The 279,125-nt window shown below is 36.3% G+C and overlaps 10 protein-coding genes and 2 long non-coding RNA genes across 32 annotated transcripts; 5 read left to right on the top strand and 7 right to left on the bottom strand.

Annotated features, from left to right (window-relative positions):
- Window positions 1-45,383: 45,383 nt before the first annotated feature.
- Window positions 45,384-52,821, bottom strand: LOC133522625 (uncharacterized). Its single transcript, XR_009800096.1, has 2 exons — window positions 48,952-52,821; window positions 45,384-45,560 (listed from the first exon to the last, which is right to left on the bottom strand). It is a non-coding gene; the product is annotated as an uncharacterized LOC133522625 (long non-coding RNA).
- Window positions 52,822-56,638: 3,817 nt separating this feature from the next.
- Window positions 56,639-77,533, top strand: LOC133522812 (1-acyl-sn-glycerol-3-phosphate acyltransferase alpha-like). The gene is made up of 5 exons (XM_061858275.1): window positions 56,639-57,014; window positions 58,365-58,498; window positions 60,949-61,130; window positions 63,780-63,948; window positions 64,493-77,533. The coding sequence occupies exons 1-5, from the start codon at window positions 56,824-56,826 to the stop codon at window positions 64,663-64,665; spliced, it is 849 nt and encodes a 282-aa protein (XP_061714259.1). The 5' UTR covers window positions 56,639-56,823; the 3' UTR covers window positions 64,666-77,533.
- Window positions 77,534-78,173: 640 nt separating this feature from the next.
- LOC133522803 (1-acyl-sn-glycerol-3-phosphate acyltransferase alpha-like) lies at window positions 78,174-90,623 on the top strand. The gene is made up of 5 exons (XM_061858263.1): window positions 78,174-78,706; window positions 80,512-80,645; window positions 81,915-82,096; window positions 83,421-83,589; window positions 88,926-90,623. Exons 1-5 carry the CDS (start codon window positions 78,516-78,518, stop codon window positions 89,096-89,098), a joined length of 849 nt encoding a protein of 282 aa, XP_061714247.1. The 5' UTR covers window positions 78,174-78,515; the 3' UTR covers window positions 89,099-90,623.
- A 4,367-nt stretch (window positions 90,624-94,990) lies between these two features.
- On the bottom strand, window positions 94,991-152,208 carry LOC133522822 (1-acyl-sn-glycerol-3-phosphate acyltransferase alpha). Of its 3 annotated transcripts, XM_061858294.1 has the most exons (9): window positions 133,957-134,104; window positions 124,570-124,681; window positions 118,371-118,480; window positions 113,386-113,474; window positions 112,890-113,026; window positions 106,168-106,346; window positions 102,477-102,642; window positions 101,160-101,345; window positions 94,991-95,363 (listed from the first exon to the last, which is right to left on the bottom strand). In XM_061858294.1, the coding sequence occupies exons 3-8, from the start codon at window positions 118,458-118,460 to the stop codon at window positions 101,182-101,184; spliced, it is 825 nt and encodes a 274-aa protein (XP_061714278.1). In that variant the 5' UTR covers window positions 118,461-118,480; window positions 124,570-124,681; window positions 133,957-134,104; the 3' UTR covers window positions 94,991-95,363; window positions 101,160-101,181. The 3 variants fall into 3 exon arrangements, with proteins under 3 accessions (XP_061714278.1, XP_061714284.1, XP_061714270.1); XM_061858300.1 differs by lacking the exons at window positions 124,570-124,681; window positions 133,957-134,104 and adding an exon at window positions 152,082-152,208; XM_061858286.1 differs by lacking the exon at window positions 124,570-124,681 and having other exon boundaries at window positions 133,957-134,109.
- Window positions 141,052-145,620, bottom strand: LOC133522867 (leucine-rich repeat-containing protein 57-like). The gene has a single exon (XM_061858333.1). It carries the CDS (start codon window positions 145,150-145,152, stop codon window positions 144,436-144,438), a length of 717 nt encoding a protein of 238 aa, XP_061714317.1. The 5' UTR covers window positions 145,153-145,620; the 3' UTR covers window positions 141,052-144,435.
- LOC133522742 (metal-response element-binding transcription factor 2) lies at window positions 151,574-169,959 on the top strand. Of its 6 annotated transcripts, none has more exons than XM_061858177.1 (11): window positions 151,574-151,916; window positions 155,742-155,954; window positions 156,591-156,884; window positions 164,435-164,580; window positions 165,015-165,110; window positions 165,809-165,891; window positions 166,104-166,299; window positions 166,379-166,546; window positions 166,607-166,728; window positions 166,801-167,710; window positions 168,524-169,959. In XM_061858177.1, exons 1-11 carry the CDS (start codon window positions 151,901-151,903, stop codon window positions 168,893-168,895), a joined length of 2,616 nt encoding a protein of 871 aa, XP_061714161.1. In that variant the 5' UTR covers window positions 151,574-151,900; the 3' UTR covers window positions 168,896-169,959. The 6 variants fall into 6 exon arrangements, with proteins under 6 accessions (XP_061714161.1, XP_061714170.1, XP_061714177.1 ...); XM_061858186.1 differs by having other exon boundaries at window positions 151,578-151,916; window positions 166,619-166,728; XM_061858193.1 differs by lacking the exon at window positions 151,574-151,916 and adding an exon at window positions 152,407-152,510.
- A 7,726-nt stretch (window positions 169,960-177,685) lies between these two features.
- Window positions 177,686-227,451, bottom strand: LOC133522683 (bromodomain-containing protein 3-like). Of its 9 annotated transcripts, none has more exons than XM_061858096.1 (22): window positions 226,978-227,451; window positions 221,037-221,158; window positions 220,062-220,118; window positions 219,822-219,974; window positions 219,661-219,717; window positions 219,361-219,531; window positions 218,789-218,983; window positions 218,433-218,702; window positions 217,943-218,041; window positions 216,624-216,773; window positions 214,067-214,246; window positions 213,737-213,984; window positions 212,987-213,321; window positions 212,617-212,856; window positions 212,048-212,218; window positions 210,787-210,909; window positions 208,967-209,095; window positions 195,146-195,207; window positions 181,245-182,324; window positions 180,855-180,997; window positions 180,230-180,416; window positions 177,686-179,639 (listed from the first exon to the last, which is right to left on the bottom strand). In XM_061858096.1, exons 4-22 carry the CDS (start codon window positions 219,864-219,866, stop codon window positions 179,574-179,576), a joined length of 3,951 nt encoding a protein of 1,316 aa, XP_061714080.1. In that variant the 5' UTR covers window positions 219,867-219,974; window positions 220,062-220,118; window positions 221,037-221,158; window positions 226,978-227,451; the 3' UTR covers window positions 177,686-179,573. The 9 variants fall into 9 exon arrangements, with proteins under 9 accessions (XP_061714080.1, XP_061714087.1, XP_061714109.1 ...); XM_061858103.1 differs by lacking the exon at window positions 221,037-221,158 and adding an exon at window positions 224,526-224,637; XM_061858125.1 differs by lacking the exon at window positions 221,037-221,158 and having other exon boundaries at window positions 212,060-212,218; window positions 212,617-212,844.
- Window positions 227,452-228,384: 933 nt separating this feature from the next.
- LOC133522878 (high affinity copper uptake protein 1-like) lies at window positions 228,385-244,877 on the top strand. 5 transcript variants are annotated; one of them, XM_061858343.1, is made up of 7 exons: window positions 228,386-228,601; window positions 229,714-229,800; window positions 231,034-231,129; window positions 234,818-234,930; window positions 235,008-235,130; window positions 240,029-240,058; window positions 243,371-244,877. In XM_061858343.1, the coding sequence occupies exons 2-7, from the start codon at window positions 229,723-229,725 to the stop codon at window positions 243,570-243,572; spliced, it is 642 nt and encodes a 213-aa protein (XP_061714327.1). In that variant the 5' UTR covers window positions 228,386-228,601; window positions 229,714-229,722; the 3' UTR covers window positions 243,573-244,877. The 5 variants fall into 5 exon arrangements, with proteins under 5 accessions (XP_061714353.1, XP_061714327.1, XP_061714343.1 ...); XM_061858350.1 differs by lacking the exon at window positions 228,386-228,601 and adding an exon at window positions 228,792-228,946; XM_061858369.1 differs by lacking the exon at window positions 229,714-229,800 and having other exon boundaries at window positions 228,385-228,601.
- Window positions 244,871-249,246, bottom strand: LOC133522843 (putative zinc finger protein 56). Its single transcript, XM_061858310.1, has 3 exons — window positions 248,643-249,246; window positions 246,004-246,077; window positions 244,871-245,453 (listed from the first exon to the last, which is right to left on the bottom strand). The coding sequence occupies exons 1-3, from the start codon at window positions 249,024-249,026 to the stop codon at window positions 245,138-245,140; spliced, it is 774 nt and encodes a 257-aa protein (XP_061714294.1). The 5' UTR covers window positions 249,027-249,246; the 3' UTR covers window positions 244,871-245,137.
- Window positions 247,449-248,629, bottom strand: LOC133522912 (uncharacterized). Its single transcript, XR_009800149.1, has 2 exons — window positions 248,425-248,629; window positions 247,449-247,642 (listed from the first exon to the last, which is right to left on the bottom strand). It is a non-coding gene; the product is annotated as an uncharacterized LOC133522912 (long non-coding RNA).
- Window positions 249,247-250,492: 1,246 nt separating the features above from the next.
- On the top strand, window positions 250,493-255,461 carry LOC133522943 (surfeit locus protein 6 homolog). The gene is made up of 5 exons (XM_061858446.1): window positions 250,493-250,650; window positions 250,744-250,868; window positions 252,959-253,318; window positions 254,136-254,347; window positions 255,255-255,461. Exons 2-5 carry the CDS (start codon window positions 250,754-250,756, stop codon window positions 255,423-255,425), a joined length of 858 nt encoding a protein of 285 aa, XP_061714430.1. The 5' UTR covers window positions 250,493-250,650; window positions 250,744-250,753; the 3' UTR covers window positions 255,426-255,461.
- Window positions 255,462-260,992: 5,531 nt separating this feature from the next.
- On the bottom strand, window positions 260,993-270,436 carry LOC133522933 (zinc finger protein 664-like). 2 transcript variants are annotated; one of them, XM_061858425.1, is made up of 2 exons: window positions 270,200-270,436; window positions 260,993-268,814 (listed from the first exon to the last, which is right to left on the bottom strand). In XM_061858425.1, the coding sequence occupies exon 2, from the start codon at window positions 268,807-268,809 to the stop codon at window positions 267,658-267,660; it is 1,152 nt and encodes a 383-aa protein (XP_061714409.1). In that variant the 5' UTR covers window positions 268,810-268,814; window positions 270,200-270,436; the 3' UTR covers window positions 260,993-267,657. The 2 variants fall into 2 exon arrangements, with proteins under 2 accessions (XP_061714409.1, XP_061714418.1); XM_061858434.1 differs by lacking the exon at window positions 270,200-270,436 and adding an exon at window positions 269,199-269,423.
- Between the last annotated feature and the right edge of the window lie 8,689 nt (window positions 270,437-279,125).

Below are 279,125 nucleotides of genomic sequence, written 5' to 3' on the forward strand. Positions count from 1 at the left end.
AAATTTCCGACTTGTTATCAGACTGTGGGAAAGATTAAACATTTTATCAGTAGGTAGGGGAGACCGAGGTGAGTTAACACAGCGTCCATATCTCGTAAACTATACACGCCATAAGTATGGCTCCCAAGAAAAAAAAGATTAATTTTCCATTTAAACCAACTTCATCACAGATGGTTTAGGCCTTAGATGAGCAGTTAAGATTTTACAGCGCTAAAATATAATAAAATAATGCTCAAAGTAAGTCTTCATCAGTTTATATTTTTTTCGATATACATTTAAAGCAATCTGGCAGTGCTAAAAATATCATATATTTGGACTTATCAACGATTTTAAGGAAAGTCCATGTTTTGTAAACTAAAAGTGCAAAGCAGTGTAAGAATCTGAAAAATACAAATGTGAGGTATGTTGAAACATTTGTTGCAATTTATCTCGTCGATCCCTATGGGTCGAATTGTATCTGCAAGGCTCCCGAAAATCATAAGATTCGGCAACCATCGAGCTGATCTGATGATAGAGACAGGATGTGGCCGTAGGAACTCAGATGTAAGTAACAAGGCAACCTAATTGTTTGGGTAATGAATATTAGTTGACTGTGGGAAGAAAGTACAGACAGCGATAAAAGCTTGTACCATAAATGATTTTTTTCCCATAAACTTACGTATTTCGTATTACTTTTGGTGCTAACCTTGCTTTGAACTTTTCCATTGTTCATTGTGATGAAATAAAGTACTAAAGTAGACAACAACTAACGGAATTCATAGGAATTCATAACAACTATCGGGATAGCACCCCTGCAATACACTTTAATTTACAAAACAAAGTTGTTCGTACAGTCTGCCAAGGAAAATTAAGAGCTCATCAGAGCTCTTTCATGAAGCAAAAACAAACAACAACTGGCTTCCAAAAAGCTTGTAAAAATGGAGAAAGATCCAAAGTACGTAATTGTGACGTTGATAGAAGAAAGCAAACCCATAAGATTAATGCTACATTGTCCACAATTTCCATTTAACGAGCGGTGGTACAAAATGGAATCAAACCTGAACGATCTATTTCTTTTGACAATAATTGGATTCTCGTTTTTCCACAGTCACGTCCATCAGACGAACGAAAAAGGGAATCAAATTGCAAAGCGTATCAGATCATCATCGTAACCTCTGCTTCGGATAAGCCGGGATAATTAGATTGTAGCTGATCTAATTTCACTTGGTATTGATGAAAATTGTATATAGAGGAACTTTCAGACATTTTCTTTCGGTAGGTACGGTCAGCACCAAATAGTAACAGCCTACGTGGCCAAGTAATATAATATAATCCAATGGTAATAAAGTGAGTAGCAATATTATTTGGCCATTTTTGCTGTCGCTATTAATGAATACAGTACCGAAAAGTAAATCGGCAGAATCGGCATATATGGCAATATCGATTATTCTAAGTTTTTCGTAATTCCTGCTTTGTTCAATATATTAAATTACTTATCATTGTTATAATTACTATTAACGCCGGGAATCAACGTGTTTCCTACAAATTATGTGTAGTACTAGTATTTAGTTAATATGACTGCTAATGGAAATCTTTTAAATGAGCGTGGGTTTATGAAACAAACGAATTGTGTTTCATTATTGGATCGCACGGGTATTTTCGTGCCTAATTATGTACAGATAGATACGCTGCTATATCTATACACATCTTATAATTTCCAGATGATGTGTTCAGGAAGTCAGGGACCACATGTTAAGAGCGGTATTGAGGCATCGTTGCTCTGTTGCGGATATCAGAAAGCATCTCCGAAATATTGCTCACTCATTTCATTATACACTTATTGATCAAGCAATAATTGATCGCCATTTATTGATCAAGCAATAGGTAAGTAATTTTTTCAGCGATGTTTATAATTTGAATGTCTGAAAAACAAAAGAAACTGTCTGAAGGTACTAAGTACTAACTACTGTATTTTAACGAGTAAAATGTTCGTACAACAGCTATACATGTAGTAAAACAAGGCGAGTATCTGAGCAGCAATAAACAGGTTGGCGGAGTTTGTTTAAACCCCGTCCAGGATAAACAGCCGTCCCGGCAAGTTGTTTTAATCGCCGTAGCAATTATTCTCCCCGCTTCCCATTAGAGCCGACAACGGGGCATACTGCTGCAAATAGAGTAGCGGAGACAATTTGGAGATAAGTATTGTTACTACCTAGAAACGGCTAGGTATATGTAGAATCGATGCAATTTTCAGTCAGTAATTACACCAAGGATTAAAGGTACTCGAGGCCCAGAAAAATAAAAAATATGTCTCCAGCGGCTGTAGCACGGTCGCATTCTTATCATTGTCACTTTTTTATACCTGTCACGTTCTAACAAGTGGGTAAGTGCGAAAATGACAGGCAAAGTTACAAGTGATAAAGATATCACCTAAGTCCATACCACCGGTCGCTGCGTAAATTTCGGGAATGACAAAATCATAATGGAAAAATGTGAACACTAGAAATCGTTGGGTGTATGACCCAAACTAAATAAACTATCAATAGGTATATTTTATGATATTCTTCGCGTACAAGACACGATAGTAAATGTATCTATTGCAAATGATTGTTGCAGCGTCGGGTAGGGGGTAGCCGGATAGGATCGAGATGAATGTTGCGTGCGATACCTATTGTATGTAAGGCTTGGGTTTGTCACTGGCGTCAGAGAGACTGAATCTATTGCCTGTTGCAAAATTAACTAAATCTTCAAAAAATACTTATTTATTACTTACGTTATTACGACAACGGACTTGTCGATATGTTTTTATACACTTATTTAAAAATTTAACATGCCAAATGTGTTGCAGTTCGAGGTATGTGTAATATTTTCCTAACTATTCAATAAAATGTCGAATGAATTTGTTAACAAAATTTGAAAGGAGTTATAGCGTGTGTTTTACCGGTTAAATTCACTTCGATGCATTTTTTTAACGAGGGCTTATCATTAATGTTAATTGCATAAAATACACTATTAATACCTATTGAAGATAGTCCATCGTATTGAAATATTAGTATAGATAGTAATCATGATGCTTCCTCCATTATATTTTCAGAGACTTTACGTCGCTGACTCATTTATTTTAAAAATCTTGTAACAATACGTTTATACAAATACAATATACATTGGTGTATTGTTTCAAGTTTCGCAATCCACTCAAATATGAATACACAAGAGAAAGTTACTTCTCATTTAAGACAATTTCTTCAAATACAGGCTCTTTGATCCAGCTCACAATATGAATTTTAAAAATACAAACAACTTACAACTTACTAAGATATCGGCCCAATTTCGAAGTTGTAAGAGGAAGTTGGCCGTGTGCCTCTTTGTGCCGTCCGTCGCAAACCTGACTGCCTATTTGGGATTCGTATATTTTCTGCGCTGTTCTGAAATTTGCATTAATTTAAGTATGGCTAATACGTTTTATATTTTATCCAGAAGTTTGTAACTTTATTCCTCATTTATTTTGTGTATCATGATCATGACAATTTTCTTTGTAATTGGAATGTTTTTCCAGCCTAAGTAACTTTTCGCTGACCACCTGTGCTGATCTTGATCTTTTACTAACTGAGAGCTTCCGCGCTATGATTCATTACATTATTTACATTAAGGCTGCATTTCCACTAAAGATGTGCGAGGATGCGGTGCGAGCAATGTGTTCGTTAAGAACCAATACCATGTTGCTCATTAGAGCGAGCGAGCGAGGATAGGTAAATAAAGTGATTCTATATATTGATTCGTACCAAACATATCCCTCGCTACGCATCCTCATACATCTCTGGTGGAAACGCAACCTTTTGATATAACAGCAGTCACAGTATCTACACTCAGAGGCCCTCAATGGCCATTCGTTACTCGCTACACGGATTATATACCTGTATGATTATGTTTCTTAGGATTCAATGTTTATACATACGATTAAATAAATGTAGTCCATATCTACATATAGATCCAATAAAGGTCATAAGCACCTTTTCAATTATCTAGTTACATCTATTAGCTAAAACTGTGTATTATTTAACTAGTACCAATAAATTCCTAGCATATAACTACTCCCCTAGGTCTAGAAATAGTTTCCACTTTATAAATTCTGCCATGTTACAGGAAGAGCCGCATGTTTATTCGTATTCTATTGTTCAGCTCTGAAAATGTTGAAATAAGAAAAGTAGGTCGCATATGTTTGAAGAATAACCGTAGGAGGTCAAAATCTAACCAATTTGATTCGTCATATAGTATAAGAAAGACGGCAAACACTCGCAGATGGTTGCCAATAAGGGCCCGTATTTACCCATCTCGACGACAGAATCGAAATGTAACGAATTTGTCTCAAAATCTCCAATATACGGCCGATGCTTGTGCGATAGGTATCGTCGTTGGACGAAAATAAACATTTAAAATACGTAGTACTGTAGTAACGGCACCAATCATGAAACATTCACAAATGAAAACAATGTTTTTATTTTTCTATGGCGCCATTTCTTTTAGAACTGATCGAAATTAATGAAACGTCAAACTTAAGCAAGTTGTTTTAAATAGGTACTTACTTATTTTACATGATTTCATTATTGGCGCCGTTATAGCAGCCGTTTGTGCAATCGCTCTCCGAGTCCAGTATAATCATGTTTTCAGAATTCTGATGGGGCTGTCACCGTTCTGCACCGCCTCGACCAACGGACAGACGGTTTCCATGCTATCTTGCGTAAGCGTTCAGCGTCCTTAAAGCAACGAGCGAGAAGCAGTCCTAACAGCCTTCTGAAAGTAGAGGTATCATCCTATAGATACGATTGCCGAATATGAATGCATCTGGTGGCTTTGACTTCGCGACCTGTATGTTTTTAGTTTAAGGTTAATTAGTAAATTAGTAAATACTGACACTATAAGTACTAGTTATTAGGTACTTAACTGAGATAAACTAATGAAATCTATGGATTCTAAAGACTGAAATAAATGATTATTTCATTTTTATTTATTTATAGAGGTGTTTACCTTACATACATATTACGGATTATTTTATTTCACACAATAGCTATTGATTCGCTTTTTGTATTAACTCTCCATTCTCAAATAAAATAAATAAATAAATGTTATAGGACATTATTACACAAATTTACTAAGTCCCACAGTAAGCTCATAAGACTTGTGTTGAGGGTACTTAGACAACGGTATATATGATATATAAATATTTATAAATATCTCATCACCCGAATAAATGCCCTTACCAGGATTTGAACCCGGGACCATCGGCTCCGTAGGCAGGGTCACTACCTACTAGGCCAGACCGGTCGTCAAATAAGGACATTTACACTTTACATTATTCTAGAAAAACAGAACTATGCGTCGATACACACTACTCATAGTAAATGAGCGTAAACAATTATTTGGTCTCAGTCACAACGAATAACAAGATAACAAGGAACAAAAAACAATGAGAGTCTAGTGGCACATCGTTGCTGAATCAGCCTACAGCCATTTCAGTTGTAATAAGAGGGCAAGGATATTTGGCAGAGAACGGCGCTTGCGGTCAAGCGCGCTACAGTATTTATGACGGCTTTTATTTAGTCCCTTGATGAAATTGTTGGAAAGGTCACAGCCAATAATTTTCTGTTTCTCTAACTAATAATTAGATGTACTTATCTAATATTCAGAATCTCTTGGGAATAGAGACTAGTAAGAAAGAGGAAAATAATGTAGAATAAATTGCCAATAATAAGTACTTAAATATTTAGCTACTTTGCCACCATTGACAATAAGAGGTCAATGTTTGCCACACGTATTTTACGAACGTGACATTTGGCGTCTGGCAGCTATTTATTGCGTGCTCTAGGGGCCAATTGCCCCAATCACAATTGACTCGAATGATCAACAGTAATCAGCTGTGACTATGAAATATCCGATACAATAAAATTCTTCGAATGTTTTAACGGTAAAAGATGGTTTACAGCCGACCCTAAGAGTACATAGGTCATTAGTCATTTAGATAGAAAAACAGATATGAACGCAGATATTTTATGTTAGTGACTCGTCACCAACTCGTAGTTACTAAGTTAAAACCTATACTATTAAGAAAAGTATACAGAAATATTATGATTTCTAAATTAAAAATATGTTCATAAAGCTCATGGCTTATACATAATGTGAATTTGCGCGTTTTACAAAAAAAGTTTTTTTTCCGATGAAATATTTAATGTATGTAATACATATCATATATTATACCGTTAGAAATTATGACTTATGTAACTTACTCATATTTAGGGTAATGGTTTTGTTGGGAGTACTTTATATCTAATAAGAATACACGTCATGTCTGAGAAATCAAATTGCCTCCATTGTTTAGGTTTTTGATACCAGTTTTTGTTGTCAACAGCCTTGTAGTACCTACGGGCTATATCGTCATATTTATTCTACATTGAGGGCACCAAAAATTCATAATATAAGGAACTGATAACTTTGTATCTGCATAATTTTCAACATAGAATATAGTAAAACTAAGTAGAATAAAATGTATAATAAGTTTGACGACCGGTTTAGCCTTGTGGGTAGTGACCCTGCCTACGAAGCTGATGGTCCCGGGTTCAAATCCTGGTAAGGGCATTTATTCGTGTGATGAGCATGGATATTTGTTCCTGAGTAATGGGTGTTTTCTATGTATTTAAGTATTTATAAATATTTATATATTATATACATCGTTGTCTAAGTACCCTCAACACAAGCCTTATTGAGCTTACTGTGGGACTTAGTCAATTTGTGTAATAATTTCGTATAATATTTATTATTTATTTATTATAAGTTACTGTCAAAAATTTAATTTTCGACACAAACTTTTATCGCTGACTGTAATTATTTCCCACAAGCACTAATAGTCATCGAGACAATTCTAAAAACCCCAAACACAATTAGGTTGCGTTGTTCACAGAGTTCCTATGGCCACCTCCTGACTCCATCATCATATCAGCTTCATGTCATCATAGTTTGCATTGTCATCCGATTTACATATGTACGCAGAAATTCAGCTCAATTGGAAACCGGGAAGTCGGTCAAATTTAGCTTCCAAGTTTGACCCACACTAACATACATATTATACATAAAAGCAAGTTGAATAAAAGCTTGTAAAAATAATCCATAGACTCATTATCATTAATAGTAATTATTTGTAAGAAAATCGAACTGGAATTTAAGCAGGACTAAGGTTAAATTTTTCTTATTTTCTGATGTAATATAATATTCAGGGACGTCAAATCTCGGCGTGAGAAATCAAATGGGCGGCCAATATCCAAAAAAAGAAACCTGGAAATGAACCGATCGAGTGTAAGCCAACGGTCGACGTTCGCAACCGGGCTTTACATAATCTTGCCATCTGGCAGCTGGTCTTTCTTGGAACTCTCAAAGCAAACGTCAATTTAACTTCAAAATGCTATCTAGGTAGAATCGATTCAACAAGTTCCTAAGTAGGCTGCCATTTTAAAGCAAGCGAACGAAAAATGTAACTTTAAGACCGTTTTCTAATCTATTTTTAAATTATTAGAATTATTTCTGTTTATAAACATATTATGTCAGTTCGCGATTAAATCTGTTGCATACAAGTCAACTGCATTGTGTTATTATTTTCACCACACGAACTGGTAAAGGTCCTCTTGATTGTTCAAAAAAGAATGAGAAAGTTGCATTTTATCCACATGTGTGGCAAAGTAATCAGATGCCAATTTTGAGTTGTTTCCTTATGTTAGCTGGTAGAATTTAATTTTAAATGATGATAGAACAAATTTATTATCTGTAAAACTGTTATTACTGCGTGATAATAACGTTAATATCGATTTAATAATAACATTCAAATATCGAACATCACTGAAAACAAAAGAATATGATTTGACTCATTTCTAGCAGTCCCATTCATCTTGCATGTATCGGGAGCTCAATAAAAACAATATAAAAGCTAATCACGGTTTATATCCCGATCGATTTAAGTGTACTTTTTTTTAATTAATCTTACAATAAAAATAAATAAATAAAATAAAACATGATATCTGCGCTACCGGGCACGCACTTCCGTCTCGCTCACGTTTACGCTCAATGAGAGTGAGAGAAGAACACGCACTTATTAGGCACGCACTTAATGACATTAAATGTCAACAAACAGCCACAAACATCAAAAATCCATACCTAACTACAAGCAAAAGACGTCGTTTTAACGTTTTGGAAAAAAAGAAAATTGCTGTTTTTCAAAAACGTTTTCATCTTATTAAAACGACGTATTTTTCTTGTAGTAAGGTATGGCTTTTTGTATCATATGAATATGAAGTTACGGCACCCTTCTTTCTCTAGTCTGACATGCACTTGGCCGGTTTTTTTTAATGTACGGGTACTAATATACGAGGGCTAATCCAAAAGTTGTTAGTTGCTCCGGCTCTACTCATGCGATGAAAATTTTATTTATACTTTTGTGTGGGATTTTTCAGTACTTATTAAAGTGGTGTAAATACATTTTTAGAAAAACATAATAATTAGTATATATATATATATATATATATATATATATATATATATATATATATATACATATAAGATTATTTATTTATACATTGGAAATAGCAGAAGGAACATAATAATTAGTCCCGGGTAAATTTAAGTTCGATTTTCAAAGATTTCAAAGATACGAAATTCATTTAATTGTGCCAAAATTGCCGTTTTTTCTAAGCAATTCGTAACTCCATACAAAACAGCTTTCAGTTAAAAATATATAATAAAAAAACTATTTGCATTAATTAAAAAAAATTGATGGATTGGAAGTAGCATTGAAATATCCCTCATAATAGTATTAATATTTTTTTTATCGCATGAGTAGAGCTAGAGCAACTAACAACTTTTGGATCAGCCCTCGTAGGTACTAATAAAATAAATTGAGCGTAAGTGAACGTTAGTTGGATCGAGTTGTTGAAGGTTGGTTGGAGAAAAGTTAGTTGGATGGAAGGGAAATATTCTTGTGGAAATATAATTTGTACTGATACTCCACGCGCGTTTATCAGTGCAAACTATATTTCATGAATTAAACATATGCCAATTGCACGTTACATACGGTGGATGTATTAAATGGGTCAATCAGAATATCAATTACGAGATCCTTTGCTGCTACCCGTATCCCGGAAGGCCTTCCCTAACTTTTCTACTTACATCAATAATCATCATCATCATAATTTTTTTTTTTTTTTTTTTATGGAGGATAGGCAGGCGTTTGACCACGATCACACCTGATGGTAAGTGATGATGCGGTCTACGGTGGAGCACGCTTACCTATGAGATACCTATTTACTCTAGCCTTGAAGAGATTCAGATTGTACTCATACGGAAACACAGACTCGGGCAGGGCATTCCACTCCTTGGCAGTTCGCATAAGGAATGTTGAAGCGAAACGCTTCGTGCGTATTTGTGGAATACCTACCATGAAGCGATGCCGAAGTGCCGATTGTCTGGTAGTCCGATGGTGAAATGGGGACGGAGGAATAAGGTTGTGCAATTCCTCAGCACACTCTCCGAAATGTATCCTATAAAAGATCGTTAGGCTGGCAACCTTGCGTCGATGCTCCAGACTTTGAAGTCGAGCATTCGTCAGATCGTCGTCATTAATAATTGTCTTGGCCCTCCTCTCGACTGACTCGAGCGCCTCAAGCTGGTATTTGGCTGAACCATCCCACAGATGTGAACAGTATTCCACACACGATCGGACTTGTGCTTGGTAAAGGTCGAGCAGCTGCCTAGGTGTAAAATACTGCCTCACCTTGTTGAGGATGCCCAGCTTTTTTGCTGCTAATTGTGCTTTCGACTCGATGTGCGGGCCGAAGTTGAGTTTCGAAGTCAGCGAGATTCCGAGAAGCTCAAGATGGTCGGTTATCGGAAGGGATACATTTCGGAAAGTAGGAGTCAGATGGAATGGACTCCGTTTAGCGGAGATAAGACACGCCTGGGTCTTACTAGCATTGAACGAGACCAAATTGGCTTCACCCCAATCGGACACTGCCTTCAGTGACACGTTCATGCGTTCGACCATAGCCTCTCTGAGTGACTGTATTTGGGCTCCATGGGCGAATTGTATTCCTAGAGTTTTAAAAAATATTTACTGCAATTCTGATTCCGTTATTAAGTCCAACTCAGGATAGGGTTATCAAAGCAAATCAAAGAAAAATCATTAGATAAGATTAAGAGTTAGTTTCATGCACCGCATCCGGGTGGGACGTTTCGCGCATTAATATATGATATAGGGGTGGTCCACGTTGGTATAGAATAAAAAATATACTTTTAATCTTATCTCCACAAGGCTCCTTTTGTAGGTACTTTAATAAAGTAGTAATCTATGTACCAAATTTTCAATCATTTGCTCATAATTTACTGGTCACTCACATTGCTCTAGAATTTGATATCTCATACAGTCGCCATCAGATATATAGGAGCGGACAAGGCGGTCACAAGTATCTGAACACATCTCTATTGTCAAGGCTTTAGGGTGCGTGTTCAGATATTTATGAGCACCTCGGCCGCTCCGATATATCTCATGGTGACTGTACAATAGAAAGAAAACTCAAATTAATCCAACAATAAAAATGGCTGGCCAATATTTATTTAGTTCTAACTAAATATAAATATATTAAACCATTTAAACGTCTCCAGGTCTCCAATTCTTTTTCTTTGCTCAAGTTCATTTCATACACTTTAGTAGGTATTGCAGAATTGTTACATTTTGAGCGACCTCTAAATCATATTTGATAAATCGTACTTAAAATTGGTTTAAGTATATATTTTTATACGCTTTGATATAAAAATAACCCAATGGAGAGGCAACATTAGAATTTTTTTGGACCACCCTTGATATGTAAGTATTAGGTAGTGGGTTAGATAGTTAAGTAAATTATTTTATAGTAAATATGGTTCAACTTTAGTGCAAGAATAAGCACTTTCCGTGCCTATGTCGAAAGTTTAAAGGGCCATATGTACTATAAAACGTTGTACTATACACGTGCGAATAGGTGATTCGTGTCGATTTAAAACACTCCCTTCTGTCGTATTTTAATTTGTCGCCACGCGTTGCAAATTTCCTACTTTCCGCACTTGTATCGTAAATAACTATTGCCGAACCCTCTTCTTCTTTATGAAGGTGAGAGGTAAGGAAGAATAGAGCACTGATCCGTCAAAATACGGCAGTGTGTAGACTAACTGTAGATAAACCTCATATGTTTTTACGAACATGAAACACTACGTTCTCATTCCATTACTTCAACTTTGGCCATCCTCAGAGATGTCTCTGTAAACTGGAAACTCAATTACGGTCTTATAGACGTATATGTTTTTCATTGGCCTACTTAAAATAAAAGATAGTAAAAGGAAAATGTACAAAGGATTCCCATTACACTGTTTTCTTAAGAGGTACATGTATCCATCATTGGAGAGTCAGTATTCTGATATTTTTTTATCCGTTAAAATTACAAAGTAAAAATATCTGTCTTTGAGTCACTCAGTTTAACTGTTTTGATTTTTAGGGTTCCATAATCAACTAGGAACCCTTATAGTTTCGCCATGTCCGTCTGTCTGTCTGTCGGTCCAGGACTTTGGTCGTAAGTCCTAGAAAGCTGCAATCTGGCATGGATATAAAAATCAATCACGTCAATAAAGTGGTACAATAAAAAATATATTTTTTTAGGATACCTCCCCTACACGTAAAGTGGGGATGATTTTTTTTTTCGCTTTCACTCTATCGTGTTAGTTAATATCTTCGTAAATAATCGCTTCCAAAGAAAAAAAAGGCGTCCCCCTTCCACCCCTTTAACTTTTGAACCATGGGTCCAAAAAATATGAAAAAATCGTGCAAGTAAAGCTCAGTAAAAACTTTCAATGAAAAAAATAACGATCATGATCGGTTAAGCCGTTTTTAAGCTATCGCAAAAAGTCTTAACTTCTTATTACAGAAAAAGACGTACAAAGCGCCGCGAAGGTACTCCCTTTTGCTGACTGTACATGTACATCATCTTGTCAACTAATAGCCCCCGTTCAAGGCAGACGACTGTTCTGTGACGGATGTGTAAATGAGAAGAATGGTTTTTTTTCACATTTTCTTCTAAACATTTTTTTATTCCACTGAGAAAAAAATAATATTATGGAATGTTAAATTTAAGCTATTACAAATGTTACCCCACTTGACTTATGAATGAAATGAAATGAAATGTTTTATTCCACAAATAATTTTTCATTGGTATGTAAAATAAAATTAGACTATTTAAACTAAAACTTAGTAATTAGACTTTGAAATTTGCCCCCTTTTAACGCAGGTCATTTTCCATAGTTACTAAAAAAAAATACTTTCGATGTATTTGGGTTAGCGTTGTTCATGATTATTCCAAATTTCAATAGTTGTCGAGATATTTAGCGATGTGGCAGACGGACAGACGGACAGACGGACCGAGTCGCACCATGAGGGTTCCTTTTGTACAATTTACATACTGAACCATAAAAATGTAGGCGGCGCTAGGGTTTGACGTTCCAAAGAAAACTTGTATTTCGCGCCTTTTTCTACTGACAAAGGGTTTAGTATTTATTATATGAATTGGGGTTATTACTTATTAGACATGTTAACCGCAAATTTTTCATAATACAAATCCTCATAGGTATTTTCTGATGCTACAAAACAAATACCTAAATCCTTCTTTCTCTTACTTATAAAAAAAGTAACTTTGTAACCACGGAATGGAACACGCAACCAAACATAGCCACCCACATACAAGACCTTCCTTTTGGCTTGGCTATGGTAAGTTAAATAAACGGGCAAGAGCATGTCGGGCCACGCTCAGTGTAGGGTTCCGTAGTTACTCTTCCGTCACAATAAGCTAAACTGGAGCTTACAGTATAGTAAATTGTTAACCAAGGGATGAAACGGTACCTTTCACGCGAGTTAAACAAATAGGCAAATTTGCATAATCAGTACCTAATTAAAGTAAGTCTTTTTACTATGAAGGGGAAACTTTTTGCGATAACTCAAAAACAGCTAAACTGATCATGTCCGCTATAGTTTTCATTTAGTGTTTTTCTTAAGCTCTACTTCCACGATTTTTTCCATATTTTTTGGACTTATGGTTCAAAAGTTAGAGGGGGGGGGGACACATTTATTTTTTCTTTCGGAGCGATTATCTCCGAACATATTCACTTTATCAAAAAATCTTTGTTGAAGACCCCTATTAGTTTTGAAAGACCTTTCCAACGATACCCCACACTTTAGGGTTGAAGTGAAAAAAAAAATTCACCCCCACTTTACGTGTAGGGGAGGTACCCTAAAAAAAATTAAATTTTTAGATTTTATTGTACGACTTTGTCGGCTTTATTAATTTATATATCCATGCCAAATTTCAGCTTTCTAGCACTAACGACCAAGGAGCAAAGCCTCGGACAGACAGACAGACAGACAGACAGACGGACATGGCGAAACTATAAGGGTTCCTAGTTGACTACGGAACCCTAAAAATACCCAAGCTCCTGAAGACTCGTGTGCTTAAAGTGCAATAAAGACGTTTCCAACAGAAATCCCAACATAAATTCTGATAGAAACGTCCCTATTGCAGATACAGATAAAGCATAAGCACCCTTCTCTGATGGAAAGCCACAAATAGTTATCTAAGGTGTTTTTAAATAATCCTTCTACCCTATTTAAAAGTCGTGCTGTCTCATTACCGGGGTATGGTAATCCACTAGCCAAAAAATAGGTAAAAACTGTATAAACAGGAAGTATCTGAACATTTATAAGCACATTTGAAGCTTATTACCTATTTTTTAGTTATAAACACACGAAATCATTCCCGCATCCAAAAGATGCTCATTATATAAGTACTATTTGCTACATTCAAACAAAATATAGCTGTTGGAAACTAGTCCGGTGTTAATTTGTGTTTATGAAAAGCTCTTCAACTTGTCAGGGCTGCAAAGCTTTATCTACTAAGAACAATACCCACTTTCAAGTATTTATTTCATAAGCAAAGAATAAGAACCCATTTTAAAAAGAAAACAACAAGTTGAATAAAATATTAGAGAAGGTACATACCTACGGTAGTAAGGTAAGTGATTTCACATTAACGGAATTAAAAATTAAAAGGTTGTGTGCATTTTATTAGGTATTAAGATTAAGACACAAGTAATTAGCCCTTACAAACTACAATATAACTTCTACAATAGCTGCTATTCGTATGAATTGTTTTCCGGTAAGTATATCTTTGTGCGCGACCTAAATAGGTAGGTATGTCTTTTGTATAGTTTCTTATCTGTAGGTAAGAACCTGAAATGGGTGTACCGTTCTGTTATTGATAAATGGTGTATCGATACATTAGGGTCGGTCACGCGAACCGCGAATACAAGGCCAATAGTAAACGGAATGTAGGTTTGTACTGTACATTATGAATTATGACTGGTTCGCAGTGTTTACTATATTTTGCATTTAACGAATTATGAATACAAAATATAACGACTATCGACCAATTACCCTGGTACCTGTGTTTTCGAAGGTTTTTGAAAAGGTAATGCTAGCGAGAATCATTAGATTTTATAATAAATATAAAGTAATAAAGAAGGAGCAGTATGGGTTTCAGAGTGGAAAATCCACATCATTAGCAGCCTTCATGCTGGTAAAAAGTGTAATTGAACATGTTGATCAGAATACACCCACTTGCGTAGTCTTTTTTGACATGAACAAGGCACTTTGTTCCACACCAGAGACTTCTGTACAAATGCGAAAAATAAGGTTTGAGAGGTATTTATTGCTTTAAAATGGATTAATAGTTATTTAAGTGACATGCAACAGGGCGTTCAAATAGAAAATATAAGTAAAAATATACAGACAATTACTCGCTCCAATTATTTAAGAAATGAAGTTGGTGTACCTCAGGGTAGTGTTTTATACTAAAGCCGATTATTATTTTTATTACATATTAATGATCTACCTGACATTTCCAATCACCAGTATATACTCTTTGCTGATGACATTCTATAATTATTCCTTGTATAAATGTAACTACATATAATTATGACATTAATAATTTAATAAATCTTGTAATTAATTGGTCTAATAATTTAAATGTTAACTTAGATAAAACTATATATATTCAATTTTGTAACAGGAAAGAACATAACAAAATATGTGTTAAGTATAACAATCATTTAATATCTGAAACTGATCAGCATACATTTTTAGGAATGTTACTCGGTAAAAATAATTCATGGAAGCCTGAAATTGAAAAGAAATGTAAAAAAAATAATAGCTTTGTTTGTGTATAACACTACGAATGCTTTCAACTCTAATAGATATACCAACAGCTTTCCTTGCCTACCATGGATACGTAGCGTCAGTTCACCGGTATGGCCTTTTATTGTGGGGTAACTCTTGTGAGGTTGATAGACTGTTTATCAGCCAAAAAAAGTGCATAAAAGCAATAACCAATGCACCACCACTTACAACATGTAAACCCTTGTTCAAAGAACTCAACCTCCTTACTTTGCCATCAATGTTTGTACTAGAAGTAGGTAAATTTATAAAAACATATCCAGAAGTATTCACACAGTTAAAGAGTGGATGTAGTTTTAAACTAGGTACCCTACCAAACTTGTGCTGCCTAAAGCAAAATCTAAATTATGCAGCAGGAATTGTTACTGCATGGCAATAATAGTTTAAAACAACATTCCGATTGAAATAAGAGAATGTCCACAACCACTCTTCATTATAAAATTACATGAATGGCTTATGAACAAGCAATTTTACTCCCTACAATATTTGTCGTGTAAAGGTTTGTAGTAGCATGTTTTTAATAATTTCATGACTAGATATAGCTGAATTTATTTAGTTCGTAGTCATAGATATAGGTACAAGTACATTAAGATATATATTGCGTGCTAGATCTCGGCAGATTGTGATAAACTTTTGTAAATACTAACACCTTTTGTACTCACTTTCATACAATAAAAAATTATAAAAATTATGAATCATGAATAAAATATAAGATTGAGAGGGAAGGATAGCTTTCTGATCTTAACGAAATAACCGTAGTTTTTGTATGAAATTCCATTTCAGGAGAAAACGGTTTCCACTAACTTAGTCATTACAAATTACTTCGATTTTGATGTCGATCGCTTAAGCATATACGAGTATATTATGGGTTTATATATTTCGCTTTTAAAAAAAAAAAACATTATAAAACCTACAAACCTAGTTTAGATACTTAAACATTTTCTCTTTTTGTATGGACGCGTAATTGCTACACTTTCCTCTTAAGGGGCTCCCTGCGGTTTTCATTGATTTTTGACAAGTTTTGAGCCGTTACTCCTATATTTGCACTACAGATAGATTTATAAGACAAACAGCTATCGGTTCATCAATCTTTTATCTCCATTCTTGTCTACCGGATTTTGAAAAAAAAAATTCTTATTTTATTATGTTTTTTTTTAATTGTCCAAAAACACACCTTTTTCTCAACTCGATTGCTGTGAAGGATCTTACGTATACGAAATCTACATATTTGGATTGGTCTTTGACGTCTCTTAAAACTGGTCAGAGATTTTAATTTTGAACTAATTAATACAAACGCTATGGCCAGAAAACCAGTTTTTTGGCCTAAAATTGTTAAATTTTGATGCCAAATATCTCTAAGACAATGAATTTTGAAGTAAATATGGGATACTATATTACTTAAAGCCGTTGCTGTTGATATGACAAACTACAAAAACCATTACAAAACTAAGGGATTCAGATCGAAGGTCATTGGCGTTAGAGAGCCCCTTAAGCGATTAGTTTATAGATTTTGATAGGATAGGTTGGCAAAAAAATGGAAAAGGGTCCAAAGCAAAACACCCCTGATGAATAGTCAACCACTTACCTAGGCCACTATACACGGTGTTTTTTTAAAGTCCTTTAATTTGCATTCGTAAGCTTAACTTCAGTAGCTTTCTCAAAGAAACCGATATCCATCCATCGATATTGATGTATTATTTTTTTCTAATAAGACTTTTACGAGCGTGTACACTTGCCTTAGGGTCTGTTTATATATTGATTAGTGTTTAGTAATGAATGGACCCCGCAAGGCAAAAGAGGATCAGGCCGTCCGAAACAATCTTGGCGACGCACAGCGGCATCTGAGTTGATGGCAATCGGGCTATCATGGCCTGAGGCGAAGCACGCAGCCCAAGACAGAACGAGATGGCGGCACACTGTGGACGCCCTCTGCCCCACGCAAGTACTATCTCGGACGATCGATATTCGAAATGTCAATGATAAGTCATAGTTTTCAATTGTTTGGTAGATTTAAATATAATGTCCATGTAACAACAATGCTATTAATAATTTTGTATGAAAATTTAAAAAAAGACTGCCATCACTTTCCTTAAATGTACCTAGCCTTACCCCGAAATTAACGGAGTTTAAAAAAGCACCGTGTAGAACCACGTATGTCATAATGAATCAATTTGTTTATCGTCTACGACAGTGCATAATGAGTGTTGTATGTCATGTATCTAGTAGTCAAAGGGACAAGGTTCAACATGGCCTAGGAATCAACATGGTTGACTGTACTGTACTTGGACACACGATAACTCTATCTAAATAATACATTATATTTAATCATACAAAAAATATTTATCTACAGACATTTTCAACATATTGATGTTCATCAAAAGATTTGTATAGAACAAAATTAGGTAAGTACCTCAAAAAAACCTTACAAATTAGGTAGTACCTTATTTCTGCCTAAAACACTAGGTATCATTTCTAAAACCGATTATCAAGTGATACTAACAAATATGGTGGCATCGTGTATTTTTTGTAACATCAAATCCATTCTCTGAACTGGGTGCGTACTTACGTAGCCAACATGCCAATCGTTTCCGCTCCGTAGTGAACGAAACGCAACTGTCACTATCGCACCAATATGGAAGAGTGATAGTGATATACTGCTATAATTATCTGCCTGCGCCAGAGAGGCAGCCGCTCTGTTATGGAGCTCGGTTGGGGTTGCACAGTCGCAATAAAGAGACTGCATTTGCGTCTCGCGGTATTACCTATGCGTTTGAGGTGCACTAGCTAGAAAATTTTGCCATTATTATTACCAAAATCTATGTCACGCTACGATATATATATGTACCCGGATCATTTATTTTACTGTGTTGTCCATAGAAGAGACCTTATTCTAATATGTGTTTTTTCCCACTTGCCGCCACCAGTCTTAATTCCTAGAAATAGAAATAATAGAAAATGTCAGTCAATAATTGTAATCAGTCTGTCAAATAGTAATTAAACGTTACCCTTAAGGGATTCACTCATGGTACGATTCATCTTTGCAATCCGCCGTTACAGACCCATCAAAACTATGGATTGATAGTGTATGTTAATGTCGTTAACGATTTACTTAATTGAAGACGATATCTGAAATCGCCACAAAAACCCGTACAATGATTACGATGATGAATATTGTAACGGTGAATCGACATGGTGCGGCACTTTGCGATCAAGGATTTGAGTTTTGTCTCATTCTTGACGCAGGCCGATTTAATTTTTGTCTCATTCTTGACCAATTTCTCTGTGTGTTGCGAAACGACCGACGGATCGTCACTATTCTCGTCAGATTGATCGAAGCACTTAATTGTAACATGAGTGAACCGCAACCAGTTTCACCAACTACAATTAGCGCACTCATCCTAAACTTCCCATACAATAATGTTTCTTACGGTTTGGTGCGTTAGAATATAAGATTTGCACCGCGTAGTTTGACAAATTTGGAAGCGTTGAGTCTCGCATTTCCACTCACTCGCCGCAGCTTGCTGGCTATCGTTGCTCTTAACCCACTTCAAATTAATTAAATTCACCGAGCAACTTCAGCCGAGCAGTAAAATGTTCGCGTTGTCGCGTTCAGTACAGGTCAATCAAACGACTGCTAATGATAGAGAATCTGCCGAATGCACTCCGATCGGTGAGTGAGTCAAATTGGCTACCGAATGGACACCGCAGGCTAGCCGGGGCAGAGGCAGACCAAAAAAGACATGGCGGGATAATATTGACGCATTTTGCAGCGATTGACGGGAACATGCACCAAACCGTGATGTGTGGAAGAAGAAAGAGGAGGCCTTTGCCCAGCAGTAGGACACAAAATAGGCTACCTATTAAAAAAAAAGGTCAACATGCGATATAAACGGCCGCCATAATTTGCGATGGAATTTCTGGTTTTATAAATATACTCGTAATCAAATTTCAACGCGATCATTTTATCAAATTTCCATGTGAACATTTTTATGGTATTTGCCTTTGTAAAATTGTGTAAGAATTCAATATAAAACCACTTAAATAACTTAGTCACTTAACTCTGCAGTTTACTGTACATTAATTGTAATACAAAATTTAACTAATACATTATATAACCGAAGTGCCCGAAAAAAAAACTTTTAATTGATTGCAGCTACATATTTAATAAGATTTTATTCAAGCGCAGTTCAGCTCCGTTCTACTCAGCGGATGCTCTATTCAGTACTTTGAATGGGACCGTGCGCGCCATATAGCGGTTGCATTTATAGGAATATTTTGTTACAACTGTCAAGCGAGAATTTAGTTAAAATCGTAATAATTTCGATGAAAACTCGTGAACGATGGCAGTATTGGCAATTACGTTACCTTTGTTGTTTTCAGTTTAATTAGCTTGTTCATTTTTCAAAAGGTTAAGATGATCCACTTTTTTCTTCTTACGGCAATTATCCACTTATTTCGTTGTTCTTATTTCCACCATATTTTTAGATAACTGTAGAATTTGTGTCACTATTTTTGATAATGATTTTACAATTCGCAATCTTATAAGGACCATGTTTATCTGAAATACAATCAATGTTTGCTGCAAAACATATGACATCAGACAGCTCATTCCCCAGAGTTTCTACCCCGAAATATAAAAATCGACGTTTCCGTATCTGCCTCTCTATCGCTCGAATATGCAAGAGCGATAGAGAGGCACAAAGCGAAAATTCGATTTGCGATTTGTATAAAAACATAAACGAAAATCTAGTAATAATCATAATAACCATATCTAATATTAACCCCTCCCACTCCCAGTTGCCGATACCGATTTGTAGTGTTGTGTTCCTGATGATTGTAAAGTTTGAAGTGCTCCCAAGGATAAATCCTTGTAAGCTTGTAGGGTCGGCAACGCGCGTGTAACTCTACTAGAGTTGCGAGCGCCCATAGGCTGCGATGGCTGCTAGCATCAAGTGGGCCACACGCTTGTTTGTATGGTTACTTAAATATACTTATGTATAGAATGCCCCCTAGCTCAAGCGTACCGTATTCTAGAAATTGTGCCGTGAGAAAACGTTTGACGATGTTTCCGCATGGGAGCGCTCACGACTTCGTCGCAAGTAATACATACAACCAGTGTTTGCGTTATTTTTGTTGAAACTAGCAATCATAAGAGTGTAGAAATAAATGTAGGTTGTTTGTGCCTTACACTGGAATCCAGAGGTGATTTCCTAAGGGAACCTCGCCTAGGTGATTTGTTTGTTCGCGTTGGAGGTTGTATTTTATCATGTTAAATTTAACTTATCTGGCAGAAATTAAATGCGTGCTCTCTTGTATGGGCCCTTTATTCGGCTTGTTTAGTCGTGACCCTTCCTATAGAACAAAGAGGTCATCACTTTTATCTTTAGTGCGCGCCGGGCCTCGTTGAAAATGTAATGAGGTATTTTCTACAGAATTTAAAGTCGTAGTAACAGCATATGAAAATCCAGAGGTTGCTTCGTATGTGAGACAATTATTCTTTCAAATCGAAAGATGATCCTTTGACATTCGCCTCTTATATGACATAAGTATTGCTTAGAACAAGTTAAACGAGTTAATTATAATGTACGTAATAATCTGGTTTGTTTTCGTTTTAGAAAGTAGGTAGGTATGATATCTACATAGGTACTTAATTCTTTCTAGATTATTTGACCAAACAGATCAATGCATGTAAAAAAATTTACATCTGCCTAGCTTAATAAATACGAAAATAAGTACCTATACGTGATATACATATATCCACGATTTACTTAATATACCGAGTTGAAGATTACATTGCGTTTATCGTGGAGTCAGGCCCATAAAAACCAGACGTCCAGACATTTGATTGCCGTACGTGCTTTCCGAGCTTTACTCTAAATATTGAATTTTTGACCGGACGGACGCTACATAACCGAAGGTTCAGTAGTTGTTAATAATTAAATTGAAAAAAAATCCTTTGCATTTAGAAAACAAGTCCTCTGGACGAATATCACAGATCCCACTCCTGAGTTGGACAGTTCGATACTCGTAGTTAGTACAATTTTAACGCGAGTATTATTAGTATTTTTTTAGTTAACGAACTATATTTACATGATTAAAAGCCAATAATTATTCAAAATATAGAGAATAAAAAACTAGCAAATTTAATAAGAAAATAGGAAATGTGTAAAACATAATAAAAACAAATTGTAATTTAGAAATAATTTACAATAAGAGAAATATGTAACATGTAAAATAAGGAAAACCTTCCGCTGCGAAGTTAATTACATGACCCCATTAAGTAATAAATAGAGAAAATACAATAGATAGAAATAGGAAAAGTAGAAGGGAACCCTGTCTGGAACCAAAGATGATGAATGAAAGAAAGAAAAGTATGCTGAATGAAAGTACGAGAGGAATGAAACGCGAGAACTAGTTATATGAAAGAGTACTATCGAAAAACTGTCTCCGATAAAGTTGGAAGTAGTAGTGGTGGTAGATTAGAAAATAAAACCCTAACCACAAATACCTCAAATACCACCTTCTTGCCTTCATCTCCCACATTAGGCGGGCCTCACCTCAGTCTCGGTAGATTTCTATTATTACCTACATCCAAAATTATAATACACTCACTTATGTATTCCACATAATTACCTGTGCCACAGATTCTGTAATAAATTTAATAAATATAAAACTTTTCAAAAACAAAAAAGAATAATCAAACCGGACAATGGGGCTCGGATTAATCGGTGAACATACTTAAAAAATAGCCGCAACTGAATACCTACAGGACCTCCTCCTTCTTGGAATTGAAGTTGGTTATTTAATAAAAGTCTTGTGTATAAAATATGCTGAATCATATCACTGTCATATACATGACTTTAACGCATGTCTAATGTAGACCTCTGATAATTGCATATTGACTTTTTATTCATGGGTCAAACAGATTTGACCCATGTCCCACTCAACGACAGTGACACTTCAGACACTTGTTTTCGTTTCGTAGTATGACTTTGTAACATAGCATATTTACAGACTGTTTAGTAAGTTATACACTATTATTATACTATCAAGTTTAGCAGCTAGTTACTTTTGGTTGAGATTTAGACTATAGATCGTGTCATTCACGACGGCGCGTGCCTTAACTCGTATTGTTATGTTACTAAAGGTTAGATTTCACAAATCTGCGCGTCATCGTGGATGATACGAACTATACATAGTATGGAGGGTAGAGGTAATACATAGTGTTAACTCTAATGGCGTTATTCATAAACATCTGTCAAATCTAAGAAACCGTTGAAAATCGTTTGTTCCTATTGGTCATTTAAAAAGGTTTATAAATTAGACCAATATAAGTCTGCAACAATTTTGATAAATATCACTTGCACTGCATGTGCTATCAAAATCGTTGCAGACTTATCTTGGTCTAACTCTAAGAGGTTGCTAAGTTTTACGATTAATTAATTAATTAATTACTATACCTCCTTCAGGATTAAACCGTAAAACGTCTAGACGATAAATAAATAAATAGGTACATAGATAAATGTCCGCACTCACTTCATGGGGAAAACTCTAAAATACACAGAAGAGAAAACGGGTTGCTATGCATGGAGATTCGCATACAATGACCCGTTTACATTGTTCTTGACTTAGCATCAAGTGCAAATATAGTTGTTCCTCGTGAAGAAATCATTTATTTTCAAGGGAAATTTCGATACCGTTTAAATTTGTTTAGGCCGGCCGGCTCGGCTGCGCCACGCTGATAAAGGGGTAAGCAAGCAGAGCTATACTCACTCTACTCGTATAATCGTTTGTTTAGTGATTTACATTGGCCCGTGTTTAGCTTTTTTAATGAACCCTGATTTTAATACAGTTTTCTATTTTATTTTTAACCTACATAATTATGATATAGCAGAAAATAGTGTTTGTTATTTTATCTAAGTATTATAGATGAACTCTTTCCTCCATGAAGTTATACGGAAAACGAAGAGCCGGACAAATATAGCTTATAAATCTTATAATTAAGTTAATTTAGACTACGTACAGTTAGAGTAGAACAAGCCACGCAAAATAGTCTTATTGAAGTAAGTACGTCTGGTTTCCTTGCGTTTTAAAGATTCATTTTAGCGTTGGCCGTTTTCATTCGCAAGTGTTTATTGAGAATTGGCTCCAATCGCATTCTACATGTCGTAACCTGGCAGGGACACAGGGACGATCAAGGAAGCTGGGAAGGTCTCGCGCACCTGTCACTCAGCCGCTGGGTCAACCTAAAAATCGCCTCGTCTCTGTTATAGGTACCTACTAATCAAAATTAAGTCCGAATTTCGATGTAGGCCTTGCGTTTTTTTATTTTATTTAGTAACAATGATTTCTTACTACGTGGCATTAAATACTTACGGAACGTGTGTAATGGCAATGTCGTATCACTGTAAATGTCAATGATAAAATTGATAAAACTGGGGAATTTCTATACGACCACGGCTACGTATAGTGCTTTTAGTGCTAGCGGTACCGTATCTGGAGAAACTCATACTTGGTATATGTTTAGAAAATTATTTTTATTCTAATATAAAAATGAACAAAATGTAACAATGTGATATATTTTTAGAATCGGCTCACATACGATATATTATTTACACGATATAGATATATTTCTAAACAAAAATTTGTTCCACCCAAAAAAAGATTCACACGTCATAACTCCTCTCCATTTTTTTGGTTCTTCGAGTCAAATTCATTCAAATGGCCTAAAGATCAGTCGTACTGATTTTCATGCTTTTAACATAATTTGCAGCGTTTTTTAGCATACCGCTAGGATTTTGGGGTGTACCGCTAGGACTACTTGGCTATCAGCAAGTTGCAGATTATCTTCGGAGCCGAGCTCAATGCGTCCAATTAACGTCTACGAATAGTCGTACGTGTGTTTCCAATTAGTTCTGAGCGTTAATCAAGGCGATTGTCTAATTCCACGCACTGCCCATGTGATTCCTTTAAATGACAACTATGGCTGTCAGTGATATTGATATCAACTCCATTTGAGTGGCGGCGCTGAAGTCTATTTGTCTATCCGATCATAAGCCCTTAGCAGTCATCTTATCAATATAGTACAAAGCTGTTATTTGGGTGCATCTATATAAAACTTCAATTAAAATAATGTAGCATAATATTTTAGTTATATCAATATTATGAAAAAAAAAAACTAAAAAAAGATTTATTATAACGTAGTGGCACCAATGACCTACAGGAACATTTTGCTAATTACAATTAATAAATAAAAATACACAATTGTAATGACTATACAATTGAAAATAATCAAATGTCAATTATAACACTTCGTTGAGTCAAAATTACAGCTGTAAGAATTGCTGGAGAGTCCTTCCCACTCAATTATTGCTCTCAATAACATCAGCAGGACATTAGCATAATGGCCGACTTTGATTCGGCTCGCGGCGCCGACTCGCGCTCTAATGAAGAGGAATGGACTCCATTGAGTTAGGCAAATTATTCTGATAATGTCCGATAGCTATAAATAATACATTTCTATCTTTAAAAATAATAAAAAGTTCAGACCCACTCTACCCCTTTATGTTACCAAAAAGATAATGTTGTTCTGTTTTCTTTTTTTAATCCAAAAGATAAATGAGAATACACCTAAAAGATTTTTATTTATATTACGTGAGTACGGTAAAAAGCTAAAACTACCTATCCAATTAAATAATCATTAATCATATTTAATTACGAATTTAATAAATTATAGTACATTGCGGCTAATTAAGGAACAATAAATTAATGTATTAACTCAGCAATGATCCGACAGTAAAAATCTGCAGTCAAAACTTTCGAAAAGATTATAACGAGAATTCGAGTTTTATTTGAACGTTTTGCGGTTGAAGAAATGTCACTTTTGGCACTGACATCAGTATCGTATGGGACACAGATCGAATAAATAAAACTCGAATTGGCCTTTATAAACTTGAAGAGCATTGTAAATAAACACACCGTTAATAGGCGCTCAGTAACGCTAATGATTTTGAATTTCTTGCGAACTCTACAATCATGAATAGAATAAAGAAAGAATTGAAAGTAACGGTGGTACCCTATTTTTCGATTCCCTAATTTTCTTATTTTCCATAATGATGTGACGTCACGATAAGTTATAGTTTTGTTAGGAAGCTAAACAAACCCTGATTGATATCATTCATCATTAAAAATTGTCATCTAACCTATTCTTGGGATTAGTTGCTAAGCGGACCCTTGGATCCGCTATGAGCAAAAATCCGAGACAACGCCAGAAAGATGATAAACTGTACTACATACAGGGGCTTTAGCTAAGATTTTCCTGTACATACTTACTTTTAAATTAAACCAATGTTATCATCTAGTCCTAGTTAACTAATCGTATAACATAAGTAACGAATGAAGTATCAGCTGACATTATTAAAAGAAGCTGGCGCTAGAAACTTTTCGCTTAAACAAATAACTTTGCACCTTCCATTTGTCCTAAAATCTTGTTACGCGATTTCCGTGTACTTATTTACTGGTTTATCCGCTTTGTAGCGAAAAGTACCTACGAATAGAGAACCCGCTAAGCGGATCGCTGGCAGTGAATGTGTTAAGTTTGACCGGGGAAGACCTGGTGTCTTGTCTGTTAATTGCCTGCGTCGGTTCCGGCCCACAGTATTAACGAATTATTACATTTCCGCGGCGCTCTGCGGACTCTATCATGAATAAATATGACACTATTCATGAATTTTGTGTCACAGACGAAGTAAATATTTTCGCATTACCTGGATATATCGAGCAGCCATAGCCACAGCAATGAAAATAAAATAAAAACAAAGATTACGTAAGTAATAGAATTTAATTGGAAGATCCATGTACATAAACTCTTTCCTTTCAACCTTGAGGTAGGGACGGCTGAGTAGCATAATCGCCAGAACAGGGAACTTATGAGTTAAGATTGTTGTTAGCGAGTTGAATTAACTTATAGAGCATGCGACGAGATACCTGAAAAGGTGTGTTTGCACATGGCCCTTAAAAGAAACATAATACGTAACTCCACGCGAACAAACTTCTAAACGCTAATAAGTATACACACTTCATTCTTATTAGGTTTAAACTATTGGAAATCCACAACTCAGGGCAACGCAAAAATGTATCCCGTCGGTGTGATAATTTTAGGTATATCATAATAAACATTAATTTCAGGCCATAATCTGATATTAAACTTTTTTTTAAACTAATAAACTGTGTAACCATTCATTATTTTATAATATAAATTGCAATCAACGAAAGACACACAGCTTTTAGTTTCCCCCATAGCTAAAATATATACTAATTCATTAAACAAAAAATACAAAACAAAAACAAAAAACGTTTTTGGCAAAAATTTAATTTTTGGCACAGCTTTTGTCACTGACTGTAATTTTCTTACCACAGGCACTAATACTCATCGAGATAATTCTAAAAACTCTAGGCTGTTGTTTCATCACAGAGTTCCTATGACTACCTCCTGTCTCCATCATCATATCAGCTCGGTAGTACCATAATATTACACTGTCACTCGATTTACATTCGATGTCATTCGATTTATTCGATATGCAAATTTTCAGCTGAATCGGAAATCACGAAGTGGGTCTAAGATTTGATACTAACAAAATAACACTCGTACAGTATACTAACAGGGCAAGTTAAATGAATGCTTGTAATAAAACGCGAAATTTATCTTAATGCCCACCTGAAGCAAATGAAGTTCAATAGGGCTCCTAAGGTCAATTGTTTAAATTGAGCTGCAATGCCTGCAATATAAACAAGAAATATGATTCATGAAGAAGCACAAACACTACTCCAAGTAGCACATTCTGACTCCTATTTCAGTAGGTACGCTCGTCGAATCCGGTTTAAATTCGATTATTGGTTACTATGTGGTTTCCTCTGGTAACAACTAAGGCTCGTGGTCGAGTCCGGATTGCGTATATCGGATACTATTTATAGGCCAGGCAATGAATGCTTCAAAAACACTTATAAAGGAAAATGCCTGGAACACAATTTTTAACTTCGTAACTTGATTTGGACTACTTAGGAGGTGAACATATAAAAAGTCCCCGGCTGTGGCCCTTAAGCCTGCTGGGGGAGAGGGGGGATTGAAGGTCCCATTATATCTCGGAAACCATGCGTCTTAGCGACATGACCACTTTTACAGCATGAAAGTTGATTTTTTTTACAAGTTTTATTGTCAAGTTTTTCGATATCTTGTATAGTTATTGAGATACATATCTGCTCTTGAAAGTTTGTTTAGGGCTCTTAATTTTATCTTGATATCTACATCAGTGAAACAGCTGGGCCGTGTTTGGTATCGTTTTCATATAAATTGGGGGTTCTGAATTCAGTTATGGAATCACATTGACACCATTCCAAAGTAAAAACATAATTAAAAAAGAAAAGTGTTTTACTGCTCTTCACGCTTAAACCGCTAGACAGGGACAGGACATAGGATTTTTTTAATAGCCAAAATCATCTTTTGATGGTGTGAAAAGTGGGGTGGAAGTTTGTATGGGGAATCAATAACCTTGAACCGATTTAGATGAAATTTGAGATGGACTACATTTTGATGGACAAACATGACTTCAAACCTAAACTTAAACAGTATTAACCTCAGGAAGTCAGCTTCGGCGAAGAACCTGGAGTCTCCCCACACCCCATTTCACACCTTTAAGGGATGATTTTTGAGATAAGATTTATCTTATCTTCTGTCTTGGGATTCAAAATATCTGTATACCAATTTTTAACTAAATCGGTTCAGCGGTTTAAGCGTGAAGAAGAGTTAAAAAAGGTATTTGTTTAAAGTTAATATGTTTTTACTTCGGAATGGTATAAATGTGATACCATAAATGAATTTGGCATCCCAATTTATACGAAAACGATACCAAACATGGCCTAGTAGCTTCAATAACGTAGATATCAAGATAAAATTGAGAGCCCTAAAATTAACATTCAAGAGAGGATATCTCTAAAACTATTCAAGATATCGATAAACTTGACCAATTAAACTTGTAGAAAATTTAATCAGATTTCGTTTTGTCTAAGTAGTTATGGCACTAAAATGTAAAGTTTCCAAGATAGAAGTGAAATACTGGAAAATGGGACTTGTATAAAACTGTTTTTTGCAAGCATTTTGTCTAAAATCAGTGATGAGTGATCAAAGAAAATTAATACATATAAATGATTGATGATGTCAACCCACTAAAACTAGAAATGTATGGCGCAGATGAAATTTAATTTTCTAGAAAAAATTATAATACCTACTTTGAATCGGAAAATATATTTTCATATAAATGCCACAGAAAAGGAAAAACGTTTACTGGGGAAGCACGAATGGCGTTCATGTGAGAGAAAACGACTACTTATATTTTTGAAACCAAATAACTATATTACACGGGTAACGGCGTTTGGGCAATGGGCTGATGATGCTCTAACAAACATTTAAGTAATACAAATAATAATAGATCTAAAATAAACTTCTTTCATTGCCTTTTTCGCTGATATTATTTTATTGTCGCCTGTTTAGCAGGACGAATGATATTAAGAAATATAAGTGGGCAATGTTGTTCACTCAACGATTATGAAATTGGTTAGTCAACTTCACGTTTAAATTTTTTAGCAATTATCTTACAGAGAAATGGGGGAGCGGGTTCTAAAAATCAGGCTTCGGAATCAGTTTCGCTATACCTGTTATTAACTATGTTTCCTAAACCATTACATAATTTAGACATTCAAAAGCCGGTTACTCGATGGAACGATAAAATAAAATCACTAAGATTCCGCTTACTGGAAAGATGAGAGACTGGATTATGAGAAAGTATAGAACATCGGTTAAAATCAGACTTTGAAACAAATAGCAATACTAACTCGTTCCATCTTGCTGCGACATTTAGAATTCAACCGGTTTATTTCGATCCAATAGTAGTAGTAGAATAGTTTTTTTTAACTAGTAACCACAAACGGAAACCAAATCCTTTTCATTCTCGGTTTTATGAACAAAACCGGTTTAGAAAATGAAACAGTTTCAAAGGCTTGTTAAAAACTTTCGTCTTCCATACATGTGGCAGTTTTACCGAAATGATTTAATTCCACTTTACAGATTTTGAAATATCTGTTTATTATATTTATCATACGCGGAGAAATTCCATTTTAGTATATAATATTTAATTTAAACTGACTTCAATGAGCAAGACCGGTGAAAGAAAGATTATTGTTGATTTTGGATTTCATACAATTAAATTTAAAAGATTGTCTTCTAAATCTAATTTGCTTAAGAAGCAAAGCGAAGAGTGCAAATCGCCAAACGTGAACTATGCGTCGTTGAAGAGTTCCATTCTGATCATCATCAGCAGTTCCACTTCATCAAATGTCACTTTTTTACATGTAAATGCTTGATTTGTTAAATAAAATACAAAAATCACTATATGTATGCCTTTCACATTTGAGGAGTTCCCTCGATTTCTCATGGATCCCATCATCAGAACTGAGACAAAAACGGGACTAATCTGTATATATATAAATTCATTAAAAAAAATGAAATGGGTTCACAAATGACGGAGTTATGAAGTAACAAACATTTAATAAAAAAACAACTGAATTGAGAGCCTCCTCCTTTTGAAATCTTAAAGTCGGTTAATAATAATTAATGAACAGCACTTGGTCAGTATCTAATACCTATGCTCATATATTCCTATGCAACCGTAGATATACAAATACACGATTAATGTTAAAAATATTCAACTACCAACCATGTTCGGAGAATTCATGTGCGAAACTGTACACGTTCTCGAGACATCAAGCAGTTTCATATTTCGCGGCCTAAGAAGGTTTTGGGGAACAAATGGAATGGCAAGCGTTACGATTCGTGCTACCATTTCGGGACAATTCGTATGACCACGCAAAGTTGTACGGTGCTATCGTAAAACATGTACGTCGTGAGGGTCGCGAAGTTAAAATCTCAACACAATGCGAATTTTAATTATTTAGTGGTGCGCATTCCGACTCAACGTCTAGCGAACTTCACCAATGAGAAGTTTTGGCCGAAGGGTTGTCAAGTTCCGGCGGTTCTGCGGCCGGCTCCTTAACCTGTACCTGTACCTTAATAATATTTAATTTTTATCAGATACATTTTCATATTTTTTTGGTAATTTCTCAAAAACGGCCTTAGCGATTTCGATGACATTTATAATTTTAAAATAATTAGTTAGCCCGAGTTTTCGTGGTAGTCCAGTGGGTATTAAATTGTAAAGTAATGATTCGATTCAATTTTCAAACCAGAGGCTAACGAGGGAAACATCGATCCATCTAGGTTTTATTGTTGGAAGATTCGCTATTAAGTGTAATAAGAAATTAAATATTTATAACGTACATTAATTGGTGTGTGTTAAGTCCCCAATTCGCATTGTGCTAACGTGGCTACCTGTTGCCACGTGCAGTGAGTAGGTGAATGCCTGCATAAAAATAGCAGTAGGTATGATAGGTTTTTTTCCGCTAATGTACGCTCATATGTGATTAGTTGCTGAGGTAAAGATTTTCATATAAATACCTATAAAACACGACAAGCTGACATAAGAAGGTAATGGCTGCGTTGGACCTCTAATGAATTGAGACCCAAATAACCCAGCAAACTTAGGTATAAGAATGGGTAGCGGTTTTTTAGGGTTCCGTAGCCAAATGGCAAAAAACGGAACCCTTATAGATTCGTCATATCCGTCTGTCTGTCCGTTTATGTCACAGCCACTTTTTTCGGAAGCTATAAGAACTATACTGTTCAAACTTGGTAAGTATATGTATTCTATGAACCGCATTAAGATTTTCACACAAAAATAGAAAAAAACAATGAATTTTGGGGATTCCCCATACTTAGAACTGAAACTCAAAAAAAATTTTTCATCAAACCCATACGTGTGGGGTGTCTATGGATAGGTCGTCAAAAATGATATTGAGGTTTCTAATATCATTTTTTTCTAAACTGAATAGTTTGCGCGAGAGATACTTCCAAAGTGCTAAAATGTGCCCCCCCCCCTCCCTCTGTAACTTCTATAATAACAGAATCATAAAACTAAAAAAAATATATGATATACATTACCATGCAAACTTCCACCGAAAGTTGGTTTGAACGAGATCTAGTAAGTAGTTTTTTTAATACGTCATAAATGGAACGGAACCCTTCATGGGCGAGTCCGACTCGCACTTGGCCGCTTTTTTTTCATAAATAAACCGGAGGAATGATTTACGCTTTTTACAAAAGCAATACGGCATAGGTATGTAGTTTCATAATAAATTCGCTTATACACGAAGTATTCCCCGTTTTTTTCCTTCGTTTGGTGGTCCATAATAATAACAATAAGTTCTGAAATAAACTTATTACTATTATTATTTGTGTCTCTTACAAATTCTCGAGACCATGGGGTGGAGGGCATTTGGAAGGCGTGCGTGGAGCCGAAGCCAACACACAGAGGCCGCCTGTAATAAGACAATTTACTCTAAAAGTAACGTGACACGAACCGACGATTATCCCTATTTGCACTATAATAGTGCACCCAAGGACAAGCCCCGGTTAGTGTAGGACTATTGTAAGAAAAAGGTACAAAGAGAAACCGGGCTATTGGGTTGAGTAGCTAGTGGACTACATATTATTATTATAGGCCACCAAACGAAAGAAAAAACGGGGAAACACTTCGTGTATAAGCGAATTTTGGCATAGTTGTAGATAAAGGTACCTTACATAACATACTGAAAGTACTGATGGATGGGGGTGGCGTTAACGGGCGGTTTAAGGTCCCTTATTTGAGTTTTTGTAACTGTAAACGGTGGCCCATAACAAAAAATACTCTCTCACGCAAATAATCTATATAAAATTGCCTACAGGAAAGATTAAGATTAGAAAGCTAGGGTTTTTGAATGTTATGGTCCATTTTTCTATATTTTCGTAAATAACTTGTCAACGGTGGTCAATAGCAAAAAACGCTGTTAAACGTAGATAATCTACACTATTTTTTCTTCAAAAAAGGTTCAGTACACTTTTAGAAAGGATCAATATTTAAAAAGATATTAATGAGGGAAAGTTAATTAAAATCAATTCTAAGATTTCTTTCTTTCGTTTTTCGTAAATAATTTGTAAAGTATGACCCATAGCAAAAAAATGTCTTATACATAAATAATTATCATAAAATTTTCTATAAGAAACAATAGAATAGGGCTTGCAATATCGGACGGTTTCTAATTCTGGAACTGATTTTCGATATTGGGTCCCAATTACGGAATTACGGAACTGGTTCCGGAATTGGGGTTCAGCATATTTCTACTAGATTTTTTCATAAAAAAAAACAACAAAAAATTTGAAATTCTGATTTTTTACGTTTATTAATGAGAGTATTGTTTCAATGGAAATTAATTTGAGAAATATCAATTATTGAGTAGTGCCATCTTTGCGCCTCTTATTTTAGCACCTCATTACTATGTTCACTTTTATTCACTTCAATGACACGGCGTACTTATTTAGGGAAATTACGGATGCTAGGAAACCATCTGATGCCTAATTTTATATAATAGAAATATAACAGCTGCGTTGCAATATTTATGCCTAGTGGGTTGCCTACAAGCTTTTCTTTAGTTTCACCTGTACCGTTGTCTGTAATCAAATCTTGCAAGTTAAATTTGATCCGCTTCCCGGTTTCCGATTAAGCTGAAAATTTGCATACATATGTAAGTCAGGTGACAATGCAATATTATGGTACCATCGAGCTGATCTAATGGAGACAAGAGGTGGACATACATAGCAGAACTCTGTGATAAAACAACGCAACCTAATTGTGTTTGAGATTTTTAGAATTGGCTCGGTTAAAGAACATTTTTTGCTATGGGCCACTGTATTTACGACTTTTAGCCCCCCCTCCGCCCTACGCGTTAGCGCCACCCCCATCCGTACTTTCAGGCTGTTGTGTAGGACACCTTTACCTACACTTATACCAAAATTCAAATTATTTCCGCCATTGCCAATGCTGGCTACCTCAAGCTTGCTTCGGACAAGAGCGGTGTACAGCAGCTTGATTGGTCTGGGGTCTTTCATGTCCCTTGCATTCCTACTAATAAATCCTAGCCTCTTGTAACAGTTGGCAGTAAGGTCTTTTATGTGATCATGGATGCTGATGACCTGTTTTGAAGAATTTCCCATTTTGTTACATATTTTTAATAAAGCAAATAGCTAACAAGAACTAAAGGTACCTATGACAGAAAACCTGACTGATGATGATGTAGTTTCGAGACCTTCAGGTAGCGTCAATATTTGCCAAAGTTACATCGAGGGTTGAATCAAGTGACCAAAACTTTTTCACATGTCTTTATAGGGACTTGACCCAAATAAACAAGCCCAAAAACTCGGCGTTTTCCAATCCGAGTTATACTTAGAAAATTGAATTCCCAGCTCAGCAAACGCCTTAATATTCGCAAATGATTACTTACAGAATTATTGTATGAGAGTTTATAGGTACTTTACAACAGTACAGACTGACTGAACCGTCAAATATCTGGCGATTTAGCTTTCTGTAGACATTTGTTTAGCATATTATGCCCTATTGCATTAAACCGTAAATATATATTCTCTGTAACATGACATCTAAGCCAATCAACTTAATATTTTTTCAAAGAATTAATTACTAGTAAGCTGGAAATCATTGTACTCGTAATACCTTCATTTTGGTTCTAAATGCCTGTAATCCGAGTTTGCGTAATCCCAGGAGATATAGTTTTTGTTTAGTTTTTATCAAGATGAAAATTCATATCCGAATGGTATCTAAATCTTAATTCGTAGTCAAAATGGCCGCCATTTTTAATATCTTTATTTTTGATATGATCAGATTAAAAATCCAAAAACGCCTTTTCAACAGTGTCTGATCCACCAAACCTTGCTGGTAGAGCCATTGTAATTGTTCCTTCTACATCTGAAATAAATATCTCCCAAAGCTCTAAAATTTGTGAACACCTCCTGGGATTGCGCAAAGTCGGATTACATGCATTTAGCACCAAAGTAAGGTACTAAAACGATTTCCAGCTTGCTGGCATTAATTCCTCAAAACACTCTTTATAGATCTAATTTCATCGGCCCAAGCTGCCAACGTCCTGCTTAATGTGTCAATAGCGCATGGTGGGACCAGGCTATTACTCGCGTATCACTCGATATTTTCAGGTAAAACGTAACCTCGTAAGAAAATACGTTTTGCACATATCGTTACTAATAAGTGGAAAGTACACTGCGCGGCAAGCCGAGTGCTCAGATATCTATCACGACGAGCGACACTTACTCGTATATGCGACATCCATCACTCACCCAGTACATTACCTCACAGGACAGGAACATACGTGCTTAACTTACTATACATACACACGAGTACCTACGTTACAATCTCTATCTACATATTATGTTACCGTGAAAAACCGTTTTTAGTGAAATCGTGTTTTACCCAGTTAAAACTAGTTTTACCTGTGAACAAACTGTCTTATCGTACAAATAGCTAATAAAACAGTTTCGTTATTCTTTTATTCGCTTAATCATCCACTTCCTAGGGTCTTGGACAGTTGTAATTAGGTTTTTTTTATTATGGTATAGAAGGCAAATAAGAAGACGAAGCGTTAGATGGTTGGTAATTTTACCGTAGACCCACGGACACCCACAACACCAGACACAAGATGAGACTTGCTTAAATGTGTATTGTGGGGCCCTACCAACATTATTTTTTGCTCAAGCCAACATCAACTGCAAGCTGATGCACCTGACCTGCTGTACAATGGACGCGGATCTGGGAAAGATCCTTCGGTTTGGAAGGCCGTCACGGCAGTCAGTTCCATTCAACTTAAAGTTCCGGAATCTAATAGACTCTAAAAATGAATGCTTAGATGAAAGAGAGACTAGCCAAAATATATTTTATAGCGTTGTCCTTCTTCTTTAGAAGTCACTATAAATAACTGTAAATCATCTTAATAATCTTATTTTATGAACATTACTAAATAAGAGGGGTTAGTGTACCAATAAATTAACAGTTTTAGTGAATGAAAAACCAGTTGTCTGTAGATTTCTACCAGACCATTGTGTAACATCTATATTAAGGTTGTGGTAACATTTGTTAACATTTGTTTCAAGCCCAGCTCAACAGTGTTTTACACCAAGAACATGTTAAGTGAACTGGCTAAAGCTGTGAAATATTTGTACGAGCCGGTAATAAGGAGAAAAGTACGCTACCCTGAGATTTACTTGCCACAGTAATGGTTTTGGGCGTGTATGAAATATAGTGTGTGGCTTTTTCTAGCCACAAAAACACACGCACTTGATAATATTTACTAAAAACTTGTTGTTTTTAAATCGGTGTTTTATTATTAGAGTCCAAAACCCGCTGATACAAGTGAATGGACAGCAGGGGTGTTCAATTACTAGAACTACATGTTTTGCAAATTTCGTAATATATTATGTTTTAATAGTTGTAATGAAATCATATTAATATTGCAATTTTTTTTTTAACTTCGGAGCAGCGTTCGAACAAAATATTTTTTCAAACACAATGTTGATTCATTCACTGGTTCTTTTATTTAATAATAATAATAATAATTCAGCCTATATACGTCCCACTGCTGGGCACAGGCCTCCTCTCATACGCGAAAGGGCTCGGGCTATAGTCCCCACGCTGGCCCAATGCGGATTGGGGACTTCACATTCACCTTTGAATTTCTTCGCAGATGTATGCAGGTTTCCTCTGTTTTCCTACGATTAAGAAAAAATACAAGTACCTATACCTACTACTAGAGGACACAAAAGAAATAATTTTAATGAGAATATTTTAACTTTATCTGATTCCAGCCTTGGTCACTTTTTCTTCCATATATGACATTTTTTCGAATATGCTTGGAAATGTTCACCTAATACTTGAAGTAGCAAAAATAGTACGTGAAGTTCTTGATTATGATCAAACTGAATATTAAAAAAATCTAACTATTATTGTCGTGTTTTAGCGGACGGGAATATCAGATACTTTTGGCGCGTTATTTCATCCGCTACTTTTGATGCTGACTGTACTACTCGACGAGTACGGACAAGCTATAGTAGAGACGTCTCGGAATATTTATTGTAAATTGGTTGTTATTATGTTTGTAACGAATGAATAAAGTTGAAATATTGATACAAGTATTCGTTTTCATCATCAACCCGGTGGTGGTATTATAATCTAAGGACGGGCCTTACGGGCAATAAGAATGGGTCCAGTACAGCGGTGTCACGCACACTAATTCGAGGCAATCGTGCAGTTTAACACCACAATGCGATTGGTTGATGAGTTCACATCACGCGCGCGATAAGTCGCAACTAGTTGCGTTAGACTGCACGATTGGCTCGAATTCATAAGTGACACCACTGAACTAGCACTATTCTTAGTGCCCGTAAGGCTCGTCGTCAGATATATCTCAATGATAACTTTAGATATTATTGTTTAGTAAACATATTCAAATTTTTAAAAACTGGCCAAGATCATGTCGGGCCATGCTCAATGTAGGGTGTCAAAGTTTACAATAGGCAGCGTTAAACGGGGGGGACCTATTAGTAAGTGTCATGTTCATGTACTTACATAACAATTTAAAGGGTACTTTCTCTTCGCAAATCAGCAATCGATTGTTACTGATCATGTCCGCTATATATTTCGTCGAATGTCTTTATTCAGTTCCACTTTCAGGCTTTATTTAAGTATATTTTTTGGGCCCAAAAGTTAGAGAGGAGGGACACATTTTTTTCTTTCGGAACGATCATTTCCCAAAAAATATACACTTTATCAAAAAATGGTTGTCGAACACCCCTATCCATTTTAAAAGACCTATCCAACGACATCCCACGCCATAGGGTTGAACCAAAAAGAAAATTTCATCTCTACCCTACCCTAAAAACTTTGTTTATTAGTTTTTATTTTACCACTTTGTCGCCATGATTTATTTATATATTTTGTAGTGAGATGTACTAACTATCCCGAAGAAAAGCCTCAGACGGATAGATATGTATAAGGTAACAAAAGAAATAACAAAGAGAATAAAGTAACAAAAAGTATTATGTTTTTACGACGGCCTTTTGTTATTGGTAGCAGTGTCATCCTAACTTAACTATTTTTCATAATTAAATTCTATCAAATCTATCACGAAATGTCACTGTCACTATGATATCTTTCAACGTCAGTATGACGGATCAGATGTCACCAACCTTTTCGTTATAATAAAAAATAGTACATTATTTTCACGTCGTCCGACAAAGAAGACGAATCCACGAATTGCTGTTCCTGCCGGAGCATATATAGCGAGGATTTTCTCCAAACATGCGAGTCATTTAAAAGTTAAAGGCACAACTATTCTGCCATTTAGTGCCACATAATATCCGCTCATTCAATATAATTGTGCAATATAAGCTGTATAAATACGCATGAAATCCTTATAAAAATATAAAAGTTATATAGTCTTTGATTTTATTAAGCAGTATTCGCGCGAACATACACAACTCTATCCTATAGCTTGAAATGGTGCTGATCGGGTCGTGTAGACGCAGCCCGCGGCTATATTAATTGGCTGTTTGCGTTTTTCTTAGTGAATACATGTTAAATAAAAGTAAAAAACAATACAATAATAACTTCCCGTCCGCTAAAACACGACAATAAGGTGAACATTTATGAGCATATTGGGGAAAATATAATTATCTTACTGAAGGTGAAGAACATAATAAAATCCGTTTTTGTATGGAATATGGAAGTTAAGTACGTTAAAATATTCATCCATTTTTTTTTTACCTTAACCTACAATGAAACACTGCGACTAAATAAATGCAGGGTTTTCGATAAATTTTTCGCCTATATTTCGACTCTTAGACGTTTGTTATGCATACCCTACCCTAGCCTTCCCTTTATTACAAAATTTAGTTATTCAATTGGGGTTGAGTAGAGTGTCCAAACAGTTTTCCATGTCAGAAGGGGCGCAAAAGAAAAATAACACATTTACTCCTCCGCCATCAAAACAACGCCATAAATATTATCTGTACGGCTGTTTGCAATACTTAGATATCTTTTACAGTCCGGGCTTCCTCGCTTAATGAAATCGAAACGAAACTTCCCCTCCACTCTTCGATTTTGTAACTCGAACCAACATTGTTGTTACCGCAATAGAATGAATTTCAATGATGGGTACGTACTCTTCGATCTCGTTTATTGGATAAACGGAAAATATTGCAAATACCGAATTTGAGTTTCCAAATTAGCCTGCTAAATTGGTTTCCTGTACAAGCGACACGACAAATAAGGTATGAAACTTCTGCAATTTATTTTGCTATAAGCTATAAATAAGTATACTCTTACGTATGTTTAGTGCTGCGTACGTTTCAAACTACTTCTTCATACTAAGCGTGATGAACCGAGCGGTATCCACCGGGCACCGGACCATTACTTATTGCGTAGCGAACTAATACTCACTTCCATCGATGTACTTGATGTTAAAAAGGCCGAATTTTCAATTCAATGTTTTTAACAGACAACCTCATGAGCGTTGGTATTGTGTCGTCATTATCGCTATTATCATTAATACTTACTTACTACTTACTTACACCGTTGGCTCAGCGACCCAAAATGAGACTTGGCCTCCGACACAAGACAGCGCCACTTTTCTCGGTCCTCATTATCATTAATATTATCACGAATCTATTCCAATCTGTTCCAATACTTTGTCAGTTGTTCATTGCGCATAGCGCATAGTGCATTGCATATAGGTCTACCAAACGTAGAAAAAAATTATATGATAATGTTAACGTTATTTTAAATTTACATATTTTTTTTCGGTAAACTTTTGACATAGGTAAGATTCTTCTTACTTTTTACATTCAATATTTTTTATGTCACTGCACAAACAAAGCTTTGGAATGCATAACTCAAGGCCTTTCAAATGATACACCAAGTAACCTAGTTACTAGGCTTTGAAATTTTACCCCCGTCATATTAGGCAATTTCCATAGTAAATAAAAAAACACTCTCAATGCATCTAGGTTGGTTATCCAAACTTGTTCATAACTATTCCCAATTTTAAATTAATAGCTTAAGTAGTTGAAAGGATATATAGCGACGTGACAGGATAGACGGAATCGGACCAAAGGGGTTCAGCAACTGATGTTTGACATAATACCGATAAAATACCGGACAATAATACCCTCAAATAACTGCTGGATAGCTTTCTTTGTTTCTTATCGAACCGCACTAGGGTTGGCATTAGGTTCGACAGCGTGTCAACGATTATACTCGTAAGATGTTATTCGGTGCCAACTTAAAACATATTCTTAGTACATTTTATTTTATCCTTTTTAAGTCAATTTCTTTAAAGGTATTTTTTTGTATTAAGTCATTCTCATAACTTTGAGTTTTCTCTGTACCAAAATACAATTTGTTGGGGACATTAAAAAAAACGAATTTCGAATATTATATATCAGTTGTTTGATTCTTATATATTTTCCAATAATCAAATTCAAACTACTCAACAGCCCTTAATTCCCGCGCACCAAAAAATAATTAACTTATTCAAAGATTACAATTTTGGCTCTAATACATTTTTCATTCGGCAATTACTTCGAAAAATACCGTATAAAAACGAATTTTCCTGTATTTTTCAAAGAGCAATCGCTCATTAATGAGCACATCTGCGCCCACAAGTTTGATTGGAAAAACTTTTCTTACCTATTGAACTTTCACAAGGCCGAGTTCCACTAATTGTCCTGTCTCTATTTGAGCTAGGGGTTTCTAAGAGTGGTATTCAACTAAGAGACTAAAGCGAGGCGGTCTAGAAGAGATCACTTTTAGAGAGATAAATACTTATCTTGTTTTGTATTATTATTTTATTTATTTATATCCTTAAACTGAGGCATCCTTTTACATAGCAACTGCTATGCAGTACTACTGCGGAACTGGCTATTACTTCTGGTCCCTACATGTCGCACTTGCATACATACTCCTCTACGGCAGACGATGAGGAGAAGACTATTAACAATCAGACCCTCAATAGCGGATGGCAAGCTACCGAACAAAAGAGCGAAGTTCTGGGGGCACGGTAGTGCCCCCGCCAAGACGAGCAAGGCGAAGCGCAAGAGCACTACTTTTACCTTTTTTGGAAGCGCTTCGTCGTTTTTTTGCACTCTCATAACTTGGGTTTGGATTATATCAGATCAACAAAATTCTCGGGATATAATGTCAATAGTGAACTTATTAAGCGTAAAAATTTCAAGTGCATAGCTCTCTTACTTTAAATTTTATTCATATCTAAAAACCCCGATTTCGTCAATGACCCACTCACTCACTGATGATCATCAAAACCCTTAGGGTACTTCCTGAAGTCCTAGCAAACTGAAATTTGGTATGTATTAGTACACACATAACAAAAAAATACAAAACCTTGAATTCTTTAGCCCCTAAGGAGGTAAAAAGTGGGGTGAAATTTTGTATGGGGAATTAATAACCACTGAACCGATTTAGTTGAAATTTAGAGTGTAGATAGTTTTTGTTATGGAGAAGGATAAAGAATATTTTTTAACCTTAAAATCACCCCGTAAGGGTGAAAAGGGGAACAAAAGGGCGTTAGGGGGGGGAGTGATTGAAGTTTGTATGGGGAATTAGTAAAAAAAGCAGATTGTATAAAATATGACACCAGATATTCAGAATTTTTTAATATTAAATCACCTCCAACCGTTTAAATTTGGCTATGGAAGATTGTCATGAGCAACTAACAAAAAGAAGTGAAATCCCATCAAAAACATTTTCATGTAAAATATTGCCAAGACGAAACCATAAGGCTGGCACTGGCTACCGTCACCTGGGCGTGGGGTGAAAAATTTATTCACTATTCATTATTTTTTATTATACTATACTTCTTGTAGTAACGAGACGGCCAAGCCACATATTTTGACTAAGGTGTAAAGTTTGTGAAGTTAGGACTTGTAGAGTTAGAAGCTTGGCTCTACAAGAGATCTGATAACTTTTTGACACTGCGAGCCTTATGGTTTCGTCTTGGCAACATTTTACATGAAAATGTTATTGATGGGATCAATATTTCTTCGAGTGCTTACTTTGAGTCCCGTGCAAGAGAAATAATCTATCGTCTTGTGAATCTAATTTAAAATCTAGGGCGTAGCAAGGGAATCAAAAGCACGAGACTACTTTTTTCTTAGCAGTAAGTACATACTAGAGGGCATAACATTATACTCGTACAACCTGAAAAGAAATAAACCCTTTTTTATCGCTTTTTTCCGCATTTACCCCGACATACCTTAGAAGCAGTCGCATGCGGTCGTCTACTTTCCTATTTCAAAAGGTTTCAATAGTACTCTTAATGTTTGTTGCTTTGCGAGGATATTCAATTACATATTTAAAGTCATCTAAAGATTAATTTGACGGTTTAACTAATGTAATTTTAGTCACTCGCACGACATGTTTCAGGGAGCCCTAGTTCTCTATTTCCAAGCACTAACGAGCAGCGGTCATTTCGGCCTCAACATGCCACGCGCATGACTTAAAATATGTGTGTTTACCCGTAAAATTAGTTTTAAATCGATCGTCAAAAGATTTATTAAAGTAGTATTTTACGCAGTTACGCAGAAAACATAATGTATTTCATAAAATTTTGCAATACCAGACAGAATCCAATTTTGTACGAGTAATACAATAATTTCGACAGCTGCCTGATCATATATCCGTTAATTAACAGTTACGGGACAAGAAATTAAATTGAATCAGGCTCCTAGTTATGTAACGTTTGCATATAATTCTTAATGTACAGTAAAAGAACATCTTATTTTAATAATTCAATATATAACGCCTAGCACTTTTGTGACTATTCTTACCCAAAATTAGAATAGCTACTGTCTATAGTTTTCAAAAAACGTTTATTATTTTTTGAATACTGCTGCGCTGTAGTAGATTAAAAAAATACTAAGTACTTGGCAGTTTGATTTTTTGTTGACTGTTGTTGTTGTTGAAACTTACTTGAAGTTTGACTGATCTTACCTTTTCGTTATTTTAATCGTGTTTTATTTATAACTTTAATCTCCGTGGCTGTCAATGTCTCCTGCAAGTTATGTTGACATTATTTGTCATTCATGCGAAATCTCTAGAAAGGGCTTTGAACCTGCAATGCTACCACCAGTTTGACACTGACATATTCGCTAGCGTGTGCGAAACTTACTTTATATATGCATCTCGCTCGTACTCGCATATTACCTTAATATACGGCCAATAAAGTCGTGTATACATATTATCTATATATCTACGTTTTAGAACATTTTTTTTGGTAAAATGAATATTTTCGGAAATAATCGTACAAAAAGAAAAAAACTATTAAAAAACCGATCAAGTGCGAGTTCGTTCTCATTTTCACTCACCGAGTATTACGTACAAACTTACAATTTTCTTATGTTACTTTAATCACGAAAGATTTTTGATCAGAAGTTTACTAAGCATATTTGTGTACAGCGCCATCTATCGGTACATTGGCTAACTAATTTGCGCGACCTGTATGTATGTTGGTTTTTCAGGGATAATTCTTTATCATGTAAACCGATTTCGAAAATTGTAATTTATTGTAATCTCATAGAAATTTGAAATATAATAACCACCCAACGGGGTTAAAAAGTTTTTTGATAATTAAAAACAGTTATCAAGATGTAGGTGTGATTATATTTTTCTTGTAATATTTAGTTATGTAATAATTTGGTAATTTTTCGTTAGTTAACTTCGGAGATAAAGGGGGTAATGGTTTGTTTTTCACATTTTGCTTCATAATTAAAAACATTTTTCACTGTGAAAAAAAATACTTTTTGGAATGTACAATATTACTTGTTTCAAATGATACCCCATTAGACCCAGTAACTAGACTTGAAATGAACTTGCATTGAAATTTTGCCCCCGTTTTATATTGAGCATCTTCCATAGTTAATAAAAATAAAAGGAAACAATTACACTTTCAATGTAGACACATTAGGGTTAGCGTTATTCCAAATTTCATATCGATAGCTTAAGTAGTTCTCGAGATATTTAGCAAGGTGACAGACAAATGGACGGACAGAGTTGCACCATAGGGGTTCCTTATGTCCTTACCTTTTTGAAACGGAACCCTAAAAATCATGACAGTAAAGTTTAGTCAAGACTCGGGCTCGCGGTCGTGTCCGGGTTTCGTGTACCAGTCGCCGGGCCCCTGTTCTTGTGTTACACGAAACCGGATTTGTGACCAGTTCGGAACGTGTAATTAGGCCCCGTGTAATTAAGGTCCGTGTAACCGTACTACCCGTGTATTCGGATTGTTATTATAATTACCTACACAAAGGCCTTTAGTTAAAACTATAGCGAGCGTGTTATCGTTAAGCCGTTTTTGAGTTTTCGCAAAAAGTCTTCCCTTCTTCAAAGACATACAAGTGTTGAGAAGGTATACTCACTTTTGCTTGTTACGCACTCCCTAGTAGCCCCTGTTCAAGGTAGCTTATTCTGACGGACAAGTAACTACGGAACCCTACTCTGAGCATAACCCGACATGCTATTAGACTTTTTTTTTTAATTATGTTTCACTACTATGCGTTTCAAATTTAATCTGAATTAAAGATATGTTGGATCCGGATTTTAGTCTGGTCATCCGCCTTATCGTAAATGCTCAAAGAGATAATTCAGATCCGGGAACTCGTACGTGTGGAACATCGAATAAAATAAATCAGCCTTATTTTTTTAGTACAAACTGACAACCGTACAGCCTTACCAATAACGGACATTGAAACCTGTAGATAGTAATACCGTTCTCGAGAACTCGTGCGAGAATATTCCGTATAGTAACCTCTAATAACTTAATCAATCACATGGCTACCTATGGCGGCAGCACGCGATTACTTAGTTGAATAAATTATAAGCAGTTCTCTAAAGTATTACGTATAAGGCAATACATACAGGGGGAAATTACGGGGGTAAATATATAGGTCATTCTGAGCAACTTTTACTATGGGACCAACACGCGAAAAATAATTTACTCTCCCATAGAAAATGTCAATTTCAGACAGCCTAAATGTATAGCATAACAGCAAATTCTTTTACGCGATGGCTGTGTTGGACCCATAGTAAAAGTTGTTCATTATAACCTATACATTCCTTCCGTAAATTATTGCAGGTGACTAAATAAACACCCTGTATTAAGGCCAGTCCAGGATGGACATGGATATGGAGGAGGCTTTCACCGCTACAGCCAGTCCTTACATTAAAATTAACTAAATATAAAATTTAATGAATAAGTACCTATTACGTGAAAAAAATAATTTAGAAATAATTAATTTTATTTAAATATATTTATATTATCTCGTTTTCTCGTTTCTCAGTTTCGTTTTCAGGCTAAACTAGATTATAAGCACTGAAACGAACTTTCAGTTGGAAATGAGAGTAATTTGAGGGCCCATGATTTTTAATTGTATTTACCTCAATGTTCGCGATGCGAGTACGCGCGAGAACATCGTGCGCTCACTCAGTACTCACACGCTAGGCACTAGCCTGCCCCCTGTTTAGAAAGTTAAGAGGAAAGAGGACGATCGATTCTCCATATAAATTTAGTCCTCATTTTCCTCCCTGGATACTGACGTTATGGAAGTCTTAACCTGGTTTAATTTGCCATGCCTACGTCAACGGCCAATATAACTTACCCAGTTCGGCTGAGTGAAGGAATCCCGCATTTTATACCCAAGTCCCGCAATTTAATCGCAAATGTACTGCAAATATGTGCACCAAAGTTAGCAACCCTAGAGTGGACGCAAAAATGCATTTTTTTCCGATCACATTGTCTCGTCTGCGGCGGCATCATGGTTCCATTTTTATCACTTGTCACTATGCCCGTCACTTTCGCACTTATATCCTTGTTAGAACGGGACAGGTATGGTGACAAATGATAAAGAGCCGACCATCTTAGCCTTACTGGACGTCCACTTAGAGTTGCTTCGAAAGTTGTGTTAAAGGATAAGTAAGTAAAACTGGATGGATTCAACAAATGCTGATTTAGTCAAAGCAACACAATAGATGTTTTCATTTCCATCCTTCGTCCTCGTAGCAACATACTTTATCACCAGTGTTGCAGGCTCCGGTGAAGTACATTTTTTTCTCTAATAAACAATTCGCTCTGGAAATACAATAGCCACCCTTTTGTTTGCATGATATGGCTGAAAAATAGTGTTAGGTAATTTCAATTTAAATTATTTATTTATTACGAATCTTGGGAGATCCATATAGTGTTAGTACAGTATAACAAATCTTAAAATTAATTTAGGTTAGTGACATACAATTTACTTATAATTTGATACACACATGATACATTAACATAAACAACCCAAAAAGTAGTACATAAATAATAATATAATAAAAAAACATAAAGTCTAGGCAATGTAGAAGCACTATTTCTCCACATCTGTTGCTGCAACATGCAGACTATTCCAATGCTTGAGTAATGGTGCATCCATCCTATTTACCTGCCAACGTTTTCAGGATACTATTGTTACTAGGGCTTGCATCCGGATATCCGTTCACTTTTACTACCCGTATAATTACCTGGAGTGACGAAGCCCGAATAGAATGGATGTTTTTGTCCGAAATAAATGCTTTCATTTCATTTCATTACTAGGTTTATATCCCGATAAACCGAATAATTCGAATACCATTTTTGACATAAAATATCGCTACATTTCTTAAGAAAACAATTTGAAAACCGTTGAAAGTCAGATTGATAACGACGTTGTCGATTGAGTTTTTTTATTTGAATACATTTTAACGTCTACTCCCTAATTTTCTTTAATATTCAAGGATAATCTTATGCGTATCGCCTTATATTAGCTCCATAAAAGTAACTTTCATTATTGGTAGCGTACGAATATTTTTTTAATGCGAACAAAACTAAAACTGTGGCAAAAGCAGAACTCTTGTATGGAGAACGAGAGCGGAACTAGATGAAGTAGTTTAGCAGCTATGATAACTAGGTTTTAGCATTCTGCATTTAAAATAGGGAGCTAGAGAAGCTGGTTGAGCCACCCAATGCAATTGGCGAGATTAAAGCACTCGCTCGCTCGGTCACCTGGAGAAAATGAAAGGGGATCTAGCTGTGAGAAGAGCATATGTAGGGCACCCGGGTGGAGAAAGTCTATCTGGTCGTCCCAGGTACTGCTGGAGTGACGAAGCCCGAATAGACTTGTTCGCCCTCGGATTGCTCACCTGGCGCGAAGTGGCACAGAATAGTGGCAGAGTGGTGTTTGTCAGAGGCCAAGATCCTTTTTGGGTCACTAAACCAGTGAATTAGTAGTGAAGCATTTTGCTTTTGAATAAATCTGCAATGAAAAGCTCAATTGACTTTAAATACAATGTAATATCTCAGCAAGAAGAGACTGTTTTAACAGTTAGAAGAAGTATTCGATTCTCTAAATATCGTCAAAACCATACGTCGATAAGATTCATTTCATTTCATTTATTCATTCATAACAATAAAATATTGTGTTAAACATAGCTTAAAATTAAAAATAAATCATTACATTATATTTCAGAAATTAAAGCTTAATTAGTAATCCCAAGATGATGATATTAATTAAAATATTAAAGAAAATATGTATAACTTTAACTGGAAATTTGCATTATGTCAATAAGATTTAAATATCAATCAAGCAAATAAAATGTCAATTATAATAAAAAAATATTACGAAATTTAAAATTTACTAAGATATGTCAACAATAAATAACAATATTGTCACTTTGGTATCCTACTAGAATACTTAATACAATCATATGTACACAGTAAAAACATAAACTCAGTAAAAATTAAAATAAACTATAATTAAGTACAGCTATCGTCTATAAAGTCGGTTACACAATAGTACGACTTTTTAAAAATATAACTCTTGAGTCTTGCATTGATAATTTTACTGTTAGTAATAGTTTTAAATTCAGTGGGTAAGTTATTGTAAAGCGCGACGGGGCGGTCGTAAGGGGACTTACGTCTTAAGACAAAAGTGGACCGCCGCGCGAAACCGCCTTTCCATACAAACGTAGTCCCCATTCTCCTCTCTGGATACTAACATTACAAAAAAATATTCTGGCACAATTTGATATATATCCATCAAAGCTATGATCTTAGTTAGTTTTTTTTTTCAATATTATAAAATTTAGGAGCTTTTAACTCTTAATCAAAAATCAAATGAAGGGCATAGCTGCGGTTGATTTGCATCAAATTATGTAAACATATTTTCCATAATGACAATATCTACAGAAGAAAATTAAGACTACGTTTGTATGAGAGCAGAGCAATGTACACAAACACAGTAAAAGTATGAACTTTTGTTGTGTTCATGTGCGTTGCGTCTCTAGATATGCCCTTACCTAAATCTATAAATATATATATCTATATATTACGCTTATCTTAAAAGTGCCCGACAAACTATCGGTCTATTAGTACCGACTAGTCGCTTCGCCGTACTTTTGTCTGATTCTTGTCCTGAGTAGCGTTGAAAAAACCCGGAAAAATACGGACAAATTTCCAAACAACTCTTTTTTTTAGCTTTCTTTCGAAAAAACAATGTAATTTTCAAAAACCGAATAACCGAAAAAAAAATTTTTTAAACTTCTGTATTTACATATCATTGGGAATTTAAACAGGAAGGTTAAGCTCATCACTCGTCAGTGGCATTGTGTATGACGTATTTAATTTTTCTGAATAAAACAGGAAAAAACCGAAAAAAACTAAATTTTTCCGAAAAAAAAATTTGATTTTCTCCGAAATTTTCATCCCTAGTCCTGAGTATAGCAACGGTAGCAAGACGGCTTTTGAGACTCATTATTATGATGAACTGTAGAGAAACAATAGCCGCACAGTAAGTTGCAATGAAATGAAGAGGAGCCTGCCAGAGATGCGTATTCTTATTGTAATAACAGGTTATGAACTTGATCTGGATTTGTTATGGATATGATCTGTTAGTATCAAGTGACATTTCTACATTCAGAAACGTTAGTAGAGGCGGACACAGGTCTTCGCACGATCTCCCGCCATCTCTCCCTGTTGGTAGACTGTCTGGCATAGTCAAATACACGGTTGCCAATTGCGGATAATATTTGGTCAGTCCAGCGCAAAGGTAACTTCCGCGCGATCTGGTTCCCTCCACTCTTTCGAGTAAAGTCAAAAGTCAAGGCGGTCTTTCGAGTGAAGTCAAAAATACGTAAGTATTTATAAAGTTCATGCGAAAATAGTCGTAAAATTTTGTCGAATGCGATTATTTTCGACAATAATTGGTCCCTTGATCATATTTACAACAAATAGTTTTAAAGGGTCGGCAACATCGGTTGCAGACGTCCATAGGTTACTGACCCATACTGGTCCATAGGTGACTGCTTACCATCAGACGGACCGTATGCTTTTTTGCCACCGACGTGGTATTAAAAAAAACAATCAAATTCATAACCTGCTATTACAATCAGAGCACGCCCCCCGACCGCTGCTAAAACCTGATAGAATGCTTATGAAGGCCGTCAACGCTTCTAGAGATAACAAAAATATTGTCCTTGAATTTGTATACATACTATTTGAAAAGTCCATGAACACTTCTCTCCCTCGTTCGGATAAACGAGTATTAACGTAATGTCTGAAGAGTTCGGGATATCTCATAGTGTAATTACTCAAGGAAAATACGCTACTTGCCCAAAAAAAAGCAGCACAAGTCAAGAAGGCCACTATACTTGACATTTTACTCAGTTATAATGGGTTATTGGGAAATCGATATGAAATTTTTGAGCACGCCATTAATTTTTACACCGCACGTTAATTAATGTTTGGAGATTAATCTGCATTTGTCTTACATAACGCGGAAAAAGAATAAAGCAAATATTTGCACACAGTGCAAAAAAATCGGAGATAGAAAAATTTTAAGATCACCACATTTCCTTTCATTTTGTTTCCCGTGGCTCTGTTTTATGAGTTAGGAAACTAATGCGTAAAACTTTTATGTCTACACCTCGGCATTAGCGGGGGACGCACGAGCGTTCAGCCTGTTCTCTTGATTAACCAACGTAGCTTATTTGTACACATTGACTCAAGATGCAAGCACAGCACAGACAGACAGCATAAGCTTAGAAAAGAGGTTCCTATTAACATCCTTCAGGTACTTCAATTGATGTAAGCTTAAATTTACCAATTCCATTACCTGATGTTTATGCGCGCAGCTAAAATACACATTTACTATATACTTATAAACATTCATACATACATAAATACTGATCTAAATAATTAACCCTCAATTTGCTTCGCCATAGTCGGGTATTAAAAATACTGTATACAATAGTATACATTATACTTATGTTGGTAGGTTATAACTTATAATAATATAAACACACAAGATAAAGAATACACGCAATTAGTAAATTATGACCGATTGGCCAAACAACAGACCTACCTCTTATCTACATAACCAGCTATGAACTTTGTGCTTACCACAAAGACACCGATATCATTATTTATCAAAAAAACTTCGTGTATTATTGGGTCATTAACCAATACAACTTATCAATGCAAATTGCCGATTTAGAAGCGACTCACAATGGCTGTGTCACAGAATAACGACGCATAGCCCTGTCCCGAATTGATCACTACTCATTCCTGAGGTCATAATATGAACTAAGGTCGAATTATGCATTTTTTTATTCTTCCATACATAGTAAATATATAGAGGTTTGTTCTCCAGTAAAAATGTGCCTTAAGGACGAGCTGGCACCTGGCAACGCTTGTTATTACTATCTCTTTTTCAACCAACTTGCAAATTTCAAAAGAAGAACGTTCTGTAATAGGGCACAGCCTCCGTTGGAGTTTTGAAAAAAACTCTGGATTCAACCCAAACGGTTTATTCCACCAAAATACACTACACAAACTTACACACTAAAAGATTTAGAATATTATTAGACCTAAATATAATTAAAGAGTAAATTACGAGTGTTTTTGTTGTTTTTTCTATTATTCGATTTTTTATACAGTAAAATTGCTGTCAATGCTTCACCTACATTTTAGCTTTACCTGGTAAGCAAAATAATTATGAGTGTATAACAGTTCTCAATGAGGGCTACCGTTTTTATGCTCACTAATATAGATGGTGGTCCAGAAAAACAGCTCTCAAAATTCTGCGATGCTTATTTTAAAACAATTAATACGTTTTAATATACACAAAAGTCTTTTAATGTCATAATTTTAATTTTTTTTTAACCTGTTTAATTTTGTACTTACTAACATTTATTGAACTATATTTAATGTTTACCATGAATAATCAAATATAGAAAAAAGGTTGACCACAATTATGAATAACGAGCGAAAAAAAAGGTTTTCACCCCCAAAAATAAAAGTGTGTAACAAATCACAAGAATGTACAGATTCTCGCATTTCAATTATGATGGCGTTCAATTTCTGTATTAAGGCCCAATAAGTGCTTGTTCTTCTCTCACTCTTGCTGAGCGTAAGCGTGAATGAGATGGGTGTGTGTGCCCGGGAGCGCGAATATCATGTTTTTGAATTTTAAGTTTTTGTACATTTAAATAAAAATAAAAGTAATCGACAAGGTCCCTCAAACATGATATTGTCGATTTTTAGAAGCAATTTTTAGCCTTTGTGCAAAATTTGTTACAAATTTTTAAAGTGCATTTTAGACCTTTGTGATTTTGTTTTTCATTGAAATACGAAAGCGAAAGTGAAAAACTCAGGATTTGAATCGATAGTGTCCCTTGAAAAAGGCCTCATGATTGTTAGTAAAAATTTTGGCAGCCGTATTGTGTTCTAAATAAGCCTTACGACTTTTCAAAAACTCCGCTCCCTGAACCTAGTGCACGTTAAGAGAAAAGAGGACGATTGATTCTCCATACAAACGTAGTCCTCATTTTCCTCCCTGGATATTGACATTATGGAAAATATTTTTTTAAATTTTATATATATTAGTCATAGGTTACACACAAATTTTTAATTGCTCCTAACTCTTATAATATTAAATAAATCAAAAAAATCAAACGGTCGGGCATAGCTATGATTAAAACACATCAAATTGTGTAAAAATATTTTCAATAATGTTAATATCTAGAGACAAAATGGGGACTACGTTTGTATGGAAAGGCCGTTTCGGAGCGGGCCGTTTAAGCCCGCGATGACTTTAATTTTTACTGCGAGTCAATTGTCGATATGATCCTTGCATACGTTGAGTGTATTTTTTATCACGATATTAATAATACAGGGTGTTTATTTAGTCACCTGCAATAATTTACGGCTGAATATATAGGTCATGCTGAGCAACTTTTGATATGGGACCAACCTTGAAATCGCGAATTTTTTAATCTCCCATAGAAAATGTCAAGGTCAGACAGCCAAAATGTATGAAACAGCCAATTTTTTTTTTCACGATATAGGGCTTAGTCTCGTAGTAAAAGTTACTCAGTATGACCTATATATTCACCCCGTTAATTATTGCAGGTGTCCTGTATTATTAATATCGTGATAAAAAATACATTTTTCAAAATGTAGGGACGTGTAACTCTGTATCTTATCAAGAATAAATTTCATTTCGTTTGAGCTGCATTACTGTTGCGGCATTACTGCAGAGGCGTTGTAGCGGGCGCGGTCACTATCAATTTGATAAAATGACGTGCTTAACGTTCTAATCGCGACAGTAATTCGGCTTGAACGTCACTCATTTTATCAAAGAAATTGACCGAGACAGCGCCCGCGTCAGTCTCGATAAAAATGAAGCCAAAGTACGAACGACTATCTCCTTTTCTTTCGTTATTATAATAATCGAATAACATCAGAATGACACAGGTATAAAGATTTAAACCAAAAATGAGATGTAGTCACCCTAGTGACAATGCAATATTATGGTACCATCGAGCTGATCTGATGATGGACACAGGAGGTGGCCATAAGTACTCTGTGACCAACCTAAACCTAATTTCATTTGGGTGTACGAGTATTAGAATTGTCTCGCTGAGTTCTAGTTGCCTATTCAAAGAAAAGTACAGTTAACTATAAAAGCTTGTATCAATAATGATTTTTTGACAATAAACTTTTTTATCCCATAGTATTCAGTCCCTTGCTTTATTTTAGATTCACGGCCCGATTCGAAGATTACGATAAGTTCTGGTTTAGATACATTCTCATTTTGATATCGTTTGTATGTCGTATAATTGAGAGAAGCAGCTCAATTCAGCAAACCAATGTCACTTTGACGTTAGAAATATCGTGGATAGATATTATTGAGATTACAGCGGAATCGAAATAAACGTCAATTTGACATGTCGTTTAGTTATCGGTCTTTTAAAGATTTTCACAAGATCTTAAACGTGTCTTAATCATTCTTCGGATCGGGCCGTCAACTCTCTTAACAGTTCTGACACCCTGGTGGGTGCTGTCTCTGCGTGCGTCCCATATCACGGGCAAGTGTACTAAACTGTAGTGTCAAAAGGGCCTCAACGTGTTGGCTTCGACTCTACACTCCATTGTCCCGACATATTTAAAAAAAATAGCGGGGCTGAATATACCGATTGCTTTTGTTATCACTGACCAAACTCTGAGGGGTGAACATATAGGTCATACTGAACAACTTTTACTACATGGGGCCAACTACGAAATTGCGAAAAAATATTCTATAGACAACATTGACTCTGTTTCACCGAAATGTATGAGACGGCAGATTTTTTTTTTCGCGATTTCAGGGTTGCCCCATGGTAAAAGCTATTCAGTTTTACCTGCATGTATTCATCCGTCAAAGAGTTTAGTCAGTGATAAAAAAATCGACCTCATATTACTAACATAAGACTACAAAATTTTTAAGTTTATAAAAAAACGAGACAGTTGGTACCACAATCACTACGTATTTAAACGGTCCATACTGTAGTTTTATTTTAACTTATTTAAAGACAAAAAATTGAAGTGAAAAAATAATCATAGCTCAATCGTAATTTAATTCAAACTAGTAACTCAGTGTTAATTAAGAATTGATTTTATCTATATTATTGATATCAGTTCGAGTACGCACATTTAGAAATAAAACTGATAAGGCACACTAGTTTGATAACACTGATGTCAATGGATTTAAATACTAATCAAGTATGTATATCCTAATATTATTATCTAGAGTTTCATAATTTCAATAATGATTAAACAAAAAAAAATTAAGTTATTGTCCCGTGTTATTGGTTTTTTATTCAAACTTTGGTGTAATAATAGTCAAGAAATATTTACGTGTCGTCAGCTTATTATAATAAACTTGATCTTAGTTCAATGTCAATGCCACTCTGAGATACTGACGATTTTATGACGCCAACTCAGTGGCAAAACTTTGACTAGGTAACAATACAAACAATAAGCTCCAAATTCAAAATGTTACCTGGGCGCATTCACTACATTAGGCTAGTAGATGAGCCAACGCGCATCGGTCACCAGTTATGTGTGTAAGTATACACACACGTAACTCAAACGCCAAGCAAATTACGTGGAAATATTGCAAGGTCCAGCAGATAGTACTCGTAAATTCATATTACAAGTTACAACTCGGGAGTAGTTACACTTTTAGTGTAGGTGCGTGTTTTCTGAAGTCTACCTTGGTAGGAATTTATCGAAATCTTACCAGTCATGTTTGTACTCGTAACCGTGTTTTCGTGCCGACACTGTTTTTTTTATTTTATTTAGCTTAGTTTCATTATGTACCTAGGTAATATAATTTAAGAAAGTAAGCAAAATATCACACCTAAATAATAAATAGAAAAAAAAAAAAGCACTATATCAATATGATTATTTTTAGCGCACGCACAGGGGACTTTAAACATATATAAGTATGATCGAAAGTAGGAGTAGTCGAGGAGTCGCAGATCGTCTCGGTTTCAGTATGGATCAATTTGAACCCTATAGTTCGATACGATTTATAAAATAGAAATTGTGTCTAACAATAACTGCTATCTACGTTTTCTATTAATATTCTGGTGCTTTATGTCATGCATCTTGTGAAATTTGGGGGCTCGTTAGTACCCCCGCCAAGACGAGCCAAGCGAAGTGCAAGAGCACTGCACTTGCACCTTGTCTCGAAGCGCTTCGTCGTTTTTTGAAGCCCAAACTCAAATTATACGGGTTTGGATAATACCAGATAAACAAAATTCTCAGGATATTTGACGACCGGTCTAGCCTAGTGGGTAGTAACCCTGCCTATTAAGCCAATGGTTCTGGGTTCAAATCCCGGTAAGAGCATTTATTTGTGTGATGAACACGGACTTTTTTTCCCGAGTCATGGGTGTTTTCTATGTATTTAAGTATTGATCGCGACCTGTCTTCGGCTTGGAGTTCGCATCTGTGCTCCACACAGGTGCCCCTGCGGTAGTGAAGTCGACGAATTAGGACACCACGGGTTATCCTGTCAAAAAAGTGCTGGCCGCTTTTCCAGGCACGCCGCACTGAATGACATAATCCGCCGGTCTCTTGCATCCGTCAAGCGTGCCAGCTCTACTGGAGCCAACTGGCGTAGCCAGAGACGACGGCAAGAGACCGGACGGTATGTCCCTGATTCCCTGGAGTTTGGGAAGGGTGCTGGTGGGGGACGCAACCTGTGTAGACACACTAGCCCCTTCCCACCTCACCGGAACCAGTAACAGTGCGAGTGCCGCGGCTAAAGGGGCCGAAAAGCTTAAAATACAAAAGTACAGGGGTCTCGGTCCCGAATACATTTTTATGCCATTTGGGGCCTAATGCTCTACAACTTTTTAAAGAACTATCTAAAAGGCTGGTCGACTTCACAGGTGACCGAAGAGCTGGCAGCTTTCTCGCACAACGTATTAGCATCGCTATACAGCGGGGAAACGCTGTCAGCATCCTCGGCACCATGCCAAAGGGGCCAAATTTTTTACACATATTTTAATTTTATTTAGTATTAGTTTTTAGTTTTAATTTAGTTTTATTTAATAGATACGTTAGTTTATTTTTATTGTGCCCGACATTTAATTACTTTTCTTAATATATGTTTTTCTTTTTGATTCTTTTAAGTATTTATACTGATATTATATATGTCGTTGTCTGAGTACCCGCAACACAAGCCTTCTTGAGCTTACCGTGGGGCTTAGTCAATTTGTGTAATAATGTCCTATAATATTTATAATTTATTTATTATATGATGTTCATAGTACGCTTATAAAACCCATGAAGTTTCAATTCCTTAGCTCTTATACTTTAGTTTTTATTGATATCTAAACAAAACGATTTCGTCACTCACTCACTCACTCACCGACTTACTGATGATCATCAAAATTCTAGGTTTCTTTCTCAAGTCCTAGAAAGCTTAAATTTAGTATGTAAGCTAGTATTAGTATCGTTTTCCTTCTCTGGCCAAAAACCATTCGAAATGAAGACCTATGGAATATATGCCGGCAAACACCCATTGACGAAGAAATCACGACACAGAAATGGACACGGATAGGACATACTATTCGAAGAGGGGAAACGAATAACGCTACCATAGCTTTCGCTTGGAAACCGCCGGACGGAAACCGTGGCTCCGGGCGCCCTGTACACTCCTGTCAACGGTCCGTCCTAAGAGAGCTACGAGCGGTCGGATTGAGCTGGGGCGAGGCCAGAAGGCAAGCTGAAGATAGAAAGGCGTGGCGCGAACTTGTGAAGGCCCTTTGCACCTCTGGGTTGCTTTAGGACAACAACAACAAGCTAGTATTAAAACACAAAAAACAACAAAAATCTAAATCTTAGAATTTATAAATAAATGTAAATAAATTACATATAAATGTTGCCAAGACAAAACCACATGCCGCTACCGTCACATGGGCGTAAGGTGAAAAACCTTATTACTATTAATTACTTTTTTGTTAAACAATCGTTCTTGTAGTAACGGAACTGCAACAGCCAAGCCACATATTTTGCTAAGGAGTAGAGTTTGTGAAGTTAGAGCTTGTAGGATTAGAAGCTTGGCTCTACATGAGATCTGATACATTTTTGACAGTGCGAGCCGTATGATTTCGTCTTGGCAACATTTTACATGAAAATGTTTTTGGTGGGTAATTTATTTTAAATACAGTCAACATCCCTTTAGTCGCCAAGTCACTTCCATGGGATCAAGAAACCGTGAAGCTCCACGATGAGACAGGTATTAATAAAGGTGAATCATTATTATAACCTTGAACTACCTTCTTATTGACATTTCCTCTTTACTAAAAAACGCTTACGTCTAACTTTTATTCGAATCGATATGTAGTTATTGTAGGTATAATTTTAAAGATAAAGACTGGCATAGCAAGGTTGATTGTGGTTCCGCCTTTGACAACTACATATCTTGGTTTTCGTAGTTGCGTGGAAATATAAATAAATACAGATAATATTATCCTCATTACTAAACAGCGCGGTAAGCTAATAGTGCGTGTATTGAGTAGTCTAGCACAATGTGGGACAAAATTGTGTTATTTGTTACAATATGTTTAGTAACTTTTTTTGTGAGAAAAATAATATCAGCAAGACCGAATAAAATTCAGTTTTATTCCTATTTTGCTTTTTTCTACGTAACAAGTTCTCTACTGGCATGTGTCATTTGGCCGTACTTCTTGTTAAGCCCGAAAAATGTAAGAAATGCAAAGTGAGTACACAAACATAAAACATATATTGCTTATATTCATGCCATTTAAATTTCGTTAGAAGAAAGCGAGTTATAATAGTTATAATAAACCATAACAGAATTATTAAATAAACCGATAAATAAACCGATTGATTTTTTCGACTGTTTGAACGATTATTAAAATATTAGTAGTACTTATTTACAATTTATATGAATGCACACGAATTTATTTGGTTTTATAAGAATTTTGACCAACTTATATTTAAATATTTCTATAATGTCGGTACCGCGCAATAAGTATGTTTTTGTTTAACCTTACTCTGTTCATCCACCTGATATCGTTCAGCAAACACAATCCAATTTTGATTCTAAATGTAAAACTTGAAGGTCGTTTTATGGCTAGGAACTGAAGTTAATGTAATTTTGTAGATTGTACTTTTTTAAGCGTCGCATTCTCTACATACGTTTGAGGTCTGTTCTAACCCTTTAGAATGGAACTCAAACACATTTAGACACGCACATTACCCCATTTGCTGAATTATTCGTGATGCATCTCTTTCGCTACCGACTTGCAAGAAAAAGAGTTGGAACCATAATGTATTTGAACAAATATCTTGCGGGTGAAGCGTTTAGTTAGAAGTAGTACCTAGTACCCAAATTTTGAAATAATTGTGGTCTGACTACTTTTTGCCACTTAGGTCATCAAATGACAATTAATGCATTTAAAAAAAGAATCTTTCCTGACAACGCTACTTCTACTACCTTTCTTACTGCCTCTCACGCTACTTGCGAATTATCTACTTTTCTTTTTAACCGTGAGTATTATGAGTCTGCCTGCTGGTCTAGTGTAGTAAATTATCACACAAAATAAAAATACGCTGCTGGACTTTATTCACTACAGTTTAATTTCATGTCCACAGTTTTTTCCCCAAGGATCTATGGTTATACGAGATACCTTATTTGCAATATAACCTCCATTGCGGGTGTTTATTGTACATTATATTAAAAACACAAAACGAAAGAATTCAAATAAAACAAAAAATATTGACATTGGCACACATAAAGAATTATCCCAAAAAACAACAACAGTCATACAGGTCACGCAAATCAGCCAATTCACCGATAGATTCAATTCAATTTAAAAGGCAGTACATGTACAATACCATCTAGTTGAGCTGTCAAAAATAGGTGAAGAATATCTTGCACCACTCATTATATTCATTTGTTTATTATATAGATAAATGGCATTCAAAAAATACCTTGGTTTTGATAACATTCCATATGGCGTCAGCAAATATAGAGCCGTTAAAAACAATATCTTAATTAGTAATTAGATAACAATTATAAACGTAATTAATAATTACATTTCAGGTTAGCCGCCAATATACTAAAGCATATAACAAAGGTATTAGACATAAAGTGGGAACTCCGGAACGGGGAGATCCTAACCGAAGACCGCGGAGCTGTGATAGTTTCTAATCATCAGTCTGCTTTTGACATCCTTGGTAAGAATATGTTACTTTACTATACATTGAAACTCTTGTAAGAATTAGATTTTTTCGTGTTTTTACACGTCTACAAAGTGGTAAGAGGATTTTCTTAATATTTTATATGGATTTTGTTCATTGTGTTGGGTTATAGTGCTATAATATTTTTTTTCTACATTAAAAATTATTTCCTTGATAAAATTTAACGTTAGTGGGTTTCAGAGCCAAGATAAAATATGCAAAAAACTCCCACTAAATGAATCAATAATAGCACATATAGTTGAAATTTTCCGAGATGTGTTGTCGGCACAAAGCCTAATCTGTTAATCAAAAGGCATTGTTTCTTTTATGCACGAATTTGATATAAGAGATAATTTTTAAGAAAAAAAACCGACTTAATGAGGGAGACCGGTGAAAGAAAGATTATTGTTGATTTTATATTTCGTACAATGAAATTAAAAAGACTGGGAAACTACCCGCAATAGGGTATTCGCCTATATTTAAAATAAATTATTTCACACCATGCATGAAATAATATTAAAATTGGCTATAAGTTTGCTTAAAAGAGTTGAGAAGTACCCTCAATTCCTCTTGGAATCCATTATCAAAACTCAAGCTTGACAAAAATATACCTTGAAAACCTAACTGCTTCACAAACATGCGAAGAGAAAAAAATGCCAAACGTAAACTATGTGGCGTTGAAGAGTTCCATTCTGTTCATCATCAGCAGTTCCGCTTCATCAAATATCACTTCTACAAATGTAAATGCTTGATTTGATGATGAAAATACTAAGATCAATATATATATATATGCCTTTAACATTTGAGGAGTTCCCTCGATGCCTCATGGACCCCATCGTCAGAACTCTAACTAGACAAAAATTTGTCTTAAAAATCTAATTTGCTTCACAAACACAGCGAAGAGGACAAATAATGGCCAAATGTGAACTATGCATCGTTGAAGAGTTCCATTCTGATCATCATCAGCAGTTCCACTTCATCAAATGTCACTTTTTAAATGTAAAAGCTTGATTTGTTGATGAAAATACAAAAATCACTATATGTATGCTCTTCACATTTGAAGAGTTCCCTCGATTCCTCAGGGATCCCATCATCAGAACTGAGTTTTGACAATAACGGGAGCAATCTGTATAGATTAAAGCAAAAAAAAATATTTTTTAAATCGGTTCAGAAATGACGGAGTTATGAAGTAACGAACATTAAAAAAAAACATACACACCGAATTCATAACCTCCTCCTTTTGAAATCTTGAAGTTGGTTAAAAAGGATCAGACCCGTTTAAAAGATAATTTTATCGTTCTACTATATGGTTCAAATTCATGTAACATTCGAGATAACATGTTTGGGTAATGTAGGACGATTGCCACCCAAAAAGTTGCATATTAGCTGATTCTGACCTCTTTCAATATTCCTATGACGCCAGTTAAAACAATCTTGCATGAATATTTATGCTTCTCTTCTTTCTTCCTCGCGTTGTCCCGGCATTTTGCCACGGCTCATGGGAGCCTGGGGTCCGCTAGACAACTAATCCCAAGATTTGGCGTAAGCACTAGTTTTTACGAAAGCGACTGCCATCTGACCTTCCAACCCAGAGGGTAAACTAATAACTAATCTCAATGGGTAACTTAAATCCCTACATCTTCACGCTTAAACCTCATCTGAACCGAAACAGATTATAATTTGCATGAAGATACGTTGAAGCCCCCGGGAAGGACAGTTGTAGGGTAGTTTTATCAATCATCATCATTATTCCACGCAGAAGCTAGTTTCATATAAAACCTCTGAAGACCTAAAAGCACCATACAGAAAATGTTTTGGGAAAATGAGCTGTGTGAAAGAGTTAAAGCATGCATTAAGACAAAGAGTGGTGGCCTAATTACTATTGTCTCCTCTATTCTAAAAACTTTCTGTTGGCCCTTCGTACATTTTATATTATTTTATTTGCTGTTATTATAGTTCGTTTTTTTAGCATTAGAAAAAAGGTAAGCGATCGTGACCTGTCTTTTAATTAAAATACACTTTTGAAAAATAATTTACATTCTTTTGCTTTAATTAGTAATATAAACAAATTTTGAGAATGCGTTTTTCAATAATTTTCAATCATAAGACACAAGAGTGTTTACCTTTTTTCTAATGCTAAGAAAATCGAACTATAGTGAGTTACGAATATTAACATAGTTTTTAGGTTTTAGCTTTCATAATACTAACGTGTATCTTGTTGTCTGAATAAATAGACGTTTATTATTATTATACCTAAGCCATATTTCTGGCTTCCCATGAACCCATCCCACCCGCATCATCTTATTCCTATTTGTCCTCAGCTAGTGTGAAAATAGGACTAAAAAACTCCACCTGTCAGCATTGGGTACAACTGAAAGATGATGTGGATGACGACTTTTATTATTATTTAAAATACAAATTTTTACTGTTTTTGTTAATTGTTACAGGTTTATTCAATGTGTGGGCGATAGTAGGTAAAATGACTGCTATAGCCAAAAAAGAAATATTTTATGTGTGGCCGTTTGGATTAGCAGCGTACTTTGCTGGGGTGGTCTTTATAGACCGCAGTAACGCAAAAAAATCATATGAGCAACTGAAGATCACCTCCGACGTTATGGTGAATAAGAAGGTAAACAGACTTTTTTCTGGCCGTAAATTAAGACCTACAGTCATTTGTAATTCTAACAGAAGTTTACATTACTATATTATTTAAAATTAAACCCAACTACGGTCTAAATAGTCTGTCACTAACGTCTATTATGAATTGCGATTAATTTATAATATCTGGAAGACCGAGCTTTGCTCGGAAAACACATGAAAACTAAAAAATGCGTGTTTTCCCAGAGATAAAACCTAGCTAGATCTATTTTCCCCATATAGCAAATTTCATCGAAATCGTTAGAGCCGTTTCCGAAATCCCCAAAATATATAAACTCTTTTTAACCCCTACTTTCCAAACCAGAACTTATCTTTACGAAACTTAACACGACAAAGTGGTACGTACTAGATTTTTTAAAGGAAAGATGTTTTTTTCTAATTTGTTTCTTAGATATTCGAGAATAGTACATTATGATAGAAGTGTGCTAAGTTGGTTGGGCGCAATAAGAAAGCCGATGTGGGTAATGACCAATGCACACGCGTTTTATACGACGTTTTTCAACACACTTGCGAGGAAAAAACAAAACTTATACATTTGTTTTTTTTTGTCAAAACAGTAAAAGTACAATTTTCAAAATGGTTGCTTAGAGTTTTAACATCGAATAATTGCACCAAAGCGTGCTGGGCTTGTAGGCACTTATTCGCCAGTTCATTGAAGTAAGCTACCAACACGTTTTCCAAGACAGGCTGGACGTTTTTGCTGATTTTCCATTGAATAAAAGTTTAATATGCCGCCAAATATTTTGAACCCGATTTTGAAGGTAAGGCTATCGTTCTCGGCTCTTGCCTCTGTTAGTATTAATAGCAGCGTTCTTAATTTTCAATGCTTCAAATGACATTTTCGTCAATATATAAACTAAAACCATGCAAAACTATTCCAATTGTATGACAAATACGGAAAATGGCTGGCGCGTTATTTTTTTTTTTACGCAGGATCCAATGCGCGCGCAAGGCAAGGCGCGAACGAAATCGACAAAGACACAATTAAAAAATGTTAAGATGCTAATATTTTCGTATTTCTATTCGACAGATAGAAAAATCGATGATTGATCAGATCAAATCGATAAAATATTATGCCTATTCAGTAATGAATACGAGATAATTTAATCTTTAAATTATGTTTGGTGTGGTAAAACCTCTTTGAACTAACATTTGAAACCAGATAGTTGGTTAAAAAAAATGAATAAAAATGAATTACTCGACCAAATTAAGAAGGCTCCGTTTCCATGCATATTATTAGCAATCAGTTAATATAATGAAAAAGCACGCGTGTTTAATATCTATGTTATGAGCCAATAATCGGTGGAATAACAACGTCGTTTGGAGCAAGTGTGTTGAAAAATTTATGAATGCAAAGTACACTTCATACTTATTAATAAGAAACATTAACTGTTCTTTGAAAACCTTACAAGAGTGAAGAACAAAAATAAAAGGCTTAATACCAACTCGTCAAAAATAGTCCGCACTTATCCCAACATACCTGTTAGAGTACTTGCTAACTCTAACATTTACTTGATAGATATCTTGATAGTAATGTGCTCGTACGAAAGCGTCATACGTAATACGTACACAAGGATGTGTGTAACAAAAATAGTGGCGATCCGGGCAAGTCATCCAAGACGGCCAAAAGGCCAAAAACTTATCTCATCAAAAAATGTTATCTTCTACTTCTAATTAGACCACGATACTGAATATGCCCTTAAGCGGATCCTGACTATTTTTGTTACATCCTGTATATGCATTATATTAATCTTTGAAATTTTATAATAGCACCATTCAAAGTTGTACAAATGGCGGACTTAGGGCCTGGCCGTTCATTACATAGTATGGCAAATAAAAAATAAAACTGAATTTACCTTCATTTATTTAATTCGCAAACAGTAATCATTTAGGGCATAATATTCAGTAAAATATATCTAATAATAATATAAATAAACGATATAAGAATATCTGATTTTCAGCCAGGGGCGATTTTACAATGGCATTTCGGCCAGGCTTTAAGGCAGATCATTGGGTCAAACAGAAACTTAGCACAGGATCATAGACATCGAGATAAAGTAGGAATCACAAATCAACAATAATAAATTGATTTATTATACACATACATATAAAAATACAATATGTACCTACATACATACATAAATAAATAAATGCATCCATAATTCCATATACGAGTATAATAGCATGCAGATCATTTATATTTAAATAAGTGGTTAGACCTTTGCCTCCGTCGAACCGTCAAGTTTACGTGTACGATTTACGTACTGCTATAAATAAAAAATGTAGGCATAGGTATTATTAATTAGGGGCTGCCACTGTGGTATCATTTTAATATCTTCTATTATCAGACTATCACTGTAGTTCCGGGTTTTTAGCTCAAAGTGCAGTCCCCGCCGCCGTAAAAAGGCATAAACCTTGGCAAGTTGGCTTGTACCGGTAGCCTGGGGAAACAACTTGTAAACTAGTTGTTTCCCCCCTATTTTTTCCTGTAACTATATACTCGTACTCTTTCATGCTTTCTTCCGGATAGCACTATACTTTTGAAATATGTTAGCGAAGGGAGGCATACTACGTAAACTTATTATAAACCAGTAAGTCTTTAAACAGTTTTAAATTTTAGGTAAAAATTTGGCTCTTCCCGGAAGGTACCAGAAACAAAGACTACACTAAAATGCTACCATTTAAGAAAGGAGCCTTCACAATGGCGATATCTGCACAAGTACCTATTATTCCTGTTGTGTTCTCTCCGTACTATTTCATAAACAGAAAAAAATATCTGTTTCAAAAAGGTATAGTATTAACTTACTTAACAAAACAGGATTTATTTATTAATTTGGCCAACCAATCGTCTTTTAGTTTCTGATCTTGAAGCCTTCTCATTGTCTATAATTTACAGGCTTTTATTTAACAAAATGTTGGTATGTAAGTAGTAAGTATAAATGTATGTTGCCTTCAAATTTTGCTAACCATTTTTCAACTAGGTACTATTTATATATACTCGATTGAGCTGAAATCCGGAATACTTATGAAATACCCGAGACAATGCAATACCTACTATAATGACATCGAGCTAATCATATTCATGATTGAAAATTGAGGTTGTTAAAGGAATTCTATTGTAAAACAACGCAAACGTATTAACTTTTGGTTTGTAGATGGATGTCGAATGAAAAGTACAGTTGGCGGTACAGTTTGTATGAAAGTGAAACTTATGACAGTTAACTTAATATATATTAAGTGATGAACTACACAGTTGTAGAAATATTTGTTGGATACTAATTCCAAGCTTTAATGATTTGACACATTTATAGTTAACAGATTTATTTTTATTAGGTCACATAGTCATGCAATGTCTAAAGCCTGTTACAACGAAGGGCATGACTTTGGACGACCTGCCCAAATTAATGGAGGAAGTGCGGAGTTCCATGGAGGCCACTTATGACCAGCTCGCTATTGAGGTGCTGGGTAATTTACCGAAGAATTACCAGCACACAACAGTTGGATAACAATTGCTTAATCAGACGTAATTCTACGTCCACTTCAGGTCTATAGTATATGGTAGCACAAGAAATTATTGTACCTATTGACTGTCCAAATTGCAGGAGTGGGTCACACAGGACAATTCAACACTAATCGCTTTAACCCGCGTTCAGGACAGAAATGTATTGATGTTAGCAGCACGTACTGATTTGTGTGAGCTATTTATTTGATCATAAACTGACTTGTGTACTATTAGTATATTTATTGAAGGAGGTGGTGTAGTACGGTGATTTAGATGAAAGAAAAAATATTAATGTATTGAGATAGTGTAAAATATTCATCCCACGGATGATAATGACGAAATTAGTTTTTATTATAAGTTGGTAAACCTATACGATTAAACGGTAGTTCAACTAAGGCTGTTGCTAAGAAGTTATTATTGTGAGCCACGTACCGGTAGAAGCCTTGGCTGCATGAAGCCGATTTGTATCATGTTACGTAAATAAAAATGTAATATGTAAACTAGTTTTAGACCTAACTCTAAGCTACCTTGTACTAGACATCACCGAGCTTCTTCTTTAACTGCCTGAGATAAGTAGTAAACCAATAGAAACGGTTTAAAAAAAAGCCTTTGTTTGGAATATAACCTTGCGAAACCTATAAAAAAATGCATTATTTACTTAATTTAATATATTTCAATATATTCGCTTTAAGAAAAGCAGATAAAATTTTACATTGTCTTAAACTTACATATCTAACATGGAAAGGTACCCAACTGTCCGGTTCCGATTTGATTTATATTTATATATGTTATAAAGTTGTCTAAAATAACAGACACGTATTTTTTTAGCTGCTCAAACTCAACCTATTTGGAGAAATTGTCCTCCAAAGTACTAGAAAATTACTAAATCTTCTAACTCCTATAGAAAGTGATGCTCAAGCAACTTGCTAGTTAATGGCTGGTTTGAGTATATGTTTGAGAGCAGGAAAAAATAATGAGCTGCTGAAACTATTTTTTTCTCTCAAACATACTTAAACAAGCCATTAAGTTGCAGGTTGCTTGCGCATCACTTTCTATAGGAGTTAGGACTTAGAATATTTAATACTACCTTTCCTTGTAAGTAATTTGTTAACACCTCCCTAGTATAAGTAATTAATAATAATTAACACCGAAGCTGCAACGGATTTTGCAAAAAACATCACATAAGTACGAGAAACCAGAATTTTTCTTACTTCCGCAGAAACGGAGGAAAGCTTAGTTTTGCTTATCTATTATCAGACTTCTTTTAAGTAGGTAGGTATATTTTTGAAATGTGATTTTTTGCGTCAGTTTACTGATCAGTTTTGATGGTCAAGAAAGTGATGACAATAATTAATGTTTTTACGACAACGCTAAACCATATACTTATATCTAGTATCCTGTTATTAAAGTTTTATTTCAATTTTATTACATTAATATAATTAATGTAATAAATAGGTAGTGCTTTTTATTACGAATTTAGGTGTTTATAACGTTCATATTTTGCTTTGTATCAAGTAGATATTTTAACGATTATTTTTTATAAAAGGTTAATTTATTCTACTGTAAGGCATTTATATAAACAAATATAGTCGCTAAGTTTAAAATTAAAACTTATTCCTTAGGTAATCTATTCTGCCCCTAAGGTAAATAGCAGTATATCAAATGAAAATAGTACCGTAAATCTGAAAGTTGCATTTTCAAAATAATGCGTTTTTCAGATATTGTCGTTTAGGGCAGTATTGTACATCAGTTAGGTCGTGTTGTGTCCTGCTACCCGCAAGTGTTACGTTGGTTATACGGTCATTTAATTAAATTCCATGGAGACTACCAAAGATCTGTCACTGTTATTGACTAACGTTCAAATTGGAAGTGACATTGTGATCAGCTGCTGACTGCTTTGCCATGGCAAAACTTGAGCAAACAGCCTTAACTAGGTAGTAAGCGGCAAGTTTAAATGCAAAAAGTGGTTTTTGCACTGTTTTATGGCATCGGCACGGACCTCATAATAAATCTTTTGCTAATCTCTTATATAAAGACGATAGTGGAGACCTCTAAAAGTTTTTAGATAATTATAACCAGGTAAACTTTATTAAAAAGCCATTTGTTTGACTGCTGAATATGGCTGCAGATTGAAAAACTCAAATCTAGAATCCTAGTCTATTTTGTCCTCATGGTATGGTCCAGTGTTATTTAACGGAGACACTGATTGTTATTTTTTTATTTCAAGTTCTATTTCCCATGTAAATGATATATCAGATGTGTGAGATGTGTATGATGTTCCTTTACTATGATGATTATGATGATGAGATCTATCGATTCTGATTACAGGAGAGTGCTATATGACTTATTAATAATTATCAAATTAAATACATTATTTATATTAAGCATTTCATACAGATTACAATGGTCCCTTAAACCATACAATTTAAATTTCAGGAGAAATTAAAAGTTAAAGTTTCATTTCGAGCCATATAACTTGTACGAAATGATAAAGACACTATCCGCAGTTAGTTCTAATTTTAACCAACTTATGCGCTGGGATCGCTTTACTTACCCCCACCATGCACTTCGCACGGTCCCAATAGCCAGGAAAGCATAGATTTAAAAAAATTATATTTTGCCCAATCCCATTATAGGAGCTGTAAAACTGCATACCTCCTATGATGGGACAATCTTATAATATACAATGATGCTTGCCATGCCGTAATTTCATGTTTTAAGAATACATAAGTAAAATGTAGTTAACAAACAAATGAAATATTTTAAAATTTCACGTCTGTGACAGTGTGGTATGATAGTCAGCAGCATTACTCCAGCATTATTGTAACGCGACATTAATGCTGGCCGCATTTCTGAGGCAGCAATGCAGTTGGCAGTCATGTCGCGCTGCAATACTGCTGCAGTAATGCTCGTGCAGTGTGAATACGAACGGTACCTTAAGGTCTTGTTTTGACGTCGCGCACACACGCATGGGATTTTAGCTACATTGCGGACTATTAAGGATATATGTAGTACATTGAAATCTGCCGACCGATCAAATACCGCAATGTAATGAATCTCGTATGCGACTTCTCTCATAGTCTAAATGAGCCCTAATATATTGATCTGTTGAATTAAAAACATTTATATCGATGTTCCCTATTTTCATTCTAATATTTATTTTCATACTCATGTCCAATTATAGGGGACCTATCACTGGTTCCTTTCCATTACCGGGGTTCCATCACTAAGGCTTTGTGGTCCATGACTGGAGATAAAAAACATAGTTTTTATTTGTTGAATATGTGGAAACGAATTGCAGTATCTTTTGTACAATACGCCTGAAACATACAAGACGGTTAGGACGTTCAACTTTTAACACGCTAAGGAGTAGAATTTTTACATGTATCAGGAAAATGTCACAAATGCTACAAATTTGCTCTTAAATGTCCCAGCCCCTCTATTAGTGCATTCACAGCAAAATTTCCCGGCATAAATTTAGATCCAGTTGGACAACTTAAAATAATAAACGGATATCTAGATGTCGTAATGAGTAATACCGATAGACCTTAAAACCTCATATCGAAAACTTGAACGGTTTGATAGGCACCTCGAAGTTTCTTTGTAGGCAGAGTGATATGATAACGGCTAAAGAACATGTTTCAACCTCTCGACACAAGGTATAATGATATTATTAGAAATTATGAATCCATTTCTCACTTGATTACGAGCATCCAAAAGATTTGCTTAATTTTTGGCTTTTGCACTGTTTTTAAACATTCATTTGGCACAACGGATCAGGATGATGCAAGTATGTATAACGACGCCATTTTAAGTCTCGAAAATCACCAAAAGGATTTAGCAAATTTAATAAAAAATAACATATTAGTAACTTCAACGACCTTAAAATCCCATACAGAATTTATTAACAAATGAATTGTCGACGAGCAAAGATTGAATGACGCCGTTAACTTACCGTTTCTGTTAAAAACCTAACTGTAATTTGTAATAGCTTAGAAATATAGGTAAGGTTGAATATTTTAGAATTACTAAGTATAATACAGAATAATCTTTTGGCCCTGTCCTTCAAATTAGAAGCCATAATTAACGCCAAACATTAATTATGTCTTCTAATTTGAAGGAAAAATTAACAACATTGTTTTCCTATTAAAAATACCATTGGTTTATTCTCAGGATTATAATATTTATCATAGCATGTCTTTTCACATACCACGGTAACATAACATCGCCCACTTACGCGATGATTTTGCCCACTGTTAGTTACTTGGCAATAAGTAGAGATAAAGCACGCTATTGCAAGTTAGAGCGTTTAAGTAGGTATAATAGTTGTAAGATACTTATTATCTTATTAATAACTTGTATATTTGTAATGTTGACCAAATTTATTCCACTACGTCATCAGTGTCATCACTCATTTGTGAAACCGAAATTGCGACAAAATTGTTATCTTTTGAGCCTGATGATTGTAAGTAAGTAAGTAAGTAAATATTCTTTATTGCACCAACAATTATACATTTTACATACATGTAAAACTACAAATGAATTTTAAAGGAAAATAGAACCAGGTAACAACAGGCGGTCTTATCGGTAAAACTAAGCTTTTGCATGGAAACATAGAAATTTGGCATGAACTTAGTAATAAATGTAATAATAAATGGATTTACATAATTTCTCAGAAAACGAAATGAATGTCAAAATAATTCTAGTATTTACGAAACCGACACTCAAAATACTGGGTTGTTAACCATACCTAATATATATATAAATATACAACAAGAGTGTAGATTTGAATATAAAGCCTATTTTTTCAGATTTCAATCTAATTTAAAACAAATGTTGCAATTATAATAAACTGAAGAATTTTCAATTAGATTTTCCACCTGTAAACCTAAATACATTAAGTCTTAATTCAGTTAAGGATAATAATTATCAAATTATAAAAGATATGGACAAAATTATAAAAAACCCATATCTTCTTATATTGTAATTATTATACTATTCCAGCTCTGTAATTATTATAAGCAATGTAGTGTTATATTTCTTTAATAAGATAATGACAAATAAATATAATAAGGGGCGTCTCCTCCTATTCCCGAAACCCGGAACATCTTCCATATCCAATCATTCCGAAGTTAAACCTCCCCGCACCAGCTCCCATACCGAGATTCCGCTCATCATAAACTTCACTCCTCCAGAGTAGAAGTTTATTTCCACCCCCGGGAGATGTTATGATTCCTCCCTGTACCCTAAAAAGCTGACCTAGCAGTATCATCAGCACATCACCTCCCTTCCCCCTTTTCTATATAGGAAGCCTAACTCCTGTCCGCAGTCAGTTCCCTACCGACTTTCGAGCTCGCCGCGTATTACTATCCCTGTGGTCGCTCTGGCCTTCGAGGCCACCCAAGGCCATGTTGTATTAATATAAGTTAGTCAAGTGTAAAAAATAATGTTTTTTTTTTTTTTAATGGCCTTTGCGGTTCCATTTAACAGTACGAAAGCATACTTTTCGAAGCTTAAAATAAAACGCTTCGCTAGCGCTTCGAGCTCGCTCGATCAATAAGATAGCAAGTATAATTAATTATCTAATAATTGTGACGTTCTTGTAGTTTTTGGTCTGTTGCCGTTATCATAATGTAAGTAACGCCTACGTCTCCTAGCAAGGCAGGGCAGGCAAGGCCTATCTCGTCATTCCTATTATTTACGTACTTGCTACGGCATCCAGATTACTTTCGGTGGCAGAATGATCCGCAATCATAGAAGCGTAAAGCTTCTCGGCTCTGGCATTAGACCCAGGGCTGCCAGATCGTATAAATCGATACAAATTAAATATAATCGCACTGATTATTATATCTATTATGTATAGGTAGTCATTCAGTGCGAATACGAAAAAACACGGATGTTTTTATTTCACGAAGGGATTAACAGAGACGGATTGGGGGATTGCCAACTTGATAATAAGATACAGTAACGATTTGAATGGTTTCTCTCTTTAAACTCTGACACTGAAACTGTTTGGTGTTCTAGGTAGGTACATGATGGATGTTTGTTCCTCGTAATCTGTGAGATGTGTTTTACTTTTTTTTATTCATATAAATTGAAGTTTGACACCGATTCAGGGACGAATCATGTTGTCACTTTCTAATATATGACACTATCCCTTTCGGCTAATTAGGGTTGTCAAAATTGAAGTTATAATCTTATCTGTGGTTGTGCACGTAGAGGGACGTCTAGTTGTGCCAACCCTAATAATTGCTCGGAGCAATTCTGAGCCAAGAGCGCCAGAAAGGTAGAGTGACACCCCACTGGTATAAGATTGAAATGAAATAAATAAAAATAATAAGCACAGCAAGCTTGTGCCAGACTCGCGCCTCGAGAATGTTGAAAGTCCGACTCACGTTTGACCAGTTATATTACTTGTTGTTACGCAGTATATAGTCTAGTCAAGCGTTAGTCGCCGAGTAAGCGTTGGTGGCTTACGTATTTAGGTAAGCGTGCGACTTTCATCCCGGAGGTCGCGGGTTAAACCCCGGCCCCTGCCAGTGAGTTATACGGAAACCGGACTAACCCCAATGAGGTCTAGTTATCCTCTGGGTTGAAAGGTCAGATGGCAGTCGCTTTCGTAAAAACTAGTGCCAACGCCAATTCTTGGGATTAGCCAAGCGGACCCCAGGCCCTAATGAGCCGTGGCAAAAAGCTCGGATAATGTGAGATACAGTCCGGTCGACAAGTTCAAAATGGTGAAAAATAGATAAAATGCTCCTAAATATACGTGTGGCGTGTGGTACATTCAGCATCAAAAGTAGCGAATGAAAAAACACGCCAAATGTAGATCATTTTCTAAAATTCGCGTTCAAAAATATATCTTTTACAGTCTTAGTTGTTCTATACTAAAGACATCACTTTTTGTTAAGCTGTTACAGAATGTTAGATACTTATGAAGCGTTATTTGATCCGCTACTTTTGATGCTGACTCTACCTCATTAGACTTATAATAATGTCAAGAAAAATATATTCGAAACGTTCACGTGAAAAAAATGCTCAAGTTTTAAAAGAAATAAACACGAAAAAAATGATATTTCGTTGTTGGCCAATATTAAACTATAAAAATTATAATAGTTTATCTTTCAAGAGGAAATTTCCTGTAAAAACATCTAGGTACTCTAACTCTCTGAAAATACCCCTTCGCGTCTCATTTTCGTGATGCGGCGTGAATAAGCGAGTAGGTAACATTAAAAATATTATTTAATAAAACCGGCCAAGAGCATGTCGGGCCACGCTCAGTGTAGGGTTCCGTAGTTACTCTTCCGTCACAATAAGCTAAACTGGAGCTTAAAGTATAGTAAATTGTTAACCAAGGGATGAAACGGTACCTTTCACGCGACTTAAACAAATAGGCAAATTTGCATAATCAGTACCTAAAGTAAGTCTTTTTATTATGGGAGAAACTTTTTGCGATAACTCAAAAACAGCTAAACTGATCATGTCCGCTATAGTTTTCATTTAATGTCTTTCTTAAGCTCTACTTCCACGATTTTTTTCTTTTTTTTGGACCTATGTTTCAAAAGCTAGAGGGGGGGGGGACATTTTTTTTCTCTTTCGGAGCGATTATCTCCGAATATATTCACTTTATCATAAAATGTTTGTTGAAGACCCCCATTAGTTTTGAAAGACCTTTTCAACGATACCCCACACTATAGGGTTGAAGCAAAAAAAAAATTCACCCCCACTTTACGTGTAAGGGAGGTACCCTCAAAAAAATTAAATTTTTATATTTTATTGTACGACTTTGTCGGCTTTATTAATTTATATATTCATGCCGAATTTCAGCTTTCTAGCACTAACCACAGAGCAAAGCCTCGGACAGACAGACAGACAGACAGACGGACATGGCGAAACTATAAGGGTTCCTAGTTGACTACGGCACCCTAAAAAGGTACCTATTCAATCAATGGATCTTTATTGATTGAATAGGTATATACACCGTGTTTTTTTTGATTTGCGTTAATTTCAAGGGTGCATTCCTGAGCTTAAATTAAGTAACTTTCTCAAAGACACCGGTATTCCAATTAACTCCATTTCGGAGATAATCAATATTATATTTTTATCTTACAAAGCTCTTACGAGTGTGTACACTTACCGTAGGACCCGTTCACATATTGATTAGTGTTTAGTACGGGTTAATTGGGACCGTGCGAAGTGCGTGGTGGAGGTAAGTAAAGCGATCCCAGCGCATAAGGTGGTAAAAATATGAACTAACTGCGGATACTATATGGCTCGAAATGAAACTTTGATTTACGATTACTCCTGAAATATTCATTTAAATTGTATGGTGTAAGGGACCATTGTAATCTGTATGAAATGCTTAATATAACTAACGTATTTATTTTGATAATTGTTAATAATTTATCCATGTAAATAGCTTTGCAAATGCCACATATTACGTGATCTTTTTCTAGAAGTTAAGAATGGATATAGTAAGTTATCCTTAAAAGATAGACATTTCACATCGCGGACTTTTTTGTAGACCTATGAATGAGAAACAACTCCACCATACATTTTGTTGTTATAGCTCAAACGGATTAGGCAGCGTTTTCGATTAAAGCTCCTAGCCAGCGTGATTTTTCCCGACAACATCGTTATATTTCAAACAATTTACACAAAACCTTAACAAGTTATATACTTAAGCCTTCCTCAAGAATCACTCTATTGATAGATGAAAGTCGTATGAAAATCCGTTCAGTAGTTTTTAGTTTTGGAGTAGTTTTATAAGATGTAGTGAATTGACGTTTTCCCCTAGAATTGCGGACACTAGGTTGCGTGACAGTCGTGCACGCTCCCAATACATTTTCTACTAAACGTATGTACTATCTCGGACAATCGATGTTCGAAATGACATTGACATGTCACAGTTTTCAATTGTTTGATTGAGATAAATGTAATGCCCGTGCAACAACAACGCTATGCAACATTTAATTACATTTTATAACAAAAAAAAAAATTTAAAAATATTTTTTTTTTTTTGGAAAATTAACTATGTCATGTAGTTTCCTTAAACGTACTTACCAATATCCCGAAGTTAACGAAATTCAATAAAAACACGGTGTATACCTATTCAATATTAAGAATTTGAAAATTATGGTGTATTTATTTTAAGCATGTTAAAGAATGTACTAAGTACTTACTTATCTTAAAATATATTTTTCAACAAGTTATGCAAAAACAAGTGTTAAGTAAACGTCATAATTTCATAGAAGTTTGACGTTTAAAATAACACTTGCACTGTCTGGGCTGTCAACATCGCTGCTAACTTATCTTGGTCTAACCCTAACACATGTTTCTTGAACTTACGTCTTTATTGTAAACTAAAAAAAGGTTAAAATAATTGGTGTAAAAATAGTTTGCCTCGTGGAAATCACGTTATAAAATTTTGTGGCGTCAAAGAAAATATCGAATGCATTCACGTATCCTTGGTAATGAAGGTTAGAAAACCCAGTAGATAAGTTTAAGTAAGTATAATTTTTTCGAACTTGAATTATCTAGTAGGGTAAGTACAGTGAGTAGGTACCTATTCACTAAGTCTCAGGCGACAGGCGATGCCGCTTGGCAAGATTGTTCCTTATTTGGTCAAACAAAGCTGGGCGGCCTACCGCGTAAACCGAAATTCGCAAATTGTGGGGATCATTCTCTTTTACTCTCACTAAGACGTAATTAGAGTGACAAAGAAAAATGCCCGCAATTGATGAACTTCAATTTTCGCGGTTATAGCCCAGAGGGCCTACCGCAATCCACGTTCGACGTGTTGTCTCTCTCTAGCACTTGTAAATTCGTATGTAAGTGTGACAGGGAGGCAACACGTCGAACGTGGTTCGCGGTAGGCCCTCTGATTTGGCTCGGTAGCCACGAGATCGTACCGTGCGTACCTAAAAGTGCGGGTCTAAATTTCTTCCTGGTCTTAGCAACTAGGTCAAGTTATAGATATATCATTTTTATATAATTAAGGAACAAAAAACTATAAACTTTGAAAGGCTTTATCTCGGAAACTTGACGCAAACGCTAACCCCCTTATTCATAAACGTGTACTAAAGTTACGATGGCGCTAATATCCTTTGTCCCTTTCCATCATACCAATACGTCGGAAAGGGACAAACGATTATTAGCGCGAACGTAACTTTAGTACACGTTTATGAATAAGGGGGTAAATGTATAAAGTTACTATATTATAAATCAGTATGCATTATACTTTTTACAGTACATTTCGATGCTAGTGCGGAAAGTATGTCATTACTTCACGAGTACTGAGATATCTTTCTACGAGCCGTAGGCGAGTGGCAAAACTCGGGACGAGTATTGAACGACGTTTTTTAATACAGTTGTGAAAAAATAAGAAAAACATCAATTTTATTGTTTTTTATGCATGTTCTATAAGACAGAAACAATTGTAAATAAGTATAAAACATTGTACTATTATTACCTTAGCTAAAGGCTAGTATATAATATATATATATATATATAATACTATTATCACCTAAGTATATTTATTTATAATTATTTGTGTAGGTATCGTATATTTAAATTGTATAAAAACAATACTTATCGAATGTTAATTTCCTTTGGAAACTTAAAAAAACAAATATGCTTGCAGTAAGAAAAAACGCCTCTTTTATGGCAGGCGTTTTTGGCTTAAAGGACTCGCATTCAGGCCATAATTATTTAAAAAAATAAATTACAGGCGCTTCGGCAGTTATTCCAAACGTAGTGATTATATTCTCTTTGGTTATTCCGTTCCGTTTCAGACAACTTATTCAGAACGGTTTTTCAATATTCAATATTAAAATATAAACGTGTTATAATGATGAAGAGGTATGTAATACAATATAAAATATGTATATTTTTATTATTCTTTCATTAACAGTAGGCTTTTATGTTCATTACGAATTTTAAAACATACTAAAAGAAAGGAAGTTTGAAAAGCACTAATTCGCGAAAACCAACTTTCCGCACGCTAAACAGCTACGTAAAGTAGTACTTTTTGAGCAACTCTATTAAAAATAAACTTACGCGTTGTAGCTTGTAGTCAGTCATGGCATCTTAGAAAATCTCCACAATCACTTACCTACTATTCACTAGGTAGTTACCAGCAACATTCACTGATCACCAGACACCTTGATTCGGCACAAAACTAAAATACCAAATCGAATGCTACAAAACTTCCTCGTTTAAAATATGGTCTCCATCATGCCTCCATCAAATCTATCATGAGTCATGATTTTGCCAATGCCAAGTGTGATTGTATGTAGAGCATGACGTTTTTCGGTAGTTGCTTTTTAGTAAAGAGATAGCTGGATTTTACTAAAAGCCACGATGGATTGCCGGGTGCTGATTGAAACTTGGTTAAACGCGTTACGAGATTAGTTCTTCATTAGCTGCACACTTCCACGATAGCTCACTGCATAATAAGCTATTAATATTACTACACTTTAAACAACATTAATGAGCAAAAAACAAAATAAATATTCTTCCCCATTTCAATCTCAACGACAACCACAACCTGTTCAAACCTACAAGAGAAGACAATGAATGATATGTCTCTGTCGTGACAAGTGTGACAACGGAAAAAGAAGTTAACCATGAAGGTATACGTCCGTGAAGTTAACTAAAATACTCTTTTATTACAAATTTAAATTGCGTAATGAAGGTATCTTACGGGCAAGCCCACTTTGTCAGTAAAATAAGGCGAGAAATTCAAAATGTGTATTGGAGCGACGTACCTATCTTAAGTTCGAATCGGGCCGATAGTACGCTGCAGAGATAACTAATGACCATACTTAGACGAGATAAATAAGATGACCATACGATATAATATTATAAACCAGTTTCTATGCAGAGGGCCTACCGCGAACCACGTTCGACGTCTTGCCTCCCTATCACACTTCCGTACAAATTTACAAGTGTGACAGAGAGGCAACACGTGGAACGTGGTTCGCGGTAGGCCCTCTGCATAGAAACTTGTTTATAATATTATTTCGTCGTGGTTCTTTACGTTCAATTCTTACTATTTGCTAAAAATTGGAGTCGATATTCAAACTAGTAATAAATAATTAAACAAAAATCAACCTTATTGTTGTATCAATATGGTTCAATATGAATATGACCTTGTGGTGGTAATTAATTACTGAATTTTGCTTGTACACGATACATTCTACTGGAAATTTGATGCCTTAAGAGTCAATTACATCCACACCATCAGGCCTGATATCGACCAGATTTCGAGCCCGAGAAAGAATATTTTTCCGTTTCACCAAATATCAGCACATCGTTTACAATATTTGAACATTGAGGTATAAGTACTAGAGTCGGCATCTCTAACAAAATGATTCCGCACCTCATTGAAGTGCCGGCACTTCATTGCGTTCAGTACATCTCCGACGTCTCCGACGTCTTCGACTACTGGCGAGATGATGGCATGTAAAGAAAATAAAAAAAAATAAAAATTGCTCTTATGCGTTATGAAAATGTATTCTAATAATATCTAGAAACATAATAAAAGCAATATAATAACAATCCACTGCGAAAAAACTTTTGTTTTAAGCTCATTTAGATTATTTTGAAACGTCATTTTAAACACTCCCGGTGGTACGCCATTTTCTTTGGCGCATAGATTACATTTCGCAGATGTAACACGGAGGTACCTTATTGGTTGCAGAATATATACGCAATAATGATATATTAATTGGACTTTATGTTTGTAACTCATTCTATTGGATAATGTATTCCTGGTACCCCGCGATACAAGCAAAGCCTAGTGCGGAGAGTCGGAGACCCCTGCCACATTCGGTAATTTGAATTTCTGGAAATAAAGATTTATTTTATTATTTGTTTATTATTATTAATTGTTATTTTGTAATTTTTTCAAGTATTTTAATTATATTTAAAGAATATATGAAGTTATAAGCGCGATTTGATACAGGTCAAGAGAGTCAGGTGAGTACAAGAGTCAAATACAATTGGTTTTATGACTATTTTTATAAATTTGATTATCGCCTATGTCACAAAAATTAAAAACTATCATTACACTTAAATGGATATAAATACATTTTATCTAGATTCTTTACAGTACGTATTTAGGCAGAAAATGAATAGTTGCCATAGCAGTTTCGCCTCTGACTAGCCATTATTTTTAAGTTTAGTGACAGACGTCAAACGCTGAAAATGGCGGACCTAAGTTGTTCTCGATAGCGTGTCTAGTACGTACTACATTTATGTCAGTGTATTTGAAATGTAAAAAAAATGGTTCATATGCAAAAATATCTAACAATATCGTTTTTGGCATGAACTTAGATTTTCGCGGTTATAGCCCTCGAAGATCGGAAGGCTCGTTACAGGGGGCCTACTGCAAAAACTGAAATTCGTAAATTGCGGGGATCTTTCTCTTTTACTCTCACTAAGACGTAATTAGAGTGACAGAGAAAAATGCCTACTATTGACGAACTTCGATTTTTGTGGTTATAGCCCAGACAGTGTAAAAGGCAGTTTACCGTAAGCGTGGAAATTACGTTATCTACATCTCTTTCGCTCAAACTTAGCGCGGGCGAGAAAGAGAGGGAGGGACCCACACTTGCTTTGTGTGGACTAGGCGCGTTTTTTCTGTATATTCTGTGGTTCCAGACTTGATTGATAGTTGCAGTTGACTCGGTAAAGTCAAGATAAGATACCGCCTGCCTGCTTGTATTGGTATTGGTACAAACAGTGAAATAATAATACATGGGCATTAGTCATACATTTGTATTGTCACAGTAAACTAATTTTCGATAACACTGTACCTAGAGTTCAAGACCAGGAGAGAAAGATATCAACATGTGGGATATAGCGATTTATTTATTTATAATAAGTACGGTGGCTTATGTCCTTAAAGAATTGCTTTCTGAGACTCCTAATTTCGTGAAGTTCAAATTGAAATTTCTTATTTACTACGTATGGACCTCTACCATATCGTTGATGTTGATGCCATTCTTCATGTTAGACCCGAAGAACGTCAAAAATATCTTGTGAGTATGATCTATTATGCATCTTCTAATTACGAAAACTCTGCAATGAATACAAACTTAAATAGTGCATTTATGAGAGAAAAAGTAATCAAAGTTGGCATTGATTTGCAGAATATGCATGAAAGCCCCAGTAAAGTAACTCCTGGTTATTACTGGGACCCATAAGTATCTGGGAAAAGATGTGGATACTGATGATCATATTTAGTATTTTCATAATACGATATATAATCTAATACTTGCAAATAAGTTCTGGGGAATTATTCAAACAAGTTTACTTAATTGAATATGAGAACAACGAATGTTCATTTTTTGGAAAAAATAGGTTATATTGTTTTCATGATGTACCCATTTACTTACTACTGTCTTAAAAGGGAAGAATAGCTGATGTGACAAAATTGTACTTACTTTTTCTATGAAATTCCATTTTGGGAGAAAACGGTTTCCACTAACTAAAACCTAACAAATCACTTTGAAAAAAAAGGTAAACCTCTAAACCTTGTTTTTAATTGTGTCAATAAAATTCTAAATAAACATTTTCTCTTTTTGTATGGACAAGTACATGCTATTACTTCCCTCTTAAGTGGCAAATTTTGATTTATTACAAATTTCTAGCAAACCTCCAACTCCCCAAGTGGGCGATGGCAAAATACCGGGACAGTGCTGGGAGGATAATTTGTGAAATTTCTATTGATTAGGCAGGTCCACACAGAGTGAGCATACGCGCAAGGCAATTTCCTCACACACAAACCGTCCAGTGTAAACATGCCTCATGTTGTTGATGTTTCATGTCATTTAACCTGTTGTATGGCATATTATGGTTGGTTTGGGTCCTTGGAATACTAATTTCTAGCAACATTTTAAGTGGCAGTTGATTATCAACCCCCTGCCACTTAAACGGTCACATAGACTAATTCTTGTGCTACAGTGTAAACTATACAGTACCACTCAAAGGACCAAACATTTTTTGATGCTATGAACAGATTTCGTTATATAAAGAGAAATTAATATAAAAGTAAAGCAACTATAGCCAATGGATGCTGATGTTATAGGGAGTGATTTGTTATATTGAGTGACATTGTATGCAGTTTACACTGTATTTTTATGTACATAATTAATTTTAACTGGACTCTATGATTCCTTTAATGAATCAACAGGTTAAATCTTATTGAAATGGTGCTGGCTTGAATCTATTAACCATTGAACATACTTTCTGCGGCGGCAGCATGGTTTCATTTTTATTGCCTGTCACTATGCCCGTTACTTTCACACTTACATACTTGTTAGAATGTGACAGGCATGGTGATAGGTGATAAAAATGCGACGTGCTACCACTGGTGGACAAACTAATGAAAAAATAATAGTGAGCATTATACAGGATATTATTACATGGTAAATGCTTAATGAATAAATTGGAGGATTTAACAACTGGAGATGCCTTGTCTGTAATTTTCTGTACAAAACAGTCTGCCAATATTTGCGGGGGATGGGCACGCCAAATGTATGGCTAATTACAAATAGCCATGTCAGATAAATGTCAGCCCATACAATACATATGACCATTGGCCGAGGCTTTCCACTGAGGGGTAAGCTCTTAAAGGTCACTCAAGTTGTTAAATCCTCCAAGATGAATAATGATGCTGACGCTGAAAATTATTATTTTCATTAGTAGTCATAAGATATAGGTCTAATTTAAGGTGAGAAGAGAGCAAGAAAGTTGATAATATATTTCCAGCGTTACTTCATTTTTTTAAAGTACTTTTCACTTCCCCATACCCCTTCCACCTAACAACTCACTAATGTTTTAGATTTTCTGTTGCAATTATTAAACACATAACAAAAGTAATTGAAATTAAGTGGCACCTAAGAAATGGGAAAGTCCTGGCAGAGGATCGTGGAGCGGTGATAGTGTCCAACCATCAGTCAACTATTGATGTCCTAGGTAAACCTTGATGCTTTTTTATACACATTTTGCCTCTGTACATTATTTATAAGCACATATTTAGTATCACTTGCCCTGGTGTCAGTTGGTCTGTTAAATATAACCCTATATAGATCTCTGATTGAGTTGTGACTGAAATACAGATGTGCAAGGGGCGGAAAGTTTCCAAAAAAGCTGTAAAACTGTTTTTATAGGAAATAGGGGAAACTTTCATTTTGGAATTGGAAAAAAACGATCCCCATACAAAATATATGAAGTTTCCGAAAAATTTCGCTATGTTGGAAATTTTCCGATGGCACATCTTTACGACATAACTTTGGTGACAGCAATGTAATAAAGAACACACTCATTAGCCGGGTCCACACAGAGCGAACATACGCGCGAGGAAATTTCGTCACGCACAAACCTGCCAGTCTAGACGTGCCTCGGCCGAAGCGGCGCGCTAGGACGAAGAACAACTACCATCATCTACACTGGCCGGTTTGTGCGTGAGGAAATTGCCTTGCGCGTATGCTCGCTCTGTGTGAACCCGGCTAATTTTGTGTCCCACCATTTTCCGCAAAACCCTGTAACTGTTTTGGGCTAAAGCTATGGGGAAGGTTTTTGTCCATGAAATCCTTGTAATGGTATGAGGTTGATGTAAGTATATAGTTAAAGACCAATCTTCTGTGTTTCTATCTATTCTGTGAATCTAGAAGAGTGCCATCTTAAATAAATGTTCATCAGCCTACTTGATTGTATATTGTATCATAAAGCTGGCCTTTCAATTCAGTAGTAAAACTGCTATTGCTTATTGGGTTTAGTTTCGTAAAAATAACCTTTATGAAGAAAAACAATTGGAAATAAATGCTTATGTCTTATTGCTTATGACAAGAAATTGTTTCCCCAACTAGTGTTTTGATTTGATTGAAAACTTTATCTGAGTATCAATTTGACTACCAATTCTGACAGTTGAATCTAAACTTACAATGCTTCTGTCTGAATGTAAACATGTAATTCTTAATTTCGTTCTTTGATCCCTGTCACAATAAAATAATAATATCTTAAGTACAACATTTTAAACAGGTAGACATATTAATGATTAAATTATGTGTACTCATACCTAATGGTTAGGTACGAGTATGACGCTTAAACCATTTTAAGAAGAATATATAAGCTTATTTTAACTCTCCTTTTTTAACCATAATTATAGTAAGTGTAATTGTGCTTCTAAGTTATATACCTACTACCTACCAACACATGTTACCGTGTTCTTGCATAATGTTCCAGGCATGTTCAACATTTGGCATGTAGCTGACAAAGTTGCGGCAGTGGCCCGTAAAGAGTTATTTTATGTATGGCCCTTTGGATTGGCCGCATATCTGTGCGGGGTGGTGTTCATCGACAGGAACAACCCAAAAGATGCTTACAAAACACTCCAAGTCACATCTGATATTATGATCAAAAATAAGGTAAGCATTTAGGTTTATAAGTAGTACTTTATAATAATAAAGCTAATCCGACCTTCTAGCGAATTGAAAATCATATCCCAATCAACAAGTCTATTTATCTAGGAAGCGAATTATTAAAATTTTCTATGCACTCAGCGCTATAGATCGTGTTATTCGCGACCACGCGTGCCTTGACTCGTATTGTCATGTTATTAAAGGTTAGATTTGACAAATCTGCGCGTCGTCATGCACGAATAGTTCGTGTCATCCATTCATAGTATTAAAATAATTATATTATTATTTAAAAAGGTGTCTAAAAGTATAGTATCGTAATATACTTCCTTCCCAGACACATGTTAAAATTCGCAACAGAGTAGTGTTAGAGAGACCTTAATTATTGTGTCCTTCAATGTACACATATTAATTGACTGTAGTCATCAGCAAAACACGCCATTGGAATCGCAAATGTCATCGCCGCACGTACACTTGTCTCTATTTGTAGCATTGACTTATAGAGTCAGACCAAGATAAGTTGGCAGCGATTTTGGCAGCTCAGACACTGGCAGACACTGCAAGTGTTATTTTAAACGTCAAACTTCTATGAAATTATGACGTCTACTTAACACTTGCACAGGCTGGGCCAAAAAGTAAAGTGGCTGGGCTATAAAATCGCTGCCAACTTATCTTGGTCTGTCTCGTAAAGTTACTTCGTAAAAACTGGTGTTACAAGCACTACGAATTGGAACAGTTGGTTGGTGTCAAAATTGTGTGTGCGTCTTTTGTGACGCCAACGCGGTTTAGTCGTTGACGAGAGATGATGTAATTTCTAGGTACAAGGTTGTTAAAATTATAATACAAGAAATTTAAAAAAAAGAGGGGATAGGCTAGTCCAGCAATTGCATAATACCTACTGTATGATGTACCTAACTACTTACCCCCTTATTCATAAACGTTTACTGAAGTTACGATGCCGCTAATAATCGTTTGTCCCTTTCCATCATACCGATACGTCGGAAAGGGACAAACGATTATTAGCGGCTTGTTAACTTTAGTAAACGTTTATGAATAAGGGGGTTAGTTATTATGAATTAGAATATTGTTTTCTTTAAAACCACGACAGCTCTGCTGTTATATGGATCGTAGAAGATCCTGTGGTCAAAATAAATCGGAAACATTTTGTTCCGCGAGAGTTGCGGATTTGCTTGGTAACGAGCATGTATATTTTGAGCCCGCGCTCGCGTCGTACGCACTCGACTCCTATAGGTGGTGTTTGGTTTACTAGTCTGAAAATTCGTGTCAAATTTCTGATGGCCTTGTCTTCACTTTTGTTATCTTTCGTTTGTAGACGAAAATTTGGCTGTTCCCCGAAGGGACCAGGAATAAGGACTTCACAAGCTTGCTGCCGTTCAAGAAGGGAGCGTTCAATATAGCCGTTGCTGCGCAAGTGCCCATCATCCCCGTCGTGTTCTCGCCATACTATTTCATCAACAGGCCTAAATACATTTTCAACAAAGGTAATAATACAGTTCGTAAGAACGAGTTTTTTAAGTCTAAATTTGAAGAACTCCACTCGTTATTACGCGACTCGGCGCTTCAAAGAACTTCCGAGTCTTAAGTCCCGAGTCGGGAGTCCTTTAGTTAGTTTTTTAAGTGCAACTTAGAGGGCTCGAGTCTTCATTAACTAAACGTGTTTAATTTTGCATATATTTTAGTTGACACTTTTTTTGAAATCACGAACATTTATTAAACTATATTTAATGTTTACCATGAATAATCAAAAACACATAAAAATTACCACAATTATGAATAAGGAGTGAAAATTCGCGATTAAGCTTGTAACCCCCAAACATACTATGCGTTTGACATTTTAAAAGACCTCCGTCTACGATATCGGCGAAATTAAACGCGTTGGCCCTCATTCCGAGCGTTCTTGCCCCATGTTATGGTCTTCTCTACAAAATTGTATAGCCGGCCTTTCCTACATTGGCCTTGTGTAGGTATATTTGAAAACGAATCAAGCTGGTCTATGCAAGATCAAAATATAGCGTAAAAGAGGGCTTTAAAATTAGGGGTAGGTAACTTTAAAACTCAAAACTTGTTATATTCGAATTGAAACCGTCGTGTGACATACTACCATGAAGATAATTTTACAGTTTTAGTCGCATGTTTTTTAGTCACTCGGGCGACATGTGTGCGCGAGTGACTGTAAAACACGTGAGGGAAACCGTAAATTATCTTAATGTTAGCTTTTATATTGTTGTTGTTTTACACAAATCAAATTAATTAAGAGCCGCCGACATACAAGCGAAGTTGGCGCTCATTTTAAAATGACATTCTAAAATAACATGCAATTTGACATTTTGTTCATGGTCTGTCGTTGCTAGTAGAAATTATAATACAAATAAATTAGAGCGAGTAGAAGTTTTCCATACAAAAATAAAACTAGTATCCGAAATAGATATATGTTACGTAAATGTTTATGACAAGTTTCATGGAATATAAGCTTTTTTGGGAGAGGCTTCTCGGCTTCGTGAAACTCTCAAGTACAATGATACTTTTAAAACTAAGTACATAATAATTTAGTACCTCTAAAATTTATAAAAGTAGCCTTGTGTGTGATTCCGCACCTATACAAATACATACTATAATGGATATACTCATCCTATTTCTCAAACTTATTAAAACTAGATTCGTAAATCATTTAGTAAAATAGCTTTATCATCACGCTTATGCCTTTGTTACTTTTTATTTATACGAACGTATTGCGAATTCTTTTGTTTTATGTGCCGGTCGAAACTCGAATCAACGTTACGTTACTTTACGAGTACTTCTATTCGTAGGTTCGCATGCTCAGTAGGTAACCTGAGTGGAAAGCAGATACTGTATCTACTACTCAAGTGACGTAGTAACCCACTCCAATTTCACCAAGGCGCAAGGCACATTGCATCCGATTTGCACGTCGCTCCGATGTTTGTGCGAGACAACGCTATGCGTGTATTATAGCCACGACATCCTGCTCGACGTGCGAATCGGATGCAGCGTGCCATGCGCCAGAGACCACATATGACGACTTAGTGTCGACACACATGTGCTCTCCCATACTAATTTAATTTGAGAGCGCTAGAGTCCGTCTAACCTAACTTTTTCCGACAAACAAGACAAAGTGAAGAGTTTCAGCCACGTCGTTCCACGAGTTCGTTTACCTCGCGCACCGAGGGTTCCGTACAAACTTTCAATTTTCTCATGTAACAATCACAAAAACTTCTGACCAGAAGTACCTATACGAAGTATACTATTTGTGCACAGCGCCATCTATGGGCGAATTGGCTAACTAATTTATGCGATTTGTATGTATTTGGTTTTTCAGGGATAATTCTTTATCATGTGAACCGATTTGAATATTTTTTGTTTTATCTGAAAGAAGGTGTCTTTAGTGCTATCTCATAGGAATTTCAACTATAATAAACACCCGCAATTAAATTATAAAATGATTTTTGTTAGTAAAAAAAAAAAATATCAAGATTTTTCAAATCATAATTTTTCATTCGTAAACTTCGGAGATAAGGTGGGGGGTGGTATTTTTTTTTCACTATAAAAAAAATGTTTTAAAAATGGTTTAATTGTTTTGTTTTTTTTTTATTTAGTTTAATTCATTCATATGGATTTTTAATTAGTATTTGTTGTTTTGTAATATTTTTTTTTATACCACGACGGTGGCAAGCAAGCATACGGCCCGCCTGATGGTAAGCAGTCACCGTAGTCTATGGACGCCTGCAACTCCAGAGGTGTTACATGCGCGTTGCCGACCCTTTAAAAATCTGTACACTCCTTTTTTGAAGAACCTCATACTGTAGACCCTCGGGAAAACCTCGGCTGGTAGCTCATTCCACAACCGGAGCGTGCGCGGGAGGAAGTTCCTCTTAAACCGCACAGTGCGTGACCATTTAGGTTCTAGGGTGTGAGGATGAACACCCTGCCGACGGCGGGCGGTGCGGTGATAGAAAGTAGCCGTGGGCATCATGTCAAACAATTCTTCAGAGCACAGCCCATTGTACAAGCGGATATCTGGTCCGAAATAAAAGCTTTTTTTTTTTTTAATATAATGTTCAGGCTGAGTTCTTTCCAATGATACCCCACTTGACCTAGTAAGTAGACTTTGAAATGTTGCCCCCTCTTTATATTGGGCATTTTCCATATCCATAATCAATATAAATAAAATAAAAAATTACACTTCCAATATCCCAGACAGGGTTAGCGTTGTTCATTACTATTCCAAATTGCAAATCGATAGCGATACTTCTCGAGATATTTAGCAATGTGTCAGACGGACGGACGGACAGAGTCGCATCATAAGGGTTCCTTTTGTACCTTTTTGATACGGAACCCTAAAAACAGTCTGTGGTAGTCCATGGATTTGATTTATGGCGTTCGGAACGCTAATCTTTGGTTTTGTAGGCATATTAGAAAAATAGTATACAATCTTGACGTGTCTTTTTATTAAAAAACTGTTTAACAGAATAGTAACGAACACTTACGAAACCAAAAGAATGTGAATGATCATATATGCTATATTTTTACATTTCAAAAGTGTTTTTTAATAAAAAAAGACACGTTAATATTGTTTACCCTTTTCTAATGCTAAAAAATCAAGTATAGAAAAATCCTAATTTTGTAAAGGTTGGTAGATTTATTTACAACATAAAAAAAACATGTGACCTCTGCACTTTTTTTTATGAGATCAATTATATTGTAACTTCGTAATTATTTGGTAGGACTGGTCAGTAGGTACGTTCGTCCCAAGTATTAGTCTTCCTTTTAAACGCCTTATTTATATACTTATCTATGTATGGATAATCAAATAAGTGTAATGCCATTTTGTCCGTGAAATATTGCCTTAAACTGTAAAGAAAATTTAGCTTTTATTTAAGTTATCGAGTGTCAACGTACATACTTAAGTTGATACCTTAAATTGGTGCATTACAGGCGAATACAAATATAGGTATAATAAATATAAACATGTGGCGAAAATGATGAATACGAATATACTCAACGCTCCACCGCAGCTGTATTTATATGTATGGACGTCATGTGCACCTAGTTATTAGGTATTCCCTCGTGACTGCGATATATGGACCGCTATTGTATTGAATGTATATTTGCCCGCCGCTTGCGAACACGTGTTATTGTCGAGGTCTAGTTTCATTGCTAACGTAGGTATACCTAATGTTATTGTAGCGAAATAATGTTGTACCCTATTTAGAAGAAATGTGAGCCAATGTGACATTGTCCATTTTTTTCTTTTATTTATGACATTCAACCTCTGTTCAGTTGTCTTTGCTAATAAATTCCTTAGGTATGTAATTAAGAGGCAACAGGAGTACTCATTTCTCCATACAAACTTACCCGACTGTTTTCTCCGTGGTTTTAGAAACTAGAGCAATGATTTTTCAGTACATATTATTATTATTAATATCTGTGTCGGATTGTTTTGCTTTTTTTTGATTTTTTTGTTTCTTAAGGCGCTAGTACACTTCATATATTCACAAAAACGGCTTAATTTGCTAGCCCGCAAAGAGAAGCCTGGTATTCAAAACTAACATCAATTAGCCTAAAGAGCAAAACAGTCCGACACATATAATTATATTACCATTTAGACCTCAAAATTTCGTTACATTTGGTGAAGTCTTAGAGGAGGAAACAGTCGAGTACAAATATAGATTTTTTGAGATCTTTACGAAGGATTTTTCGCCTAGCCTGGCGCTGTCCTTATCTACTAGATTTAGAAGTCGCTTTCGTTAGCGAGACGGATATATTCTCCTAAAATTTTCAAATCTCAGCTCCCGTATCCTCTTAATGTCATTATATCAATAACTGTCATAACAGTTTTATATGCGAACTGTATTTCAAGATGAATTAACAGACTGGTCCAATGAGGAATGTTATCAAACATTTTTTTGCCTTAGTATTATAGTTTTACTTAAAGCACACACACTTACAAGCTGGCTCATTGTCGTGATTTTTGAACACTACGACGTTTTGCATAACATCCTTATTTCGTAGTAACTGTCTGTAATCAAGTCGTATTCATGTGACACGAGTAAATTTAAACGCCTTGCGCAATTGTAATTTTCATGCCATAGTTTTAAAAATTGTATTACGTAGATAAAAAAATGCTAATGGACAGCGGCATTGTTGGCCACAGTCAGTCAGTTAGTGAAAACACCAAATGTTGATACAGGTCAAAACTAAACATAAGCGTGCGATGCGTTTGCCGCATACCCATTTTAAATCAGATAAACTAATGACGGTATATAGTTTTACGCAGCAAACGCAGCGGTAAGTGCATTGTCATTTACGCTACATTCCAAGATCGCTTACGTTCAACGCAGCGTATATCGCATAAATCAACCGCGCGCTTAAAGGGCGGTTATGATTATGACCGATATGGGCCACAACTAAAACTAAAGAATGAATAAAAATGGGGACTGCGTTTGTATGGAGATGCTAAAGAGACAATCTAAATGACTCATGTAATCCCTGAATGTCATTCCCAAAGGCAAAAAATAATAATTGATTTATGATTATGACCTATTGTTCTATGGGCTCTATACGGGAGAGAATGCCTCCACAGTGTGTCAATAATATGGCGGTCGTCACATTGAACGCGGATTCACATGCCGCTCAAGTGTACGAATGAGACATCGCTAAATACGCTGTCTAGCTCACACCGGAACGCAGTGCAGGTCCGCATCAGTGTGAATAATAGTCCCACTGCAGATCTGTATACCTAATCCGGCTTGCTTCGATTTGTATCAATGACACGTAGAAATATTAAATGATCAAATTTCAGGTCACGTCATAATACAGTGTCTGGAAGCAGTGCCGACGGCCGGGCTGACCATGGACGACGTGCCGGAGCTCATCGCGCGAGTACGCGGCCTCATGGAGGCCACCTATAAGGAACTCTCCAAGGAGGTGTTAAGTGCTTTGCCGCCCGACTACCCGCTCTATACTCAAAATTGAAAAAGACTACCAAATAATGACCAGTATTATGGGCATTTTCAGTTAAAAGTCCATCATTTACTTTTTTCTAAAGGCCGTCAAATTTTGGGTTATTTCTACTAAGAATCACAAATACTACGGATTTAATAAAAAGGAAAAAAGTGTCCGTAGAATAATGACAGATTTGTGACGCATTTTAAAACCTGCGGGCGCTTTTTTCTTTGTTTCAACCAATAGTCCTGGTGATTCTGAGTCGTAATATCCGAAAAGTTATTTTTTCGAAAAAAATGAAAGGTGCCTACACTTTTTCCTGAAAACCCCCTTATATGGCTATATTTGATTCGTAGATTTCTGAATGCAAGTACTGCCACTGCAATGTTATCTCTAATACGCTATGGCCACTTTTATGTATAGCGAATATGTGTTTTTCAACTACGTACGCATTAGTTATTTACAACTACTTCTAATATTAGCTTTAAGCGACCGCACAAAGAAAACGTGATTATTTTTATATTACCTATAGACTGTGAAGTACAAGATGTGATAGAAGATGAACGCGTAACAACACATACTTAGAAACAGTCGTGTTATAAAATGTTCTTCAAAAACTATAAAACCCACCAAAGCCTACGAACATTTATATCCCTTGTATTCGGATATCTATGGATCAATTCAATCTACCTAGCTTAGACTGGACGTCTGAGCTCAACTGTAAGTAATATTTGATGGAATTAACTTCGAATAGTTTTGACTTGTTTTAGTTATTTACGATTTTCGCTCATTACGTTAACCCTTTGAATGCCACACCGATTTTATATAACCCTCTATAGATTACATGGCAAGCTTGCGCGTCTGTGGACGTCTTTGGTGGTCAAAGGGTTATCGCGACTGAATCACGTATATATACGCGCTTTAAGCCCTTTTATTTAAAATAATACTCTGACCTTGCTTCTGAATTGATTGTGTTAAGTGTCTTACCTAAATATTAACAGTATTACAAATTTAACCTGTATGTACAATTATCGACGCCCCCTAACAGATGTTAGAGACCTCTCTGCTTTCTGATGAGCAAATTCGACGATAAACGTGAAGCCATAGAAGTGCATTCCTTGTATATATTTTCCATGGTCTGGAATTTCAAGTTCGAACTAGATATACATAATTCAAAAACGTCAGCGCCTTAATGCCTAAAACAAACTATCAATTGATCGGCATTCATATGAACGCGTGAGTGCTAACTACATTTGAGAATTGGCTGTGTTTGATTTTATTTTCTAGTCAAAAGTTAAATTCGAACCATTTTTGGCTGTAAATTCTTCAACGCAATGGAACCGGCCATTGTCGTTCTTTAAATAAGTAAAAACATTATTACTGTTCTTTATTGTTTTAGGAAGTCAATTCTTTTCATCCTATCTTAAACAGATAGCAGTTTTTTAGGGAGTCATCTTAATTACCTAGTTTAATGGTTTGCAATAAGTAGGCTTTACTTTATATTTGAATAAACTATATGAATCCCGCCGCATTCGGCATTTGTAAGCAAGTTTGAGCCGTGGCGTTGTGCGCACGCTGCCATATTGTGCAATGTCGTGTGCTCGATTGTTCGCGCACGATCCGTTTGTAATAAAAGTAATATATATGTCGTGGCCAGAACATAGATTTTGATAATTTCATGAAATGCCATTTTAGAATTGATTACTTGGTAAACCAGGTAGGTTTGATTTTTCATGATGTGGCTGTGTGTTCATGAAATGATTCTCTGGCCACGACATATATAAGACAGCTTTAACCAACATCAAACGTGAAAGTATTGTAGGTGTAGTTGTATTATTAACATTTATAACTGTGAGGGGTCATCTATTTATTACATCACACAAAATTTTGACTTTTAGGAAACACTTGTTACGCTTTTCCTATCTTTTTAACACGTACTGTCACATTTGGCATAACACCCCCCCCCCCCCCCCCCCCATCGCTGGGACGTAATATGTGGATGACCCCTGACTATTTCTTGGTGTTGCTCTTTTTAAATCTGTTTGTAGGTATTTACAAAGTTCAAAGTATTCAAAATACCTATTTTCGTAATTTATATTTAACATAACCAATTTTATGGTCAGTAACATTGTTCGTAGTATTACTGTTACATACTTGATGTATTTTTGTATGTATTGAAACTTTCTTCGAATTAAGTAGTAGTGTACTACTTGAAAACGATTCAAGTTCCATTTAATTAAGCTTTAGAATTTTATCTCGAATTTTATATTACTACATTTACTACTAAGTTGTAACTCATCGAACGCTAGCACTTTTGTTGATGATATTGAGATTAAAATCGTGCCATTTTATTTGATATTGACTAATATAATGCATCTCTCACTGAAATTTATTTAAACCCTAAATATGTAATCATATTCGGTGGATTGTCCATTGACGTATGCCTAATGAGGCTTACGGATTTCCGTGCCGCAATTTCAATACCTAAATATTTCACCGGCACGCCTGTTTCTTAATCAAGGTAAAGCTTGAGCATTCATCTGTTATTCATTGTCTGTGTATCCAACAGTAGAACTTGAGATAACCGCCCTAGGTCACGTCTAATTACGTTATATATTATTGGCGAGACTTGTGCCACGTGTATGAGATATTTAACCAATTGACCTTTAAATGGGTTTAATTGACCTGCAGGTCAGCTCATTAAGTATTAATACGTGTAACGAATGATCTCGAGTTCGTAATTGAGATAAAATACATGAACTTCGGTGTTTATATATAGGCCCGTATTATTATTAACCAATTAAATTATTGTATGATATGTATGTTTATGCACGAGTCCCGCTGACCGGGTCGAGCCACATCGAATACTGCGCATCATTAAGAGCCGCGTCCGTGGAAATCAACCGAGTCGCAAGTTGCGTAATTTCCATGTCACTGTAGTAACACTAGGTAGTGATTTTAGTCTAACAGTCTAATGCACGCCAAGCCACGCTTCTGCCGGGCCCGGTTGTTGGGAATCGTCCATTAAATGCGAACAACGAATTTGTTGTACATATTGCTGAATTTGATGAACAAACAACACTTACGCCCCAAGTGTTTTGCTCCCTGAGTTACAGTTCCTAAATAACAAATCATGTATATTATGCTTTAAAATATCCTTTGTTCCTAAGGTAACGTTATATCTTAATAATTTACACTTTTGTGATTATCATTGAAGATTTGAAAAAGGTCAAAATTATAATATTTTCGCATTGTTCCTAAATATGTGCTTTTAAATACTTAAGTACCTACCCTTGTTGATCCCACTATTAGCTGACGGGAGATCTGGGAAGAGAACGTGTAATATTGTCGAAATTTTCTTGTTAACTGATTTTATTAATAAGGGACTTCCTATTTTACATGTGTGTATTCAATTTAGCAATCCCAACTGATTGTTGGCTCTAATGTGAATTTCCTAGATTGTCATAGTCATAACGTGTACCTACTCAAAAAAAAATATTTTGGCGTGTACTGTGCAACAAAGCTGTAAGTTTCCCACCATTATTCATACGATCCCCATGCAGTGCTACGCTTTTAATAATGATGGATATTCTTATTAGATATTTATTTTGTCTTAAGTTATAATGGTCATTTTAACTTGTAGTTTGAAGGCTGACAGTCACTTATAATTTATAATATCCCGTTATATGACGACGCTTATGAACCTTATGGCATAAGACATTAACCGTCAGTTTGTGACCATTGCTAACCGGCAATTAAAAGAACACAATTAACCTTTTAACCGCTTCGAATTTTTCATCGAGGGTGTTCGTGTCGCCGCCGAAGTTACACGAAGTTTTGTCTTATTTATCAGACTGCGGCCAAATGAGCTGGATATTGTATGTCTTATGAATCAGATTACGCCGGTTATAAAGTTAAATGAGATGTTCTTTTGTTTGTGGGCATGTTTGAATGATCCAACTTAATTTCGAAAATCCTACATTATTATCTCTCGCATCGAATGATTGCCGGATAACAGTTAATTTTTTTTATTTATATGGAGTAGCTGTCACGTAAAATGTATGTAGACATTTTTTGGAAGTTAAGCACATTATTTTTTTAATGTATCATTTTAGTAATAATAATACGGTACCAACCAACCAAAAGAAAGTTCAAGCAACTGTCATTGTCATAGGAACCAACACTCGACACGAGAGGTATAATTGTTCAGCCATCTTACCTGAAGTCACCTAGCATTCATTGTAAGATTTCGTTTTTTGCTTTATGCACACCGCACGGGATGGGTTCGATTCCCCGATTCTAATAATCCACACATATGGAAAATCAACGCATTCTCTGCCAGCGCGAGCTACGGGCCAAGTTCATATCAGAAAAGCGCCTAAGCACAAAGAAGCCGTCTAACGGGTTGCTGGCAGTGAATGTGTTAATTATATGTGGTAATATACGAAAGTAAAGTACCATCTGCCGTTCCCTTTCCGGAGAACGACACAATTTACTTTCGTTATTGAATTAATGCAAACATAAAAATGGTTAAATGATCAAACCCTTTATAGCTCACGCGTGCTAGTGGACAATTCATTGATGACACGATATTAACACGAATTTGAATCTAGTATTGTTTATGCTCTTCTTAGGAATCTGCCACAAAAGTAATAATACTATTTCATAATTATGAATTATTCTCACAATGGTATTGATGAATGGAATTTAACAAAATAAATTGTATGTACTCTCACATAGTATTACTATCGAATAGTTTTAGGATCCTTGTATTGTCTTATTGCAGGTAATAATAATAATAATCGCCATGTAGTTTTTAATATCTATCTCAATGTGATAATGTTATAGTCTTGTCTTAACTCAATTTATGGTAACATAATTTGTATGATAAATTGATGATGTATGTATCAACTATAGACGATTATACGAATAACTCTAGCGTCGAATGATGGTCCCTATGAGTGGCTATGACAGTAAATCTTTTTTAATAATGAGCTTAATTTAAAAAATAATTGAAGAAATGTTTCTATTTTATCACTCATATATGTTACATTTCTAAATAAGTTAAAGTGCTAAACTTCCATAAAATGTCTACAAACATTTAACGTGACAGCTACTCCATATAAAAATGAGCTGTCATAGGGATCATCATTCGACGACAGAGATAGTACATGAACGTGAGAGTCAGAATGGCGGGTGTACCTAAATAAAATTAAATGAAAACCATACCATATTTTTGTACCTCCTTTAAAAAAAATTGTACCTCACGGTACTTAAAGTTATCACCAAAAAATAGGTCACCCGCCATCCTGACAGTCAGAATGGCGGGTGTACTTTATTTCGCTATGTTCCCGTGGTTATTGATAAATTCTATAAAAGCCAAATTTTTGTATGAAGGCATATTCAATTATAATACGGGTCATTTTATTTTTGGTTTCCAAGTTTTACTCATTTTATATTTTGCTTGCTATTACAATTTTGCAGGCGTTATAATTTTTCAAATTATCGATTTCATTTTTAAGAAAAAACGCTAAGGTACAATTATGTTTATTACGCCAGGATTAAGTACCTTTAATGTTTAATCTGTTAAGTTCAAATAACTCAGTAAATCGTGTCTTCAATCAAATTTTTTTAAACGAGTTACTAAATAGTACAAATTAGGTACAAAAATATGGTTTGCTTTTCATTTGATTTTATTTAGGTACACCCGCCATTCTGACTCTCACACATGAACACCGCATATAGAAACCTAATATAGTCGTATTGGGCAAACGTAGGCTAATCTAATGCGGGCTGTACACACTCGCCGAGACAGGCCGAGAATGAGTGTGTACATACTGCTCCCTTCAGGTCTCGCCCCCTAGAGAACAAAATTTATTACTATATGTATGCCCCTCCCCCTCATCTTAGCTGGCGACACCCTAAGTCTGCCTTTATTATAGAATATTTCAAAAACGATTTTATCAATTACTTATTTTGTATTGATACCATACTGCTATGTAATTCAAACTATGTTACCACAACCTGAGCAACTGTACTTGTATCTGTATTTGATTGAACCAAAAAAAATGAAATGTGTAAAGTCACATATTTTCGTAAAGTGAAATCTTTTAATAAAATAATTTTATGATGTAAAAAGGTACTTTCATTTCGTATTAAAAACTCAAGATTTTTTAAATAATTTAATAAGTTATCACAATACTTAAATTTACCCTATTGAATAACCCTATCATGACCTGAAGATAAAATGTTCATGCTATCACAGCTTTGGCGCTCTTGTAAAAATATTAGGTACCTGGAAAAGAAAACGTATATTAACACTTTTTTCACACTTTAGTCGCCGAGAATACCCAATCCTTACAACCAAACCACTGGCGCCATGTAGCTATTTGTTTTATAAGGGAGCAAAGTTGTTGTTTAGGGTAGATCTAGGAGAATCGGATCAGATTAAACTCTGTTACTTAACTTTGAACTCTTTTACGTCATAAACAAAAACTTTTTTAAAGCGAGTGGTCGAAAATATCGCATGCATATACAATATAAAACACTGAAAAATACTAAAAGAAGTAATTTAAGCAGATATATGAAAAAAAATTACATAGTAGATACCCCTATAATGGAACAGGAACCGGTAATGGGACATAAAACCACAAATTTTGTAAAATAAGTAACTAAAACTAGTTTATAAGCAATGGCAACATTTTACAATGAACAAGAGTCATAGAGCTTCTCAAGTTTGATGTTTCATTAAATTTGCTTTTATCTTCAGAAATTGGCGCCAAGCCAAAAGTTGTCGTGGAACTGAAAAAATAATCAGTAAGAATTCTTAACAATTCCGCTAAAAGATGTGAGTACGTATTTTAAATTATAATAATATACTTCGTGTAAATTAGAATGTGTTTTGTTAATTGCATTTACCATGAGATTAGGTATACAACACATTATGTTGTTACTTCAAAGATGTAAAAAAAATTGATATTTTGCCCAATCCCATTATAGGAGCTGTAAAACTGCATCTTATACAATGATGCTTGCCATGCCGTAATTTCATGTTTTAAGAAAACATAAGTACGAGTAAAATGTAGTTAACAAACATGTCAACTATTCTATAATTTCACGTTTGTGGCAGTATGGTATGATAGTCAGCAGCAGTATTGCAACGCGACATTACTGCTGGCCGCATTTCTGAAACAGCAATGCAGTCAGCAGTCATCTCGCGCTGCAATACTGCTGCAGTTATGCTGGTGCAGTCTGAATACGAACGGTACCTTAAGGTCTTGTACACATGGAATTTTAGCTACATTCCGGACTATTGAGGGTATAGTACATTGAATTCTGCCGCAATTTAATGAATCTCGTATGCGACTTCTCTCATAGTCTAAATTAGCTCTAATATATTGAATTGTGGAATTAAATACATTTATTTTAAATTAATATCGTTGTCCTTATTCTCATTCTATTATTCCCACTAGTTACTACCAAGTTGTTACCAGTGGTAACTACTGGGTTTTTTTCCCACCTTTTACCAGTGGTAACTACTGGGAATTTTTTTCCCAGTAGTTACCACCAAAATTATAAGTTAATTAGTTATTCGTTTAATTATAAGTCGATTACTGTTTCAGTAAACTGCCTTAAAAGTGATAAAAAAAAAAATTAATCGCTCCGCGCCGATATCAATGTTGTTTGTTAAAAAAAAGAATTGTACGTACAATAAATATTTTATTTCATTTTATTTTGATTTATTATATTATATTAATTATTAGATTACATGTTTTTTTTTCCTTTTTGCCATCAGCCTCGAGAATATGAGAGCATTTATCTTATTAATTGTAAATTGAATTAATTGTCACGTTATCTATGAAACCTGGATCTTTACGCCACACGGCGTACCGCAGCGTTATATTTGTATAGGAGCATCGTTGATAATGGCGTAAGCGCCATCGACAATAAAAAGTCCTTTTCAATAAATAACGTCACAATTACACGAACGAACAAACAAATCAGTCAAAATCGATTTCTTCTATCGCTTTTAAGGCAGTTTACTAAAACAGTAATCGACTTATAATGAAACGAATCACTAATTAACTTATAATTAATTCAACGTTTAATTAATTATTGATTAAGGAACTCTATATTTTTACTGTTTTTATTAATATTGAATGCTAACCAAATTTTGGTGGTAACTACTGGAAAAAAAATCCCACCTTTTACCAGTGGTAACTACTGGGAAAAAGAATTCCCACCTTTTACCAGTGGTAACTACTGGGAATAGTACATTATTGCAGAGGCCGGCAAATGGCAATTCGCGGATGAGTTTCGACAAAGAAGACGAATCCACGAATTGCTGTTTCTGCAGAAGCCTATATAGTGCTTTTCTGCAAACATGCGAGGAAATCATGTAAAATAATCATAATTTAAACATGAACCATCACTCAAATCGAACCTTCACATCAAAAACGTCAAAATCAATTTCCCTCTTTAATTATTTTTTAAAAGTTAAAGGCACAACTATTCTACCATTCAGTACCATTCAATATTCGCTCATTCAATATAATTGTGCAATATAAGCTGTATTTGCACGCATGAGATCCTTAAAAAAATATAAAAGTTATATAGTCTTTGATTTTATTAAGCAGTATTCACACGATCATACACGTCGGTCTTACACGACTCTATCCTATAGCTTGAAATGATGCTGACGCGGCCCGCAGCTATATTAATTGGCTGTACGCTTTTTTCTTAGTGGATACATGTTTTTAAAAAGTAAAAAACAATACAGTAATAACTTTCCCGTCCGCTAAAGCACGACAATAATGGTTTGAATTTTTTAATTTGTGTTTGACCATAACGAAGAACTTCCCGTACTATTTTTGCTACAATAAGGTGAACATTTCCGTGTATATTGGAGAAAAAAAAATCCAGTAGTTACCACCAAACCAAGTTGGTGGTAACTAGTGGGATTTTTTTGCCAGTAGTTACCAATGGTAAAAGGTGGGAAAAAAAATCCCAGTAGTTACCACTGGTAACAACTTGGTGGTAACTAGTGGGAATAACCCATATTTCAGATCGCTAGGGTCATGTACTCATGTCCCATTATAGGGGACCCATTACTGGTTCCTTTCCATTACCGGGGTTCCAACACTGGAGCTTTGTGGTCCATGACTGGAGATAAAAAACATAGTTTTAATTTGTTGATTATGTGGAAACAAATTGCAGTATCTTTTGTACAATACGCCTGAAACATAAAAGACGGATAGGACATTCAACTTTTAACACGCTAAGGAGTAGAATTTTTACATGTATCAGGGAAATGTCACAAATGCTACAAATTTGCTCTTAAATGTCCCATGAATATTTGTTAGCTCTAAAACATACTTTGAACATGGTTTTTCCACCATTTAAGTTCTATTCAATCAAGCGCTCGAAATTTAAAAATTGGCCCCGATCTGACTTGTCAGTCAAACAGGCTGGAATACATCACTGCATCACGGAGTTTCGTTCGTTAATCGTTTTCATAACCAGTACACTTAATCTCAAGCACTTTTATGAGCTTGGCAATCTTATCACAGAAAACGAATCACCAAACGTAAATGACTTGCCATTGAAAAATAACATCAAATGCAAACTATGCTTCGTATGCAGATAAAAACGTAATTATATGTAAGTAAATATCTTTTCTTGAATCCTATCAACAGAACTGGATTTTGAAAACATGAATCCAATCTAAAAGTATTCAGTATTCAGTCATTTATTGCCTTCATAGGCATATGTAGTTACCTATTTTTAATCATAAAAGATAAACAATTTGGTCAAACCAAGATAAGTTGGCAGCGATTTTGATATCCCAGACAGTGCAAGTGTTATTCTAAACGACAAACATCTATGAAATTATGACGTTTACTTAACACTTGCACAGGCTGGGCTATCAAAATCGCTGCCAACTTAGCTTGGTCTGACTCTAATTTTCTACACACCAGCTCGTAAAGGCTCCCTTTATTTTTCAAGAACTGATGAGAAACTTGCCTTTTAAAGCATAGTTCATATAGAATTGGTACGCACTAGAAGATTGTTATTTTTTTAAGTTAATAAAATAAGAATGTTATGAATGGTGAATTTTAAATAGTAATGTATTTAGCTTTCAAATATGTATAAATAAATAAAAAATCTGTGTTATTTTAATAATTACGAACTGTTTTCATAATGGACCCCCGTCATTTTCTGCACAATACTTTTGTCGACATTTTTGGCGTGTTGATTTCTTGTAGATCGCAATGAATTGATACCCTGGACAATTTGACTAGGCTTATTTAATTTTATTTCATGATTGCCCAGTAGTTTTTGATCGATTGAAATTGGGGACAATTCGAAGGATTCATCTCGTGGGGTATGTATTTGGCCTGATTATTAGCATACCATGCCAAAACTTTTTTTGAGTAGTGGCAGCTGGCTAAATCTGGTCAACATTTCACAGGGCCGTTATGGGTTCTAATAAATGCCAATACTCATTTCTCTAAGCACTCTTTAATATAAAGGTCCGACGTCATTGTTGACTATGTTATAAAACTTTTCGCCTTACAGCCGCAATTATAAATTCCTTGCCATATCATATATTTTTTTGCCAACTTGTCAAGTTTCATGATATTTTTCGGGTAAATTACCTCTATTATTGGCCATATAAAACTTCGAACCGAGTAGTTGATTAAAATCGAGTTTTACATACGTCTTGTCGTCCAACTACAAGCAACCTTCGAATTCTGTCAATACTAGGTCGTACAATAGTCGAGCTACTGTTTTAGCTTGTCGGATCTGTTTAACAGTCCTATTAGGCTGTTTTATTGCTCGATAGCTCTTATAGCCACCTCTGAGGTGAATCATCTTTATAATCCTAGAAGTTTCTTTGATTTTTGGGATAAATCGTAATTAGACCGTCCTGGATTTTGTTTGAGTGACCTTGGGTCTTTTTTTCCAAAATCTTTTTATTTGTTCCAGACCTCCGATTAGTTTGTGTTTTCCTGTCAGCTGATAGAGTCTCCTTGTAACGTTTTATGACCCTACAAATACTAGCATCTTAAGCGACTTAGCTGGCTTTGTCCAGGATCGATAAGAATTTTCGAAGTATTTGTGCACGATCAATCTCCTGTTCTCAATTTTCATGGTCGAAAACTTTAAAATGCAAGAAGCTAGGAAATAGTTATTTGTACAACAAGAGAGCAAAGTTTGATATTTCTTCGAGTGCTTGTTTCGAGTCCCGTGCTAGCGAAGAATCTAATTTAGAATCTTGAGCGTAGTAAGGGACTCAAAAGCGCACGAGATGTAAATAACTTTGATCTTGTGCCAATTCTATATGAACTATGCTTTATCCTCAAGTGTCGAAGTTAAATCCAATTTTTGTATCCTTATGTGGGCTTGTGGAATTAATTTTAAGTTATGATCTTATGATTTTGAAAGATTTAATTAATGTAATTTAGCGAATTTGATGACTGAAATGGTTTATTTCAATTTCAATGTTTTATAAAATATACATTTATACGTCACGCGGTGAAAAATGTTGTGCTTTACTCGGTAGCAAAGCTTGGTTAACCCTCGTGCCTTGAAACCCTCGCAACACTAAAGTTTATACTGTTCAAACCACCTATGTTTCGCTAGCTCGTTCATTAATATAAGCACGAGGAGTTAAACAAAAATTTTGAAATAACTATTACTACTACTATAAAAATGGCGGAGTTCGGAGGTAACAAACTAAAATAAAAAAATAAACATTCTACCGATTAGGTCCTGCCCTTAAAATCTAGAGTATCTTTAAAAACATAACTTTCTGCCTCGCACTGCTAAACTGTGGAATGAACTGTCGCCTGCGGTATTTCCGGACCGATACGACCTTCAAACCTTCAAGAAAAGAGCGTACTCCCATCTTAAAGGCCGGCAACGCACTTACAACCCCTCTGGTGTTGCAGGTGTCCATGGGCGGCGGTAATCGCTTACCATCAGGTGATCCGTCTGCTCGTTTGCCTCCTCTACCATAAAAAAAAAATCTCTTAAATTTAGAATCGGTTAGAAATTAAAACATTACATATTATAACCTTATAAGTACCTAAATATGAAACACCCATGTTTTAATCAGCGTGTTGTTTTGACGCGTGTCGAGCTAGCGTCTCTGCCGACGTACGTGTAAAGGTATCCTGCATTTCAATTTGAGTCTTTTCTATTAACAAAGAGAGGTCATCTTTGGTCATGCCGCTCGTTTCAACCATCGGCAATATAGTCACAATAACGTCTCCTGTAACAAATGAAATATTATTTTAGTATGTAAGGTAAGTAACATATACAAGCCAATTATTGGCATTGGTTGAAAGAAAACAGTACATATAGCGCGCCTTTAGAGGGCTCTGGCTAAAAGGCATTCAAATTCTATTAATAGAATTGAATATAAGTGGTCAATACCACTCGATTCTTAATTTCTATCGCTCGCATTTGCCATAATATCATTTGCTCAAAATTCAAAAATCGGTCCTTTAAGAAATTTCTTAAATAAAAATGTAAATATTTTATTTTGTATAGGAATCTTGCCGCGTTGGATTTTATAGGTTAATTTATATCCATTTAACCATCCTCATCAGACATCCGTACACCCATACGTACCATCAAGCAATAGGACGATACGAAAATATTATGACCCCCTGACAAATAAGCCATACAGAAAGTTCACTTCCAATGTCACGATGCTTAACGATCAAGGAATTATCATATATCACAAATCGGCAGAAAATAACATCATTGTGACCATTTATCCCGAAGCCTTATCACGATTCAATTCAATGCCACTAATGCGGGCTGTTTATTTTCCCGTTCCTAGTGCTTTTAATTTAAACTCAGAAGAATCGATAACTATCTTCAAATTTACTTCAACGAAAAAGATGATAACCTCAATACGCTGTGAAGCCTTGTAATTGGCTTTTAGATTAAATTAAATTAAATGTTAAATAAATAAATCATGAAGAATATCCACATTGAAAGTAAGGTTCTACAAATTTAAAAATACCTTCAATTAGTTAATACATATGTAGATACCTAAAGGAGATGCATTGTCACGCTTCTTACTTCTATACTAGATGCGTTAATAGAAAACTCCAATCGAAACTTAAAATAAATATGTAATGTCTGGGTGCCTAGCCAAGATGCCAGTCGTTTGCGCTACGACAACGAAACAATTTTACTGTTTCCGTCATCCCGATACAATTTTACTGTTCATTTAGCGTTTGTCGATAAACAAATCTTGTCATTATGGCCGGTCCGTGGTGTCGTTATTTCTTACTAACTTTTAAAAGGAGCTCATCAGCAGGAGCATCCTTTTAGTTGATTTGAGTCGTTAGGACAGCCCTTTGAGATGCTAGTGATGCAATAGACGTACCTGATCCAAACTTGTGCCGCTTGTCGTCTAGGAAGTGGTACTTGGAGGCGACCACCGGCTGTATGGGAGCTCCGGCATCCATGGCCACGTGGAAAGCGCCCTTGCGGAAAGGAAGCAGCTTGTCACCGCTATGCCGGGTGCCCTCGGGGAACAGGAGCAGTTTACGCTGCGAATTAATACGTTAGTTATTCGTTACTGTGTTTTCAACATATGGTGTCGTAAAGCGTAGTAGGAGTAAATCACGAGCCGTTAACCCTTATGCGGACTGGTAGTTGAAACACGAATTATTTATATTCTTTTTCATTTAAATATCGGAAAACAAGGTTGAATTCGGTCGTGTTATTTGGATCCACGGTGTACGGTCGACATCAAATTTATGTTTACATTTTTCGCCTTATTACAAAGGAGTAAGGTGCAAAAGTGTAAAGTATGCTTACGACTTTTTTAGTTATTTTGATTATTATAAAAAATAATCGAGATTTCGCGCGGGTCCTCCACTTTCATCTTAAGTTACAATTTAGTTAAAATTTAAAGCATATATATTTTATACATAATCAATATAATCATATACGCAGTGAACCTAAATAAAAGCGTGTAATTAAATTAGGCAAGCGCTTTATGCATTACATTCGCTTGGCAAGGGAAAACAAGTTACGAGTAATAAATTCGACGTCAGATATAGTAATAATTACTAATTACTCGTATTTTCACTTCTGACACCGCTTTACAAGAACACGACTTCGTTCTGCATTTGTTTAAACCACCAGACGACTTTTGTACTTTTATTGTGTCACTAAAGTACCTTTAAATAAAGGTCCGACGTAGGCATCAACATACTTGAGTTTAGATATGCATCTATAATGCAATGTAAAGATTTATTATTGATTTACTACTGAGGTGGCCTGACATCATGGCATCACGAGTCAAGGATAACAAACCGCACATGTTCAAAAAACATAATGTTCTCGATACTACCCCGAGACTCGTAACAACTGTGTGTATTGCGTCATCCACGATGACGCGCAAATTAGTCAATTTTAACCTTTAATAACATGACAATACGAGTCAAGGCACGCGTCGTCGTGAATGACACGATCTTTTCCGTAGATCAGAATTTTTGGTACTTTGTCAGATATTCGGGGGGACTTGGCGATAATCAGGGTTTTTTTTTGAAACCCCACCAGGAGCTAGTTCAAAATTTGGAGTTGAGCAAAGGAGTTGAAGGTTATGCTGTAGTTACAACATACCTCTATGATCGCGAGCTAGGGCAATAAGGGATTTAAGAGGAAAGGAGACAGCAGCTTCTCCATACAAACGTAGTCCTCATTCGCCTCTTTGGATATTGATATTATGGAAAATATTTTTGAATAATTTGATGTAAGTATATTAACCATAACTATGCCCTTACAATTTGAAAATTTTAGATTTTTTTTATTATTGTAAAAATTAGGAGCAAATACAGATTTCATATAAATTCTAAAAAAATCAAACGTAGGGGCATAGTTGTGGTTGATATACAACCAATTGTGTCAAAATATTCTCAATAATGTCCAGAGAGGAAAATGAGGATTACATTAGTATGAAAAGTCGATTTCGCGCAAGACCTCCGCTTTCGTCTTAATGGGCATAATTTGCATGCATACAATCTTCGGCATGTGATGGTGATGGGATTTTAGAAGGAAGTCGTCTACAAAATGTCAGTGCGAGTATTTTTAGAGTGATGCTGTTATCAGGATATTTCATTTTTTACATATGGAGACCCTGGTCGCTGGCTAGGTAAAAATGTTCCGCTATCTTACCTTTAAACGAGCAATTCTGGTATATTTATATATTTCGGGGATCTCGGAAACGGCTCTCACGATTTCGATGAAATTTGCTATATCGCGAAAACGCGCATTTTTGAGTTTTCATATGTTTTCCGAGCAAATAGAATTATGTAAATATCTCAGAAATATTATATCAATAAATAATAAATAAACACAAAGGATTTCGCTTGAAGCCAAGAAAACAATAGAGTTTTTCCTATAAGTGCACACAATAAATAGTCACTCCTAGATATAAACTTGTGGGGGAAGAATATAAAGGATTCTCTTCTAAAGTTACCGACGATGAAACAAATTTTTAATTGAGTATCAGGTAAACAGGTGAACGTAAAATATTAGGTATTTACTTTCACGCAATAATTTAACAGTCGCATCTGCAGCGATGAATTTATAATTATAAAGAAATAACATTATTAACTTACAAAAAAATTGCGCTAGGTTTATATTTGTATTTAATTAAATATGTGCCTAATAGCTTTAAAAAAATTACTGTGCTATTCAAAATAAGCCATAAAGCACCCCGGCTCCTAGCGTCGAGTCCATTGAGTAAAAGTCTGTTTTGACCTTTCAACCGGACTAATCCCGATAACGTCAAGTTTTATCCCTGGATTGTAAGGTCAGATTAAACTCGACAAGCAGTCGCTTGAGTAAAAACCAGTGCCTGTGCCTATTCTGGGGAATACGTTGCCGAAAGCGGACTCCGGGCCCAGGATACAACCCGGAAAACGCAAGGACTTACTTACTTATTTACGTTATGAACAACAACACGATGACATAACATAAATACCTATTATTAGTATCTAGAAGCGCAGATTAAACTCGTTGTGTCAGAGTCAGATAATTATTTTCATTGGTTATGCAGATCAGATATCAGAGTCCAAAAGCTAAATAGCTGGTCTAATCTACTGTACTCATTTCACTCTTTTTATACTTATATGTTTATACACTTGAGTTCAAAGTCTAGTGATACGAATAGCATTTATATGCCAGTCTCAATACAAAAACTTAAAGTGATTCTACCACTATATATTTTTTAAGAAAATCTTAACATACACATGTGTTAACCTCCTCACTGCTGCTAGAACGTACAGGGACACAACACACAGCACACTGGCTCAACAAGGCTGGATACCGACAGGCCAAACAGGCTATGCTTGGGGTAAACGAAAGGCTCACAAAATCACTCCTTCAACTTGGTAAGGTCCAACTGAGAATGGTAATCAGTGTCATAATAGGTCACGGATCATTTAACAAACATTTTGTTATATAAGGTGTTACAGACAGTCTCCTATACCGAGAGTACATGTAGACAAGATACGGCCTCTCATGTGGTGTTGGAATGCAGCGGCGTGGCCCAATACAGGGCAAAACATCTCGGACTTCCGAGAGATGTCCCGAGGTCCTACTTAACGTCAAACATTTGATAGGAGGAGTTGGGTTGGCTGGACTATAGTCTATAGCCTATTCCCAACCCCCGTCAGACAAAATAGGCGCCAGTCCTCGAGTTGCGGATACCTGCCCGTGCTACAATATAATACAAATATGTGTAAGGAGCCGAAATCACTTTCAGCGCTTTTCATCATATTTACTCCTCTCTTATGGACGTGCAAGATAACAACAGCATTGGATCGCGGACGGCCGCGAATAATTACATAAATGTATAATGAACACAATTTCTTATAAATCAGTATCTTGAGGCTATCAGAACAATAAATCACTACACTTTATAAAACAAAGTCCCCCGGCGGGTCTGTCTGTTTGTGTAATACTCTCGATATATACTTTTTACTTCATTTTATATTTTGCATTGGCTAAATTCAAACCTACCTTGAATTAATTTCTGTATGGAGTTTGTTGTATTGCCTTACCTTCTGTTCCTTGACAGCCGTTGCTTGTACGTTAAGGGCATCGTGCGCCGAACGGGAACCCCGGTCGATGAACACCGTGCCCCACATCCAAGCAGCGGTTCCAAACGGCACCAAATACTGCATGGTGCGCTTGGAGATGACCGTGCAGCGTGCCATCAGCGGCCACAGGACCGCCAACACTTTAAAGATAAGTGGTAAACGTAGGTTAAAGTAATAACTTTTTGGCAAAAATTTCTAAAGTTAAGGTAGTTTCTTGTCAAGTAGGCATATTACTTAGAGGTTAGCTGGAAGAGATTCCTTAAGGGGATAAGTACGCCTTTGTACACATTTATTATCTTTCTGTGTTATGTACTTGTTTTGTGCAATGGAGTGTTTACTACTATTACAATGCGCTTATGAACATCAAATTAAGCTACGCCGGCGCTAACCCTACACCTCTGACCCGAGAAGATTTAAATCCCTCCTAATTGTAGGAGGGTATTCCAATATGGGACTGGCAAGAAATTCAGCATTTCATTTTTAGTACAAGTTTTTCTTGCTGACTGTACTTTTCTTACCACAAATATACACCGTGTTTTTATTGAATTCCGTTATCTTCGGGGTATCGGTAAGTACGTTTAAGGAAACTAAATGGCATTGTTAATTTTCCGAAAAGATTTTTTTTTTTTTGGTATTTTTTAAATATTTTTATTTTTATAAAAAGTAATTAAATGTTGCATATAACGTTGTTATAACACGGACATTACATTTAACTCGACTAAACAATTTTTGGAAATTTTTTTTTTTTTTTTGGTATTTTTAAATTATTTTTATTTTTATAATTAGTAATTAAATATTGCATATAACGTTGTTATAACACGGACATTACATTTAACTCGACTAAACAATTGAAAACTGTGATATATCAATGTCATTTCGAACATCGATCGTCCGAGATAGTACTTACGTTTAGTAGCAAATGTATGAACTCGTACTAAACACTAATCAATATGTAAACAGGCCCTAAGGCAAGTGTACACGCTCGTAAAAGCCTTATAAGATATACATAAATTATTGATTATCTCCGAAATGGAGTTAATTAGAATACTTTATACTCGTATTCTTTTACATACATTCTTTGAGAAAGTTACTTAATTTAAGCTCAGGGTTGCACCCTTGTAATTAACGGAAAAAAAAAACACGGTGTATAGTTACTCATCTGACACTTATATGTAAAACCTTTTCTGTTATCATCTTGTACCATACGTATTCTGGCAAATAAAGAAATTCTATTCTATTCTATTCTATTCATCTAGACAATACTGAAAACCCCAAACACAATTAGGTTGCGTAGTTCCTATGGCTTCCTGCCTCCATCATCAGATCAGCTCGATGGTACCATAATATTCCATTGTCACACGATTTAATGCAAATTTTCAGCTCAATCGGAAATCGGGAAGTGGGTCAAATTTAGCTTCCAACGTTTAACCCACACTAACTAACAAACTTACATACTAACAGGGCAAGTTAAAAAAAGGTCGTAAAGAAATTGTTTAAACCAATAACATACATGCGCAACCTCTAACGAGCTTCTGTTCCAGAGACCTGTGCGCTATAAGACTGCACGGGGCGCAAGACTCCAGCCTGCAGGAGGTGGTAGTAGCCTCTGTGTATATGCCGGAGGCGGAAGAACCACCACCGCACGACATGGCAAGGCTGGTCAACTACTGCGAAGAGGCAGTGCTCGAGCTCATCGTGGCCACCGACTCGAACGCGCATCACCCCCTATGGGGGATGCAAGCAGGTAACGAGAGAGGTAAGAAGCTCGTCGAGTACCTATTCACTACAAACCTCAACCTCCTTAACACAGGTTCAGAACCGACATTTGTAAACAGACGCAGCAGGACAATCATTGACCTGACCCTAGCAACCGAAAAAGCATCGAGACTAATCTCGGGCTGGCATGTATCGAAGGAGGTATCGTGCTCAGACCACAGGTGGATTCGATTTGACATTCAGGTAGAAACACGAGCAGCAGTGCCCAGGCGGAACCCACGCAAGATGAAGCGTGACCTTTACACGGTGCGATTAACTACAACATTGAAACAGCTGGAGGGTCCCCTTAGAATAGAAGGCACAGCGGGCATAGAGGAACAGGTAAGCATTCTCACGAGCACCATTCTGGATTGCTACCATCAAGCATGCCCCTTATCGACCCCACCGACCAGAAGCAGAGGGAAAAACAACTGGTGGGGACCTGAGCTGGAGAGACTCAGGGGCAAGATGAGGAGGCAACTGAACAGAGCTATGAACACAGGCGCTGACGAGGACTGGGACAACTATAAGTCCACCAAGGCCAAGTATAAAAAACGTCTCAGGTACAGAAGCACAAACTCTTGGCGCAAATTCTGTACAGACATCGAGACCACCACGCAGGCCAACAGGGTAAGGAAGGTCCTCTCCACCAACTCGACCATAACCTTAGGATCCCTGCGTAAGCCAGACAACTCTCTCACAAACTCACCGGAGGAGGCGGAACGGGTCCTAGTGCAAACGCACTTCCCGGACTGCGTGATATCGCACCCAGTAAGTTGGGACGAGATGGAGACAACCACCCCGACGGAAGGCGAGTGGCTACAGACATATGAGGTAATCAGCCCGCAGCGCACGCAGTGGGCCCTAAACAGCTTTGACTCCTTCAAATCTCCAGGAATGGATGGGATCTTCCCTGCGCTTCTTAAATGGGGCGGGAAGCATCTCACTCTGAAGCTGACCATCGTTCTGCGCGCCTGTCTGGCACACAGATACGTGCCGAAGCAATGGAGGGAGGTCAAGGTTATCTTCATACCGAAACCAGGTAAAAGCGACTACTCGGACCCCAAATCCTTCAGGCCCATCAGTCTGACCTCTTTCATGCTGAAAACATTAGAGAGGTTGTGTGACAGGTACCTTAGGGAGAGGGTGCTAATTAATGTGCCCTTGCATCCAAACCAACATGCCTATAGCCCTGGCAAATCTACAGAATCGGCACTTCATGCAGTGGTAAGTAAGATTGAGGTGGCGATCAAAAACAGATCCATGTGCTTGGGAACCTTCATAGACATAAAAGGGGCTTTCGACAGGACCAGGTTCAGTAGCATTACAGCAGCACTGGTAAGACATAGCGCGAATGCAGTTATGACAGAATGGATAAACAACATGTTGAGCCAACGAACCATCAAACTCGGGACGGGCGAAACACAACAAGCATTAGTGGCAAAAGGATGCCCCCAAGGAGGAGTCCTATCACCACTACTATGGAACCTGGTGGTGAATGACCTGATCACCACACTAAACAATAAACACTATTACACAATCGGCTATGCTGACGACATAGTGATACTGACGAGCGGCAATCATTCAGGTACGGTATGCGATGTTACCCGCTCTGCACTAGCCATCGTGGAGCGCTGGTGTATTAACAACGAACTCTCAGTCAATCCCAACAAAACTGAGCTGGTTATGTTCACCAACAAACGCAACTTGGGAAACTTCTGCCTTCCCAAACTGTTCGACACGGAACTCCAACTATCTGCGGAGGTAAAGTATTTAGGGGTAATACTTGACAGCAAATTGAATTGGAGTAATCACTTAAACGGCAAAATTGACAAAGCCACAGTCGTATTCTGGCAATGTCGTAGAATGGTGGGTAGAACCTGGGGGCTAACCCCAAAGATAACTCTATGGCTTTACCAGGCAGTCATACGACCAATAATAAGCTACGGTGCAATAGTTTGGTGGCCACGCACCAAACTATCCACAGTTGAAGCTAAACTACAACGACTCCAGAGGTTGGCCTGTTTGGCGACTACGGGCTGCATGAGGACAACACCAACCGCGGCCCTGGAAGCTTTACTGGGCCTGTCGCCGCTGCACCTCTTTATACAACAGGAAGCGCTAGCTTCGGCGGTACGTCTCAAAAAATCGAATCTCTGGAGACCACCTAGGGTACCACACACCGAGATCCTCTACGAGGCGATAGGTAAGGAACCGCTAATAGAAGCGGTGACTGACAGGATACCCAGGCAATACATCTTCGACAAGAAATACAAGATACAGTTACACGAAGAACTTCGTGAAGGACTTAACCCGAGAGAGCTGAGAATCTTCACGGATGGATCAAAGACAAGGTCAGGCACTGGCGCGGGAGTATTCTCAGAGGACCTAAACATACATATCTCAACACCACTAGGCGCCCACAACACAGTCTTCCAGGCGGAATGTATGGGCATCATAATGGCAGCACACGCAATCGTCTCAAGGAAAGTAGAGGACTACCCCATCCGCATACTCTCTGACAGTCGGTCAGTACTGCAAGCTCTGCAAAGTTATACTTTGACCTCAGGGCTAATCTACGAATGCCACAAGGCTCTGTCAGAGGTAAGCACCACCACCAGCGTAACTCTGCAGTGGATTAAGGGACACAGCAACTCGCGAGGGAACGATGCAGCCGACATATTGGCGAGAGATGGCTCGGAACTGAGGGTGGCAGGACCGGAGCCAATCATACCTCTGCCTTATGCCTGGCTCCGGAACATGCTGAGATGCAACACCAAGGTAAAACACCAACAGTACTGGTCTAACCTAGGCACGTGCAGGCAGGCGAAGGAGGCCCTCCCGACAATCGACCCCGGTTTGTCGAGGAGGCTGAGACAGCTGAAGAGGCCACAGCTCCGGCTTTTGACTGGGGCCATAACCGGCCACGCCCCACTAAACAAACACCTATTAACCCTACGTGTTACAGATAGCCCCCTCTGCAGAGCGTGCATGGAGGAGGAGGAGACAGCCGCCCACGTCATTCTTGAATGCCCAGGGGTGGCAGAATACCGGGCACAATACCTCGGTTCCCCGGGGTCTCTCCCAGAAGTCGTCGGCAACATCAAGGGTCTGCTAGGCTTCCTGGTAGAGTTGGGTTGGCAGGAGTAGTGCCGTCAACCCACCATCACGCAAAATAGGCGCGAATTGCGACGTCGAGTTGCGGAAACCCAGCCCGCGAATACGAATACGAACACAATTAGGTTGCGTAGTTCCTATGGCTTCCTGCCTCCATCATCAGATCAGCTCGATGGTACCATAATATTCCATTGTCACACGATTTAATGCAAATTTTCAGCTCAATCGGAAATCGGGAAGTGGGTCAAATTTAGCTTCCAACGTTTAACCAACACTAACTAACAAACTTACATACTAACAGGGCAAGTTAAAAAAAGGTCGTAAAGAAATTGTTTTATTTTAGCTCAGACTCGCGAATGGAAAGGGGTATTACCTACTCTAACATGTACTGCCAAATGCAACATCAAGAATCTATGCCGCGGTCATACATTGCCACCTCCTAGTCGGTGCAAACTTAGCGTAGACGGACTTTATAGCGAGAATGACTAAACAAACGATACACAATTAGGCTGCACGATTACCCCCGAATTCTACAAAATACGGCGGAAAATAACTTATACAGATGCAGAACATTATTTGATTTTAAAACGGTTCTATTTCTATTACTGTTCAGAACTTTGCTTTTCTAAGCCATCCGATTACGTAAGCAATTGGTTTGGTAGGTAATGGTATTCCTTTAGCTCCATGCCATTAACATATAAATTATTAAATACAAGACACTTATTTAGGTATAAGTGTATAAATTAAATTAAATATTCGTTTATTTCAGATCGGGGGCCAATACATTTTTTTGAAGTGAAAACTTCTCTAGCGACGCCGTGCACTTTTTGTGATTAGGGAAAAAAATTTAAACTCGCGGCAAGTCACGTGACCGACAGATTCGTCAGATTGAAAATTCGTAAGACGGACATGATCGTGGCCTGATCAAAAAACTGTTACAATGTCATTGAAGCCAGTAGACCTTCTTCTTCTTCTTCGCGTTGTCCCGGCATTTTGCCACGGCTCTTGACAACTAATTCCAAGATTTGGCGTAGGTACTAGTTTTTACGAAAGCGACTGCCATATGATCTTCCAACCCAGAGGGTAAACTAAGCCTTATTGGGATTAGTCCGGTTTCCTCACGATGTTTTCCTTCACCAAAAAGCGACTGGTAAATATCAAATGATATTTCGTACATAAGTTCCGAAAAACTCATTGGTACGAGCCGAGGTTTGAACCCGCGACCTCCGGATTGCAAGTAGCACGCTCTTACCGCTAGGCCAGGCCACCAGCGCTCTGGTGAAGGCAGTAGACCGATGTTAAATAATTGTAATAGTTCTGGAAGTGTTACATTTTTAATGTATTATAAATAGTCATGTTTGTGTACGATAGCGCAATAAATAAATATTGTATTTAATCACATAAATGATAGTACTTTTATACTGATAATTAAAGCAATTCGTGCAAAATTATTCCCTAACTATTCTAAAATATCAAAAATGCACAACATTAATACTCAAGTTTTCACTTCTGCAGGCACTCCCGTTGTATTTTTTTTTTGTAATATAAGGTTCATCTTCATGGTCTATCATGTTTTGTGAGGAATAGAGATTATAGAGAAGTTCCTCCTCCTGTTAAACTTCGGCCGTGAGAGAGTAAAAAACCTTATGTACCTACGTGAGTGTCTAAACTAGTTAGCTAATTAGCAGCTACACTAGAGGCTGCATGTATAAATATTGCGTTCGATTTCATACGAAAATATTAGCGAGCTACCGGTGAGAACCATCCAAAGTTTGAATTAGTGATATCTTTTCTCAGAAAACAGTGCTCACCATAAAGGTCGAGGCAGCTCTGGTGATTTAGGAGGACCACCGTGCCCCTCGAGTTATCAATGTTCTCCAGACCTCGCACTTCAAATCGGATGCCAAGAAGTAGCCTTGCTGTCCATCTTAGAAGAGCTGCTGGAATTCTGTTAAACAAAAGTTAGGGATCTATAGTAAGTACGAGTAGCTCTAAGGATTGATAAAAATGACATCTTTTAGAAGCAAATGAAATGCTTCATCACAACTTGTAATTATGTTTATACTTACTAAAATAAGATTAAATAAATATTTACAAAAAAAAACAGTTTATAAGTGAATATAGGTTTATGTTAGTATTTCAAAAATGTACTTGCACCAACACAACTAAAACAGCTATTGTATTGTATTGTATTCGGGCGATTTTCCGCAACTCGACGACTTGCGCCTATTTTGCGTGATAATAAAACAGCTATTACCATGTTCACAATGATTATACGTGGTTTATGCAATGTTACTGGTTACTTACAAAGCATTTTTCGGGTTGAACGGTCTAAACAGCATCAGAGGTAGTGGAGCTGTCGCAAAAATAACTGCGGCGATCACAAAAAGTACAAACTGCAACAAAACAGTATGGAAACTTAAAATTTAAGGTTTATTACATAGGTACCTATCTGAGCTAACTCTGCAGTCTGCACCGACACGACACGACATTGACAGGACAAAGTCTGGTCGTGGCAATAGAAACGTCATATTTTTATAAGAGTTTCGCGTTTCTGTTGGTACTTCCACACTCTGTCACTGCGAAGCCTGAGCTTATAGGGTCGACTCTACCAGGATCCTGGGCATCTTCCTATGCATCCTCCATCTACTTAGTAGACATAGGACAGCGTTATTCGGCAAACCACGGCCCGCGAGTCGCAGGCCTAGGTTAAAAATCCAGGGAGGAAACAGTCGAGAGCGTTTGTATGGAAAAATCACAACTAGGAATTCCTCTTAAAGTCACCCAAAAAATTAACACACAGAGTTCATAGGTGGATCCGATTCGCACGTCGCTCCGATGTTTTAGCGAAACAACGCTATGCGCATATTACAGCGACATCCCGCTCGCACGATCCAGGGTGCTATGCGCCTTAGACCATTAAAACCAACATTTGTAACAAATTGCAGTTCCAAAAACTTTCGATTTCCACCTACTGTAGATGGCTTTCTTCTAAAAAGTGTGCCTACCCCTGGCGAACAAGTATCAACAAGGGACTCGAGCGAGATCTTCATATATTCAATAGGTATGCGTAATTAGAGTTCACATTTAATTAAAGGGAACTCCTACGCCTAAGTCAATTTTAGAAGAGTGTGTTGTGTGTTTTTAGACATTTGTATGGCTGTTTTTTTATATTAGATTCGTAATGGTTGTGTTGTCCGCAACCATACTGGCAAGAATGACTAAGAGCAGGAGAGAGATGGCAAAGAGGGTCGAGAGTCAAATAAAGCAGAAGAATGATTGTGTAAGGAGGATTTTTTAACATTATAGTTAGACATTTGACTGGCAGTATCGACATTTTTATGGGACTATACAGCTACCGAAATTTTATGGCACTGTGTCGACATTTGTATGCCACATTCGACACTTGTATGGTCAAAGTAGCCGTACAAATGTCGACAAAAATGTATTTTGCCATTTTTCATACATTATGTACCTGATTCATGTATTTATTAAACACAAAATTCATACACCATAATGCTAAGTATTATTATACACCGTGTTTTTATTGAATTCCGTTAACTTCGGGGTATCGGTAAGTACGTTTAAGGAAACTAAATGGCATAGTTAATTAAAAAAAAATTTTTTTTTTGTTTATTTTAACTATTTTTATTTTTATAAAAAGTAACTAAATGTTGCATATAGCGTTGTTGTAACACGGGCATTACATTTAACTCAACCAAACAATTGAAAACTGTGACATATCAATGTCATTTCGAACATCGATCGTCCGAGATAGTACTTACGTTTAGTAGCAAATGTATGAACTCGCACTAAACACTAATCAATAAGTAAACAGGCCGTAAGGCAAGTGTACACGCTCGTAAGGGCCTTATAAGATAAAAACGAATGATTGATTATCCCCGAAATGGAGTTAATTAGAATATCGGTGTCTTTGAGAAAGTTACTTAATTTAAGCTCAGGAATGCACCCTCGAAATTAAAGCAAATAAAAAAAAACACGATGTATAGAAACACATTTTTAAGTCAATTGTATATCAGGTAGGTATAAATAAGGGCCCTTTCAAATGTCCTATTAACCGTATCAAAATACGTCGTACAAAATGGTTAACTGTTTCTTCGGTCAAAAACACGTACACGTTGGAGATCGATCACATCGAAGCCCAAGTAATGTACTATTGTATCGTTAATTAAATAGTCCAAGATTCCAGAGCCGCCAGACCTTACTTATTTTCTCATGAACAAAGTGTATGGGATAATATAGTGTTAGTATGTACTTTTAATGTCTGCATACTTCATATATTGGCCCGACAGCCATTTGTCCGGTACAAGGTGCTAAAGGTTGGTAAAAATATTACTAACTTTTCTTACTACTCTCATGGCTGATTTTTATGTATGTTTAAATATTGTAACTTTACTTATATTCTTACTCTTGATTTTTATATATGATACTCAGGGAACGTTCCCACGCGATACGGTTGATTTCGCTGGATTTAGGGTTTGAAATTAGATTTTATCACATACAGTACATACTTAAGAAACAAAAGTATATATTTTTAATATACCTATGTGTTATACTGTGTTATATAAAGTATTTAGTTTACAATTTAAACTGTTCTTTTGATTTACTTGGAATTTTAGCCTTGGGATTGGGACAGTAAACATTGTAAACAATGCTCATTTGAAAATTGAGCCGACTGCCTGAACTCGGTAAACGATAGGAACAAGTACCCAAGATGTTATCGATGTCATTTTCGACCACTTAAATAAAGTTATATAGTCTAAACATTTATAATATGCGTAAGTCTAAGTAGGTAAATATTTCCTTAACTTTAACAATTTTTAAACACCTTTTAACAAAATAATTTACTTAAATGGACGCAATTTTCTGTATTTCCTCATTTTATGGCCATACTCAAATATCTATGCATATAAGATGGTTTAAAAAAAAAAATATTTCGTACGAGTACGTCCTTCCATTGAAAAAAAACTGTAAGTAGGTACTTACGTATAAGCTCAAAGGCCAAAAATAAATGCAACTGAGGAATAAATTATTTACAACAATAAGAAAAAAAAAATTTGGTCATTTACCTTTGTAATTTTTATTTCAACTGGTTTTTAACTTTTGTTTATAAGTAGTAGTACAATATACTAGTCTCTAACGGTTTTGCCTGTGACTTCGTCTCCGCACAATGATGTTTTGTATGATAACATTTTTCCTTTGTCCTTTCCCGGGACTCCCAACTGTCTTTATACACAATTTCATCTAAATCGGTTCAATGATTTTTAAGCGTGTAGATGTAACATACGTAAAGACAGATAGACAGAGTTAGTTTCGCTTAAAAAATTAGTAGCGAGCGATAACTTATGGTAAGGTTTTTTAAATATTTGTGCCGTTTTGAACCAAAAGATTGTCGGTTGTCAATAAGCCGCTATTTCCATAAAGCTTCTATTTGAAATGAACCTTATCGACAGCCGACAATTACCTTTAAGTTGAAAACGTCACATTTTATTGTCTAGCCTCCAAGGCATGAAACAAAACTTGGCAAGATAAAAATTCAAAAAAGAATGGAATGGGCGACCTTTCTATGACTACTTATGAAGCCATGGGCGTCTTGTACTTTTTATGAGGCTATAAATCCAGTAACTTTGTCGCCTTTTGTAATGGACTGCGTTTGCGTCAAATCCGGTAGTTCTGATTTTTTGCAGACTTGTTTATAATGTTGGCTTTATGAATAATCCAAGTTTGTGACCTGAATTTGCGGCTTTATCTCGGAAACTGTTAGGTCTACAGAGACAATTCTAGTCTCGTATTGTAACAAGTCTACTATAAGAACGCCCTGAGAAGGTACTATCAAAAAGAAGTCAAGTTTAGAGTTATAATTTACATGAAATTTTCGCAGCTTTCTCGATTTTCGACAAACGAGGGAACAAGGTCACAAACTTGGATTATTCATTGGGCCAACATCATTTATAAACAAGTCTGCAAAAAATCAGAACTACCGGATTTGACGCAAACGCTAATGTATAAAGTTACTGTATTTGTATTATATGGGCCTCTTGTACTTTTTATGAGGCTATGGGCCTCCGGACGGCTAGAGGATATTAGTTTGTCCTCTTTTCTATTTCCAAATATAATTTTTGAGTAACTTGGTACCAGTTATTAAATAACAAGAAATAAATACATACATTTGTATTTTCAATACCTCAAAACGTCCGATGCCATGATTGTAATGAATCATACTATATTTAAACAGAGCGGAACGTAGAGCAAACATGAAGCAAGCGCCGGATACACCCGCAGGAAGCAAGGCACTTCGCAGATTAACGCGTGTGTACCGTGTACCAGCCATGAGCCTGCTAAACACATACGTTACCATTACTTAGATACGGGTTTAAACGGCTTTGATATGTTTGTTCGCACTTTAGCCGTGGCAAGATAAAAATATCCTGTCCAACTATATGCCGTACTTGTACGTAAATATCTACTTAAACGAGTATTAATGTGTTGAGACGTGTTGTCTTTGTGTTCGTTCCCATAAGGTAACTGCGCCTATTCGACAAATATTAACAACCATCGGTAGACCACATTTCTTTCAGTACAAGTATGGCGTAAGGGTAGTGGTCACCACCGACACTCCTTACTGAGGAAACCGACTACGCGGAAGGCGCTTACGCTTTACTTGAACACGCCATACGTCGTGCAAGTGCAGTTACCCCATCGAGGCACTTACCCTAGAGGGTTTTCACATTGTCCGATCGGATATCGGATGTTGGTTGAACGTAAAATGTAAGATACATTAGTAAACGCCCCTATAATGGGACTGGCACCAGTAATGGGATGGTATAGACAAATCCTGTAAAACAAGTATTTACCATCAGTTTAAACGCTGGCGACATTTTACCATAAAAAAGCTTCTTAAGTTTAATTTTCCATTGATATTTGTTAGTTTGAAAATTAATGGCGCCATACATCCCATGACCGAAGCAAAAACCCAGTTTTAATTTGTTAACAATATTGAAAACAATTGCAGTACCTTTCATTCAATATTTAATACTATGCTGCTGAAATATCCTTGTATTAATTAATAGAGTACCTTACTTAGGGCCTGTTTCACAATGTACAAGTATTGGATAGCTAATTAACAAATAAATTAACTGCCAGATAAAACTACCTGCAAACTTAGCACTTTATCTACCAGTTAAGCTTATTTGTAGATTGTGATGTGAAACGCCAACGATGGCTTTATTTATAAGAACCTAATTAGGGCAATGAAATGAAGCATTAAGTACCTTAATATAATATCGGGCGATAGCGCTTGTTGTAAACAAGATTATCAACAGCGCCATCACGCACCCCAGCACAACGTTGAATGCCGACATCTTGGGGCTGGTGCGTAGCTCTGAAACAACACAATACAGTATATCGTAAAATCTCCTACATTAACTTAATTAAAATTATAGTCCAAGTAAACACTGATATTTTCTAAATATACATAAGATACGACTATGAAGCGCAGGTGGCCTAGCGGTAAGAGCGTGCGACTTGCAATCCGGAGGTCGTTGGTTCAAACCCCGGCTCGAACCAATGAGTTTTTCAGAACTTATGTTCGAAATATCATTTGATATTTACCAGTGGCTTTTCGGTTAAGGAAAACATCGTGAGGAAACCGGACTAATCCCAACAAGGCCTAGTTTACACTCTGGGTTGGAAGGTCAGATGGCAGTCGCTTTCGTAAAAACTAGTGCCTACGCCAAATCTTGGGATTAGTTGTCAAGCGGACCCCAGGCTCCCATGAGCCGTGGCAAAATGCCGGGACAACGCGAGGAAGAAGAAGACATAAGATACGACTAAATATAATTGAATACAAATTCTTACAAAAATGAAATCTCACATGTAAACAATAATTATTTGTTTTACAATGGGGCTAAGTTGTTGTTTAACCTCTCGTGCTTATATTGATACCTGAGCAAGCGAAAGCTTTCCAAATTGAACCACGAGCGTAGCGAGTGGCTCGAAAAATGGAACCTTGAGCGTTGCGGGTTGAAATCCCTGCACGAAAGGCGCCAGGGTTAAACAAATTTTGCCCCCAAGTGAAACACCAAATTTTTCACCGCGCCAACCCGAACAAAATATTAACTGTAAGATATCATACAAAATCAAACGTAAATGAACGCAATTAAATATTTACCATTCGAAATGATCATTTAAAATCAATTCTACCAGCTAGCATAAGAAAACAACTTAAAATTTGCATCAGATAATTGTGGATACGAGGTGGATTGAAAAATTCGCGGCCTGAATATTAAAAACAAAACAGACGTTTTTTAATATATTTTTATTTTTCTACATAGTCCCCGTCGAGTTGAATGCACTTGTTCCATCTGGATTCTAGAGCCATTACACCACTTTTGAAGAAGCTTTCCTCTTTGAAGGCAAAATAGGCATCCACCTCAGCTTGAAACAGATGAAAGTCCGATGGTGCTAAATCGGGTGAATAGGGTGGGTGGGGCACTGGGGCAATAATTCAAACCCACATTTGGCAATCTCCGCCATCGATTTTAGTGACGTGTCAACACGTGCATTGTCCTGGTGGAAGATAACTTTCTTTGTCAACATTCTAGGTCTTTTTATCTTCAGAGCCTCGCGTAATCTGCGTAATAACTCGCAATAATAGTCGGAATTTATAGTTTTACCTCTCTGGAGATAGTCAACCATTATTATTCCCTTTGCATCCCAGAAAACAGATGCCAAGACTTTATTGGCCGACAAAATTGCTTTGGCTTTTTTGGGAGGCGGAGATCCAGGACGAACCCACTGATTCGATTGCTGTTTGGTCTCTGGTGTATAGTAGTGGACCCACATCTCGTCCATAGTTACAAATCTGTCCAAAAAGTCTTGAGTATCGGCTTCATACAGGTCTAGACATTCACGTGAATTAGTACGGCGAGCGATTTTTTGTTCCACTTCCTTCTCGCCCACACCTTGGAAAAACCTAATTCGTTGACTATAATATTTTGGGTTCATTCATAAGAGATGCCTACGATGTCAGCTATTTCCCGCACCTTTAATCGCCGGTCTTTCATTATCATTTCGCATATAATTGCCACATTGTCCGTGTTAGTCACCGTTGTTGGCCTCCCGGGACGAGGGTCATCTGCGATACTATCTCGTCCACGCTTGAATTCAGCTGCCTATTTTTTCACCATCGTATTGGCCAGGCCGCGAATTTTTCTATCAACCCTCATAAAATGCAACTTTCTCGTAAGTTTTCGCACAATCAAGAGAGCCTTTACCAGCTGGTGTGGTGGAAAATAATCAAAAGTGCAACAACTAAAGCTTTTTTATTAACTACATTAATTAACTAACTACAAACTTTAAAGAACTATTTGTAACCCGACTAAGTATTGAATTGTTTTATACGTTATAAAGAGTGGCCTTTATCTATATTTGTAGGTACTGGTAACAACATTCGACTCAGTCATTTTAATACTTGTATTGTACATGAAATAATATAATGGTAGATTGTCAACCAAGGGATGAAAAGCACGCATTTCAATATTTTCAATAAAGTTAAGATATTTTAGAATATAATAAATTTTGTTATTCGTAAATACACAAACAGTCAATAATCGGGTTCACCGCAATAAGCATACATAAAAGAGAACATAGTGAGAATAAAGTGTCACGACATGGCCTCATCTCAGCATGATGTTGCTGGCGACTTCCAGCGCTGATCTTCCGATGTGACCATCAAGAGATAAATAATCACAGAAGGTAAAAGACAAAAGTAAAGAAACATAAAATAAACCGAAATAAATTACACACAGTAGACAAACTCATACAAAAAAAAATAACATGACGATTTACATAACACTAAGTTAAAATAAAATTGCACGGACCACCGACGAACCGACCAGATTTTGGCGCTGAAAAGTAATGAGAAAGAGAAATGGCCATGGGGTGCTTTTCATTTCGAATATCTACGATATAATAAAATACACGTGTATTTTACTATATTTAACTAATAACAGAGGTATATTTCTTGACATAACTTTTATAGTACAATTGAGTTAACAGAGCTAAAAGGATCGACATTTATGGAATCGAGAGTTAGATATTAGAGTGCAAAATATACGAAATATCCACTTTGAACCTTATTTAAAATGCGAATACTAAAAAAAATATGTATGTATTTGATAGCTAAAACTCCCTAGCGTCAAAACATATAATATAACTTTCAACCCGCTTCGTAGATAAACAATGAACCACTTACGTAAACGTAAAATAACGACCCTTTTGACTTCACTATGCACAGTTAATAAATTAAGATTTTTTCTATGTTTCAGACCACAGGTGGTCTTTTGGATAATAAATACCTACTTATGATAATAATAAATAAATAAGCAGGGCAGCTTGTGGCGAGCTGTTGGGGTGTAACGACCCCACGGACCCGAGTGTTCCCGAGAGTGAAACAGTGAAAAAAATGCCTAACATTAAATCGTAAACCATCAATTATGATCTATATTTTTGTACCTCCTTGGATTTTACGGGCCTATAAATCCCGGTCTGTTGATAGGCTTGCGTGGAGATATAGATCCAACACGTAGAGGCCCCTTGGAGAGCTTTAATGTCATGTAGAACGCCTGCTGGAACCCATTCACTGGCGCAACAATAGACACCCATGAACCGGTCGAAGCAGGCATTGGGACTATTGTAATAAAAGTGAACAGTATAACGGTCTATGGATTGAAGTTTGGGAGGATAATGAGACTGGGTTATTGCAAAGACGTCCGGACACCTGCCATAACAATGTTTTCACTAGTTATCGAGGCAGGCGGTGACTCGCCGCCCACTAGATGGGCCCCTGAAAATGCCGTCGTGAAGACGACCAGGAGCAACACCGGCGGTGTGAGCGGCTCAGGGGTGTCGAGAGGTGTACGCCGCTTTCTACCCAGTGGCTGATAACAACCACTGTGCCAACTCGCGTCTTATGCAAGTTTTCACTTCCACCCCTGGAGCATTTAGCTCTAACGACTCCTCTCTGGACGGCCAATGAAGGCAAGCCAGAGCTGAGAGTCCTGCGGGTCCCCTTGGGGTCCACTCCGACCGACGAAAACACGTCGGAGACGGAGACCCTGACCGACTCTCGGGAGTACTCGGGTCCGTGGGGTCGTTGTTATTGATCATTATGATTGATCTATATTATTATTATGATTAATATAATCCACTAATTCTGTAAAAGCAGTGAGTATGTATTACTTAATCGGGCAATGCACTGGTAATTAATTTAGTTTGTTGTGGTTATCATTCGATGAATCCGGATTAAAGTTCGCGATGATTACTTATGTGCACGATAAGAAGTGCTGATTGTTTGACTCAGCTAATCTCTTCTAGCTTGTTTTGTAACTTCGCGCAACTCATAAAATAGGAAAAAATTAGATTAAGCAGTAATCACTTATTGGACTCTGACACTTTTAATATAACCGTTTAATATTATTTAATTAGTGCTCTATATTCTTTACGTGACACTCTTGAACACTAATCTCTCCAACCGTTTTTTTTTTACCCCAGCCCCCAGATTTTCACTAAAAGTTTATTTCTACAACCAACACATAAGTAGGTATGACTACGAAACTACAAACAAATTCAGCTTTCTCATACTTTAAATTTAAAACATATTTTTTGCCCGAAAATGCACCCTAAAATAATCCAGTAACCTTGTCCCCTAAAAGTACCCCGTACATTGCGTTAAATCCAGTAGTTCTGATTTTTTGCAGACTAGTTAATGATGTTGACCCAATGAATAATCTAAGTTTTCAACACACTTGCTCAAAACAGCGTTATTATTCCACTGATTTTTGGCTTATAATCCTAGATATTAAACATGCGTGCTTTTTCAGTATATTATAACAGTCGCGCTTTTTCATTATATTATACGACTGAATTAAGAAGGTAACTGATTGCTAATAATATATATCGAAACGGAGCCTTATTAAATTGGTAGAGTAGATTTTACAACGTGGACTGGCGGGGGGGCCGGCCGCCGGCGGCGGGGCGAGGGGCGGCAGGCAGTATGACAGATGCAACACTGCATACTAACCGATTTAACAATTAAATTTTGATTGAAATGAAAGTTTATTTTTTCCTCGCAAGTATGTTGAAAAACGTCGTATGAAACGCGTGTGCTATGGTCATTACACACATCGGCTTTCTTATTGCGCGCTCGCTTGCATCTCGCGCGCACAATATCGCCTCGTGTGGTAATGACCAACTTAGCACACTTGTATCACAATGTACTATTACAGTACATATGGTGCTACTTTACCGCACTATTGCGAATATTAGCATATTACGTTACTGTGTCGAACATTTAAAGGGCCATATGTACTGTAAAACGTTGTACGATACATGTGCGAATAGGTAATTCGCAACTCGTGTCGATTTAAAACACTCCCTTCGGTCGTGTTTTAGTTTATCGCCACTCGTTTCGAATTTCCTATTTTTCGCACTTGCATCGTAATGTACTATTGTGACTTCTAGTGCCGAACGCAACTATGTCAAAAATCGAAAAATCGCGAATACTTATACCTATCGCGCAATTTTTTCAAATTTGGGCGATAATAACTCTAAAGGACTAGTTTTTGATAGTACATTCTCGGAACATTTTAAAGTAGACTAAATCTTCTGCAATACGAGACTAGAATTGTCTTTGTAGACCAAATAGATTACGAGATAAAGCTTTTCAACGAGATGACGATTTCCATAGAACATTAATTAAAGTCGAATATTAAAAATGTTTAAAAAAACAATTAACTTGTCGTTTTAAAAGTATGAATATAATATTTTAATGCTTGTCCCATGCGTTTTTGTAATTTTTTGGTACAAATTGATCGTTTTTATTTTTTATTCCTACAAACTTTCACCCTCAAACCCCGGCTCGTACCAATGAGTTTTTCGGAACTTATGTACGAAATATCATTTGGTATTTACCAGTCGCTTTTCGGTGAAGGAAAACATTGTGAGGAAACCGGACTAATCCGCACAAGTCATAGTATACCCTCTGGGTTGGAAGGTCAGATGGTAGTAGCTTTCATAAAAACTAGTGCCTACGCCAAATCTTGGGATTAGTTGTCATGCGGACCCCAGGCTCCCATGAGCCATGGCAATATGTCGGGACAACGCGAGGAAGAAGAAGAGAAGAAGACAAACTTTCACTCTCATTTGGTTGATTTTATATTTTATTTAATTATAAACTTAAACCTGTACCCCTAGTGTAAATTTAGTCGATAGCGAAACGTGACGTACGCGTTTGCGTTAAGTCTCATTTTGTATAGGTTTTTGAACAGCGCGCCAAGCGGGACGTTTTGGAAAGTCAAAAATCTCATACAACATGACACTTAACGCAAACGCGTACGTCACGTTTCGCTGTCGAAAATATTTACACTAGGGGTACTGGTGTATTATTTACGAAAATTATATATAACTTACACTAGCTGCTAAGAGCAGGAAGAAATATATAGATTGGACCTGGAGAGAATCCCCTTTTGGTACCAAATCAGCTTTGCTTGACCTAAGGAACAATCTTGCCAAGCGACATCGCCTGAAACAAAAGTCCATATTCACTGCACTTAATTACCTTACTAATGCAAGTTCGAAAAAATTATAAACTTTTAAAGGCTTTATCTCGAAAACTATCACTTCAGAGACAATTCTAGTTTTGTATTGTGGCAATTTTAATTTACTTTAAACGTCTTGAAAAGGTACTACATCTGAGTAAAAGTCGAAATAGTTTTTTTCGATTTTTGAGAAAGTTGCGTTCATCGCTCGAGGTCACAAACTTGGATTACTCAAACGGCCAATATCATGAACAAGTCTGCAAAAAATCAGAACTACCTACCAGATTTGACGCAAACGCTAATGTATAACGTTACTGTATTAAAAGATATTTTTTTCTAAAAGTTCATACAACCAATTACTTATATACTTTACTCATCGTCATCGTAAAGGATATTTAGGTGTGTTAAGCGAGTAGGTTAGTATACTTATCTTGAAAATAAATTATCAAGTCATGCCAAATTACCACACACCAACTACAATTGACATATGACAACATCGATAAATAAGATAATCGTATTAAACTTAAACATACCTACACAATAAAATTATCATGATTAAACACACGAAAAACAGCCAACCGGATTTATGTGCATGAAATTTGGCAGATAATATAACATAAGTATACCTACCTAGTTTCCTAGATATAACCTTAATTTATATTTACCTAGGGAATTATCCTATTGGGGGTGTAATGAAGGATGGAATTTTAAACACGACTGTGTTCAAGAATTTTAACGCCGTGGAAAACGACTGATAATCAAAAACAGATCTGTGTCAACACCCCTATCAACATATGTAATCATAATAGAGTATTTTATTTGCCTAAGTCATTGAGGTATAGAATAGAACGCCTAATTAGTCAAATCAGTTCCTTTTTCGAACTGTCAAAACGATATGCCATTATGGAATTTATATGAAAACTGTGAAAAGTGGCGTCATAGTCAAGTTACCAACTCTTTATAGTTTCTATGTCATTTATTAAATAGAAATTGTAATAAAAAAAATACTGCTATCTATATCTTTTCTAATAACTCTCTGGGGCTTTATTTCGTGCATGGCGTCGTGTCGTATCACATACGAGTATACGTCACATACGTGCAGGGAATCCGTTACGCAGGTGTAGACATGTATCATTTGTATGCAGTTGGGCCTTCATTCCTACTGTAGGTTGCGGGTATCCTTGCAAGTGAACGTGAAGGTCATTACTATACCTATACGGTAAATGTCATTACTATATTTAAGCATATCTGGTATGAATAATTGAATATGACACAACTTTTATTAGAAAATTAGTAATCAGCAATGACAACAATTCATGGCATAAAAATTCAAACAAATTGTAAACCCTTATAATAGGTACGTTAAACTTCACGGTATGTATTTCCTAACACAATATGGCTTGTATTTGTAGAAATCTTAAAACAAAGCTCAAGTTAACAAGTAAATATTTAATAAACATTAACGCACGTTACAAACAAAGATGTCTTTTAACGAAGTTTATGTTAAAAAAACAACTTTGACCCCGTTTATGTAACACACTTTAGGGGGATTAACCCCGTCTGTGGGTGGCCTTGTGTGTTTGCATTGAGATTTACGCAATGTCAGTGGATAGTGTGGAGTTGTGGACGATGGCACTCTGAAGCATTCGCAGCTGTAGGTATAGGTATAATATTAACAATTAGCATTAACCGCGCGCAGGTTGAATGGACCAAATGGATGGGTCACAGTCATCACAGAGGATTTTGTACTTTGTATTTCAAGTTGTTCTCTATGTCATATTTCCGGCGAGTTTGACGTTTAAAATAACACTTGCATAGTCTGTGCTATCAAAATCGCTCCCAACTTAGCTTGGTCTAACTACATATATCACACATACCTACTTTTTGATTTTCATCCACCGCTCTATTTAGTTTAAACGAACTCTACGTATGACGATCTCCAGTAAATACATAATTATGTTTTACAGGAAGTAGGTACCAATACGATTAGGTAATTTTCTATTGTATTATTGTAAATCATCATATAGTACTTATTTCTCAATTGGATCCATAGTTCGTGTGCTGTTATTTGCTTATTTATTTTACCATATCTCACTGTCTACTTAAATTTAAATAATGATGGATGTTTGTTCCATTTCTCATAGTAAAGTCAACATTGTTCAATTTAAGCAAGAATATGTAATCCCACTAAAACAGTTCACGTAAAATGGCGACCAACATTAACTAGCTATTACGCCTTTTTTTCTGTAAAAAAGTTATCAGGTCTCAGTAAAAGCCAAGCCACTAGGCCTGACTTACTAACCCTACACCTTGGTTTAAAAACTATGGCTTGGCTGTTTCATAGATCTCCATACCTCCATAGAAATACTCCATACCTCCAAAAGAGGCTTAGATAACACATCATGATACTTACTAATAGCTCCCGTGAAGCCATTCTGATACAATGGTAACTACGGAACCCTACACTGAGCATGGCCCGACATGCTCTTGGCCGATTTTTAGGGTTCCGTAGTCAACTAGGAACCCTTATAGTTTTTCATTTTGTATCCCTTCAGCCCGCGTAGCCAACGTGCCAATCGTTACTAAATATTATAGAACATTATTACACATATTGACTAAGTAAGCTCAATAAGGCTTGTGTTCTGAGTACTTAAAGAACGATAAATAAATATTATAGGACATTATTACATTATTAATTACTATATTGACTAAGTCCCACAGTAAGCTCAATAAGGCTTGTGTTGTGGGTACTTAAACAACGATAAATAATATAAATATTTTTAAATACTTAACCGTTACTCAAGGGACCCACTACCAGTTCGCCGGACGATATCGGCCTGTCGTTATTATTATTTAACATTCGTGCTCATCACACTAATAAATTCCCATATCAGGATTTAATCCCGGACCATCGGCTTCATAGGCAGAGTCACTACCCACTAGGCCAGACAAGTCGTCAAAATATTAGTAACTTATTATGCTTTTGAGGAGTCAGAAAGGAACAAATAGTAATATTATTACCCAAATATCAAAGATTTAAGTGCAGACAATTGAAATAGTACGAGAAAATATGTCAAGAAACTTATATAATTTTTTTACGAGCACATCCAGCTTAATTTGTATCAATTTAAATGGGATAAAAGTATTTCTGTATCAGCTATTTAATTATTACTAAAGATATGCGAACTCATGATCCGGAATGAGATTATGATTATGTCGTGCTGAACTTTGAACATAAGCCACATGAAGAAAATAAACACATATGTAGGTAATCACATAACAAACAAACGTAACATACCTATTAATGAACTATGCATATAACATAATTATATTCGATGTTAGTCTTGTTTGACAAATCACGAATTTTCTTGTGTTATTACTCGTATTGTTATGGTGCCTACTGGTTTGTACAATGGGCGTCCTCGAAAATAGTGCCATCGCTAGATTTTACGAAATCAACTTTGCCCCATTTCATGACCCATAACAACGGCATTGGGAAACCAGTTTACAGTCAGACCAAGATAAGTTGGCACCGATTTTGATAGCCCAGACGGTGCAAGTGTCAAGTAAACGGCATAATTTCATAGAATTTTGACGTTTAAAATAACTTGTGCACCGTTTGGGCTATCTAAATCGCTGCCAACTTATCTTGGTTTTATTCTATACGTTATACGCGAGATTAACAGTTAATAGTTGAAATAGTTTTTGAATGCAACAGACGTCTTTTATACAAGGTGAGCTTGGTGGATTAAACAACTGGAGTCGCCTTTAAGAGCTTACCCCTCTGTCGAAAACCTCGGCCAATGGTCACATCATATGTATTATATGGACTGACGCTTATCTGTTATCTGATATGGTTACGTAGTCATATATCTGACAGGCCTCTCCCCCGCAAAAATAGGAAGACGGTTTTATTCAGAAAATTACAGACAAGGGCCTCCAGTTGTTAAATCCTCGAGGATGGTGGGGTAGGGCTTTAGTTTAGTTTAGTTTGGCGAGCCATTTTCTTTTTTGTACTGACAAAGTGGGGTTTACCAGTGTATATCTAACCATTCTCTAGTTCGTATCGTTAGGTATTCAAACGCAAAATTAGTCACTATGACTTCTACTGACATCTGTACCCCTAGTGTAAATATTTTCGACAGCGAAACGTGACGTACGCGTTTGCGTTAAGTGTGATTTTGTATGAGATTTTTGACTTTCCAAAACGTCCCGCTTGGCGCGTTGTTCAAAAACCCATACAAAATGAGACTTAACGCAAACGCGTACGTCACGTTTCGCTATCGACTAAATTTACACTAGGGGTACAGTACCTTAAATTTGATCGACATCATAACGTGACGAACGCGTTTGCGTTAAGTCTCATTTTGTATAGGATTTTGAGTTTCCAAAACGTCCTGCTTGGCGCGCTCTTTCTAAATCCAATACAAAATTAGACTAAACGCAAACGCGTACGTCACGTTTCGAAATCGAATTTATTTACACTAGGGGTACTGACACCCGGTTAGAGTAAGAAATGTTTAAAATAGGTATGATATTTAATCTCTTTGTACTTATTTTTATTATGGGTGTCGCGTCGAAACTATTACAATGATTTTGGAATAGTTATTTACGACACAAGTGCGGAAAGTAGGAAATTCGCAACGAGTGGTGATTAATTAAAATGCGTCTGAAGGGAGTTGCGAATTAACTATTAGCACGTGTACCTATTGTACAACGTTTTACGGTACATAACATAATATATGGTCCTTTAAATTTTCAATATACTTACATAGGTATGGAAAGTGCTTATTTCTGCACTTGTAAAATATCTTGCCAATCGAATCGATTTTATTACCGAGTAATGGGTCATCTAGACGGTACGTGAACTCGCATGCGATTTTAGTTACATTGCGGACTATTGAGGTTACGTCCAATTCAGTCGACGTCAAATACCGCAACGTAATGAAACTCGCGTGCGGATTCGCGCGCTGTCTAAATGGGCCTAACTTGCTTATGCACATTTTAACTGGCTTCCATAAAGTAGGAGGTGATGAAAAATTATATAAGTAGACGGATTATTTAACAAACACAACTTTAGAGAATTCGCAGTATTTTTATGAGATTTCATCAATGAATTGTTCATTTAAACATTATCACCTAATTAATTACGGATTTGTTAGATGAGTTTCCCAAACGCAGTTATTCCTTGCAGCTAAGATAGACGATAGATAATAATTAATAACGATACAACAGCGATTTCGATAGCATAGACTGTGCAAGTGTTATTAATATGTAATTATGATGTATAAGGCAGGGCTCGGTCTTGGCTCCTCTGCTTTTTAACATCTACACGCGTGATATGCCACCGACGCAATGCGATAAATTTGTTTATGCTGATGACCTTGCCCTCACCACCCAGACCAGGGACTTCGAAACTGGCCAAGCGACGCTCACGCGAGATCTTCAAGTCCTAAATGAGTACTACGTGAAATGGAGACTCTGCCCAAATCCCACTAAAACGGAGGTAGCCGCATTTCATTTATCCAACAGTTTGGCAAGTAAGGAAATTAATGTTACTTTTTGTGGTAAGAAGCTTCAGCATAACTTTACCCCGAAATACCTGGGAATTACTCTGGACCGGTCACTTACCTACAAGCCCCACCTAGATAGCTTAAGCCAGAAAGTGAAAAGTAGGGTAAACCTAATAAACAAACTCGCGGAAACGTCATGGGGTGCACGAGGAGGTGTACTGCGTACTTCCAGCTTGGCCCTCGTCTATTCTGCAGCGGAGTACGGTGCTCCGGTGTGGTACAAAAGCGCACATACGAGCAAAATCGACGTACACCTCGATAGAGCTATGCGTACAATAACTGGTAACCTAATGCCCACACCTTCTCAATGGCTGCCAGTATTGTCCCACATTGCGCCACCAGAATTAAGAAGAACTTACGCCGCCTCTAGAGAGTGGGTGAAAGCACAAAAACCGTCGCTCCCCATAAGGAGAACGTTAGACAATCTCCCTAATATGAGGCTGCCATCTCGCAGACCATTCTGGTCTAACCGCAAGTTTCAGGGTCCCGAAACGTACAGTATTTCCACAGAATGGAAAGACCAATGGGATGCACAGAGCTTAGGCAACGCTGTCCTGGATCCAACTAAAGAGCCACCAGGATTCAATGAGCAACGGAAGATCTTTGTGTCTCTCAACCGCATCAGGACGGGAGTTGGCCGATGTAATCATACTCTGCACAAGTGGGGCTACAAGACTTCGCCTGGTTGCGACTGCGGTGCGCCGGACCAAACAATTGCGCATATAGTAGAAGAGTGTCCTCGGAGACGGTATGCTGGAAGAGTTGAAGAACTCTATGAGCTTACAGCGGGTGCCAGGGATTGGCTATTAAACTTAGATATAGATTTATGATATAAAAACTATAATGTAAAATGCTTATAACGAGGATAAAGCCATACGATAATAATGATGTATAAATAACACTTGCACAGTCTATGCTCTGCAGAGTTACCTTGGTCTAACTCTATCTGCAAATTCCAACTTAGTTAATAGTTTTAATATGGAATAAGTATTAGCAATATAGCTACAGTTAAAATAGTTTGTTCATTGTTTCACTTAGTGATCTGTTTCATATCATATTATACCTACCTACAGCAGAACCATAGTGTCTAAGTATTATTATTGCCTTGATTAAATTGAAGCAAATGACGACGTATTCCTCGTAGATAATTTGTTTACATTGTTGGAAAATCGCAATATTGTCCACTTAGTTACATAAATTTGATTCGTGAGCTTGTGATGTTTGCATCATGAGCATGCGACGAGTATCTCGATAAGGTATTCGATTCTAACTAATATATAAGTAAATTAACGATCATCACTACTGGGTGCGTAGACATGATGCAAATCGTTCACGTTTCGTAGCGTAGTTATCTCTCCCTATCCACATTAGTGCGACAGAGACAGTTGCGTTTCGTACGCCACGGAGCATTAACGATTGGCATCTTGTCTACGCACTCTGATCCCTGAACCTTCCACGTGACTCAGCGTGAGTGCAAAGATAAAATGATATTGAACTGACCTCATATTTAATATGTGCTTTGTTTGCGCTGATCGAACTAAAAGCGATCACAACGCACAACATGGCAAAAAAGTGAGCACTAATATTCATACCACATTGTAGCTGCTAGACGGGCGCCACAGTCGCGCATATAGCCAAGAACTCGAATCAATATTGTTGTATTCTTTTCACTTGCTTAGGAATATTGAATAAATTTACGTTTATTTATATTAGGTACACCTACGCTATTAGGCATACTCGTACCCCGTATTTTTTTAAATCTGTTTAATGTGTGTAATGCTAAAAATGTTTCATTAGCTAGTTAATATGTCCTCAAAAGATATTTAAAATTATATATGCACCTTCATGTACCTGCAGTATACAAAAAGATTGTTTGAGTAAGTGTAAGTTGTTGAGTAAGAACACTAATAGATATCGAATAGGAACAAACAACCGGCAACCATTTGAATGTATCCACTTAAAATACAGGTGGTAAATGCAATTAGAATAGAATAGAACCAGGTTTATTGTGATTACCACGGTACAAAATTAATACAGTAAGTAATAGTAAGTACCTGCGCTGGTGGCCTAGCGGTAAGAGCGTGCGACTTGCAATCCGGAGGTCGCGGGTTCAAACCCTGGCTCGTACCAATGAGTTTTTCGGAACTTACGTACGGTTTTCGGTGAAGGAAAACATCGTGAGGAAACCGGACTAATCCCAATAAGGCCTAGTTTACCCCTCTGGGTTGGAAGGTCAGATGGCAGTCGCTTTCGTAAAAACTAGTGCCTACGCCAATTCTTGGGATTAGTTGTCAAGCGGATCCCAGGCTCCCATGAGCCGTGGCAAAATGCCGGGACAACGCGAGGAAGAAGAAGAAGTAATAGTAAGTACCTACTGCGCCTAACCTAACCTACACTACAGTCTTCCTACAGTAGAATAAATAGTTAGTATTTATAAATCTTATAAATAATAGTGGTAAATAAAATTGATCCAGAAAAGTAGGTAAATATGGATAAATCTACACCCCTCATAATAAAAGTTAGAAATGGATAATCTATACACTTATCAATATAATTTTTGGGGCCACCCCGCCTTAAGTCGAAACTGCATAAATTTTTTGATTGGGCCCCCCTCCTAAATCGTCTGTAAGTCAAAAGGACGAACCCTGAATAGGAAATTCCATCATCATCATCATTTGCCGTATAAGTCTACACCGCGGACTAATAGTATGTTGATATGGTTGATAGTATATAATAGTTACGCTAGGTAGGTATATAAGAAAACTTTTCTACCGTCGTATTGTCAAAACATCCGAAAACTTAACAATTGAACCTTACAACTATACGTTCCTACTTTCGATAATATACTTATTTTTTAATGAATACTGAATTTCCGTGCGTTACTCTCGCGGAAAAAATCTTGTACCTAAGGGATGTGTGCATGAGCGGATCCAGATTTTCAGTGCGTTGAAGTTGGATAATTTCACCGGGTATAATCGCATGGCACAGTAGGTAGGTACTTTTATTTAATAACAAAGTAAACGTTCATTACTTGTGACTCTGGGAAATAAATATATGTATTTTATCGTGAAGAAAGTCCACACATCAATAACAGTCGGTAATAAACATGAAACTTTCAGCATTGTTTTAAATACAACATTCTATCTCCTTCAATAACCTCTCTCTCAACTTTAATACCTACCCACATAAACATTTCTTTATGAATATTTACATAATTTACAGAGGCTAGTTACCTTAGGATTAATTGACATTGACTCGGGTCACTTTTACGTCGTCGAATTTAAAATTGCTGTCAACAACTGTGTAGGTAAGTAAATAAATGAAACATTGATAAGACCTAAATGATGAATTCACGTGAATTCATAAAAATAAAATACACGTGTATGGGTCCACTATTTTATTTTTATAGGGAATATTAACCCATTACTAACCAATGTCTTACAATATAATTTCTGTCCAATAATGTCCTCTTTGTGCAACAATGTAATTACTTTTTAATTTATATAACATTACTATAAAATAACTCTTTAATTTTATATGTACATTATATTTATCACCATTAGATTTATAATTGAACAACATTAAGTACAAAGTTCTAACATCTAAAAAATCAAATTTGATATGGAATAAAACAAAAATGCCATAACATTATGATCGTATGAAAAGAATACATTAAAATGACTAACCTGTACAAACTGAGATCCTTATTCCGTCAAAAACAAATAATAAACTAAGTAAGTGACGAGTTTACGCACATTCGTCGCGATGATTGTACCTATCACGTGTACTAAAATCAACAGCCGACGACTGACTAATGTGACTGATTGTGGCCGCTCTCTCGTACCCAAACACAACCACAAGCTATCGGGAGGCCTATTCTGATTTAACAATATGTTACGGTTTTGTTATACGACCTTATCTCGTTTTACGACCTTGTCATGCATGAGATAAACACCGATCACCAAGACGGTCGTATCATAACAATATCAAAACCATCACCAATTGTTCTACCAGAATAGGTCTCCTTATCATTCTCAAGAAACGTGTTTAAGCGTTTCAAACGCTGTTATTCTTTTTAATAAGTTTAATAACTAATTATTTTTAATAAAATTACTGGTACAATTTTTAGTTAATTGTCTTAACTTCCATAATCAAATCCCACTTGGCCAGTAAACCTAAACACCACGGTTGCATATCGATATCGAGAACTGGGCAGTGGGACAGCAGTGATCGAAACATCTTAAAACTTATTCATAAATATACTCTGGCGAACCCATTTTGTTAGTAGAAAAACGCGCTCAATTCAAATTTTCTATGAGAGGACAACGTTTCACTTTCACGCCTACCTTATTTAAAACTCGCCACCTTATTCTAATGACGGAAATGGCTTGATCAACATTTTTTTTCATTTAAGATAAGATTTCAAATATTTTATTGCACAAACAAAAATACAGAAAAGGCACTAAAATTGCGTTTATCAACGTAGCACACCAACCTATAAAACTTTAGGTACTGCTGTTTGTGCGTTATTCAAGGAAAAAAGATCAGTTGGTTGTAACCACTAAGGTATATCTACTACGTGACCGTACAGTCACGTCTGAAATTATCGATACAGACGAAGTGCCAAAAATATGTATACACGACCTTATTGCCCATAAATTAAGGTGTATACATATTTTTGGCACTTTGTCGTCTGTTTCTATATTTTCAGACGTGACCGTACGTATGGTTGCAACACACCATTAATTCGATTTAGCATTAGGTTCGTTATAAAAGGTATTGTCGTAAGTATTAGGCATGTATTAGGTCATCATTTTATGCCGCCGTAAAAAATGAATGACTAACCCAGTAAAATCCAATAGAAACATACCTATTCGTACTCGTAAGACCTACTTATGCAATACATTCTAATGCGACTTATGTTTTTGGCTTTAAGTATAGGTATCGGTAACGCTGTCCTTAAGAGGCTGTCAATACCTAAAGCGCGCACACTGTCTATTTGTATCGGAGTAAATGAGATAGCACTGTCGCATGTTACATTTCGTTCAATCATGTATCGAGTACAACCACGGTCTTTGAAATATAATTAATATGAACATATATTTTTCTTACTTGAATAAAACAAATAGTCTTTCTTAAAAAACTGTTTAAGTAACATCAATTTCAAGGACATTGGGTGTTGACAGCCTCTTAAGGAGCCGTAGATACAGAGTAGACATGCGCGAAACAGTGCTTCAAAAAGTAATGCTATATCACATCACTTTTTCTAAAACGTAATGTTACACTGAGATATCACATCACTTATCACTCGAAACGAAACATTTACCCGAACCGAAGCCCGAACGAATACAGCGCGCGGGCGCGCGCGTGATGGCAACGTCACACTCATCACAGTACCAACTACATTACGCAGCGAGTGTTAGGACTCTAGGGCGTATCATATCGGCGCGTCGATCTATTACGCATTGCGTTTTGTCACCGCCATGTGATATATCGTTTTTGTTAATGTTTTTATTTTTATAGTCGTAAAATATGCATCATAGATAAAAAATAAAAGAAAATATCTGTTAATTAATGAGATAACGCCATCGAGAGTCACATGGTAGTATTTTTATTTGGGTATATTAATAAAATTATGATATGATACTGATACGAATGTACTGTAAACACTAGCTCACTATTAAATTAAAGTAACTTTACTCGTACTTAATTTAGTTTGCCGCGAAAGTCAACCAAACCAAACATTTCACAACAATAATAAACAGTAAATACGTTTTTGTTCGTCAAATTCAAACTCGCAAGCGAATTATCATTTAGCCGCATCCTTATAGGTAAAATACTAAAAACATTGTAAGCTCTATGGTAACGTATTAGTTTTAAATCGATTGCAGGTGCAAAAATGCGTTATCGTATCAATTTAATGAAATTTGCAATAACTCAAATGCGACTGCTACCGACCGGCCGAGCGGACCGATCCGAAGTGTTCCGAAAGCATTGCGGAATGAGAGCGAGCGAGCAGTGAGTGCGGGTGCGAGCGGGATAGCAAAGTAATGATAGCATGGCAAACAAACATCACACATCACACCATCACGTCTCATTGCTCATTATACATTACGCGGATTGTATATAGATTTGAACGGACCTTTCGTACCGACTACCGGCGCGTCAATCTATATTGATGCTTTACGAGTTTACGCGCGCTTCGGCCAGTCATGTGCTCGAGTGATGTTTGAAGTAATGCTTGGTTTCTCGGAGTGATGCGTATTGCAATATTACGCGTTTGAGTGATATCTCATTTGTGATGTTACGCGCATTACTTACACATGTCTAATACAGAGAGTGGTTGCGCGCGATCGCAAAATATTTTGAAGATGTACGAGAAGCTGCGGCGTCGTAATCGAACGAGGCACCACACCGTGCATCTACTCAACTCAACACGGCAACGTTAATATGCCCGGCACGCGGCGCGACCTGCGGTGTTTTTTCACGACGCGGCAACGTATATTCGCACGGTGGATAACGTGCCACGCTCCGACGCGACACCGCGTCGTTTTACGTTTACGGCGCCGTATCGTGGACATATGGCCACGCCCAAACTTGTCAAAAATTTGTCTTGAAAATCTAATGTGCTTAACAAACACAGCGAAGAGGACAAATCGCCAAACGTGTACTATGCGTCGTTGAAGAGTACCATTCTGATCATCATCAGCAGTTCCACTTCATCAAATGTCACTTCTTTAAATGTAAATGCTTGATTTGTTAAAGAAAATACAAAAATCACTATATGCATGCTTTTCATATTTGAAGAGTTCACTCGATTCCTCATGGACCCCATCGTCAGAACTCGAACTTGACAAAAGTTTGTCTTGAAAATCTAATTTACTTAACAAACACAGCGAAGAGGAGAAATCGCCAAACGTGTACTATGCGTCGTTGAAGAGTTCCATTCTGATCATCATCAGCAGTTCCACTTCATCAAATGTCACTTTTTTAAATGTAAATACTTAATTTGTTACAGAAAATACAAAAATCATTATATATATGCCTTTCACATTTGAAGAGTTCCCTCGATTCCTCATGGAGCCCATCATCAGAACTGAGTTTTGACAAAAACGGGACCAATCTGTATATATATAAATACAAACAAGAAAAATAATTTTCAAAATCGGTTCAGAAATGACGGAGTTATGGAGTAACAAACATTAAAAAAAAAAAAACAACCGAATTGATAACCTCTTCTTTTGAAATCTTGAAGTCGGTTAAAAAATGAGATGCCTTAGATATCAGCAATTATACACCTATAAGCATAATAACATCAAACTTATACAAACTATTCTCAAAAAACCGGCCAAGAGCATGTCGGGCCACGCTCAGTGTAGGGTTAAGCTAAACTGGAGCTTAAAGTATAGTAAATTTTTAACCAAGGGATGAAACGGTACCTTTCACGCGAGTTAAACAAATAGGCAAATTTGCATAATCAGTATACCTAATTAAAGTAAGTCTTTTTACTATGAAGGGGAAACTTTTTGCTATAACTCAAAAACAGCTAAACTGATCATGTCCGCTATGGTTTTCATTTAATGTCTTTCTTAAGCTCTACTTCCACGATTTTTTTCATATTTTTTGGACCTATGGTTCAAAAGTTAGAGGGGGAGGGGGACACATTTTTTTTTCTTTTGGAGCGATTATCTCCGAATATATTCACTTTATCAAAAAATGTTTGTAGAATACCCCTATTAGTTTTGAAAGACCTTTCCAACGATACCACACACTGTGGGGTTGAAGCGAAAAAAAATCACCCCCACTTTACGTTTTTACCCTCAAAAAAAATTAATTTTTAGATTTTATTGTACGACTTTTTCGGCTTTATTGATTTATATATCCATGCCGAATTTCAGCTTTCTAGCACTAACGACCACGGAGCAAAGCCTCGGACAGACAGACAGACAGACAGACGGACATGGCGAAATTATAAGGGTTCCTAGTTGACTACGGAACCCTAAAAACATTTTATTTAGAATTAAGTACAAACACGTTAGACAGAAGACCGCCTAGAGAACAGAGGATTTCGAAGAGGCTACTCTAAATATTAGCACAGTCGGAATAGGACCAACCTCGAAATCTCTGGAACAGCCCTGAAATAAATTAAAGGCACCATTTTCATGCCCACACCATTTGACATTTGGGGACCTCGGGGAATCGCAGCCATCATGGAAAATGTATATCTCCCTGGAGAAATTTGTGTTTTAATCTAAATCTACGTTCTCTATGAAAATATAGTGTAAGGCCACATTAAAGCATATTAAATTCTACAAATAATATACATGCTATAGAAAATGGGTTTAAAGATTTTTTATTACTCATAAAGAACAAAAGTTCGCTTACAATGAGCTTAAACTACTCGTATAAACAATTTCATACGTGGTTTACAATCACATCCAGCTAGTCGACGATACTTAATATACATTATCACTGATATATTTCTTCAACTTGGTTTTAAACATTTTTAATGATTTGCAATTTTTCACTACACTAGGTCAGTTATTGTACATCTGTACTCCCTCGGACATGTTTCTTTTGCCGTATCCTGTTCTGTGCTTAAATAATTTAATTTTGTCTGTATTTCTCAGCCAATGTCTAAAATTTCGTTTTCTTAATGTAATGTTTGTATGTATTTTATTTGTTAGGATTTATTAAGATATAAGTAGTATAAGTGTATAGTTGTTTTATATTGAATAGTTTGGTTTTTTGTAAAGTGTTTTGGTATTTATAAGGTAGTTATACTTGAATAAGGATTTTATTAATTTGTCCTTACTGAACCCAGATTTAGCGCTTATACCCTGTCAGGGAATATTCTCTTAATAGGAAACTTGTAGGAATATGAATTACGCTTTTAACGTGAGAGTCAGAATGGCGGGTGTACCTAAGTAAAAATAAATAAAAAGCATACCATATTTTTGTACCTAATTTGTACTAGTTAGTACCTCCATTAAAAAAAAATTTTACCTAATAAAGTACACCCGCCATTCTGACTGTCAGGATGGCGGGTGTACTGTGTTTTGGTGATAACTTTAAGTACCGTGAGGTACAATTTTTTTAAAGGAGGTACTAAATAGTACAAATTAGGTACAAAAATATGGTATGGTTTTCATTTAATTTTATTTAGGTACACCCGCCATTCTGACTCTCACCTTTTAACCATACATTTGTCCTGTGTCCTTCGATGTTCGCGGTAGGCCTTCAGGCCCGATGTCGGGCCCAACATGCACCGGTCCCGTTAGCATGTGGATGTAATTGGCCCTATATGTTAACCACACCAATCATGGAACATTTAAGAGAAAATTTGGAGTAATTTTGATATTTCACCAACACCTGTAAAATTTCTACCGCTTTATGACGTGCCTCGACTCGACTGAGGCGGCGCGCTCAGGCGAGGAAAACGCACGCGCCGCCTTAATATTATTAACAAATGAAAACTATGGTTTTTTTGCTCCAGTCGTGGGATGTATGGCGTCATTAATTTTAAAATTAACAAATACCAATGAAAAATTATACTTAAGCAGCTCTTTGGCTCTTGTTAATGGTAAAATCTAGCCAGCGCTTGAAAACTGATGGTAAATACTTGTTTTACAGGATTTGTCTATACCATCCCATTACTGGTGCCAGTCCCATTATAGGGGCGTTTACTATATACCTAAACAATAGTGCATCATAATTAGGTCTAATGAAATTAACTACTTAGTACAATTAAGTTGCTTCCAATAGCGAGGTCACATTCATTATGGTTTATCGAGGCAAGCTACGAGTATGCGCTATGCTCAGGGTAATTAATATTTCATTTAAAATGTTCTATCAATTGAAGTTTATGTATATAGGTAATGCAGCCATTTTAGCTCTGTCACCAGTTCTTACATGCATTCTAAAACTACACAACTTTCGTTACATAATTATTTTAAAAAATATTTTACCTATAGAAAAAAGTTTTAAGTAGGTAAGTTACTTAGATCAAAATGCTGAAATTAATAGCGAATAATCGCAGAAAGAAAGTCAATATTTCGCCTCACTCAACTAGCATTAAATCATAACTCCAGTATAACTTGTATCATGGACGTTTATTTAATTCGTTTAGGATTTGGAATAATTATAGCATAATTATTAGAATGAAAAAAAACTTGGCGAAGTTGGAACGGATGGCAAAGTTAGAATCTTTTAGATTTTTTTACTTTAAAACTATATTTAAGGTTTATATGATTATATGTTGTAAATTCAATATACATCTATTTCTTGGTAAAATTATGAATATTTTACTTGAGCGAAGTTGGGCACCAACGGTGACTTTAGGGTTCCCTACAGTAGATTATTTTGCCAACCCTAATTTTCCTAACCCTAGTTAATATATGTTTTAAGTACTCTGTCTTTGCCAGGCTCAACAAATAATAGATATAGTTATTTATTCATATATTTCTAAGGCAAAACCAGTGGGGCGACACTTCTCCTTTCGGGCATTCTAAGCTCCGTCTGGATTAGCAGTGCTCCGAGCAATTATTAGGGTTGGCACAACTTGATGTCATTTTGCCAACCCTAAATCGCCGAATGGGATAGTGCGCTTCATTAGAAAGGGACAGCATGATTCGTCCCTGAATAGCTGTGTAACCTAGACCTGGGGGCGGCAATCTTTTGGAAAGAAGAGTGTAGAAATGGGTTTTGGGCACCAACTTCCGAACCTCAAAGAACCGCAACAAAGAACTGAAAATATATAATCATAAAGCAAGAAACAAGCGTCCCCTTGAAACATCACATTTAATACAATAAATAAATTACTCTATAATTATTTATAAGTGTAAATGACTGTTACATAGTAATAAACATCACTAAATAATACTAACATGTTCACTGTTCATGCCCCAATTATGAGTCACGGCAAGTCTATATTATTACTCAACCAAAATCAGAACACGATTCAAAAGTACTGTTAGCACAACATTATTTATAATTATAGTCATAAGTCAATCTATGATAATAACATTCATACTGCAAGCCCAGATAATTATTGACTGATCAAGCAAAATCGAGCGAAGCATTCCCAGTTCAGTTGGGCTCGGCGGTTTGCATTTCTCAATTGATTACTGTACAGTATAATTTATATACTTATATTTTTTTATCAAATTAACTACCCATCATGTTCAGATCATGTTATATTAAGCTTTAATTAATATTTATAACTCGATGGGTAGGGTGACAGGAGTCATCTGTCATCTCCATGTAATAAAGTTATAACCTAAGAACGCCAAATCTCGCGCCAAATTTTTCGAAATGGCGTGAACAATGAGGATTACATAGGCTCTAGTAGATAATGGCAACAATAAACAGTCAGGGGTTCCGTTCCAAAAACCCTTATGGTGCAACTGTGTCCGTTATATCACTAATGGACAGTGTTATGGAATAGCGAACTAAGCGCCAAAATCCGAAAAAAAAGTTATGAATGCAGGTCGGATATAAATGTGATAATCAATAATATTGACTATTTCTTTGTGGAAAAATCATGCTTACAGCCTTATTTTAAGGGGTAGAATCAAGCGACACGTTAAAATATGTATAGCCCTATGCACTAACTCGTTACGTAAAAACGAATTGAACGCCAATTTACTTTTACAAATTATAATAAGCGTATATTCTAAATCGCAAAAACGAGTTAAACGCCATAAAGATGTTGTTAATTCGTTTTGGTTTAACGTTTTAATGATTTATTAACGCAATATCGATTTAACCGCCCTATGGTGTCGTTTAATTCCTTGTTACATATTTTAAATTGCAGGATATTTCGCTTAATGAGAACTAAGTACGTTGTTACGTACTAAGTTGTTATATTATAATGTGTGTAATCCTGGCTAGTAATAATGAATTAATATTAATTAGAACGCCAATTCTGCCATTTATGCTGATTTTTTTGACATTTATAAAAAAAGTTGATTGCAGTACAAAACTAAATTGTTAGACGGATTAGTCCTAATCATTGTGGAGGAAAACATTGTTGTTGATTTATTTAGAATATAACTATTTACTCAAATTTATGGAATTTTATTTTATTCCATTATTCACTTCACCTCTAACAATTTGCATTAAAGAATCAAGCGACAATATATGTCTCATAGTTCGCTACGACGAAATAAATTAACCTCATCGCAGTATTAGTGCAATAAAGTATCAAAGGGAAAAACATGAATAACTTCGAAACTTGAATAGGTATGGTGTTATTTTTTTAATTTATTTAAATTATGAATATGAATATGAAAATTAACTTTTTTGCTTAAAAAATGAACTTACAATAACTGATTCAAATTTCAAATCTTTCGAGCTCATTTTCTCGATTTCAACTAACTGTCGCTTGATCGCTTATTAGTTATTTCATAACACTGTCCAATTATCTCTCTATAAAATATGAATTGTGGAATATTCATTCCATTAATTATTCAAATAAAACTAAATTAACGAAAAATATAATGAATTTCATGTTTTTTCCAAGCCGAAATAAGTATTTTCATTTATCTGCACACTCTACCATTGACAGTAAATGACATGTGCCAAATCATATTCTGATTGCGGTTTAATAATACAAAGCGGTAAGGTTCAGAAGACCAAACTTACGGACGCTCTTCAACAAGCTCTTCATCTAAAATGGCAATGGGCAGGTCATGTAGCCAGATATAAAGACAAAAGATGAACATTAGTAGCAACAAAATGGACCGGACCGGCAGGACGGAGGCTCCAAAGAAGGCCCAAAAGGTCGCAGGAAAAGACTGGCTCCAAAAAGCCCAAGACTGGGATGAGTGGAGAAAACGTGAGGAGGCTTTCACCCAGCAGATGGGATCTGCAGTCAGCCCCAAAACAAAGTTAAAGAAATAAAAAAACAAATAACAACAATCTGACTGTAGAACAAATAAAGCTTTAATAATAATAAAAAAAAGGTTCAGATTGTTACTGTACATTTTTTCAGTTAACATAATTATTAAGACCCACATGAACCCAGCCATTGATATATAGAGAAGTGAGAGCAAGTAAAAGTTTTACAAAACTATCTGGTATATACAGTGTAATAGTACATTGTGCAACTAGGGGTAAGTGAAATTTTGGATACAAGGGACCCGAGTTTGCAATATTCTTACCCCCCAGAGTTACACATGATGGTTTTCATCACACTTGCCAAGAAACAACTAAACTTTAAGCGAAATAATTCTTAAATATGGTGACATATCAAACATTTGTCTGCCATTTTTTAATTTCTTGACAGGTGAGGCATCGAAGGTGCAGACCTATTTGGTATTCAGCCACGATTGAAAATTATGTAAAAATATTAAATTATTAATGTCAGTATTTTAAAAGTAAAAGTCATATATGCTACTTGGTTTGTATGAATAAGTGACATAATTGAAGAAAAAAGCTATGACTCCCTAGGGATAGCTTTTTTTTCACAATCCATAACTCCTGCGGGAACAAAATAGGCCTTAGTCCTTTAGCCCACCTGCATAAGATCTTTTTCGAGCAAGTGTGATGAAAACTCCATATATCGTCACTCAATATAACAATTCACTCCCTATAAAGTCGACATTTGTTGGCTATATTTGATTTACTTTAATAATAATTTATTTCTATAAAACGAAAACTCTCTATAGTGTCAAAAAACACCAGTACCCCTAGTGTAACTTTGATCGACATCATAACGTGACGAACGCGTTTGCGTTAAGTCTCATTTTGTATAGGATTTTGAGTTTCCAAAACGTCCCGCTTGGCGCGCTCTTTCGAAATCCAATACAAAATGAGACTAAACGCAAATGCGTACGTCACGTTTGGAAATCGAATTTATTTACACTAGGGGTACTGGTCTTTTGAGTGATACTATATAGAGTTTACAATGTATCTATTTTCTTTGCATACTAATTTTTAGCAACAAAATCTAGACCAGACTTAGATATTAGTTTAACTTAAGTTTTAAACAGAGAGTGTAACTTTGAGGGCACTGAAGCAGCTTTTTGAAGGAGTCATAGAAACCTAAGTGTGAGTGATGACAATAACATAATGTAGTTGAATTCAGTTTGTGTAAAGTGCATTATAAAACCTGTGCTATACTAACAAAATCAAAGATACTAGCTCAATACACTGAAAGACATTTAAAACATTTTTTTCTTCATTGCAGTATATCTTTCGATGTATTCATTGTAGCCTTCCATAGAAGCCAGCTGCTTAGACTCAAAAAGGTTGCCGTCTAAGTTTACAGTATGGATCTTGGAGTCCCGCAACAAACTTGGCCTAATTGCATCTAGGCTCAAGCAGTTCTCTTCCAATCTCAAGATTTTTAACCTTGGTGCCTGGTGGAGGTCTTCACTGATGAATGAAATCTCATTTTGACTCAAGTTCAGTTCAGCCGCATATAATTGAGACATGCCACTAGGTATCCCTGTAATCTTGTTGTGAGAAAGCTCTACAACATCCAAATTCTTCAGCCCCAGTAGTTGTATTGGAAACTGCTTGAAATTGTTATTGTTTAGGTAGATTTGCTTCAAGTTACTTAAGTTTGAGAAGGACGATGGCAATTCTAATAACACATTGTTAGAAGCGTTGAATAACTCCATTTTCTTCAGATTCGCTATCGAGTTAGGCAATGTTTCTAATCTGTTAGACTCGACATTAAGTTGTTTTAAATTCTTCAGCTTGCTTATATCATCCGGCAAATGTACCAACTTATTTTTGGATAAATCTAAGTTCCTCAAAATATCACTCAAACTGAGAACTTCTACCGGTATATCTTTTAATTTATGATCCGATATTTGCAAAACACCCGTTTTGGATGCAATATCGTAATGTTGCTTTAAGCCAGAGTTTCCCATCGTTTAGTCTTGTTAATGCATTTGATATACACTTATAACTACTTTTGCTACTTTATAATTTAGAATAACTGGAGGTCCCAATAAGTATTAGAAAACTATAAATATAGAAAATATTTTAACTTTTTTCGTGCTCCTAGAATGACGTCTGAGATAACAAAGATAACGGTAACTGTCACAGTCAGTTGCACAGAGAATGGAAATACTCGCACAACTTCACGGCGATTTCGCAGTTTGGTTCGCGGCAAGATGGCGCCGAAGCGTCAGCTGATCGGATTTAGTTTGCGGCAAGGCACTGATTCAAACTGGGAACTATCAAATTGATTTTTGGTTGATCAAGTTCGCACCCAATATAACCAAGTAGCCGCCATAGAAGGACAGATTAACCGACTCGTGAGCGAATCGCGTCGCGAAGCGATTGCGAGTGTGCAGTCTTGCAAGTTCGCGCTTCGCGTCTCCTTTGACGCGGGCCAAATACCGACAAAAAACGGGGTATAAGGCGCGAAGGCGTGAACAATCTGTGAAATCGACGCGATCCACACTCGCGTTCGCGGCTACGCGCCTCGATTCGCGCACGAGTGTGGAGGGCCCTTAATATCCTCGCAGGTGGTTATACTACGAATTATTTGTGATTTTTTGACATACTACATATATCCGTCACGGGTGCGGGTTTTTTTAAATCATTAATTGTTTCTATGGAAAAAGCACAAAAACCAAAGTCAACAATTAAGGATATTTTTGCTTGAAATTGGTTTTGCTCAGTGTGTTTATGCTAAATTATAAGTTTCAGACGATTTGAGTTGAAAATAGTAGTTATGTCAAAAAAAAATATGGAGGCGGAGCAAAAAATCAAAATATATCAAGAACCACAACAAATACGGTAATATCCTCGCAGATGGTTATTCTACGAATTTGTTGTACAGACCGTATTTGTTGCGGTTCTTCAGATATTTTGAATTTTAGTTCCGGCTAAAAATTAAAAAAAATAAGAGTTAACAATTAATAAGAATTACAGTAAAATGTAAATAAAGGTACAATACAAACTTAAACTAATTAATAACTAAAAATCTATATCTAAAGAGGGCCCCTGGGGCATAGTGCCAAAGATACTGACAGCATTTCCTCGCTGAATCACAACGCTTATTCGTTGAGCGAGGAAGCTGCCAGCTCTTTTGTCCCCTGTAACGTCAACCAGCCGTTTGGCCAAATCATTGAAGATGCTCTGAGCTCCCGGGCCCCACGGACCGAGGGTCTCGACACCGAAAGGAGCAAAATTATAATTGGCGTCGAGACCCCTGTATTTCCGCCTTTTGAGGGCCTCGGCAGCCTCGGCAGCCGCACCCGCTTTCTTTGTAGTACCATGAAGGTGAGACGGTGCCAGTGTGTCCACGCAGGTCGCGTCCCACACCAACACTCGTCCCATCCTCCACGGTATCAGTGACATACCATCAGGTCTCTTGCCATCGTCCCGGGCTATACCGGCCGGCTCAAGTATCGCAGGCACGTTGACGGTGACAAGAGACCTGCAGATAATGTCGTTAAGCGCTACGTGACGTGACAATCGCCCCGCGCTTCGCTGGCAAGACAGACCATGACGCCCCCTCTCGTCCACGTCACTCCCACAGTGGCATTTATGCGGTGCATAGATTGATACCCCCAGGCGCAGCCCAACTGCGACACGGAGGGTGTTTCCATCTAGATGAGTACCAGTATTGGGAGAGGGATATGCGTTGAGTCAGTGGCCAGCCTCCCTACAACCAACTGCTATCAAACGAGCGCGTTCAGCTCCTTCGCTGTTATCTAGACATGTGGTATATGTTAATTCCGATAAAGCATCTTCCCAGCTCCTCTGTGATTTTGGATTATATGGAGGGTCATGTCCCGGGCAGGCAGACAGCCAGGCATTTCTAGCATCGTCCAGGTCTGAGATCTCCAAGTTTGTGGGTCAGAGAAAGATCAGCAGAGCTGTGAACAGACGATAGAAATGCCGGCAGTGATACGCTAGAAATTATGCGTAACCCCAATCCGCCGTACCGAACGGGTAGAGACGCTTGTACCCATGATTGATCGGAGAGCTTTAAATTAAGAATGCGCTCTATGTTAGTCTTGACTAAGGAGTCTACAGGCAGCAGCAAATCTGGTTGTTTCCAAAATGGGCTGCAGCGAAGCATATACGTTAACTTTGGAACAAAAAGGCAAAACTTAAGAATAACGAGGGCCAAATGGGGGCTGATTTCTAAAAGACGATCGGCGTAATTTTGAAATTTGGAAACGGTGTTGCTGATAAAAGGAGAAAAATAACTCTCAAAAATTGGAGTCCCCAGAAGGCTGAGGGAGTATCTCGTAACAGTGGTTACGTTAGGCGTTATAGTATTAAATTTCCTAGTTACGTCAGAGTGATTTAGTGCAGAATTGTGAATGAATAGTTCACATTTATTACAGTTCAGGTCTAGGCCTATAGACTCGAACTTAGACTTAAGAACGGAAAGATCTGATAGAACTGTTTCCAAGTTGCCTCCTAAGGTGCCATCGTCCAAGTACCAGACGTTGAAATCAGAAGATAAATTTTGAATGATAGGGTTGATTGCTAAACAAAAGATAGCAGGCCCTAAGGGATCAGCCTGCTGGCATCCAAATTCTGAGGAACTTTCATGACTGCGGTACATTAATTTTGAAGGATCAGCGTAACAATGAAGGAGGTAATTATAAAGCTCTGGAATGTTATTCCTGATTTCCGCCAGCAGGGTGTCTCTATTCACAGAGTTAAATGCATTGTTGATGTCAATCTTTAATACAACTTGGCATTGATCGTTGCTGAGGAATGTGCGAAGCGCGTGAACTGCAGCCTCGCAACCACCTTTTGTTCCACAACCTAATTGGACTGGTTCAAACCTATGTTGTAATTTTGTAACTATGTGCCGGACAGAAACTTTTGACGCCAAACGCCTAAAAGTCGTTCCAACTGCGATCGGTCTTACGTCACCGTCTTTTTTGTTAAAGCAATTAGATTAGCTCCGTAGAGAATAGAGACGATGTCTGCATGCACACGGCCACTCAACATAGGATTTGTCATACTGGTTAAAGATATAATGAGTTTTCTGCCAGCATCACCATGTGCTGTGAGATCTTTAAGGTGTTGAGGGGTAATCCCATCGAGACCTCCCGCCGAGCCGGTTTTGAAACTGAAAATTGCGTCTACTATTTCCTTATCTTCCACTTGGAGGCATTCTTCAATCGCAGTTGGGGGATCCAGGAAAAAGGGGTAGCAGGGACCGAGGGATGCTTTGAGCGCAAGGCTGAGAGGGTTTCGGCAGTATCCGGTGATAGTACGTCACTGGAAAACAAGATACGAGCAGCGCCTTTCAAATCTCCGTCTGCGATCTTATTTTCTACCTTTTTGGCTAGGTTGAAGGCAGAAGATTTACCACCTACTCATACTGTTTTCACAGATGGTAGCTCTAAAGGCTTAAAACAATTATTTTTGATTTTCTGAGTTAGAGATAGCTGTTTGTCCTCAGAGGTGACGTGTAAAGTGCTGTACTTTGTAAGGAGATTTTTCCATGTATCCGTGTTATTTACCGTCACGCATTACTCGCATTAGTCAATTAAGTAGGACAAGCGAGTGGCATCGCAGATCCTAGCACCGCGAGGTATTCTTTTTGCAACTTGAAAGCTATTTTTGAGGAAACTAAGGTATAGGTGCAGATCACTTGGATGTGGTGGGGCATTATTAGCGAGCGAATGCGAAGGTGGAACAGCATTTTGTGATAAACAGTTTCTATGTGTCTTGGAAAAATGGATATTCAGACCACGGGTACTTTGAAAAGATTTGTGACATAAATTGCACTGGAAATTTTTCGAAACGGCCGGTTGACTTAAATTGGGCATTTAACAACGAATATAAAATTAAACAGAAGTAAGATTATAACTAAACTAGATATAAAACTTACAACAATAAATACAAAATTTAACTAAAGTTATATTATAACTAAACTAAATAAAAAACTTACAACAAATAGGAGATATAAAAAGGTAATAAAAATATGGTTCGTATACTTGATGGGATCCTCTAGCCACCACCGGCGTTTTGGCGGTGTGGTACTCATCGTTTGAATGCTGCGGGCTTCCTTGAGGCAGGGCCTGTAGGGCGTCGTATGTAGATGTATTAAGGTTTAGTTGAGCCACAGTTGTAATTTTTGTATAGCGCACTAGAACTATCGCTTTACACAATCCACACGAGGAAAAGGATTATAATTGGTTGCACTGAAAATATTTCTAGTGTTTGTAAATATTTCTTGCTTGACAATCATCTGTCACAGCGGGTAATTTCGCAGGGCAATAGGGAGCGTGCATGAACTGTAGGAGGCAGAACAGGAGCCGTCAGATTTTTGGCGCGAGGCGTAAATGTGATGTTTATTGTTCCGATGTAGCCCAAAAGATGGCAGACCCTCCAACGCGCACGGTCCCTATATCTTGGGTGCTCGGGCTGTGGTCTCAGTACGGAGGTTTACATATGCGTCAAAAAAAAATCATTGCTCTACTATTTCCAACTCAAATAGTCTGAAACTTATAACTTAGCTAATACGGCAAAACCCATTTCAATGAAAAAAATCTTAAATTGTTGACTTTGGTTTTTGTGCTTTTTCCATAGAAACAATTAATGATTTAAAAAAACCGCACCCGTGACGGATATATGTAGTATGTCAAAAAATCACAAATAATTCGTAGTATAACCACCTGCGAGGATATTACGGTTTGTTTAGCGGTTCTTGAGTAATAAAATAATGATTTCTTGTTCCTGCTCCATACATTTTTTTAAATTCGTAACTCGACATTTTTCATTCCAAATCTTCGAAAATTCATAAGGGCCCTGCACACTCGTGCGCGAATCGAGGCGCGAAGACGCGAACGTGAGTATGGATGGCCCTCACGTCGATCTCGCAGATTGTTCACGCCTTCGCGCACTATTCCCCGTTTTTTGTCGGTATTTGGCCCGCGTCAAAGGAGACACAAAGCGCGAACTTGCAAGACTCCACACTCGCAGTCGCTTCCCGCCGCGATTCGCTCACGAGTCGGTTAATCTGTCCTTCTATGGCAGCTACTTGGTTATATTGGGTGCGAACTTGATCGACCAAAATTCAATTTGATAGTTCCCAGTTTGAATCAGTGCCTTGCCGCAAACTAAATCCGATCAGCTGACGCTTCGGCGCCATCTTGCCGCGAACCAAACTGCGAAATCGCCGTGAAGTTGTGCAAGTGTGAAGTCTACGTCAACGTCGCGGTATGTTCGCTCCGCGAAGTCGCGCCGCGATTCACACGCGTAGTCTGGAGGGGGCTATAGGTTACCATAACAATGCTGGGAAAAACCTATTTTAATAAAAAAAAACTTAAAAATAACAACTTCGGTTTCTATGTCAATGAGAGCCGAATTTCAGCCCACAGTGCGACGTCCAGCCCGAGCTAGAGTTGTTTTCCATTTCACGAAATACCTAAACATCTGTAACAATACTTGACATGTAAAAAATACTTTGTCTTCAATTGGCAAATATGTTAATGTTTGCTATTATTATTTAACTTGTGTGTTGTGTTGTTGGTGTGCTGATATTTAGTGAAACGGCCCGACCTCGGGCCCGTTGCGTTGCGACGTGTGGACCTAATTCGCCCTGACGACGCTTCGCCACTTAGATGGTAGGATCCGATAGATGTGCTATACGCATGCGCCCGTGAGGGACAGAACATACACAATATGCCTAATTAAAAACACGTTTTAACATTCCTGACAACATACCAAACACAACCTACGTAATTTGGTCGAGTTATTTGTTGCCCGCCATAAACCATGTCGGAAATAAAAAAATGAGACTGTGACAAGGACCAACAATAATAGCACTTTCTCTGCTACTCCTACTAAAAGTTTCATGGCGCTTTACATTTGCGTGCGGTGGCGAGCTTGCAAGCTGTGGTTGGACACGAGAGCCACGAGCTACGAGTACAATTGTAAATCCGCAGTCAGAGGCGTAGTGGCATATATTTAGTCTGGCAAACCCAATTTGTCAGTAAATAAGAACAAAAAGAACTATACTCATCCCTTTCTTTTGTTGGGTGCCAGTATTACCGTAAGACAAAGTCAGTATGATTCTCTGTCTATGTTTGAAATGAGATAGTCACTGGCCAAACTATACTCAGACAGGCCCACTTTGTCATTTTTTTTATGAGACTAGCATGAATAACTCTTAAAAATGTAGGCGCCCTTATCTCCCATAGAAAATTAGAATTTCACGCCTTTTTCAACTGACAAGTTGGGTGTGTTTCAGTATAATAACCACGTCATTGATCCTCAGCAATCCACAAAATCTCAAACGGAACAGTATGAAGTAATCTGGTAACCCTAAATATTTGTCTCTGATCAAAATGCCTACTGTGGTATGCGTAGCCAACCAAATTGTCTATGGATTGGACTGAACATTAAGAAACTAGAGGGTTATTTTATACAATTTTATGCATTTTAAAATACTTTAACATGTATGATTAAGTGGTCAAATAGTAAAGTGTTTGTTATCAACTAAACAAATATATTTTCAGTTAAGTTTTCATAGCATAATTTAGATGAAATTCATTACCGCGGGAAATCGGTGAAACGTTTGACTTTAATAATGGCCGCAATAGCGCCAATGCTTTTCATGTTTGTTCATATATTTGAGAAATAAGGGTTTGGATAACGGGTTTTGCTTGACGTAAATTAGTGATTGAAATGGACTACAACGCAGGTGAGTACCTCTGTATTAACATCAAAATATTTAGGCAATCATTAGATTCTAGATTCTGTATAAAGGACTCGTTCGCCCAACTGCCTCTGGATATCTTAAAACTACTTTCGTCTATTCTACTTACTTTGGCGCAATTGTATTGTGTTAGTTATACCGCGGACATACCTTAACCAACGACGATCCCAATCCTGGCGCGCGCGGTTCACATTACAGCAAGCAAAATTTTGAAAAGAAAATCTCTTTACATTCCCATTAAACAATTTTTTTAAAAAAGGGCAATGTTTGTATATGTATACATTGCGGTGGACAACAAAGCGTTTTTTTTTCTGTAACTTGACATCTTCCATATTATCAAAGAGATTACAGGTAAGAAACTATTACCTCCAAGATAAAAGTGGCAGTGAGACAATTTTTCTTATCCAATGAAGAGTAAGTCTATGGATATTGTAATAATGATATTATACAAAATCTATACACATTTCCAAATTTGTGCATGTCAAAAGTGACATTAAGACACATGTCCTTACTAAAACTTCTAATGTAGATTTTATTTACTTCATTCAATCTTGCTGAAAATGTAACTAAAATACTGTGGTATGCTTTGCTGACTAGTAGTCTAGTAAATATTAGTAGTAATATATTAATTCTGCTGCTAAAAAATCTCATATATGCCGAGGAAAGGGAAAACCCTGATTGTAATAACTAACGTTGGACCAAAGTAGTACCTCTGACCAGTAGCCTGAGGTGGGTCATATATGTAGTTAGCTTTAATTTAATTACTTTTCGTTTAACTATCAGTTAGAGAGAGCCTATATTCTTCTGTAAATGCAATTCATATATTTTTAATTTAGCCCATTATATATATACTAAATTTAATTTGTACAAGGAAAATTTTTGTGCATTATTGGTTTACCTCACATATTACCTAACATCAGTTTCCTTATTTTGTAGAGTAAAATACGAGATTCATTTTAAATTGGGTCTTATTGAGGGATTACATCAGGTTGGTTACACTTGAGGCAAAAATAATAATTAACTGTCAATAATATTTACCATATAACATGTAAAATAGCTACTACTAACCTAAACCTAACCTAAGAGTAACCTGCACTGTAACAACACTGAACAAAACAATTTTATTTCAATATACTTGGTAACTTTTTGTACAACATAATGTGACAATCTTGCCGTTTTCTACAATGCACAACTTGTATTTACGTTTTTAGGAATATCATTTTGGCAATTAGTTATACCCATAAATTGTATTTTATCTTGGGTAGTCAGGAAGTCTCTCCAATCTAACCACAGACACAGGCAAAAAATGACAAATACCCAAAAGTGGAAATTCCAAGTAACTACCTTAAACCAAATAAAAAAAAGGTAACTATTTAACAAAAGACAATGTAATAAAGTATTAAGTAGCTCATCAAACGTAAAGAAAAAAACATGTTTATGCGAAACACCTTAGAAATTCTCTCAGAAGACTGATACAAAAAGTTATATTTGATGAAAACCTGAAATCACCCTCTCATCTGAATATGATTGTATTTAATTTTATAATAGTTTCTACAGATTACTATAAAAAAATTGCTTACAAATTACCACAAAATAAAATGAATAAGTTTTGGCAAAATTCATTTTTGGTACAAGCTTTTATCGCTGACTGTACTTTTCTTTCCACAGGCAACTAATACTCATCGAGACAATTCTGACAATCCTAAACACATTTGTTTGCGTTGATTTATCCCAGAGTTTCCTTGGCCACCTCCTGGCTCCATCATCAGATTAGCTCAATGTCATAATGCTCATCTGATTTACATGTGTATGCAAAATTTTAGCTCAGTCGGTAATCGGGAAGTAGGTCAAATTTAGCTGGCAAGATTTGACCCACACTAACATACATACATACATACTAACAGGGCAAGTTAAATAAAAGCTTGTAAAAATTCACATGTGCTGCTACTTTTTTTCCGAACCACTCCTTAAATGGCCCCAGAAAAGCCTAGATTTGCAGACTGTGATAGATTTGATGACAAAGAGACCCAAAACTGCTAATACCAAAGAATTTTCATATGACTAGAGACCTATCCCGTTGTATATAATAAGTTATACATTTATTTAATAACAATTAAATTGAATAGGTAATTCTTGGCTTTTAAGAATGTAATATTTATTTATAAGAAAATAACAACATAACCAACAGTGTCCCTTACAACGAAATCCTGTACTTTGTGATTTATATAAAACAAGTAAAAATCAAAGTTTTATAGATAAAAGCACACACTGCATATTGTAATAACTTTATTGAGTAAAAAATAGCATCCCTTAAACAAATAAGTATATTAAAAATAACAAATAATTCTATTAATTATCTTAATTACCTATTAATTAAAGTCACGGTACACGGCAGGAAGAAGTTGATATCGTGGTATATAAAATATATAAAAATAGCTTAAAATAGTGTTTTCCCAATAAACCCTCATGTGACAAGTTTCATTGAAATCGTTAGAGCGGTTTCTGAGATCCCCAAAATATATATATATACACAAGAATTGCTTGTTTAAAGGTGTAAGACTACAGAAGGTTCAAATTTCTTAAACTTCATATCTCGAGTTACCAACTTCCCGCCTCGTATGGACATTATAGTGTAGTCACAATATAAATGTATGATGACAAGAATTTTTTCTACAACAAGTTCACTTGAGCACATTTATACATAAAGCTCTATGTTTTACAATAGCATGAATAGCATCCATAATATTTAGAAGGCATAAATAGTCTAAGGGCAATTAGAAACTCTTCAACAACACTAATATTATATTTAATATGTTTAAAAACACTTGCTATACAGTATTATCAATACTTAAACTATATTTTTGCTTGTGCTTTCTTCATGGACCTCAATACAAGTAAGTATTAAGTTAGACAACGAAGGCGGCCAAAATATCTGACACGATCTTATTTGTAGAGCCGTAAGAGCTTGCCACATAGTTTTGCGACCTTCGAAGAGTAACATATTATTGCAGACTGTTCACCAAATCCCATTTTCCAATGTTGCAGTTCATTAAAAAATAAGGTTTGGGAAAGTTACATACCCTAAATTCGCCTATTGTACATAACTTCGCCTTAACTAGCATTAAGTTATAGCATTAACTAGAACTTGGATCTTGACCATTTAGTAATTCAATATTGAAAGGGTTTGGAATTAGTTTTAATCAGTTTTAGTTTCATGGTAAAAAATATTCTTGAAATTGGCGATGAATGGTGAAGTTAGGATATTTATGAATTTGAATTTTTGCTCCTAAAAATTATTTTCACGCAGCTTTTGTATTGTAGTACGGGCAGGTTTCCGTTACTCGACGAGTGGCGCCTATTTTTTTCACGCACCTCTATTTATTTTGAATTATAGTAAAACAATATATATTTATTTTACTTTTATTTTAATTTATTTTACTTGGATGATGTTGGACACCAATGGTGAGTTTAGGGCAGATATTTTTACCAACCCTTACTCTAATGAATTTAAAATTAAATAAGCCAAACATGATTTTAAAGTTATTGTTGGCAGGACAATAAGCTGTGTAGCAAATTACATAAGAACATTTGCCTGAATTAATTTAGTAAAGTCAAAAATAATAAAATTAGTTTGGAACATACCAGGATTGAGTTGAACTGGCTTGTGGAACAGTCAACTAAAGATTATCACACTATATCCGATTTTCTTTAATTGTCACCTGTGGTTTAGAGTAAAAATATCAGAAACTTATTGGCATCAAAGAATGATAGAGCTGTGATTTCTTAATTTGATTTTCGTTTTAATTATAGAGGTCTCAACACAACTGTCACTGATCGACGCACTCCTGAGCGATTTTGACAAGACAATTTCGCCATGTACTAACAAAAAGAATGAGAAAAAGGAAGAAGAAACCCAGGATGCCATGCCAGACTCTACCACCAACACGGAGAAAAGTAATGCCAACCCTTTCCATTGTGGGGATGACGTCCTTGTGCCGAATAAAGACGGGAGATATTATTTAGGTATGTCTAGATTGTTATAATATTTCCGAAATATGAAACAAGTGATATCAATGTATTGACATATATCTAAAGACGGGCCTTACGGGTACTAAGAATGGTGCAATTCAACGTAGTCACGAATTCGAGCCAACCGTGCAGTCTAATGCAACTAGTTGCGACCAATGGCGCGCGTGATGCGAACTCATCAACCAATCGCGTTGTTGCGTTAGACTGCATAATTGGCTCGAATTCGTGTGCGTGACACCTTTGTACTGGCCCCATTCTTATTGCCCGTAAGACTGGTCCTTCGATATATGTCAACGTCTCAATGCCACATTGCTGGAGAACACGAAAAGAGATGGTAGAGTTAAAATCAATCTGCAAAGAGGGTGTATATATGCCGGCTGAGTGGAGAATGTACATATGGTTCACTCGAGAAGCTTAGCCTCTGGGAGTTCAAGTAGAACAGAGCTCTTTTGCCGCGTGTTTAAAGCTGGGGTGCTCAAAAGATCTACTTCTTATGTTGCGTTATTGCGTAAGCGATGAGCTTTAGTTTAAGGAAAACAAGTTGCTTCTGTAAATTTGTTTATGTACCTGCCGAAATTGCCAGCGTGCCATGCTTTGTCAGTAACAAGAGTGTTACGTACGTTCGTCTAGGTACTATTGTGGAGCTCAGCACAAGCAACGACAATGACTCGTGCGAAGTGGGAACGGGGGTGGCGCGGTGCCTGGTCAAGTTCGGGGACAACACCCGCGCGTGGGCGCCGGTGTCGTCGCTCAAGCTGCTGAGCGCGCCGCCAGCGGACGACGGCCGTATCATGTGCGTGGTATGCAAGCGGCGCGAGGGCCCGGCCGCCAGTCCCGCCGCCAACGCCATCATCGCGTGCGACATGTGCGGGCGTGGCTACCATGCCAAGTGCCACACGCCGCCGGTTGACGCTTGGATAAACGGTAACACTTACTTACATATACTTATAGATATTATATAAGAAAAAGGAAGTAAGATATAAAAATATATATTTGTTTACGAAGGGTCATCATCATCAAGTCTACTTTCTCCGCGTACAGATTTACTTGACGTTTTGGATAAAAAGAGATTTAAAAATCTTAAATAGAAATGCTGAAAGTAGAGCTATCTTTTAGCATAGCAGGCGTATATTTTTATTTTCCGTAAAAATCATAAATCTATTACATTCACGGCGCAAATTAAACCATAATTCAACCTGCACACGTGTATTAGCCCGGGACTTCGTACGCATGGATTTTGGATGGATATTCTATACATGAGCGTATTATAACATTATGCAGCAAAAGATAGCAGTAGGGATGGTTAATCAATTGTTAATTATTAAAGGGTGAACACTATTAAATTGTCGCAGGTTGAACATGCTACAGAAGAGAAAATAAAAATCCAAAGTGCTTAAAATTCTTTATATGACTAATTTTATATCTAAAAAATATCTTGGCTATTTTAACGAACGATGAGAAAATTCCCGGACTTTACTTTTGATGTGATTCACGGAATATGATAACTTTGCACGGAATCATCGGTTAACAATTTTGTGCATTTATCCCATTTTCGTTGAAAATCTTGCAATGAAGTGGCAGGTTGGCAAGTTTTTCGCAGTTGAATTTTTATATTAGCACAATATTTTTCGATGGGGCGAAGTTCGGGACAGTTTGGTGGGTTACTCTCCTTAGATACTACCTCAACTGAATTCTCCTCATACCATTCCAAAGTTCGAGATGAATAATGGCAACTTGCTAAATCTGGCCAAAACAATGTTGAGTGTGCTCCTTCATGAATGGTAACAGTCTCTTTTGACATTGGAAATGTCTTTTCGTTCGCTCCAGTGTAGGCTCCAATTTCATGAAAAAGTGCGATCTGCTTATATATCGGAGAGTTCCAAAGATATGATATTCAAAAAAGGTTCAAAATACGCATATTTACAAGAGCTGTAAGGTGCAAAAAGAATTATTCGAGAAAGTAAAAAACGAAAAAAGTTATGGCCGAAATAGTGAAAAAACATTAATTTTTTTCCTAATTTTTGCGCTCGATATTTTGGAAACGAAGAATGATATCAATAATTTGAGAAATACTCCTCTGGACAATTTAGTCAGCTACAATTTGAGCCTTAAACAAAGACGATCGGGTGAAGGGTATGCCCTGTAGCCTAACCTTTTTGAAAAAGACCTACCTTTTCTCGAAGCGCTTCGTCGTTTTTTGAACCCTCATAACTTTGGTTTGGATTAGACTAGAGAAACAAAATTCTCAAAATTATGGCTTGCAATTATCCGCCCAGTTTTGTATCCGGATAGTTCGAATACTTGTTATTTCACTATCCGGTTACCTGGATAAAACGAATAATTCGAATACTTACTATTCATTTAAAAGAACACATTAATTTTATTATAAGTGTAATGTAATCAGATTTTATTAACCGCCTTCAAAAAAAAGGAGTTTCTCAGTTTGAACTATGTTTGTTAGTCCGCGATAATTTCATGTTTGGCTGAACCAATTTTGATGCGGTTTTCAAAAAAGTGTTTGTTACATTCTGGAGAAGGTTAAGATGAAATTTTGTGTGTTATTTCAACGGGTTCCTGGATGGTTTGGAAACACCATTGGACCCGATAGGGGCGCTGCTATCGGTATATTCTTTCTGGAAACACCTTGTGCATATTTTGCAGCAAATGGGCCGCTGCCGATCAAGACTCGAGTGACGATGACGGCGATGTGACTACCACTTATCGAGTTGACTACGGATTTGTGGTGTAATAATTTTCTTACATTCTGCTTATTAATCGAAAAATGAAATGTGTATACTTATGCTATGCTACTTATGTGTATACGCGAGAAGCGCCGGCCGACCATTACATAATAGGACTCGCTCTTATCAGCGAGGCCAGCGTAACTACAAATAAAACTATAAACATGTTAAATAATGAAAAACTTAAACTAGAATTAAGCCAAATAGATTGGAGCCCGGCATTTCGTTGTAGCGACCCGAATGAACTAATTGATCTTATTATTGGCAAATTCCAGACAATTTATAATAACTGTACCTATAAAACTAAAATACATGTTAATAAAAAACAACAAAGTAGCTGGATAACGGATAAATTAGTAAACATGTGTGATAAAAAGAAAGAACTGTTAAAAATATATTTAAAAGACACTACAAATAAACAAAATGAGTTAATATATAAAAAATATAGAAACAGGACGAATAGAGTTATATGTAACGCCAAAAACAATCTTATAAAGAAAGAAATATGTAATAACTTTAAAAACCCAAAAAAAAATGTGGGGAATAATAAACAGATTGATTGGGAGAATTGTTAAAGCTATCGATGATGTGATCCTTAAGTCCTTTAGGTTAAGAGCAAAACAATTATGTAACAAATTTGCTATTGACTTCGATAATAATGTCAACAACATAAAAATAAATTGTGATACGCCGTTACTTGATGAGAAAAATTATATAAATTCTCCATTGGTATCAATGCGACTGGAAAAAATTAATGAACAAGTTTTACATAAAATCATACTACAAATAGATGACAAAAAAAGCCCAGGATATGATAAGATAAGAGCTAAAGACATAAAGTACATCTCCGGACATATTACCCCGGTTCTAACTCATTTAATCAATTTATGCATATCAAAATCTACATATCCCGATAAATTAAAGATGGGAATTGTAAGACCCATACATAAAAAAGGTAGTTACACGGATACTAATAATTATAGACCGATAACAATTTTATCCGTCATAGATAAAATTATAGAAAAATACCTAGGTAACTCAATAAGTACATTCCTATCAAGTAACGGCATTATACACAAAAAGCAATTTGGTTTCCAACGGAATAAAAGCACGTCGCAACTTTTGTCTTTGTTTACTGATGAAATCAATGACTACCTAGATAAAAAACACCATGTACTCGCCATAATGATAGACTTTTCTAAAGCATTTGATACTTTACGTCACAGTACACTATATGAAAAACTAAAACAAAATGGTATACAAGGACCCATGCTGGAACTCATAAAAAATTATCATACTAACAGACACAACGCGGTCAGCATCGCAGGCGAACAAAGCGACCTAATTCCAACCTTATGCGGCACAGCACAAGGCTCAATTTTAGCTCCGACCGAATATTTATTATACGTCAACGATATGTGTCAAATATTCCAACATGGATCTGTATATCAATTCGCAGACGACACATGTATAATTGTAGCTCACGAGGACTTGGAAACTGCGCAGGTCATGATGCAAAACGACTTCGATGCATTGTGCAAATGGGCCCACGATCTAGGTCTATCGCTAAATTATTCTAAAACCAAACTTATGTATATACACTCACCTTATAAAAATGTAACCTTGACGCCTAAGATCGTGGCCCACGAACATAAATGTATGCACATGCCCCGCGCGGACTGTAATTGTGCTAAGCTTGAGACTGTAAAGGAACACACCTACCTTGGACTAAAAATAGACCAGAAGTTCAACTGGAATCCACATATTAATCATGTTTGTAACAAACTTAGAGCTATCTTGTCAAAATTATTTGTACTTAAAAACAAAGTTCCCTACACTACATTAAGACTTTTGTACATGTCAATGGCCGATTCAGTCATAAGTTACGGTTTGGAGAGCTTTGGAAGAACATATAAAACATATCTAAACGACATTTACAACCTACAATTACGTCTACTTAAAACGATTGTACCTACAAAAATCAAATATAAATTCAAAGATAACTATGAAAATCTATTCAAATACTGTAAAGTGCTAACTGTATATGAAAAAGTTGATCTAGCCATTGTAACTCAATACTATAATCATATAACAGAATTAAGAAAAAAAACACGACCTGCGCGATTACGTAACTTAGCCAACCTCCCGACATTTGAAGTTGCAAAAACAAACAATGTATACGGGCAAAGAGTGTGGAAGTGCATGTTACCGAGTATCTTGAATAGATTTCCACAGGAATTATTAAAACTTATAGAAGGACGAACAAGTGGACAAGCTAGAAATATGATTAAAAAATACTTTATTAAAATAAGAGGGCAGTCTACCGAAATCATTTAATTAGATGACCTATGTACCTAAAACTAATAATAATTAAAATGTATAAATATTTCATATAGACTCCTTAACTCAAAAAATCTTTTGAATTTAAGATTAGTAGTTAAGTTTAAGATTACGTAATGTGATTTTTTTTTTTTATTGAAATAAACAGCTGAAATTTTAAAATTTTAAATTTTTTAATGCGCCACGGCCAGCCACAATATTTTGTCGAATACCGTAAATTCATTTCCAATGTGCTCGATAGTCGTGTGAGGCACGACATCTGTGAATTTTTCAAGCATTCATATATAAATGTCGGTGTAAATTGTCCCGGCTAGAGCTAAGAAATAGCTTGCCATTCAAGGTATTTCTTAGCATTTTTTTCTACTGGGATAACCTTTTCCGATTCGTCGTGATTCGAAATGTTACGAGAGGAATAGTACTGGTTACCTGGTAAAGTCTTGAAGTCTGCCTTGACGTAGGTTTCATCGTCAATAATTAGGCAACAATTTTTCTCAATCAACAAGATATACAATAACCTGGAACGTCTAACAGCACGATTATATTGATCCACAGTTCTCTTCGGAGCCTCTCAGCTTCTTATAAGTTGTAATGCCGCATACTTTTTAAATTTTTTGGACATTTGCTTGACTTGTTCCTACTTTTTCGCCACATCCCGGGAAGAGATACTCGGATTCTTATCAAATAGCTTGCAAACCTTTGATTGTAACTTAACACTAGATTTTCTGGTGGGTTGACCCTCACGCGAATTCCTATCTATAGTTTCAGCTTAATTTTTTTTTTTGGGTCCGTTGAACCATTCTTTGCGTAGTACACGTAGTCGCGTAGACAACATTTTGCGAGATCTAAAGTTGATAAATGAGTATTTTTACTAAATTCTTGCATAATTTATTCGCGAACATTTTTTTCGTGTAACGCCATTTTCATGTTTAAATAACAAATTAACGATTTATGGTTGTCAATTATATCACGACCTTTCTAAATATGAAATTTTAAAAGAATATACAATAAAGGTTTGTTGTAATACGCTAGCAAAGTAAAAATGTAGGCGACAATTTAATAGTGTTCACCCTTTATACAACGCCTAAGATTTGTTTGTCCCAACCAGGGGTCGTACAAAAAGTGCGGATGACGTCAAACCACTTATAGGATGATTTGAAATAGTATTTTTGATTTTCATAAACAATTATCATTTATCAACCTCTTTATTAAACGATATCGCCACTTGAAATGAGTAAGTACGTTTTTGACTGACACATTGTCAATCAGATGAACAATAAATTGACTTCGTTATTGTTTAGCTATTGTATCTTCACGATTATATTTAGCTAAAATTTATATTTACTAATGTATAAGAAAACGCTCTAAAATGTCATCTTTACTCGAATATTTAACACTTTTTCATCGAATTAGGAGATTAATCCAAACGTTCAATCCATTTTAACTCCCTTAGGGTTAGGGAATACATTTCTAAACACGCTGACGTCATTATTGTGTGTTTTACGACATTTCAAGTTAACTGTTTATAAAAATTTTCGTTCCTGATGCCAACTTTCAACACTTTTTTGACCAATTCAGAGAATGAATTAAAAAAAAACGGTAAAATTACTTTTCGCCTATTTTAATTTAATGCCCTTTTACCAAGTTTCAAGTTCCTAGCTTACTTTAAAAGGAAAGTTCCTAGCTTATTTTAGTAATGTTATATTAAGTATGCCTTTCTAAAAAGGTTTAAAGCATTATTTGTACTGGATTTAAACTTTCAACCCCTTTTTAACCCTTTTAGAGAATGAATTTTAAAAAAAGCTGAAGTTCGTTGTCTTATATTCTAATAATATGCCTTTAAACAAACATTCAAGTCCCGCAGTAACATAAATGTTTGATCTCCATACAAATACTCGACCCCCTTTTCACCACCTTGGCGGATGGATTTTCATAAATGCTGAAATTAGTTTTCTTGTAAAAAAATCCTTTTAACGAAGTTTCAAGTTCCTAGCTTAAAATAATATTTAAACCCCATACAAACTTTCAGCCCCTTTTAACCCTTTTAGGGGATGAATTTTTAAAAACGCTAACTTTACTTTCCTTGTATTTTAATAACATGTGTTTATGCAAAAATTCAAGCCCCGCAGTCAAAAAAATGTTTGATCGTCATACAAACTTTTTACCATTTTTTCACCACCTTGGGGGATGAATTAAAAAAAACGCTGTAATTTGTTTTGTTCTCTTTTAATAAAATACCTTTTAACCAAATTTCAAGTTCCCAGATTAAAATAAAATGTGAACCCTAAGATAAACTTTCATCCCTTTTTTAACCTCCTTAGGGATTGAATTTTTAATAACGTTCAATATTTTTTTTGGTAATCTTATATATTCTAAGAAGACTTAAAGCATTTGTAATGGAATCTAACTTTCAACCCCTATTTATCACTTAAAGGGGATGATTTTTTAAAAACGATATTACTTTTCCTTTATTCTAATAATATACCCACATACAAAGTTACAAGTCTCTTACTAAAAAAAAATTGATATCCATACAACCTTTCAATCCCTTTTTCACCACTTTTTGAGGGATGAGTTTTTAAAAACGCTGAAGTTACTTTTCTTGTATTCTAATATGTCTTTATATACGAAGATTCAAGCCCCGCACACAAAAAAATGTTTGATCTCCGTACAATATTTCAACCCCATTTTCACCACCTTTGGGAATTAATTTTAAAAAAACACTGAAAACAGGTGTCTTTCAGTTTAATAAAATTCCTTTTTACAAAGTTTCAAGTTCCTAGCTCAAAATAAAACTTGAACCCCATACAAAGTTTCGTCACCCTTTTAACCCCTTTTAGAGGTTGACTTTCCAAAAACGTTGAAATAACTTTTATTTGTAATCGGCTATTATGTCTTTATAAGAAGTTTCAAAGAATTTGTAATGTATTCCAACTTTCAACCCCGTTTTAAGCCTGTTAGGGGATGAATTTTTAAAACGCTGTAATTACTTTTCTTGTGTCTTAATAATATGTCATTGTAAAGAGTTTCAAGTCCCGCACTCAAAAAAATATTTGATCTCCATACAAACTTTAACCCCTTTTTCACCACCTTAGGGGATGAATTTGCAAAAACGCTGAAATCCGTTTTCTTGTATTTTAATAATATATCTTTTTACGAAGTTTCGAATTCCTATCTTAAAATAAAACTTGAACCCCATACAAACTTTCATCCCCTTTTTAACCCCCTTAGGGGTTGAATTTCTCAAAATCGCTTCTTAGCTCTTGCACACTTTATAAATGCAACCTAGTGTGTAAATTTCAACTTTCTAACATTTTTAGGTTCGGCTCTGCGTTGATGAGTCAATCAGTCAGGACACGTGCATTTATATATATTGATAATATGTCTGTTCGTCAGGTGCGTCTTGGCACTGCAAGAGATGCGTGGACCAAAGATACAGGGTAGCCGCCGCCGAGAACCGAGCTCTGAAACGTTCAGATTTGCTTAGATTTAAAGGAGGACAACAGCGGAGACAGCAGCAAGAACTGACACCACCGTGTGATGTATGTTCAATAGTAACTTTTTACAAGATTTCGATTAATCCATGATGACTGTATATTAACCACATTCCAAGCACTGATAAGTTAAATAAGTAGATTAATTTTGTTTTTTAGAGTTCAGTGAAATTTACGAATAAACCCACAGTTATTTGAATTTGACTCAATAATAAGTTTTTTACAGAGCTGTTTTAATTATTTTAATCACACTTTCGCTTAAACTCTCGGACGTCCTGTTGTAGTATTGATGTGTTTCAATCACTTTCCATATCGCAGGTTGTTGACTTAAGCTGAATTCTGTTGCGCTGGACGGTAGAATGTGTTAATGTTAATGTTTTATGTAAATTAACTCCCGGAACTAACTGTATCGGCACGTGTAGAGAAAAATACCTTATTCAGAAAAGTTTAATGTACATTTGTTGACTTTCAAATGGTTTCAGACCGCCTCCACAACTTCGTCGACTGCTTCGGAAGCAGGCAAAGATCAGAGTGAAGTGCATTGCTACTGTGAGGAAAAGAGTGACTGGCTTGCGCAGGTAATTTATACTATACTGTAAATACAAGAAAACTCGTCATTTGAATTCTTTCATGTTTCTTTCCATTGGTACCTGAAGTTATATTTTTAACAATCTGTTCAAACTCGTTTGAGTCTGGTTTTACTATACAAATGTAGTTATAGTATCTCCATACAATCAATCACACTTTGGAAGCAGTATATTGGGAATGACTTTGATTACCATGTGTTTGAGCAAAGATACATTGATTGAGTAAGATGCGTAAAATGTAAGACAATTTCATGTTTCGAATATGACAGGTAAACGAGATGGCGCTGTACAGCTCCATATATTATGCGGTACAATTCAATGACCGCAAAACATATGGCGCATTACAACGCCATCTGTCTTGGATGTCAAACTGGGCACATTTTTTTTTCTTAGCTCTCTGTTACAATCAATTATCTTTGGTTTGAGCCATGAATATATTCTAGTCTTTATTTATTTCCAAATTAAAATCTTTGCAGTTGTCAACACTACTATTATGTATAGATACAACTACGGACCAACTTTGACTGACAGTTAATTTTTTTCTTGGAAATAACACATTTGTGTTGTGTTATGATTGTTAACCTGATCGTAGTTTCTCTGTTTACGATATTTTAGGTCTGGGGTATGTATGTATGGGCCTCTGGTATTCATAAGTAGTTTTTGTAGTCTATACGGATGTCTCGTTTCAGATGTTGTTTTGTTGCCGCTGTTCTCGTTGGTTTCACCAAAGATGCGTGTCTAGTTTGCAGTATCCATTATACGCTGGTGATAAGTAAGTTAGCTATATGTAAATCGAAAAAAAAATACTAATGAATCATCTTGAATTACAAATTTAAAAAAATAGATATGTTCCTAAACAAATGGTAGGGGCTAATTTAATAAGTGCCTGCTCTTCAACTCGTTTTACAGATTTCACAATATGATTTTTTATTAAAGTACCGACCTTTTTATAATGTCCATCTAAAATGATGTGTACATTTTCAGACTTTACATATTCGCTTGTGCTAACTGCAACGGAGGCGTGGAGTACCTGCGGAGGTTGGAGCTTTGTTGGTTGGACCTGGCGCACCTGGCTCTGTACAATCTTACTGCCTACAATGCTCCCAATTATTTCGATCTGGACACTGTTATCATGCCTTATATCATGGACAACTGGCATGCGTTGCAGTTACCGGAAAAAGTATGTTACAATATGTATGTAGCCTGCGTAGTTTGTTTACTACCGAAATATTATATTTATGGTTTTGTATCCGCCTCAGATGTGGAGGACACCGGTGAATGAGCGGCGCGAGAAAATTTTAACCGCATTAACGTCGTCTCGTAAGAAATTCAAGTGTGGGCGAGAGATGAAGAAGCGAGCCACGATCTGGGGCCTGCGGGACCGGCGCCCGCCGCCGCAGCCCTTCCAGCTGTTCGCGCTCGAGCAGGTCTGTGCCCACTACTGGCGCGATAAACCCTCCAGACTCCGTCACCAACTAAATGCTAAGGCCTGTTTGCAGGTTAAGAAAGGGGAGCCGCTGAGTGACGAAATAGTGAAAGAGTACGCGCCGCGCCTCCGGTTCCTGCCGCGGTCTCCGCCCTCGCCCACCGTGCCCCACGCCGACGACAGGTCTCTACATCACCTTATAACGAATCAACACACTTCTCCATACATCCAACTCACTCCTTTGTTCTGTTTCAGCACGCAACCGTCTAGTAGTAACAGTGAGAAAAGTTCCTATAAAAATAATCACCAGCAAATGATCGTGCCCGTCGACGGACATTGGCTAAACCTGATGATGGGCAAGCGGTTTCACGAGAATCTTAATTCTAATTCAAACTCTGAAAACGACTCCACTAGTTCCTATGAATCAATCAAACAGATTGAAAACGACGAACAGTCCCCATCTCCAGTTAGTACAGCTAGAAAATCCGATGCCAAAGATGACGTCTCCACAGAGAAGTTCCCGAAAGTCGAAGCCGCGGATAATGACGACGACATAGTCAAGCCGGCTTGCGACGACCCTCCCGTGCCATCGCTTAACACGTCGCTAGTTCCTTGCTCGGTTAAGTTAAATAAAATACCCAAAGAAATAATGAGTGAAGTCAACGAAAGCAAAACTGTTTCTAACGTAACAATAAACTCTAATAACACCAGAATAGCAACTATGAACCTAGAAGTGTCCAAGTTATCCACTAAGAACATTATCGAACATTCCAAAATCATGTCACTGCAGCACATGGATAAGATGCCTCCCTACGGCAACTTCAACCACGACATGGAGTCCTCGGGCGACGAGACCTCGAGCAGGGGCACGCTGGATGCCATCATCCCGCCGCTGAAAGACTTCCAGGGGAAAAACAACCCCTTCCTGATGCAGAACACTTCCAAAACGCCCTTTACCTCTTCTATGAATGCACACAACAAACAAAACGGACGACAGAACCACTTCCATGCCCGGTTTTCACTGCCGGTTCAGTTGAATCCAATGACGGGCCCTGTAGGGAGGCCGTTAAAAAGAAAGCTTAGCGAAAAAGATATAGTTATAGGTCCTAATGGGGAGGTGAAGCGTAGAAAATACAGGCGGCCGAGAAAATATCTGCAAAGTCAGGTCAGTTGTGTCATTATATCGCAAACAAGTCTTAAAATTTCCAAACCACTTACCCCCTTATTCATACACGTGTGTAGTAAAGTTACGATGCCGCTGATCATCGTCCCTTTCCATCATACCAATACGTCGGAAAGGGACAAACGATGATCAGCGGTATCGTAACTTTAGTACACGTTTATGAATAAGGGGGTTATTGGTTGGTATCTGGTTGATCTGAAAAATGACATTCATAAAAAAAAAAGCCAGTGATAATGAAATATGATGACATTGAGTTGGCCTGATGATGAAGACCGAAGGTTTTCACAAGAATTCTGTGATAAATGAACCAACCTCATTGATTTCGTTTGTTAGAATCCTATCTTTGTAGTAGATGACTGATTGAAATACAGGTTGTATGGTTGACCGGCTGCAGCTTTCTTCGTCATCTATCTTATAAACTGTTAATCGTATATTTTTATTTATCCAATAAATGGCTTGGAGCCATATAACCTTTTTTAGTAGAAAATCGATTTTTGTGATCTTTGATCTTGAATAACTTCCGGCCCAGACACGATATGTTTTGTGGTTTTTAAGGGCCGATACAGAAGAACAGCAATTTGTAATAAGTTGCAGTCGGGTTGCAGTCCGTCTATACCGGCCCTGAGACACCTTCAGAATAGAATATAATAGATTTTGAGAGTTTCAGCGTATTAACTCTCAATCTGAGATGCAACTCTTTATTTGACTGGGTAGTCCGATTATAAAACACAGTTATACCGTTTGTAATATAAGATACCAATACACATAGCTAAATATTTTATTTTTGCATTCCAGATGAATAAGTCATGCCCACTGCCCGACGATCCCAAGACTGTTCAGAACGAGAGCGGCGAGCCGACGCCGCCCGCGCACTCTAGCGTTAAGTTTCACGGCAGAAGACTGAGACAGCGGCAGGAGAAGAATTACTATGAAAATGCGCGGCGCTGCACAAACACCAACGCTGTTCATAATAGTGTCAAAAGTCTGCAGCTGAGTCCGCACAAGGTGCAAGCGGCGGGCGCGGCGCACACACAGGCGCAGGAGCTGTCCGCGCTGAAGTCCAGCGTGCAGTCGTACTTCCGCGCGGGCCAGCGCTTCCGCGTGCTGGCGCGCAGGGTATCCGCCGCCGCGCCGCCCGCGTACCTCATCGAGTGGGACGCTTCGTAGGCGCGCTCTAGCGGCGCGAGCCGGCGGACGAACTGAGCCCAACTACAGAGGCAAATGGACCACCAACTATTTGGTGACGGCCAAATATGTAGAAATTACTTCAAAATGTCGAGAACTAGCATAAATATATTCTAAATTGCATCACATATATCCGACTGAGATGCCGTGTGAATATATGAATCATGTTGGTTTGCTAAACAAAATCACAAATGTAATAGTTCTCCATTTGCCATTTCCGTTTCTAGATGTAAACAGCGCTCGAGCGCACCCAATCGACTCGCGGTAATAGTTTGTAATATTACAATTATGTACATGGATTATTATATCGGGTGCTGTTCACATTATGCGTCACAGCTAGTAAAATGTACTGTTCTACTACGCTAGAGATGCTTATTAAAAATATTTGTAGCTTATAAGGAAAGAGAACCAAAGCAAACCGGTTAAATATTTCCAAAAAAAAAGTTTATTGTTTTAATCAATCCCGACATATTTATTATACCTACCTACCTATACATAGGTATTTACTGGACATTAAATGGGAATAGTTTATCGATTCGCTACAGAAACTCGCGTTTATCAAATCACATAAAGTCAAACTAAGATAAGTTGGCAGCTTTTTTGAGAACCCAGACGCACGGGTTATTTTAAACGTCAAACTTCTATGAAATAATGACGTTTACTTGACACTGGCACCGTCTGGGCTACCAAAATCGCTGCCAACATATTTTGGTCTGACTCTAGTAAATTTGCTTAACTAGACTAGTAAAATTCATGACAACATTACAAATCTCAAATTCCACCAAGGTGACGAATCGGAAGGAAGACGTACGTTTTATTTAGCCGTGTTGTGGTTATTTTTTATATTATGTTTTAGTAGGAATTGAATGAATTATTTGTTTGAATGAACTGATATTTAATTATTGTTCCATTATGTGACTAATCATGTCAACAGCTCCTTATAGGTTCATTTACATATTTTACTATTACTTAAGTGCTTGTTTGTAGCCTAATTTAGTTGTACAGTAAGATAAAGGAATGTGATATATTATTATTCCAATCTGTAACGGTTATTTTATTTACCACAATTAATTGAACCAAAAACAAGAGGTTGTTGGCTTGTTGCCTTACATCAAATGAGGTAGTTCGTTTTTTTTTAATATATTGGTTCGGGTAACCATAGAACCCTACACTGAGCAGGGCTCGACATGCTCTTGGCTGGTTTTTTTTATATTTGGTCAACAGGTGACTAAGCTTGCTTATTCTAAACAAAAAAAAGAGATATGATGATCAAATACGAAAAAACGACGTTTTCTTAAATCGTCAATTTTTATCTCTGTTAACTTAAACACCCTCTAGCTCCTAAAGTATTGATCGTAGAGTAAAAATAAACATACAAACCCTCAGCACAACCCCCACCCTCGAGGACATTTAGTATGTTTAACTGGAGACCACAAGGTATAACTATGCCAATTTTCGAAACTACACGAAGTATCCTGTAGCTCCTAAAGTATTGATGGTAGAGTAAAAATAAACATACAAACCCTCAGCACAACCCCCACCCTCGACGACATTTAGTATGTTTATCTGGAGACCACAAGGTATAACTATGCCAATTTTCAAAACTACACGAAGTATTTCTCCTGATTTTTTTAATTTTCTCGTACATTTTTTATTGCCGTGAGCTACGAGTTTTAAACTCTATTGCGTTTTAGCGATTGCAGCCTCATCTGAGCTTAATTTTGCGAGTTTCTCTTCATTCTCATTGTACGCCGGTGTTGTGTTAAGACTGCACCTGACGCCAACGACCTCGCGCGTGTTTCACCATAAAAAACGTCCACGTCACTTACGACTTTGTAGGAAGAAAAGAAAAGTGAACAATAATAGCGCTTTCTCTGCTACTCCTACTGAAAGATACATAAGACTATCCCGTTCTGTCAGTCCCCAACTCATGCCCAATCAATACTGATCGGGAAAGTAGCGCGCGTGAACCATAGAGGGCAGCATCTGCTTTAACGTGAGTCGTGAAGTGTCAATGTCAAGTTTTAAGTTTCCAATGTACACCACAAGATGGCATATCTTCCAACGCGCACGTCAGCGTTACGGGAATAGTAAATATTATAGGACATTCATACACAGATGCTTGTGTTATGTGTACTCAGACAACGATATACATATAAAATAAAAATTATTTATTTCAGACCGATAAGATCCATAAATTTTGTTAGTAACAGGAAAATAATTCTTACACCCTACGTTAGTACCAATTAATTTACATACAACTAAATTAAAATTAAATCATCCAGCTCATTTAGCCTTGCCTATCAACACGTCTACCCAGTAGCTCGTGAGATGGCAATCAAGGCGTTCAGCCAACGTCCTTAGGAGGCTGTTGCTACTGCCGCGCACGCGTGTCAGCAGAGACGCTATTCTTTTGCGCCTGATGGCATAAAAGTCATCCGTTCGCGCCTCCGCGAACATACCGGATGCGCTACAGTACCTCGGCAGCTTCAACAGCATCCTCAGGACGTTATTATACTGAACCCTTAGTGTATTATAGGCTCGCTGCGTAAATGTTGCCCACAGACTGCACGTGTAAAAAGTTTGGCAGTATGCTTTAAAAAGTGTTAACTTTACTTGTTTGTTACATCGTGCAAATCTGCGGGCAACCATATTGCCCCTTATAGTCATGGCTCTCCTTTCTCTTTCTAGATCCATATCATCTTTCATATCTCCAGTGAGCACATGCCCCAGATACTTAAAGCTCTCCACCACTTTGAGGGGTACCCCTCCCAGCATGATCCTAGGCATAGTCGAATCTAAATTGTACTTTTGAGCCTTAAAAATGAGTATTTCACTTTTGGTTGCATTATACCTAAGACCATGCTGCTCGGCGTAGCCCTCGCATATGGTGATTAGCTTTTTTATCGAGCTGACTGAGGGGCCCAACAGCGCCATGTCATCCGCGTAGCTTATGTTATTGAAACAAGTTCCTAAAATATGGCATCCAAACGCGCGCTGCTGAGCCTCCCAATCAGTTCATCTACGTAAAGGTTAAACAAGGTGGGAGATGTTAGCCCAACCTGTCTAACCCCGCATTGTAGTCTATACTCGTCTGAGTACTCCCCATACCATCTCACTTGATTGACCTGATTGTTATACCAGTATTTTAACAAGCCTACGCACTCTTTAGGTATTCCGGTTTTAGCCAGCTTGTCCCACAATACAGGGTAAACAACCAGGTCAAATGCCTTTGACAGGTCCAGGAAACACGCGTACACAGGCGTGTTCCTGTCCCTGTAATACCTGACAGCTTGCTTAAGGCACAAAATTGCGGTTTCTGTTGACAGTCCAGGTCTAAACCCGAATTGCGCGTCGTTCAGCTTTATATATGTTTCTGCAAATGTGCATTAAGCAAGCCATCAAACACTTTTGCCATTATAGTTGCAAGTGAGATGGGTCTGTAGTTCCCTAATTCAGACAAGTCACCCGTTTTATTCGTAGCGAGCGGCACTACCACAGTACGCATTAGCTGGTCAGGAAGATAACCATGCCTTACACATAAGGTGTAGAACACTGCCAGAACACGAGGCATGTGTATCCCAGCGTGCCTGAGATGCTCAATACTGAGACCATCATGACCTGGAGATTTCTCCCTCTGCATGCTATTTTTGATGGCCTTAACATCTTTAGCCATAAGCATTACAGTAGTTCCTCCCATGATAGTCTCAGCATCCCATGTGCAGTCGCACTCAGCGGGCTCACTGCAAAAACACTCTTGAAGTTATTGGCAATAGACTTTTTATTGGATTCCCCGCCAACGCTCACAGGTACACTTGGCATATATAATTTGATATAATATACAATTACTTAAATACATAAAATAGAAAACGCCCGTGACTCAGGAACAAATATCATCATACAAATGAATGCCATTACCGGGATTAGAACCCAGGACCATTGGATTAACAGACCAGACCAGGAATGGACCTGGCCAGTCGACGTTTTTAGATAAAACCTATGCTGGCGTCATCTATGCAAATATTTGACAGTTGCCAACCCCATGGCTTCTAATTGTACGGCTAATATGCATATAAAACTAAGACGTTCTTATGCTACTCGACGCTAGCACAGAATAACTAATAGTACTACCGTACAGAAAATGCACTCCTTCACAAAAGTCAGATTTAGGTATAAAATTATACCTATACTCGCCGCCTGCAAGCAAAATTGAAACTTATAACCGCGCACGAACCGTGAATCTTCTTTGCGCGCCGCAGTTTTATGACCCAGCTGTGAGTGCCGGCACAGGGTTGTCACTTGACTAGTTTTTGTACCTATACATACTGATTATTTTTAAGGTAAATAATTATGTAGGTAGGAATTACAAACGTGGATTCTATAAACATAAAATTTTTATCCGGAGAGAGTATGTCTGATTCTCACGGAAGTATATGTCGGTCAGTTCCTAATATTGTTTCTGGGCAACCAATTCAATAAATTAAGGATGTTTATTTTAACTCTTACTAAGTAAGGACTCCGGGAACTAAAGAAGAAATGCGAACCGATCGGGCGCCGCCGCCTTTACGCTTGCTTCCAAGATGACGCGCCATAATCATAGTCTAAGAGCTGGCAACTTAATTATGTTAATTGATAAGTTAGTTTATTGGACCGATGGGCGTTTAACTGGGTATTTGTAACGAAATAAAATACAAATAGGTACAAAAATGAAATGTGTTTATTACAACATTATCTTATAATTGTTTTACTTTTAAGTATTATTTAATTGATTTATCCCCAATTTAAAAGTTCGAATTATTAAATCTCAGAGTCGAAAATATACAATCTTAATAAATAGTCCGCAGGGAAACACGAACATGGCAATTAACTACGTAAATGAATCTCTTGCAGTAATTGAAATATTTCACTTCGAGGATTTCCGTGTAAATAGTACTTAAAATTGTGTGTTAATGCAATCCCTAATTTTTGAACGTACTCATTTATTTCCTGAGTAGGCACTCGGCGGCAAAATTTGTTCAACCTCTCGTGCTTCGAGGCCCTCGCACGCTCAAAATTCCACTATTTGAACCACTCGCTACGCTCGTGGATCAATTTTGAAATCTTTCGCTGCCTCGGGTCTCAATATAATCACAAGAAGTTAAACAACTTTGCCCCCTTGTATAATAAATAACTATTTAACCACACGTATGCGAGGAAACTACAATCTGTTTTCATTGCAACAATTCTTATTACATGTAATAAATATTAATTATATGTAATATTTATTATTCAAAATAATCGTTTAAGTGTTTTATTAGTCTATCCAACAATCTAATAAACGCGTGATCAACAAATCAAAATATAATTATTTTAACTCTCTAGAGGATAAAATGCAACTTTAGTCACTGTTTTTAAAGGGTAAAATCAGCCTTTACGAGCGGATGTGGTGAAAAATATGTTTTGTTGTGTGAATGTCGAAATTGTTGAAAAGAAAGTACGATTCGAGAAAAGGTCACTAGCTCTTAGACTATACGAGGGTTGTTCCGTTAATAGTTAGTCAACGGCGTACTATTAACTGTATTTATTTAATTTTACTGTAGCTTAAAGGCAAATTTCATTACAAACTTTTTGGTATAAATGTCACTGGCCAGTGACAATCAGTAATTTTTTTATGAATTTCAGAAAAAAACATGTCTGTCACTTTTTGTTCGCAAAAATGGAGCTAACGCGGGAAGCATTTCGTGCTATGATATATTATGATTATAAACGAGGGCTAACATACAAGGATTCTCATGAAAATTTAACTAGTGTTTTTGGGACATTATCCCCATCTCTTGCCACTATCAGTTACTGGTTCCGTGAATTTAAGCGTGGGCGGAGCGACATCAAAGATGAGCCTCGACCGGGGCGACCGCCAACGGCAGTTACTCCAGAAAATGTTATCAAGGCGGAGTGGTTAATAAAGGAATCTCGAAACATTACCCACCGAGAGATTCAGGACGAACTGAAGATTGGATCCCGGGCAGTTTCTACCATTTTGCATGACCACCTTCAAGTTCGGAAGGTTTCGTCTCGGTGGATACCACATTTTCTCACACAAGAGCAAAAAGATAGTCGTGTCGATTGGTGCAAATATATGTTTAAGAAATTCGATAATGGCGATTCTCAACAAGTGACCTACATTGTGACATCTGACGAATCTTGGATATATAGTTACGACCCATTTACAAAACAGCAATCAACACAATGGGTCTTTGAAGAAGATGATTTACCTACTAAAGTAGTTCGCGGCCGAAGCGTCAACAAAAAAATGGTTGCTGTTTTTTTTCGACGCAGTGGACCTGTAGCCGTAATTCCACTTGAAGATCGCAAAACAGTTACCAGCCAATGGTACAGTGAAGTTTGCTTGCCACAGGCCTTCCAAGAGCTGAACGTCAGTCGTCCAAGTACTGGAACTCGGGGCATCATTTTTCATCAAGATAATGCTCCGGCTCACACGGCTTCCAGAACCATGGACTTTTTGAGCAAATCAGGTGTGCAACTACTACCACACCCTCCGTACAGTCCTGACCTGGCTCCGTGTGATTTTTTTCTGTTCCCCACCTTAAAAAAAATATTACGTGGACGACGATTTTCGACGGCGGATGAAGCAGTGGACGAATTTAGGCGACTTTTTTTTGACCTTCCGCAAGAACAGTTTTTTTCCTGTTTTGAAAGCTGGTTCAGCCGAATGCATAAGTGCATTAATGTAGCAGGGGAATACTTTGAAAAGTTGTAAATAAAGTTTTATTATATTCCTTATAGTTTTTGTTTAACTAAAAATTTTCAGTACAGCCCTCGTATCTATCATCAACCTACTTGCCGACGTAATTTATAGGTACCTTCTTGTTTAACATTTTGTGATACATTGTTGTTGATATATGTGTGTACCTATAAGTTATTCATAAGGAATAATTTAGTACGTAGGTGCTTAATAAACCTTACCCAGGCTATTGAAAAATTCTTAGAAGTAGGTATTTACCTAGTCTAAGCTTAGGAATGCATAATTCATTTTAATTTGGTCTAAAGCGCTTTAGTTTTATGCAAACAAAACGAATCAAAATGTTATCGAATTTGATTAATGAGATGTTATGGTTAAAAGTTTAAATTCATCAAAATAACTTAACTTTCAATATCGTCCAGAATTTAATAAAATGTTATATCTGCTTCCTTGTTCTTCCGTTTATTCAGACATCAGTAAACAGAACAATATCTTTTATATGGATTAGATCGAGATTTAGGTTTCGAATCCATTGTCTATATTCAAATTTGCTCGAGCGCCACGTGACACGACTATCGTGATCGTGCGAGCCGAGCGGTGGCCCGCTGCTACACGCCTGCCCGGGAGGCGCGCCGGCCAAATATACCTAAACTGCGTAGTGACACCCCCCTGTCCAGAGCACGTACATCCGTCTCGCTTACGCTCAGTGGAAGTAAGAGAAGAACACGAACCTACGGGGCCTTAAACGCGTTGTGTAAATACGAAACACAAAAGCGCAATCTACTTTTAACTTTTTTTATACTCACAGAGCTTACATGGAGCTTACTATGGCCAAAGAGAATTTGAAATTGAGGTGGATTGTCAAAGAAAACTTTGTGGCCACAGTAAATTTACTGCCATCTTTCGACACAAGATTAAACCTTTTAGTACGCCATTTGACTTTTATTTCACTGATATTTGTTAAATATCAAAAAGTGGCGCCATCGTTCTTATCATTTACTTACAAGCTTCACTTGTGGAACGTGTATGACGTATCTTTAATTTTTTTCCTACTCTACTGTTATCTGTCATTTATGCATTCATTAACACGAATATAAGAACATACATAAAAGGTTTCAAGAAAAGTCTATATTGTCTATTCCTCATAACAGCTCTTGTGCTTTTAATCGCTATAACGTTACTGCGATTAATGGCTACCAACCTAACAAAATCAAAACGAATACAGTTTTAAACTAAGTGCATTGCTGCCAACTTACAAAATATTCATTTGGTTGCATAGTAAAAACAATCACTTCATAAGTCAGAAACACGCATGTGACACCCGGAATTTAGCAACACCCATAGACTACGAAGACCGCTTGGCGTTGCTAGGTGGCCAAAATCGAGAAAAAACTGTCCAAAATTTTAATTTAGCTAGAGCAAGTACCAGGGCCTCATGAGTTACGAGGAGGTGTCGCCGGCCGGCCGCGGCCCGGGGCGGGCCGGGCGCGTAACAAGGTATGCTCGCGCGTCTTGGCTATATACTTTTGCTTTGTTTACCTAAATTAAGATTTATTTTTGTTGACTCGTAGGAAAAGTATTGTATGCAACGTTGTATAAGTAGGTCAAAAAATGCTCGTGGCGTATTCCTTTACAATGTTCGCCTACGCCTTCGGCTCCGGCTCACATTGTAACTCACGCCACTCGCCTTTTTTGACCCTTCTTATACAACTGTTGCATAAAATACTATAATAGCATTATGTATGAACATGTTATTTACTTTAAAGCAGTTATACGCGCAATTTACTCAAGTCAGTTATATTTTTTTATTTTGCAACATGTAAATATTTTGGATCGGTGTTCGCGCTTCTCGCTAGAATAGAATAGGCGATAAATGACATCGCATTAGCTTTACTCGTGTGGTGAAGAATTTGCCCATTAGGATCATACCAGGATTGATTGGGATCCCAGCACGTGTTCCCCAACGTGCTAGGCATTCCCGTACCAGCCGGTGATCAGAGCTGCACCACGGAGGTGACAATTTAAACAACAAGTTACAATATGGAATGTATATTTTAGTTCATATCTACAATTGATATGAGTAAACGACAAACTAAATTGCTTATCAATATACAATGCGTTTTGAGTTGGTATTTATTATCATGTTTACTCCTGATACCTTATTTATGAGTAGGTACGCAGAATATTTATTTAGGATATTATTTAGTACAAAAAGTCTAATGGAGAGTCTATCTACAAACATAAAAAGGCATTTCTCAATGTAAAATAAATATATTTCACAAATCAAATGTATGACATTTGATCTGATTTCAAACAATGACAGACTGATAAATTCTACCAACACTAAGAATTATTTTATTGAATACCGAATATGTAACAGAAAATGTAATTTACTAATAAATACACAAAATAATCAATTTATTTTTCATTATATGTTGCTTGAAAGCAATAGATTGTTTTAAGTTTATTTAATTAAAGCGGCAACCACTTCATGCAGTTAGTGGCACAATACACCAACACGTACATGTCAACATATGATAGATACAAGATAAAACATTTCGTAGTTCCATTGACTGCTTACATCATTACTTTTATTTCATTGAAATACTACTATATTAGTATCAACTACAAATCTTTAATTATGGAAGTGTCCCGAGCCTCCAGTTCTGGTTTGAAATGAAGAACCGTTTTTTGGGTATCCCGGATGTTAAAGATTGTGTACACTGTAGGCCACAACGTTTCTTTTCGGATAACACGGTCTTCCCCCAGCCCAGCACTACTAGTCACTTTATCGCACTAAATTACTTCGCTAAAACTATGCCGCTTATACATCTACAGTAAAATTTGGTCCGTTACGTGGATACTCGTCTATTCGATTCTGGCATTTAGGATTTATGTATGATACACATCTTCAATTTCATTGTATTCGTTAAAATAAATAAATTAAAATACCTAATACCACTGTTAATTAGATTACGTTAATCTATGACCGGGCGGCAACAGTAAGTGTTATATACTATATACAAATAAAACTTCTCCTTACTCCTATACATATTTATCTCATCATATACAAGGTATGTAAGTGGCAAACATTGAACTAAGGATTACTTTAGACAGGGTAGGTGTTGTGGTCCTAAGATTGAAGGATAAAGACGATGAAATTAAAGGAGTGACTAGAGAAAGTGACTAGTGGTCTGAGCCGTGCAGTGGACGTATAGGTAGCTGCTCCTCACACTGATTCAGCTAACAGCAAAGGTGGAGATACAATACATCAGTATCGCGCACATCAGACATATAAACAGAGTTCCGGGGAGACAACAGCTTTAATTTCAACCCTTAACAAGAACCTCGTAACAAATGGCTTATAAATGTAAAGAGAGTTTATTTTAATAACTTACAATCAACTTATATATTACACATAATTTTAAAATGCAACCTCCTTGGAGAGGCCCTTAACTCGCGAACACGAAATCTAGATTGATGGTACAACAGTTTAATTTAATATAAGTATCCTATTCACAGCTCTTATACACATGTTAGTCAATGGTTCCACGCACAAATCACTATTTCACTTGGAGTCACATTTCACCGCACACTGATTATGATTGAATATTGTCAGAACGGGAGTTGCGCGGCCGACGGTACGATTCTATAAATCAAAATCGTTTTAGAAGTACGGGTTATTATCCGAATTCTGTCAATATTTTTTCAGCATATAAAACTGAATTGACTGTCAGGGGTTGGCAATTGATTTTGCGTCCCTATACCTAATTAATTATATTTACAAAGTTATGTATAACGATCAAAATGTCATCAACCACAATAGCAAGAACAAATCGTTTAAGGGTCGTACGGTAGTGGTTCGTACATTAACGGTGTGTAACGATTTTGCTTTGTAGAATTAAGTTCACGTATCTATTATTACAAAGATTCTTCAAATGCAGCCATTAGGTCGCTCTGCATGTTCATGTCAATTTGACCAGCCATCTGGAAAAACAAATAAGGTTACATTTTCTGGTAATAAATTGAAATAAAATATCTGTCCCATATCCTTCGTATGTAAATATCAAGTGTGAATAACCTATATCTAAAACCTGCCCAACTTTAGAGTTTAGTGTGAATTGACTGAACTTTTTAGGAAAACTATCTTATTTGTTATACCATGTTGGACTGCCACGATATAGGAATTATTATTTATTATTCGAATAAAGTAATATTCTGATATTCAAGTAACTAATAAATTAATTTCTATATCTAAACCAACAAATTGAATACGTAACCTAAAGACTACTAACAACTGGCTAAGTCAGTAATGCCGATTACACACGTAACTATATATCGTAGCGATTAATCTATGCAAACCGATTTGCGTAGACATATCGATCGTGTGTATGCAAAATCGTTGTAGATTATTCGTTCATCGGTGGCAGTTTCAATTTATATTAAACCTTTGATTTATCTGCACAGTATGAAATCGATACGATATATATAGTTACGTGTGTAGCCGGCATTAGTAACGACTGTGACTAGTTTAACGATAGGCTGTGGTGTAGGGTGCGAGTCATGAGTATACTGACCGCTTCCCGACGACGTCTCTCTTGCTCGCGCTGGCGGAGGCGCTCGCGCTCGGAGGCGGCGGGCTTGTCGCCCGCGGAGGCGGCGGCGCCGCCGGCGGCCGCGGCGGGCGGCGACGCGCGCGCCACCGGCGACACGCTCGGCGACGCCACGTCACCCGTTTCTGATTTGCGGACTCCGCCAAGTGCCCTGGAGACATTAACGTTGTTAAAATTAAGACATCATATAATATAGATAATAACATAATGTTGAATTGAATACCTAACATTCTTTGGTTAAGGAGATAGAGAGAACAAGAAAACGTAATATATCTAATTAAACGGATTTTTTAAAACACGCATATGTTGAAAATGTATGTTGCTTGGAATTTAACAAGCTAGAAACGTAACTGTAGCAAAGCACTAAGCTATATCAACTTTAGCTTTTTGCCCTTCTTCAAAATTAAATTATTGTGGTTTAGTTAGGTTTTAAATTAAAAAACGCATTTATCAATCTTTCAAGACCAATCTGATTTCATAAGTACTCCATAGATAAACAAAGTTTTGTAGGGAGCATTAAAAATGGGTTTTAATGTTTTATTGTTTATAGAAAAATAATGCTGGTGCTTTTTGTATATTGCCAAGTTACCTCATCTTGTCGTCGTCGGGATGTCTCCGTTCCGTTTCCTGGCGCTGTCTCTCTCGCTCCGCCTGCTCCTTTCTCCGGAGCTCCTGCTGCTCGATCAGAGCTCTTTGCCGATTGATTTTCTCCCTTGCTTGCTTCTTGAATTCCTATCAATGAAAACCAATTATGTAGTACTAAGCCAATTGTGTAGTAATTATGTAATTGTGTGTATTAACTCACGATTATTAACATTCCAATTTAGGCCTCGTCAGCACTCGAAGGTGTCTTGTTCAGCGTCTAATTATTAACTAGTCGCATTACGAAAGGGATGCTACGATTCTTGAATGATTGTTACTGCTAACACAGGACACCTAAGTTGTGACGTGCCGTTTCGCAACATAAACCAATACTTACTTGGAAAGTATCCATAACGGGCTTCTGCTTTATTTGGTTGTTAGAGCTCACATTAGGAATGCTCTGCGGGCTTCCAGCTTGAGCCAAGGAGGACCACGAGCTCGCATTCTTCAGGTTTTGCTCCTGTTTTAACTTAAAAGCTTGAGCAAAGTTGTTTTTAGATTCGTCCATTTTCTTATCCATTTCGTATTTGTTTCTATCCATGTTATTGGGGACCATAGGCGGGACCCCGATGAGGTCCTCGATGGGTTTGGGCGTGAGCAGCGGCTTGACATCCTCCTTCTTGACGGGCGCGGCGAGTGGCGCGCCGGGCGCCGCGTGGTGCGCCTGCGCGATCACCGAGAGCGGTGCGGCCGGCGCCGGGTCGAAGATGGACGGCACCGGCGGCACGCCCGTCATCCCGCCCATGCCCGGGTTCATGTCGCCCCGGAGCATCTCGCGCTCTTGTTGCATGCACTTATCGATGAAGCCGTTGTGCGGTGGATACATTTCCGACTTGATCTGATCGGGAACGTGCGACATTTCGGCCAGTCCGCCGAGGTGCGCCATTAAATTTTGGTGCGTCGAATCGCTCAACATCTGCGGCTTGGGCATGGCGAAGTTATCGAGACGCATGGATGATTCGGAAGCGCTGACGCTGACGTCCATGGGAACGTCGGCCTTGAGGGTGCGCTCTAGATTGGCGAGGGTGCGCTCTATTGGATCAATGTAGTGCGAGGAATCGGCTTTGTCAAGTCCGTTGCGGGGCTCGGCTTTGACGGGCGGTTTCTGGTCGACTGGGTCGCGCGCGGGCGCCGCGTGTGACGGGTGCGATGTGTGCGACGTGTGCGACGAGTGTGGCGCGTGTGACGAGTGGGAAGAGTGAGAGGAGTCAGGGGCGGCGGGCGGCGCGGCGGCGGGCGGGATGGCGCGCGCGCTGGGCGCCACGGGCGGTTCCTTGGCGTCCGCGACGGGGGCCAGCTTCACCTCCGCGGGAGGCTTCACTTCCACGAGGGGCTTGGCCTCGGGGTCGCCCGCGCCCGCGCCTGCCGCCGCCCCGGACAAACAACTACCGGCCGTCGGCACCGGTGGAACGATTTTCTGCGGATTTCCAAGCTGACTATAACAAAGTATACTATGATTTTATATAACAAGTAACGAAACGGACATTTAACAGTGACATTGGTGTTTGTCAAGCGAAAAATAAAAAGGATTATTTCGGTATTACGGCAGACAAACACCAAGATCCATTGCACAGTTTCTGTCACAAGAAATTCAAAAAACATGCGGTTACATTGTGTATTAAGGCCTAACGCAGAAACGAATTCAGGTCACTTTGAATTTTGTCTCAAGGAAGAATTAAGGGTAGTTCTACAACTGGTGGGACAGTTTATACCAACTACCTCTGACACATAGCGGAGATGTAAAAATAAGCAGTGCACTGCAAATTATGCAAAATATTAACCAAGTAGGTATTATAATCAATTTAACTTGTATTTGACTAAGTAGTGAAATCAGTTTAGAATCTATATGAAAGATAGAACAAGTAATTTCACGGCTAGGCTAGGCGGCTAGATAAGTCCGATTTTTCAGCACAGAGCGCGCCACAGTGCTCTTATCATTAATTAAAGCCCGCACACATAGCACTGCCTGAATAATATGCATCTAAGCTCAAATTTTTTACTTCGAAACAGTAATTTATACACGTCAATCTTAAAAATCTCACTTAATATCTCGAAAATATTAATCGAGAACTCGACCGAAATGGCACAAATCGAGATTTCCAGCAGACGAAATTGAATCTCAATAATTCGCTGTACATTCCGCAGTTTCGAGATCTCGCGAGATCGAAATTGCATTGCCTAGTCACTGCCAAGTTGTTTATTCTATATAGTTCTTTCAGATTTATTTAATAGAAACTGTCAAATAATAATTTTCTTTTACTTTATGTCGTGCTAGTGTGAAATAATTTATTTTAAATAGAAAGTGGTTTAAGCAATAATCATTAACCTTTTACATTAATCATATAAACTCCATTCTCATTACGGTTTTTTTCATTGCGTATGTTATTATTTTGATCGTTCTACGTGTTAAATTATTACAGACCATTGACTCTATTTAGGTAATATTTTTTCAAATATTTACACTACTAAGGTTGTCGCCACAGGAAGGCAGATCAGGTCAGCATGCGATTTTTAAGGAATAATTGCTGCAACTTCAACTTTATACATTACAATCTCCGCTATGTCTCAACGAATTGGTTCTTAAATTTGTTGACGTAGCCCGTAGCCTTCGACCTCTAGTCACTGACTCGTCGCCATATGCTACGTAAGTAGTGGTTCCGTAAAATAGTGGCAGTGAATTATCTAGAATATTTTTTTGTTTTTTACTAATTATGAAGCAGTTTATTTTTTTCAGTAATCTGTAGATAAAATACTATATAATAACAATAAAGTCATATTGATAAATATCAAATTGTTTGAGTTTTCTCATTTTTATTGCAATGTATTTCGTAACTTTTTGTACAACACAATTTGACAATCTTCACCTGCCGTTTTTCACAATGCCACACTTTAATTTCAATTTTCACAACTAGGTTTATGCTTTTAGGAATACCATCTTACGAGTAAATTATACCAATAAACTGGAGTTTATCTTCGGTAGTCAGGAAGTCTCTCCAATCTAACCTCTGACAGAGGTTTTTCTATGGGAGACAAATTTCTGTAAAAATCGCAAATATACGAATTCTATGTAACTACCTCAAAGTGAAGTCAAATCAAAAAAGTGCAATATCGAACATAAGACAATTTAATAATGTATTAAGTAGCTTGTCATCTTAAAGGAAAAACTATGTTTATGAGAAACACCTCATAAATTCTCTCAGAAGATGCTGTTCAAAAAGTCTTAGGAGACATGTAATATAAAAGGCGAACACTTCTATTCGCCCATTTATTTTAAATACGATTGTATTTCATTGTATAGAATAGTATCTACGGATTACTACAAAAATACGCTACTTCTTCTTATCGTGTAAAGGTGATCCAATTTCCTAAATTATGTTCGTCCAATGTTTAGCCACTTGTATTCCTCGGGGAGTTGCTTTAAGGAGATCAACGGTAGTGCAGGTGACAGGGCATAGAGGGCACATTGTCATGTGCTGTATCGTCTGATATGATCCGCAAGAACATTCGGCGCTTGAATTATCGGGTAAGATTCCCCATTTTATGAGATTTTCCTTTGATCGACCGACTCCCACCCGTAGACGGTTCAAGGCCCGCCAAATTTTCCACGTTTCAGTTCCTCCAGGGGGTAAGCGTTCGTTTGGGGTCATAAAAGCTGGCGAGCAACCGTGCCACTGGTTCCAGGCGGTGATTCTGGCTTCTTTTGGAGTTTGATTGTCGAGTGGCAGGTTGGTAACAAAGCTTTTCCTAGATTTGAGACGTCTCTAAACTGGACTGTGGGTATACAGCAAATGCCGTGCATCGTGAAGCTGTTTTTTTTTTCGTTCTATTGCAGTTGCCACTTCTCTCCTCACTGCCGGTGGAGCTATTCCTGCAAGGCAGTAAAGTTTCTTGATTGGGGTAGGTTTTAAACACCCAGTCACTAGACGACAGGTTTCATTTAAAGCAGTATCTACCTGGTGGGCGTGAGAAGAGTTCTTCCAGGCAGGGCACGCATATTCTGCCGCCGAGTAACAGAGCGCAAGGCCAGTTGTGCGTAGTGTGTGCGGGTGAGCACCCCATGTGCTACCCGTCATTTGTCGTAGGATGTTGTTTCTGGCTGCTAACTTCTGCTTGGTATCCTCGCAGTGCATCTTAAACGTGAGAGCCCGATCAATTGTTACTGCAAGGTACTTGGGTGTAAATGTGTGGCCTAGGCGGTTGCCTTCCCATATGATGTTTAACTCCCTCATTGCGTTCTTGTTTCGGAGATGGAAGGCTTGAAAGGTTTGGTTTTAATTGGTTCTCAGCATAGTAAAGAGAAAGATTTCCTAAAGCTTTAGATAGGTTTTAGCTCCACTCCACTATTTCAAATGATTTACCCCGTGAAGTTAACGCCAGGTCATCTGCAAATAGAAAATGTCGGTGGTCCTCCAGGATAGGTTGGTCATTTGTATAAACATTAAAGAGAATTGGGGCTAAGACACTGCCTTGAGGGAGGCCATTTCTTTGATTACACCATCTGCTTTTATGTCTTTGAAAGGACACGTAAAACCTACGATTCGACATGAGCTCGGATACCATGCTCGACAAACGGTAATCTTTTGTCATGCGGTATAATTTGACCAAGAGTCTTTTGTGATTAACCGTTTCGTAAGCTGCTGTCAGGTCGACGAATACCGCTCCTGTGATCTGGCCTTTTTCGTACCCATCCTCAATATGTTGCGTTAAGTTGAGGAGTTGTGCTGTGCAGGATTTTCCTGGCCTAAAGCCTACTTGCTGTTCTATGAGCTTATTTTCCAGTGTTGGCAGGATGCGTTCCAGTATTAGGCGCTCAAACATCTTTAGGGTGTGGCAAAGGAGTGATATTAGTCTGTAACTCTTTGGATCAGATGGGTTTTTACCTGGTTTTAGCAGAGCAACTACATGTGACTTTCTCCAGATTTTTGGTATGTTCAATTTAGTGATGAACATAGTTAGGATCTATAATTTTGCTACCGGACCGAATTTTTTTGATCTGTTCAACCCTTATGTCGTCCAATCCGGCTGCTTTACCATCTTTCAGTTTTGATAGCGCTTTCTCAAGCTCCGAGTATGAAAATGGAAGCCTCATGTGATCATGTTCCACGGATGGGGTACGCATCATTTTCAGTGGTTCGCGGTTCTTTGGGGTTTTGCTATTTGATCCGCCGTGACGTTTGAGTGGGCAATATCAACATGGGGGTCGTTTTGCAGCTTTCTCACTAGGTTCCAAGCTTTTTTACTGTCATGTCGACGCTTTCCATCAGCTCGCACCACTTTTCCGTCTGGTTTTCGGAAATGGCCTTCAAGAGCTCGTTACCAAGGTCAATGGTTTTCTGTGCAAATGGATCGTCTTCGTAGGCAGCTTGGTACTCATGCATTTGATTTTTTAGGTCATCTGACATACCAGGTATGTATTGTGGCCTGCACCCGCGGGGGATATATCTTCTTGAAGCTTGCTTGACCATTTTGGTGAATACATCGTAGTTTTCCGGTGACAGTGGGAGATTACCAAGACGGAGGTCAAGGTCTAAAGACTCTAAAGTAAAGTTCGCCCTGTCAGCATTCGTAAAATTGTATCTTCTTTTAAAAGGAACGGTGCGTGGCCGAATAGCCGCAGATACTTTGCACATGATTGGCCGGTGTTGTGTTCTGGGGATACCCTGGTAGACGTTTTTCGCGCATTGCTGGGCTATGGCGTCAGAGGCGAATATAAGGTCGGGGTTGTACAGTCAGCGTCAAATACTTTGTGGCAGTCAAAGTGGCCAAATAGTTCGGTACACCATACTAAATATATGGCGTACCGAACTATTTGGCTACTTTGGTTGCTACAAAGTATTTGACGCTGACTGTACCCTCTTTTCCAACGTCCGCTATTGAAGGAAGGTGGGAGCTTGATGGGATCGTGTATGAGGGATATTTGCTGCGAATCCGCCCACTCCTCCACTTTATACCCATTTTCGTCGCCAACTCGGTAGCCCCAGTTTTCGCTATGGCTGTTAAAGTCGCCTAGAATGAATTTTATCGGCTGTGAGTGAAAGTTTTATTTGAATTCAATGCACCGTGCATTGAATTCAAATCCTACCGCTGGTGGTTTGTAAACGGATGTGACAGTGCAGTTTGGAGTCTCCACAGTTATAATCTCGATGTTGTTATTATCTGTTGTGTTGACGGATCGAATGTCCAAGTTTGGTTTGGAGAATATTGCACTACCGTATTTTATGTGCGGGATCTCTGCAATGAGCTTCATTCCCTCGATGACGGGGCGGCAACTGTCCGGCCCTCTATGGGTCTATTGGACGCAGAGGATGTCACATTTAGTTTTCATGCACATTTCAGAGAGTAAACATTGTTTTTCTGCGGATATTCCCTCAATATTGGTGGATATCATTGTCATGGTGGGTCCTGAAAAGGACCTTTTTTCAGACATTTGTGGCATTGGTAATTCGCAAGTAAATAGATCACCTTCGGTGCGCAGGAATCGGTTTCACGGCTTTTGGTATTTCCGCTACTCACGGGGAGGGCCCGAGCAGGATAATTAGCGTGTGTACTGCTCTTCTGGAAGGCTTGCTGCACCCCCCCCCCCCCCCCCTGCGCTACTTAAAAAATATCTCTAAATAAAACGATAAATCCACATGTCCTGCTACTTTTTTTCTGAACCACTCCTTACAGTCACCATCCATCAGATATGTCGGAGCGGTCAAGGCGATCAAAATTTCCGAATACGCCTCTATTATTAAATTATTAAGGCGATAGAGTGCGGGTGCTCTAATATCTAATAGCGACGGTACAGCGTCTTTGTAGAGGAAGCTGGCAACATAATTACTCGTATAGAATGTAACTCTGTATGCAGCCTACAGCGTCAGATACACTGCTCTGTTGATAAGGGCTACACGCATATAATATATGCCGTAGGTAATTAGGTATGTTAATATGATAGCCCAAGAATACGCAAGGTATTTATGCAGCACAGCCGCGGCTGGGCTTTTAGTGAAAATAAAGTAATGAAGTCAATATGGCCCCGCAAGTTGAAGGTTACTCCAAGATTCACACAAAACCATTGCAATCGCACCGCATCGGAGGAAAGTTAAAGTCTGATTCTGATTCTCATGGAATTAATGTAATCAAAGAAAGGTGTGGCCGGTAAATAAAAACTTTTGCAGCATTCGCCGAGATATTTAAAAGTTACACAAATATACAGGGTATTGTTATTACATCCGTTAGTCTGTTCGGAAAGAGAAGAGTCGTGGAATGTATGGAGCTCAATACATTCCACGAGTCTTCTCTTTCCGAACAGACTCTAACTTCGGCGTATGACCGAGTAGGGGAAATTTCATAGAGAAAGTACCATTATTTCGTTAGGCTAGCAAAGCTATTCTACCCTCTTAATTGACACTTCCAAAAAGAATCATCATAATGATTGAAAGTACTAAGGTTTTTGAGAAAAATATACAAAAACCGAAACTACTCCCCGTGTAACAACTCTCTTAAATCCGAGGTAAGTTGTGACAGCTTCCAAGGTAGGTTGTGACACCTCTTAACGTCAAACTGGTGGTAGCCGTAAAGCTGTCACAACTCGCCTAGGTGCAGATAATCGCGAAGCCGTCAGAAATAAAATTCAAAAGTAATTGTTAAACAATGTGCTAACACTAAATAAGTTTTTGGCAAAAATTTCATTTTTGGTACAAGCTTTTATCGGTGACTGTACTTTTTTTCCACAGGCAACTAATACTCATCGACACAATTCTAAAAACCCGTAACACAATTAGGTTGCGTTGGTTTATCACAGAGTTCCTATGGCTATCTCCTGTCTCCATCATCAGAACAGCTTGATGGTACCATAATATTGGATTGTCACCCGAATTACATATGCTTATTAAATTTTCAGCTTCATCGGAAACCGGGAAGTGGGTCAAATTTAACTTGCAAGATTTGTCCCATACATACTAACAGGGCAAGTTAAATAAAAGCTTGTAAAAACAATGTGACCCATGGAAACCTTAAAACAAACATATTAAGTACACAAGTATAAGAAAAAAAAAACGAAAATGTAAATACAATGAGAATTTTGGGGAAACATATTTACATATCGATGACCCATACCCTGAGCCATGTCAATAACTTCTAAAATATACATATTTTTAGTATCTTTGAAATATGGACCTTTTTGTTTGCTTGCAACGCGTGTTTATCTAGAATTTCAGTATATTTACTATATTGCACTAATAGTAAACCAAAATTGAATATTCTAGGCTCTATTTTAATTTAAAAAAAAACGCATTCATAATTTTTTATCGTAATATACCATATAGTAATGGTTGTTAAATAAGTGGATATGTACTTTATTACGTCAAATTATGTTTCGTTTATGTTTAAATCTGAATTTATTCATGATTCACACCCCTCCCTACGTAACTGTTTGTGCATGACCCATATGCTGAGTCGCTGGCCCTGAATGAGTTAACTGATTATTGATTAAAGCCCTCTAATATAATATTTAGACTGTTATTATTATTAGTATTGAGCGCTAACCAAATTTTGGTGGTAACTACTGGGAAAAAAATCCCACCTTTTACCAGTAGTAACTACTGGGAAAAAAATCCCAGTAGTTACCACTGGTAACAACTTGGTGGTAACTAGTGGGAATAATCCATCAAAATAAATAAATTATCATCGTTTCGTATAATGGTTATTGCGTTTTAATATTAATATTTGTTGTCTAGCGTGCACTAACAATGTAGTCACGCTTACCTCTTTTTGCTGGGGAAGTTTGATTCCGACTCTACTTTCATTAAAGATCTTAAATACCATCTATAAATCATCAAACTAACATAAAACAATTGTTTTCAGCTAACGTTGAACCTTATAATATTGTACCTTACGGCACAGTTTGAAATGTAATTTTATGATCTTGATTTATGTGTTCTAAGTTAACTTTTACAAAAGTATGTCACACCTACCCAAATTGACCTTATGTACTTTTAATGTCTGCATACTTCCTATATTGGCCCGACGGCCATTTGTCCGGTACAAGGTGCTAAAGGTTGGTAAAAATATTACTCACTTTTTTTAGTATTCTCATGGCTGATTTTTGTGTGTTTTAGAAAATATTGTTAAAAATTGGTAGTCAACATTGCCAGACTATTTCCGCCAGCGGTAACTTTTACCAGCCGCTTTAAAGCTGTCAAAAAGATATTGTAACTTTACTTATATTCTCACTCTTGATTTTTATATATGAAACTTAGGGAACTATTTACAAACCGAACCATCCCCCAGACCCACATAAAGTTTTACACAGACACACATATAAACTTTATGTGGGTCTGGGGGGTGGTGGGGCCTTTCCAATTCGTGTGGCTACTTACAAAATGTAATTGACCTTAAGAAAGACGTAAGCCCTCCGTCTACTAAAATCTGTTTGTGCATTCAGATCTATCAATGGATTTGAACGGATTTATTGGACACTAGAATCCACAACGTGCTGAAGTGGACTTTTTGTACATTTCGATCCATCAATGGATTTTGAGAAACTCCAATATTTACGCTGATCCATTAATGGATTTTATTGAACACTTGTTATACTCAGACCCATCAATGTAGTATAATAGACTTCAAAACTTACCTGTACCGAACCTACAAAGGTCAATTAACGGTTCCTAAATATTCCCCCGACGCAAAAAAGGGGTGTTATGAGTTTGACCGCTAAGTGTGTCTGTCTATGAGTTTACCTGTGTGTCTGTCCGTGGCACCGTTGCTCCTAAATGGGTGAACCGATTTGGATACGGTTTTGTTTTTAAAACTAGTTTTCCAGTGGTTGGTCTTAGACATATTTCATCAAAATCGGTTCAGCCGTTTTGAAGTTATCGGCTCTTTGACACATGCGTCTGGGAAGTTTTTTGAAATTTTACTTATTACCACACTTACCTACATACATGGATTTTGGTACGACTACCGCGAAAGGTGGCAAATTACTGGCGATTCAACCTGTCAGAATATTTTGTCCGTTTTTATACTAAGAATGATGAATTTTGTTGAATGCTTATATTTATGTGTACGACTGTATTTTGACTTTTTTACTCAATAAAATTCATTATTCGTTTTACATTTTGTTACCTGTGAAATGTCACTTAATTAGTATTGTTCAAATGTCAAAACTCTTTTTTTCACATGCGGATTAAAAGAGATTTTATCAATAGATATAAAATAAACAATAAGGGCTTTCCGAGCTAGTGAGGTGAAAAATTAATTTTATTTATAGTGTTGAAGCACTCGCTACGCTCAGGATTCTATTTTTGAACCGCTCACTACGCTTGTGGTCAATCATAGAATCATTTCGCTAGCTCGTATTTCAAATGAACACTCGCAGGTAAAATACAACTTTCTTCCCTTGTATAACAAATACCTATTGTGCCAGTAATTGAAGATTTACCCTAAATAAAATGAAATATAATTTTGGACAATTCCATTGTTTGATTTCGTGTTTATCTTGTGTTTTACTCTTATGAATATAAACTATGATTACAACAAAACACAAAAGTGTTAAAGATACATTTTATCTGTCTGGCTGTATGCCCAATTTACCTGCGTCTTGAGTTTTTTATCTGTATTTCTCTCTCTTGTTGTTATTATCTGTGGTACCCTTTTGTCCGGGTCTGCCTAAAACGTAGTCTGACTAATTCGCGTTATGACAAAACTTCATTTGAAATTCGCTATTCGTCTAAATCGCTATTGACCCATTACTTATATTACCTATTTCGCAATATGTCCCAAAGCCTAAGTAGCTGTGTGTCCATTTCGCGATACGCCTAATTACCAGTGAGTAGCTCGATCTACGCCCGCAAAGTGTAATGTTTTCAGGAAAGTCACAATTAGTCAGGTTAATAGTTAGATAGGTTAGGTTCGTTAGGTAGCTTCAGATGCCCGCAGGGCAAACTACCCAGAAATAGGAGCCCCGCAAAGCGGGGCTCCGTCTAGTTACGTTTAAGGAAATGATTTTGGAAAAGAAATTATTAGAAAAAATCTATTACAGGAGAAGTAACACTAGAATCGCTTTTGGATACAAACTTAATACATAAGTGTAAGTCTCTCTGTACCAGATTCGCTTTTGGACAATAATGCAAGAGGCCTAAGTCTTCTTGTGCCAGATTCGCATTTGGACAAAAACTCATTAGGCCTAAGTCTCAGCGCGACTATTTCTCGGTTGGTCTAGGCATAACGCGAATTAGTCAGACTACGTTTTAGGCAGACCCGGACAAAAGGTGTGGTACGTTACTTGCAAAAAGTTCAGTTAAAGAAGAAATCTTGTTTATTTGTGAAAAACCCAAATAATTACAATAAAACATTTGTATCAGTCCATGGCAGAAGTGCCCTTATAATATAAGTTTAGTATAAAACTGGGCACTTATGTCTCCATTGTTAATGTTCCAGTACTTTTTTACTTATTCCAATTTCTCCTTTTATACTTGCGTCCCTCGTAAAGTAATAGTAGGCCTCTATAATTTACATATTTTACATTGCTTGAAATATCCGCCATGGTCATTGAACAAAGCGGCAGTGGCAATCAATACTCTTTTATTATCTTGTCATTTTCATAAGTGGAATTCACGTTCAATATTACCTATTGCTCTGAGTGGCCAGTATGTTAAGAAGTGTACAAAGAGTTATGATAATAATTATATGTCAGTAGGATGTACTGAGTTGTTACATTTAAAATTTGAATTATCCGCGGAGACCTGCATACATCCGCGAAGAAATGCAACGGTGTAAGTGAAGTCCCCAACCTGCTTTGGGCCGTGGTACGTTATATAGGCTGATGATGTGTGTATAAAATAATGATAATGAGTGTTTATAACCGTTTATAAGTTAATAGTTTACAGCCTATTTATTAAAAATGTACATGACTCAATTGATGGATTATATTCGAAATCAAAGTTTACTAAAATCCATCTAAGGATCGCTGGTTGTAAATAGTTTACATGAATCCATTGATGGATTTTAGGAAACTTTTTGGTTCAACATAATTTATTTGGATCCTAGTCCTCAATAAAGTCTACTCAAATCCATTGATAGATCTGAATGCACAAAACGTCCACTTGGATCCGTAATGGATCCTACCAAACGGATTTTAGTGGACGGAGGGTGGGCACTTTGACAGTGTCGTAAGGTTGTTTGCATACATTCCGGGAGATTTAGAATCAGACTATAGTCCCGTTACAATTAAGGAAATTGAAACGTCGATTATATAATTTATATAGGTATATAGTACTTATCCAACAAAGGGGCAGGCGAGTATTTTACCACTGAACCACCGAGGGTAAAAAGCAAAACGTGTTATTTTATTTGACGAGGTTTCGGGAATTTATGAGAGTTTACTCCTTAAGAATCGATTTTTATATATAAGGCTGGGGTATGAAAACGTATGCGGAGTAAAATCAGACGTTACGTTACGTTATGTTTCGTGCGCATTACCTATCGTTCGTTTTGTTTGGATTAGAAAGTAGGTAAGCGATCTTGTCGTGTCTCTTTATTAAAAAAAAAAAACACTTTGAAAAATAAGTCACAGCAAATATGTAATAAATATAAATCATAAACAATTATTTACATTCTTTTCCTTTCATTATGCGAACTAATTTTTTAAAAGAGTTTTTCAATTATTTTAAATAAAAAGTCACGGCAAGATTGTTTGCCTTTATTTTAATGCAAAAAAATAGAGCTATGTATTATTATAATCGTTCGTAAGGAATTGATAAAATCAAGTATCGTAGTCGAAAAAATGATTTTAGGCCTATAACAATGCAACGAAAAGAAATAAACACATATTTAGGTAAAGCCTATTAAAAACGCGACATTATTCTTTAGTATAGGTACCCTCATTATATATAGAAATTATATTACCATATTAAGGTATAAGTTCGAAAAGTCACCCCAGTTTATTGTTAATTTCCTTAAGTATCCGTTTTTGCTTTGTTTTTTACCCTTAGGTCGCATGGTCCGACTGACTAGTCCGATCAATCGGAATACGAATATATTTTTTTCCCGCTGGCTCGATTGATCGGAATATAAGGACTTCTCTAATTCTCGTAGTCCTACTATCGGAGTAACGGGATTTTAAAAGTTCGTCTAGTTCGATCGATCGAACCACGAGACCTTGAAAAATCCTCTTAATCCGATCACACAACTTTTATTTTTCCTGTTAGTCCGACCGATATTTTTTGGTTAATTTTGTACTCTACCAACATCTGGTTTTTAACACTTTTCTGGTAACAAAAGTGTTTTCTTACTTTCGACGTGATCCTGGGTAGGAATGGAGTCGATTGGCATCAAAAACAACAACAAAATGACCTTTTTCTCGTACCCTGTATGTTTTACCGGAAATCTGTTACCGCCAATTTTCATCAATTTGAAATCGAGGGATGGTCTCTTAAGGCCATTTTTACCTAGCAGCACGGGATCTGGTAGCTACCCTTACTGACCCAAAATCTAATTCCACCCTGTAGGTATATTCTTAACCCAAATTTTATTTTAATTTAAAATCTTACATATTTATCAGAGAAAATATAGAAAACTTATCAATTGCCAGTGTCTAATAGTGAGTTAAGATGAGATAACGTTTATGCGTCATTAGCCGGACTTAGCAATAATATCAAGTCTACAGTTATGTCCGATCAATCGATCCAACAGGAAGAAAACACGACCTCGTGGTTCGGTCGATCGAACTAGACGAACTTTTAAAATCCCGTTACTCCGATAGTAGGACTACGAGAATTAGAGAAGTCCTTATACTCCGATCAATCGAGCCAGCGGGAAAAAAATATATTCGTATTCCGATTGATCGGACTAGCCAGTCGGACCATGCGACCTAAGGGGTTTTTTACTAGGTTACGTAGTTTTTCACACACTTAGGGTCGGTTGCACCAAACCGTTTGTCACCGTCAAAGGGATTGCTAAATTTTATTGTATGGGAAGTGTCACAGACATGCTGCGTGACGTTGATCAGCCTGTTAACTGTGAATGGTGCAACTGACTCTTAATTACTTGTAATTAACGAACGCGTTATGCACTGCGTCCACATCGGACTAAAATAGCGGCCACAAAACTCCGGCTAGCTCTGCAACCTCACTAAGTGGCTGGCGCATACTCGTTGATGTTTTCGTACATTTAGCATTTGCGGGCCGTTATTTAGCTCAGTGCGGACGTCCAATATGAGTATGAGACTCGCACTTAGGTCAACATGATACTCACCGCAGGTAGCGCAGGATGTGGTTGCTTCTTCATCTTCTTCTTCGGCGGTTTCGTGCCGGCACCTGAAATGTATGGCAAACAATTCGGCCTAATCAACACATGTTCAGCAACAATATACTACTATTCAATGACAACGCTAAACTGACAATCAGACCCTATAGTTCAAATAGGTTTCTTATTATCAAATAGGTTTTGTTTAACTGAAGGGGGAACTGAACTTTTTGATGGCCTCCTAAGATGGTTACCAAGCCCCGACAAGCTCAGCTACCTATATATACAGGGCGTCCCAAGACTATGGGACATCAAGGGAAAGAACTTAAATATAAGACATAGGATATTTTGAATTAAAAGGAGACTTTATTTTGTTTTCAAAACTGAGTAATACTGCATTCAAAGATCAAAAAAAAAATAAGTTACTTTGTCTGGAAATTGAACTGACTCAAATGTGAAAAAAAAACATCCTGTATTTTTATGATACCAATCGAAAGAATGCATAAAAAATAAGTCATCTCAGAAATATGATATCGCAAAAGAAATGAATAGAGTAACATTTTTGATTAAAATTACAAGATTCGGTTTAATTCCCAGAAAAAGTAAACAATTTTCAATTTTTTTTTGAAATTCTTTGAATACAATATTACTTACATATAAAAATAAAATAAAGTCTTCTTTTAGCAAAATATCCTATCTACGATATTTAAGGTACTTTCCCTTGATGTCCCATAGTCTCGGGACGCCCTGTATATTATTTCAATCCAACGCATAGCCGGGTTCTGTAGACTTAGCAAACATTTTAACCAGACACGACGGGTTATTCCCACTAGTTACCACCAAGTTGTTACCAGTGGTAACTACTGGGAATTTTTTTCCCATCTTTTACCACTGGTAACTACTGGGAAAAAAATCCCACTAGTTACCACCAAACCAAGTTGGTGGTAACTAGTGGGATTTTTTTCCCAGTAGTTACCACCAAAATTTGATTAGCGTTCATATAATAAAAATAGTATAAATATAGTGCTTTAATCAATAATTAATTAAAAGTCGAATTAATTATAAGTTAATTCATTACTTGTTTAATTATAAGTCGATTACAGTTTCAGTAAACTGCATTAAGTGTTAAAAAAATCGGTCTTTGACTGATTTGTTTATTCGTTCGTATAATTGTGACGTTATTTATTGAAAGAGACTTTATTGGCGATGGCGCTTACGCCATTATCAACGATGCTCCTATATAAATACAACGCTGCGCTACGCAGTGTGGCGTAAGCAGAGATGGGCATTAATCGATTAAATTTTGAATCGACTAATTAATCGATTAAAATGAAGTAAATCGTCGAATAATATAATCGCGATTAATTTAGTCGCCATAACATACGATTGAAATTGAATTAATCGGAATATTATTCTATTAAATTTGACGATTAAGTCCCGATTGAAAGTTGACAGGATAACGACATATGAGTATGAAGGAGTAACTACCTTTTGCCCGCGACTTCACCTGCGTGGAAATAGTAATTTGGGTTATTGCCTATTGGTAGGTGCCGACTATCGGTAGATGTCGACTATTCGTAGGTTTGGACTTTTGGTAGGTGTCAAATATAGGTAGGTATCAACTGTTGGTAGGTGTCGACTATTGGCTGGTGTCGGCTATTGGTACTTGCCAATTAGTGCTATTATATTTTATTATTTATGGATTCATCAATTATATTAGTATGGATACATTCAAATTTTAGTATTTAATAAGTATTTATTGAAGACAATGGGACCAACTCTAAAACATACCTTTTATAACAATATTAAAATTGGAAGTCGGTCTAATGGTCTCCGAGTGAAGAGCCACTGGTATTTTTATAGGTATATTATATAGAAATAGTGTGTGAGCTGTCTCTGTGAGTTGTAGACCTCACGTGAAGCTTAAAAAATTAAAAATACTTACTTCGTTGATTCATTACTACAGCGAACTCACATTGGTTTTAAGTGCCAGAGACCCTACTGGCGTTTAAGTCATTTATGCCAATTTCCACCTTTTAGAATTTTTCCTATAAATGAAACGACAGAAAAATTATATTTAGCTACCGAACCTAATCAGAAAATTTCACGAGATTTGTTTGAGAATTGCGACCTGTCTAGAAGAACATCCGGACACACATAAGCATACTGCCCGAGTTAAAAACGGAGACCTTCGCCCTTCGCTAACGATTCGATCAACAATAAACGATTCCGACTAATTTAAATCCTCGGTTATAAAGAGCAAATTTGGTTCTAAAATTAATCGATTAAAAATGTTAATCGCTGGTAATTAATCAACGATTAATTTAATCGCGACTAATGTTAATCGCAACTCGTCAACTAAAAATAATTAGTTGTCATTTTTAATCGTCGCTCGCGATTACATTTTGTCCATCTCTGGGCGTAAGCGCCCTTAACAAAAGATCCAGTTTTCATTGATAACATCACAATTAATTCAATTTACAATTAATAAGATAAATGCTCTCATGTTCTCGAGGTTGATGGCAAAAAGGAAAAAAACTTATAATAATTTATATAATGTAATAATTCCAAATAAAACAAAGCAAAATCTTATACTTTTAAACGAGCAATTCTTGTATATATATATTTCTGTGATCTCGGAAACGGCTCTAACGATTTCGCTGAAATTTGGTATATGGGGGTATACAATCTATCTAGATTAGTCTTATGTTTGGGAAAACGCGTGTTTTCGAGTTTTCATGCGTTTTTCTTTCGTCGCAGAATATGGTCGCTAATTTCGTATTGCCTGCCACTGTCCGTCTGGTCCAGCGGGTTAAGACGCGGACTGCTAAACGAGTGTTACGGGTTCGAATCTTGCCCGGTGACTAATATTTTATTTTTATTTATATGTTCAAGTTTATAAAAAAAAAATTAATTTTTATTGTTTTAGACAAGTTTAATTTAGTAAAAAAAATTCCTATGTAATAAGAGAAATTGACAATAAATGGCGTTACTCTGTGACAAGTGCTGTAAGGTTAAAATCGATTGTAAATAATAATAATTGTCATTTCACATTTTACTTTTTAAGTTTATGTAGATTATCACCTATACACCACCATATTACAATAAATAGTTATAACCGAGCAAAGCTCGGTCGCCCAGGTACTATTTATTATACGTAAAAATATTTTTTTTACAAACTACATTGATTGTATTGCTATCGGCGCGTAAGATAAAAATTATCACGTAACATTACCCCATGTATGTTGTAGGACTGTCATCGCCAACTGCTGGGCGAGATCGATGGACGTGTTGACCGCTCAGACCAACCAATATAAACGCATATCTCAACGCCCGCTGACTTCATTTATGTCTCGGTCACGTTACGCTGGTCTGCGTGACAGCCCGGTCCGCCCGCGCTCGCGCGATGACAATTTTATTGCACTGACTTACGAGTTGCCAATTCACACAGTACGTATACGTATCCACTTTTTCTTAGAGAAATAAATAAGTTTTTAGAATACATTTTATGCTATTCGTGCACTATGTAAATAATATGTATTATGATTGCTTGTATTTCACTATGTTAGTGAATTGTAATATTCTGTTTGAGAAATAAATTCTAATTTAAAGTATAATTTTATCTAAACGTTAATTTCTCTCTAATCTATTTATTCCACTTGCCCGGTTTTAATATTTTTGATCACTTTTAAGGCAGTTTACTGAAACAGTAATCGACTTATAATTAAATTAATAACGACTTAACTTATAATTAATTCGACTTTTAGTTAATTATTGATTAAATCACTCTATATTTATAATATTTTTATTAGTATTGAACGCTAACCAAATTTTGGTGGTAACTACTGGGAAAAAAAATCCAACAACTTGGTTTGGTGGTAACTAGTGGGTTTTTTTCCCGGTAGTTACCAGTGGTAAAAGGTGGGAAAAAAATCCCAGTAGTTACCACTGGTAACAACTTGGTGGTAACTAGTGGGAATTTACCCGACACGACAGGTGACAGGCTGGTTTAGTGCCGCGCTGACAGGCCAATATGTATGATGTTCAGGGAGCGTTTTAGAGTATAGCCGACAGTTAAACGCTGATGCATACGCGGTCGTAGACGCTGCGCATCGGCAGCGTCGCTAAGCGGTCAGCGCTTCCCGCTGCTCGTGCGCCTCTGCCTGCAGTCAGTGTTTACTCGTAGGTTGTCCAGCCGAAATTTCGATTTTGGTTATTCCACAAAAATTGTTTTTAATGATTTTAACACGTGTATAAGAGTTTCGATTTTGGCAAAAAATCACATCATGCTTTCTGGGAACCCTACATTGCGTTTTGGCATTTTTTAAATTATTTATATGAGGATTTAGTACACAATTGGTACTTAATTTATTCATATTATTAACCGGGCAAATAAAATATTAAACGGGAACTTTCATTGGCCATATAATAATATAATTTGAGTGTGTATTAATATTTTAGCGTCCAGAAAATTATATTAGCCCCAAATATAAGCATCGTATTACTAAATACCCGGCAGAAAATTAAAGCCACCAAAATATATATAAATAAGGAACTTGAAATAATAGTCTGGCGTCTAAAATAATAAATTGGCACCTAAAATTGTAAAGCGTATGATTTTTAATATTTGTGGTCACTATAGTTGATAACATGTAGGGGCATAGCTATGGTTAATATGCGCAAATATTATAAAAATATTTTCTATAATATCTATATCCATAGAGGATAATAGGGACTACGTTGGTATGGAGAAGGGGCCGTCCCCTTTACTCTTAAGTTTTCTACCCATAGATTCAACGTTTATACGACCACAATGACTTTTTAGACTTTTATGTGTATTAAAATACGATATACAATTTTTTTATTTCTCATGCTCTGAAAATGGGTCGTTGTTGTTCTAAAAAGTGTGCAGAAAAATAATATGTTTCTGCTCTAGAGCACTGAACTTTCTAAGTACGTTTTTATTTCTCTTTTTACGGCAAGTCAAGTAATAATTTATTTGTTATTGTAGTTTTTAACTGAATAATAATTTGTAGCCTTATATTTACTTGAAACTTTTGTACTTAAATATATAAAATTTTGTACTTTAGCGTGTAGTTGCGCTCTCTCGGAAAGGTTTCCACGGAAGACCAGCGTCGAGATCCTTAGGTGGTATCTTGACATTAAGCTGAGTGGAGACCTTTTCAGTGACGCTTAATAATAAATTGGTTCTGTCGTCTCATACCTACCTAAACCATCTCGTCATACCTAAACTTAAGCGTTGTCTGAATAAATTTCTTCTATTCTAAACAAAGAGTCTCCAGTATAATAATTCAGTTGCCAAATAAATAATTAGTACTTGTCTTAAAATAAACATAAGCTGTAACAGCATTAAAATAATGCTCATATTGAAATATTTTAAGGCTCTGCTTTTGTCGCCACACTATTAATTTTAGTACCTATTTCTATTTTTTTAGCTACCGAAAATTATTTTTTTTGTTGACCGGTTAAATACGTGCCCTCAATTCATACTTACTTTGTAATTTGTAAAATTGTACCTCTTTGTGGGGTTGCCAGACAGCATGACGTGATAACATCGGTTTCGGATGGCACTTAGTTTTAGTATTGAGCTAAAAACTACTCACGCCTACTATCGGCGCTGATCAGCCACGCTGAGCTCTCGATGCCGTTGATCAGTGTATCCCTAAATTTATTAGGGACCAGACCGCCCTTTCAACGGCAAGGCTTGGACGTCTCTTTAAGATGGACAGCGAAAAACGAAATGGTTTTAACTGTAACCCATTTCATTGTTTTTCACCACACCACCTCGTATGGGCTCTCTTTATTCTTTAAGCTCTGGCTGATGCATAAAGTCATATTTAATGGTAACAACAATCTGTGAAAACATTGGTATTAAATTATAGTAGTTTATTTATTATTCAATTATTTAAAAACCTGTACTGTAATATTATGACATTTTACGGAATTAAGTAAATAATTTTAAAAACTGCTTTGAGAACGTGGCGTGAGATTAAAGGCAAAAAATAATGATTTGGTGGATATTTACAATAAAACGATAATTAACTTAGCAAATCGAAACCTTCAATTCAATTTTAATTTTTTGTCATGTCTCACGAAAACAATAACTGTTTTAGTATAAAAGTGGTTACACTGAAAGCTATAAACACACTCAGCGGTGGAATCATGGTTCCATTTTTATCACTTGTCACTATGCCCGTCACTTTCGCACTTACATACTTGTTAGAACGTGACAGGCATGGTGACAAATGATAAGGAGCCGACCATCTTAGCCCTACAGATGTTTATTCACTCCACTAAGTGATAAATTTAGAGATATAACTAAATGCAAATACTGAACTCGAAATGAGTGTTTTTTGTTATATAGTTATTACAACTTTTTGCCGCTTAGTTTTCGTACATTATTGTCTTGCGGAAATTAATTACTATATTAAAAGTACTTATTAAAAGATTATCTTATATATTTTAAACTCAAATTATTAATTATTATAATTGAAACTTTAATCTAGCGTTAAACGACTTGTCAAGAAACGGTTTACGGCTTGTGCTGCACTCTGGCGGCAAAACATTGCAGTAATACTCCATATTGCGATTAGAAAAATCCGCGCAGCTATAGATACCTGCGATCAAATGTCACGCTCGAAACGAAAAAAAAAAAGTAAATTTTGTAATGTTTCTTCGTGCATGACTGTGGCGCCGCCCTAGTGGGTGTGAGACATAACGCTTATTTGACAGTTGGCAGCTGCGAAATAGTATGAGAAGATCTTCCCACGAAGGTTCTTTTTTTACCACGTCGCGCGTTGGCGTCGCTAGTATTTCCCCCGCCACCAACTGCGCACATAGCCGATAAATTCTGATTTTTCCCCACTGTAGGTATGTAATGTGTGTATTAGTAACCTTGAAGTTATGAGTAGACGTAAAGAAGCCAGCTATGGGTCGCCTTCTACTGTTAATTACATAAAATGAAACTATTTTATATGTGTCTATGGTCTAAATCTGCAAGTGTCTGCGGTATATACGCCTATAGACACATGTGTTCAAGGTACAAGATAACTAGTAGTATAACTTTTCGACGATTTTTTGTACAGTGTCTTCCTAGCGGTTTTAACCCTTTTCCAGCAATAGTACGATTTATCGACCACATACGCGCTAATAGAACTTTTAGGGAAATGTGACTTACCTTCAAACGAATCATCAAACCTGGATTAATTAGTATATATAGATTTTTAGGGAAAACTGTAGATTGGTGCGGCTAGGAAAAGGGTAAACTAAGTAGTTACCTATGGATAAAAAACTAAACATACCTTTTACATGTTCCAGTGGTTAAACATGTAGTTTTTTCTTTTCATTAGGTGTAACATATCGTGAATAGAGAGAGTATAACTTGTGTATTTTTTAGTAACGTATATTCTGGTGATTACGAATACTTCATAATGTCGCCAATGTCGGGTAATACGAGGGCGGTTTGAGAAGTCAGTGACTTTATATAAAACAAAAATCATTTTAACATATAAACTTTTTAATTACAATTCTGATTCTCCTTGGTAGCTGGCAGTTTTTTTTTAAAGGCGGGGCAATAAAAAAGTTATTGCGGCATATGTCAAATACGATCGGAAAATTGTTGGAAAATGGAGAAAAGCTAATTTCGTGTGTTAATTAAACATTACTTTTTACGTGCAAAAACTATTAAAGAGACTGAAAACTGTTTAAAAAAATATTATGGGGAATCTGGTCCTTCTCATGGAATGGTACATAAGTGGTTTACAGAATTTCGTTCTGGACGTACCACTACCAATGACGCAGAACGCTCTGGAAGGCCGATTGAAGTGACCACTGATTATGTCGTAAATAAAGTTCACGATATTGTTTTGGATGACCGTCGAGTAAAGATTCGTGCGATAGCTGAGACTGTACACATTTCATGTGAACGAGTTTTTCTTATTTTGCATAATATTTTGAATATGAAAAAGCTTTCCGCAAGATGGGTGCCGCGTGCTGACAGCCGATCAAAAACGACTTCGTGAAACAACTTCCGTGCAATGCTTAGCCAAATTCAAGCGTAATCCTAATGAATTTATACGTTGATTTGTGACGGTAGATTAAACGTGGATCCACCATTATACGCCAGAAACGAAAAATCAGTCAAAACAGTGGACTTCTTGCTAACGAACGGGCCCCAAAGAAAGCGAAAACCGTTAATTCGGCAGGAAAGGTAATGGCTACTGTTTTTTGGGACAGCCAAGGGGTTATTTATATAGATTATTTAGAGAAAGGTAAAACAATAAATGGCCCTCATTATGCTACTTTGTGGGAAAAATTTAACGCAGAAGTTGTGAAAAAACGGCCACATCTGGCAAAGAAGAAAATCCTTTTTTGCGCCACGACAATGCCCCTGCACACTCGTCAGCAGTCGCAACAGCCAAATTAGTAGAATTGCGTTACGAAATACTGCCCCACCCACCTTATTCTCCAGATTTGGCCCCATGTGATTTTTTTTTAATTCCCAAACATGAAGAAATGGCTCGGTGGGAAAAGATTTTCATAAAATGAGGAAGTCATCGCTGAAACTGAAGCATATTTTGCAGAGTTTGACAAAAAATATTTTTTGGAGGGGTTGAAAAAACTGGAACATCGTTGGATGAAGTGTATGGAGTTGAAAGGTGAAAAAGTTTTTTTTTTTTTTACTAAAGTCACTGGCTCAAACCACCCTCGTAGGTACCGATATGACCCAACATTTTCCATCATATTAGAGTTGATTTCGGAATTTGGAGTTACCCGAATACACCTTAGTATTACTGTATTCTAATCGCATAAATAAAGGCCGAAACGTTTGAGGTTTTTAACTGCCAGGTTAACATACAATCTATTATACATTACAATGACTGTGATATCTGTGGATTAACTATATAAAAAAATATCTAATTGAAATTAATAGTTTTGTCGCAGACTAAAATGTACACTTTCGCATTAGAATACATGTATCACATTTAAAAATTAGAACAATGTATTTTTAGGAAATTAATGTAATCTAAGTCAACGGAATCTAAATAAACAATCTGTAGAGTATGTACCTAGACATATATGTGTACATTCCATAATATGGAGGCACCCGGCTGTGTCAATTTCGTTTAATATTATGGAATCCATGTGTATGTACGAAATCAAATTTCCACAACCGGCTAGCTCCTTTCAAATGGTGGTTTACCCGTATGAGATATAACTAGTTGTAAGCCCTTCCGAATCTGATAGCGCATTTTGGCCCAGCCGGTAGATGAAAGCCGTACTAAAACACCTAGTATTCATTCCTTCAAAATGAAACAATCTGATAATACCGAGGTATCCACGTCTTATTTATACCTACCGTCACGTCATGTCCTCGCGCCGTTATGGACCAATTTAATGACATACCCGAGTACATTTCGTTATATAGGTACTCGACATGCGGACACCCTTTATAATATTTTCTTATTGGTTTAACTTCAGATCTCAGGATTATCAAAATAAAATGCATCATAAATTACTTAAAAGATTTACTTATATTTTAGTTATATATATTGAAATATATACAATGTTTTCCACTCATGCTTAGTGTCTAGTGATTTTTAGGGTAATTTCGATGGATAAATAAAAACCTTATATAAATTTTACCACAGTGCTCCAGTAAGCACACTGCCGAGTTTCTACATCAATGTTACATCTAGATGTTGCGTTCAAGTAACTAATTGTACCACTTACTGAAAACCATATCACTGTCTTAACACAATGCTGACCCCCTCAACACGAGAACCGATTGCAGCACTCATAGTCGTCAACATTATAAATGTAGCACACTTTACAGTCATAATAATTTAATGGCAAATACTAAACCATACAATGCGCTAGAATTTGTTCAGGCCCTCCCACTGCCGATTTGGCGAAGAAGGAACTTTAAAAGAAAAATATCACTAACATCTAACTTACAGTAGGATCTCGAAGCAATCAGCAAATTGTACTTGCCCCTAAAAATTCTTACAAAAATGCAAAAAGCATTTACAGATTTTACATTTAAAAACTCTTCGGGAATGTAAAAGAATCTGCCGAGTTTCGATTAGCGATTACTTAATAAAAATTGATAGCTTAAATCCAATACAGTCGAACAATTTAACTAGTTTGATACAAAAATACAAAAGCGAGGCAAGTAACCAAGGAGCACGCGGTGCGAGAACCAGACCGCGAGTAATACAACTGAACGGATACACTGTTACCGATCCTGTAAGAGCACACATATTTCAACGTCTTAATAATTAGCTACCTAAATTGGACTAGTTTGGCAGTGATGATGTCCAAAAATGTGCGCAAACAACTCATCCAATTTACGTCACAAGCGTCATAGCAATTTGGTATCGCATGACAAAGTGCGCCCGCGATCGTACGCGGCACCTTGGTTCCTTCGACCCCTAGCAGAAGAGAAACAACATTGTAAACACACAAATAGGTCATACACATTTTATAGTACGGTTAACTCGTTCGCGTCTTTCCTGTAAACATAGCAAAGTTAAGGAAATCTAAAGCTAATGTTTACGCTACACCCTTACAGGAGGGATACATTATTTCAGTACTTGAGACTCAAAAAGTAAAACGGTATAATATTAGCCACAGAAGTGACGTTTTTCTAAAATGTGTTTGACCCATACAATCACCAGCAGCTTAATTGTTTTGTTTCTTATTTCGTGATGTTTCCATTTTTTTACAATAATTTAAAATTATCAACTTTTAGGCCATATATATAAACAATATATCTGTTACAACACAAATAATTAATAATTACAACATTCCAGTGTTATTATGAATACTGCTTGAAAATCTAAAAGACAAATTTAAAGTAACTCAAAACTATTAACATTATGCTATAGGTACCTATAAATAGTATGTTTCGTATGTTATCGACTGTATTTTCAAAAACTCTACTACACATATATTATACTGTAATCACAACTACGAAATTAAACTAGTTCAAATCATATTAAAATAATCTGTATCAGTGTTATGATTCGTCACTGTATCAAAGTTGTAGAAAGTTAAGACAATAAATTATCAACAAGTCTGTTTTAATCACAACTATGCATTTGATGTATATTTAGAGTTCAGTAGTCCAGCCGTCTGAAGAAATATACATATTTTATTTAGTCTGTTTGTAAAATTATATTATAGTCGACATGTAATCAATACATAGGTAAATAATCATACGGCTAAATCTATAATATCCAATAGTTAACACGTATGCAAACAATTTGTGAAGGAAAGAGGCCAGCTTTCGGTGCTAGTCGTTCTACTTTGAAGATAGTCAACGAAGCTCACTCGCCAATTCAGAATGTATAAGAGAGCAAGCATCAAATGTATGTATCAAGCACTAAACCAATAAAACATACCTTTTCAGTGTTAAAATTTTTAACTAGAACATGTCACAAAGTTGGATCCTCGTCGTCCATAAAAATAAAAATTCAACAAGGCAGGGCAAGGCAAGGCAAGTGATGGCAGGGTGTGTTTGTACTGTTTGTCTGTTTGCTTGCTAGCTGCTTGGTATCCGTCCTTACACAATTGTTTGCATTGGCTACGTAGCTGCGGCCGCCGCGCCGCGCGCCGCGCCGGGTCGCTCCTCTTCGCTCGCGGGCTCGTGTGTGGACGTACCCGCGCGCTATCAACTGTATCACTATTCCCTCCAACAACTATTATTGCTTAAGTATCCCTCCTAAGTGCGCGTCGCTATTCATTTAAATTTCACACTCGAAAGCAATTAGTACCATGAGATCTGAAGTTTCCAATAAGAATTTATAATAACGAGAGATCGATATTTAAACGATGCAAATGAAAGAACGTCGCATTTGAGGACATGACATAGTTAAAAATATTAATGTGAAAAGGTATTTCCTATTGGTTTATGAAAGCCAACCAAAGAAAAATCGTTTCTTACCGGCACGTGACAAAGTACGAGCGAACACCAAAGCTGGCTTCTCCTCCTCATAACAACTGTTTTGTTCTTTGACAGGGCAGACTTCGGATTGATCGTTCACATTGAATCAAAACTTTAGGTGGTATCCCCTCTACGTTATCACAGTAAACAAAGTTATTTACGACACTCTCAATACTCACACTCACTCTTTTCCCACAAATATACGAAAGATTTATTAAAGGGCAATCGATCCATAGATCCACGACAAATATTGCCATAGACCTAAACCACATCACTCGTATATTCAACACTGGCGACATGACGTATTCGCCTCGCCTTGTTGTAGCCCAATCAATATCATTTGTTCAAATGTATTTTGGCCGCTCATACACCATTAGGGTTTGAGTAAATTCATTCACACATTCCAACCCAATGGCATGCATCCCAAAAGTCAGTTACAAGCCATCAGACGCAGAGTCAGACAAATTGGCCTCATTCATTCAAATCAGTCATTCATTTTAATGGACGCATAATTATTCTATCAACTGAACCATACACAATCACAAATTGATACAAAACCATAACATACGTTATGTTCTTCTTCAGTCGGGTAAAAAAATAAAAATTGCCACAAAAAAATAAACCATAATAAATTACGAGATAATCTTACTGTCAAATCTTAAATAAATAAATCTTATAAAATGTAAAGAACTTTCTTAAAGATTCAAATAATAAAGCGCCCTAAAGACTAGTACATCTGGCTGCACAACCCCCTGTCAGACGATGCGCGGCACCTGTCTCTTTCTATCCCACAGCGGATTTAGGTGCGCGGGCCAGAAGTGGCGCGCCATTCTATACTAGTCCTTATATGTATATATTATATTTGAATATAATGACAAGTGTGTAATGTATCTCATTCAGACTATGGGCGACACAGTTGTCTCCATGACATTCATTCTGTCACTGACATCAATACAGAGACTAGAAAACATATTGGATTATAAGTGCCACATCTCACATTAAAAAATCTATTTTGGATAGAACAGTCGTTCGCACTACAGAATACTGGCATAGGTAATAACCATGTCACCGAATTATGTTGTTAAAACAAAATTTCATGTTAGGCATAAAGATGTCGAGCATTACGAAGAATCCTTACGTATTGAAATATTTTTCTTAATTAAATGCAAGTATCATTACAATCTAACAATAAAACTGTAAATTTACATCATGTGGTACGAAATAGTATCACTCTATTGCATTGATAAAATCTTATGAGTTTTATCATAGACGACGACCGTCGTGAACGTCGACGTCGGACAGTGAATTTATAATGAATCGATTGCCGCAACGTTGTGACACGCGCCGACGAGCACGAGCGTCTTACGACTCTTACGTCAACGTACAGCGCTGTTGCGCGCGCCGGGTGCCGGCGCCGCCACGCGCAGAGGGGCGCGACGACTGCTTCCTTCGGCGCGTGTCGCATGCGTTTAGTTTTATAATCGACGCCGTGCACTGCGGTTATTCCTTTGACCCAATACATCCCAGTTCCGTAATTAAAATTTACGTTATTAATCAAAATAAAATTATAACATTAGGTACTTTGTTTAAGATCAAGAAAAATATTTGATGATATCGGATGAACATGAGATTTAAGGGCCAAGATGATGTCGCCATGATTATGAAAAAAAAAAGTTAAATATATGTAAACACTACACCATGCAAGCACATGAATTAACCATATAACTTGCGTAACTTGACGAGATCCTCCACGAACGTTTCGTATACTGTTTGATGAGTTAGTAAGTCGGAGCGTCTACTTCTATAACTGGTATACCGGGTCAACGGGGAAGTGTGGGCGCGGCGCCGCCACGAAATCTAACCTGCTTCGCTGTCGCTGGTGTCGGAGGAGCTGGTGTCGGTGCTGGACGACGAGTTGGACGAGTCGGACGAGCTGGACGAGGAAGACATGCCGCCGCCGCCGCCGCCGGCCAGTGCTTCCTTTGAGCCTTCTGGACACGAACCAGTCAAATGTACACATTAACGACGTAGACAGCCAAATTGGGACAAGTGAAATTTCGATACAAATCCAAATTAGAGTTTATTAACATTTGTTCCTACAGATTCCATTAATTATTTATTAGGCTAAACTGCTGGCAATACGAGGGGAGATCCAGTAACGAAAATCAAACACTTTTAGTGGGTGACAACAACAAAGAGATATTATTTTTTAAAGCCGTTCTTGGAAAGTTCATTGAAAAAATTGTGTACTAAAGATATACACATCGAATTGGTGAAGACGTTGGGGGACTCTGTCCTCCGAATTCTACAGTTGCACGCGGGTACAAGGAGTTTAACCTGGGTAGAACACCAACTAAAGACGATCTCGTGTTTACAGATAGAAAGATGCCTATCAGGCAGACGAGAATCTCGTGTGGTAGTATTCAAAGTCAATGTATTCTTTATTCAAATTGGCCTAGCAACAAGCACTTTTAAATCGAATCGATTAAAAAAATCTTAACGAATAAATTACTCATGAAAAATGTCTCCGCTCGTTGGGTGCCTAGAATGTTAACGGCCGAACAAAAGACCCACCTGCAAGGTTGATGTTGCAGTGGCTGCCATACTTCATGTAAGGTTCAAAATTGCCAGAACACCCCCCTCCATATTCGGCAGATCTAGCCCCCAGCGTATTTTATCCTTTTCCACGGCTGAAGGAAGATCTTGGAAACAACAAATTTTTGGAAGATATCGAGGTAATTAACCGCTTCGAAGGCATTTGTTAAGGGTCAACAAAAACTTTTTTAATGAACAGAAGAAACTATGGTCTATGTCAGTAAACTTACTACGAGACTTGGATCACCCCTCGTATAATGTTGTCTGATATTTTATTTTGGGTGCACATCAATCTAGTAAATGTACCTTAAACGGATGTTTTTCAAGACAAAAAGGACGAAATTTGTACTGTGGGGTGTGCGTTTATTAAAAGATGATTATTAACAGACATAGGAATCCGTGGGGCAAAATTGTTTGACAAGTAGGGAGTTCCTGTATCGATAAACTCAACTATCGATGCTAGTTCTATATACTAGTGATCACTCAAGGGTTTGCTTGTAAAATAGTACATTACGATACAAGTGCGAAAAATAGGAAATTCGAAACGAGTGGCGATAAATTAAAACACGACCGAAGGGAGTGTTTTAAATCGACACGATTTGCGAATTACCTATTCGCACATGTATCGTACAACGTTTTACAGTACATATGGCCCTTTAAATGTTCGACACAGTAACGTAATATGCTACTTCTCGCACTAGTGCTATAAAGTAGCCCCATATGTACTGTAAATATGTTTTTAGTCGAGTTTATCGATACAGGATCTCCCTACTTGTCAAACAATTTTGCCCCACGGATTCCTATGTCTGATTATTAATAATAATCAACCATAAAAAACGTATTCTACAGAAAAGACGCTTAGATCAAGAAATTTCTCATATCGCCCCGCCTGTTCCTATCTATCGCACGTAGGTTATTACATTCCTGTCCCTGTCCCACCCAAGATGCTAGCCGTCAATGACAGTATGCGACCGGGACAGCAATATAATGATGCGCGCGCGATAGAGATGGTCAACTAACAGGCGGGTCAATGTTTCAAATTCCTCGTGCTAAGCGTCGTTACTTTATAGCTAATTAGAACTCCTACCTTTTTTCACTTGTTGCTTCTTAGTAGTTCCTAATTGTCCAGACACATCTTGCAGTCGTTTTTCTAACTCCTGTTTCTTTTCCGCAATTTGTTCATCTTTAGATTTACCGGAGACTTTACGATCTGGAAAAAGATGCACTTTATTTTATCTTCATAATTACATTATGAACGACTTACTATAGTTACTATACGCTTAATCATGATACCAGCAATCTTACATTTTAAATTACATGAAGATAACTATAAGTCAGGGGCCAATGTTATGTGGAGCTGTACAGCCAGCATCAAATTGATAGTGATGGCCAAAGTGGCCAAATATGTGGCTTTCCATCACAGAAGGTCTTTATGCTTAAAGTGCAATATGGACCATTTTATCAGAAATTCCAACAGAAATTTTGATTGACTGACCCTTTTGCACATGAAGCATAAGGACCTTTCTCTGATAGAAAGCCACAGATGTATATCAGAACATTTCCTGATTTTTGTAGTAACAAGGTGTGATCCGATATATTTGACCACTTTAACCGTCTCTTATTCATTTGATACCTCAGTATCTCGTCGTAAATAGATTTGGATTTTAATTTGTCTTTTCTGTTCCCGAATGTTAAGGACAAAGATAAGAAGTCATCAAGCGCCAAAAATGGTGACATAGATCAAGTTTAGAGCGGTTTCCCCCGCCATAAATCAAAACCAGGAATTATGAGCAGGCGTGATAATTTTGTGCATTCATATGCATCTTCCAAGTGCAGCACAAGTGGGTGCAACCTGCTACGGTGGTGAGGTAGAATGTTAAAAAGTTTAGAGGAATTAATAATAAACAAAGGTAATCTATATCATGCGGAAAGATCCATTGCTAATAAAAACTGTATCTGTTACACAAAATAAAATACATTTAATTGTACTATTTGCTATTTTTAAAATTCTATTGCCACTTTGACCAATTGTAATAATGTAATCAACTAATACTATTTTATTAGCAAGATATAGTAAATAAAGTTACTAAGCAACGCTAAAAACGTGGTTAGCAATAAGTAATTAAAAATTAATCAACTAGAAACTACAATTAAAATAAAAAGGATTAAATAAAAAAAGTCACACCAACATTATTTTCCTATAGAAACAACTAGATATAATAATGTAGAAGTTGAAAAATAAAAACAACATTTAGACAGAAAACACTCAAATACAACAACAGGAATACGACATGGAATGGTTTAAGGTAAATTAAGTGACATAGGTAAACAATGTCGGCTTGACTCACAATGCGGCTTACGTGTCTTTTTTCGTAGACAGGACGCTACATAATTTTCGAGCTCACGAAGCGTGGATGGCTTAAGGGTTTCGAAATCTATCTCGATCTCGTCTGGGTTAGAGTCACGTAGCGACGGCTCCCGGCTCTGTATTATGTGCACTACTTTGCCCAGTTTATCGCCTGTGAAAACGTAATACACATATCAATAATATTCATAAACTAATTAATAGCACTTTTGTTTCGGTAACTTTTTAAAACGGCGAATGTGATGTGGCGTGAACAATCAGCAGAAACACTTCTCTACAAGACAAAAAAAAGTCTACAAATAGTCATATCCACTTCATATGACTAGTTTAATATAAATGGCAAATAATGTTAAACATGACAGGTTTTGTTAAATATATATATTATATTAACTAATAATTGATATAAATAAAAGATTTAAGTACATAAGCTGTAGATAAAATCATGGATGTCCTTAAAATGTGCGTCATTATGAAGTATTGAAGATAAATTGGTATTACATTATTTGCCAATTCTATTGAAGTCCACTTCAGAGGGCGGGATAAATGTGTTACCGGGCAGCTTGTTGATGTCGAGCGAGAGCTGCCGCTTCTCGTCGTAGGACATGGGCTTGGCGACGTCCTCGTCGTCCGTGTCGGCGTGCGGTGGCGCGTGCGCCGCGGGCGCGGTGCTGGGCGCGGAGTTCTTCTTCTTGCCCGGCGCGGAGGCCCGCGAGCCGCCCTTGCCGCCGCCGCCGCCGCCTCCGCGCTTGCTGCCACCTTTGCCGCGTGCGCTCCCTGTGGCTGTAACACCAACTGCTTTCCTATACGCTGTTTTCTAGGGCAACTACTACAGGCATTATTAATTAGCGTTTTAAAATGTTCCTAGAAATATACATTTGTACGACCAGCATAGCAGCAAGATGTATTACATATAATGTTTTACCTATATTCTCTGCAATATTGTTAGCCTTGGCGCCATAGCCCGCTACTGCATTCGCCTTCGGCATTGCACTGTTGACCATTTGCTTCTTTGATGATTTATCTTTAACCTTCTTTTTTGCTTTTTTCTTGGTATTGGACTCTTCCACTAACTTCCTCATTTTCTCCTGCAATGCGAGCAACTCTTTCTCTAGAAGCTTTACTTTATTATTCCTTTCTTCTTCAGAGTCATCTGAATCAGAGTCTGATTCCGAGCCAGACTCGGAACTGGATGCAGAGCTTCCTTTATCCATGTGAGGAACTCCCACATGTATGGGCTCATCAGGAATTTTAGCATATCTGTAAAAAAAAGTTACATGTTATCTTGTAATTAATACAAGCAAAGACTTTGTAGGCAAAAAACTACTTTGACAACTATAAAAACACAATAAGGTCAATATGGGTAAGTGTGCATATGGATAAGAGGTATGTACTGGCCGGCACATTGCGCCTGTTTTCATATTGATTAGTGTTTATTTGAGAGTTCATACATGTACCACTAAACGCGAGTAGCATAAAGCAAAATAATAAAAGGTCCCAATGTGAAGGCCAGAGACTTACCCCCTACGTTATCCGTATTGACCTTAAGTGTTAAACAGCAAACACAACATCACATATTCTGATGCTTCTATTTTCTTACATAAGTGGGTCACCTCTATGAATAGGATCTCGCAAACAAGTATCTCCAAAGATACAGAATTTGGCAGACACTAACCTCATTTCAAAAACATCTTGTAGTTTTCTTGCCATCGCCACAACATCGTGGTCTGGGGGGTTGTACTTGTAGCAGTTTGTGAATATTAAACGCACATCAGCTGCAAATTCGGCAGCAGTTTTATACGCTCTGTTGTCCATCTTCTGTTTCACGGTCCCGAGATCCATAGGCTTCTTAATTATATCAAAATAGTCATGGAGTCCAAGTAATTCGGCATCCACAGGTTTGTAAAATGGCCAGGCATAGCCCTGTAAACAAATGTTCCCATTTAGTCAGCTGTACTTTACGGTCGAGAAGCAGTTGGAGGTATAATCACAGACAGAAACTTACCGAATGCTTTTTAGAGAAAAGCTCTTTTAAAATTTCATTGCAACTTTTGAGGGCATCGGATAGTTTTTCCTTGCCCTTTGCGAGTTGCGGGGTCAGAGCGGCGTGGTGCGAGGCGCCCGGCCCGCCGACGCCGGGCGACAGCGCGCCCATCTTGAATGAGTCTTCGCCCGTCCTGCCGGCCTGCGCAACACCCACTTTGTTAACACGGCGAATATTCTACTTAAATAGTGTATCACTACAAACACCGGAAAATAGGGAATTGCCGGCAGAGTGTGTTATAAAAAAATACAACCTAAAATATCAATGTTTCACAGCCTATAATCACGAACGTAATGACAATATTTCCACGCATGTGTGAGAAAATTAAATTACTAATATACGTATAACCAGGCCAAAGCAATTCACAAGTATTTAATAATATATAGGCAGTGCAGTATTGAAGTGTAGAAGTATCAACTCAGACCTAATAATAGTAATTTAATAGCCTAGTATTCAACGCTCATCGATCGCTCAGCTTAAATAATATGAACTACACGCCCGTACAAATAATTGTTGATTGGGTTTGTTAGAATTCGAGATTGGCCAAATTTGTCTTTCAAGACTTAAGTAATCGTAACATACATGTTAAGAATAAGAACTATAGGGAATATTACGCGAAACTCTGCGTAGAGGGCGCCACTAACACAATCCATTACAATCGGAGGGTTACCGCGAAACAAAAATATCGACATTTCGTTATCTAACCTCTCTATCACTCTTGCATATTCGAGCGATAAAGAGGCAGATAGCTAAATTTCGATTTTCGTGTTTCTCGGTAGGCTCTTTGTAAACAAACCGCCTTGATGCATCAATATCATATTTTATTTATGGAAACTTGTTATGGAAACAGTTTTAGGCACAGAATGTATAAGTTGCTATATGGTTTAGGATAGGTGCTAGTGCTGCACTCTGGCGGCAGAACATTGCAGTAATGCCCCCTATTCAAGCAACCAAGATCTGAGTAAGGACCGGTTACTGTGAGTAGAATCCGCACTAATATTATCAATGCGAAAGTAACTCTATCGGCCTGTTACCTCTTCTTCGTTAAACCACTGAAGCAACTTGGGAATTTTGGTATGGAGATGGTTTGAGCCATAGCGCGGTACAGGTTGTGACTCGGCCATACACAAAAAGAGATCGAGGTGTGCAAGATTGGTCTTTGACGTGTGTCATTTTCTAATTTGTGTCGACATTACAGATTGGATTTTGTATGTAGTGTGTGAGAAGTGCGACTGTGTGCAAGTTTCCCCCGCCAAAAATAGCAGTGTCACTCGAAGCTTGAATGTATTCATAGATCTAATTACAAATACAGCATCAGACTATTAATAACACAATTGTTAACAAATAACAGGTAAACGATAGACTGCAACGTGTTAGTTCCATGCAGTAACAGTTTAGGCCAGTTGAAATCGAAGCGTAGCGCTGAGCTTTGTGCGGGCGGGGAAATACGGCTACATGCAAATATTCGCTTCTGCACAGGAGCTCCTATAACTCGCTAAGTATTATTAACGTGCCACACCGATTGACGCCAAGCGCGAAACTCCGCGTAAACATATTAACGACCCAATACCTTTATTATAGTATACTTTTTGTGCATCTGGTTTGCCAATAAACCGATTTTACTTAAGTAAAATAAATAATGCATCGCAAAAAACTATAACACATGCATATTCGAAGGTTCAGATTTATAAGGTAAATGAAAGTGGAAATTTATGCATATTACAGGTGAATTTCTAAATTTTTCAGGGAATTTATTCTTGATTGTGGATGAGTTTACAAATACAAATAGAGTAAATTAGCATGTTTTACTAAAGTTAGCATAGCACATTTTATTGTATACCTGAAATAGGGTTCAAAACCGCACGGCAGCTCTTAAATTTTGATCTGATATCAATTTGGTAAATTTAATAATTTAGGTTTTATCCAAATTAACCGTGCTTAAAAACTGCATGTCACATGTTTAAAATATATGTAATAAATATGCAAATCCATTTCGCTTAGCAATGTCAGTAAAATCTAGGTCAAGTAATATGTTATGAATATGAAAATAAGCATGCAAAACAATCTTTACACAAGTTATTCAATTTCAAATCGCACAGCAGTAGGTAGTAAATATAAATAAATCTCATGCATGTTCCTTAAATAAGCTACAATGACTATCACAATCAACTTCCGTTTTTGCAAAGTAAGCCATTTCTCGTCTATCTCACAAGGTCACCTTAGGATAAATATGCAGGACTGTCAAGTACAAACAAGAAATATATCTCATTATGAAATAGACGAGATTTGAAACATCAAATTAACAAATATGCGGTGCAAGTACAACTGACTGCCGTGTCGCACGTCACCACCGCTCTATCGTACTACGCTAAATAGTAGTATTTTTCACCTGGCAAGGAGTCACGCGGTCAGTTGTACTAGAGCTCTGGGGTTATAAACGAACGCATGAAACATTCATGTAAAAGCCACATGATACTGCCAGACTACGGTGTTTAGTAGGTTTTTAATGAATATGTACCTTTTTCTGGCGTCCGCTCTCTCTTCTGGTGGATATTTTGGCAGGTTTAGGACCACTTTGCTGATCTATGGTTGGAGTAGTGTATCCTCCTTCAAAGGAACTGCCCATAGGTGTAGTGGTGTCAGCCTTTCTCTTAACGCCCTTTTTAACCTGATAAATATAAATAAATAAATTTTGGCGACTTACATTTTTGGACAGTATTTCTATTTATAGCATGAAGACATTATGCTTCCCGATACTATTATTTGTTACAAAATGTAACAATGAGACATCGTAAGATTATTAGCTATTCTGGTGCAGCATTGTTGCTCTATAAGGATCTGTACACCAAATTCCAGCTGAAATTAAAGTACGCTCGACCGAAATTGCTACAAAATGTCTGGTAAATTTTAAAATAATGTGGGTGAGGTATATAAGGCCCAGTTTTCAAAAATAACAATTCTATTATTCTTGAACTTGTACTTGTTGCTAAGAAGGCCCACTCTCGGTGTGGGTAACAAGACCTGGGTCCCGGGCCTTATTAAACGTATGAAATGAAATAATAAATTTAAATATTTAAGATAATTTTGAATTTGTTCGATCTTTTAACAAGGCCGATGTGATTCATTATATGTACATACCAATCATCAATCAATAAAGTGTATCAATGTTAAGACTTCTTGATTCTTTAAAATATCTGGAGCTCAATAAATGCCAGAAAATTTACTTTAAGTGAAAAATAATTAGCATTCAATGTAGATTTAATTTTAGTTTTAACCTCCTATTTTCGAGTAAACTAGACAATTTCTTTATCTTTATGATAGTAAAGTACAAAGCGAATTATTTCCACTAATTAAAAATATCCTCCTGTTGTGAAGATACCAAATATTGTATTTGTATAACTCTCCGTTTAAAACAATTACAAACAATCGGAGATTCGAAACGAGTGGCGCTAAATTAAAACACGACCAAAGGGAGTGTTTTAAATCGACACGAATTGAGAGTTACCTATTCGCACGTGTATCGCGTACAACGTTTTACAGTAATGCCTATGCCTTTAAATTTTCGACATAGTAACGTAATGTGCTAATTATCGCACTACTGCGGAAAGTAGCGCCATATGTACTGTAAAATCTGTTTTTTTTTTTGTGGGCCTAAATGCTTTTTTTGTGGGCCTTTTATAAAGCGTCTATTTTTCAAGACTACCGTAATATTTTTATTACAAACTTAAATTAATGAGAAACCTATATTGAATGAGTTTTACATAATATTCTAATTATTTTTAAAAAATATTTCATTTTAAGGTGGGCCAGCCTTATGCCTCACTTTAAAGAACTTACCTTAGCCGGTTGAGTCTGCGAAAGTGCAACCGACGATATAGTCGAAACGGGCGTGGCAGCAGCTTGCGCTACGTGGAAACTTGACTGTTGAGTGGCAACCTGAATGGAAGAGTCTTCATTATTTAACGACATGTATCAGGGAAGGAGACCCAAGTTATGCCATAGCAAGCAATATTTAGACAGCAAATGCAACTCTTCTTTTATATGTAGGTCTAACATTTAGACGATTGGTTACTCTACTGCGGTTCCTACAGTATAGTTAAACATTCGACTGCTTGAAAGTGATTTGTATTATGTAAAATAAAATGATTATACTATAACCAGATTTTGTTGAAATTAAACTACCCACCTACTAGAAAACCACTGCGTGATCTCACTAATCGTCCGAGTTGATTATTATGGAGTTAATGTTGGAGTAAATTCAAGAGACGACAACTACAATATAATATATATTATTGTTGTGTATTGTTAGTGGTAGAGATGCACGCACCTGTTGCGGGAGACCGGTGTGGGTGGCGGGCGGCGTGACGGAGGGCGTGGCGAGCGTGAGCGCGGGCGTAGTGGTGGTGTTGGTGGAGCCCACGAGCGCGGGGTGCGGCGGCGCCGGCATGGTCTTCACGGCGGCCCCGCGCGCCCCGCCGCCGCCGCTCGCGCTCGCACTGCCGCCGCTGCTCCCACCGGTCGTTCGCTTCTTCACGCCACCTTTCCCACCTTTCGACGGTACTTCTATTTCCTTTTCCTCTTTATCCATTTGAGCTATCTGTATAACAATAACAGTCATTAACACGCCGTCTATACACGAATATTTATCCATTATATGAACACTGACTTAGTATTATAGCTTACTCGATTCAGAAAGAGTTTCTCTAGAGTTTGCGCCATGACCACCACATCCTCGCCAGGTTTGTTGTAGACATAGCAGTTGGTGAACATGGTGTTGAAGTCTTGGATGCATTCTTGAGCAGAATAGTAATAATTTGACTCGAGCCTCTTTTTGATGGTGCCCAAGTCCATAGGCTTCTTGATGATTTTGTGGTAATCCTGAAAATTGAGGATGTTAAATATTTTTTCTCATGATAACATTACAAAAGCAAGTGATGATGATGATAGATGTAATCCTGTTATCCCTCATTAGGGACATAGGGTCGCAGAAGAATTTTCCATTTGGCGCGATTCTGGGCGGCTACTTCCAGCTCTTCCCAGCCGAGTCCAGTTGAGCCAGCCTGTTTCTCAACTGATCGCCTCCATGTGGTACGAGGCCGCCCTGACAGTCTACTGCCAGTCGATTGCCAGTGGAGACACTGCTTGGACAAGTGGTTGTCCGGTGTATGGAGCGTGTGTCCGATCCATCGCCATTTCCTTACAAGGATTTCCTGGCCTACAAAAGCAAGTAGAATATGAAAATCCCGCGAGCTTACCGGCAGATTTAATTCCTTGGCATCCACTGGCTGATGAAAAGGCCAGGCAAATTGATGTTTCCATACTGCCTTCATAACATTTTTCTGAAGGAATTGTAGTTGGTTAGTTATCCGTCCCTGCCTGCGCGCAGGCTCGTCAGGCGGAGCGCCATTGATTGGTTCCGCAGTCGGCTGCAAGCAATATTACCGTGTTATCAGATTGTCTATACTTTTATTCATATCATCAAACTATTTAACCATATATTCTCCATAATACATATATTATATCAAAAAGTGTAAGTATGTTTTAAAAAATCTTACAGTGCTCGTCGTCGCCAGTGGATCTACAGCCTGCTGCATTGTGCTGGAATCTGCTATCTACCTGCCAAAATTACAATTGCTGTAAATCTTTATATGAAGGGTTTAAACATGTTATTATATGGTTGAATTAATTTAGATGCACCAACAACAAAAACCCTCACCTCAATTGCAACTAGAGGCTCCTCCAATCTCTGACTTAGAGGCATTAGCTATTTCCTCCAGTAACGTAAAACCATTCTATCAAAATAAATTAAATGTGGTGCTACAGCACCAGGAGGCAGGTCATCCCATTAATCAACAAAATTAAATCATACCTGAAAACAAACCATAAATACAACATGTAATATTCAAATTTGAAAGTTGTCTTCTTTTACAATTAAACAAATCAATGTTGCTCGTACCTGGCACAAAACAGTAGTGCCTGCTGATGTTCCTCCAAGACTAAGATTTCTCCAAATCTGTAACAATATACAGTTAACAATTAATATTTTGCGATTTAATGGAAAAGGCTAGTTTCAAATAAAACAATAATTATTTTTAAGTCGTCTTTACAGTTTATTAACCCTTTCACCGGTTGTCTACAAGATAGTGAAGTTAGTTTAACAGCATTACTTGACAACTATTATCATTCTTAACATTCGACAACTTAAGCTTCCTTGACATTGAAAGGGTTAATAAGCCTTGTGATCAGATTTCTAGACCACTTAACCCTTAAGTCCATAGTAGCATCATACTTAAAACAAAAATGCATCTCAACAATAGGAATTATAGTTCAAAATCGAATGATAAGAAATGAACGTCCAATGGTTTAAGGGTTAATTACCTAAGGCCAGTTCAACTCATTTCCTCAAACATTGTACCTGAACATTACAAGATGCCCAAGTTCATTACTGAAAATCCCTGAAATCTTTGTATCAAATATTGAACTTCTGAATTAAATTTTGCTTGTATGGGGGACAGAGAATGAGTTCATACAAAAGTATGCATAAGCATAATTGTTTTAATTCAGCCAAAAGTAGCTTATTTTATTAAATAACATATATATTTCGAATCTTCAAAACGCACGCGTGGGACTTTTAATTTCAGCTGATATTGGCAGAATATTGCATGCATAAGAGTTATTGCCGGTTATTTATGAGATGTTTTATATGTATAATATAAAAGGTTAAATTCAATCCGTCAAGTTTCTTTTATGTGACTCTAAATATCTTCAAACTATTACTCAATAGATAGAGATGTAAAAGCATTTTTGTTTATTATAATATAAGAGTTGTACTGGCACTTATGCTAGCCACAATGCCTAGTAGTACTACCATGGTCTAAAAAACTACCAACATGTCTCTTATATAGGAGGCCAATAAGAGAAGATACTTAACAGTAGTATATTTAAATGGTGTCAGCTCAATCTGAAAATGTGTTTTCCATATTTTATATTCCATTTTCTTGACATCTTAGTGTTCAGAGTGATTTCTTTTCAGGTTCATGGCTTAGACATTACCTATTAAAAAACTTGAAACTTAAGTAAACCAGTTGCTGTAGATTTCATTAAGTGTTTTGACATTAGAACCCTCAATTATCTGGTTATGTTCCACATAATTGTTTTTTATTACTTATTTTTTTATAAAAATTGTAAGTAGTGTCACAAAAAGTAGCAGTAGTCTTAGGAATGAAACAAGAGTGAGAGTTGAGTAACATTTACCTCAAAGCTAATTAAAAGATAAAACATTTAAATAAAAACGTATATATTGACCTACATGTTAACAGGACTAGTTGAGTCACCAGTATTGCAGTAGTGAGTATAATTCTAATAATCTTGTTAAACTTATAAACTACGTTTCATGAAGAACAAACATAAATAGTTATCACTGTCAAGTCAATTATTACTTTTGTTTTCATTGACTGTACTGAAACACATGCACCAGCTTTACCTAAGTTTTTGAAACTCAAATGAAAATCTGAAGTCATCTTCATTCTTGAACTACGAACGAATTTAACCATAACTAATCAATGTTAACATGATGATTAAAAATAATGCAGACTAGATACCTGTGCATCCAAAAACGAAACTAAAAGAAAAACCCGAAACAAATGTGTTGACATAAACAAATTCGTAAATCCAACTCATAAGACGAGTCCCTATCATAAAACTAAGCTGTGCTCATGTGCTGTGATTTGAGGCCGGGGAAACTGCCACAAAATATCGAAGTGCATGAAACAAACACAAGTACCCCTACAGATAAGTCAGCAGTGTAACGATTTCATAAAGCGCACCGACTATGAACCTATATGCCTCTTCGTTTTTTTAGAATTCATCGTCACGTGCATTCATGACGTCATAATCTCAACGGATTTTTGACTTACGAAGTGCATACTAGTATTACTAGTTGATAGAACACTGGTGGGGGTGAGGTCAATCAATAATGCACCTTATCGACAGTTCCGCGGCGACAGTGGCGCCATCACCATAGACAACATTTTATTCATCATTACTACTTAAAGAGGAGTTAAAAATAGTAAATAACTGTCCAAGCTTACAATCGTAATTTTTTAGATCAAACTACCACAATTTTGTTGTAGATATCGCTATCTTTCAGATAAATGTATACAAGGGACATTTGCTCTTTAGTGTTGTGGTCAATTTTATTTAATTGTTGGTACAAAGCTTTTAGAGCAGAATGTACCTATATTTTTGAGCCTACCTACTCATTAAGATGATTCTAACAAAAGTCACAAGCCCAAAATAATAAGGTAGTTATTTTATTTATTATGGCAATTTTAATTTTCGGTCTCTATGGCGATTGTCACATGTGATAGCGGGAAACCGCTATTATACGTGCATAGCGGTCTCGCTGACACAACGCAGTGACGTCCGGACCCGCACCAATGTGATAACCGCATATGATCAGAAGTAATCAAAGCTTAACATTGCATTGTCGTAAACTCATAGGTATACGGCATTAGACAGTAATGACGGTTAGGTTAACTATCTTATACTTACGCTTTAATGAATAAGTACTTTTATTTGCGTGCTGCTCTGCCGCAGCGCCACCATAATGAAAGTCAAAAATTATAAGGTAAAATGGTGTACGTGGAACGTATTCCATGTACGTATAATCAAAGAGAATTTGAAATAGAGGTGGATTGTCAAAAAAAACTTTGGAGACAGTTCATTTACTGCCATCTCTCGACACATTATTAAAACTAAGAACGCCATTTAACTTTGATCCTTATCCTTTCACTGATATGCGTTTAATTTGTTAAATCTCAAAAGGTGGCGCCATCTAATAGATCAAAGGCCAAAGGTATGGCGGAATTGTTTCGAGTGATAGCGTCGCAACCTTTGGGTTATACTCGGTAAGATGGCGCCACTTTTTGATACTTGCCAATTTAACACATATCAGTAAAATAATAAAGATCAAAGTTGAATGGCGTTCTAAAATTATAAACCATGTGTCTAAAGATAGCAGTAAATTTACTGTGGCTACAAAATTTTCTTTGAAAATCCACTGCTATTTCAAATACTTTGGTATATGTTTAAGGCTGTATCTGTACTAGACTAGGGAACGGATAATGGGCATTGAAAGTAAAGCCCAACCAGAAATATATAATCATTGTCAAGAGGGCGCTGTTATTCTCATGTATAGGGTGACAGTTCAGTTTAGTATGAAAAATTTAGTTTCAATGAAATTCCGCAATATGGCGCGTAATCATATATATCAGGAGGCACGGACTGGACGCAAGCGGCGCGCGGCGCGGCGCGGCGAGCGGCAAATCAAGGCCATTCATACCTACATTGCGCACGACGAACGGCCTTGATTTGCCGCTAGCCGCGCCGCGCGTCGCTTGCGTCCAATACGCGGCTTTAGTACTTAAAGATAGAAATGATATTAGCTATTTTTTTTATGGAAATTGATGTACGATTGCTGTTTATTGTGTACGTAATACGTATTGAAAATAATCATTATTAATTAGTGATTTTATTTATTTTCATTAATTCCTCGTTCCGCATAAAATGGGGCGCCTGAGCGCGGGAAGGATTCTTCTCTTCTTTTACAGATTCTCTTACAGCTCGTTACAGTGGAATTAATGAAAATAAATTTTAATACCCAATTACTTTGTTCTCTAGTACAAGTACAGCCATAAACATTATATGTACATGGTGTACGTTTTTTTTTGTTAGTTTTGGGAATTTAGAGGTAATCTTTTCTCTATCATACCCCTGGATTGACGCCAGGATGTCCTGAAGTACGTTCATGAGCATCAACTTAGTTCCAAAGAATACTTGCCCACCACCTGAATTATCATTCGCAACCAAGCGTTTTAGGTCGACGCACATTACAGAAGGTCTGGTTTGGACTCGTGTAACTTGTGAAATGTTTTAATAAGCGCAATCATTTTGATGTAAATTTTTAGCTGATATCCTGAACTATCATTTAACAATAAAAAAAAAAGTACAGGTCAACGACCTCGTTTTCGAAATAAAAGATATAATGTAAAAAAGAAGTATATTTTGGGAGACAACATTTATTTTTGAAATTGTTTCTCGAGTAATTGTGGAAAATTCTTTGTGACATTTATGCTTGAAATGTGGCATACATTCATAAGCTATCGAATGTTTTTTTTTTTAATGTGCGACAGGTAATGGCCAGATAATGGTACAATAACCAAGTGCAGTCGTGTTTCGCGCCATAAAACATTGAAGGGGTGCAATTTTAAAATGGTTGAGAAAAATATAAGAATGGGGGGTGATTTGTCGATAAAATTCATCCTACTATACGTGGTTAATAACGGCTCCACTATACGTGTACAAACACAGTATATTGGATAGTATATTTAAGTTTTATTTTGTTATTACGTACATTTACCTTTTGTAATCAGGGTTAGACCAAGATAACTTTGAATAGACTACAATAGCAAGTTGTTGCCACCATAACCGTCAGATTCCTATGTGTGTTTATACTGCCAGCCAGTGCTTCTCTGCAATATATAATTATGACTTTGTGACAAGATAAACTAGTAAACCAACAAGTAGGCGTTAAGTGCTATTTATTATTTTTTGTATGTAACTAAGCTTTATCAGTTATTTGTATGAGTAAGTTCCCATATATTGGTAGGTTTTTAAACACAACCCATTCAACATTGATATGATTTTTGTGGTTCAATATCTAGGGTAATGACCTTAAATGTAATGGTAACAGCTAGCTATTAAATTAATCAAATTTAATATTTAGGAACATACACAAAAAAAATATGTCAGTATTGTAAAAATGATTGATAAAAACATTATACCCAATGTGCCCATGGGCGTAATGGAATTAAATATCAGTATGCTGGTATACTATAATACTGTTTATGAGCAAATGTGATGAAAATAATTTAAAGATAAATAAGTTAAAACATGATAGGTTGAGTATTAAATTTTTTCTTTTTTTCAAAAATTTAAAAGATAAGTGCCATGAATGCCTTTTGTGTGATGTGCCCTTTTGGTTGTGTTTATATATATATATACATATGTACAGTATGGAACGCTCCATTATGCGTGCTAAGACATGCACTGTATTTTTCCCCTGTTTTCGCATATTTCATTTCATCAATGAGGTGATATGATTGAGTTTTTCTAAAGGAAACAAGCCTATTAGTTTTGATGAAATTATCAGTCAATTGTTTTTAACAGAGTGTACCTAACATTACATTTGTACTAGTAATGTTTTTTTTAAATGTATTTTTCAATATTGACATGCATTTTTCAATATTTACATAAAAAAGATATAGGTTTTTCATGTTTCATTTGAATTTTTGACAGCTCCTAGAGCATAATTGATACTATAAATATGTGGTTAATTGATTAAGACAACAAGACTAATTGAAATGTAGTATGATGTCACATGGTACCAAGAGTATGCTTTGAATAATTAGTTTTTTAAGAGATCTGGTCAAGATACTAGATCTGAAAACAGTCAAAGAACATGTAAAAAAACACATTGTTAAGGCCTTCATTTCATTCGATTGCATAAGAAAATTGGTCATTCAAAGTAAATTATATTACACAATGGAATCAATTAAATGTAACAAGAACCCCAGGCAAGTTCTCGAACCATCTAAATGGGGCTTCAGCGTCTAACCTGAATGTTATTTGCCAGGTGGCCAGTAATATCTTAAAATATCCTAAAAGTTGTCTGATACAACTAACATTTGAAGAATGTATAATGTTGTCTAAGTTGTATTTAACATCACAAATATTGAATTGGTACATTTGCAGATAAAATCTATTTAGTTCCTTTGACCAAGTGTCTCCATATTTGCATATATAAATCAAGTGATTGTAAATTTAAAGCATTTTAATAATTACAGTCTTTATAAACTATCCAATATTTTACTGCCACTTTTATTCAGTGTTTACACAAAAAACAAACCCGCATAAAGTATATCACTAAATCTCCCGCCAACATGAGATGTATCAAAGGTGAAGAGATATTATAGTGGTTATTTTTGCGATATGGCATGTGTGAAAATTGTAGTAAATGGACTATCATACATCATGCATTTTAAGCCATGCTACTACCAAGTTATGCTACCAAATCCACACCACACATCCTAACCTAAACTAACATTAAAGTGCTGTAGTAATTTGCTTCTAAGCTTTTATACTGACAAGTCCAGAATGGACCATAGGCTTGGCCTAGGGGAAAGCAGTGTTCCCAATTTGAACAAAATGACCATAATGAATTTTGTGTCATAACTTCAGAAACTGAAATATTTAGCAAAGCAACCTTGTAATATGACTTGAAACAAGAATAAATACATAGAGAGGATCTAGAACATTCTTCAGCCCCACTTTTTAAATGGCTGAACCAAATTGATCGGAGAGAAAACATAACGGAAAAACAACAAACTTATTTTAGAGTTCACAAAATTGTAACGTAATTAACGAAATTAGAGCTTTAAAATTGGTGATTTGGTCGAAAATAGAACAAATTAGTAGAAATGGAAAAAACGTAAGTACTTATTATCGTTTAACATTCAGCTAGCATTTAACAATGAATTAAATAAAGCTTTACATTCTCAAATTAAATAACGTTAAACGGCAACTAGAAAGAGTTTGTTATGATGCTCCAAAAATTTCTTCAAGCTTGTGTAAAAACGGGTGAAATTTCCTCGAAAGAGGCCATGGATAAAATGACGAAATAATGTTTAATACCTGCACCATGCACTCTACATTTATGTGTGAGACAGTCCCAACAATAGGTAAACAGATTTAGCATAATATTACAATTCTATTCTAGGAATAAAGCTAAAAAATTATCAAAAAAGACTTACGAAGAGATATTAACGCCAATATGGCGGATGAACTAAAAATACGATGTTGAAGACTTCTGCAAAAGCAAATTATATCGATTTGCTCTAATTCCAGACACACTCCACACACATTCCGAGTATATAGTTTTACGATATTCCTATATATCTGCTGCTTTATCACAACGAAATTCACTGTCTTTTATTCCCAACAAGATATAGCACAACACGAACTCAATAAGCTAAGCTTCAGAAGAATATCAGACATGGCGGCCAAACAAGAGTGACGAGCGTCTTTAGTCATAAACTTCATATGGCACATAATTAGCTCTGGAAAAGAAAATATTGTAAAATCGTCATAGAAATATGGGAAAAACGCATGTATTTCATTATTTCATGTACTGATGACAAATGCTATCATAGCTATTGTGAGATTTATTTCACACAAGACTAGTAGGACAGTTTAAACGTGAAGACTCCGGCGGAGACTGAAACCACAGACAATAGTGTACCATAAACATACGCTTCGCTCTATAGTCTATTACACAGGTTCTATAGCGTGGGCAACATTCCAAGTTTATTGATCGGTGGAGTTTGAATTTCCACTAATGAGGTAAATAAAACACGTTTTATACAATATAAATAATATAATGTACGTAGACACAGGGCTGTCATTAATTCGATTTTGAAAATTACACTGAAACTGTAAAATGTTTTAGAAACATACATAGCCTGATTTACATGCGTGTCGAGATTTGTTACGCGTCAGGGACGCAGTGATGCGTTAGAGAAAGCAAGTGATATTGCTATCTCATTCCACCGCATAGCTGTGTCCCTGACGCTTGGCAAGTCTCGGCACGTATGTAAACAGGCAGAATTTTATTTCGACTGCGTCACTTTCGTCTTACAGTTTTTCTTACGATGTGATTAGTGTCTCATCAAATCAGGTGGTGTAGACGCAAAATGAAATTCGCTCGCTGATTCCACTCGATCGATTGTAAGTTTATGGCAGATCATGGACCATCACATTGAGGTGCGGATACAAGAATGCCATTTTTCATGCTAGTAGAAATAAGCGCGTTTGGGTGAATTTTTTTAGTTACATGCGCTCGGATATCACCATAAATCGGATTAAATTGTGTACGTGTGGATGCTTGATAACATCACCAATTTAATTCTGACCTGATTGTCTCATTTGATTGTATCCTCTTAATGATTAAGAGATGCAGATATGCAATGGAATGAGATGGCAATGTCGCTTGTTCTCTCTAACGCCATATTGGATTGAGTTCAAATTGAATTTTAATATTGAGTATTTATTTATATTCTTTGATTTGTGGCATTACAGAGTAGACGACAGTAAGCAATGTACCGATAAATCTGTAGAGCCCATTATTATGCCATCTGTCAACTGTCATGCATGTTGAACGTCAACGCCACCCTACGAATTATGAATGCTTTAGTGGTGAAAGGAATCGGGAACGAAAGATCGACTGTGTTAAGTTAAATCAGTGTCCTCGATGCGATTATATAAATTTATATTTACTATACTATAACTCTACTGATAACATTTTATGTCGGCAGAGTCCCACATTTTGCCAATTATTAATTTTATTTGGTCGTACACGTCCTCCTAAAATTTTATAAGGTGAGTTTATAAGTTGTGTTATAATGCTTAGGATTCATCATTATTAGGGCTAATTGACTATTTAATTAGACGGTAATAATGATTTATAGAGTAATCATTTAGGGACCTGTAGGTGTAGTGTTTGTATTTGAATGTACTACTGCAATTGTGTAATGCATGCTAGACAACAGCTCTATAGTAAGAGGTACTTGACTGGTTAGTTAGATCATGTAAGTGAAAGGACTCATGTAGTTCGCGTATTACCATTGCGCTCGCTGGTCGTTTTCTTTCGTGTGACTTACACTTCAATAGACTTTTCATTACAGTCTTTTTTTTTAATGTGCTGATTATTTACTACAAATTAGAGTAACTATAATTTATATATTGTTTTTAAATAAGTCAATGATACTTTATTTCATGAAGTTTTTAGTAGGACAGTATATACTTTGAAATAGTTTTCAATGCTTAACTTGCTATTGGTGTGTGAACTGACAACAAATAATAATTATTTAATAATAAAATAGGTTATAGAATTTCAGATGTGAAATAAACTAAATAATATATGTACATAGATTATTGTTTGTAACAATAATATATGTACATATATTATTGTTTGTAACAATTTGTCGAGAGTTGCACAAAAAATATTAGAAAGAGCTTATACTACACAGTGATGGTAAAGATCTTAATATTACAGATGTTCATATTAAATTATTAACGCATGGGTAATAAATATAGAATAAATCTTTTTTGCATGGCTTAGTTACATATCACACTGTACTACAGAGCAATAGGGCTCATTTACAAGGTGCGAAAACTCGCATGTGAGTCTCATTACACTGTGGTGCTTGATCAGTCGGCTGATTTGGTTGTAATCTCAATAGTCTGCAATGTAACTAAAATAGAATGTGAGTACACATGCCGTCTAAATCAGCCCTTAGACCTATTCAAACTTTTCAACATAACAGTTTGGTTTATAAACTCTTCATTTGATTTAATAACAGTTTTGAAGCAATGAAGTTTTCAAACTTGTATGTTTGTAATAACAAATGAGCTGTTATGTGTGCAGTGGCAGCTCATATGTTTTGCACACATCAAATATGGCATCTGGCTTTCATGATACCATATTTCAGACCTTTAACATGGATCACAGCCAGCATGAGCACCACCACTCGGGTCATGAGCACATGGAACACCATGACATTAATCAAGCAGATTATGTGAGTGTTTATTAATGCTATATATTAAGAAAGTTTAGTTTCTGTTTAAATGACTAGACCACACATTTTTAAATTACTTATTTAATTTGGATGCCAACACATCATGTAAAATGCTAACAACTCCTTAATAAGTATTTGTATGTTACTAACATTGTATTGTATTGTAGTATGGGCGATTTTCCTGGCGCTTGACTTTTCCCAGACTGGCGCCTATTTTGCGTGACATGTTACTAACATGATATGGACACTGTTCGAAATAAATTGTTATTGATTTGATTTGAATAATAATAATTTATACTGTTCACTTTTACTACAATAGTCCCAATGCCTGTTTTTTTTTTTTTTTAATACCACGACGGTGGCAAGCAAGCATACGGCCCGCCTGATGGTAAGCAGTCACCGTAGCCTATGGACGCCTGCTACTCCAGATGTGTTACATGCGCGTTGCCGACCCTTGAGACTGGTTCATGGGTGTGTATTGTTGCATCTGTGAATGGGTTCCAGCGGGCAATCTACATGACATTAAAGCTCTCCAAGGGGCCTCTACGTGTTGGATTTATATCCCCACGCAAGCCTATCAAAAGACCGGGATTTATAGGCCCGTGAAATCTAAGGAGATACTATAATAATAATTTATAATTACAATTGAGATGAGTATATATGAGTATTGGGAGTATTCCAGAAGTGGGTAGCTTTGGGGAGGTATTTTGTATTTAGTTATTATTTATAAGTGTAATATAGAAATATTTTCTTAGTTACATGTAAATATTCTTATAAATAAATAAATAAATAAATAAAGGTACATTGAGATGACTTCGAACACCTACTATGATAAATTAAAGTATGTCAAAACAATGCATTTTATTCATTTTAGACATCATGTTTCTTAGAGACATTTACAGCTTAAGACCTACACAATCGATATTTAAATAGAAAAAGTGTAAGTTTATTTTTTCAAAACAACCGGGTTCGATTCCCGAGCTGGGTAAGGTTTTTTTTCAAATGTATGAATGCAGTTTTGCTTTTTATCAAAATCGGTGACATGGTTCCTAAGAACAAATCTTCGTATGTCTTATAGTTTCAGACATTCCCATACTGACCGATTTGAATGAGCCAGCCTGTATATTCAAACTAGGGATATATATTCAAAATGGTTGGATACTTTTTGTGGAATCAATAATCATGATGAGTGTTTGTAAAAATATATCTTAGCATGTTTTTTCTTAATTGCAGAAAATTATGAATGAAGGTATAAATTCAACCTTAAGAGAAGGGACGGGTCATCAAACGCACGATCATGCTTCCCATGGTTCAATGATGGCTATGACTGTAAGTATTACAAATTCTCTCAAACTAATGTAAACAAAGAAAACAATAATTTAATCTACTTTTTTAATCACAGGGTTATAGTAATGTACATCTACTTACTGTTTCTCTTATTTATTCTAATTGTATTGACAATCCTTATTGGAGCTATAATTTTATTTCATTAGTATTGTTATTATTTTCATTTTTATTATTTTATTTTGACGATCATGATAGAAATTCTTATATTTTTGACATCAATGCAAATTTATTATGTAATTGTCTTTCATGAAATAAATCATCTAATCATCTAAATCTAATCTAAGTATCCAAAACATTATTACTATAGGTGAGTTCACAAAGAATGATGTGTGCTTTTTGCCAGAAATTTACATTATGGTAAAATCAATAGTAATCGTAATGTATAATCTTCTATCTAATATAATCTTTCCGTCACAGAAAGGTCCTTAAGCTTCAAGTGCATTAAGGACCATTTTATCTGAAATTCCAACAGAAATTTTGATAGATCGGTCCTTATTGCACATGAAGCATAAGGACCTTTCTTTGATGGAAAACCACAAATATCTTTATAATCTACATTATTATATAGTACCTGGGCGACCGAGCTTTGCTCGGTTCTAACTATTGATTGTAATATGGTGGTGTATAGGTGATAATCTTAAATACATTTTTTTACTAAATTAAACTTGTTTAAAACAATAAAAATTAAAAAATATATATAAACTTGAACATATAAAAAAAAAAGTTAGTCACCGGGCGAGATTCGAACCCGTAACACTCGTTTCTAGCCGTCCGCGTCTTAACCCGCTGGACCAGACGGACAGTGGCCGGCAGCACGAAATTAGCGACCATATTCTGCGTCGAAAGAAAAACGCATAAAAACTCGAAAACACGTGTTTTCCCAAACATAAGACTAATCTAGATCGATTGTATACCCCCAAAAACCCCCATATACCAAATTTCAGCGAAATCGTTAGAGCCGTTTCCGAGATCACAGAAATATATATACATATATATATATATACAAGAATTGCTCGTTTAAAGGTATAAGATAATATAAGATATTTAAATAAACCCAGAATCAAATAACTTAAATTAACACCATATCCCGGTGTCTGCTTGAATTGAAATTTGGTGCAATGCTAATGACAAACTATAATGAAGTTGATTTGATTAATCTGTTGGAATGTGGCCGAAGGTACTCAATGGAATGACACAAACACAATAAGCTTAGGATCATTACAAAGGTCATGAGATAGACATGCAAAGTGGGTACTTCACCTATAATCTCGTAATAAAAGAGTGGAGCAAAAGTATATTTGTGACTTGTTGCCAAAATAATAATAAATATTATTATGATACCATCATACACATTACATATAGTTAACCCTTTTCCAGGCCGCACCAATCTACGAGGTTTTCCCAAAAAATTCAAATATATTCCAATAAATCCAGCTTTGATGATTCATTTGAAAACAAGTCACATTTTCCGAAAGTGCAATCTAATTTGAACCTTAAATCTGATGGCTAAGGTTGAAATTCTATTGACGTGTATGTGTTCTATAAATGGTACTATGCTTGAAAAGGGCTTAAAAAGATAGATATAGGATGAAAACTTAAATAGGCACATAGAAATATAGTTATGCTGAATGTGCTGTTCTCGAGAATTATTATGTTTTGTTTGGGAAATGGGAAAACATCCATAACTAATGATGATGAACACACAAATTGGAACCTGGAAACTGGACCTGACCAGCCCACCCTGCCGGCTGGACAGGCTCGTCGCTCATCTTTCTGGCGGGGTTGTCTCGGACAAATTAATTAAACACGGATTACGCCACACGATAAATCAACAATAAACACAAATTAATGAAATTAGTGGCCGACAGGTTCAGTCCACCGATTGTCAACCAATTTCTTACCAGGATTTGAACCCGGGACGTCCTGCTTTGTAGGCAGGGTCACTACTGACTAGGCTATAGGAGGCTGCTATATAAGTTTAAAATTGGCTGCCAATGTTACTATTGTTTTGTACATTCATAGTTTTCCACTTTCAAGTTCATAGTTGTATAGTGATATAGATTATGTCACCTTGTAGTTGAAACCTCATTACCATTAGTCCATTGAGAACCCATTCTTAACGCCACACAATGACCTGTTTACCGAATAGTTACTGAACAATGTACTACTAAAGGTAAACAGTCACTCACAGCGGCTTGAACTCCTGACTGTAGTCGAAAAATAGGCTACAAATAGTACATTACGATACAAGTGCCAAAAGTAGAAAATTTGCAACGAGTGGCGTTAAAATTAACCCGTTGGGAGAGTTATATATTCTAAAAAAAAATCTATACAATTTTAAAAGCTCCTAACTTTTGTAATAATGGACATAGCTGTGCGTATATTAACATACATCAAATTGCGAAAAAAAAATCCTCTATAATGTTAATATCTAAAGAGGAAAATAGGGACTTTGCTGGCAGCTACTAGTTAAGCTGTTTAGGAGTCTTTATATTCATATTTATATCACTTAGTATAAGATTAACAATGCAGTTATGGTTGCGGTTTGCGGTGTTGATATTAACGGTTAACAGTCGTCCGCACTGTTAACGCGCCTAATTTGTAAACTTTATTAAAAAGGAAATAAGGTCTATAGTTAGTTATAGTACATTGTGCAACGAGGGGGTAAGTGAAATTTTGAATACGAGGGTGGTAATTCCGGACAGCCGGAGGCTGGAGGGAATTAAAGACCCGAGTTTGCAATTACCCCCGGAGTTACACACAATGTTTTTCATCACACTTGGGAAGAAAAAACTAAATTTTAAGCGAAATGATTTTTAAATACGGTGACATATCAAACATTCGTCTGCCATTTTGTAATTTCTTGGCAGGTGAGGCATCGAAGGCACAGACCTATTCGGCATTCAGCCACGACTGAAAATTATGTAAAAATATTTTAAACGGATGTTAAATTAATCAAATTAAATAATTTTAAACTTAAAGCAAAATATTAAATTATAAACGTCAGTATTTTGAAAGTAAAACTCATTTATGCTACTTGGTTTGTATGAATAAATGACATAATAAAAAAAAAGCTATAACTCACTAGGGAGTTATAGCTTTTTTTTTCACAATCCATAACTCCCGAGGGAACAAAATAGGCCTTTGTCCTTCAGCACACCTGCATGAAATAAGAACTTTTTCGAGCAAGTGTGATAAAAAGAATGTTTCTGCTAGCATAATAGGATCTTGGTAATCCAGACGGGCAAAAATACCGGCCATTAATGCAAAACAGGTTTCCGGATTATCATCTGCAATATTTTTACGGTATAAAAATAGTAAGTAAATAAATGAAGACTTTATGAACATACAACTTATTGAAACTAATGAAATAAATTTCTTAACAGTATATAATCAGTTTAGTATAGGTACTCTTCTGCTTGAAATCTTCGTATTTCGTTTCGAAGGCGCTCTTAGTAGGGGAAGAAACGAAATTTCGTGAAAGTCATAGTCGGGCCTCGTTAAAGTATAGTGCGCCCGCGCCAACACTATCCGGATTACAGCGATCACCGATTCCTAGGAACGGCTATGGCCAGTAGCTATATGCCCTAAAGTCCTGAAAGGAATCGACCGTGAAAACTTCTTGCGAAAACTACTCTGACTTTACCAACGTTAAAAATTTCTTTTCTAGTTCCATGGCGGATATGTGGAGACAATCCTGTTCTCCTGGTGGGACGTAAAAGAGGTCGGACCATTCATTGGCTCATTCATAGCAATCTTTATCATGGCTTTGCTATACGAAGGGTAATTTTTATGATAAACTTCATTAAAAATTGTCTTATCATGCGTGGTGGTTGCATAATGATGCTGTTTTGTTTCAGGCTTAAATATTACAGAAAGCATCTGCTGTGGAAATCGTATGCGGGTCTCCAATACTGCGCGGTGTCGCCACCTGACAAGGGGGTCCAAAATATATGCAGCCCTGACGAGCCTCAAGTTATACAGTTGAGTATAGACATTATGATCCGTACTTTCGTAACTAATTCGGCTACCTTCAACATCTCGCCACTACTCCCGTGACTTTAGACTTTATTCGAAATCTGCCGTACAAACAGTAACTGTCCATCGGTGTACCTTATGCCTTTTGTAATAAGGTTTACCGATGAACAGTTAATAGCGTGGGCGATGGTACAATGGGTTCTGATGATATAAAACCGTAATAAATACTAATACTAAAATTTTACAAGTCTCAAATAGTTAATTTTTGTTTAATCCCTTTCTTAAAAATACATAAGTTAAAATAACAGATAAAGACAAACGAATAATAACTAATAGAGGCGTTTGTAAATAACGCTATTAACCCTTTTAACATCGCAATTGTATGGACAAATCTCGGTGTAAACTTTAGTACTATAGGGTCGTATTAACGTATATAAACTAATGTTAGCAACTAGATATTATGGTGTTTGGTGGCTACAAAACATACTCTCCAAGAAGTGAAAGTGTCGACCACGACACCTGATAAAAGGTGATAAAAGTGCGGCCATCATAAGCCCGCTGAATCATTTTTAATTATCGTTGGCACACGGCATATCAATTTCCGTTTCATATAAATTGCCTTTAACGTTGTTACATAATTAAAAACCAGTTTCTACATTGAAGTCAATATACTGTGTCGCTGTATTTGCATAGGTTTCAGTACCAATTACTAATGAGTATGCCAAGAAGTTTTATAGCAAATATGAGGGATCGGCAAACATCGATAAACCTGTTATCGATAAGCAAAGCAAATCAAAGATATATGTATATAAAAGAAAATTACAAATATTATATTTGATGATTTGTAACTCAACGAAATGTGTCAAGAATATAACTCAAATGCAAATAGACATATACTTTTCCTCTCTATATATATAGTACCTGAATATTAAAATGAATTACTATTGTATGTAAGTAGTATGTAGCCTAAAGTCATAAAAATGGCTAATAATGTCAATGAAGATAGGCGTCGTGTCCTGTATTTTGCGGTAGCTTTATCAATGTTAGTATTTTCCATACGAGTAGAGTTGAGGTACCTACGTATCGATGACAGTTATGTCGATAATTAATTTTGTCAATCCCTCGTTTATGCTAGAAAAAAATTTGGTACATACACTAATGAGATGTCTGTTGTTATCTGCAATTACTAATTACAAAGTCTAATGAACTAATTCCGACTGCAGCTATCGATGTGGTTGTTAACAATTGTTGATTTATTTAAATGAATCATTATGGTAAGAGAGACTCATTCTGGGCTCGGCTCGGCTACCTAGTCTTAGGCTGCATTTCCACCAGAGATGTGCGGGACTCGTAGGGAGGCTTCGGTTACCTATCTTTGCTCAGCGTAGCTCTATAGTCTGAATTTTTCTATTGGTTCTTAAGAAACACTACGCATCCCCGCTTACCTGTGGTGGAAGCGCAGCCTTAAACTCGACAGCCCTTTAAGGATTATATCTAATGAAGTAGTACTTTTTAGAGTTGTTATTCTGTTCTGTCCCGCCAGCCAGGAGACATTTGTGTAGTTTGTTAGAAGAAATGTTATAGGTACGGTCACGTCTGAAAATATCGGTACGAAAAAAGTGCCAAAAATATGTGTACACGAGTTTATTGCCCATATATTAAGGTAGTATATACATATTTTTGGCACAATTTTCGTATCGATATTTTCAGACGTCACTGTACTACGTTCGAATAATATTCCAATTCCAGGTATGGAAGGACTTATAACTGGGTTCTCTATTGTTTCCTATAAAGTTTTAAGTCATAATGTATTGTTTGTCCGCATTTTCGTTAGTCATAATTTGGTTTTTCTCAGAAACGCGTAATTTCAGGATTGCCATAAAACAAACCTAACCTAACCTATCTATAGGATAACCTAACGAAAATCCTGAAAAGTTAACGGTTTCAGAATTATGGCTAATGATAATCTGACAATCATTACATTATGACATGACTTTCAATAATTACTTATGTCAAACAAAGGGACCCGTTATAACTGCCATATGTTTGGTTATTTTAAATTCCTACCATAAAACGAGTGACAAAAAAAACTTGATACACCCATTTGCAATCCATTAACAAAAAGGTAATTGTTCAATCTTAAGAGATGACGCGATTTGCTATAGAGGTAATCTGTCGGTCTCTGGGCGCCAGTTCCTGTGAATCAATTGCATCTGTATTTGTGTATAATATCAGAGTTTAACGTACCCAACATATACGTATTAAATATATCCAACTTATTGATATCTTATCTTGCTGATATCCAGTAAGCAGCCATTCGTAAACAACGCGTTTTCTAACAACTACCTTTAAGAGGAAAGTGGACCCGTTTATAAAAGTAGGTAGTCCCCTTTTACCTCTCTGGATATTATGGAAATAAAATTTACATGATAATTTTCGTAACATATTGAAATCAATTGATTGATTGATTTATTTATTGGTAAAATCGTTGTTTTACAAGTCACGATTACATTAAATAATTACATAATAAGATTAAAATAACTAATAATATTTACAATCATCATATTTACAACTATATCTTATATTTATAATTAATCAAGCATAAAGATAATACTACTTTTTACGGGTTAGTTATGAACTCCGCGAAGAAACTCGTGCCTGCCTGCGATTTCTTGGTAAACATAGAGTTACTTTCCGCTGACTTTATGTCAGGCGGAACCAAGTTGTAAATCTTGGCCCCAATGACACTGAGTGAATTCCTGAGCTTAGCAAGTCGCTTTACGGGGGCTAAAAAAATTAACTTAAGACTAATTACAGGTCCTTAAATACATACAATTTTTGCAATTTTCTCTTACCGTTCCTACATATCGGTTTTAAACGTTGCGTTACGTTACCCTAACATTTTATCACTTCATACATTACAGCGAATTTTTGTAGTCAAAAATAATTGATCAAAAAATTTCACATTTTCGTATCGAAATTTTCAGATGTAACTGTACTTAGGCATCAATATTTATATAATATATATATTGATGTATACTTAAATACATAGACAAAAATGACCAGCAACAAGTATTTGTGCTCATTACACAAATAAATGCCATTACCAAGATTGAACCCGGGACCATCAGCTTCATAGGCAGAGTCACTAAAACTTTACCCACTAGTCCAGACAGGATAATTAGTTGGAATTTAAAGTTTAACCGTTAACGTTGATCTAACAGAAAAAAATAACCATCTTCGTTTTCGTATACTAGGAGAGCTTCCTTTTTGGAAGTTAGTTAAATACGTAGGTAAACCATGTAATTCAAATCGATTGTTATTTTATTCGTCAAAATCGACTCAGTAGTATCGTAGTTAAGGTGAATAAAATTTAAAATGTCGATTTAAAATGTGAGGGTTTAAATAATCCTTCGTCAACTTAACTAATTAACTTAACTTGCTAATTAAAGTCGAAGTGATATAAAATTTTAACCATATTTTAACGAGTACGGGAGGGTCGACTCAAATTTTAAAACACTTTCATCGTAACATTTGGTTTTAAGTTGTAGGTAAATGCCATATTTTTAAATACAGTGCAACTTATAAATGTAGGTGTAAAAAATATCCTAATATGTTGGAAGTAAGCTCAAAATGATACCTACTAGCAGTGTTGGCCGAAACGTTAATGCAATTAAAAAATATTGGCCATAACCATTACAAATTGAACCGTAAACTGAAACCGTCCGTTACGGTTACGGTTCAATTTATAATGGTCAATTGCAATTACCGTTCGGCCAAAACTGCCTACTAGTATAATAAAATACGTACTTTATCAACTATCACGAGATTTACGACTTTCACGAGTCCCACGGGTTTAATATTCGACGGCAGAAAATCAAAAATAATTACCCAGTCTTCACTCATGACTTCATCAGCGTTACTTAATGTGTGTCTAATTTAGTTAAGTACATTATATTATATGGCAGTTAATATACCTACTTGTAACTCATTTTACCTTAAGACCTAGCACAATTTGCATACCTATCGATCTAAAATAGCAGTTGAATTACATGCGCTCAAGACTGGACCGTTACCCATAGCAAAACAATTGTAAACGATTCCTTTTGTCGGCAGTAATGAATTGCTAAATCCAAATTTTTGAAACATTGAGAATATTGAGATGTAAACATTGTGATATCCGAATCGAAATCCAAATCCTATACGGAAATTTCGTTATTTGCTTCTCTATCACTCTTGCGTATTCGAGCGATAGAGACGGTTTTCTATTCTGTCGGTATGCCCTCGGATCAGAGAGGGGGGGGGGGGGGGATGGAAGAGGTCACACACATTTATAAAGTGAATGTCACATTTTAACAACGTGTGTTTTTGAATGAATGAATTTATTTATAATATTTTTTTTTATGAATTAGTTTTTTGTTTTTAAGAGGGTTGCTGTCGCTATCACTGTCAAGTAGACAAGTGTGACCATCATATCTCATATCACATCTCCGACATCTCGCAATCCATTCACATTTTTTCCGTCCACAACCTGATCTCCCTGACGCTAAAACAAAGAATAAAACAAAACTATTTCAATCTCTTTTGTAATAACTATATTTGAAATAATTTTAATTGATTTCGTTAAAAACGCACATAACCGATTTGCAAGACCAAAGTGATTCCATCAGTGGTCATTTATTGGTCACATAAATAATTTTAGTATCCGATATAGACTGTTATTTGCAAACGTGATTCGTTTCACGTCCACTGTTTACTTTATTAATCTCTTTTGTCTTGTATGTGAATGTAAACTTTGATTCTTAACGACGTAATCCGACTTTCATAACCAAACAGCTCGGATATATGCCTATGGGTAGTTAAATCTAACAAGATGTTATAAAACACTTTTTTTTCTTTTAAGGCCGGTGCCGCATGCTCTGGAAAGGAATGTGTAAGTAACCATTCATTAAGTCATTCATCATTTCATAACTACGTACAGTTAGCAGCGGATGTAGCTATGCGGGCGAGGTTTCCTAAATTATCTGAACACATCTTTGATATTATGAGAGTAAGAGCAGTTGGAACACCTCTGCTGTTGAATGTATGTAAATGTTTTATTAGCTGGCTAGATTAAACAGTCGTTTATAGGCGTGAAGTTGAAGTTATGCCACTACCTGCAAAAAAAAGGGCCCGGTCACTTTAACCGGTTATTTAATTACAACTCCTATGGTGATTGAAATAAGATTCAAAATGAACAAATGGAAAAATAATTTGCGATGTCTTGTGTGGTCCCTATACGGTTACTGAGTGCCGGCGAGTCGAACGTTACCGAACCAGTCTAAAATGTGTCCTCGATATGCGTAACAAAGGCGCGTTATCGGAGAGCACACCTACACTGTTTTTTTGAGCGTTGGACTAGCCCGCGCTCAGGTGCCAATTAGAATTATACGACCCTTTTTTTTGCAGGTAGTGGCACGCGCCGTTTTAGTTAACAATAGACAAAGGATAGGCCGTTGGGGCCAGCTACAAATCTAACGACTATACCCATTATCATTGACAATAAGATATCAGATTACAACCAGTTAGTTCGTAATAATTTGTTTTTAAACATTTGCTAGTTTATTCTGGTGCCCTAGAAACTTATCAGAAATCTGCAACATCTGGACATCTGCAATATCGGCTAAGTCGTTTCGACAGTAGGATTTTAAATATGCAAAATGATTCATAATCATAAGTCGTGTTCAGAAATGCGTGTTTCTTAATCTGTACGTTTAAACACTTGTACATAGAAATATTCATAAGTTTTGTCACGGACTCGCGGCATATTAATCAAATTATTAAACCAACCTCTTTGTATTTGCTGGCTGGAAACGTTAAAAATAATAATATTGACAATGACAAAGGGTGTAGCAGGATAGTCTAGGAAAAATTGCCCCCAGCGATTTTGGGCCGAAACTGTAATCAAATGTTCCTTCTGGAGTAGGTCCATGAAAATTTTGTATAATGTAGAATATAAACTGGTTCATTTTTGAAAAAAAAAATGGTGTGTGTACCATGAGCCAAACTTGATATACAGATTGTTTTTTTATTGTTTTTTTTTTTTTACATGAGTTTAAATGGTTAGGGGGTTCATATTTTATAAGCACATAGCTTTTAGTCTTATTAATATTTGTACAAAATTTGAAATTCGTCACTTTCATAGTTTAGGAAAAAATAATTAAAACAGTTTTGGGGTTAATCGGGTGTTTTTGACCCCCATGGGGTAACAGAGGGATGAAACTTTGTGCAGAGTATAACCTCCCCAAAAGGCATCGTTTGATTACAGTTTCGGCCCAAAATCGCTGGGGGCAATTTTTCCTAGGCTATCCTGCTACACCCTTTCATAAGTCATATCATAACATTACGTAGCGTTATTTACATTGCATTTATGTCACGTGACTAGTAGGGTGACCATGAATGTTGATTAATATATTTTTTATTGATAATTAATTAAGGAGCTGATTCATTGTCAGTTCAGGAAAGCCTTATCGGAAAATGTGGTTCCTGTTCATGACTTAAAAATCATCCTATACACGGTGTAACATGAGGAACCCTACAGATTTTAACATCGTACTTCTGAGGCCAAAAGAACGACAAAATGTTATATGGATTTTCACTTAAACTCGACAAAATTTGAATGTATTTGTACATAAAAAGTTAATGTTATGGTAAAACTGGCACAAAAAATTAATTTTTACGTTTGTTTTTTTTTTAACTAGTTTTTGTCACTTTTTGACATCTATCAATAAGGATATTAAGACTACCCCCATAATGGCACCATCGCCATCAAAAAGGCGTTTTCCACTAAGTTACAATAAGATGTTTTTTTAGTTGGTATTAACTCCGAAACTAGGCGATATATGACATTTTAGTCTCTAAATGTGATCAGGAATACACTGTTAAAATCTTTCGGTTTCCTCATGTTACACCGTGTATCAACCACATTACATAGTTTACTAATATCAAAGGTAAATAGACTCAGACCAACATAAATCTGCTGAGATTTTTATAGCACAGACGTGCAAATGTTGTTTGCTCCAAATTACATGTAATTTGTAATTTGAGATAAAATAACAAGGTTTAATCTACTGACCTCAGTATAATTAAAAGTGACCCATGTCACATTATTTTCACATACAATGTGAAAGTGTAGGTGTAGTTAATAATTACATTAATCCCGTGTATAGTAAGTGAACTTGGTCAGTCTGTCCTACAAAAGCAAAATCAGTGATCGATCGCACGCCTGCAGGCTAACAGAGATATTATCTCTGAACCAGTTATTTTTGTTAGATTGATATGCCGACAAGCGAACAGGCCTAATGTTCGAAAGTTTCAATTGTATGTACAGTCAATGAAGGTATTAGATATCGACGCGGATAAAGTGCCATAAACATGTATACACGACCTTATTGTCCTTGTTAATTTGTCCGTCGTTTGTTTGTCGATATTTAATACCTTGACCGGCGTCAAGTCGTCGTGAGCAGAGGTCGAGTGTCGAATGCCGAGAAGTTACAATAGAAATGAACATTTTTTTATAATATACTTACATATAATATGAATGTAAATATGTGTAAGAATTTTGAAAATACTTAAACTTCTTTTTTTACCTTCTCATTGATGCGCCCCGTGGCATGAAAACCTTTCCGGATGTTGTGTCAATGGTCACCTCTAGTTTTTAGGGTTCCGTACCCTTACCCAAAGGGTAAAACGTATAACGATGTATTTCTGTTGCCAGTGTTGCCACTATAATAACAAATATTAAAAAAGTACGGATCCCTCGGTGGGCGAGTCCGACTCGCACATGGCCGGTTTCTATTGACAGGTGGCTTGTGGCTATAGATATGATTTTCTACCTTGTCGGCGAGTAATCATAGTCTACAAGTATTACAAGAAAAGAAAAAGAATGCGGCGTATTTAATTCTGTTTAGGTCGAGGTAGAACATCAAATGGATTAAAACCATCGGTCAATCAATTTACCGGTACAATGCAATTATATAGAATTTAATCGACACTTTTTTAGGGTTCCGTACTTCAAAAGGAAAAAAAAACATAGCCATGGATCACTGATTGATTTTATATATCGTTGGCTGAGTACCCTGAACACAAGCATTCTTGGCTTATTGTGGGACTTAGTCGATTTGTGTAAGAATGTCCCTATAATATTTATTATTATTTATTTAAAGTTTCAATGTAGGTATGTGATAAGACTTTGTTTTCTCAACAGACCGACGATGCTAAGCGGCGCGCACGCCTACCAAACCGTGCTCCACGGTCTCCAGGTGTTCATCAGCTACATGCTCATGCTCGTGTTCATGACGTACAACACGTGGCTCTGCGTGGCCGTCGTGCTGGGCTCGGCCACGGGGTACTTCCTCTTCGGCTGGCGCGAGTCCGTCGTCGTTGACTTCACCGAACACTGTCACTGACACAAACTCAAATGACGAAGTCGGGTGACGCAAAAAACGTTATACTGAATGAGATCCGGATTGGCTATGGACGAACAATATAAAGCATTGTGTTTATTTTTAAGCATAAACATCCGCTGTTTTTAGATTATACATACCTACTGTACCTAAAGTGTATTTTTAAAGTTAAAATTTAAAGTGTTTTTGTAAGGCGAGTTCAAAAATTGAGCTTGACCTAAAATATGAAGCATTGTTAATGTCCTTTTTATTACAGAATAGATACGGCTAAGCTATTCTGTAAAATTATTCCATGAATTACATTCCCCATATTGTCAAAATAAATACCTTAGCTAAGTGAAAATAACTAGTAAAATACAAGGTATTTATTTTGGTGGTGGTGTGGTATTTTATATGCACAAGAACACTTAGAGCAGAGATACATAAAAATGATGCATTTGCTAGTTACTGGGGAAAATACATTTTCTTGTTTTGCGAGTACTTGGTATTTACACTATGAATGAAGGTATTTATTTTGGCAGTAAGAAAACTGTATTTATGCGATACAATGTTACAAATCATTATATTTATACCAAATAAAACACCAAGTGTAAAAACCAAACATTTGCTACAATTCATTTTTGCATCTCGTACTCAATGACGTGCCACAAAATTCCTTGCAAAGAAATACTTTGAAAGTATGTTTCGACGCCCGGGATAACGCACTATATTGTTTGTCATTAGCTGAATTGGAGATGATCATTTTGCATACGCTTTTTGTGTCAACCTGTGTAATGACACAGGAGTACAGAAACTGAACAGAGATATTTTCCGTACTGTGAAATACATTGCTACAAACGCGCGACTTACGCTTCTCAGGCTGCGCGTGCGTCAGTAGTGCACACAGCATGGTTGTACGACACTGTTACTTTACTCCTGTGGTTATGGTGCTTTAGCACCGGCAAGGAGATCCGAGGCATAGCGTTAAATTCCATGCTAATGTAATTTGTTTATTGGGAATTTGGCGCTGCGCCTAGTCTCGTTCACCGGCGGTATAGCACCCCGAGGTACCTACAGCACATCATACCTGTGACTACTACAATACAAACTAGTATTAAAATATGTTAAATAATATCCTCGCTTTTTTGTTGCGTAGTTCAAATGAATATATAAATATCGTGTGTAATAATTCACGTTTTAAGAGGACACATGTTGTTTAAGTACTTTTTGGGCGACGATTTTGATTTTTATTTTAGTACCAGTTATACCTTTATAGAATATTGTATATTTAGAATAATGATATGAATATAAACGCTTTGATCTGTAAAACTTGTCTTTTATTTTTCAGGGAATAAAATAATTGTAATTTATACATAATTACTTATACAATACATATATATGTAAAATATGTTTATTAATCATTACAATGCTGGGAGTGCTTCGAATTCAAGAAATAATTATCAATATTAAGGCTAGCAACTTTCACTCCAACTTCATTTAGCTTCTATTACAATTAGTGATTGTTTCTTATTATTATTGATCACATCTCAGATTTCACTTCACATACAACAATTGGCTAAATTATTCTCCTAAGAAATGTTGCGATGTCTGTGAAGACAGTGCTTCTTGAGATTAGAACTGCTGTTGCACCTGTAGCTACACAGCTGGCAGCCATACGGTCTTTCAGATGTGTGGATTCTTCTGTGCACTTTCAGTGAATTGGCAAAGTTTGATCTGAATGTGCACTGATCACAAAGAAATGGTTTTTCTGATGTGTGTATCCTTCTGTGCTTAATGAGATTACAGGACAACTTGCAGGTGTACTTGCAATCGGGGAAGTTGCAGGCATAGAGCTGATTTTTGTGAATGCTTAAATGCTTTCTGTGTGCTTGTAGGCTGCTGCTTCTGAAATAAAAAAGATGTTTTTCTACTCGTCAACTGTAATGGTTGAATTAAGATTTCGTATACCAAGCTATAATTGCGTACTTTTCATTTATGGGCTCCCGACTCATATATAAGATTCATTTCGATATGCAGTTGTCAACTATAAAAAAAAATGACTTAAGGAGCGCAGGGCGGGAGTCGCATGTTCATGTCTTTTGTACTACATTTTTGTCTACTGAGATACTTCCCAATTTTCATTGATTATTTAGGTTTTATAGTAATATATATATATATATATATATTTATATATATATATATATTTATTACAATAGTTATATAATCAAATTTTGCAGTCTTGTACCTTACTTAGGCATCTCAGCAAGCTTCGTTGCCCAAACACGGTACTCGACTGAAAAGCTCTCTACTATATCATGATTGTATAAAATACTATTTCAAAACCGCACACAAAGGATGACAATGTTCTAAAAATACTCAATATAAATTTACTACTTACATGGCTGTAAATGTGTTAAGTGTTATTTTAAAGACAAACTTTAATGCAAAAAGTTACCTATGTGAGCATACATAACAGGTGATTGGTGTTGGTTCTTCACACTTATTGTCCCAAAGTGTTGTTGTATTATTCTGTAAGCAAAACAAATAATACATTAAACACACTAGTTCTATTTACTCGTGACCTTTAATTAGATAACATTTTCACTTTATACACCATGTTGTTTTTTATTCTCCATTAATTTCAAGGGTGCATTCCTGAGATTAAATTAAGTAATATTCTCAAAGACACCGGTATTCTAATTAACGCCATTTCGGAGATAATAAAAAAAATATTTTTATCCGATAACGCCTTTACGAGCGTGTACACTTCCCCTAGGGTTTGTTTACATATTAGTGTTTAGTATGATACTACATTTGCTACTAAATATTATTCGAAATGACATTGATATGTCATAGTTTTCAATTGTTTGGTTGAGTTAAATGTAATACCGGTGTTAAGTGGTATACGCAATATTTAATTACTTTTTATAAAAATAAAATAAAGATAAGTATAATAAAAATATATATATTTTAAATTAACTTTGCCATGTAGTTTCCTTAAACATACTTATCAATACCCCGAACTTAACGGAATTCAATAAAAACACAGTGCATACATATGAACAAGCTTTTAGGTGCCTGACTATGACTACTCTCCCCTGTCCACCGAAAGGGGTTATTCCCACTAGTTACCACCAAGTTGTTGCCAGTGGTAACTACTGGGGATTTATTTCCCACCTTTTACCACTGGTAACTACTGGGAATCATTTCCTACTAGTTACCACCAACTTGGTCAAAATTTGGTTAGTGTATGTATTGTATACTAATAAAAAGCGGCCAAGTGCGAATCGGACTCGCCCATGAAGGGTTCCGTACCATTTATGACGTATTAAAAAAAACTACTTACTAGATCTCGTTCAAACCAATTTTCGGTGGAAGTTTGCATGGTATAATGTATATCATGTTTTTTTTAGATTTTTCATTCTGTTATTTTAGAAGTTACAGGGGGGGGGACACAATTTTTTTCACTTTGGAAGTGTCTCTCGCGCAAACTATTCAGTTTAGAAAAAAATGATATTAGGAACCTAAATATCATTTTTGAAGACCTATCCATAGTACATGTATGGGTTTGATGAAAAAAAAAATTTATTTTTATTTTATGACATATTAAAAAAAACTACTTACTAGATCTCGTTCAAACCAATTTTCGGTGGAAGTTTGCATGGCAATGTATATCATATATTTTTTTAGATTTTTTATTGATATTTTAGAAGTTACGGGGGGGGGGGGGGGACACATTTTACCACTTTGGAAGTGTCTCTCGCGCAAACTATTCAGTTTAGATAAAAATGATATTAGAAACCTCAATATCATTTTTAAAGACCTATCCATAGATACCCCACACGTATGGGTTTGATGAAAACAATTTTTTTGAGTTTCAGTTCTCTAAGTATGGGGAACCCCAAAATTTATTGTTTTTTTTTTCTATTTTTGTGTAAAAATCCTAATGCGGTTCATAGAATACATCTACTTACCAAGTTTGAACAGTATAGCTCTTATAGTTTCGGAAAAAAGTGGCGGTGACATAATCGGACAGACAGACGGACATGACGAATCTATAAGGGCTCCGTTTTTTGCCATTTGGCTACGGAACCCTAAAAACAGTATAAATATAGAGTGATATAATTAATAATTCATTAAAAGTGAATAAGTTAATAGTCAGTGATCGGAACTATGGGAGTAAAACTTTAACAAAACTTATCAAGCGGACATAAAAAGAGTGCTTATAGCCTTAAAAATATTCGAATATCTATGAATGTAAATATTTTTATGGCTGTAAGTACTATACTATTCCTATCCCTATGGACATTAATATTTTTAGGGCTGTATGCACTATTTTATGTCCGCTTAACAAGTTTTGTTAAAGTTTTACTCCCATAGTTCCGATCACTGTTAATAGTTTAATTTTAAGTCAATTACTGTTTCAGTGAACTGCCTTATCACTTAACTAAAAAAAAAGTCAGTCTGACTGATTTTGTTCATTCATTCATATAATTGTGACATTACTTATTGAAAGGGAACTTATTGTCAATGGTGCTTACACCATTATCAACGATGCTCCTATTTACATACAATGCTGAATTACGCAATGTGATGTAAGCACCCTCAACAAAAGATCCAGGTTTCTTAGATAAGGTCACAATTAATTCAATTTACAATTATTAAGATCAATTTCATCCAAACGTTAATTTCCGTTTAACTATTAATTTTTTGCACTTGCACCGGTTCACAGAAACATGAATCACATTATAATTATTTATTAAATCACTCTATATTGAAACTATACTCTAACAACATTTTGGCGGTAAATAAACAATATAATTTGAGAAATGTTTAAACATTAAAATTAAAATGATTTCATGATCATGATTTCTACACTTCTCTATTGATACACCCAATCCAGCCATATCAATTTGAATTAAATAATGTCTTGCAAGAATTGGGCAACATGATGCATTTCCACCATTGCAATCTACCCGAAGCTATTGTACCATCAGCCGTAAAAGTGCATGGCGACTTAATTAATGAATTCATTCATAATTTCGCAGCTCACTGTAAAAGGGTACAGTAAAAACTACGAAACAAATTAGTTACCTGAACATCTTTTTGTTCTTCAGCAATTAAACTATTCTTACAATGATCATGATTATCATCCACATCAACAGCGTAAGTTCCTGGAATACTCTGATAAGCGTTTAATAAGTGGGTTTCTTCCAAGACCGAGTCGGTTTTAGAATTAAAAACATCTTCCGTAGTTAAATTAATGTTAGAAACGTTGTGAATGACAGAGTGGCTTCTTTTGTTAATTTTATCACAGTTCTGTTTTCTTACTCGTCTCAATAACCGCGATATTATAGATTTCGGCTGTGGAGTAAACTTTATAGCTTTTTCGGATGTCGGCCTACCCCTAGCATTACGTTGGAGACCCTTTTTCGGTAGAGTAACTGGAGTCTGTTCCAAAGGATTCTTTTCTTCCATTTTAAGACTTGTGTTCTATTGGCATTTTATGTAACAGTGATGATATTATGTTAACGTAGGCAATAAAGATATTGATTGCACCTATAACATTTTTGTCCGGTTTAACTTGAATGAAGGAATAAAATAAGAGAACAATTATTTATGTTTACGTATGATAAGGCCTAAAAGTCCATCCAGACGGGATGATCAAATTGTCAATTTGATCAGAAAAAATAAACGGCGTCAATCTCAAAGAATACAATACTCGATAGGTCAATCTCATCTACCATCCCGTTCGAACTGGCCTTTAAGCGCCAATTACATCCACACTTCCCGATTTTGGGCCCAAAATCACTCCCGATTTCGGGCCTGATAATCGTATTTGTTTCACCTTTTCTGCTCTCCGGGCGGAAAGCGACAACTTTGCTCCCGCTGCGCTAAACGAAGTTGCCGCTTTCCGCCTCCATCGAGCAGCAAAATAGTATGCGCACCACGGGAGGAATCGTAGGACATCCCATCCCGCGTGTTTGCACACAATTTTACACGCGGCACGCAATGTCCTACTTTTCCTCCCTTAGGACACAAATAACTATTGTCTCTAATTGCCAAAATTGTTCAATGTTTGATATTTATTTTTGCATATGAGCCTTTTTTTACATTTCAAATATTGTAAACGGTGTGCTGATATTAGATGAAACGGAAAAAAAATTCTTCGGGCCCGATATCGGGTCTGATATCAGGCCTGTTAAAGTGTGGATGTAATTGGCACTTAAGCCTTTGCCAATTATGGAAGGTAGAGGTAAGGAATACAATCTCCAAATACCAAAAAGTGTCCGTCAAAAAACCTTAAATCGGTGGCGCTACAATATTTAGAATATATGAAGAAAAAAATCAAATCATAGACAGCGCACTTGACTACTAGCGCTACTCTGAAGAGATTTGGAACTTTTATTTATAGCTGACAGCCTGGACAATACATTGTTCTTCCTATTCACAGTTCTTTCTATGGAGAATGTATTCCTTATCTCCAACTTCCATATTGCCAATGTTCACGTCAGTGTTGCAAGACGTACGATAATTGTCGTTACTGTGCGATAATTTGGGCTCTGGTACGATGTACGTTCCAAAGAGCATTATTGTACACAAAAGTACGACAATTTCAGCCCTTGGACGATGCCATCCAAAAAGTCTAGTATGTGAAGAAAATTATGACACTTTCCCACAGAAATAGGCTAAAATTAGCACCTATTGGGTATTCGGCTCCATGGTGTAAGTCAAAATTGTCGAAATTTTCTGTAAACCGTTCGGATCTGTCACAAAAATACACAATAAAACTTATCTAAGGGCAATTTAGACAAAAATTGTGTTTTCTTTGATTATATATTGGAAATTAATGCTTATTTTGCAAGCAATTTTTGGTACTGTCTTTTTGATAGACGTACGATAATTTTCTCAACGGTACGATAATTTGGATACTCAAATACGATAATTCGCTTTCGCACATCTGGCAGCACTGGTTCAGGTTGTTCACGTTTTTGGATTTGATAAATTTGTTGGTTAGTGGGATTCGCGCGTGGTATTATTTGGATAAAAATTAAATTGTTTTCAAGATAAATTAGTTTGTGCTGGTGTATTAGTGAAAGAGGTAGAATATAATTACAGTATTGTTTGTGTGTATTTAGAAATAACTTGTGCTTTCAAAGTTGGATCAAATAATAACTTGGCATAATACTTACAGAAATATTACGATGTCCATCCAAAAGAAGCCTATTAAGTCTAAGCAGTTGAAAATGGAACTGAATAACGAATTTATATTCCTACAGAATATCTTTTCTGTTTTGTCTATACCGCAGCAAACAAAAGGTAAGCAAAAACAGTATTGACTTGCATTGCGAAATATGAATTACATTCATGACTGCATGTAGGTATTTTATTTAAATTCCGTATTCATGCTATAACTACTTCTAAGAATGCCAGTCATGCACCTGCATGTGTTTTAGGACAATCAGGACTTTTTTTATTTGTTTACATTAACTACTATACAGTCTACACATGCTAACCAATCAAAGAAGGCAAAGTAATTGTTTTGGTTAATTATATATAGTCCTTCAAGGTAATTGTTATTCGTTTTCACAGCTTGAGTACAGTATTTCATCTTAGTCTTAATAAATAATGACTGGAAAATTATGATTAGCTACACATTTTGCCTCCACTAGTGTTTATACTCTGTACCTTTAGGTATTTAAATAAGAGTAAACCTGGAGTAAACAAACAGTTTGCACATTTTCGGGTAGTTATAACATTTATTGGTTAACCAACCAAATATAAAACCGCCTGGTCCCTCACTGAACAACCTGACCTTAACCTACATTGTTTGATCATGTAATGTTTTCATCTACCCTCAACTGGCTAAGGAGCCATTTGAGGGTAGATTTTGTTTACTTTTATTTAAATACCTAAAGATACAGAGTATAGGACTTACCACAATAAGGCTTGCTGCAATAATTGGTGTGCTAACATGTTGCCTGCCATGAACATCACTAGTGGGATCACATAATCTTCACTGTGTGGCCATGATCATCACTGGTGGGATCAAAAGCTCATTACCTCTTTATTAAATCTTAGTAATAGACCGATGCTGCAAGCATCACCGATGGGATCACTAAATTTGTATGGAATGTGGGTGTAACACTTTAAGTGCAGTATGGTACGCAGTCAGCATGTTACATTAGTATAGACATTATATTAGCAAAGTAGTATGCATAAATAACAAACATATCAGGAAAATGTTGGATGCATATGGCAAAGGACAGAGGAAGGTGGAAAAGAATAGAGGAGGCTTTTACCCTCAGAGGGGCCACATAACAAAGAAATGGAAGAAATAGTTGTAAAATAGAAACACATTGCAAAACTTGTTAAGTGGAAAATAAAGCTTTAATAATAATAAATGCATAAAGTTCCCTTAAGGGTTTTATTTTTTAAATATTTGAAGTAATCATTGTACATTGTAATTCTGTTTAACAACAGGAAAGCTACTGAAAATACAGAAATGATTATTATCAAGACAAAACTTTCAATTCAAGCTTCTGCTTTGTAATTCTTGTTACTAACAATAGTTTATTTTGGAAGCAAAGCCAACATTCGATAGTCTTTACATTAACCTACTACTATTAAACAGTTTTAACAACAAACACTGTTGGGACATGTTTTAAAATTATCAATGTGATATAATAAGTTTATTTTATCCCAAGAATAATTAACATGGTAACTATAGTTAGTTTTTAAAAACAATCTTGAAATGTCTTATTATAAAAGAACACCTTTTAAAAATCAGTAATGATTACTTATGAAAGTAAAATAATGTACATGATTGTATATGATTTATAATAGTTACAAATTTGCAGGGACTTGTTTTTCAATAAAAAGGCACATAAAGTCACTTGCCTTCGTTCTAATGCTAAAAAACCAGACAAGTGCGAGTTGGACTCGCCCACCAAGGGCTCCGCACTTTTTATTCATTGTTGTTATAGCAGTAACTATCATGGTTCATGAAATACAGCCTGGTGACAAACGGATAGGCATTGGAGTCTTACTGATAGGGTCCCTTTTTACCGGCAACTTTTTATTAATTGTTGTTATAGCGGCAAATATCATGGTTCATGAAATACAGCCTGGTAACAAACGGATAGGCATTGGAGTCTTACTAATAGGGTCCCTTTTTACCTTTGGGTATGGAACCCTAAAAAACGGACTATAAAGATCCATCCCTTACTATAAGGGGCTATTAAATTGTGTTTAAACTACCAGACTTGTACATTTTATTATGAACCTGCTTGGCGTGCAATTTGATTATTTATTGTGATGTCTTTGTTTTCCAATTCCATACATACTGCATATTTAAATGAGTTGTGATTGTTGTATAAGACTTTAATTTCTTAACTTATATTTTTCAGATGAGTTTGATGATGTTGACATTGAAATAACCAATGGTGATGTTAATCAAGAGGAGAAGAAGATGCCAAAACGGGTGACTACTATTGCAGAGTTAGAAGAGAGGCTTGAGAAAATCAAGTCACAACACAACTTCCACTTGAAAACCAAACTGGCGAAGAAAAGTCTAGCAAGCAAATTGAATAAAAAAATCAAGAAGAGAGACAGGATAAATAAAACTAAAGTAAAGCCATCTGTAGACAAACCTATATTACCGAAGAAAGAACACAAAACGGAACATGCTGCTGCACCAAAACCAATATTTAACAATGAAGCAAAACTGGTCTTTTCCAAGTTTGATTTTGCAAACACTGGACAAAAAGGTTTGTTGTTAGATTAATTTGGGGTGAGCGTGATGACAATAAACAAATCACTTTTGCTCTCAAATCACAACAATATTTCTGCTTATACGACTAATCTATGCATTTCTAAATAATTAGAAGTTTTTACATGGTTTTATCATAGGCCACATTAGATATAACCGGGTCATGTTGCTATATTTCTTTTTCATTAAAAACCTATACATAGTACAAGTATGGCTTTTCGGTGGTTGAAAACCTCCACAAATTATTTAATCATGAATCAATGACTTTCTCAAATTGTGAATGATGGTGGTCACCACCATCAACCACCTCCATGAAGATGGAGCAACAATATAAATACCCAATATCATCAATAAAAATCATATTAATAATTTTAGATTGCGGGCCAGGAGCAATCATCGCCTCATGGCTGATACTTTGTCAGATAATAGTTTAGATGCTGTTTTAAATAAAATAAAAAATGTTACATCCACATTTTGTTATACTATCATAAAAAGGTAAAGCGCTTATTTTTTTACATATTCATGGGACTAGCTGACGTGCTTACCACCATTATAAAACCGGCTGACAATTTTTTTTAATTAACAATAGTATCTGAACTATCATCTGACAAAGTATCAAACAGGAGGCGATGACAATTTTGTTTTGCGTGTTTCGGTGGCTACCGTTCCCTAACCCACCAACGGTGCGGCAGCTGACGTCCACGAGGGTTCATCATACATAGCCGTTAAGGACTATACGAGGTTTCGCCCGGGAGGCAATTGGTCATGGAAATATGTTTCTGGCTCGCGGCCCATTTATATTCTTATGTTTTCAGAAAGGGTGAACAAGGGTGAGAAAGATCCTAAAAAAATCTTAGAAAATCTCAAGCAACAAGAAGAAAAGTTCCGACAACTAGAAGAAAGTGAAGAAACGTCTAAAGTGAAGGAATTGAAAGAAAAAATTGCATGGAAAAATATGTTGCAAAAAGCTGAAGGCCAAAAAATTAAGGATGACCCCAGTCTGCTTAAGAAATCAATTCAAAAAAGAGTAAGTCATCTTTTATACAAAAATTGTTTAGTCATAGACGAAAACATCAATTTCTTTCTAAATCTGTGGAGGGTCTTTCCATGGCAAGAGTAATGTGAGGTACCATTTTTAATTAGACTTCAAAAAATGAGGAGGTTCTCAATTTGTATGTTCGTTCAACAATCAAGAAATGTTACCAAATGACAAGTCAATTTCTTTCTAAATCTGTGGAGGGTCTTTCCATGGCAAGAGTAATGTGAGGTACCATTTTTAATTAGACTTCAAAAAATGAGGAGGTTCTCAATTTGTATGTTCGTTCAACAATCAAGAAATGTTACCAAATGACAAGTCAAAATAGTCATCTTGTTTTGATACGGTATTAACAACATTAATTGACAATTTGACAGTAATGCCAACGTCACAAAGTAGCATGTCAATATGGTAATTTGTGTGAGTGAGATACAGCCCCCTGGTTTGATACTGTCTTTCAGACTATTTTCTTCAGTGCGCTTGTGCAAGGTCTTGCTCGGTGAAAATGGTCAAATTGTTATTACGCAGCGGCTTACGTGAGCGACTAACTCGCGAACGCGAAGCGGCGTGGCGCTGCGTCCCAAGGCATTCGCGTTCGCAACGAGATCGCCCACGTAGGACACTTCCATAGGTATCAAAGGATTGATTCTCCCCGCGTCGCGCCGTGCCACTTCGCGTTCGCGAGTTATTCGCTCACGTAAGCCGCTGTGTTAGAAATAAAAAGTAACAGAGGCAACGAAGGTAGCGAGAACCTGGATAGTACAGGCTATAGGTGTATAGATCCATGATCAAGATTATCAAAGTCATATCAATAATAGATTAAGTTCAGATTTTTTTAATTTTTTAATTGGCCTCCAGTAATCTAATAATTTTAATAAAATATATACAATAATTACAGGAACAAAAGAAAAAGCACAGTAAAAAGCAATGGGACAACAGGATTCAAAATGTTAAGGAGACTAAAGATGCTAGACAAGCTAAACGGACCGAGAACATTGCAAAGAAAAAGAAAGAAAAGAAGTCTAAAAATATAAAACAGGCTGTTAAAAGAGGGCGTGTTGTAATATAAGAATATAACTATAAGTAAATACAAGGTTTGATACAACATTTTATTTTATTTGATAGCTCGACGCAAATAAGGTATTGTACAGTTGTGTGCAATATAATAGCAGTACATAAGAAAATGTAAATTAAGGGAAAACTATAACTTTAGATAAATAATATTGAAAGTAACAAAAAATTTATCAAAATCGGCTTTTTTTACTAACTTATAAAAACGTAAAACCCTACGAATAAAAATACAATTGTGTACTATACTTAATTGGAATTTAGTATCTTGCCTATTATTTCCATTCAAAGCTTTACATCTAAACCCATGTCATCCAGAAAGAAATAAACTTTTATGTTAACGGCACCAATCATGGAACATTTGAGAAACTTTGGAGTGTTTTTGATATTTCACCAACACCTGTAAAATTTCTACCGCTTTACGCTTTAAAAGTTGAATGTCCAATTCGTCCTTTATATTTTCTATGTATTTAATGATAGCTAATGCAATTGGTTTCAATATCATTAACCAATTAAAACTGGTATTTTGTTCCAGTCATGGAATGTATGGCATATATCAATGAAAAATTTTACTTAAGCAACTCTTTGGCTCTTGTTTATGGTAAAATGGTGCCAGCGATTAAAAACTGATGCAAATACTTGTTTTACAGGATTTGTCTATACCATTCCATTACTGGTGCCTAGGGTTTGCAATATCCGTCAATTTTTCGGATAAGGATTAAAATAAGGATTAAGGAAGGCCGGATTAAAATTTGACAGATCCGGATAGTTCAGATAATACGGATCCGTATAAAAAAGGTTCGTTCTAGAAGGATTCGGCCAAACTTGACTATTTTTAATCAAAAATTAAGTTATACTCACTCTCTCAATAATATGTAATTGGAGAAATTAACATTTAGTCCTTAAACGACAAATTTGTCGAAAATGTTTTAATATTTTATACACCGGTGTGATAAAATTACATGAGAAAAGCTTTCTTTCTGTATCTTTCAAAAATAGTAGTTAAATATAAGTAAATTGCTTAGAATAAATATCTAGCTCATTCTTTCAGTATGCATTACAGTGATATTCCATTATATACGAGTAGTAAAAAGATAATAGAAATCCTGTTAGTTACTGTAAATAATGACCAAAGTTGAGCGAAATCATATCAATATGACTTACTTAGTTAGTCAGTAGCGCATGTTATTTTTCTTTTAACAGAAGGGGAACCGACACGATAATACACAAACAAAATCAGTGGTAACAACACTCACAAGCACTGTAATCAAAGTAGACGACCCAAAGACGACTGAGCGAAACCCCTGTAAACAATAATAATTCTCGCCTCGAGTTCCATATGGTCGGGTTTGAAAAAAAAGCTTCTCAGGAGAGCCAAAACAAATTAGCCCTTTTGTTTGCCATTATTTCACGTACTATGTAGGCTAGACATACCATTCATTTTTTATTGAGAAAAGCCTTTTTACCTTCTATTTTGGATAAGTAAAAACGCTGTAATACCTTTGATTATATTTAAAAAGGCGATATTTATGCCAAATTTATTAGACCCGATTTCTCCCCATTGTAAAACAGGCATAAAGACGTATTGATTTACTTACACTCTACACTCTGATTATTTTAGACATTAAGATTATTAAGGTCTTAAGTTCAGATCCGAAACGTAGTAGGTATTGTTACTAAAATTATAGTCAAAACGTCGTATGTAATAAACACCTCACAATTTGTCAACATTTTAAATTCATAGTCTCAAAGTAACGCCAACCACAAAACGAAACAATTGAGAGGCAAACGTATGGAATAAGACGGGTGTGAAAAAAAAATTAATCTGTTTATTTCAGTGTTGTTGTTGAGGTACAGTCTGAACTGTACAGAAATCTCTATATTTGGAGATTATCTTGACTAAGTTTAGCCTTAACTAAGTATATAAGTAGTTTTGTTGGCAGTTAGTGCTTACATGTTATTTTAATACTAGCTTATTTTAGCAATGCATTATGTTTCACAAATATAAAGAAAAACATGAAATCCGACCTTAGGTATGCACTTTCTGTATCTCGGAAACTAAAAATGAAAGAAATACCAGAGTAAGAAAGATAACTCACTATTTATTATTAATTATTCAGTTTATTAGAAAGATAATTCACTATTTATTACTGTTATGTTAAAATGTCATTTTGGTCGGATTTTCATATCTTATGTTATGGAATTTGTGTCGAGAATTACCGTTATTTCAGCCAGGAGGTATCCAGATAGCTAGATTTAAAAACTGTTACTAGTACTGTTTAGATTAAGCAACATTCGCATTCAATTTATAAAGTTATTGCGTGACGTGATGTAGCTATCATAATTGATGTGCTGTTAGTATTTGAATTGATTAAATATATGAAAATACTATATTTAAATGACAAAATGGTATGAAATCATTCGTAAATTTCATGAGATAATTGTTTCTGTTATAGGCCGATAAACATATTTAATGGATCCATAATATCCGGATCCTATGACCCGTTGGTTCCGGATCTTATATTGACGGATATCCGGATCTCAAACCCTACTGGTGCCTGTTCCATTATAGGGGTGTTTACTATATATAAGGCGATCTTCTTCGCAGAGTGTACAAGTGGTCCATCATTCGGACTTTGTTGTTGATTTTTGACCAAATACATGGTTTTGTTTGTTTGCTTGAGGCTCTAGTGCGGCCCATGACAAACCAAGTAGTAGCCCTATCTAGTTAGTCCGTTTCATCATTTATTCCATTGAAATCATGTTCATTTGTAGGTAAATTTTGGTCTTACATTTGGTCAAGTAAGTACATAATACTCTTACAGGGTGTAGAGTCGCTATCGGATATATCGGAGCGCCCGAGCTGCTCAAAAATATCTGATCATACACTAACGCCTTAACAATAGAGGCATGTTCAGATATTTGTGAGCGCCTTGGCTGCTTCGATATATCTAATGGCGACTGGTCAATAAAGAAAGATGAATATAGGATTTAAAATCATAATTTACATTAATTTCGAGAAAATAATTAAATGTCAAAACATTAATCATTAGTAATCATCGACTTATCATAAAATTCATAAACAATGATTTTTCATCATCCAGACTTTTACCATTAAATAATTCATCCATTGTATAATAAAATAACATTTAAGTAGTAGTAGTAGTAATAGTTATTTGTTTTACAAGGGGGCAAAGTTGTTGTTTAACCGTTCGTGCTAATATTGATACCCGAGCAAGCGAAAGATTCCAAATTTGATCCACGAGCGTAGCGAGTGGTCGAGAAGTGGAATCTTGAGCGTTACGAGGGTTAAACAAACTTTGCCTCCAAGTGAATCACAAAATTTTTCACCACACCAACACGAGGAAACTACTAACTATGAAATACCAAAAATTCAAATGAAATCAAATCCAAATGAACGTAATAAAAATTAATCATCAAAATCATCATTTAAAAGTCAATTCTACTAGCTAACATAAGGAAGCAACTCAAAATTTGCATCTGATTACTTTGCCCCACATGTGGATAAAATGCAACTTTCTCATTCGTTTTTGCACAATCTAGAGGGCCTTTACCAGTTAGTGTGATGAAAAACACTTTATTGTACAGAAAGAAACCTGTGGCCCTAGTGAAAAAGGGTACAAGTCTCTGGCAGCGCAGGTGTAAAGGGGTGTAAGTTCCACGTAACACTTACGCCCTTATACACCTAAACTGCCAGAGACTTGTACCCTTTTTCACTAGGGCCACATTAACATAAAACAGGACAGAACATACATCACTTGTACAAAGGCGAACTTATCCCTTTCTGGGATCTCTTCTAGTTAACCTTCACATTTACTACTGTTTCTTAACTTATTCATAATACGCACACACCATTGACTGTCCTTATTAATAGATCAGTGGTTAGAGTTATAGCCCGTTTTTTTTAACATTGGAAAGAAGATAAGCGATTTTGTCATTTTTTTGTATTGAAAAACAAAACACCGCAAATATGTAGCAATTATAAATCATATACGATCATTTACATTAGCTATTTTGCTTTCATATATAATAGTAACTGATTTTTAAAAAGCGTTTTTCAATAAAAAGACATAAAAATAAAAAATAAAATAAATTAAATCTTTATTTCCAGAAATTCAAGTTACAGAATGTAGCAGGGTCTCCGCACTAGGCTTTGCCTGTATCGCGGGGTACCAGGAATACATTATCCGACAGAATGAAAGTTACATGTCAAGAATGTTTACCTTTTTTCTAATACAAAAAAAAAACGAACTATAAGAGGGCAGGATCAGGATGAAAGAGTAATGCCAAAGTAGGTACGTGAAAAGTGCGGCGGGCCGGTGGGTCCTATCTTTATTTATAGAGGGCGGGTCCTATTTAATTTTATCATTAGAATAACCAACGTGCGCATTATTACAAAAACCGGTAACCGTAAACGTTAGATATTATCTCACACAATGTTTCGCCCCAGACAAACGCTTGGTAATATTATATCCGAATTAAATGTACTTTAGATAGGTACAGTCAGCGGCAAATACTTCGTAGCAGTCAAAGTAGCCAAATAGTTCGGTACACCATATATTTAGTATGGAGTACCGAACTATTTGGCCACTTTGACTGCTACGAAGTATTTGACGCTGACTGTACTGACTAATAACTTAGTAATAAGTGGAGTAAGTAGTAGTAATAAGCATAATATAGCATATTGTCTAATTTCCCACATTAATTCAGAGTTCAAAAGTAAAGATAGGGCCGATGGCCGATCCCACATTTTGAACGTTCTTCGTATTTAAGCAAAGTAAGCTAAAAAGCGCCATCTATTGTATTAGACCGCAGGCGAGGGGTACGGGTTACGTTAGTCATCGCATCCCGGGCGATAACTCGTAGTGGTTAAAGGCGATGTGTAATGAACCCTCGTGGACGTCAGCTGCACTCTGTTGGTGGGTTAAAGTACGGCAGCCTCATCGTCTCCCGGTTTCCGGTTCAAACTTTTTAGACGATGATTTCCATGAACTCTGCTAAGTTTCATTGCAAGATAGCTCGAGGGAAACCTCTATCCCTTTTAGCGGTCTGTAGTCAACTACGAACCCTTAAGAGGAAAGAGGATGGCCGCATAGCTGTGGTTGACATACAAAAAATTTAGTCAAAATATTTTCAATAATGTTAAATCCAGAGAGGAAAATGAGGGACAATTTTTCTATTAGAATATTTACAAATTCATTATACAGAATGTAGCAGAATGAAAGGCAAATAAAAAGAGACCCATTATGTTTCGGTCATACTGAACAACTTTTACTATGGGACAAACCCTGACACCGAGAATTTTTTTTGGCTATTTCGCACATTTTGCTGGTCTGATGCTAAAATTGCCTAAGGGAGAGTCGATGTATTTTTCACGTTTTCGGGGTTGGTCCCATAGTAAAAGTTGCTCAGTATGACCTAAAAATGAAGGGGTCTCTTTCTTTGCCTTCCGTTCTTTTACATACTGTATTTCCCAGTAAAATAACCACAAAAAAGACTTGCGACCGGTGAGGTTGACAGAAGTGCTGTCGAAATAATACGCTATGGAACAGTAAGGAAACTTCGTTTATTGGTGAAAGGTATACGTAATATATTCTCGTATGTTATTTATTTATTGTATTAGATCAATATATAATAGTGCGTAAGCTTAACTCTATCTGACCATTAAAATAATATTATGTGTGTAGAACATTATGTATGTAATTGTAAATGTTTGGATTATTGATACAAACCAATAATAAAGGGATTACTTTGATGTTGTTTAAAGTAAACACTTGGTTATGCCGCGAAAAAGCTTATCATTTATCGTAGCAGAATGTGCCTATTGGAAGTCTGCACCATTCATACGAGGGGCGGATGAAGTTCCCGCGGTCAAGCAAAATAATATACTCCCTAGCAGCGTGGATGCTGAGCAGCAAGCTTGCAGATTGTTTTAGTCGGTGGTATATGAATGCTAAAAGTAGGTAGGTACATAATATGGCGAGCACTCCAGTAAACAGGAAATGCCGTGAGATAATGCGCTATTTGCTAAATATCTAAAAATAGTGTTGTAACAGGCTCGAGTAGCGGCACTTTTAGCAGAGAATTTGAAATAGAGGTGTATTGTCAAAGAAAATTATGTAGCCACAGTAAATTTACTGCCATCTTTCAAAACATGATTAAAACTTTTAGAACGCCATTTGACTTTAATCCTTATTCTTTCACAGATATGTGTTAAATATTAAAAAGTGGCGCCATCTTACCGGGCATCGGCTAAAGGTTGTGGTGGCATCGTTTCAAGCGATACTTTTGGCCTTCGATCTATTAAATGGCGTCACTTTTTGATATTTGACACATATCAGTGAAAGATTAAGGATCAAAGTCAAACGACTTTTTCAAAGTTTTAAGCACGTGTGTGGGTGTGTGTGTGTGTGTGTGTGTTTAGATACATTTGTTTAAGAACATTATAATGTTCTTAAACAATGTATCTTACTAGATACCTTTATACCCCTTCCGTCAGAAGTAAATTGCTTCTAATATATAATTAATGACATCTGTCTTTTGTACATTAGACTTTCTACCATTTATATAAACAAAATAGTCGATAGTCAAAATACGCCGCTCAGCAGTATGAACTGTAATATCGACTATAGAGTTTTTTCTACAGGGTATAAATCCAAATGTATATAAACAACTATCAACCTAAAACTAGAAGAAAAAACAACGTGTATACTATGAAAAATTCTTAACAAAAAGAAATAGGTAGTTATTTACGATAAAATTGTGAAGTAGGAAATTCGCAACGAGTGGTGATAAATTAAAACACGACCGAAAGGAGTGTTAAATCGACACGAGTTGCCAATTACCTTTTCGCACGTCCAACGTTTTACAGTACATATGGCCCTTTAAATTTTGGACATAGGCTAGGAATGTGTTCATTCCCGCACCACACTAGTGCGGGAAATTAGCACCATAAATACTGTAAAACATGGATATGTTGATAAACATAACTAAACAATCTAATAAATAGGAGGAGGGAGGGGGTAATATTTTGCACCCAAATTATTCACAGTAAATACTAGTGGAGACTCTTCTTTTTAGTGTTAAAAAAAAAATTAATTGAATATCCGAACGAGTAATACCTATTGCCTACGGCGTATTTATAAGCATCGGTGTGGGGTCGAATATATAAAACTAAGACAATTTACTTCGAGAATTTACAACACTATTATGCATAACTGACCGCGAAATTATCTTCCGCCTCTCGAAAAAATCTGGTGTAAAATAAAATTACATTACTAAAAATATTCTATGATATACTAAAATCATATGAACACATTTTTTCTTAATCCTACCTCTAAAATAAAATCCACACCAATCTAACAACTACCGATACAACATATTAATTGAGTTTTCTTAATGGTTGATGTCTAACCGGTTGATTCAGCAGTAATACAAACGTAATTCGGTTTATTATGATAGCCACTATATTCAGGTTCTATCCTGAATACTATTTTTAAATAAAGATTAACCATAAAATAAGAAGCGATCAACGCGTTGAAAAAGAGAAGTGCGCACTGGGTGTAATTTATAATTCAAGTAGGGTTTACATTTTGGAATCGTCGCCACAATAAGGGCTTCATAAATTGATTGATAAGCAATTAGTGCAGTTTTCTTGATTGAAACTAAAAAAGTAATAAATAATAAGGTTGCGCATTTAGGATTTTGTACACAAAATGGAAGACCTGGGATGTTATGAAGAGCGAACAAGCAGCACGCCAACAGACTGACTAGAGTTGGAAGTAGTTTATTTAATTTTGGATAATTTCTTCGGACGTTCGAACTGCTCAGTGGGCTGAAAAGGTAGTATCAATAAAAATTAATCAAATAATTGCTGGCTGTGGAGACACATTTACCTGTATAAATGACTTCTACCTAACAACCTCAATAACTCTGTATGAAATAAAAGCTTGTTGGGTTGAGTCATAATCGAACTTACGCTCACATTTTAACGACAGTTTGAAATAACATGCACATTCAAGTAACTTGAGTTCATGCCAAGTTTCGTGTAATATAAGTTTGTCGTTTTAAAGTGAGAGCGATTACGATTGTATGTCCGTCCGTAAATGCACTATATTGTGAGTTATTTTTTATCGTCTATGATATTAAAGACATTAGCGGTCTAAAATCTATGAAAATAGATGGTTATACCTATATATAATTGACTCGGAATATAGTTCCCGTTATACCGATATTTACCTGTTACTGCATTACTGACATACTACAGTAAAAATTTGTCCAAAATTAAAAAAAAAAACCGCAAAAACCACTCATCAATTATAAAATTTAAGTAAAGAAACAAGCATTTAAATACTACTCAAATTAGCTACACACTTAATACATAATGATACATATTATTAGAGTTTTCTTTGTATTACAAACTGATCAAAACCATTTGGGTATTGGTGGTGGGATAAATTTAACTCTAGATTACAGTCTATGTTATCAAATACAAGACCAAAACTATTGGCAAAACCGAAACATGGTACTTAACTGTAATGTAAACTAAAACTTATATTACTAAATAATTACCTCGGAAGCTAAATATGAATGTAAACAATTGTAAATAGTTGATAACAAACGAATATTTATAAAAGCCTCAATATAGATTTTTATTAAAAAGGTCAACAAACAAAATTCGATTATTACTTATCAAAAATTAGCAAGACTCTGGGACTCTTGATTGCCATGCCCTACTAAGTATTGTTTAGCCTCGTAACGCATGTGGGCCGTTTTGAGAAGGCCTTTACCAGTACCCCTAGTGTAAATAAATTCGATTTCGAAACGTGACGTACGCGTTTGCGTTTAGTCTCATTTTGTATTAGATTTAGAAAGAGCGCGCCAAGCGGGACGTTTTGGAAACTCAAAATCCTATACAAAATGAGACTTAACGCAAACGCGTTCGTCACGTTATGATGTTGATCAAATTTACACTAGGGGTACTGAAGTCTCTTTTCAACTTCATTAGTTACAGAGACTGGTTCTACTTTCTTTACAGGTTACAGACGTTTATAACGCCCGCCTGTGCCTACCTAAGGTTAAGATGACGTCACGACACAATAAGTGACTTATATGGCGCATGCTGACCATAAACAGAAAATTAAAATTAACACAATAACATTAGATTATTGTATTTTTTAATAGATTTTTTATTGTTTCACTCTTTCCGCGAATACTTTAATATTTTTGGTCACAAATAAAAATATAACATCAAAATGATCGTCGTTTGTGTAAAATCAGTAAACTACTTAAGAAAATCGAATCTTTATACAACTTATGTTTAGGTAGACCAGCATTTACTATGGATCAAGTAAGAACAGATCAAGAGCATTTACTAGAAAAACTACAAGTAAACATACATATTCATTTGAAGTTGTTTGTCTCGCTTACTTGATGCATAGTAATATTTGTAATTTTATTTTGCAGAGTGACCCTGGAAGAAGTGTTCAAATCGGATAGAGACGTAAGAGTTATCTCGGCAACTTAAACTCTATGCAATTTTTGTTAAACGTGCAACGGTCGGTAATATTTATTTTAGAATTCAACTCTGTAATGGCCATTGCTCTATTAAAAATCGTCTTTGTATAAACATATACAACTGTACATAAATTGCATTTACTTTGATTTTTTTTCTGTGTCTCTATCCGACAAGGCGACCGATGTTTAAATATATGCTGTGTACACCCTGTTTAAATATCTCTCTCAACAAATATTACTGAAACCATATTTGGACTCCACAATACAAGTTTCCCACACTGAAGCGATCCTTGAACAATGAAGAATACATAGGGTTTTCTAGAGTTCAAAATAAATGTGAGAATACATAATTACAGTGATATTCAAAATTAGATAGAGTAAACTGACATTTTGGGGAAGTAACAAAACTACCGCGTTAAGTTAACACTTACCTACTTTTATTAATGAAAGTCATCTTTTTTCAGTTCGAAGTTATTTTTGTCGAAAAATGCCTGAACCAGCACTGATGTCAGCTTACTCTATTTTAATCTTAATACGCATTAAAATTGATATTAATTATAATAAATATAAATATATATATAAATTTAAATTCGAATTCATTAAATTTCGACACATAATTGTATTGTATTGTTGTGTAGCAAGTGGAAATCCGTGGTCTCTGCCTACCCCTTCGGGAAATAGGCGTGATTATAAGTATGTATGTATAGTTGTATATAGTAACAAAAATAGTACATAATAAAAGTAATAAAAGGTACCTGCCCTACAATACCAGTTCCATTCGAAAGGTTTAAATTACAGATGTCAAGAACGTAAAAAAAAACAAGAGGTAGGGTGTAGATTCTTCTACCAAAAAAAGTATATACACCATGTTTTCTTAAACTCCTTTAACTTCGGGGTATGGCTAAGTACATTTAAGTAAACTGAATGGTAAAGTTACTTTTTTCTTGTAAAAAACAATTAACAGCGTTTCTGTAACACGGACATAATATTTAAATCCACCAAACTTGAAAACTATGACACATCAATGACATTACGAATATCGATAGTTTTTTTAAGCAAGAGAATGATTTATAGTAGCAAATGTATAAACTCATATTAAACACACATCAATAAGCAAACAGGCTCTAGGGCAAGTGTACACGCTCGAAGGGGCCGTATTAGATAAAAATAAATCATTGATTATCTCCGAAATGGAGTTAATCAGAATTTGCCGGTTTCTTTGAGAAAGTTACTTATTTAAGCTCAGGAATACACCCTTGAAACGGACTTTTAAAAAACACCGTGTATATACTCTATGTATAAATGAGGCTTGCTATTACATTAAGTATACTTTTATTCTTATGATTTAATACATATAACTATAAAGTGTAGCAAAACTTAATAAATGTATTAATGCTCAACGCAAAATAGAGAAAAATGAATTTTATGTATCAAATGATACAATGAATATTTGAGTGAACATATAAAATGCTCAAACAGCGTGTACGGTTGTACATCGTCTGCATATAGGCGAATACAGCTATCTACACAGATTGCACTTAGCCAATGTCTGATTTAGAGAACATACTAACTACTTATGTAGACAAATGTATACATAGCAACTAATAATTAAGTGTGTAACAATTAAAAATAAATTAATATTTTGGAATAAGAACATATTAATATATATTTTTATAACCATTATATGCTCAAGGCTTAGCCAAATGTTCATTGCACTAAACAGTTTCTTATCTAATTTTTTGTGAAACAAAAATAAGTCTAAAAATAACCATTCAAATAGAAAATTTTCAAATTAGAAATACAGCAGTATTATAGTTGAAACTTAAATGTTTATATTTTTGTCTTTGGATTGGAGTACATATGTAGGGCCATAACACACACTTAGAGGCAATCATTTGTAACATTTGGTCGATTAATTATCCGAAATTCTTAGTACTTGAGATATTATATTGCATTTATCAAATATTAATTGCACACAAAAGCGTAAATTGTTCATGACTGCTACACCATAGCTAGTGCCGCATGTTTGCGTGCCTTCATACTCGACTTACGGAGCCCTAAACAAGTTTTACAAATCATTTATATGTTATCCTAAAGCATCCACAGACCACTCTATTTCAAAAACTTAGTATCTAAAGGTTATCAAATAATAAAGTTAATCTTTAAAATAGAAAAATAAAAAAATTGATTAACTTAATACTGCACATTAATTTAACTCTAAATCAGTCGAGGCATTGTTAAAGTCAAATAAAAAATATATTTGTTGTTTCACATAAGTATGTGAATATTGAATGTTTGATTCCCTATCAATAAAGCTTTCTTGTGGAACAATTTTCTTATTGGTGTACTAATTATAAGATATAAAATTATAGCCTGATAACAATTTGAGCACATTCTAATATATGTGAACTGATATTAAGAATATCTCCTTCACTTCAATATTTTATCAGTTTTTCATATATAAGAACATGATCAAGTAGCTACCGCTTAATCTAACTGTACTAAACTACTAACTAAATTCTAAACTTTAAATGGTAATAATAAAGCAAGTCGTGAGGCGGGATATTTGCATCAGTCTTGTGTAATTCTCAATCATGAAAATTATTTTTTACTGTCATCTTTTCAACTATTTGGTAATTATGTAAAAAAATGAAATTTGTTATACCCTTTTATGGACATGTGTGTAGGCTGCTTAATCAGTTCAATTCTGATTTTAATGATGAGAGTGTTGCATCAAGCACTCTGCCAGCTGCATAGCCGGGGATGTTGAGGTAGGCGGGCTTGTCATGCTCGCACAACCCAGGCTGTGTGCAGCAGCGGTTGCCTGACGAGCTGGCAGAGCTCGGAGCGCCGCTCAGTCCACCGCCAATCCCTGCTTCTGATGATCCCTGACAAATCATTTTGTGGTTTGTAAATTGTTCCAAAGAACGCAGCTGTTCTCCACAGTTGTCACATTTTAGCTCTCGGGCATGGACTTTCTTGTGGCTATTTAACGACCTTGAGTTGTCAAATACCTTTGGGCACATGTCGCAATATTTCAGCACTTTTTCTCCTGTGCAAACCACTTTGTGGTTGTTAAGTCTGTCTAATGACATATAGCGTTTGTTATTGCAAAGATCGCATTTGAACTGCTTCTGAGGTACTCTGCCAGTATGGACTTGCATATGTTTACGTAAGTTACTCTTATCTTTGATGTACTTTGAACATACTGAACACTTGTTTACATCTTTGCGAGTGTGATTAGCATCTAAATGTCTTCTTAGATGTGATTTCTTGTGAAAGGGTTCCAAGCAGATTTGGCATCTGAATGGCTTTTGCGCAGGATGTACACCAGTTAGATGCGTGTTAAATTCGAGAATAGTTGGGTAGCTCTTTCTGCAATGTGGACAATGAAATAGCTTCCGACAGATTGCAGCACTGGAATCACAAAAGGGATCTGAACAATCATCACAGAATGAGTCTAATCCTACAGGTGGCGTCACAGTGCTTCTGAAGTTGTCTAAGTCACCCCCTAAAGGATCACGTTCAGGGGATGGTGCTCCTTTGGGTTCCTGCTTAACCTTAGCCTGGTCACTATTTTCTGAAAAGTCATCATGTGATGGAGTGGTCCTTGAAGTGCTGGCCAACATCCACCAGGGATTATAGTGCCATGGCCCTAAAGCTGATTGTACTCCTTGACCTTTTATGTCACCTGGCTTTGTTTGAGTTTCAGCATTAGAGAACCCAGGAAAACTGGGCAACTCTTGGTGTTTACTGCGTTCAAATATACTGTGCTGTGATATAAGATTTTCATAATCACTTGAGTCCAATTTTCTCTCACTTCTATCACTTTGATCCCGTTTAGACATTTTCACTGAAATCAGGAAAAAAACAATTTTAACATCTATATATTTATTTAGTATTTCCATAAATGCACTATTTCTAGTTTATTGCAATAAATGAGTCTTTTCTTGTGTTGTTGTTTTGTTCCATTGTCTGAGGGGTAATAGTAGCAGTTTGTAAGAAGAAATGTTGTATCATGGTCTCCATAGATGGCACATTATGGATATGTTTATAACATGTTTGGTAAATATACAACATACCATAAAATCAGTACTACTAACCATAACAATGGAAACAAGTGACACTGAGAAATTAATGCACCCAAATACATAAATAAAACAAAAAATACATTCCTCATCCTCATGCTAGCTACTTTACAATTTTATTATGTAATAAATAAATCTGTTTTGCTTACAAAGATTTCATTAAAATATTGGTCTTGTTGCAAGTTTGTGCCATTTGTATTGTGTAAAAAACACATAATAATTAAATATTGTACAAGATTATGATCTGATTTGTGAACTCAATTATGGTGCCAGACAAAACCTTGACCTCAATATAAGCAAGTTTATTATGATACTTTCATTATGAATATATAAGTTAAAAGTTAGAGCAAAAAGTAAAAAATACATATGCAAATACTGATACTTTGTCAATAGAACATAACATGTTTGTATTCAAATCATTCCTTATCTGTAGCATGAGACAACAAAACGAGGAAAAGAGAGCGTCTATTGCGCGCCATTTTGTTTTTAACAAAATAACTTTTAAAACAAAGATTAAAATTACAAACATGTTATTGTATCTTACATATTATTGCTTTAACAAATTTAGCTTTGTCGAATATTATAATGTTAAGCGTTAAGAAAGTATGTAAATAAACCCAGTATCAGTCCATAATAGAAACATAAACAATGCACACGCCCAAGTAAATTTTATCACCCTTGCGTAATCGACTATGAATCCCAAAAGTGCACAATTACGCAGCATATTGAGTTACAGAATCAACTTTTTTCGTAGCTATAACTGTTGGTTCACAAAACATAGAAGAATGGGACACTTCTAAAATATTTGGACTTCCGGAAATTCGATGAATAGGTTCAATAATATGTTGTCTTCATGTCTGTAAACAACGCAATTACGCGCCTAACTCATTTACCGCGCCTTTAAAATTCATGATACATTGTATGTGTCGCTTTGTAAACTTACCGAAAACATCGTTTTGTCAATCAGTCATAAACTATAGCTTGTAATAATAGGATTTTTGAATAAACAAACAAGAAACTTGCAAGTTAATAATGTGGATAGAAATTCTTATTGGAATCGGTTTCGCATGGGCACTTATTATTGTATTTGTTGGAATAAATAGCAAAACGTTGATGAAAAGTGTTTAAGTAATAACTTTGAAATACATACGTTTACGGTGAATTCCTTTTAAAATTTCAATAAGTTTTTTCAATGAACATCGGCCATTTTGTTTGGTTGTAAAGAGTTTGAAGTTTATCTTGTCTGTGGACAAGGTTTGGTTCGTTTTGAATTTACTAACAGACGTGCGTACCGGACTGCGGCCTAGATCCGTCAGCTCATAAACCTAAAGGGCCCTCCACACTCGTGTGCGAATCGAGCCGCGAAGCCGCGAACGCGAGTGTGGAGGGCCCTCGCGTCGATTTCGCAGATTGTTCACGCCTTCGCACCTTACTCCCCGTTTATTGTCGGTATTTGGCTCGCGTCAAAGGAGTCTTGCAAGTTCGCGAAGCGCGAACTTGCAAGACTCCACACTCGCGATTCGCTCACAAGTCGGTTAATTACATCCGCACTTCCCGATATCGGGCCCGAAGTCCCCAAACCTGATAATCGTTCTTCGTTTAATGGAATATCAGCACATCATAAAGTATTTTACATGTCAAATATTGTAAAAGATGCGCTAATATTTGGTGAAACGGGAAAATACTCTTGCTCGGGGCCGACATCGGGCCTGAAGAGCCAATTACATCCACACTCGCTATCGCCTGATGTCAGAGTCGAGGTGGGCGGAGCATGACTATTTTTCCGTTACACCAAATATCAACATATCGTTAACAATATTTGACATGTAAAAAATACTTTGTCTTAACGATGGGGTCTTATGGAACTTTCAGTAGTTATAGAGAAAGCGCTATTACTGTTTGTCCTTGTCATAGACTCACTTTTCCTTTCCGCCTACTTTTAAAACAAGCGCAGACGCAGACCTGAGGGCCTACCGCGAACCACGTTCGACGTGTTGCCTCCCTGTCATGCTTACGTACAAATTTACAAGTGAGACACAGAGGCAACACGTCGAACGTGGTTCGCGGTAGGCCCTCAGGGCGACACTTAGAAACAATAGAAACGTAGTTAACATTAGTAAATTGACTACCGATTGTGCAAACTACATCACCAGATGTCACTATAAAATTGGTACAATTTAAAGGCATGAATACAACATTAAGAAGGTTGCATATACCTCGTATATCAAGATCTATCTTTATTCATAATGTTGTTGCCTAGCAACTGTTGTTTACTGTCAAATACATGTAAACAGAGATATGATTGATATAAACTTATTATTTCTCTATTAATTTTGAAGTGCTGAGCAGAGCAGAGTAAAATCGAAGCAAGCATTAAACACGAATCAAATTCAAATAGGGAAATTAGAATCCCAATAGGTCTAGTATTACAAAACCTGTTCAAGGCAATGCCGGGAGGTTCAGAGGGCCTACCGCGAACCACGTTCAACGTGTTGCCTCCCTGTCACACTTACGTACGAATTTACAAGTGCGACAGAGAGGCAACACGTCGAACGTGGTTCGCGGTAGGCCCTCAGATATTTTCGAAATGATTATTTTAATTTTGTTTACGACAAACATTTCCGCTGACACTCTGCTAGGGTTTGTTTGATACCGCTAACTTAGACAACATAGAGTGCATCTATGGAGGTATTTGCGTAGACGAGACATACGTCCTATGCCTGAAATTATTAGTACAGGAAGTACCCGAACCACGACATCATTACGCATCGCATGTGTTTATTTTAAAGAATATCTGGTGCGAATTGTTTACGGAGCTAGAGAGCGAGACGAAATTACCAGGAATTCTCCTAATGTGTACATTACCTGTCCTTAATTTACCTCCAGAATTTCTTGAAATAAAATCCAGTTGGATCTTAAGGTTAAAGGTTAAGGTTTCATTGTAATATAGTATTTCATTGTAATATAGTATCTTTAAAGAAAGCATTTGTTTGTGAAAAAAATAATTAGGTATTTATTTTATTTTATATAATTAAATATAATACCTGTATCAAATATATACCTATATAGTGAATGGCACAATAGTGTATGGCGTATATAATTGTAGTACTTAACTCTGCAGGTATTTAAGTAAGCTTAGAATTTATTATAATTGTTCAGTAACTATATATACATATATAAAACTCAGATGCTCTGTAGCAAAAAAAAAACAGTTTAAAATCTAGCACTCTTATATTTAATTAAGGAAACCGTAGGTCTAGCTTTAAAATGCAATAGTTAATAATACCACATATTGTAAACGACCGTTTGTATCTTAATAAAATAAAAAAAATAAAGAAGAAACGCTCAGTTGAGAACTAGGCAAGTCAGTTATGCACACATGAAAGAGTTCTAAGTCAGACTGAGACACAAGTCACAGAAAACGAAGCTAATGCAGCTTTGTACACAAAGATGACCAAAGGTAAAAAGAAGAACAATTCAAGTACTTACACCACCTAGTCTATTACTATCTTGTATACCAAATTGAAAACAATAAACATATACTTTCTTTACTATAAAGTATGTCTTTTTTGTGGTTTCCATTCTTTTAAAACTTTTCTATATAATATTAGGTCTACTTAGGGCTTACAAGTTGATATTTTGTTTGATATCTTGTAAATAAAAAAACTATCAAAATTACAAGAAATCAAACAAAAATATAACTTGTAAACCGCCCAAGAAGACCTAATATTATGGGGTACGCAAGTACCTACACATACGCATGCATATGTAGATGTGCACGCACACATACATAGCTAGTTTCGTATGCAAATCAGAGATAGCGCTTCGAAATTAGTTTCCTTAAAATGCTTCACGAGGGCTCTCTTACTTTACTACTTGTACTTTCTGGCTTCCACTTATAGCTGCCGCCTTGACGGACGTACAGTGAATCACCTTTGATTCGACCTTGTTGTACTTTTCTTGTATTCTACCAAGGTTGTAGTCCGGTACGCCCGATTGTTCTCCAGACTCTAATGTTTTTTTTATACAGCAACAGAGGAGCTACTGCAAAAAACGAAAATCAAAATTTCTTTACCTGCTTCTCTAACGCTCGAATGTGCAAGATGATAGAAGAGGCAAAAAAAGAAAATTTCGTGTTTTGCGGTAGGCCCTTAGTTCGTGTATACATTAGTGTGATATAGCCTTAAATCATGAATCTAGTATTTAGTATGGACTTGGCATGAGTGGTGGGAGCAAAGAGTAAAGTAAGTATAACTAGGTGGGAGGAACTGACAGAACGGAATAGGCTTATGTATCTTTCAGTAGGAGTAGCAGAGAAAGAGTTATTACTATTTGTCCTTGTCACAATTTCATTTATTTTTTATTCCCCTCCGTAAATTGTAGTATGATTATGGTGGGCAATAAATAACCCCATCAAATTACGTAGGTTGCTTTTGGTATGTTCTGAGGAATATTAAAACGTGCTTTTAATTTTGTCGCGTTGCGTATGTTCTGCCCTCACGGGCGCACGCGGTATAGCTCATCTATACGATCCTTTTTTTTATTTTATCTTTATTTATTTATTGAGGGTTTTTAAATAAATGCCACCCTCATAGTGATCTATACGATCCTACCAGGCTACCATCAGTAGATCAGTATCATCTATGCTATATCTATGCCTTAAAATCTGTCATGTCATGTGTAAATTTGTCATTTTGATTTGTGTCAAAAGATACTGGAAAAAGGGCGGGAAACTTCAGGCGCGGTGGACGCGGTTTTTCGTAACTAGTTTTTGAAATTGTATTTTAAAGGATTGGAGTCTGTATTTAGTGTATATATTTGTAGATTTAGATTCACTTATTAATTATTTTTAGTAGTTAGGTGTATATAGTAATCGGTAAGTGATAATTATATGTAATTTCTTATGGGGGATGGCCAGCCCCCTGACCCTGGGGGAACGATTCCCTCAGGGTCAAAAACACCAATGGATATTTTAATTTCTGCGATAGAGTCATCGATGGATACTGATGTATCAAATACTACGGACGTAACTTTAAAGAGGAAAATACTTTCACGAATGTGTACCAATTGTAATAAAAGAAAACGCAAATCTGGTTCAAACAAGATAAAAGATACAGATTGTGTTTGTGTAAACCAATCAAAATTGAAAGATAATGCCAGCCATCCACAACAAACTGAAAAGCTGAATCCCATTGTAAATTCGAATTCTGAAAATACAAATACACTTAATTACTCCACACCTACTCATGTGCCCATTGGTCGTGACCGCTACCAACGGTCAGATGTTGCACCTTACGTTGTACATGTTCAAAAAGAAGCCAACACTGATGGCACAACTTTACATCCAATAACTTTTGGTCGCTTTATGCGACAAAATAACGTGCAAGGCGTTGTGAACGGCAGTCTTAAACGAATAGGGAGAAATCGTGTCAGCATTGCATTTGCTACATTCACTGATGCTAACAATTTTCTATGTAATGAAAACTTAGGAAAAAACAAATACAATGCTTTCATCCCAACATTCAATGTCACACGCATGGGAGTGATTAAAGGTGTACCACTTGACTTGACTGATGATGAAGTACAGACTTCTATTAACCTGCCAATTGGCTGTGGGCCAATTATTAAAATAAGAAGAATAAAAAGGAAAATTGTTGTCAATAACATTACTCAATTTATGAATACAGGTACAGTTATACTTACTTTTGATGGGCAAGTATTACCTACCCGGGTGTACATGTGCTACATGGCCTTGCCAGTAGAACTCTATATATATCCTACGGTTCAGTGCTTCCTTTGTTGTCGGTTTGGACATGTTAAAAATCAGTGCCGTTCAAATCCAAGGTGCTTCAAGTGTGGACAAGGTCACTCCGGTGAATCTTGTCATGTAGATGAGGATGACTATCAGTGTTGCTTGTGTAAAGGTTCACATCAAGCCACTAGTAAAAAATGTTTAGAATTTAACAGACAAAGAGCTATTAAAGAAACTATGAGCAAAAGTTGCATCTCTTACATGGAAGCTTCCAAAATTCACCCACCTGTGTCTAAGGTGTCATATGCTGAGGCCTTGCTTGCAACACCATTGTCATCTTCCTCACAAACACAACATGATTTGCAGAGTAACCAGGATATAATACCAATGTTAAATAACCAATCTTATAAAAAAACTGTTTATCTTAAACCCAGAGCTCCTGTAAAGTTAGGCAAAGGGTATGATAGAAATGCACATTCAGAAATAATAAGACAACCAGTTATCCATAGGGAAAAACCTGTGTTTAATAGTAACAAAGAAGAGAAGCCTAGTATTGATGATATAGTAAAAGCTCTTATGAATTTAATGTCCCAATCTAACGCAGTATCACCGTCCAACGTTGCAGCAGTTATTAATGCTTTATACCAACTCAGAAACAATAATAATGGATCAGAGAGCTCTAGTGGTTCAGTGGAACGTTCGCAGCCTAATCAATAGGAAACAAGATTTAATACATGTTATTAATAAATATGATCCCTTTCTACTTTGTCTTCAAGAGACATGGTTGAAAAGGGATTCATTGTTTAAAATACCAGGATATGTCTGTCTAAGAGAGGACAGGCCTGATGGGTATGGTGGTGTGGCCATACTTGTCAAAAACTCATTAACATATGATTATATCACACTACCTGTACATAGTGATGAACTATCTGTTATAGCAGTAGTTGTAAATAGCATTTGTTTTGTATCATTGTATTATAAAAAACCTAATAACAATATTTTTAAAGAAATTGAACAACTTTTTAAGTTCCTGCCTAAACCATTTGTATGCTTAGGAGATTTTAATGCTCACCATGAGTTCTGGGGCTCTGCTCAAACTTTATACTATGGAGAAAAATTGCTGGAACTAATTAGCTCACGTAATTTATTCATATTAAACACTGGATCTCCAACTAGGCTTGCACGAAATCCTAGTGCAATTGATCTGTCCATTTGTACTCCCGATCTTGCTTCATCTCTATCTTGGTCAACTGCAGTTTCCACTTATGGTAGTGACCATTTTCCTATTCTCATTACCTTTCCTTTTTTCAAGAAACCTCAAAGACATGTCAGACATCCCCGTATAAAACATAAGCTGAATGATGATAGATGGAATCAGTATAGAGAGGTTGTAGAGCAAAAAATTAATAATTTATCTGAAATAAGCAATTTAAATATATTAGACAGTTCACAAGCATTTGCCACAGCTTTGATTGAAGCTGCTAATGAAACCTTTCCATTAAAAAGCAGCGGTCCAGAATCCATACCATCCCCACCTTGGTGGGATTCAGATTGCACTCTTGCAATTAAGCAAAGAAAGGAGGCAGAGAGGAAGTATTGTCATGAAATGACTGATAATAACTTTGATAATTACTTAGAAGTTGCTAAATCCACTAAAGAGTTACTTAGAACCAAAAAGTTTGAAGGATGGCATAGGTTTTGCAAATCATTAAGTCCTAATGTTTCTCCATCAATAGTTTGGCAAAACATTAGAAGGTTTAGATCGGCATTTAAAGTCACAGTGAGTAAAATATCTTCACTTTTAGCAGAACAAGTCATGGATCGTTTGGGTCCTCCTTATGTCCCAGAACACCCTATGATTCTAAGGCCACTTTTGCTAGGTAATAATAATGCTGAAGATGTTTTAAATTCCCCCTTTTCACTTTTTGAACTGAAAGGAGTACTTTCATCAACTAAAGATTCTGCACCCGGTGAAGACGGGATTCCTTACTCTTTCTTGTCAAAACTTGATGATAACAGTCTTTGCTACTTTCTTTCTTTGATTAATAATGTTATGATAACAGGTTTTGTTCCTAAAGAGTGGAGGACTCAAACATTGATTTTAATACAGAAGCCAAATAAACCCAATTCAGATCCCACATCGTATAGGCCCATAGCTTTATCAACTGTACTAGCCAAAGTTGCCGAACACTTAGTAAAAATTCGATTGGAATGGTTTATAGAACATAATAAACTTTTATCATGTAATCAATTTGGTTTCAGGAAAGGTAAATGTACTCTTGACAGTTTAAGCATTTTTACCACAGATATCAGAATAAGTTTCTCTAAAAATGATTCTTTAGTTGCTGCTTTTTTAGATATAAATGCTGCGTACGACAACGTCAATATTTCAGTTTTAAAAAATAAATTAATTCAACTAGATGTTCCTAACTTTTTGATTAATTTTATAATAAATATGTTACATGAAAGGTATATAAAGTATCCATTAGACCAGTCTGGAAATGAAGTCATTAAAAGAACAGTTTGGAAGGGTCTGCCACAAGGATCTGTCTTGAGTCCTTTACTATACAACATTTATACTTATGATTTGGAACTTTCTGTTGAAGGGCAGGTTAATGTTCTTCAATACGCCGATGATTTGCTCTTATATGTTTCTGGGCGATCTTTAGAAAACATTAGTAATATATTATCATCATCTTTGAGTGCCTTAAATAATTGGTTGAATAATAATGGATTAGATCTTTCGCCGTCTAAAAGTTCTGTTGTAGTTTTTTCACGAATGAAAAATATTCCACCTATTAACGTGCATTATAATGGTATTCCATTGGTAATTAAAGATAGTGTAAAATTTTTGGGAGTTATATTAGACTGTAAACTTACTGGACTTCCTCATTTTGAAAATATTGTATTAAGATGTGAACGGAATCTGAACATTTTAAGATGTCTGACAGGAGTCTGGTGGGGGGCTCATCCTTTTACTATGAGATTGCTGTATAACGCTTTGATTAGAAGTGTTTTAGATTATGGCACTTTCCTTCTACACCCTGGAAATGTTAAAGCAATCAAAAAAATTGATTCTATTCAGTCTAAGGCTTTAAGATTGGTCACAGGTGCAATGAAATCAAGTCCAATAAGTTGCTTACAAGTAGAATGTTGTGATCCACCCCTTGCGTTTAGAAGACAGTTCCTCTGTGATAAATTCTTTTTTCGTACTCTGCAATTAGATTCTCATCCACTACTTTCAAAAGTAAAACAATTAGCAGAACTGGTTGGAACCTGTAATTATTGGGCCCATAAGGATTCTCCTTGTCTTGTTAAGAGCTATAAAAAATATCAAAGTTTAGAAGCACCCACTTACAGAAGCGCGACACTTCCTTTATATCAACACGACTACAACAGTCTCATTATAGATCCAGATATTAGATTTAACATAGGCTTATCTAAAAACGATATTAATCCAAAAATAGAATTTATTAACCTTCTTAACATTGAATGGGCTAATTGGCACTGTTTATACACAGATGCCTCCAAACATGGCGATAGGAGTTGTGTTGGTGTTGGAATTTTCCATTCACAATACAAAGGATTACAACTTATCAAACTGCCACCTGAAACTTCCGTCTACACTGGTGAATGTTATGGTCTACTTAAAGCTATAGAATATATACTTATGCTGAAGATACCTAAAACCATAATTTTTTCAGACTCTCGCAGTGCTTTAGAAGCCATAACGAGGTTCCCATTTAAGACTCATAAACAATCTCCAGTTGTCTTTAATATTAGGAATCTTTTATATAAATGTTCACAGAAGAGTTGTGCTGTCGTGCTGGCTTGGATACCAAGCCATGTGGGCATTCCTGGGAATGAAAGAGCGGACCAATTGGCAAATGAGGCTATTCACGTGGGAGACATTGTGCCATACCATAATTATTGTCATGACTTAATAAATTTGTCAAAAGTGTATTTGTATGTGGATTGGAATGAGATTTGGAATAAAGAAACCGCAAAAGGTGTACATTATAGGCATATTCAGCCGTCAATTCCACGGAAACCATGGTTTAGCAAAATATTTTTTTCGAAAACTGTAACTTCTATTCTGTGTAGAATGCGTCTGGGGCATGTTTGTTCTCCGGCGCATTTACACATAATAAATAAAAAGCCGGATCCTCTTTGTTCTTGTGGTGACTATGGGGACCTGAACCATATTTTTTTTGCATGCTCTCTTCATGATCGGTCTGATTTTCTTTCCAGCCTTGAATCATTACGCATCCCATTTCCTACATCCATAATTTGCTTGTTATTTAGTAACTCGTATGATATTTAT

The sequence above is a fragment of the Cydia pomonella genome, chromosome 1 (assembly GCF_033807575.1).
Source record: "Cydia pomonella isolate Wapato2018A chromosome 1, ilCydPomo1, whole genome shotgun sequence".
Taxonomy (NCBI): Eukaryota; Metazoa; Arthropoda; class Insecta; order Lepidoptera; family Tortricidae; genus Cydia; species Cydia pomonella.

Excerpts from the sequence above, each read along its gene's own strand:
- LOC133522812 (XM_061858275.1), top strand. The coding sequence starts at position 56,824 with ATGTGGGACAAAATTGTGTTATTTGTTACAATATGTTTAGTAACTTTT. Across the intron at positions 57,015-58,364 it reads AAAAATGTAAGAAATGCAAA|GTTAGCCGCCAATATACTAA; the intron begins GTGAGTACACAA and ends ATTACATTTCAG. Across the intron at positions 63,949-64,492 it reads AAAATATCTGTTTCAAAAAG|GTCACATAGTCATGCAATGT; the intron begins GTATAGTATTAA and ends TATTTTTATTAG.
- LOC133522803 (XM_061858263.1), top strand. The coding sequence starts at position 78,516 with ATGTGGGATATAGCGATTTATTTATTTATAATAAGTACGGTGGCTTAT. Across the intron at positions 80,646-81,914 it reads GTCAACTATTGATGTCCTAG|GCATGTTCAACATTTGGCAT; the intron begins GTAAACCTTGAT and ends ATAATGTTCCAG. Across the intron at positions 82,097-83,420 it reads ATATTATGATCAAAAATAAG|ACGAAAATTTGGCTGTTCCC; the intron begins GTAAGCATTTAG and ends TTTCGTTTGTAG.
- LOC133522822 (XM_061858300.1), bottom strand. The coding sequence starts at position 118,460 with ATGTCGGCATTCAACGTTGTGCTGGGGTGCGTGATGGCGCTGTTGATA. Across the intron at positions 113,027-113,385 it reads TTCAACCCGAAAAATGCTTT|AATTCCAGCAGCTCTTCTAA; the intron begins GTAAGTAACCAG and ends TTTGTTTAACAG. Across the intron at positions 102,643-106,167 it reads CGGCTGTCAAGGAACAGAAG|CGTAAACTGCTCCTGTTCCC; the intron begins GTAAGGCAATAC and ends ATTAATTCGCAG.
- LOC133522867 (XM_061858333.1), bottom strand. The coding sequence starts at position 145,152 with ATGGGAAACTCTGGCTTAAAGCAACATTACGATATTGCATCCAAAACG.
- LOC133522742 (XM_061858177.1), top strand. Across the intron at positions 165,111-165,808 it reads AGAGTGACTGGCTTGCGCAG|ATGTTGTTTTGTTGCCGCTG; the intron begins GTAATTTATACT and ends GTCTCGTTTCAG. Across the intron at positions 167,711-168,523 it reads GAAAATATCTGCAAAGTCAG|ATGAATAAGTCATGCCCACT; the intron begins GTCAGTTGTGTC and ends TTTGCATTCCAG.
- LOC133522683 (XM_061858086.1), bottom strand. The coding sequence starts at position 219,866 with ATGCCTCTAAGTCAGAGATTGGAGGAGCCTCTAGTTGCAATTGAG. Across the intron at positions 212,219-212,616 it reads CGACATCAACAAGCTGCCCG|GCGATAAACTGGGCAAAGTA; the intron begins GTAACACATTTA and ends ACGTTTTCACAG. Across the intron at positions 180,998-181,244 it reads CCGTTATGGATACTTTCCAA|GAATTCAAGAAGCAAGCAAG; the intron begins GTAAGTATTGGT and ends TTTCATTGATAG.
- LOC133522878 (XM_061858343.1), top strand. The coding sequence starts at position 229,723 with ATGGATCACAGCCAGCATGAGCACCACCACTCGGGTCATGAGCACATG. Across the intron at positions 229,801-231,033 it reads ACATTAATCAAGCAGATTAT|AAAATTATGAATGAAGGTAT; the intron begins GTGAGTGTTTAT and ends TCTTAATTGCAG. Across the intron at positions 240,059-243,370 it reads CATGCTCTGGAAAGGAATGT|ACCGACGATGCTAAGCGGCG; the intron begins GTAAGTAACCAT and ends TTTTCTCAACAG.
- LOC133522843 (XM_061858310.1), bottom strand. The coding sequence starts at position 249,026 with ATGGAAGAAAAGAATCCTTTGGAACAGACTCCAGTTACTCTACCGAAA. Across the intron at positions 246,078-248,642 it reads AAGAACAAAAAGATGTTCAG|AATAATACAACAACACTTTG; the intron begins GTAACTAATTTG and ends TTTTGCTTACAG. Across the intron at positions 245,454-246,003 it reads TGTTATGTATGCTCACATAG|AAGCAGCAGCCTACAAGCAC; the intron begins GTAACTTTTTGC and ends TTTTTATTTCAG.
- LOC133522943 (XM_061858446.1), top strand. The coding sequence starts at position 250,754 with ATGTCCATCCAAAAGAAGCCTATTAAGTCTAAGCAGTTGAAAATGGAA. Across the intron at positions 250,869-252,958 it reads TATACCGCAGCAAACAAAAG|ATGAGTTTGATGATGTTGAC; the intron begins GTAAGCAAAAAC and ends TATATTTTTCAG. Across the intron at positions 253,319-254,135 it reads TGCAAACACTGGACAAAAAG|AAAGGGTGAACAAGGGTGAG; the intron begins GTTTGTTGTTAG and ends TTATGTTTTCAG.
- LOC133522933 (XM_061858425.1), bottom strand. The coding sequence starts at position 268,809 with ATGTCTAAACGGGATCAAAGTGATAGAAGTGAGAGAAAATTGGACTCA.